At 41.3% G+C, this 288,358-nt stretch overlaps 7 protein-coding genes and 2 pseudogenes across 17 annotated transcripts; 4 read left to right on the top strand and 5 right to left on the bottom strand.

Annotated features, from left to right (window-relative positions):
- Positions 1 to 12,493: 12,493 nt before the first annotated feature.
- LOC143440548 (vomeronasal type-2 receptor 26-like) lies at positions 12,494 to 39,560 on the top strand. The gene is made up of 6 exons (XM_076927387.1): positions 12,494 to 12,702; positions 15,941 to 16,232; positions 21,996 to 22,787; positions 31,159 to 31,368; positions 33,925 to 34,048; positions 38,587 to 39,560. Exons 1-6 carry the CDS (start codon positions 12,494 to 12,496, stop codon positions 39,558 to 39,560), a joined length of 2,601 nt encoding a protein of 866 aa, XP_076783502.1.
- A 23,683-nt stretch (positions 39,561 to 63,243) lies between these two features.
- On the top strand, positions 63,244 to 82,620 carry Znf606 (zinc finger protein 606). 3 transcript variants are annotated; one of them, XM_076927492.1, is made up of 7 exons: positions 63,244 to 63,302; positions 65,022 to 65,104; positions 65,808 to 65,864; positions 66,349 to 66,440; positions 74,899 to 75,025; positions 75,291 to 75,386; positions 78,909 to 82,620. In XM_076927492.1, the coding sequence occupies exons 2-7, from the start codon at positions 65,074 to 65,076 to the stop codon at positions 80,888 to 80,890; spliced, it is 2,385 nt and encodes a 794-aa protein (XP_076783607.1). In that variant the 5' UTR covers positions 63,244 to 63,302; positions 65,022 to 65,073; the 3' UTR covers positions 80,891 to 82,620. The 3 variants fall into 3 exon arrangements, with proteins under 3 accessions (XP_076783607.1, XP_076783606.1, XP_076783608.1); XM_076927491.1 differs by having other exon boundaries at positions 63,251 to 63,654; XM_076927493.1 differs by lacking the exons at positions 63,244 to 63,302; positions 65,022 to 65,104; positions 65,808 to 65,864; positions 66,349 to 66,440; positions 74,899 to 75,025 and adding an exon at positions 75,033 to 75,192.
- Positions 82,621 to 83,668: 1,048 nt separating this feature from the next.
- LOC143440761 (uncharacterized) lies at positions 83,669 to 129,225 on the top strand. Of its 2 annotated transcripts, XM_076927545.1 has the most exons (5): positions 83,669 to 87,860; positions 88,269 to 88,349; positions 122,928 to 123,027; positions 124,710 to 124,820; positions 125,636 to 129,225. In XM_076927545.1, the coding sequence occupies exons 3-5, from the start codon at positions 122,939 to 122,941 to the stop codon at positions 125,775 to 125,777; spliced, it is 342 nt and encodes a 113-aa protein (XP_076783660.1). In that variant the 5' UTR covers positions 83,669 to 87,860; positions 88,269 to 88,349; positions 122,928 to 122,938; the 3' UTR covers positions 125,778 to 129,225. The 2 variants fall into 2 exon arrangements, with proteins under 2 accessions (XP_076783660.1, XP_076783659.1); XM_076927544.1 differs by having other exon boundaries at positions 83,669 to 88,349.
- Positions 105,120 to 122,683, bottom strand: LOC143440764 (vomeronasal type-2 receptor 26-like; annotated as a pseudogene). The gene is made up of 6 exons (XR_013108192.1): positions 122,446 to 122,683; positions 118,633 to 118,924; positions 114,494 to 115,298; positions 112,252 to 112,461; positions 110,130 to 110,253; positions 105,120 to 106,820 (listed from the first exon to the last, which is right to left on the bottom strand). The product of XR_013108192.1 is annotated as a vomeronasal type-2 receptor 26-like (transcript).
- A 158-nt stretch (positions 129,226 to 129,383) lies between the features above and the next one.
- LOC143440749 (vomeronasal type-2 receptor 26-like) lies at positions 129,384 to 131,975 on the bottom strand (annotated as a pseudogene).
- A 6,372-nt stretch (positions 131,976 to 138,347) lies between these two features.
- On the bottom strand, positions 138,348 to 154,665 carry LOC143440730 (neurotrophin receptor-interacting factor 1-like). 4 transcript variants are annotated; one of them, XM_076927490.1, is made up of 8 exons: positions 154,298 to 154,665; positions 154,083 to 154,160; positions 153,177 to 153,342; positions 152,291 to 152,386; positions 143,811 to 144,293; positions 141,766 to 141,854; positions 140,496 to 140,622; positions 138,348 to 140,175 (listed from the first exon to the last, which is right to left on the bottom strand). In XM_076927490.1, the coding sequence occupies exons 3-8, from the start codon at positions 153,208 to 153,210 to the stop codon at positions 138,647 to 138,649; spliced, it is 2,358 nt and encodes a 785-aa protein (XP_076783605.1). In that variant the 5' UTR covers positions 153,211 to 153,342; positions 154,083 to 154,160; positions 154,298 to 154,665; the 3' UTR covers positions 138,348 to 138,646. The 4 variants fall into 4 exon arrangements, with proteins under 4 accessions (XP_076783605.1, XP_076783602.1, XP_076783603.1 ...); XM_076927487.1 differs by having other exon boundaries at positions 153,177 to 153,303; XM_076927488.1 differs by having other exon boundaries at positions 153,177 to 153,303; positions 154,328 to 154,665.
- A 50-nt stretch (positions 154,666 to 154,715) lies between these two features.
- C30H19orf18 (chromosome 30 C19orf18 homolog) lies at positions 154,716 to 202,540 on the top strand. Of its 4 annotated transcripts, XM_076927532.1 has the most exons (8): positions 154,716 to 155,048; positions 173,413 to 174,245; positions 177,657 to 177,737; positions 186,432 to 186,524; positions 195,909 to 195,989; positions 197,964 to 198,063; positions 200,749 to 200,909; positions 201,907 to 202,538. In XM_076927532.1, exons 4-8 carry the CDS (start codon positions 186,464 to 186,466, stop codon positions 202,056 to 202,058), a joined length of 555 nt encoding a protein of 184 aa, XP_076783647.1. In that variant the 5' UTR covers positions 154,716 to 155,048; positions 173,413 to 174,245; positions 177,657 to 177,737; positions 186,432 to 186,463; the 3' UTR covers positions 202,059 to 202,538. The 4 variants fall into 4 exon arrangements, with proteins under 4 accessions (XP_076783647.1, XP_076783648.1, XP_076783646.1 ...); XM_076927533.1 differs by lacking the exon at positions 173,413 to 174,245; XM_076927531.1 differs by lacking the exons at positions 173,413 to 174,245; positions 177,657 to 177,737 and having other exon boundaries at positions 154,718 to 155,048; positions 201,907 to 202,537.
- Positions 202,541 to 212,159: 9,619 nt separating this feature from the next.
- LOC143440765 (vomeronasal type-2 receptor 26-like) lies at positions 212,160 to 252,835 on the bottom strand. Its single transcript, XM_076927547.1, has 7 exons — positions 252,343 to 252,835; positions 249,734 to 249,790; positions 226,772 to 227,063; positions 223,191 to 223,988; positions 221,003 to 221,242; positions 216,796 to 216,919; positions 212,160 to 214,578 (listed from the first exon to the last, which is right to left on the bottom strand). Exons 2-7 carry the CDS (start codon positions 249,760 to 249,762, stop codon positions 213,623 to 213,625), a joined length of 2,439 nt encoding a protein of 812 aa, XP_076783662.1. The 5' UTR covers positions 249,763 to 249,790; positions 252,343 to 252,835; the 3' UTR covers positions 212,160 to 213,622.
- A 7,483-nt stretch (positions 252,836 to 260,318) lies between these two features.
- Positions 260,319 to 272,861, bottom strand: LOC143440735 (zinc finger and SCAN domain-containing protein 18-like). The gene is made up of 7 exons (XM_076927500.1): positions 272,597 to 272,861; positions 266,567 to 267,730; positions 265,882 to 266,031; positions 264,303 to 264,409; positions 263,953 to 264,031; positions 263,083 to 263,172; positions 260,319 to 261,967 (listed from the first exon to the last, which is right to left on the bottom strand). Exons 2-7 carry the CDS (start codon positions 267,630 to 267,632, stop codon positions 261,432 to 261,434), a joined length of 2,028 nt encoding a protein of 675 aa, XP_076783615.1. The 5' UTR covers positions 267,633 to 267,730; positions 272,597 to 272,861; the 3' UTR covers positions 260,319 to 261,431.
- Positions 272,862 to 288,358: the final 15,497 nt, after the last annotated feature.

Raw genomic sequence — 288,358 nt, 5'->3', positions numbered from 1 at the left:
ACAGTAAATATGGTACATTTACACAATGGAGTACTACTCAGCTATTAAAAACAATGAGTTCATGAAATTCTTAGGCAAATGGATGGAACTGGAAAATATCATCATGAGTGAGGTAACCCAATCACAAAAGAACACACATGGTATTCACTCACTGATAAGTAGATATTAGCCCCAAAGCTCACAATACCTAAGATACAATGCATAGACCACATGAAACTCAAGAAGAAGAAGGAAGTGTGGGCGCTTTGGTCCTTCTTAGAAGGAGTATCAAAATACTCAACCAGAGCTTCCAGGGTCTAAACCTCCAGCCTTAGAACACAAAGGGAGGGACTCATGGCTCCTCCTGTATAGGTAGTTGAGGGTGGCCTTGTCAGGCATCAGTGGAAGTAGAGGGCCTTGGTCCCCAAAAGTTTGGGTTCCCTAGTGTTGGGGAATTTCTAGAGCAGGGAGGCAAGAATGGGAGGCTGGTAGGAGCACATACTCATAGAAATAGGATTAGGGGATATGGGATAAGGATTTTGGGGACCGTGGAAGAGGAAATAACATTCAAAGGTAAATAAATAAAATATCCAATAAAAAACAGATAATGGGTCTGGCAATTGTATTCAAGCAATTGAGACTTTTTGTCAACAATTTATTACGGAGATTTTGTATAACCCTCAAGGGCAAGGTATTATGAAAGAGGCCCATGGAACTTTAAAAAGATTGGTGAGACATTCTGTTGCTGAGACAAAGAATGATGCTGACCTGTGAGCTTGCTGAGTGTCCTGACAAGGGTGACTGAGGAGCTGTATTGGACATATGTTCCTGACCCACCTTTGCTTTACTATACCCTAGATGGGACAAGCTGCTTGCCTCTAGTTTTTAGACCTTGTAGGATAGAGAATCACAAAAAGAAATTATGTCTTTTGTATTCTTCTTAAAGGTAACCAGTTTTTAGAACTCAATCAGGTACAGGTCTAGAAATCAATCCAATATAGGAAATAACAGTCTACTTTTGGAAGACTGGATTTGGACTTTGTCAGAGACATATTTGGAAACTAGATGTAGCTCACTATGATGTTATGATAGCAAGAGATATTGTTGAGACTGGATTTGGATTTCAAACAAGGGTTAGTGAATGTTTTAAGACTTTTAATTGTCAAAGCTAAAAATTGGTCTGTCTCTTCTACAGTATTTATTGTAAATTGCATTGACTGTATAATTTCCAATTACGTTAGTGTGTTGAAACCTGGCATGTCTGTTATGGGGGTCTATCAACCAGCTTTCATCTCACTTTCCTGAGTATTAGAAAACCTTGATTCTCTGAAAAAAGGCTTGAAAGTGATGGAAGATGTGAGTTAGGCTTTAAGCAGAAGCAAGAGGGTAGCAGGCTTGATTATTGCTAGTATAACTGCTTTAATTTCATTCATTGCTAGCACCAATGCTTCTGCAATAGTATTGACACAAGGAGTTAAGACAACTATTTTTGCTAACCATCTAGCACAAAAAATGTTACTAATATATTAAGTATACAAAAGGATTTATATAGGTTTCTGGAAAAATGAATGATGCTCTATAGCCCATTCAAATTATCTGAAGGAGGTTCAGGGTTCAAGAGTTAGGAGCCATCCCAAGTATTTTGACAAATATTATTGGAGTAATGTTACTTTTGAAATTCACAATGATTGTCATTATAATTAGAAAAAAGTTTAAAGACACCTGTAGGATATTTGGCATAATCCTAACACCTCTCTGGGTGTGTTAACTTTGCATAGTGAGATTAAGAATTTAAAGAATGCTTCTCTGTTGACCTTTGATGCTGCAGATAATGCTGATAAAATTATCCATGGCCTGAGCTCAGTATTTCTATTTTGGACAAACCTCAGGAATGGCATATATAGCTTGACCAGACTAGCCCTTCTTGTCCTGGAAATACTTTTATTCCTGCCCACTGTGTTAAAGCTTATCTTTAACAACATCAACATGTTGGCAGCCAAAATACATGGCTTAAACCTGAAAATGGACCCCCAGACAGAGTTATTAAATTAACAGGCTGGCAAGCCAAGGACGGGTAAGATTCTGCACAAAGCCTTACCAACCTAAGACATAAATGCATTGCCTTTGATAATGCATATTCCATGAAAGGTAAGGAAGGCATTCTTGTCAGAATGACCTAAGACAGGCTCAGTCTTGTTAATGAATTAAAAAGGGAGGGGGGGAGTAGAGAGCCTATGGAGCTGCTTGGCAAGAAGCTGACATGGGCCAAGGACAAGGAAATGGGCTGCTTGGCAGGAATATGACATTGGCCAAGGACAAGGAAGTAGGCTTCAAGCAGGAATCTTACATTAGACTAGAACAAAGAAGTAATTTCAGGTAGGAATCTAAATCGTAGGCTACAACAAAGAAGTAATTTCAGGCAGGAATCTAAATTTTAGGCTAGAACAAGGAAGTAGGCTTCAGACATGAAAATGACCTTGGGCTAGGATAGGGTAAATAAATTTAAATTTATTTTATTTCAATAAAAATAAATTTAAAAAAGAAGCTAAAAAACAAAAACAAACATGCAGGCATCGAGTTGTACCAGCACCATTTGTTGAGGATGCTTTTTCCCCCATTGTATGGCTTTGGCTTCTTTGTCTGAATATCAAGTGTCCACAGATATGTGGGTTATTTCTGGGTCTTCTCCTCTATTCCATTGATTAAACTTGTCTGGTTTTATGCCAAGTAAAGGAAATTGAGAAGATATCAGAAGATGAAAACATCATCCGTGCTCATGAATTGGTAGGATTAATACAGTGAAAATGGCCATCCTACCAAAAGCTATCTACAGATTCAAAGCAATCCCCATCAAAATTTCAACACAATTCTTTGTGACCTTGAAAGGAAAAGACTTGATTTCATATGTAAAAAAACAAAAAAATCAGGATTGCTGAAACAATTTTGAAAAAATAAATGAACTTCCAGATTCAACTCACTATCCCTAATTTGAAGCTCTCCTACAGAGCTATGGCAATAAAAACTGCATAGTGTTAGCATAAAAGAGGTCACATTAATCAAAGAAATCAATCCACTCACCTATGAACACTTGTTTTCTTTTTAATAAAAAAGCCAGAAGTACACATTAGAAACAAAAAAAGAATTCCCAACAAATGGTGTTGGTCAAACTGGATGTCTGCATGTAGAAGATATAAATAGATCCATATTTATCACCCTACACAAAACTCAAGTCTAAGTGTATTAAACATAAATCAGATATAATTTCAACATAAAACCAGACACACTGAATTTGATAGAAGAGAAAGTAGGAAATATCCTTGAATGCATTGACAATGAAGACAACTTCCTAAACAGAACACAGATAGTGCAGGCACTAGAATCAACAATTAATAAATGGGACCTCATGAAACTGAAAAGCTTCTGTAAGGCAAAGGACGCTGTTAGGAGCCATCTAGGGAAGGCTAAGGCAAGCAGGTTACTTCCCAGGAGATGGCCCACCATCTTTTCATTGTCTTTTCTGAGAGGCAAGGTCCCAAGAGACTTATGTCATGTGAGTTACAGAGTAAAAGAATAGGTATTTAAGCACAAGTAATAACATTATAAGGCCAAGGATTATCAATCTTTGGCTTTTGTCCAACACTGTGTTGGACAAGTACCATTTCCAAAAAGGTCAGGACAGGGCCCCAGCAGGACAAAACAGTAGCCTACAGAATAGGAAAATTCTTCACCAACTTTACATCCAAGACAGGGCTAATATCCAAAATACAGAAAAAAAACTCAAAAAAAAAAAAATAAAAGTCAACAAACTAAACAATCTAGTTAAAAATGGCATACAGATCTGAACAGAAAATTCTCAATGGAGGAATCTTAGATGGCCTAGAAACACTTAAAGAAATGTTCAATATCTTAATGCAAATCAAAGTGACTTTGAGATTCTATCTTATACTTGTCAGAATGGCTAAGATCAATAATACAGTGATAGCTTATGCTGGTGAGGAGCAAGATAAATACTGCTCCATTGCTAGTGGGAGTGTAAACACATACATCCACTATGGAAATTAATATGGTGCTTCCTTGTCCAGCCTTGAAAAGAAGATGATGCCTACCCAATCTTATTGCATCTTTTCTTGCCATGTTTGGTTGAAATCCCTGAGAGTCCTGCTCTTTTCTGAAGGGAAACAGAAGAGCAGTGGTTCTGGGGAAGAGGGAGGTAGGGGAGGGGCTAGAAGGAGGAGAGGGAAGGGAAACTGCAGTTGGGACATATTTCATTGGAGAATAATAAATAAAAACGTCAAAATAAAAAAATAATGTCTTTTGAGGAAAAAAATGAATATTAAGTAACTTTAGGCTGAAATATCAGTGAAGTGGAGTCTTTGATGATATATTTTCTTTCTTCCTAATTTTAAATTTATTGATTAATAGATTGATATGTTTCTGTGTGTTCCTTCTATATTTGTATACTTGGGGAACATGCAAATGTCATACAACATATATGTAAGTCAAATAGCAAGATGCAGAAGTCAGTTCTCACAAAGAGTGGGAGTTGGGAATTTAGTGAGGGTCCCCAGGCTTAGTAGCAGGTGTCTGTACTTGCTAAAATGTAAAGTCATGTTTTTAATGTATCTTTAACTTTAAGAATGGGATTATGGTTACATCAGGAAATTATATTTATCAATTGGAATAGCAGGACTTGAAATTTGTCATTTTTACATACAATTTATCTATTGTAAACTACGAAGTGTGTGTGTGTGTGTGTGTGTGTGTGTGTGTGTGTGCTCGCGCACGTGCGTGCGTGCATGGGGGGTGTTTATACCTACCATGACTTCCATGTGGAGTCAGAAGACAATTTTTTATAGTTGGTTCTCCTCTTCTACCTTTATATGAGTTCTTGGGATCAAATGTAGGTCAGTGAGTTTGTGTAGCATGTGAATTTTCCTGTTTAACCATCTTTCCAGCATTGGGATTTTTCTTTTTTTATTGGATATTATATTTACATTTCAGATTTTATCCCCTTACACCATTTCCCCCACCCAGGAATCCCCTATCCCATCCTGCCTTCTCCTGCTTCTATGAGGATGTGCCCCAACCTACCGCAACTCCCACCTCCCCACCATCTAATTCCCCCCACTCAGTGTTCAGCCTTCATGGGACCAAGGATCTCCTCTCCCACCTATGCCCAACAAGGCCATCCTCCCCTACATATACAGATGGAGTCATGGGTTCCTCCCTATGTGCTCCCAGGCTGGTGGTTTAGACCCTGGGGAGCTCTGGCTGGTTGGTATTGTTGCTCTCCTCATGAAGCCACAAATCCTTTCAGCTCCTTCAGTCTTCTCTCTAAGTTCTCCATTGGGAAACCCTTGATCAGATCAGTGGTTAGCTGTGAGCATCTGCTTGTGAATATGTGAGACTCTGGTAGACCTCTAAGGAGACAGCTATATCAGGCTCTTTTCAGCATGCACTTTCTGACATCCACATCAACATCTACTTTGGTAACTGCACATGAGATGGATACCCAGGTGGAACAGTCTCCAGACAGCCCCTCCTTTGGTTTCTATCCCGCATTTTGTCTCCATATTTGCTCCCTTGAGTATTTTGTTACTCCTTCTAAGTAGCACCGAGGCATCCAATCCACACTTGGTCTTCCATCTTCATGATGTTCATGTGGTTTGTGAGTTGAATCTTGGCTATTTCAAGCTTTTGGGATAATATCCACTTATCAGTGAGTGCATACCATGTGTGTTCTTTTGTGATTGGGTTACCTCACTAAGTATGATATTTTCTAGTTCCATCCTTTTACCTAAGAATTTCTCCAATTCATTATTTTTAATAGCTGAGTAGTATTCCATTGTGTAAATGTACAACTTTTTTTTATCCATTCCTCTGTTGAAGGACATCTGAGTTCTTGCCAGCTTCTGGCTATTATAAATAAGGCTGCTATGAACATAGTGGAGCATATGTTCTTGTTGTATGTTGGAGCAGCTTCTGGGTATATGCCCAGGAGAGGTATAGCTGGGTCCTCAGATAGTGCTATGTCCAATTTTCTGAGGAACTGCCAGACTGATTTCCAGAGTGGTTTTACCAGCTTGCAATCCCACCAACAATGGAGGAGTGTTCCTCTTCCTCCACATCCTCGCCAGCATCTACTATCACCTGAGTTTTTTTATTTTAGCCATTGTGACTTCTGTGAGGTGGATTCTCAGGGTTCTTTTGATTTGCATTTCCCTGATGACTAAGGATGTTGAACATTTCTTAATGTGCTTCAAGTTTCCTCAGTTGAGAATTATTTGTTTAGCACTATACCCCATTTTTAATAAGATTATTTGGTTGTCTGGAGTTATTGAGTTCTTTGTATATATTGGATATTAGCCCTCTATCAGATGTAGGATTGGTAAAAAAAATCTTTTCCCAATCTGTTGGTTGCCATTTTGTCCTATTGACAGTATCCTTTGCCTTACAGAAGCTTTGCAATTTTATGAGGTACCATTTGTCAATTCTTGATCTTAGAGCATAAGCCATTGGTATTCTGTTCAGGAACTTTTCCCCTGTGGCTAGGTATTGGAGGGTCTTCCCCAACTTCTCTTCTATTAGTTTCAGTGTATCTGCTTTTATGTGAAGGTCCTTTATCCACTTGGACTTGAGCTTTGAACAAGGGGATAAGAATGGATTGCTTTGTATTCTTCTACATGCTGACCTCCAGATGAACCAGTACCACCTGTTGAAAATGCTGTCCTTTTTCCATTGGATGGTTTTAGCTCTTTTGTTAAAGATCAAGTGATCATAGGTGTGTGGGTTTATTTCTGGATCTTCAATTCTATTCCATTGATCTTCTTCCCTTCTCTGTACCAATACCATGCAGTTTTTTATCACTATTGCTCTGTAGTACAGTTTGAGGTCAAGGATGGTGATTTTCCCAGAAGTTCTTTTATTGTTTAGAATAGTTCATGCTATCCTTTTTGTTGTTGTTGTTATTCCAAAAGAATTTGCAAATTGCTCTTTCTATCTCTATGAAGAATTTATTTAGAATTCTTATGGGGATTGCATTGAATCTGTAGATTGCTTTTGGCAAGATGGCCATTTTTACTAAATTAATCCTGCCAATCCATGAGCATGGGAGATCTACCCATCTTCTGAATCTTCAATTTCTTTCTTCAGAGATTTGAAGTTCTTGTCATACAGATCCTTCACTTGCTTGGTTAGATTGAATCCAAGATATTTTATATTATTTGTGACTATTATAAAGGGTTTCATTTCCCTAATTTCTTTCTCAGCCTGTTTATCCTGTGAGTAGAGAAAGGCTACTGATTTGTTTGTGTTGATTTTTTTATCCAGCCACTTTCCTGAAGTTGTTTATCAAGTCTAGGAGTTCTCTGGTAGACGTTTTCATGTCACTCAAGTATGCTATCATATCTTCTACAAATAGTGAAATTTTGACTTCTTCCTTTCCTGTTTGTATCCTTTGACCACCTTTTGTTGCCAAATTGCTCTGGCTAAGACTTCCAGTACTATATTGAATAGGTAGGGAACGAGTGGGCAGCCTTGTCTAGTCCCTGATCTTAGTGGGATTTCTTCAAGTTTCTCTCCATTTAGTTTGATGTTGGCTTCTGGCTTGCTGTATATTGTTTTTACTATGTATAGGTATGGGCCATGAATTCCTGATCTTTCCAACACTTTTACCATGAAGGGATGTGGAATTTTGTCAAATGCTTTCTCATCATCTAGTGAGATGATAATGTGGTTTTTTTTCATTGAGTTTGTTTATATAGTGAATTACATTGATGGATTTCTGAACATTGAACCAACCCTGCATTTCTGGGGTAAAGCCTACTTGATCATGATGGATAATTGTTTTGATGTGTTCTTGGATCTGGTTTGTGAGAATTTTATTGAGAATTTTATTTATTGCATCAATATTCATAAGAAAGATTGGTCTGAAGTTCTCTTTGTTGGGTCTTTGTGAAGTTTAGGTATGAGTGTAATTATAGCTTCATAGAACAAATTGGGTAGTGTTCCTTCTGTTTCTATACTGTGGAATAGTTTGAAGAGAAATAGTATTAGGACTTCCTGGAAGGTCTGATAGAATTCTGCACTAAAACCGTCTGGTCCTGGGCTTTCTTTGGTGGGGAGACTTTTAGTGACTGCTTCTATTTCTCTAGGGATTATGGGACTGTTTCAATGGTTTATCTGCTCCTGATTTAATTCTGGTACCTGGTATCTGTCTATAAATTTGTCCATTTCATCCAGATTTTCCAATTTTGTTGAGTATAGGCCTTTGTAGTAATGATCTGATGATTTTTTTAATTTCCTCAGCTTCTGTTGCTATGTCTCCCTTTTCAGTTCTGATTTTATTAATTTGGATACTGTCTCTGTGCCCTTGGGGTAGTCTGGCTAAGAGTTGATCTATTTGTTGATTTTCTCAAAGAACTGTAAGGCCCAACAGGAAGGGAGAAACTCCCTCTGAGTCCACAGGAATTCACGGCCACCCCAATAACTGCAAGACACCAAACTTGATGCAATTAACACAAGGTATATTTGATTTCAATGCATTGAGGCTGCACTTCAAGCCTCTCCTACGCAGAGGCAAGCAATGAAGTATGACCCCCCACTTAGAGAAGAGATAGAGCTTTTAAAGGAAGAACCGCAACCCAGGGAGACGAGGGGGGAAATCATGATTCAGTATCTATAGAAAGCACCTGTCCAGTGTTCAGCTTCCATGACAGGTTCAAGGAACGTTCATGGGGAAATATCAAACCCTATCTAATTTGTCTTGTAGTCAGTACTGTTCCTAGTATCCAGGGTGCACGGGCGTGCTGACCTGAACTCCCAGCTCTGAACTCTTATCTTATTTATTTTGTCTTGTGGATAGCTAGTTTCCTAGGACCCAGAGTGCAGAACAAGCTGATCTGCACTCTTGACTCCATCTGTGGAAGGTTTAAAATTTTTTAACTCTTTCAGAACCAGCTCCTGGTTTTGTAGGTAATTTGTATAGTCCTTTCTGTTTCTACTTGGTTGATTTCAGCCATTAGTTTGACTATTTCCTGCTGTCTACTTCTTTTGGGTGTATTTGCTTCTTTTTGTTCTAAAGCTTTCAGGTGTGCTCTCAAGTTGTTAGTGTATGCTCTTTCCAGTTTCTTTTTGTAGGCACTTAGAGCTATGAGTTTTTCTCTTAGTACTGCTTTCCTGGAGTTCTACAAGTTTTGGTATGATGTATTCTCATTTTCATTAAATTCTAAAACATCTTTAATTTCTTTCTTTATTTCTTCCTTGACCAAGACATCATTAAGTAGAGCATTGTTCAGTTTCCATGTGTATATGGGTTTTCCATTGTTTTTGTCATTATGAAAGACCAGCCTTAGTCCATGGTGGTCTGATAGGGTGCAAGGGATTATTTCAGTCTTCTTATATCTGTTGAGGCCTGTTTTGTGAGCAATGATATGGTCTATTTTGGAGAAGGTGCCATGAGGTGATGAGAAAAATGTATATTCTTTTGTTTTAGGGTGAAATGTTCTATAGATATCAGTTAAATCCATTTGGTTCATAAGTTCTGTTAGTTTCACTGTGTCTCTGTTTAGTTTCTCTTTGCCTGATCTGTACATTGCTGAGAGTGGGGTGTTGAAAACCCCCACTATTATTGTGTGAAGTGCAATGTATGCTTTGAGCTTTAGTAAAGTTTCTTTTATGTATGTGGGTGCCCTTGCAGTGGGGCATAGATGTTCTGAATTGAGAGTTCATCTTGGTACATTTTTTCTTTGATGAGTATGAAGTGTCCTTCCTTATCTTTTTGATTACTTTTGGTTGAAAATCAATTTTATTTGATATTAGAATTGCTACTACAGCTTGTTTCTTGGAACCATTTGCTTGGAAGATTGTTTTCCATCCTTTTACTCTGAAGTAATGTCTGTCTTTTTCACTGAGGTGTGTTTCCTGTATGCAGCAACATGCTGGGTACTATTTATGTATCTACTCTGATACTCTATGTCTTTATATTGGAGAATTGAGTTCATTGATAATAAGAGACATTAAGGAAAATGATTGTTGCTTCCTGTTATTTTTGTTATTAGAGGTAGAATTATGTTTGTGTAACTATCTTCTTTTGGGGTTGTTGGAAGATTACTTTCTTGCTTTTTCTATGTTGTAGTTCCCCTCCTTATGTTGGAGTTTTCCATCCATTATCCTTTGAAGTGCTGGATTTGTGGGAAGATATTGTGTAAATTTGGTTTTGTTATGGAATATCTTGGTTTCTCCATCAATATTGATTGAGAGTTTTGCTGGGTATAGTAGTCTAGGCTGGTATTTGTGTTCTTTAGGGTCTGTATGATATCAGTCCAGGATCTTCTGGCTTTTATAGTCTCTTGTGAGAAGTCTGGTGTAATTCTTATAGGTCTGCCTTTATATGTTACTTGACCTTTTTCCCTTACTGCTTTTAGTATTTTTTCTTTGTTTTGTACGTTTGACGTTTTGATTATTATGTGATGGGAGGTATTTCTTTTCTGGTCTAGTCTATTTGGAGTTCTGTAGCCTTCTTGTATATTTATGGACACCTCTTTCTTTAGATTAGGGAAGTTTTTTTTCTATAATTTTGTTGAAGATATTTACTGGTCCTTTAAGTTGGGAATCTTCACCCTCATCTATACCTATTATCCTTAGGTTTGGCCTTCTCATTATGTCCTAGATTTTCTGGATGTTTTGGGGTAGGAGCTTTTTGCATTTTGCATTTTCTTTGACAGTTGTGTCAATGTTTTCCATGGTATCTTCTGCACATGAGATTGTCTCTTCTATCTCTTGTATTCTGTTGGTGATGCTTGCATCTATGACTCCTGATCTCTTTCCTAGGTTTTCTATCTCCAGGGTAGTCTCCCTTTGAGATTTCTTTATTGTTTCTACTTCCATTTTTAGATCCTGGGTGATTTTGTTTAATTCATTAACCTGTTTGTTTGTGTTTCCTTGCAATTCTTTAAGGGATTTTTGTGTTTCCTCTTGAAGGGCTTCTACCTGTTTACCTGTGTTCTCCTCAAATTCTTTGAGAGTGTTCTTTTTGTCCTTCTTAAAGTTTTCTATCATCATTAGAAGTGATTTTAATTCTGAATCCTGCTTTTTCAGTGTGATGGGGTGTTCAGGGCTTGCTATGGTGGGATAACTGGGGTCTGATGCCACGTAACTTTAGTTTCTGTTGCTTACATTCTTGCACTTGCCTTTCACCATCTGGTTAACTCTAGCGCTACCTGCACTTACAGTCTCTGACTAGAGCCTGCCTTTCCATTTATCTTGCTGTGTCAGAACTCCTCAGGGTCCAGATGTCTCTGTGATCCTGTGATCCTGAGCTCCAGCTGTTCTGAGTTCAGTGGCTCCTCTAGGATTTCTCAGGATATGGTGTCTCCACAGTAAAAGACCAGCTAAGTGTCTGCTGCTCTGGATGCAGAGTCTCCTCTTGGATGTCTTAGGATATGGTGTCTTCATGGGTTCAGACCAGCTATGTGTCCCCTGCTCTGAGTGCAGTGGCTCCTCTAGGATGTCTCAGGATATGGTGTCTGCTCTCTGAATGCAGTGGCTCCTCTAGGATGTCTGAAGGATATGGTGTATTCACGGGAGCAGACTAGCTAGGTGTCTGCCCCAGACACAAGGATCAAGAGAGGTGCAGAAGGGGAGTGGTATTTTTCAGGGGCAGGGTTTGGGTTCCTGGTGGGTCTTGAGCAACCCCTGCTCCCAGTTGTAACTCTGGAGCATAGTGTAGTGGAAGAGTGTTCTTACCTGCTGCTCTGAGTGCAGTGGCTCCTCTAAGATGTTGCATGATAAGGTGTCTTCACATGAGCAGATCAGCTAGGTGTCTGTCTCAGCCACAAGGACCAAGTGAGGGTGGGATTTGTTTTCAAAAGATAGAAAAAAGTTTCAGTAGCCAAGGAAGATTGCTTATGCCTGACAATGACAAGGATGTTTATTGTTTTCTGTTGTAATTTTGTGTAGGTCCAAATTCCCAATGATAAAACCTCCCTGGCATTTCCTCAAAGAACTTAGAAGATTTTGGAGGATTAGTGGATCACCCTAGTAGAGAAAATGGAGGGAAATGCAGATGTTATAGAGTGTGAACTATGTGCTCAACATACTTAATGTCAGCTACTGGGATATTTGCTTCTTGTACCCACTTGTGGCCTTTCTCCAAAACAGAGCCCTGAGCACTCTGGGCACAGCTGTTCCTAGACTTGCAAGTTCCCAGGAGATAATTGGGCCCATTATCACTCTTCCTATAGTCATCAGATGATGCCCAGAGCTTCTACCTTGCCTAAAGAGAGGCTAGGAAACCTCAGGAGAAGGGGTTACAACTTTTAATGGCTCTGGGATTTAGTGTCAATCCACCTGTAATACCTGATGATCAATATTTTCCCCACAGCCTACAAGCCCAGTGTGGTCTTAGCCTCAGGTGCTTTATCAAGGGAAATTTCCCAGATAAAAGTCCCTGTCACTGCTATCCATTGCCCTATATGGGGCTGTCCTGTCATTGGCTTTTGGCCCCCTAGCAGGCATGTGGCTGTGCAGTCTTCTTCATGCTCTCTTTGGCTGTTCCTCTGGCTCTGCCCATTCTGGACCAAGAGCCTGGCTGTTGCCAAGGCAGAGCCCTCAATTTAACCGTCCTGGAGATGTAATGATTGGGGGCAGCTTCTCTATCTTTCAATTCTCTAATGGTACCCTGTCTAATTTCACTGCCCCACCAGCTGAGCTGCAGGATTCAGAGTAAGTGCTGGATGCAGGGTATGGGTCTCTGAAAAATCAGAAGCAGCTTTACAAGGTTGTGTGAAGCTTTGGATAAGGGTTGATTCTCAGACCCAGCTACATGGCCACCTCATTCCTCTGTGTAAATGAAGTAGCTCTGCTGCTCCCCTTCTGCATCACCTCTCTCCATCTTTTTTTTTATCTATAACAGATTGAAATATACACTGCTCATGAACTGGCTCTAATGTATGTGTTCCACAGGTCAGGTATGGGTTCTTGATTCTTTTGTATATCATTCCTTCTTAAATTAGGGTCCAGGTAGGTATGCTTATTGAATGAATGATTGTATAATTAATAGATTTTTCAGCAACCCTAAACCCCTGTGGTTCCTCTCTACTGTATTCCTTTTGCTTGATATTTTTTCTAAGAATCTTGTGTTGCCTACAACTCTAGTTAGTCAAAGATAAACTTGAATTTCTACCTCCTGGGATTATAGAAGTGTACTACCACACTCAGTTGATGAGGATGTAACTCATGAACTGTACCATATCAACAACTCATCTTTTTCAATTTTTGTTCCAGCATTCCCAAAATATTATTGCATACAGTATTTCCCAACACAGCATTTCTGGTTATTATCAATTTTGAATGTTTATACTTAGTTAATTGTATTTCAACAATTGCTGAATATGGGGTATATGACTGTACTCCTAGGACTCAGAAAGATGAGCCAAGAGATTGTTACTTTCAGCCAAGATTAAGAAACTTTGTGTGACCCGAATCAAAAACAGTTATTAAGAGTGTTTTCTAGAGGAATTATCATCATTTTGTATTCAACCACAAATGCAGAAGATTTGTGTTTCTGCATTTCACTTTTAACAATATTTAAATGACTTTTGTTCTGTGTGTGACTATATCTCACTTGGTACTAAGACTAGTCTGGAATTCTTTGTGTAGTACAGGTGGCACCAAGTATGAGATTACAGGCATAAACGACAAAACAACCTTTCCTAGTTTTGGGGACAGTGTCTGTCTGTGTAGATGACACTGTCTAAAAGTTAGTCTAAAAGTTACTATCTGCCTGCTTTCACATGAGTGCTAGAATCACATCATGTACTACCATACTTGGTTACCATATTATTTTTTAAGCCAATGAATAATAAAGTATGTATTGAGTAAAGTGCAATACTTTAAAAATGTATACATTCTAGAATAATTAACAAAACTCACCAAAAACTCACTTTGTGCCCACTTATTTTTTAGTGATGTGAACATTTAAAGTCTAATGTAGGAGATTGAGAAGCAAGAATGAGGAGTAAAGATCTTGAGGGCTGGGGAAATGCCTGAGTTGGTGAAGTATCTACTGTGCAAACAAGACCTGAGTTTGGATTCCCAGAACCCCAGTGAAAGCTTAGCATGTTGAGCATCTATAGCCCTGGTTAGGATCAGTGAGATAAGAGGACTCGTAAAGATTGCTGGTCAGCAGACTAGCTGAATGGATGAAGTCCAGGTTCAGTGAGGTAACCTGTCACGTAAAGTAGTATGGAGAGGAGTCATGAGATGGCTGGCTCATGGGGTAAAGTGCTTAGCATGCAAGCCTGATGCATGACCTGAATGAGCTCCTCCTGGAACCCACATAAGAGTGGAGGAAGAGAACTGATTCAGAACCTTGTTTTCCTGAACTCCATGTGTTGCAGTATGTGTGGGTCTATAAAAACACATGTTCAAAGAATAATGATTTTTAAAGGATGGAGAAGCAATTGAGAAAGGTATCTTGATATCACATCAACCTTTACATCTGCACAGGGAAATACACCCATGCACACCACACATACATACACATGCACATGGTCATGGATGTACACACACGCATACACATCCAGCATGGTTGAAGGAAATACTAAAAGCTGACCTCTAGATTATACATGCATGCATACACATACACAAGTAAAAGAAGTTCAAGTCCATTCTCAGATGTGTGACGTCAGACTAAGTGATATGAAGACTCAGACTTAAAACAAAAGCAAATCAACTCTCAATATTATCATTTTTTAAAATTTAATTAAAATGTAACATCAGTTGAATGTAGTAGCACACACTTTTAATCCAAGCATTCAAAATGCAAATGCAGGTGGACCGCTAAATTTCTGGCCAGGTAGGGAGATTCTGCTGTCTCAACCAGCCCAGAAACATATCCTTCAACCCTTCCTTAAGCACCTTCCATATATACCCTCCCTTTCAAATTTTCAAATTTATGGCCTTTAATTCTTTAATTATTACATCTGCATAATTATGTAGATAAATATATATACATATATATATACATATATATATGTAAATATGACCCATTGAGTAATTTTAGTATTTTTGTATGTATATGTTTTAATATGTTTTTATTAGACTTACTCTTTGATGATTACATATGTTTATATGGTACTTTTAGTTTATTCTCATTCTCCAGCCCCTCTTGTTTTTCTTCCATACTTGTCATTACCCTTCACTCTAAAGATCCCTTTACCACATTTCCTGTCTTTTTTTGTACCACTGGTTTTAAGTGGGGCTGTCATATGTGTCATATGTGTCCATTGGAGCCTTGTGGGGCCCCATGTTAGTTACAGGACTGAAGAAAATGACAGTCTTTAACTCAAAATTCATCAGTTGCCAACAGCAATGCTTTCTTTCAGCAAGAAGGAGTAAAGTCAAGCAAAAAAAGTTTCCAATGCATAGTTGGCTGTTGACAGGCTCACATGTGTGCAGTGTGAGTCATGTCCTGGAGGCAGCATTTCACTTCTCATTCCCATATCTTCAGGCTCTTACTTTGAGCATTTATGAAATAGATGTTAGTTACTAAAAGTTATAATCAATAATACTGTCCACAAGATAGTTTTTTGTTTCCTTGGAACAAGGTCTCGCTATATAGCTCTGGCTACCTGGGTCTGGCTATGTAATCCATTGTAGTCTCCAACACACAAAGATCCACCTGCCTCTGCCTCCTGAGTGGTGGAATTAAACAAATGGACCCCATTCATGTGATAGATCTTCAAATGTCCCTCCTGTCTTCTGAAACTTTCTCTCTGGTTACTGTCTCTGCATTCCCTCTGGCTTCCCTTTGACCCTTCTGGAATGTTCTCCTGTGCACATTTCTGTACAAGTGTTGTGGAGATGTGCATTTTTACTCAGTTCACTTGAGTCATTGTGTTTATTCTTGTTTCATTATGTCCCATAACAAGGAATAAATGTGGGCTTCTCTTTCCCTCAGTGTCTCCATATGGAGCTACCGAGTGGCCCAGAGTTTCGTCTTTGCCATTGAGGAGATTAATAGGAGTGCTCACTTGTTGCCCAATTTGACACTGGGCTTCTCCATTCGAAACTCTGGGGACTCAGTGCACGGAGCCCTCTATGAGACGATGGGATTTCTCACAGGACGGGAGGAGCCCATCCCCAACTACACATGCCAGCATGTCTCTCCTCAGGCTGCCTTGGTTGGGGACACACGGTCATCTCTGTCTGTCACTATGGCAAGACTTCTGGGGCTGTACAAGTTTCCCCAGGTAAGTTTCTCAAACCCTTATTCCTTCATAAATATAGTGTAATCTCTTAATTATGGTAGTGAAATTTAGATGATGTTCACAGTAATGAGCCCCTCTATTGAAGAGCAAGATTCCCTGAAATATTCTCTATGTCCAACATGGTTCTCTCCTCCATGTATAGATACTTAAAAGAGAACTATTGTCCCCTGCATTGACAAAAAAAAACTGAAACACTCTTTTTTTCTATTTAAAAAATATTTTTAAATATTTAATTATTTTTTATTATATTTTATTTTAAATATTTAATTATTTTTATTTCATGTGTATTGAGTACTTTGCATATATATATATATATATATATATATATATATATATATATATATATATATATATCACATGAGTGCCTTGTGCCCATGGAAATAAGAAAAGGAATTGGAGTCTCTAGAACTATAGTACCATATGATTTTAAGCTGTCCTAATGGTGCTGAAAATTGAATCCAAGTCCTTTGAAAGAGCAGCAGGTAGTGTTAACTAACCACTTTGCCATCTCTCCATTGATTTATTTATTTATGTATTTATTTATATATTATTGTTATTATTGTGTGTGCTTGTGTTTGCACACGTGTGTTTGTGACTGAAGACCCCCATACTCGGGAGACCCTTCCTCAAGCCTCCGGAATCGCGACCACCCAAATATCACAAGAAACCATACCTGGATGCAATCAGCAGAGGTTTATTAGGGGAGGAGCCGGCGGTCAAAAACGACAAGCTCTTTAGCTCCAAGAGCAGGGTTTTTGGCCCCATGTGGTGGGTTAAAAGGGTCTTTTATAGCATGGGGTGGGGGGAAGAAGGCATTTTCGCGCGCTTACACATGATTGGTTGTTTTACAAATTTTGAACATAGCACTGGGAAGACCAAGGGAGGGGTAACCAAGAACAGTAGAACATTTCAGAGAATCTAGCCCAAATGATCTAGAGTCATGTGAGATCACTCTGCACACTCATTCTTCTCAAAAATGTGGTTTTCACCATGCTATTGTGTCCTATTCTGCCATTTCAGATTACTATCTTTATTTTTTCCGGCTATAGGGCTATGGCCCCACCTAGGTGATAGCATCTTTATCTGTAGTCAGGAATGCCTTCCTGCCTTGGGCGAGGCTTGGGGAATGTAATCCAGCAAGTGTCCTTTACCTGGAATGTGAAGGCCTGAAATCTTATTTTCAGTTCCGAGTTCTGTAAGGCGGAAAAATCTACACATATTTCATAAAATGGCCTTTATAATTTTCACTCTACAGTGACTATATGTGCTCCACACCAATGCCTTGGTGCCCTTTTGAATGTCAGAAGACAACCTTTTGGAGTCAGGTTTTTCTATGTTGGTTCTAGTGATTCAACTCAGGTTTCCAGATTTTGTGGCCAACACCTTACTCTGAAGAACCATCTTTCCAGCTTACTGGGAAAATTTATCAGTAAGCTGGTCTATCTATAGGAACTATAACTCGACTTTGAGTCTATGCAGTTGGGTTTATGCCACTAGCTCCCATCTGCCCTATTTATGTTCCCATCATTGTCATTCTCACAAGGGTACCCATATCTGACAATCATCTCTTCTGTTCATAGTTTTAACAGGTGACTTGAGGAAAATTTATCAATTTAAGATGAACACATCTGTGGCTTTTGCCTTGGCGTGATCCCTACATGTGATCTGAGAACACTTTAATCTTCTTACAGAGACATCACCTCAAACAAGTTGGCTACTTTATCCCATCATTATTACTTTGATACAACCTCTAAACTACTTTCTGTCTCTGTGGATCTGTCTTTTGTAGAAATTTCATCTGAACAGACTCACTATACCTGGACAGGCTTCTTTCACTGAACATAATTTCAAGGGTCATCCATGTTGTAGCATGTGCCAACATTTTACTCCTTATCAGCAATTATTAAGTGATACAGCTCTGAGTGGAATAGTGTTCTGGCAGTCAAAAGCCAAGGAATACCACAAAGTCACACTGCACAACAAATCGCACACAGGAGATTTACTGTGAGGGAAGAACCCAGGCGGGTGGCTGCCTCTGCTCAGGTGAGAAGCAGCAGAGAACTGAGCAGAAGACGGGGTTTATATAGTGTTTCTTGGGGGTAGAACCTTCCAAGTCAGAGCTTTCCAGGGTCAGGATTGATGGGTTTTCAAATCCAGAGCTGTGGGGGTGGGGGGGAAATGAGTTCAAGTCCTGGGTTTGGGCTTTTCACACTGTAGGGCAGGAGTTGAGTTAAAGTGTTCTGTGGGTGAAACCTGGTAGTTGAAGGTCCTCAGAGAAAGGCTTTGGATACTCCTGTGCCTTGAGAATTTAAAATTGTAATTTTTTTATGTAGAGACCATCTTTTGCTTATCTATTTATCCCTTTTAAGTTCATATCCCTTTCAAGGTGAAATATGCCCATGTGTTTGGAGACTTCTCCAGCCCTGGGCCCATGTTAGATGGTTATGAAACCTTCAGGAGGAGGTCCACTGGATGTGGACCTTAAGTTTCAATACATGATCCCACTTTGTATTTTTTCTGCTTTCTGTTCCACCAAGATAGGAGGAGGTAAAGATTCCCAGGTGCACATCTGCTACCATGGAAGTGTATGCTGCTGTGTGTATACTACCATGTGGATTATATTTTCTCAAACTGTGAGCCTAAAGCACCTCTTCCCCATTCAAGTCAGGTATTTTGGTCACACCAAAGAACAATCATTACTTCAGCTGTTTCGTCTTTGTGAGGCTCATGCATACTGTTTTCTGTGAGTAGCAGGTATAGGGCTTTTCTTTCTTTCTTTTCTTTTTTTAATGCTTATATACTTTTGGCCATCTTAGGAATGTATATAGAATTGCAGAGCCAAATGACAATTGTGTTGAACCATAGAATCAATTGCTAAAATGTTAAAATGTTAATTAGCTTTCCTTGCTGGGACAGCCATATCTGACAAGAGAGAGAGAGAGAGAGAGAGAGAGAGAGAGAGAGAGAGAGAGAGACTCTCTTTTAAGCAAAACCTGTCAATAAATTCATAACTTTATTCATATCTGTATGCTTGTCTGTGTACATGTGCTTGTCTGTCTGTGTTTGTGTCTGTGTCTCTCTGTTTGTCTCTCTGTGTATGCACATTGAAGCAGCATCTCTCTGTGTAACCAAACCTGACATTGAACTCTTTTTTTCCACTGCAACAACATGAGGTTTAATCATACTGGTGCACCAGGACTCTCTTGCATGTCGGCAAGAGAGCCCTGAAAAAGGGCTGGGAGTAGTTCTTATACAGAGTGCGTGAGGGCAATCACAAAAGCTAACTCAGATTTCAGATTCGCACATTACTTTCTTCTATTTGCCCAGGTTTATTACATTAAGGGTATGGCTTCCTGACCACCTCCCATCCTGGAATGTGTCTCCATGCTCTGGGCCTTCCCCACCCACAGGTGGGTCCCCTTCCCTATGGTCTGAGGAATGTTAATCAGCCTCTTCCTCTTCTGAATGTAGGTCCATCAAGTGTCCTCTGACTAAGGAATGTGCCCCTCCCGGGATGTGTCCTGGGACAGTGGGATTCTTTTAATCTTAAACTTAAACCAAGACCTGAAAGTCCTACATTCCAACCTTTTTCTTGTGGGTGATTTCAATCCTGGAATCAGAAGCTGTCATTTACCCTAAGCCCCACCCTCTAAGACTACATCTGGGACACGGTTTAGATTTAAAAGTCACTTATCTCTGACATTTGGGTAATTTCTGCCCCTGTGCCTCTAGAGTGGAGATATCTCAGGAGTCAAGGCCTGCTTGCTCTTTGACCTTGTAGAACAGCAAGTGATCTTGAGCTTGAGGGGGTTGCTCAGGTGTCTGGCTGTTCTCCAGTTGGCATTAGGCACGGGTGCTGGTTTGAGTTATGTGAAGTCAGGCAGTTACTCTATCTACTTCAACTGAGTCAGATGGTCAACAGCACTAGGAACAGCCTCTTAGTAGCCTGAAAAGTCATTTCTGGGGTGGGGGTGAGTCAAGAGCTGGAGTCAAGGGAGTAGGAGTCTCACACAAGAAGAGTATTTCGGGCTTGGAACAGGGACAGGACAAGGAACACCACCCAGCCAGCACCAATTTCTGAGGGCAATTTAGTTAAGGTCACTTTTTATGGTTCTGTTACCTCTCTCTACCTGTCCTGAGCTCTGGGGACAGTATGAACAATGGAGCTTTCAATTAGTCCCCAATATCTCTTGTAGAGTGAAAAATTATAAAGGCCATTTTATGAAATATGTGTAGATTTTTCGCCTTACAGAACGCAGAACTGAAAATAAGATTTCAGGCCTTCACATTCCAGGTGAAGGACACTTGCTGGATTACATTCCTCGAGCCTCGCCCAAGGCAGGAAGACATTCCTGATTACAGATAAAGATGCTACCACCTAGGTGGGGCTATAGCCCTATAGCCAGAAAAAGTAAAGATAGTAATCTGAAATGGCAGGATAGGGCACAATGGCATGGTAAAAACCACATTTTTGAGAAGAATGCAGGGCGATTTCCACATGACACTAATCATTTAGAGTGAGTACCTCTGAATTGTTCCACTGTTTTCATGTTTTGTTTCTTTGACAACCCCTCACCCCCCTTCCCACTCCCCTGGTTTGTGGTTTTTCCCTTTAAAACCCTCCAAGGACTGGCTGAGGTCATCAGACCTTGACTCCAGTGCGAGTACCTGGTCAGACCGCTGGCCACCAGCTCTTTCCCTAATAAACCTCTGCTGATTGCATCCAGGTATGGTTTCTTATGATCTTTGGGTGGCCGCAATGTCCTGAGGCTTGAGGAAGGGTCTCCAGAGTTTGGAGCTCTTCACTCTGACAATCTCTGATTTACCTTAAAAACAAAAGGAAGGCTGCTATCTGATCGAATTACCTCAGACACTTGAAACCTCGGGAAGATTGCTTTTGCCATTGAACTCTTTCTTAATCTCGTTCATCAGATCCTGAGTGCTGTGCACTGTCATGCTCAGAGAAGAAGCATGATATATTAAACATTTTTAAAGAACTTCTTATTTTCCAATGTGTAGGGCTACAAGATAAGCTTCAGTTAAATTCCAGGAACTGAAGAGATATCTCAGTTTAAGCCCCTGGAAACCTGGTGAAATAAGAAAAACAGTCCTCCATAATTTTTTTCTGACATCTATGAATCATCAAAGGCACACACACACACACACACACACACACACCATAATATCATAACAGACAAATTTAAAAAGAACAACTCAACAGTTGTGTGCAAACCAGAGAGTCAAATCAAGCCTAGCTGAGATTCAGGAGCAAAATATGAAGTGGAAAGGATGGATATTGAGGGGAGAACAAGAACTGTGGTTCTGGACTTCACTGCAGGAGCCACAGGGATGTCGGGGATGATGAGCCATTGAGGGGCACATAACGGATTGGTAGAGACAACACAATTCCCAAAGCATGATGTTCAAGTGTGTTCACAAATATCTTCATGTTTTAGATTTTAATACACTCTTACTTGTATGTGTATATGTCTGTGTGTCTATTCTACAGTTACCAGGGGAAGCCAGAGACAGCATGAGATTTTGTGGGGCTGGAGTTATAGGCAGTTGTTAGCCCCTTGATATAGGTGTTGAGAATCTAACTGAGGTCCTCTACAAGAAGAACAAGGGCTTGAACTGATGAGATACCTCACCTAATCCCTTCTTCTCATAATCAAACCAGATTTCAGCTTTCACCTGAGTCCAAGAACTCATCCATTCTCATATTACCTGGCCCTTCCTTGACAGGTCAGTCATGGATCATCACTACCCAGCCTGAGTGACAAGATCCAGTTTCCATCTTTTCTTCGGACCCTAACTAGTGACCTTACATCCGCCCATGCAGTCACCCAGCTGATAATGCACTTTCAGTGGTCCTGGGTGATCATTCTGGCCCAAGATGATGACTTTGGGCAACAGGCAAGCTCTCTAGCCACTCAGATGCTAACCCTAGCTAGTGTGTGCATTGAATTCCATCTCCATGTCCCTTCCCATCAGTCCTTGGCTAAAATTGAAGAGACTATCCAGAAGATGCAGAAATGTACAGCCAGAGTTGTTCTGGTTTTCCTAAGCAATTCAAATTTCCAGCTCATCCTGCATGGTTTACTGGCTGTTTCTGTCTTGGGACAGGTGTGGGTAAGCAAGGACACTTTGCACATGGCACTCGCCTTAACTATTCCAGGCATTTCCCAGGTCTTGCAAGGCACATTTAGCCTTTTGCCTCTTAGCAGCAGGGCAATTGGCTTCCCTGAGTTCCTTGCTCACCTGCGCCCCAGCCAGACCCCAGAAGACATGTTTATAAAGAAGTTCTGGGAGTTCACCTTTGAGTGTACATGGCCCAACCAGAACATCACAGTGACAGAGGGTGTTCAGCTCTGCTCAGGGAATGAGAGTCTGAAAAACAGGCCACATCCTTTCCCAGAAGTGAGCAAAATTGATGCTGCTTATGCAGCTGTCTACAGCATCGCCCATGCCCTGCATGATATGCATGAGTGCCAGGATGGGAAAGGTACAGACTCCCAGGACTTCCAGCCCTGGCAGGTAAGAGAGATATGTGTGGCATGGATGGTTCCGGGGTGGTCAGGGAACAGGAACATATACTAATCTACAGACCATATGCTTCATCAAGGATGTCTCATCTTCTCAACTGAGAAGCACCTTAGAACCTGCATTGGATAAGATACCATGCTACGTGTGTGATCTCAGGTGATCCCAGTCCCTATGGTGTTACCTGACTTAGCCAATACATGATACCTACTAAATTAAAATTTCAGATATTACATTTTTCTACTGTCCCAAATTTGAGTTTTTATAAACAGAAGATGATTTTTAATATAGTCATGATGCAAATCAGAACTTCAAACAAATAGTAAATGCCATTGGTGGGTGGGTGGGTGGTTAGTTGGTTGGTTGGTTGGTTGGTTGGTTGGTTGGTTGGTTGGTTGGTTGACTGACTGACTGATTGATTAATCAGTGTAGGAGCATATGTGTATAGGCATGCAGTAACATGTGGAGGGTATGCACAGGTGTGTGCAAACATGTGGAAAGGTCTGAGAATGATATAAAAAAATTAACCTTCAACACTCTTCTACCTTATTCCTTCATGCATGGTCTCTCACTCAAACCCAGAAGTTATTTATATGGCTAGTCCTGCTAGCCAGCCTACTTTGAGCATCTCCTGTCTCCACTCTCTGAAGCTGTAATTACAGAGGAGCTGCCACATTCGTCTGACATTTAGGGGTTCTGGGTATTTGTAATCCTGTGCTCAAGCTTCTGTAGCAAGTGCTTTAAACACCAAGCCAACTCCCACATCCTTGCCATTTTTTTTGTATTTTAAAGTATTATTTGATAATTTCATACTTTTTAATTAAATTATTTTATTTACTTACATTTCAAATTTTGCCCCCTTCCTGGTGCCCTTCTTGCCAGTCTATGTAATGGATGCTATCTGTGGAAATATGTAGAGCTCTGGTCCAGCCAGACTGGCCAAAGACCAAAGGGTTGCACTTTCAGAAGGGGAGAAGAAACCAATCTTCCAAGGCCAGTGCTGCTCTGGAGTGGCAGGACACTATGTGATGGGCTGGAATGAGCCGGGAGGGGGAGTTGGATCTGGGCAAGCTGCTGGGTTTCTTCAGCACTGCCACCCACTAATGCTCCAGATTTGGTGCAGCAGGGTGCAACCTGGAGCTAGGAAAACAGCTTCTGCTAGCCGGTGGGACATGGCAGCTAGGAGCCAAGGCCAGGACCACTGAGTGGGAAGTGACCAGCAAAAGCTTAGGAAAAGAACTCTCTTCCCCAAAAGTGTTACCACTCTTATATGACCAACACTCTCAGACAATCTTTGATGAAATAACTTGCTCTTTATTCCTTGTAGACAGTCTTATACACATATTGGGGTAGGTTGGGGTAAAAAAGAGATGTTTTCTATTGGCTTGGTCTGAGAGATTAGGGATACCTCATCTGCATGTGGAAGGGATTCCAGAACTGCCCCTACATGACTGATTGTCATGAAACTCTCCACAGGGTGCTGTGGTCATGAATTCCAGGACAGGAACCTGGTCAGAGTAGGTCAAACAGCTACCATCCTCAAGTATGAGCATACCTGGGTTTCTGAACCCTCTTGACCTTACTAAGTGTCCAGGCATGGTCCACTGCCCCAAATCCACTTCCAGGAGTTCTTTGCCCCATCCCCCTCCCCTTTGCTTTTGAGTAGAAACTCAACCCACCTCCACCCACCTCCACCCCACACCTGCCAGCATCCCCTTTTCTCTGGGGCATCAAGTTTCTACAGGATTAGGTGCATTCTCTCCCACTGAGAACAGACAAGGCAGTCCTCATACATATTTGCCAGGGACAGCCTATGTATGCTATGGGATTGGTGGTTTAGTCTTTGGGAACTCTGAGGGGTCCTGGTTAGTTGATGTTGTTGTTCTTCCTATGGGGTTGCAATCCCCTTCAGCTCCTTCAGTCTTCCTTCCAACTCTTCCACAGGGGTCTCTTACCTCAGACCAGTGCTTGGCTGTAAGTATCTGCATCTATCTCAGTCAGCCTCTGGTAGAGCTTCTCAGAGGGCAGCAGTGCTAGGCTCCTGTCTGCAAGCACAAGATGGCATCAGTAATAGTGCCAGGGTTTGGTGCCTACACATGGGATAAATCCCAAATTGTGCCAGTGACTGGACGGCCTTTTCTTCCATCTCTGCTACATTTTTGTCCCTGCATTTCTACTTTAGACAGGAACAATTCTGTGTCAAATTTTTTGAAGATGGGTGAGTGGACCCATGCCTCAACTGGGTCCCATATCTATCTACTGGGGGGTGGTCTCTTCAGGTTCCATCTCCCCACTGCTGGGCATTTTGGCTAAGGTAATCCCCACTGAGTCCTGGGAACCTCTCACATTTCAGGTCTTTTGGACTTTCTAGAGGATCCCCCTGGCCCTCACCACTCTTGCTGCTACATATTTCCATTCATTCTCCCAACCCTTTGGGCTTCTCTGCTGTCTCCCTCCATACCTCCACCTCCTTCTACCTCCCATGCTTATTTTGTTTCCCCTTCAGAGTGGGATTGAAGCATCTACACTTGGACTTACCTTCTTGTTAAGCTTCATATGGTCTGAGTTGTATCATGGGTATTCTGTACTTTTGGAATTATATCCACTTATCAGTGAATACATACCATGCATGTCCTTTTGAGTCTGGGTAACATTACATGGGATATTTTCTAGTTCCATCCATTTGTCTTTAAAGTTCATGATGTCCTTTTTTAATAGCTGAATAGTATTCCATTGTGTAACTGGAACACATTTTCTGTATCCATTCTTCAGTTGAGGGATATCTGGGTTGTTTCCAGCTTCTGGTTGTTACAAGTAAAGATGCTATGAACATACTGAAGCACATGTCCTTGTGATATGGTGGAACATTTTTTGGTAGATGCCCAGGAGTAGCACAGCGGGGTTTTCAGATAGAACTATTTCCAATTTTCTGAGGAACCACCAGATTGATTTCCAGAGTGATTGCGCCCTCACCACCAGAATTCACAATCCCACGAGCAATGGAAGAGTGTTCTCTTTCTCCACATCCTCTCCAGCATGTACTATCACTTGAGTTTTTGATCTTGGCCATTCTGATTGGTGTAAGGTGGAATCTCAGGGTCATTTTGATTTGCATTTCCATGATGACTAAGGATGTTGAACATTTCTTTAAGCACTTCTTGGCCATTTGAAATTCCTCTGTTGAGAATTCTCTGTTTAGCTCTGTACCCAACTTTTTAATAGGATTAATTGGGTTTTTTTTGGAGTCTTAACTTCTTGAGTATTGTTTGTATATTTTGAATATTAACCTTCTATCAGATATAGGGTTGATGAAATTCTATTCCCGATCTGTAGGTTGCCATTTTATCCTATTGACAGTGTCATTTGGTTTTATGAAATCCCATTTGTCAACTGTTGATCTTAGAGCTTGAGCCACTTGAGTTGTGTTCAGAAAATTTTTCCCTGTGCAAACATGTTTGAAGCTGTTTCCCGTTTTCTCTTCTATTAGATTCAGTGTGTCTGGTTTTATATTGAAGTCCTTGATCCACTTAGAATTGAGTTTTGTACAAGGTGATAAATATGGATTAATTTGAATTCTTCTCAATGCAGACCACCACTTAGGCCAGCATGATTTGTTGAAGATGCATCCTATTTTCCAGTGGATGGTTTTGTTTTGGTTTTTTTTTTTTTTTTGTCAAAGACCAAGTATTAATAGGTGTGTGGGTTTATTTCTAGATCTTCAATTATATTATATTGATCAACCCATCTGTCTTTGTACTAATACTATGCAACTTTTATCACTATTGCTCTGTAGTTCAGCCTGTGGTCAGGGATGGTGATTCCCTCAGAAGTTCTTTTATAGTTGAGAATTGTTTTCACTATCCTGTGTTTTTTGTTTTACCATATAAAGTTGAGAATTGCTCTTTCCATGTCTGTGGAGAATTGTATTGGGATTTTGATGGGAATTTCATTGATTTGCATAGATTGCTCTTGGTAAGATGGACATTTTCACTATGTTAATCCTACTGATCCATGGGTAAAGGAGATCATTTCATCTACTGAGATCTTCAATTTTGTTCTTCAGGAACTTGAAGTCCTTAACATATAGATCTTTCATTTGCTTAGTTAGAAGTATACCAAGATGTTGTATATTATTCATGGCTGTTGTGAAGGGTGTTGTTACCATAATTTCTGTCTCAGCCATTTTTTATTTGTATAAAGAAAGGTTACTGATTTGATTGAGTTAAGTTTATATCCAACCACTTGGCTGAAGTTGTTTATCAGCTATAGGAGTTCTCAGGTAGACTTTTTGGGCTAACTTATGTATACTACCATATCATCCACAAATAGTGATACCTTCACTTGTTCCCTTCCAATTTGTTTCCCTTTGATCCACTTTATTGTGGGAATGTTTAGATAGTTTTCTTGATTTAAGTTTGGTACATTGTATCTGTCTGTAAAGTCATTCATTTTCTCTAGTTCTCCAGTTTTGTCAAGTGTGGGCTTTTGTAGTAAGATCTAATGTTTTTTGAAATTCCTTAGTTTCTGTTGTTATGTCTCCCTTTTCATTTCTGATTTTGTTAATTTGGATACTTACCCTATGCCTTTTAGTTAGTTTAGTTAAGGGTTTCTCCATCTTATTCATTTTCTCAAAGAACAAGCTCTTGGTTTTGATTCTTTGTGTTGCTCTCTTTGTTTGTAATACGTTGACTTCAGCCCTGAGTTTGACTATTTCCTTCTGTCTATTCCTTTTGTGTGCGTTTGTTTCTTTTTTCTAGAGCTTTCATTTCTACTGTTAAGTGGCTAGTATAAGATCTCTCCAATTTCTTTATAAAAGCACTCAGTGCTATGAATTTTCTTCGTAACACTGCATTCATTGTTTCCTATAAGTTTGGATATGTTGTCTTCATTTTCACAGAATTCTAAAAAGTCTTTAATTGATTCCTTTATTTCTTCCCTCACTTAGTTATCATTGACAGAGAGTTGTTCAGTTTCCATGAGTATGTGGGCTTTCTGCTGTTTTTCTTGTTATTGAAGTCCATCCTTAATTCATGGTGGTGTGATAAAATGCACAGGATTATACCAATCTTCTTGTATCTGTTGAGGCTTGTTTTGTATATGATTATATGATTAATTTTGGAGAAGGTTCCATGAAGTGCTGAGAAGAAAGTATACTCTTTTGTTTTACAGTGAAATGTTCTATAAATATCTGTTTAATCTATTTGGCTCATAACTTTTGTTAGTTTCATTGTGTCTCTGTTTAGTTTCTCTTTCAATAATATGTCCATTAGTAAGAGTGAAGTATTAGTAATAATAGTCTCCCACTATTATTGTGTGAGGTTCAATGTGTGTTTTGAGATTTAGTAAAGTTTCTTTTATGAATATGGACACCCTTGCATTTGGGGCATAGATGTTCAGAATTGAGACTTCATCTTGGTGGGCTTTTCCTTTGATGAGTATGATGTATCCTTCCCTGTCTCTTTTGAAAATTTTTGATTGAAAGTCTATTCTACTGGCTATCAGAATGGTTACTCCAGCTTGTTTCTTGGGTACATTTGCTTGAAAAACTTTTTTCCAACACTTTACTCTGAAGTAGTATCTGTCATTGTCACTGAGGTGTGTTTCTCATATGCAACAAAATGATGGATCCTGTTTACTTATTCAGCATTTTAGCCTGTGTCTTTTTATTGGGGAATTGAGTAAGTCCACTTATTTTGAGAGATAATAAAGACAAATGATTGTTAATTCCTGTTAATTTTGTTCTTGGGGGTGGTATTGTGTGTGTGTTTCTCTTTTGGGGCGGGGGTTGTTGTGGGATGATTAATTTCTTTTGTTTTCTTGGGTATAGTTACCCTCCTTCTGTTGGAGTTTTCCTTCTAGTATCATCTGTACAGCTGGATTAGTAGAAAGATATTATTTAAATTTGGACTTGTCATGGAATATCTTGGTTTCTCTACCTATGGTGATTGAGAGTTTTGCTGGGTATAGTCGCCTGGGCTGGCATTTTTGTTCTCTTGGGGTCTATATGACATCTGTCCAGAATCTTCTGGCTTTTAGAGTCTCTATTGAAAAGTCTGGTATAATTCTGATAGATCTGCCTTTGTTACTTGGCCTTGTTCTCTTACAGCTTTTAATATTCATCTTTCTTTGTTCTGTGTATTTTGTGTTCTAATTATTATGTGGTAGGAGGATTTTCTTTTCTGGTCTAATCTATTTGCTGTTCAATAAGTTTTTGTGCACTTATGGCCATCTCTTTCTTAGGTTAGGGAGGTTTTCTTCTATGATTTTATAAAAGATGTTTTCCGGCCCCTTGAACTGGGAATCTTCACCTTCTTCTATTCCATTATTCTTAGATTTAGTTTTTGGGGAGCTTTTTACACTTTGTATTTTCTTTGACTGTTGTGTTGATATCTTATATGGTATCCTCTACACCTGAGATTCTCTCTTCTACCTCTTGTAGTCTATTGGTGATGCTTACATTTGTAGCTCCTGATCTCTTTCCTAGGGTTTTCATCTCCAGGGTTGCTTCTATTGGTGATTTATTTATTGTTTTTGTTTCCATGTTTAGGTCTTGAGCCATTTTTTTTCAATTCCTTCACCTGTTTGATTGTGTTTTCCTGGGTTTTTTGAGGAATTTATTTGTTTCCTGTTTCAGAGCTTCTACCTGTTTGCCTGTCTTTTCCTGTATTTCTTTGAGGGAGTTATTTATATCCTCCTTAAAGGCCTCTATCATCTTCATGAAACAATATTTTAGGTAAGAATCTTGCTTTTCAGGTGTACTAGGGTACCCAGGGCTTGGTGTGGTAGGAGAACTGGGTTTGATGATGCCAAATTATACTGGCTTCTGTTTCTCATGTTCTTGTGCTTGCCTCTTGCCATCTGTTTGTCTCTGGTGTTAACTGGCTTTGGTGTCTTTGACTGTAGTCTGCCCCCTTGAAGGCATGTAGAGCTCTGTAAATAGGTTAGACCAGGTTTCCTGGGAGTCAAAAAGTGCTGTCTCTGGTTATGATGGGCCTTCTGTGTACCTGGTTAGAGCAGTCCTCCTGTATCTCTGGTTAGGGTGAACATCCTTTGTCCCTGGTTATTTCTGACCTCCTTGGAGACAGGCAGACTATGTGGTACAATCTGCCCCAGGTGAGGTTGCAGCCCAGAGGGAAGATAGGGCTAGGGCAGATGTGATAGATCCCACATCTTCTGGGCTCTGTGGGGGTCCTATCTGATATAGGTGTTAAGATGGGAGTCTTCCTGTGTTCCTGGTTATAGCAGACCTCCTAGGAGACATGCAGGCAATGGGATATTGGAAAGAGGCAGGTATGCCAATCTGGTGGAGGTGCAGACCAGAAGGAAGATGGTGTTTGGACAGAGAAAATAGCAATTTCATACATTTATATAATGATTTTTATGCATTTTAACTCCACCCTATCTCTATCTACCTGTCTATCTTCTGCAATCTACTGAGGGTAGACATGCTAAGATTGGTGGCCTAGGGGGAGTATGTTTTAATTACCTCCATTCAGGTGACTTGAATTTCTACTGTGTGCCTGGAGAAAATACATATGATTTTTGAGCCATATGAATAGTGATAGTTGTTAGTATTTTTGGCTGAGAGTGACCGATTCGAAATTACATGACACCTAGTTTGGTGATCCAAGCCTCCAAGCACATAGGAGGTCAAGGCAAGAGAATCAGATTCAAGGTCAATCTGAACTACATAGCAAAATATTGTCACAAAATAAACAAAAGGAGGTTGGTGATTACTGTGTGGGTAATCTATGGAAAATGTAAAGTAGAAGGAATGAGAAGCAAGAAAAGGGTTGAATATAGTCTGAGTTCTCTGTCAGGAAATATCTGGGTTCCAAGCAGAAAATGAGAAATTTTTACCATGGAAAGAAGTAATAGCATTACATATGGCAGGGACAGCATGTACCAATACCCTAGAGTGGAGACAAACAAGAAGCACCACATTGTGATGTTTGGGGATTTAAATTTAAGGCTGGTGAGATGATAATGGAATTTGTACCCAAGCCTAAGTTGGATTCCTGAAAAACATGGCAGCATAAGGAGATAACACAACTGATAACTGTCCTCTGAAATGCCTTAAGTGTGTGAGCTGTATGCACCCACGTAGAGAGAGAGAAAGAAAGAGATTTAAGATATCTAGATTAGTTATTATAAATTATTACTTTATAAAAGCTAGAACATTTTTGTGAATCTCTAAAAATATCATACATTTAAGCCCACTTATACCTACTGGCTACTGGCTACTGGGGCCAGTCCTAAGATGAGGAGGCTTTGTATCATTGCAGAGGCAATGACCTGTGAAATTTTGGATAAGACCCTGGATACTGGTACTGACCAGTCTACAATATTTCCTATTCTTCCTCAGCTGCTTCATACCCTCAGAAAGGTGCACTTCAAGACTCCTGATGGAATTGAGATTATGTTTGATGCCAATGGAGATTTGGTGTCAAAATTTGACATTCTCCAAGGGCAGAGGATTCCCAAGGGCATATTCCATTTGGTCCATGTAGGCATCATAGACCCTCAAGACTCTGCAGAAAACAAAATGAAGGTCCATTTGAAGGAGAATATCCATGTAAGTTGCCTAGATAGAGATGACTCTTGTGTGTTACTGTGTTAAAGTCACAGGAAAATTCAAAGTGCATGAAATAGATGCCACTCTGGATAGGACCAGTCAATCATAACTGACTATACTCTTTACCTCATAAAAGAGCAGTCTCCGAATGATACTCACTTACCAGTAAAAATAAATATATCAGAGCTGGAGTTAGAGAGATGGCTTAGCAGTTAAAGTGTTTGTTATGCAGACATTAGGTCTCCAGAACACTTGTATATGTGGATTGGGCAGTGTAGTCCACCTGTAATTTTATTCTTGGAAGTTAAAGACAAGGATATGCCCCAAACAAGCTAGCAACTAAGACTCACCATATCAGTTATCTCAGGGTTTTACTTTGTTCCTCAGTGTCCATAGTAGAAAAGATATAGAGGGTGATTCCCAACATTATCCTTGGGCCTCCACATGCACTCATACATACATGCACATGATCAACATATAAATGGAAAAACACACATACACATAATTACACAATACAGCTTGTGTAAATAGGGGGAAAGAACATGCTAGAGTCCCAAAATAGAATCAGAATCTGTACCTGGTGATCTTTTGAGAGTATTATCATTCTCTATGTTCAGGACCTGCTCTGTGAAGAAGAAGCTAGTGACTCACTAAACCAGACACCTTCCCATGGGCCAACTGAGAAACAGACTCAGCAGACACTCTCAAGTTACTTGCTGTGTTAGATGTTCTCAACCATAATAAATACCCTAGAAGTGGTTTGAAGTGAAGAAAGGTTTTCATTGACTCATGGTGTGAGAAGTCCAAGGCCAGATGGATCCATTGCTTTGAGTATGTGTGGTTGAGGCACTATGTCTTGGCAGCAAGAATGTGTAGTGGAAGAGGGTTCCCAATTCATGGGACCCAGGAAGTGGGAGGTAGAGCTATAGATAGATTAGATAGATAAACAAGTTAGAACTTACTTGTGCGTAGCCCCTGTTACTCTCTTCCTCCAATTAGGCCCCATGTCCTATTTCTACCTACAATAGTTCATCAAATTATGAATCTACTGAGGAATTGATCCATTGATTGTCAGATGCATCTGTTAATAATGGTCCAAAATACACAAGACTTTGGGAAATAATTTGAGGTGTAAATGCTTACATTTACTAGCACATGTTAATAAATTATCTATTTTGAGATAGGCATATCTATGTGTGTAATCTTCTGCATAGAAATGCTTCGGCTTCTTGTCCTATGCCAGAAAACAAAGAATCTCTTTCCTTCTGCAACTTTGTCTAAGTTTGTCCTGGTGGCATCTCCAGTCAATGGTGACCTTAAGGATTTCTTCATTAGAATGGGGTTCTGATTCATAGGTTTGTTAAGTATGAAGGACACATGCTAAGTGTTCAGAGGATTCTTATGGAATACTTCTTAATGTTCTGGACCTGGGGGTTGTTTTACTCTCTTCTTCTATGACAGAGATTTCAGGATTCTGCACTGTTATTTTGATAATCCTTTTCTGAAGTTGGAGGTGTGCTAAAAGAAACTTAATCAGCCTTTGCAGGTCTCTACTGTGGAAGTGGGGGGGATGTGTGTGTGGCTGTGTGGCTGTGTGTGTGGCTGTGTGTCTGTGTGTCTGTGTGTATGTATATATGTGTGTGTGTGTATGTGTGTCTATATCTGTGCCAAGGTGTTAAGGAAGTTGCTACCTGCAAATTTACTTTTTCTGAAGCTCAAGAATACTTAATTATTAGAGTATATGCAAAAATAACAAACAGGGCAGTCAAACTGTAAATCTCAACAGCTTCACAAAGGAGGGAGGTGGAGAAAAGGAACTGAGACAGCCATGTCTTCTGAGTTAGGCATGGGGTCCACCAAGCAGTCACAAGGCTGCAGGGGACTTCAGAGAAAGAGAAAGAAAGCCAAGAGTAGCAAGGGAAGCATGCCCAGGTTATGGGCTATGTCCAAAAGAAAGAAAGAAAAAGAATAAAGAAGGATACATAAAAAATGATGGGTTTCTGAGTAACTGAGACAAACAGGATGACTTGATACAAAGACATGGCAGTGCTTCTGTAATGTCTGATAATATTATAGTTTCTTTTCAGAGTTTATTTTGCATGTATGCATATTTTCCTGCATATATCTTATGTCTATACCTGGTGTCTACAGAAGCCAGAAGAGAAAATTGGATCCTCTGGAACTGGGGTTACAGTGTGAGGTGCTCTGTGAGTGATGAGAATTGCACCCTGCTTCTCTGAGAAAGTAGTATGTACATCTGAAAGCTTAGCCGTCTCTGTAACGCTGCACCTTCAGTTGTTGATGTAGGTACAACAAAGAGATTGAAAGACTGTTTAGCTAAGTTTTTGAAGTCATTAGCCAAGGAAGCTATATGTAGCCCTTCTCCTATTACATACGGTGGTGCTTCTATAGTCTAACATCTCTTAGAATACAAATGTTTTCTGAAGGACATCTCATATAGTATGCTGGGAGGAGACTGTTCTGTTATGCTTCTCAGGGTGAGGCTAAGCATGATTTCCTGGAGAGTCACAATGACACTATGCTCACTGTTACTAGGTGCCCACCTCTGTGTGCAGTGAAAGCTGCCTTCCAGGGTTCAGCCAAGTGCCCCGACTAGGAGCCCCCCACTGCTGCTTCGATTGCCGTCCATGTCCCGAGGGACAGTTCGCAAACCAAAGAGGTAAGGGCATATGGACCCAGAATCTGAGGGACCCAGAGAGCACTGTGAGCCTGCTGTATTTCTCCTGTTCTACTGCTGCGCAGAGAAACGATGACCAAAGAGCATTGACTGACAGAAGAGCATTGATCTGGGGGTTTACTAGGAGTTTTAGAGGCTGAGTTCATAACCATTATGACAGGAAACATGGCAGCAGGCAGGCAGGAGTGGTACTGCAGTATTAACTGAGAACTTATGTGCTGATCCACAGGCCTCAGTGGGACAGAGATGTGGAGAGTGGACATGGTCTGGGATTTTGTACTCTCAAAGACCATAGTCAGAAACACATCTCCAACAAGGCTAGACCTTACAATTCATCATTTACAGTCTATCAACTAGGAATCAAACATTCAAAATATATGAACTATGGGGGTAATTCTCATCTACTGAGATGAAAACCACTGTGCTCATCTACTGAGATATTACATAATCTCTGCTTTATGTGGACATTTGGAAGAAACACCATTGAGTATATCACTATTTTTATTTAATTTTGTTTTTATTTATTACTATTTTATTCACTTTTCACCCCATTCACTGCCCTCCTCACAGTCACACACACACACACACACACACACACACACACACACACACACACACAATTTTTCTACCATTCCCTTCTCCTCTGAGTGGGTGGGGGCTCCACGGGTATCCCCCTACCCTGGCACATCAACTGTCTGTGAGCTATACACATCCCCTCCCACTGAGGCCAGACAAGATAGCCCAGCTACATGAACATATCTCATGGACAGGCAACAACTTTTGGGATAGCTTTCACTCCAGTTATTCAGGACCCACATGAAGACCAAGCTGCATATCTGCTATATAAGTAAAGGGAGGCCTAGGTCCAGTCCATGTATGTTCTTTGGTTGTTGGTTCAGTCTCTGAAAGCCCCAAGGGTCCATATTTAGTTTATTCTGTTGGATGTCAATCTAGACCACTATACCCAGCAAAACTCTGAAACACCATAGATGTAGAAAACAAAATACTTCAAGTCAAAGCAAAATTAAAAAAAAGAAATCTATCCACAAATTCAGCCCTACATAAAATACATGGAGGATAAGTACATTCAAGAAAACACAGGAAATAATAATTCTATACTAACAAAACCAAGGGAATCACACATATACACAGAAACACCCACAAACACATAAACATACTAACACCACCAACATCAAAATAACAGGAAATAACAATCACTTGTCATTAATATCTAGCAACATCAATGAGCACAGTTCCCCAAGAAAATGACACAGAATAATAGATGGATGTCAAAATGAGATCCATCATTCTGTTACATGTAAGAAATATACTTCAGAATTAAAAGATAGATATTACCTCAGAGTAAAGGGCTAGAAAAAATGTTTTTCAAGGAAATTGACTCAAGAAGCAGGCTGCAATAGCCATTCTAATACCTAATAAAATATACTTTCAACCAAAATTAGTCAAAAGAGACAGGTAAGGACATTTCCTACTCATCAAAACAAAAATCTACCATGGAAATCTCTCAATTCTGAATATCTATGCCCCAAGCACAATGGCACCCACATTTGTAAAAGAAATATTGCTAAAGTTTAAAATCACATATTGAACCCCACACATTAATAGTGGGAGACTTCAATAGCCCACTCTCAGCGATTGACAGGTCATCTGGATAAAAATTAATAAGAAATAACAGAACTAATAGACATTATGAATCAAATGGGCCTAACAGAAATCTATAGAATATTTCAGCTAAACACAAAAGAATATACCTTCATCTCAGCACCTCATGGATTCTTCTCCGAAGTTGACCATATAGTTGGTAACAAAGCAAACATCAACAGGTATAAGAAAATTGAAATGATGCCCTATACCCTATATCTTCTCAGACCACCATAGTTTTAAGCTGGACTTCAACAAGAGAAACACTAGATAAACCTACACAATCATGGAAATTGACCAACTCTCTACTCAATGATCTCTGGGACAGGGAAGAAATAAAGAAAGAAATTAGAGACTTTCTAGAATTCAATGAAAATAAAGGCACAAGATACCCAAATTTACGGGACACAATGAAATCAGTGCTAAGAGGAATGTTCATAGCACTAAATTCCTTCATAGGAAATCAGAAAGTTCTCATACTAGTAATTTTAAAGTATATCTGAAAGCTCTAGAAGAAAAAGAATTGAGCACACCAAAGAGGAGTAGAAGGCAGGAAATTATCAAAATCAGAGCTGAAAGCAGTGACTTAGAAACAAAGAAAACAACACAAAGAATCAATGAAACCAAAAACTGGTTCTTTGAGAAAACCAACAAGGTAGACAAGCCCTTAACCAAACTAACCAAAAGACAGAGAGTATATCCAAGTAAACAAACTCAGAAGTGAAGGGAGAGACCTAACAACAGACGCTAAGGAAATTCAGAGAAATGTTACATTTTACTTCAGAAGCCTGAACTCCACAAAATTGGAAAGTCTTAATGAAATGGATGATTTTCTAGACAGATACCACTACCAAAAGTTAAGTAAAGATCAGGTAAACTACTTAAATGTCCCCCATAGCACTGAAAGAAATAGAAGCCATCACTAAAATTCTCCCAAACAAGAAAGAAAAATATTTTTAAAAAGCCCTGGGCCAGATAGTTGTAGTATAGAGTTCTACCAGACTTTCAAAGAAGAGCCAATATTCCTCAAACTAAATTCCACAAAAAGAGAATGCTACTCTTATAAAATTCTTTTTAAGTAAATGCTACTCTTATAATTGTTCGTAAGTGCTTTATTGAGTAGGACAAGTGGATGATCCACAATTTACAGCCTAACGGATTGTCCGATAGCAAACACTGCTTACCCTTTGGCCCCATATCAAGAAACATAGCGTCACAGGGTGATAGTGCTACAGGCCTTGAGTCCCAGCATTGGGAGTCAGAGGATGGCTGATCTTTATAAGTGAGTTTGAAAGCAGCCTGGTCTACAGAGTGAGTCTGAAAATGGCCAAAGCCACATCCAGAAAAACCCTGTCCATCGAGAAAAAATGAAAAACAAAAAATAAAAAGAACTATGGTATAAGCTACTTCCACAAGTGTCTACAGACCTTATAAAAAATACTTGACTTCCATGCAGACTGGTGAATTTCATTTGCTTTTGAAAGCTCTTGTAAGTGGAACTGAATCATGCTTGTTCTGTTGTGACCTCCTTCTTTCTCTATTAGTTAGGTCTATCCCGGAGGTTGAATGGCAACAGTCTACCACATTCTGGATTGTTTGTATACAGAACTTACTCCTTTACACGCTGAAAGCTGAAAATGCAAAGCCAAGTCGTCCCCAGGATGTTTTATTTTCCTAAGTGGCATGGGGCATGGGATGTGTGTGTATGCATGTGTCCTGAGTTGCGTGGGGGAATGTGTGTGTATGTATATGTCCTCTCTTTTTAGTTTGTTGATTATCTTTGAGACAACATCTTCCAATGCAGCCCTGTCTGGCTTGGAACTCATTATTTTAAACAAGCTAACTAACCTCTAACTGATAGAAATTCACCTCTTTTGCCTCGCAAGTGCTGAGACTAAGTCATGTGCAGCCATATGCTGCTCCAACTCCCCCTTCTCATTAGAATAGCAGTCCTGTTGGAACTAGAGTCTACTCTGGTGACTTCATTTAACCTTTAGTACATCACCTGCAGTTGACTTGCTGTGAAATACAATTCCCACTTTGAGATACTGAGGAATATTATTATTTAAAGTAAATTTTGGGGGCATAATCCAGTCTAAAATATCTATTAATATAACTTTTTACTATTGAAAAAAATGAATCACTAAAAAGCTCACATAAGAGAAGGTTCTTGTGTCCAGGCACTGTAGTCTCCAGGTTAAATTAGAGATCTTGTCTTAACAACTAATAAAGAGAGGGTCTGGAAAGATGGCTCAGCAGTTAGAAGCACCCACATAGTGACAAATAATATATATATATTGGTTGAGACAACTGAAATGTTTGACTAAAAAATAATAATGTGTGGGAAATTATTGAGACTCAGTATGTGATGATAATTTCTGTTCTCCACGTACATGTGCATCCACAACAAATATGTATGAACATATAAGGATGCACACACATACACACATGCACGCATGCACACACACACACACACACACACACACGCACACACACACCAACTCACATAAGTTAGATATAGTGGGGCAATTTTCTAACCACAGCACTTAAGAGGGTAAGGAAGGAGGCTGAGGAATTCAAGGTAATCTGTGACTCAGCCAGTTCAAGGCTAGGCTGAGTTACAGAAGACTCAGTTTTAAGGCAGAAACAAAACCCTCGCATAAAACAGATATAGAATGTGAAAGTTTCTCTTTGTGCCTCTTCCTCTATTATCAATCCCAAACCTGGACACCAAGAATAATTCACAAATACATGAATTGATGAAAAAGCTGCAAGAGCAATTAGCACTCAGGATACCTTACCTTAGAGCTAGTGTAGTTCCTATTGTATTACAGATATTGTCTGTGTGTCTCCCATAGACATGAAGAGATGCTTTCCGTGCCCCAAGGAGCAGTATTCAAGCCATACAAGAGACCATTGCCTGCCCAGAACAGAGATCTTTCTGGCCTTTGAAGAACCACTGGGATTCATATTGGCTTTGATAGCACTCTTCCTGGCTGGTCTGGCTGTTCTAGTTCTTGGAGTGTTCCTAAAGCATCGGGATACACCTGTGGTCAAGGCCAACAACAGAACTCTCAGCTACTTCCTCCTGATCTCTCTTTCCCTGTGTGCCCTGTGTGCCTTGCTCTTCCTTGGGAGACCCACAGTCACCACCTGCCTCCTTCGTCAAACCACCTTTGCTGTAGTGTTCACAGTGGCTGTCTCCTCTGTTCTGGCCAAGACTCTCACAGTAGTCCTGGCCTTCAGAGTCACCAGGCCACAAAGCAGGATCCAGGTGTGTCTGAGCCCTGGTGCTTCGGCCTCGGTAGTCCTCATTGCTTCCTTCATACAGGTTGTTCTTTGTGGGGTGTGGTTGGCCACCTCCCCACCATTCCCAGACAGGGATATGGTCTCAGAGCCCCGGCACATTGTCATCCAGTGCCAGGAGGGTTCTGGTGCCACCTTCTTCTGTGTGCTGGGCTACTTGGGTTTCCTGGCGGGGGGTACCTTCTCTGTGGCTTTTCTGGCCAGGGGCCTTCCAGATGTCTTCAATGAGACCAAGTTCCTCACCTTCAGCATGCTGCTCTTCTGCAGTGTCTGGACAGCCTTCCTGCCCCTGTACCACAGTGCCCGAGGGAAGTCCACTGTGGCTGTAGAGATCTTCTCCATCCTGGCATCCACTGCTGGACTTCTGGGTGGCATCTTTATCCCCAAGTGCTACCTCATCTTGCTGAAACCGGAGAAAAACACCCTTGCCTGGCTAAGGCAAGGCCACCAGGCACAGCAAGAAAAACAGGGTGAGATGCTCCAGAGGAGGCATGTCCCCAAATCACCAAAAAGTCTCAAGATCTAGTCCTCAGGGGAGTCACCAGGACCAAGTGAATGATTTCGGCTCACTGTTTTTGTGTGGATCAGAAGGTATTTAAAAGACAGATCAAGATTAAACTGACATACTTAGGACAAAACAAAGTATTGCTAGATTTAAAGTGGGTTTATAGATGGTCACTGACTATTCTCTTCATATGTATTGCTAAAAGTCATCACAATTAAGGAACTTGGAAAAAGAAACTTGGAATATTGTTCAATGGGTAAAAATGCTTGCCAGTTAAGTATGGCAATTTGACTGTGATCCCAGGACACACATAATGGATGTAGTGAAGTGACATCACTGATTTTTTTCTCAGACCTCTGCTTGCAAACCACAGCACACCCCCTCACATGCATACACACAAAGCATCAATCCAAAGGTGATAAAATGGTAGATGAAGTGATGATGATGATATTGTTGTTGTTGTTGTTGTTGTTGTTGTTGTTGATGATGATGATGATGATGATGATGATGATGATGATCATGTCACAGTTTGCTGAGGGTGTGGAAAATTGACAGGCAGGTTGTTGATCTGTTAACTTGTTTGGTTGATTTTGGGGAGCATTTTTTGGTTGGGAGAGTTGTTTGGTTTGGGTTTTTTTTGTTTAGAGGGTTGTTTTGGCTTTTTTAAAAAGAGTACTAGTGATAGAACCTTTCACTGACAGTTCCTTCAGAGACTTACCATGTGACTGAGCAATCTCATTTTTAGATATATACCCATAAAAAATAAATAATGTCTGGAAAAACTGTTAATAAAATTCAGAAAAGCATTATTTATATAATAAATGTTGAATGAACCTAAGTGTTTATCAGTTGACAAATGTTTTGTAAGACTTACTCAATGACTATGACATTATTTGTAAATAAAAAATAAACATAAGTAGTAGAATGCTGTTTAATATACAGTTAAGTATGGAGAATTTTCTACTGAGTTAAGGAAGCCAAACAAAATAATATATTTTAATATTCCATTTAATGAAATATTCTGGAGTAAACCCATAGTGGTGCACATTAGATTACAGGACTTTTGACTTGTATGGAGGGGAGATTGACTAAATTATAATATGAAGGGGAGATTGTATGGAGGAGTGAAGACTAAACCATGCAGTATTTCTTTCTAGGGTGATGAAGTTCCAAAAGTGACTTTATGGGACTGGAGAGGTGGCTCAGTGTTTCAGAACTTACTCCTTTTCCAGAGTACCCCAGTTGGTTGCAATAACCCATGACAGGCAACTCATATCCACCTGTGGTTACAGCTCTAGGGATCCAACAGCTCTGGCCTCTGTGACCACATGTGTTCATACTGCTACTCACACTTAATTAAACATTTTAAAAATGTCTGGTAATTGTTATATAAGAAAACATGACAAGATAATTTTCATCTGCTTTGATTGACTGATTGGTTGGTTGGTTGATTGACTTTGGACAGGGTCTTTCTATAATATCTGTGTTGGCTTCAAACTTGTAGCAATCTTGCTGCTTCAGCCTCCCATGTGCAGGCATTTTAGGATTGCTCCCACATCTGGAAGATTACATAATGTAAATGGATGAATTGTACAATATGTGATTATGTCTCAATAAAGCTAGTATTTAAAAATGAATTATCAATCGGTTACAGAGGGTGATCTTTCATAATATTCTGATTTATAAGAATAAATCAAACTATTGAAAGTGACTGTTAGCCTTGTGGCTGGGGCAGACACTTAGCTGGTATGCTCCCCTGAGGACACCATATCACAAGACATCCTAGAGGGGCCACTGAACTCAGAGCTATGGGTAAGATCAGTCGCACAGTGCCCTATGCCCAAAAGATAAAACTGGGAGTAGGGTTCTCTCAGGACCCACTGGGCACCCAAACACCACTCCTGGGAAATACCACTCCCCTTTCACCCCTCGCCTAGTCCTTGAGGCTGGGGCAGACACTTAGCTGGTCTGCTCCCATGAAGACACAATATCCCGAGACATTCTAGAGGAGCAACTGAACTCAGAGCAGTGGGTAAGAACAATTGCCCACTACCCTATGCCCCAGAGGTACAATTGGGAGCAAGGGGCCCTCAGGACCCACCAGGTAGCCAAACACACCCCCTTCGGAATACCACTCTCATTCCATCCCTCGCCTGGTCCTTGTGGCAGGGGCAGAAACCTAGCTGGTCTGCTCCCATAAAGACACCATATCCTAAGACATCCTACAGGAGTCACTAAACTCAGAGAAGCAGAAACCATATCCCAAGACATCCTAGAGGAGCAACTGAACTCAGAGCAGCAGACACCATATCCCTAGATATCATAGAAAAGCCACTGAACTCAGAGCAGCAGACACCATATCCTGAGACATCCTAGAGAAAACACTACACTCAGAGCTGCCAACACATAGCTGGAATGACCCCATGAAGACACCTTATCCTGAGATATCCTAGAGGAGATACTGCATCCAGAACATCGGACAGATATCTGGCCTGCTACTGTGGAGACACCATATCCTGAGACATCCTAGAAGAGCCAGTGAACTCAGAGCAGCTGGAGCTCAGGATTACAAGATCACAGAAACATCTGGACCCTGAGGAGTTCTGACACAAGCAAGATAATTGGAAAGGCAGGCTCCAGTCAGAGACAGTGAGTGCAGATAGAGCTAGAGTTAACCAGATGGCAAAAGGCAAGTGCAAGAACATAAGCAAGAGACTGGAAAGGCAGGATTCAGAATGAAAATCACTTCTCATAATGATGATGGAGGACTTTAAGAAGGACATAAATAACACTCTCGAAGAATTTGAGGAGAACACAGGTAAACAGGTAGAAGCCCTTCAAGAGGAAACACAAAAATCCCTTAAAGAATTGCAAGAAAACACAAACAGGTGAAGGAATTAAACAAAACTATCCAGGATCTGAAAATGGAAGAAGAAACAATAAAGAAATCTCAAAAGAGACTACCCTGGAGATAAAAAACCTAGGAAAGAGATCAGGAGTCATAAACGCAAGCATGACCAACAGAATACAAGAGATAGAAGAGAGAATCTCATGTGCAGAAGATACCATGGAAAACATTGACACAACTGTCAAAGAAAATGCAAAGTGCTCCTAACCCAAAACATCCAGAAAATCCAGGACCCAATGAGAATGCCAAACCTAAGGATAATAGGTATAGATGAGGGTGCAGATTCCCAACTTAAAGGGCCAGTAAATATCTTCAACAAAATTATAGAGAAAAACTTCCCTAACCTAAAGAAAGAGATATCCATCAATATATAAGAAGCCTATAGAACTACAAATAGATTAGACCAGAAAATAAATACCTCCCATCACATAACAATCAAAACATCAAATGTACAACACAAGAAAAATGCTAAAAGCAGTAAGGGAAAAAGGTAAAATAACATATAAAGGCAAACCTATAAGAATTACACCAGACTTCTCACAAGAGACTATAAAAGCCAGAAGATCCTGGACTGATATCAAAAGACAATAAGAGAACACAAATGCCAGCCCAGACTACTATACCCAGCAAAACTCACAATCACTATTGATGGATAAACCAAGATATTCCATGACAAAACCAAATTTACACAATATCTTCCCACAAATCCAGAACTACAAAGGATAATTGATAGAAAACTCCAATACAAGGGGAAAAACTACAACCTAGTAAAAGCAAGAAAGTAATCTTCCAAAAGCCCTAAAACAAGATAGTTACACAAACATAATTCCACATCTAATAACAAAAATAACAGGAAGCAACAATCATTTTCCTTAATGTCTCTTAATATCAATGGACTCAATTCTCCAATAAAAAGACATAGACTATCAGACTGGATACATAAACAGGACCCAGCATTTGCTGCATACAGGAAACACACCTCAGTGAAAAAGACAGACACTACATCAGAGTAAAAGGATGGAAAACAATCTTTCAAGCAAATGGTCCCAAGAAACAAGCTGGAGTAGCAATTCTAATATCAAATAAAATCGATTTTAACCAAAAGTAATCAAAAAAGATAAGGACACTTCATAATCATCAAAAGAAAAATGTATCAAGATAAACTCTCAATTCTGAATATCTATGCCCCAGCTGCAAGGGCACCCACATACATAAAAGAAACTTTACTAAAGCTCAAAGCATACATTGCAATTCACACAATAAGAGTGGGGGATTTCAACACCTTACTCTCAGCAATGGAGAGATCATGGAAACAGAAACTAAACAGAGACACAATGAAACTAACAGAAGTTGTGGACCAAATGGATTTAACTGGTATCTATAGAACATTTCATCTTAAACAAAAGAATATACCTTTTTCTCAATACCTCATGGCACCTTCTCCAAAATAGACCATATCATTACTCACAAAACAGGCCTCAACAGATATAAGAAGATTGAAATAATCCCTTGCACCCTATCAGACCACCATAGACTAAGGATGGTCTTTAATAATGACAAAAACAATGGAAAGCCCACATACACATGGAAACTGAAGAATGCTCTACTCAATGATGACTTGTTCAAGGAAGAAATAAAGAAAGAAATTAAACACTTTTTAGAATGTAATGAAAATGACACATCATACCAAAACTTGTGGGACTCTATGAAAGCAGTACTAAGAGGAAAACTCATAGCTCTAAGTGCCTACAAAAAGAAACTGGAGAGAGCATACACTAACAACTTGACAGCACACCTGAAAGCTTTAAAAAAAAGAAGCAAATACACCCAAGAGGAGTAGACAGCAGGAAATAATCTAACTCAGAGCTGTAAACAACCAAGTAGAAACAGAAAGAACTATACAAACTATCAACAGAACCAAGAGCTGGTTCTTTGAGAAAATCAACAAATAGATCAACCCTTAGCCAGACTAACCAAAGGGCACAGAGACAGTATCCAAATTAATAAAATCAGAACTGAAAAGGGAGACATAACAACAGAAACTGAGGAAATTAAAAAAAAATCATCAGATTCTATTACAAAGGCTTATACTCAACAAAATTGGAAAATCTGGATGAAATGGACTATTTTCTAGACAGATACCAGGTACCAGAATTAAATCAGGAGCAGATAAACCATCTAAACACTCCCATAACCCTGAAAGAAATAGAAGCAGTCATTAAAAGTTTCCCCACCAAAAAAAGTCCAGGACCAGATGGTTTTAGCACAGAATTCTATAAGACCTACCAGAATTCTATTAGACCTTCCAGGAAGATCTAATACCAGTTCTCTTCAAACTATTCCACAGAATAGAAACAGAAGGAACAATACCCAATTTGTTTTATGAACTTACAATTATGCTCATACCAAACATCACAAAAACCCAACAAAGAAAGAGAACTTCAAAACAATCACTCTTATGAATATTGATGCAAAAATATTCAATAAAATTCTCTCAAACCAAATCCAAGAACATATCAAAACATTCATCAATCATGATCAAGTAGGCTTTATCCCAGGAATGCAGGGATGGTTCAATATTCAGAAATCCATCAATGTAATTCATTATATAAACAAACTCAAAGAAAAAAACCACATGATCATCTCACTAGATGCTGAGAAAGCATTTGACAAAATTCAACATCCCTTCATGGTAAAGTCTTGGAAAGATTAGGATTTCAAGGCCCATAGATAAACATAGTAAAAGCAATATACAGCAAGCCAGAAGCCAACATCAAACTAAATGGAGAGAAACTTGAAGCAATCCCACTAAGATCCAGGACTAGACAAGGCAACCTACTCTCACCCTACCTATTCAATATAGTACTGGAAGTCCTAGCTAGAGCGATTAGACAACAAAAGGAGGTCAAAGAAATACAAATAGGAAAGAAAGAAGTCAAAATTTCACTATTTGCAGATGATAGTATACTTAAGTGACCCTAAAACTTCCACCAGAGAACTCCTAAACCTGATAAACAACTTCAGCAAAGTGCCTGGATATAAAATCAACTCAAACAAACCAGTAGCCTTCCTCTATTCAAAGGATAAACAGGCTGAGAAAGAAATTAGGGAAATGACACCTTCATAATAGTCACAAATAATATCAAATATCTTAGAGTCAGTCTAACCAAACAAGTGAAAGATCTGTATGACAAGAACTTCAAGTCTCTGAAGAAAGAAATAGAAGAAGATCTCAGAAGATGGAAAGATCTCCCATGCTCATGGATTGGCAGGATTAATTTAGTAAAAAATGGCCATCTTGCCAAAAAGCAATCTACTTATTCAGTGCAAACCCCATCAAAATTCCAAATCAATTCTTCATAGAGATAGAAAGAGAAATTTGAAAATTCATTTGGAATAAGAAAAAACCCAGGATAGCGAGAACTATTCTCAACAATAAAAGAACTCCTGGGGGAATCACCATCCCTGACCTCAACCTCTACTACAGAGCAGTAGTGATAAAAACTGCATGGTATTAGTACACAGACAGGCAGAAAGATCAATGGAATAGAATTGAAGATCCAGAAATGAACCCACACACCTATGGACACTTGATTTTTTGACAAAGGAGCTAAAACCATCCAGTGGAAAAAGGACAGCATTTGCAACAAGTGGTGCTGGCTCAACTGGAGGTCAGCATGTAGAAGAATACAAATGAATTCATTCTTATCCCTTTGTACAAAGCTTAAGTCCAAGTGGATAAAGGACCTTCACATAAAACCAGATACATGGAAACTAATAGAAGAGAAGGTGGGGAAGACCCTCGAATACCTAGGCACAGGGGAAAAGTTCCTGAACAGAACACCAATGGCTTATGCTCTAAGATCAAGAACTGAAAAGTGGCACCTCATAAAATTGCAAAGCTTCTGTAAGGCAAAGGATACTGTCAATAGGACAAAATGGCAACCAACAGATTGGGAAAAGATTTTTTACCAATCCTACATCTGATAGAGGGCTAATATCCAATATATACAAAGAACTCAAGAAATTAGATGCCAGACAACCAAATAACCCTATTAAAAATGGGGTACAGAGCTAAACAAAGAATTCTCAACTGAGGAAACTCAAATGGCCGAGAAGCACCTTAAGAAATGCTCAACATCCTTAGTCATCAGGGAAATGCAAATCAAAAGAACCCTGATTGATACCACCTCACACCAGTCAGAATGGCTAAGATCAAAAACTCAGATTATAGTAGATGCTGGCGAGGATGTTGAGAAAGAGGAACACTCCTCCACTGTTGGTGGGATTGCAAATTGGTACAATCACTCTGGAAATCAGTCTGGTGGTTCTTCAGAAAATTGGACATAGCATTACGTGAGGACACAAAAGTTGTGGTACATTTACACAATGGAGTACTACTCAGTTATTAAAAATAATGAATTTGAGAAATTCTTAGGTAAATGGATGGAACTAGAAAATATCATCCTGAGTGAGGTAACCCAACCACAAAAGAACACACATGGTATTTACTCAATAAGTGGTTATTAGCCCAAAAGCTTGAAATAGCCAAGATTCAACTCACAGACCACATGAAACTAATGAAGAAGGAAGACCAAGTGTAGATGCCTCAGTCCTACTTAGAAGGAGTAACAAAATACTCAAGGGAGCAAATATGGAGACATAGTGTGGGACAGAAATTGAAGGAGGGGCCATCTGGAGACCATTCCACCTGGGTATCCATCCCATGTGCAGTCACCAAAGGTAGACGCTGATGTGGATGTCAGGAAGTGCATGCTGACAAGAGCCTGATACAGCAGTCTCCTTAGAGGTCTGCCAGAGTCTGACATATTCAAAGGCAGATGCTCACAGCTAACTGCTGATCTGATCAAGGGTTTCCCAATGGAGAAGTTAGAGAGAAGACTGAAGGAGCTGAAAGGGTTTGTGGCCCCATGAGGGGAGCAACAATACCAACCAACCAGAGCTCCCCAGGGTCTAAACCACCAGCCTGGGAGCACATAGGGAGTGACCCATGACTCCTTCTGTATATGAAGGGGAGGATGGCCTTGTCGGGCATAGGTGGGAGAGAAGAGCCTTGGTCCCATGAAGGCTGAACACCGAGTGGGGGGGAATTCTTGTGTGGGAATGTGGAATGGGGGGGTAGATTGGGGCACATCCTCATAGAACAGGAGTAGGGAAGGATGGATAGGAGGTTCCTGGGTGGTGGTGGGGAGAATGGGGTAAGGGAATAAAATCTGAAATGTAAATATAATATCCAATAAAAAAAGAAAGTGACTGTTAAGTAACTATAGGCTGAAATATCAGTGAACTGGTGTTTTGTGGATATATTCTATTTCTTTTTAATTTTATATTTATTGGTTAATTGATTGATTTGTTTCTGTGTGCTCTTCTATGTTTGCTTCCTTGTTTGGGAAATATGCAAATGCCATACCACGTACATGTAAGTCAAATAAAACTGAAGAACTCAGTATTCTCCTCCAATCCCTGGAACGTGAGAATTTAATGAAGGTACTCAGGCATAGCATCAGGTATGTTTACTTGCTAAGTTGCTGAGCCATTTTTTAAATCATTTTTAACTTCAAGAATGGCATACGGTTATGTTAGGCAATTATATTTATCACTTGGACTAACAGAGTTTGGTATTTATCTTTTTACATAAAAATTATTTTAATATTTGTATGAAGTGTGTGTGTGTGTGTGTGTATGTGTGTGTGTGTGTGTACCTGCTATGACTTCCATGTGTTGTAGAGGACAACTTTGAAGAGTTGGTTCTCTCCTTCTATGTTTATATGAGTTCTTGGGATCAAATGCAGGTCATCAAGTTTGTGTACCAAGTAAATTTATCTGCTGAAGGATCTTGCCAGAGTTAGGATTTGTTTTCTTTTTCTGGATTTTTTTACACCATTTTAATTAATTTATTATTTTTTATTTATTTTTATCTCACATATTACATCTGACTATGGTTTTTCCCTACTTCCTCTCCTCCTAGTGCCTGTCCCTTATCTCCTCTCCCTCCCAGATTTATTACTTCTCCAGTTCCTCTAAGAAAAAATCAGACCTTGCAGAGATATCAACCAAACATTATATATCACATTGCTGTAAAACTAAACACATCCCTTCATATTAAACCTGGATGAGGCAACCAAGTAAGAAGAAAAAGTGTCTCAAGAATAGGCAAGAGAGTCAGACAGATCCTCTGTTTCCACTGTTAGGAGTCTCACAAGGACACAAAGCTACACATCTATAAAATAAATGCAGAGGACCTGGGTCAATTTCATGTAGGCTCCCTGGTTGGTGGTTCAGTCACTGTAAGCCTCTATGAGACCAGGTTAGTTGGTTCTGTGTGTTATCTTGTGTGTCCCTGACCACTCTGGCTCCTATAATCCTTCATCCTGCTCTTCTGAGAGACTCCCTGAGCTCCACCTAATGTTTGGCTGTGTGTGGTTCTCTGCATCTGTTTCCATCCGTTGTTGGATGAAGCCTATCTGATGATGATTATGCTAGGTTTCTGTCTACAAGTATAGCACAGTATTATTAGGAATCATTTCATTGACCTTCTGTCAATTTTATTTGGTTCTATCCTAAGTCTCTGGGTATCCAGCCTCTCTGGTTCCTGGGTATATGTGCCTTGAGGCACACAGGAGTGGCCACTGAGGATCCCCAACCACCAGTGTTCCACAGAATGTTCTAACTGTCCTAACAGCCAGACCCCGCAGCCCCTAGCCTACAAAGTGAAAAGCTCAAGATCAGAACTCAAAATCCCATCAATTATGACTTGTCCCCAGCTCTGGACTTGAACACTCACAATCCACACCCTGGAAATCTCCACCATAGAAAGCTCTGAATCTGCGAATAGTTAATCTACTCTGGGCTCCCAGCAGGTTGGACTTCTAGCCACCCACCAGAGCTGTCTGGATTTGCAAACAAAAAGACACATACATGCGGTGTTATTTTTAATATGCCATACTAGCTCAATGGTTGAGAGCTTCCAAACCTCCCCACGGCTAGCACACAGTCCCCTCTAGTATTCTTGAATTAATATCTGCTAAGTCTATATTTTGTCTCTGCTACCCCAAACCCAATCAGGGGAGTGGCCCCTAGGGCCACTTTCCTGGATTCTTACATGTTGGTGGGCCTTTAAGTTTCATCTTTCTGCTTCTCCATCAAGGCAATTCTGTCTGTTCTTCTTCCCTTTCTGTCCCTTGCCCACACAATCTAAAGTCCTGCCCAGTCAGTGGCTGTATGGCAATTCTTTATTACCAACCAAAGCCAGCTGGGGTCAGGGACCTGCAACAACTGGAAGCATGGCTTTTAGAAGCTAGATTAAGACAAAGCATTAGAACCAACCCCCAACAAAGCTCCACCCCCAAGAAACAGTATCTAAACCAAGACTTCTGCCCAGTTCTCTGCTGTTTCTTTCCTGAGCAGAGGCACCCACCCTCTTGACTTTATCCCTCCCAGTAAATCCCCTGTGTGAGATTTGTTGTGCAGTGTGACTTAATGAAATTCCTTGGCTCCCGACTACAAGGATACCTTTCCCTTCAGAGCTATGACACTTTGGGTAACCCCACTCCCACCCAGCTGTTAGCAGTGTAACTTAGAACTGTAACACTGACACTGGACCTCCTAGCAGTGTCAGGGGTGAGTTCCCACCTTTGGCATGAATAATATTGACCAGTCATGGTTGGCTGGTCCCACAATTTCTGTGCTGCCTTTATCCCCAGCACGTCTTTCAGACAGGAAAAAACTGTGGGTCAAAGGTTTTGTGGTGAGATTGGTATCCTAATCCCTCCAATGGAAGCCTTGCCTGATTACAGGAGATGGCAGGTTCAGGCTCTGTATTCCCCAGGAGTAGCAGTCTTAGATAGGGCCATCCTCGTAGATTCTGGAGAGTTTACATTGCTCTGGGTTTCTATTTTGACCCCCCAAATGCCCCTAATTTCCATCTGTCCCTTTAAGTACTCTCTCCCTCCATCCTCCACCAACCTGATCTATCCTCTTTTGCCCCATCAGCTCCATCCAACCATGGTATCTATTCTATTTCCCCTTCCCAGGGACATTAATGCACACTCCACCCCTCTCTTGAGCCCTCCTTGTTACATAGCCCCTCTGGGTCTTTGGATTGTACCTTGATTATCACTTACATTACAGGGAGTATCCACCTGTTATAAGTGAGTTACATATCGTGATTCTCTTTCTGGGTCTGGGTTACTTCACACAGGGTGGCATTTGGTTTGGTTTGGTTTGGTTTGGTTTGGTTTGGTTTGGTTTGGTTTGGTTTGGTTTGGTTTGGTTTGGTTTGGTTTGGTTTTAGTTCCATCGGTCTGCCTGCGAATGTTATTTCTTTCTTTAACAACTGAATAATACCCAGTTGTGTATATGTACTACATTTTTTATCCACTTTTCAGCAGAGGGACGTCTAAGTTGTTTTCACTTTCTGGCTATTATGAATAAAGCTGCTAAGAACATGATGAGCAGCTGTCCTGTGTAGGATGGACCATCCTTGTAATATGTCCAAGAGTGGTATACTTAGGTCTTGGGGTAGATCTATTCTCAATTTTCTGAGAAACCACCAAATTGATTTTCAAAATGGCTGTACAAGTTTATACTCCCACCAGCAATGGTTCCTCTTGGACCACATCCCTACCAGCATGAACTGTTGCTTGGGTTTCTCTTTATCTTAGCCATGGGTGTAATGTCAGAGTTATTTTGATTTGCATTTCTCTGATAACTAAAGATGTATGATTGTTTTGCTCTCCTGGGATTTTTTCCATGTAATGTTGAGCACTATTCTTTGAACATCTGTAAAGAATTATGTTGCCGGGTAGTGGTGGTGCACGCCTTTAATCCCAGCACTTGGGAGGCAGAGGCAGGCAGATTTCTGAGTTCCAGGCCAGCCTGGTCTACAGAGTGAGTTCCAGGACAGCCAGAACTACACAGAGAAACCCTGTCTCGAAAAACCAAAATATATATATATATATATATGTTAGAAATTTTATGAGGATTGTATTGAATCTGTAGATTACTTTTGGTAGAATGACCATTTTTACTACGTTATTTCTATCTATCCATGAGCATGGGAGCTCTTTCCATCTTCTGAGATCTTCTCCAATTTCTTTCTTCCAAGACTTGAAGCTCTTGTCATGTAAATCTTTCATATGCTTGTTTAGAGTTGCTCCAGATTATTTTATATTACTTATGGCTATTATTAGGGGGTTGCTTCACTGATTTCTTTCTCAGCCCATTTGTCCTTTTTATATAAGAGGGCTACTTATTGTTTTGAGTTAATCTTATATCCAGCCGCTTTGCAGAAGGTGCTTGTCAGGTGGAGGAGTTCCCTGGTACAAGTTTTGGGGTCCCTTATGTATACAAATGTATCATCTTCAATAATGATACTTTGAATTCTTCCTTTCCAATTTGTATCCCCTTGATCTCCTTTTGTTATCTAATTTCTCTAACTAGAAACTTGAGTACTATATTGGAGAGATAAGGAGAGAGTGAGCAGCTTTGTCTTGTCTCTTATTTTAGTGAGATTGCTTCAAGTTTCTCTCCATTTAATTTGACACTGGCTGTTGGTTTGCTTTATATTTTTTTACTTTGTTGAGATGTGTATGTACCATGAATTCCTGATATCTTTAAGAGTTTTAACATAAAGGGGTGTTTATTTTGTCAAAGGCTTTTTCAGTATCTAATGAGATGATTATGTGATTTTTTTTACTTTGAATTTGTTTATATAATGGATTACACTGATGGATTTTTCATATGTTGAACCATCCCTGCATCCCTAGGATGAAACCTACTTGATCATGGTGAATGACAGTTTTGATGTGTTCTTGGATTCAGTTTGCAAAATTTTATTGAGTATTTTTGCATCAATATTCATAAGCATAATTGCTCTGACATTCTCATTCTTTGTTGGGTCTTTGTGTGGTTTAAGTCTCAGAATAACTGTGGCTTCATAGAAAGAATCAGGTAGTGTTCCTTCTGTGTCTATTTTGTGAAATAATTTGAGGACTATTGGTATTAGCTGTTCTTTGAAAATCTGGTAGAATTCTGCACTAAAAGTATTTGGGCCTTCGGCTTTTTGGTTATAAAGCTTTCAATCACTGCCACTATTTCCTTAGGTGTTATGGAACTGTTTAGTTTACCTGATCTTGATTTAACTGGTATGTCTAGAAATTCATCCATTTTATCTAGATTTTCCAGTTTTATCAAGTATAGGCTTTTGTAGTAGATTCTGGTGGTTTTTAGAATTTCCTCAGTTTCTGTTGTTATGTCTGCCTTTTCATTTCTGATTATGTTAATTTGGATACTGTCTCTGTGCCCTTTAGTTAAATTGGCAAAGGGTTTATCTATCTTGTTGATGTTCTCAAAGAACTAGCTCTTGGTTTTGTTGATTCTTTGTAGAGTTCTCTTTGTTTCTAATCGATTGATTTCAGCCCTGAGTTTGACTATTTCCTGCCCTCTATTCCTCTTGAGTGTGTTTGCTTCTTTTTGTTCCATTTGGTTTATAAGTTCTTTAAGTTTCACTGTGTCTCTGTTTAGTTTCTCTTTCATTGGCCCATCCATTGGTGAGAGTGAGATATTGAAGTTCCCCACTATTATTGTGTGAGATTCAATGTGTGCTTTAACTTTTAGTAAAGTTTCTTTTACAAGTGTAGGTGCCCTTGCATTTTGGGGCATAGATACTCAGAATTGAGACTTTATCTTGGTGGATTTTCACTTTTACTAGTATAATGAGTCCTTCCCATTTCTTTTTATAACTTTTGGTTGAAATTTTATTTTATTGGATATTATAATAGCGACTTCATGATGTTTCTTGGGACCGTTTAGTCAGAAAACTTTTTCCCAACACTTTACTCTGAGGTAGTGTCTATTTTTGCTACTGAGTTTTGTTTCTTGTATGCAGCAAAATGATGAATCTTGTTTCTGTATTCAGTCTGTTAGCCTGTGTTTTTTTTTTTTAATTGGGGAATTAAGTCCATTGATGTTGAGGGATATTTGACCAATCATTGCTAGTTCCTTTTATTTTTGTTGTTGGGGATGGTATTATATGTGTTTGTGATTCTCTTCTTTTTGGCTTGTTTTGAGATGATTAATATCTTGTGTTTTCTTGTGTGTAGATACCCTCTTTTTGTTGGAGTGTTCCTTCTAAGATCCTCTGTAGGGCTGGATTAGCACAAAGATATTGTTTAAATTTTGTTTTGTCATGGAATATCTTGGTTTCTCCATCTATAGTAATTGGGAGTTTTGCTGAGTATAGTAGTCTGGGCTGGCATTTGTGTTCTCTTAGGGTCTGTAAGACATATATCCAAGATCTTCTGGCTTCTAGCATCTCTCTTGAGAAATCTAGCGTAATTCTGATAGGTCTGCCTTTATATGTTACTTGGCATTTTTCCCTTACACATTTTAACATTATTCTTTTATTCTATACATTTAGTGTTTTTGTTATTATATGGCAGGGAGATTTTCTTTTCTGATCCAATCTATTTGGTGTGTTCTGTAGATTTCCTGTACATTTATGGCCATTTCTTTTTTTAGGTTGAGGAGGTTTTCTTCTATGGTTTTGTTGAAGATACTTTTGGCCTTTTGACCTGGGAATCTTCACCCTCTTCTATTCCTATTATTTCTTACATTTGATTTTTTCATTGTGTCCCAAATTTCCTGGATCTTTTGGGTTAGGTACTTTTTACACTTTGTATTTTCTTCAACTGATGTGTTGATATCATCCATGGTATCACCTATGCCTGACATTCTCTCTTCCATCTCTTGTATTCTGCTGTTGATGCTTGCATTTGTAGCTCCTGATCTCTTTCCTAGGTTTTCCATCTCTAGGGCTGCCTTCATTTGTGGTTTCTTTATTGTTTCTATTTCCATTTTTAGGTCTTGGACCATTTTGTTCAGTTCCTTCACCTGTTTGCCTGTCTTTTCCTGAATTTCTTTTAGGGAGTTATTTATATCCTCCTTAAAGGCCTCTATCATTTTCATAAGATGAGATTTTAGGTCAGAATCTTGCTTTTCAAGTATGTTAGGGTATCCAGGACTTGCTTTAGTAAGATAACTGGGTTCTGATGGTGCCTAAATTGCACTGGCTTCTGTTGCTTATGTCCTTGTGCTTGCCCTTCATCATCTGGTTATCTCTGGTATTAACTGGCCTGGGTGTCTTAGACTGGCACAGACCTCCTTAGATTCAGGTAGATCTGTGTAACTTTGGTTAGGGCAGGCCTCCTGGAAGGCAGGCAGTGCTGTCTCTGATTAGGGCAGGACTCCTGTGTCCTTGTGTCCTTGCATCCCTGGTTAATGTAGACCTCCCAGAAGACAGGGTGACTTTGGTGTCATCTGTGTTCCTGGTTATAAATGACCTTCTGGAAGGCAGGTAGTCTGTGTTCCTGGTTATGCAGACCTCCTGGGAGACAGGTAGTCTGTGGGTAAGCTCACCCATCTGCCACAGGTTCAAGTGGAGGTACAGAACAGAAAGGGGATGATGCTCAGGCAGAGAGGGATAAATCCAACTTTATGTGTGATCTGTGGGGTCACAGCTGGTATAGGTATTGGAGTGGGGGAGTCTCATCTGTGTTCTTGGTTATTGCAGACCTCCTGGGAGGCAGGTAGGCTTTGGGGTTGGGGGACAGGAGTGGCAGGCTCACAGATCTGCCATGGGTTCAGGTAGAAGTGCAGACCAGAAGGGGTGGTATTAGCTCTTTTTTGAAAGTCTAGTAGAAATTTGCAGCAACACCACCTGGCCCTGAGCTTTGCTTTTTGTTGTAAGTGGTGGTGGTGGTGGTGGTGGTGGTGGTGGTGGTGGTGGTGGTGGTGGTGGTGGTTGGTTGGTTGGGAGAATTTTAATAGTTATAAATCTACTAAAACTGGTTATCTAATCTTGATTTAACTTTGCTAAGTGGTATCTACCAAGAAAAAATGTTTATTTCATTTCCATTTTTCAGTTTTGTGGAGTACAGGTTTTTAAACTACGATCTAATGATTCATTGGATTTCTTCAGTGTCTGTTGTTATATTCTCCTTTTCTTTCTGGTTTTGTTTGGTTGGTTGGTTGGTTGGTTTTTCGAGACAGGGTTTCTCTGTGTAGCCCTGGCTGTCCTGGAACTCACTCTGTAGACCAGGCTGGCCTTGAACTCAGAAATCCGCCTGCCTCTGCCTCCCAAGTGCTGGGATTAAAGGCGTGTGCCACCACCACCCGGCTCTTTAAGGTTTTGTTAATTTGGATATTGTTTCTGTTTCTTAACTAGTTTGGCTAATGATTTATCTTGTTGATTTTCTCAAATAACCAACTCTTTCTTTCATTGATTCTTTGTATTGTTTTCTTTGTTTCTATATTACTGATCTTAGCCCTGAGTCTGATTATTTCCTACTATAGTCTCCTCTTGGGTGTGACATTTTGTTTTCTTTTGGTTTTATTCTAGAGCTCTTAGGTACGTTATTGCATTGCTAGTATTAGATATTTCTAATTTCTTTATGAAGGCACCTAGTGCTATGAACTTTCCTCTTAGTACCACATTTCTTGTGTCCCATAAGTTTGAGTATGCTGTGCACTCATTTTCACAGAATTAGAGAAAGTCTTTAATTATTTATTTCTGCCTCGACCAAGTGGTCATTCAGAAAAAGTTGTTCAATTTCCATGAGTTTGCATGCTTTCTGTTGTTGTTGAAATCCAGCTTTAATCCATGATTCTTTGGTAGGATTCTCAGGGTTCTTCTCCTTTCCTTTCTTTCTTTCTTTTGTATCTGTTGAGTCTTGCTTTATGACTGAGTAAGTGAACAATTTGGAGGAAAGTTTGTCAGGTGCTAAGAAGATATATTTGTGTTTGGGTGTGTTTAAGTGAAATGTTCTCTAGATATTTGTTAGGTCCATTTCAACCATAATGTTTGTTAGCTCCAGTATTCCTTTGTTTAGTTTCTGTCTGGATAACCTGTCCATTGGTGACAGAGAAATGTTGAAGTCTCTCACTATTAATGTGTGAGGTTAGATGTGTGATTTAAGCTTCAGTAAAGTTTTTTTTTTACAAATGTGAATGCTCTTGCATTTTGAAGCATAAATATTAAGAATCCAGAGGTTCTTGGTGGATTTTTTTTTCTTTGATGAGTATGGCATGTCCTTCCCCATTTCTTTTTTATTAATTAATTAATTAATTAATTAACATGTAGGCAACAGATACCCCTCACTCCTTTCCTCCCAGTCTTTCTTTCTTCCCTTCCCTTTCCTCAACCTCATTTTCTTCTCTTTGAAGGGGAAGACCTCCATGGATATCAACCCAGCTTGGCATATCAGGTTGTAGTGGGACTAGGTACATTTTCTTCTATTGAGGCTAGACAGGTCGTTCCATTTAAGGGAAAGGGATTCAAAGAGAGGCAACAGAGTCAGAGACAGCCCCTTGTCCTGTTGCCGGGGGCCCCACATGTAGACCAAGCTGCAGATCTGTTTCATATATGTGCAGAGCCTAGGTCTATCCCATGCATGCTCTCTGATTAGTGGTTCTCAGTGATCCCCTATGGTCCCAGGTTAGTTGATTCTGTAGTTTTGTGTGCTATTCTTGACCTCTCTGGCTCTTTCAATCCTTTTTTCCAATCTTCCACGTTTCCCAAGCTCTGCCTCATGTTTAGCTGTGGGCATCTGCATCCATTTCCATCAGCTGAGAAACTGAAGCCTCTCAGATAACAGTTATGTTAGGTTCCTGTCTGCAAGTATAACATAATATCTTTAATGATGTCAGGAGTATGTTCTCTCTCATGGTATGAGTCTCAAGATGGGATAGTCATTAGTTGGCCATTCCCCAAATTGCTGCTCCCTCTTTCTCCCTGCATATCTTCTAGGCAAAAAATTGTGGGTCTAAGGTTTTGTGGCTGTGTTGGTGTCCTCATCCCTCCATTGGAAGTCTTGCCTCATTACAGTGAGTGGACATTTAAGGTTACATATTCCTTATTGCTAGGAGTCTTAGATAAGGTCACCTTCATAGATTCCTGGGAGCTTCCTTTGTCTTAGAGTTTTAGTTCCTCCCAGAGATGCTCCCTGTATACCAATTCCTGTTCTCTCTCTCTCTCTCTCTCTCTCTCTCTCTCTCTCTCTCCACACACACACACACACACACACACACACACACACACACACACACACACTTGATATCTCCTACTCTCCTCAACCCTTCTCCCACCCAGTTCCTTTTTTCCATCTACACCTGATGTTTATTTCCCCTGCTCAGTGAGATTAAAGCATCTTCCCCCTTGAGCCCTCCTGGTGACCTGGCTTCTTTGAGTCTGTATATTGTAGCATGATTATCATGTTCTTTATGGTCAATATCCACTTGTGAGTACATACCATGTTTGTCTTTCTGATGTCATTGTTTTTAATGGCTGAGTAATAGTCGACTATGTAAACGTACCACCATTTCTTTATCCATTCTTCAGTTGAGGGATATTTGGGTGGTGTCCAGTTTCTAGGTATTATAAATGAAGCTGCTATGAACACAGTTTGTCCTGTCCAGGAGGACATTAAACAGAGGTCTGGGGAAATCACCTGAAAGAGAGCAGGGGGTAGCAGGCAAAGACACAAAGAACAGCGACCTGTCTATAGGCTGATCAGATTGCAATTTTTACTTTTTCACACACAGGTTATATACACAAAAAGGCAGGATGTGGGGAAGGGGATGACGCAGGATCGTAGGTGTTCAGGGGGAGTACAGATATCTTCCAGAACAGTGTGTCAGCTGGGTGAAGGTTCAAGGGACAGGCCACTATGACTCCACCTATGATTCACTTGTCCTAATCTAAGTTGGTACTATCTACCCAAGGTCACCTATCTACAAGGTCTATGACTAAAGCCTGACAACTATCTACCAAAGCTGTTGGTTTACAATAGCTTCTAGCCATCTGTTCTAGTGTTTTTCCACAGAGACCAAGACTTTGTGCTGGCAGGCATGCATGTTAGGCCTACCACTGTCTTCAGACCTATGACTGATTCCAGGCCTTTAGTGTATAGACAGAGATGCCCCTGACAATAGTTGAGCAAGTGCCATTGTGGTATGATGGAATATCTTTTGAGTATATGGCTAGGAGTGCTATAGTTAGGTCTTGAAGTATAACTCTTCCCAGTTTTCTGAGAAACCACCAAATTGATTTCCAAAATGGCTGTACAAGTTTTCACTCCTGCCAGCAATGGAGGGGTGTTCCCTTGCTCCAACTCACAGCAAGAGCTTTTTCTATTTTACTTGAGTTTTTTTTATTTTAGCCATTCTGATGGGTGTCAGAGTCATTTCTATTTGCATTTCCCTGCTAGCTAAGGATACTGAACATTTCTTTAAGTGTTTCCACACCATTCGAGATTCCTCTGTTGATAATTCTGTTTGGCTCTGTGCCACATTTTAGTTATTTGGTTTGCTGATGTCTAATTTCTTGAGTTCTTGATGTTTTAGATATCAGTTTTCTGTAGGATGTAGGGTTGATGAAGATCTTTTCCCATTCTATAGGCTCCTATTTTGTCCTATTGATGGTGTCCTTTCTTACAGCAGCATTTAAGTTTCATACGGTCCCATTTGGTAATTCTTATCTTAGTGCCTGAGCTGTTGATGTTCTCTTGAGAAAGTTGATTCCTGTACCTATGCATTCAAGGCAGTTTCCCTTCTATCAGATTTAGTGTATCAATTTCATGATGAGGTCTTTGGTCCACTTAGATTTGAGCTTTATGCAGGGTGATAGATGTGAATATATTCTTCTACATGACACCATCCAGTTAGACTGGCACAATTTGATGAAGATGCTTTCTTTTACCATGGTATAGTTTTGGCTTCTTTGTAAAAAATCAATTGTTTATAGACATGTGAGTATACTTCTTGGTCTTTGATTCAATTCCATTGACCAATCTGTCTGTTTTTATGCCAATATCATAAGTATTTTATTACTAATGCTCTGTGATACTGCTTGAAGTCATAAATGGTGATACCTCCAGAAGTTTTTTAATTGTACATAATTGCTTTAGCTACCTGGGTTTTTTTATTTTTTGATACATATATGAGTATTATTTCTTCAAGATATGTAAAGAATTGTATTGAAATTTTGATGGGGATTGCACTGAATTTATAGATTGTTTTTAGCAAGACAGCCATTTTTACTATGTTAATAATACCAATCCATGAGCATGGGGAGATCTTTCCATTTTCTTATATCTTCTCCAATTTCTTTCTTCAAAAACTTGAAGTTCTTTTTATTCAGATCTTTCATGTGCTTGCTTAGAGTTAGACCATTATATTTTATATTTTTGTGGCTATTGTGAAGGAGTGTTATCTGATCTCTTTCTCAGCCTGTTTATCATTTGTACAGAAGGGGTACTGGGTTTTTTCTTTTACTTTGCTTTTAGTTAATCTTGTATGCAGCCACTTTGCTAGAGATGTTTAGGTTTAGGTTGTTCCCTGATAGAATTTTGGGGGTTGCTCGTGTATACGACTATATCATATATAAACAGCAATAGCTTGACTTCGTTTCCAATAATATGTATTCTTTTTATCTCCATTTAGTTAGTTGTCTTATTGCTCTAGTTAAAAGTTCAAGTACTATATTGAATAGATATGGAGAAAGTGGACAACCTTGTCTTATTGCTTACTTTAGTGGAATTTCTTTGAGTTCCTCGCCATTTAATTTAATGTTGTCTTTTAGTTTGCTGTATACTCCAGAATTCAATGAAAATGAATGCATAACACAACCAAATTTATGGGAGACAATAAGAGCAGTGCTAACAGGAATGTTCATAGCACTAAGTGTCTTCATACAGAGCTAGAGATAGCTCATACTAGCAAACTCACATACAAACTCATACAGAGCTAGAGATAGCTCATACTAGCAAACTCACATACAAACTCATACAGAGCTAGAGATAGCTCATACTAGCAAACTCACATACAAACTCATACAGAGCTAGAGATAGCTCATACTAGCAAACTCACATACAAACTCATACAGAGCTAGAGATAGCTCATACTAGCAAACTCACATACAAACTCATACAGAGCTAGAGATAGCTCATACTAGCAAACTCACATACAAACTCATACAGAGCTAGAGATAGCTCATACTAGCAAACTCACATACAAACTCATACAGAGCTAGAGATAGCTCATACTAGCAAGCTCACATCATGCCTGAAAAGTCCCAGAGTCTTTGATTAATTTTAATTTGTAATATATTTTTCTTAGCTATTAGAATCACTAAACCAGCTTACTTCTTGGGACCAGCCCACAGCCAAAAGGAACAGAGGGGGAGAAGATGAGCTCCGGCAGCACCCCCAAGGTGTAGAGACTCTTGGTCACGGCTGGCACGAGTTGCCTGCTTGGGTTGGTGGAGAACATTTCTATCAAACTTCAGAGCTTTAATGTTTTTTCTTTATAAAGACATGGTTCCATTCATGAGGGCTTCACATATCTCCTGTTATATGGCATTTCCCAACACTGTTTTGTTGGAGACTAAATTTTAATGCATAAGTTTGGGAGGTGACAAAAATATTCAAACCATCATCTTTATCTTCATTCTTGTTTCCTGATGCCTTTAGATCAAATGACATGAGAGTGCAATGTTGAACAGAGCCATCAAGTCTTATTTTGGAACATAATTTCATATCCTGTTTTATACTGACATACTGAATTTTTCAAAGCTTGCATTAGGTGACTGAATTTCATAAAATTTATCATCTTTAAAAGACAATAAAGGTCCTCTATTATCAGTCCCTGAAAATTCAAAGTGGTAACTTTGAACTAACTTTTTGCCTTTTCTTTTTGTCCCTTGGTCTTAAGAAACTTCAGTTGCAAAAAGGCATAGTAACTTACAGTCTGAGACACCTCTTTGCTAGTATTTTCTGAACAAATATATGTATTACTAAACCCTAAGAAACTATAAATCTTTGTTTCTTTCATACAGTTACAAAGAACATTGAGATTTTCTGCATGGACTTAAAATAACAAAGTCAAGGGACTTTAGGCAGTATTGGTATAAAGAAAACAGGGTAATAGGATTGAGATTTGGGGGAGAGACACTCAGAGGTGGCTGGTATCCAAATGTGATATTGTGTTCAGATCTGAAAGAAGAAAAGAAATAACCCAGTGACTGTATGAGGAAGACAGTTTCAAGCAGAGGGAACAGCAAGTGTTAAGGCCCTGAGGCCAGATTGGCCTTTTTCTGTTAGAGGAGATTAGAGTCTAGGAGTAGGAGTGAAATGAGATGAGCCTTGTTGGGGAGGGGGAATTAAAGTGAGTTGGAAAACTGAGGCTAGTCCCATTGTTCTCTAAGTGTAAACTGTAGCTTGGATATTATTCAAATTACAAGAGGAAGCCAGTGAAGGACATGTAGGGACCTGATAGGAAAATCTAAAGATACCTTTGACTGCTACTTGAAGGAATGAGCTTTGGGGATGAAGTAGAAAGACTCTCTTCTAACCACCACTACTCCTTCAAGCATTGTTTCTCTGTCTAATCATTAAAGGTAGGGTTTGTACACTACCATCCATATATTATTATTTTGTTCAATTCTGTATTTCTGCCTAAGATCACATTCCTGTCAACCCAGGGTCTATGTCAGCACCTTGACCTTTTTACACTACTTATTAGGCCTCTAGCTTAAATCCAGCTTTTTTCCTTAGCTTCTCCACACATGTTGGGAGACTGACTCTTTTTGGCCTTCCCAGTGAGTGCCAATATTACCTATACAAATCTAACCCATAAGCCTTTGTTAAATGACCTTCCATCTCTTTTGGAACTGTCTCTAAGGTCTGCCTTGCTCATTGCTCATTCAGGTCCAGAAGTCCCTAGGCTAGGGATGCAGTTCAGTTGGTAGTGTTTGCCTTGCATGAACAAAGCCTGAGTCGGATCCCCAGTATTGCATAAAAGCCGTCATGCCTATAAACCCTGCACTCAGGAGGCGGAGACAGGAGGATTAGAATCTCAAATTCATTTCCTCTTCCTGCCGACCTCTGACACTCTCCAGTCTTACAGCTTTAAGCTATATATTTTATAATTTGATCCTTGGCCTTTCCATATGCTCTCTTCTTGACGCAGAAAACTAATCTAAACACCCTTCGTTGTTTAATGTGTTTTCTAGAGTTCCTTTGCTTTTATGCAATCCATAATTTCATGTTGCTAGTACATGCCAGAACCACTTTTAGTTGCATTTTTTGAATGTGTTCTTACCCTCCACATACTATGCAATTTCATGTGTCATAAACCTGTCCAATTTGGCAGAAGTTTTTTTTAGCTGTTTTCTGTTCTAGCCCCAAATGCTGCTCAATAAATGTTGACTCCGGGAAATACCACAACTAATTGGATAGTTCAGACTCCCATAACACTCTGCCATCTTGAAAGAGGTTTGAGGGACAATCCTAGATGTTTTCAGAAGTAGGACTTCACAAGCAAGGAGCCACTCAGAATTAGGTTCTTCATCTAAAAATAAAAAATAAAATAAAGGTATAATAACAACCAGGTTCTCAATTTTATCAAGGTTGAGGGAAGTGCTTCCTAGAGATCAATCACCTTCATCAAGCTCCAACTTCAAAAGTAGCTACCTTGAGCTGCCTTTTTGCTGAGACTCAGATTGAGGTTCCTGGCCTACCAACCTATCCTGGCTGTCATCAATTGGGAAGAGGTGACAAGTGAGAGAACCACCCGCCCTTCTGGGCCTCGGAAACAAGCGGAACTTAAGAGTTTGGGTGTTTCAAGAACCGGACTTGCGGTGGATGTACTCTGAAAATGGCCTTGGATGACTTCCGGTAGCAGCGCGAAGTGCGTCTTTTTGAAACTACAACTCCCAGTAGTCCTTGCGGTGTGCCCTGGTCGACTTGGGGGTGCGGCCGCCATTGTCCGCGGCCAGGGTAAGGCCTTATTCTGGACCAAAGGGCTACCGATGTCGTTGTCGCGGAGAGCCTGGCAGGTCGTGGGAACGGCCGCGGAGAAGCGGCACCTGCGGGTCGAGCTGGCTCAGTGCCGGGTTGCAACGGGGGCCTTCTCTTTTCTCGCCGACTCGGTGCCCCGGTTGCCCTCGACCCTCCGGCTCCGGGGTCTGGGTGTGCGATTCGTTCTGACTGGGAAAGGCCGGCCCTAGTGGGCCGAGTAGGCCAGGTCTGGGACGGTGTCTTGGTGCAGGACAGAAGTCAGACGCTCGGTGCAGGAGCCCCGAGCCAGCTCAGTCGCAGCGCGAGGTTGGGGCGAGTGGCTGCGAGCCAGGTAAGGCGGGAAGCTTGCGGAAACCAGCGCCTGGAGCGACCAGGTTGCCGGGGCCAGGAAAGGAAAGTCGGGCTCTTAACCCTTCCTTTCCAAGCAAAGATCCGTACAGGACGTCAAGCCTTACTTAAGAAGGGCTCCGGGTTCTTTTAAATTTGAAGGGACAAGTGGTGTGTGTGTGTGTGTGTGTGTGTGTGTGTGTGTGTGTGTGTGTGTGTGTGTGTACGCGCGCTGTTGGGGGTGTGCGTGCATGGTTCTTGCACCTTGCTTGCCTTGAGTTTTCGGTGTGTGTGTGTGTGTGTTTCTTACAACTTGCTTGCCTTGAATTTTGGCTTGAGTTTTCGGCGTGTGTGTTGGATTCTTACAACTTGCTTGCCTTGAGTTTGGGTGCAAATCCTGGGGTATCGGAGTCTTTGTAAGTGCGGCAGTGCTTACCTACCGAGAGGTTGCTATCTCTCGCAAAGACCCGGAATGCGTGCATTTGTGGGGTCTGACTCTAGCCGTTTTGTCTCTGACGCGACTACAGGAGGGGATCAATGGGCTTGAATCTAGAAGATCTTGAAGGTGGTGGTTGTTGTTTGGCTTTAACCTTTGCAAACGATCACACTTTATCCTAAAGTGTGAGATTTAATGGATTTGTTGAATATTCATAAAAGTGTACAGCTGTACAGTAACACACACACACACACACACACACACACACACACACGTCCATGCCCTCTGGGCCCATTCCAGAACTTTTCATTACCCGTGCCCCCAATGAACGTCCTGGCACACATTTAGAAACCTGGTTTTCTCCTTCCTCCAGCTTCAGATCGTTAATGTATGAGCACTGCATGCAGGTTTTACAGCATTTGTGTTACATCAGCCAAAGAGTTCCATCTAAGTGAAGTGACTGACTTGCAATGAGTGACATGCACATTTTCACCGTTAACCAGGATTGGCCAACCGCCCCTACCACCACCACCTTATTGTAGTCGAGTTATGTTTCATTTTGCTCCAGTCCCGTCATTTTTCTTTTTCTTGTGTATGTCTGTGTTAACTATGAGGTTGGTATTGGATATCTTCTTCAGTGGCTTGGAGAAAGGGTCTCTTACTGAATCAGAAAGCTTCTAATTCCACTCTACTGACTTGTCAGAAATTCCCAGGGATTCTCCAGTCTGCCTCCCCATTGCTAGTGTTACATGTGTTCCACTCACTGCACAATATGTGTGTGTGTGTGTGTGTGTGTGTGTGTGTGTGTGTCTGCATTTTTTTTTAAATCATCCTTCTTAGGGGTCTTCTGTTACCTTTGTGGATGGGTTCTTTTTGTTCTGACTGAGTCTTTTGTGAGACCGGACCAATTTTGTCTTATTTTGCCTTGTCTCCAGGCTAATAACTACAGTGCTCCTGGGCAGGACTCTGGCTGATTAATCTTCTGGGATGGCAGCCATCAACCCATGGCCCTCCTGCGGTGAGTCCAAATCTTGATTTTTTTTTTTTTCTGCACCTTCCCTATAGGAGACTTACTGAAGGTCAGGGCTGAGAAAGAGCTGCCAGCTTTAGGAGGTAATAGAAGGTCTAGCTGTCTTGGTACAAAATTAGAACAGATTAATAGTTAAGAGGAGATGTATTCATAAAAGACAACATAAGTTTTGTATATTTGATGGTCAGCTTCTGAAAAGGACCTCCATAAGCTACACTAGTAACTCATAGGACTCTTTAGAAGACAATCATACAAGACATACATACAGTCAAAACATTTTTTACTTCTCTTGTGTTTTTCACCTTTTGTATTTCACTTATTAACATTAATCTGTATTTTAAAAACAATGTTAATAGTGATATGTGATCATTTTATCTTTAAGTTTTCATCACCATAGACATCAAGGCAGTATCCTACTTATATAAAAATTAGGTGATATTACACCTCATCAGAAACTTATTCAGCCATTTGAAGGGTTCTGTTTTTAATTGCCGTGTTTAATCATAGTCTACAGGTGTGTTTCCTGTATAAATCCAGGTTACGTTGGATTTTTTTTTTATATGTCCTTGGATTCTGTGGAGAGCTCTATCATGCTCCTTTTTTTCTTTTTTTTTTTTTTTTTTTTTTTTTTCTTTTCTTAAATTTAGTCACTGGGTTTGTATCATAGTCATAATCTGATCCTTCTCTGCAGGTACCTTCATGGACCAGTCTTGGGGGATGGCAGCTGCTGACCCTTCTATCTCCTGGGGTAAGTCAAGAAACTGTACCCTCACCTGTGGTGGCTGCCGTGTACTGTCCTCTCCCTTCAGTGGTATGCCATAGCTGGAGTCAGCTGGTCACCCAGTGGCTCTTTAGAACAGGAGCTTGTAGTCCAGATCTCACTACAGAGATGGAATAAAGAGGGGTCAGAAAACTGTCTGTAGGGGTAATGTGACGGTGACATTGATAGGGCAGATAACACGAGAATTAATGTCTAGATACTTAGGGCTCAGACCAGAGAGGCTGTGAAAAGTGCTTCTCAGAGATGGTGCCTCATAGCATAGGTCAGTGAGGATTCACGTGTCACCTTCTCCAAGACCTATCTCCTTCATCTATGGGTTGAAGAAGGGGCTTTCTTCCTCACCAGTGATAGTAGAAGCAGAGGCAAGGCCTAGGTCTTCTCGTTACCATAGGGTATACAATGAACTTCTGGCAGGAGGTGGTGCCTCCATAACTTCTTTTTCTATTCACAGATCTGTGCCCTCAGTCTCCAGCATGTCACATAGAGGGAAGCCCTGAGGAAGGGGGAAGAAAGGCAGGTGGGCTTCCAACAGCCCAAGTCCAGGTGAGATGGAACTTCTGCCTTTTCTTGAAACATCACTGTGTTCCCAGGTTTTCCCTGGCCACCCTAGTTGATATGGTTCCTTAATTTACAGCACCAAGAACATAGGTTGAGGAGTCAGCCAGTTAGCGATTCCTGAATGCAGGTAAGGCAATCCAGTCAGTTTTCCATGATACAGAGCTTTGCTGTCACCCTGCCTGTTCACAGAGTTGAGACAAATCTCTGTCATCAGCTCTTTTGAGACAGATGAATGAAAGCCATTTTCAGCTGGCAGCCCTTACTCCTTCCCCAGCCCCCTTATTTACTCATGTGTTCAGAATCAGATTCAGACTGGATGCTGTCTAGGATACTCCATGCTTGCTCTGAGAACAAGAACAGGTGTAAGCCTTTACCTGGAGGACCTAACAGTCGACTTTCTAAGGTGGCACACTCACGTGATGACACTTCAAAGTTAGCCTGGGGCTAGACATGCTCTGACACAAGAAGACTGAAACATGGAGGGAAACCCTAAGCTCTGTTACAGCTCAGTCCAGTGATGCCTTGAGAGATGAGACAGAGTCTTCATAGAGGTTAGCAGGGGGGACAGAATTGTGGAGGGGGAGATTACCTTAAAAAATAAGCCAAGAGATAAAAGGAATGAATGCATCAGGTGGACACATCCTGGTAAGCAGGTGTCTGGCCTGTCCAAAGCTCCACAGGTATGTTAAAGATCTGAGATGTACTGTCTGACTGGTATCTGCATACAGCTGACTTTAAATAGGAGAGGCTAGGAAGAACCCAGGTGGCCCTGCACTCCTGTTGCCAAGCTACGAACCTCGGAATTGCTGGCCTTAGGAGGCACCATGATCCAGAATGTGGTTGGAAAAGTGCAGTAGAGAGGCTATGAGAGGCAGGCTGGTGGCAAAGGCTTCAGTCTGATCAGGGTCTAGAAGCCAGAGAGGAGAGTGAGATCAGAGAGATCCAAGGGGAGTCCAGCAGGGCTCTGGGAGTGTAAGAGCACCCTGGGTAGCTCCTCAGAGAGGACAGGACAGGAGTGTCGGTGTGGGAAGACTTACTGCTCTCCCTCACATCTAAGGTCTTTATCATAGCCGGCCATTAGTCTTTGTTTTTTTTTTTTTTAAGAATTAATAGCTTTATCGAGATATCTACATACTAAAAAGTTGACCCTTTAAAGTCATAAAGTTAATTGGTTTTTAATATAGTCACAAAATGGTTCTTCTAGCTTCTCGTTTTAGAACGTTTCTGTCTCCCCAAGAAGAACTCTACATCCATTAGTAGTCACTCCCTCTCTTCCTGCTGCCAGTTCCTGGCAACCACTAGTCAATTTCCAACTCTATAGAGTTGCCTTTTCTGGTATTTAATTTAAATGGAATCATAACATATGACATTTTGAATCTGGCTTCTTTCACTTGGCACGTTTTAAGGGTAATTAATTTTAAGAATGTTTTAAAAATATATTTGGTTTTGTATGTATGTGGGTGCACATGTGGAGGTGGAGCGGCGGTTAGGGTAGTCTGAGGACAGCTTGAAGATTTGGCTTTCTCCTTCCTCCATGTGGGTTCCAGAAATTGAATTCAGATTGCCAGGCTTAGTAGAAGCTAGTGACTTTACTCACTGACCCATCTTCCCAACCTACCCCCTTACTTCTTTCTTAACTTAAAAAAAAAAAAAGTTTTTTATTTATCTATATGGCTGTTTTGCCTGCATGTATGTCTGTACACTGGTAGAACAGTCACTGCTTTTAACTGCTGAGCCATCTCTAGCCACATAAAATGTACTGAGTATGTGTGTGTACACCCAGGGACCAAAGGAGATGAAAAAGTATTGGGTCCTTTGTAGATAGAGTCAAATGTGTTTGTGAGCTGCCCAACATGAGTGCTAGGATCAGAACGTTGGTGCACATGATAGAATAGCAGGTGTGTTTCAATGCTAAGCCTCCATGTGTCAGTTGATATTTTAAAATGCCCCAGAGCAGTGGTTCTCAGCGTGTGGGTCGTGACCTCTTTGGAGGTTGAATGGCCTTTCACAGAAGTTGCATATCAGATATTTACATTACAATTTATAACAATAGCCAAATACAGTTATAAAGCAGCAACAAAAATAATTTTACGGTTGAGTATCACCAGACCATGAGGAAGTGAACCACAGCTTTAAGAAGGTTGAGAACTATTGATCTAGAGTTTCTTTTCATGACTCAGGCTCAGTTATCTACACACACACACACACACACACACACACACACTCTTTCCAGTTTTGTAAATCATATTTCCAAATGGAATTTTCTTAAATTATTTATTTCTTAAATTTTTTAAAAATTAATAAAAGTTGCATTTATTGTCCTTACTTCCTGCTATGAAAAGGAAAAAGTAGTTTGAATATTTAGGTCTTTTTCTTGTAACTTAAAATAATGAAGTGATAAAGTAAGATAATGTGAAATACCAAGATAACTTTATGCCTTCCTTCACATTAAAAAAATAATAAAACCTCCTCCTACAGTTTTAAAGCTGACAGGTGAACTGCGTTGAAACTGCTGTCATCACATGGCAGTACCACTGTCCCTGAGAAGCAGAAGGGCCTGGATGGAGTGATACAGGGTGATGGTTATCTGGCTTCAGAAATTGGGTGGCCAAGGCTCTCTGCTGTCACAGTATGAACATTATTTTCACATCCTATAACAAAACCACCAGCAGTAAATGTAGGCCAGGAAGACTAGATGGGTCCCAAGTCAGTCTCAAGAGAATACAAGTTAGCTATCATCAAGTGGGGTGAAGAGACCTGACTAGTCACTGCTGTACTCTATGGTTAACCTATGTGAGAGATTCTGAAAACGACTAGTTATTGCTGAGAAAAATAAAACAGTTAAAATAACAACACTTTGTAATGTCTGGAGAGTTGTGATTTCTGAGAACATAGTCCTGGCTCTCTTCCCAGATAACTGCTTTGGAATTTTCCCTGTTGGAAACTTGGACTTGAATTTAGAATTGTTCTTATGTTGTTTTTTTAAGATCCTCATTAGCCTGGAACTTGCTATTGAACTCAGAGGAGATCAACTCTACTTCCCTCTGCCTCCACAGTGCTGGGTCAAAAACATTCGTCACCACAGCCAACTAGAACTTCTCAATTATTAAGCAGGATTGTGAGAAACACAGTGAGCCTCTTGTTCCTGTATGGCTCTCTCCAAGTTAATAACTGAAATAAAGAATTACCAAAATAAAGCATTCACCTGGTGAAAACATCAAAAGCTGCATCTCTGCTGAATCTTGGAAATGTGTCAGTAAAATTTTATCTAGTAGAACCCTAGATCCTGTTCTTTCAAGGAATAGTGAAAACAGTTTGAGTGATAATATCCCAGTTTGCTTAAAAAGTAACCAGGGAGCCCACCAAATTTGGAAATGCTTTCTATAATGATCCACCAAGGCTTTCTGCATGAAGGTTGGCACGCATGCGTGACTTGTACTCAGTATTCGTCATGTGCAGAGATTGACTTTTTTCTACAAAGAGTTTGTGTTGAAATGCTAATACGAGCCAGTTATGATAGTGCTCATAATCCCAGCACTTTGGAGGCTAAGGCAAGAGAACCGTGAATTTGAGGTCCTGTCTTTAAAAAAATAAAAAATAAGCCGGGGACTGGAGAAATGGCTCTGTGATTAAGAGCACTTGTCAGAGTACCTGAGTTTGGTTTTCAGCATCCATAATAGGTGGTTCACAACTACATGTGACTCTAGCTCCAGAGGATCTGATACCCTGCTCTGGATTTGACTGGCACCTGCACACAGTGCCATACATTCACACAGACATACATGTATAAATAAAAAAAATAAATATTTAGCCCCTAAAAATAACAGACAAACAGAAAAGACTGGCTGGTAAGATGGGCCAGCAGGTGTGTGCTTGCCGGCAGTCCTTGGTGGATGGAGAGAGCTAGCTGACTCCACAAGTGTCCCACGGCATATACCCCATATCACACAAGCATGAATATAAATTAAAAATATAAAATACCACCTCCCCCAAATATAAAGAATTAATCAAGAAAAACCTTATGAATGCCACAGGTTTCATGAAGGAGCAAACTTGAGTTCAGACAATTAGTAGCTTTACCAGGCAGACAGCTAAGATGTAGTTCATCAACCTGTGCCCTGTGGTTTAAGTTGTGTGTAAACATCGCGGGAAATGCTTTGGAATGCCTAGGTAAAGAAAGAGATATTTCTGCAAGTCTTCCCACCATATGACTGGAAGCTATAAGCCCGACTTGTGAGCATTACCTGTGCACTGCAGTCTTACCCCAGTACCTCAGGAAACGCTGAACCCTTTATTTCTTCCTGTTCTCGGTGGTGGAGATGCACTCCACAGGGACTGCTGCCTACTGCCATCCACTGTCACTTTCAGCTGCTGGGTTTTTCATTTGCAGACCAAAGGTATTTAATGGTCTTTATCCCTGAGATGACACCTTCGATTTTTGTGGCCCCAACATTGTATGTTTACCTGAAAGGCTAACTGTCTTTACAGGCCTAGCTTGATATTTCTTTTTTTAAATTCTGGATATTTTTGACAAGTTCTGTAATTATAGCAAAGTATAAAGAGTAATTAAAACCCATCTCTGAATAAACAGCTACCGTAGCTACGTGTGGCACCACATGCCTTCAATAACAGGACTAGAGAGGCAGAGACAGACAGGTATCTATGCTCTGGGCCAGCCTGGATGGTATATCAAGCTCTAGACCAGCCAGGAACGCATATGGAGACCCTGTCTCAAGAAACAAAACACAGGGGGGGGACCTTCCCTCACAAAACCCAATAGTTACTGTTTTTCCATATTTGCTTTATTTTTCAATCTTTACGTAGTCTTCAATCTGTCAAAGAAACTGAACGTGGATAGATTCCTTGTACACAGAGTCCATTTTTATATGTAGAACATTAGGCAATACGATCTCTTATACAAGTCTACAAGTAGCTTTGAAGGTTTGAGTTTTTGTTTTGTTTTGCTTTTTTAATGTGCATGGGTGTTCTACCTGCATGTTTGTCTATGCACCGAGTGCATGCAATGCCTGTGGAGTCCAGGAGAGGGCAGAGGATTACCTAAGACTGGAATTACTGCTGGTTGTGAGCTGCCTGCCATATGGGTGTTGGGGATTGAAACCAGATACTGTGCAGCAGCAATCAGTGCTTTTAACCCCTGAGCCATCTCTTCAACTACTTTGCTAAAGTTTGAGGTATGTTCTCATTGGTAGAAATAAACAGATCAGGTTTGTTCTTTCTGTACTTCAAGCACTAGCCTTCACCAGATTCCATTCCCCCCATCCTCTACCACTGTCCTCACTGCCATTTCAGCCAAACCTGTGCCAGTGTTCTGGTATTTCACATTGTATATGTTTAACTGCTTGCATATGTATGACTCTAGATGCAGAATTATACTGGGTCTTGGGATCTAGGAGGTTGTGGTGCTGGTGGTAGTGGTGGTGCTGGTAGTGATGGTGGTGGTGCTAGTGTCCCCATGCTGGTCTCCAAAGGCTGCAGTCACTACCCAGTCTCTACATTATGAGAGAAAATACCCATTTTCTTACATCTTTGCTCACACTTAACATCAAGTTTGGTGGTGGTTGTTGTGTTTTAATTGTGAGGTCAGAAAGGTGTATTACATTACTTTAGTTTGAATGTATTTGATTGCTGGTGAGGCTGAGTAATTTTTACTATCTGTTTCTTTCTCTTTATCTTGTCCTCCTTAACTCTCAGATAGTATATTCACCTAACTTTCAAACAACTGTAAGGTCTCTTCTCCGCCTCTTAGCCTGGAGAAGTTACAATTACGAAACAAAACAGGATGCTGCAGGACAGATATCAGTTCAGTGAGGAGGTAGATTCCTGGGCTCCCATCTCTACCAAGACTGTGACACACAGGGGAAAATCAGACAGTATTAGTTATCTAAGAAACCCAATATCCAGCAGAAGACTCCAGAAAGAATATAAAGATAAAGAATAGAACTACTTTAAAAAATAATACGGGGCTGGGTGGTGGTGGTGCACACCTTTAATCCCACCACTAGGGATGCATAGACAGGCAGATTTCTGAGTCTGAGGCCAGCCTGGTCTATAGAGTAAGTTCCAAGACAGCCAAGGATACACAGAGAGACCCTATCTTGAACAGTAACACAAGGTATCATAAAAGATTCAAAACCATGAGCCATAAACAAAGATACACTTGATAAAAGATCAATCATTTTAACTTATAAGGAGGTAACTCATATTTTCATATATATATGATCATTCATATATTTATATATTCAGGACCTAGGAAACATGTGGAAAAGGTGGTTGCTAGAAACCTGGGAGTTAAGGAGGATGAGATAAAGAGAAAGAAACAAGGACTAGAAGCCCCAGGGTAGTAAGCATGGCCTCAGCTTACCTGTGGAAAATTCATCATGCTTAGATTTTTGTATTTCTCTGTCAATTTGTAGAAACAGCCAGAAATTTGAAGGAAGTAGGTCTGGAAAGAACTTCATCAAGAAAAGTAGGGAGGTGACCTTGTCATCAAGGTTGGAGAGGATTTCAAGAAGAGAGTGTAGTATGTTCAACACTTTGAGGGGCTTTGTGTTGGAAAGGCAGAGGGAGAATTCCACATCTAGGCTTAACCATCTCAAAGCAGCAGGCGTCTTGGTGAGAGTTTGCTGGAAACAAGATCCCTCAGTGCATCTGCATTGTCCCTAGATGCTTCAGTATAGGCCACCAGCAGTGATGGGTTACAGGAAGACTGAATGTGTCAGGGCGTCTGCAGGGGTTGAGTTTTGGGGTTATAAGGCAGTCTTTGAAACAGAATCAGGGTTTTGTTTTAAGCAGATGATTTCTGAAGGTAAAGTAAATCCAGTTCTGATGGGCAGGGTAAAAATAAAAGTTAGTATATTGAGTACTAGGTAGCAAGGGCTAGTTCAGACCAGCTGTTTATAAGATGTGCTAAACCAACACAAAGGAGGGCTGTGGGGAAAGTTGTATTGAGATAAGAAAGAAGCCAGAAGCTGTTAAGGGAGGGGAGAGAGTCAGAGGACCCCAAGAGTACATCTGGTTCATGATACACTTATCAACCCAGCAGGTTTGTCTTAGGGTTGATTCTGTATCAGTGATTGATGTAACCAGGGAACTATATTCTAGTCAGTTATTTGGACCTTGAAAATAGGTTGTTGAGCCTAAGGTGAAAATAGATACAAGGTTTATGACCTGCCACCCATACACTCTGCCTGTAACAGTAACACCTCATCTTCCACTCTGAGGATGGCCAGACACTGAGTCTCACATTGATTTCTTAGAAAAAGTGTAAAGGATAGAATCATTGCAGAAATGAGACAGGTTAGATTTGTGTTCATTGTCTCTAGTTTTCAGGGTTCCATTTTCCCTTCCTCTTTTGATTTTATTTTTGTTTGCTTAGATACACGTTCTTACAGGGTCATGCAGGCAGACTTCAAACTCTGATCCTTCGGCGTTGTTCTGAGTCCCTGAGCTGTAGACCTGTTTCATGCCTGGTTTCTGTATTTATTTTTGGCATCATGTTATGAAGGTTTATATTGAACCTGGTAACACAACTCATACCTTCTTGCTTCAGTCCCTGATGAGTAACTGGGATTACAGGTGGATGCTACTATGCTAGCCAGTTTCAATTTTTTTTTCTAACTCAACTGTTTTTGACCACTGGTATAAGAAATTTTCTTAGCCCAGGTGGCCCTGGGCCATCCTGCTCATCCTTAGTTCCAGCCTTTTGATGGAAGTGACCAGTGGATGGAAACTTTCTCCTGTGATCAGGATGGCAGATTCCAGATCACCTTCCAGGTCCCAGGTCCACATACGGGGGCAAAAGGTTTTCTAACACAAGAACTCTGGTCCATAGGCACCCTCATTCTACTTTGGTCCAATGTGTTATTCATTATTAAGAGGGCAGGGTATTGTCAAGGTGGGTGGAATCTGTTCATAGTGGCCATTATTATCAAAACTGGTTTCTAATAAATAAACTAGAAAATACACAAAGATCCTTTATGTGTCTCTTACTGCCTCCAGGTTTCTCTTTTTGACTCATGATGTTAAATTAATGTTGTATGTGCGTATTCCTCTCTGGGTTTTTAGATGTCTTAATGAGCATGCTTTTTGCTGTGCTACTCAGTTAAACGTGACACGTAACAACTAGAATCTTATCTTAAAAAAACAAAATGTTTTTTGAGACAGGTCTCTCTTTATATAGCCAGGCTATCCTGGAAATCACTCTGTAGACCAGGCTGGCCTCAAACTTACAGAGATCCACCTATCTCTGCCTCCCAAGTGCTTTGATTAAAGTAAATCACCACACCTGGGTAGATTCTTGATGCCTTCTAGTGCATTCTTTACATCCTGTCTCCTTTCCTCAAAGGTTATCAGCCTCATTCCATCCCTAGAACATTTGGAAAGGTTTGCCACTGGCTGAGAAGGATCATATATGCTCTTTCAGGAACCAGTGACTTTCAAAGACGTGGCTGTGGCCTTTACCCAAGAAGAGTGGGGCCAGCTAGACCTTGTTCAGCGAACTCTGTACCGTGATGTGATGCTGGAGACCTATGGACACCTACTTTCTGTGGGTAAGGTGGAAACTGACAAAGTAATTTCCTCCACAGTGTCTTCAGTGATTCTGTTAAAGAAGTATATTGTATCTCTGAAGGGCTAAGATTATCTTGAACTTTGAAATTCAGGGATGAAGTTCCTAATATTTATGAAGTATGAAAGGAAAAGGATGTACATATTCTGCGTAAGTGAGGAGTCACAATGGGACTAGGCAAAGAAAGATTTTTTTTGGCAACTCTAAAGCTTTGTCACCAAAGTCACATGTCTTTCCTCCATGTGTAGGGAATCAGATTGCTAAGCCTGAAGTCATCTCCCTGTTGGAACAAGGAGAAGAACCATGGTCAGTGGAGCAAGGATATCCTAACAGCACTTGTCCAGGTGAGGTGAAGCCCCAGGCATAAATGAGGAACTTGGCCTCAAAAGCTCTCCTTTTTAAGAAATGAGCTAAAGGGAGAGGAGTTATTTTCAGTTACATTCAGAATTCCCTCAAAGGTATCTTCATCTTCATGTTTCCTTTCCATCTACTCCTGATTGAGAGCAGGGCCTCTCTCATAAAACTGCAGTTGTGTACTGTGTACCCCCAACACACACACACACAAACAGTTTTCTGTCTTCTTTGTGGTTGTTCATATTTCCTGTACTTTCTCTAAGCTAAGGTCTCAGTTATTTACCTATATAAAAATTTAATTTTTAAATTTCTAAATTGTAGCCTATGGCTTTAAACATTTATTTACAAAAAAAAATAGTTTTTAATATAGACTGTTTTCTCATAATTTAAAAAAGTCAAAGCTACATAAAATGTGTGTTGAAATCTTACACTCACTGCTCTGTCCCACATTACCACTCACTGGTGCTTCTCAGTGCACAGGTCCCCACTCACTGGTGCTTCTCAGTGCACAGGTCCCCACTTACTGGTGCTTTTCAGTGCACAGGTCACCACTTCTCTTTTACTTTGGGGTTGGTTATTTTGTTACTGCCATAGTGGTTGTACTGAGGATTACACTTAACATCCTATAATGTTCTTATTTGGATTAATGCTAATTTAATCTAGTTAGTATTCAAAAACTTAGCTTTTAGTTTGTTCTCTTTTGCACAGTTATCCATTGTATGTTATCAGCACACATTTGTAACTAATGACATTTTACCTTTGTAATTTTCAGTTGTTAGAATTCTTTAAATTTTAAATTATATTTATTTGTGTGGGGTGGGGGACAGGTGGGTACCCATGTGGAGGGCAAAGGTCACTTGTAGTAGTCAGTTTTCTGCCTCCATCATATTAACGTTTCAGACTGTCAAGGTTGGTAGCAAGTATCACTTAGCTATGTGGCTGGTAATGTCTTTTCTCAAAAATCAGATAAAGCAATATTATAAAGAAAACACTGTAATTTTGCTGGGTATGGTGGTGCACACCTTTAATTCTGAGTGCTTGGGAGGCAGAGGCAGGTGAATCTCTGTGAGTTCAAGGCTAGCCTGGTGTACAAACTGAATTGCAGGACAGACAAGGCTAAATAGAGACCCTGTCCCCAAAATTAGAAAAAAAGGGAAAAAAATATGATTTCTTTAGTGTTTTTCTATGTCAGCCTAAAGAACTTCTTTTAGCACTTCTCTTTTAAAATTATTTTTCTTTATTTTTTAGTTGTGTGTGCGCAATGATACACGTGAGTGCTGGTGTCTAAAATTATAGTTTTATGCTATCTGACTTAGATGCTGGAAACTGAACTCAGCAATATTTTCTTAACTGCTGAGCCATTTCTTTAGCCCCTGTTAGCATTTCTTGCTTACTTGCTTTTTTATGGGTATGTGTGTCTGCCTGATGTATATGCATTGACAGAGCCCACAGAGGTCAAAAGAGGGCATTGGATTCTCTGGAACTGTAGTTATAGATGGTTGTGAGCTAGGAATTGAACCAAGATCTTCTGCAAGAGGAATAACACTCTCCCTGTGAACCATCTCCCCGGCATCTGTTAGCATTTCTTGTGGGACAGGTTAGCAACAAATTCTAAGGTTTTATCTGGAAATCATTTGATAATTTTAATGGGTATAAACTTCATGGTTGGTGGAATTTTTTATTTTAGCTTCCATAGTTTGTGATGAGTAATATTATTATTACTTGTAATATTAAATTGTCTGTGTAAAGAGTTTCTTGTCTTTTGTTGTCTCCTGGATTCTCTTTTTGGGTTTCAACTGTTTAATTAATTAACTATGTATATCCATGTAACCTTCTAGGCTGTTACTCTTAAAGCCTCTATGATCATGTTGTAACGTAGTTTTTTTTTTTTTTCTCTTTTTGGTTATTGAATTGTTGGTCTCACTGGTATGCTCTACCTCAGCTTCCTGCCATAAATTCTTAGGACCTTGTATTTTCTTTATTTGTCATGTCAAAGACAAGCCTTTGTTGTGGGTATTCAGAGAACCCTAGACAGTTAGTGGTTGTTCTGGGTTGTTGACTTCTAGAATTATAAGATAATAAATCTGTGTTACTATAAGTCACTAAGTATGTGATAGCTTATTATAATAGTAGTAGGAAATTAACACAGATTCTGTTGACTGATACTCCATTCATGATGAAACATTGCTGATTACATACATGCACAATTTGGCATGCATTTTGCTGAATGACTAACATTCAGCCAACACAAAGTCCATTTAGGTTTAGTGGTAGAGCTAATATTTAAATACACATGATCAACTTCAACTCACATGACTATTTTACCATACCTTGCTGTTTTTCTAATCTATCTCTATACCATGCTCTAAAAATGATTTTCTAATAGTAACAGGAATTGATGCTTTAGGAGAATCTTTAAACTGTGATGATATTTTTATATCTCTGAGCTGATAAGTCTTATGTGTTTAAATCTTGACTGGATTCTGGAACAACAAATATTGTATAAGTAGTTTATTATAAATAATATCCTGGTTTGAAATCTTTTGGTGATACTTTATTATATACACACACATACACACACACACACACACACACTATATTATAGAAGTAAATTATAACTCTCTTTAATGATTTAAACATTACTTGCCAAAGGCCTACATTCATTAAGCCCTTCCTTTCTTCCTTTTCCTCTACTCCCTTCATCCTACACTATATTTGTTCATTTGTCTGTTCCTTCCTTCCTTCTTTCCTTCCTTTCTTCTTTCCTTTCTTCCTACTAGTATTCACTGTGTTGTTTTGTCAGAGGTATCCACTGCTACCCCGTTGTTAACACTAGAATGACTTAGAGGACTTGAAATTCACTACCATCAGGGTTATGGATTATTACATAAAAGAATATAAAGCAATATCAGTAGGGTCCAGAAGAAGCCAAACAGAAATTGTGATGATCTGTGAAGTTGTCTACTAGGAAATATGGTTGGGCTTAAGCCAGAATCCATTGTGCTTATTGAAGATTGATTATGTAGGCAGTAATACTTATACAACTGAGAGCCCACATACTCCAGATCTTTAGAAAGAAAGCACATCTTCACTAGAAATGTCATTAATTACAAGCTATCTAGAAAGATTGGTATAGTTTGCTTCAAGGCTGTGAACATAGAAAGCTATTGTAATATTTACAGCATTTCATTTTATAGTCTCAATTCTTAGTGGTTAGCTAAGGCTGAGCCATGAAGCAAGCCAGTTTAGTAATGTGCATGGTTTGAGTAGCTCAGTCATGCATAGGTAACTTTTTTCTATAAGTCCTCCTTTTTGTGGGAAAGTATTCCTCAATGGTTTTATTACTTTATTTTGTAGTTAGCTATTGTTGACTTTTCACCATTTCTCTGGCTTTTATGTCTGGACTTGAAATTGAAATATACTCTAGTCTTGTCTGTAGTATGAATAACAAATCTCAGCAGTGCACCTTGAGGTCTTTATACACTCACAATTGCCCCCTACTTCTGTTTCAGAGTGGATGAAAAATGTTGAAAGCAAAGCATTGATTCCAGCACGGAGTGTTTTTGAGGAAGAACAATCCAGCAACAGAATGATGTTAGAAAGATACATATGGGATAATCCTTGGCTCTCCAGGCTAGGAGTTTTGGGATATAGAGACCAATTAGAAATGTATCACATGAACCAGAGCACAGGTGTGAGGCAAATGGTCTTCATGCAAAAACAGGTACTTTCTCAACGAGGTTCTGAATTCTGTGAACTTGGCACAGAGTACAGCCAAAGCTTAAACTTGATTCCATCTCAGAGAGTTTCTCAATTAGAACATTTCCACAAACCTGATACACATCTTGAAAGTTGGAGATGTAATTCAGCCATAATGTATGCAGATAAGGTTACCTGTGAAAATAATGATAATGATAAAGCCTTCTGCCAATCTGTTCAGCCTGTTTACACTGGAAAAATGCAAACTGGAGATAATCTGTTCAAATGTACTGATGCTATTAAGTCTTTCAATCACAGTATACAGTTTGTTGATCATAAAGCAGTCCATACAGGAGAAAAATTCTATGGATATAAAGAATACCATCAAATCTTTAACCAGAGCCCATCACTTATTGACCACCCAAGACTTCAAATTGGAGGAAACCAGTATGAAAAATATAAAGAGTATGAAAATATCTTTTATTTCTCATCTTTTATGGAACATCAAAAAATTGGCAGTGTAGAAAAAGCATATAAATACAATGAATGGGAGAAAGTCTTTGGTTACGACTCATTACTTGCTCAACATACAAGCACATACACTGCAGAGAAACCCTATGAATTCAACAAATGTGGAACATCTTTTATCTGGAGCTCTTACCTTATCCAGCATAAGAAAACTCATCCTGGAGAGAAACCCTATGAATGTGATAAATGTGGAAAAGTTTTTAGGAATCGTTCAGCCCTTACTAAGCATGAACGGACTCACACTGGAATAAAACCCTATGAATGTAACAAGTGTGGGAAAGCATTCAGTTGGAATTCTCATCTTATTGTACATACAAGAATCCATACAGGAGAAAAACCTTATGTATGTAATGAATGTGGGAAATCTTTCAACTGGAACTCCCATCTTATTGGACATCAGAGAACTCATACTGGAGAGAAACCTTTTGAGTGTACTGAATGTGGCAAGTCTTTTAGCTGGAGTTCCCATCTTATTGCCCACATGCGGATGCATACTGGAGAAAAACCCTTTAAATGTGATGAATGTGAAAAAGCTTTTAGGGATTATTCAGCCCTTAGTAAACATGAAAGAACTCACTCTGGAGCAAAACCATATAAATGTACTGAGTGTACTAAGTCCTTCAGCTGGAGCTCCCATCTTATTGCTCACCAGAGAACTCACACGGGAGAGAAACCTTATAACTGTCACGAATGTGGCAAAGCTTTCAGAGAGCGTTCAGCCCTTAGAAAACATGAAATTATTCATTCGGAAATTAAGCCCTATGAATGTAATAAATGTGGAAAATCCTGTAGCCAGATGGCTCATCTTGTTAGGCATCAAAGAACTCATACAGGAGAAAAGCCCTATGAGTGCAATAAATGTGGAAAATCCTTCAGTCAGAGCTGTCACCTTGTTGCTCATCGGAGAATTCACACTGGTGAGAAACCCTATAAGTGTAATCAATGTGAACGATCCTTTAATTGTAGCTCTCACCTAATTGCACACCGGAGAACTCATACTGGAGAGAAACCGTACAGGTGCAACGAGTGTGGGAAAGCATTTAATGAGAGTTCTTCCCTTATTGTACACTTGAGAAACCATACGGGAGAGAAACCCTATAAATGTAATCATTGTGAAAAAGCCTTCTGTAAGAATTCTTCCCTGATTATTCACCAGAGAATGCATAGTGGAGAGAAACGCTTTATATGCAATCAATGTGGAAGAGCCTTTAGTGGTCACTCAGCCTTACTTCAACACCAGAAAAATCATAGTGAAGAGAAACTATAATTGAACTGGTTAAAGACTTTTCTTTTACTGTGTGTTTAAACAACACGTTGGGGAAGAAAGCCCTATAAGTATAACCAAGAGGGAAGTTTTTCACTAAGAATTCAGTTAAGCTGTCTTTGCTATACAACAGGAAATCTCTTTTTAGAAGAAATTTTATAACTGACATAAATGAAAAGACTAGGGAAAACCTTTCAGCAGCTATGTAGCCTCTATTCAATGGTAGGAAATTATAGGAAAAAAGTTCTAAGCTTCTTATGTGGTCCACAAGGAATCCATATTTGAGGAACATGATTGGGTAAATGAAGTATTCTAGCAAAAGCTCTGATTTGTAGATCAAAATGTAGAAGTTTGTGCATTATTAAGAGGAAAGTCTTGTGCCAAGAATAGTGTTTTAACTGGAAATATACTACCTGGAATATTAGATGGAAAGCTTTACATTAACATTTTTTTCATAATGATAGAAACAGATTTTGCTATTACAAGGGGAGGGTCTAGGTGCTCTTTAAGAGATAGAATATGGAATACTAAGTCTGAATTTATGAAAAAAACTAGTGTAGTACTAAGTGGGGTATTTACTGTTGATCAAGGTTAACCTCTTTAGAAAAGATTAGTAAGAGAGATAAGTAATAATAGAAGATAGAAAGGTTGTTGTTGCCTAGAAATATGAAACTGAATTTTGAAACAGAAACCAATACTTAATGTAGTGTCAGTGTTCATTGGTACATATCAGTCAGTTATTGGGCAGTTAGCTTATAACTCTTTTAGGCAATCACTATAAATTATAATTGTGGGCACTGGCAATATACATAACAAGAAACAACAATAAGAAGGACACAATTGTATATAAACATCTACTATAACATCTAAAAAAGTGTGTTTGGATAAAGACCTCTTAAAACTATGGAGAAATTAACCCAGTTAATTTAAGGTTTTTGTTGGTTTTTTTTTTTTTCTTTTTTTAAGTTTAGTTTTTGTTTTTGTTTTACAAATATATAAGCACTTAACATGTGCTAGGCCTCCTTTTAAATATTTTTTTTAAATACTAACTTATTCAATTCCCTTAACTCTATGAAGTAGCATTGTTACTACCCCCAGGCTTACAAATGGATAAACAGAAGCAGAGGTGTTGAATAACTTACCCAGGAGACACATAATAGGGAGTACAGTTAAGATTGTTTGGCTCCAGAGTTTGTGTTTTTAACCACTGTGTTTTCTCACTTTTGTTCAGTGTTTTTATAATAATATTTGATAATAAATTTCAAGAAAATCCTAACTAATAAAAACCTGGTTGCCTAGTTCCTATATCCTGAAGGATTTCTACTAATATGTAAATCACATATTTTTTTGGAATATGAACAGCTCTGAGAAGGACATTGAAACCACTGTTTTCTGAGTCCTGGGTTTAAGGGTTACAGACAGCCGGGCATTGCGAACTTGAGCAAGTGTAAGGACTTTCCCATGGGGGTTCAGATTTTGGGTTTCTAGTGCACTCAGCTCTTAGGTGACTATAGACCTGTAGGAGGAATAGGAGAGGAAGGGGAGAAATAAAGGAGAGGAGGAGAAAAGGAGAAACTAAGGGGAGACGGAGAATGAGAGAGGGGAGATGGAGTCTTTTCTGTAGCAGTCAAAGGTAGTTGGTATATCTAGGTTGGGTATTGGGTTACACCTCTGATTGTAAAGGTATCTTGTTACTGATCTTTACTAAATATATAAGCCTTTGGATAATCTAAGCATTAGAGTCTCATCTGTACCAAGCCTGTGTGGTTGGCGGGATAGGCTGGGCAATGCCCAGCCTTACAGAGACAGCGTGGAAGATTGGCAGAGCCATCTCCCACGCTGGTGTCTTGTGGGTGGCAGCGCTGGTGTTTCTGGCTGGCCATTTCTGGCCACGTGGTTGAGCTAGGCAGAGCCACTGCAGCAAAGACAGTTGGCTTGACCAGCGGCCGTTTTTAAATAATTACAACATAGACCTACTATTATGGAGATAGTGTTAACTGCAGAATTCTTGTCTGAGTTTTTCTTAGAGCATAAGAGGTACATGCTTCTCTGAATAGAACAGTAAATTTAGGGTAAAGGGTACTATTTCTCTTCATGCCTGGCTTTTCAGATCTACTGAAATACCATCCAAGTTTCCTAGCAATAACTTGAATAAACTATCAACTCACTTTTTGATCCTGTTCTTAATTCTAGTCACCTGGGTCAGGTGTCGGGGAACTTTCACAAAATTCTTCACCCAAGTCAGGACCACAGGGATTTTCCGGCCCTTCAAATGACACAAAGCAGCTGTAATGAGGGATGAGGGCAGTTGCCCCAATGTAAGGCACTACAAACACGATGTGCCCTGTGGGGCAGAGCTACAAATAAGTTTGCTTCTCTCCAGTGTTTTCAACATGGCATAGGTATGAGTCTGGATCACCAAGCCCAATGGCTGTGGGGAGTATCGATGGGGCACTGACTAGAGGTGCTACATGAGCATCAACCTCTATGTAAACTAATTTGAATTCCACTAGGAATTTTTTTGGATACTTTATTTATTTGCATTTTAGATGTCATCCCCTTTCTCCATCTCCTCCCACCCTGCAGAAACCCCCAATCCCATCCCCTCCTCCTTTTCGCATACAAATTTTTATTGCATATTTTATTTACATTTCAGATGTGATCCCCTGTCCCCATTCCCCACCCACCCAGGAACCCCCTATCTCATCCCCCCTCCTCCCACTTCTATGAGGATGTGCCCCCACCCACCCTCCCACCCACAAATTCCCCCACACTGGGGCATCCAGCCTTCACTGGACCAAGAACTTCCTCTCCCACCTATGCCCAACAAGGCCATCTTCCCCTACACATACAGCTGGAGCCATGGGTCCCTCTCTATGGGAAGAAAGGTTTCATTTGGCTGATGGTTTCATTTTATGGTCACTTGAGACTTAAGGTGTCCTGTGACAAAAAGCTGGGCATTTGACTTATGTTTAGAGACAGTAAAAGTGGGGTGTGCCTAAGGAGAAGAAAGTTAGGGACAGAGAACGAGATGACAGGCTTGGGAACAAAAGAGAATGAGAAACAAATGAGCAGGCTTTGGGGACTTGACCATTTGAGCACAGCTCCCCTGGAGATGATTCCTTGATAGGTTTCATTCTCCCAGCCTCACTTTTGCAGCCCTGCCCACAGCACTCGATTGTTCACCGTTTTCCTTCCGTAGTCACTCCAGGTAGACTGAAATACTTCTGCAGGAATTTTTCACAAGGAAGGTCTAGTTCTTTCTCACTCTGGGGGGACAGATAAGACTTGTCCCTCTCATCCACTCAGCCAGAGCACCTACTAGGTGCAGACATTGTGAGATATGGGACATAGCTGTCATTAGGTATCACACCCCTAAAAACTTGGTGAAGGAAATATTAGACGTAGAAAAGCTGAGTGGCGGGCTAGTGAGATAGCTTATCGGGTAAAGGGGCTTGCAATCAAGCCTGACAACCTGAGTCATTATCTGGGCTTGATGTGGTGAAGGAGAGCATTGAGTCATACAAGTTGTCCTCTGTTTTCCAAATATATGCAGACACAATTTTTTTTTAAAGTGAGTTCTCTGAAGAAAAATAAAATGAGCAGCATATATTAAAGAAACAGTGCTAGGAGAGAAAAGAACCTACATAGAGAAAGATAAGATTCTGCAGGATAATTAGGCTAGAAAGGAGAGGTTGTAGGAGGTGACAGAAGCTGGTAGCCTACCGTGCATGAAACAAAAGGCTGGCATAAATCAGGGCAGAGACTTAGAAAGAGAAGTATGTCATGTCTTTGAGATCAAGAATGATGTGAACGCAATGATACTGACTTTGCCATTGAGCCCTGAACAGGCTTGACTTGTCCTCAAAACAAAGGAGCTCTGAAACCTCAATATATAAAGATACATCCCTCATCATTCAATGATGGATGTCCCACAGCTGACTGGAAATGCCTTCAAGCAGGTGAAAGACAGGAACCCAACTCTAGAGAGCAATGACTTAAAGTTGGATCGTAGATAAACTGCAAAGAACCACATCAATAAAATCATCTTTGCAAACAGACACATTAAAGTGACAATGATGTCACTAGTGGGTGACTCCAAGAGGAAGGATGGCAGTCAGAAGGCAATATTTAAAAGTGCTGAAAGTAAATAGGCCTTATATCACAGGCCTGTAATCTCAGTCATTTGGGAGGTTGAGGCAGGATTGCAAGTTCCAGGATTGGGTATGCTATTAGTGAGTTCACAGGCAGAGGAGGTAGCCCAGGAAGTGTGTGTCAAAAAGTACACGAAGGGACACATACAGGGATGACTCACCTAACAAACATTTTTCTACTAATAATAAAGTGGAGAGTCCTTGAGGGAAATACCAATTGGCTTCTACACTCATGTGCATATGAGTACACAAACATATACGTGCATATGCACATGAACATACACACTAAAACAAAATACAAAAATACAAAATACAAAAATATCACTCAATGGCCATACACTAACTTGCATGAGGCCCTTGGGTTTAATTCCCAGTGTGAATCCTTCCAAAAGAACCTACCCCCCCCCCCAAAGTGCTGAAAGTAAATGTCATTATTTTTGTTAGTGATACATGCAATTTAAGAATGATGGTTTAAAAGAATCATTCAGTTTATCTTTGTATGTGTATTGCATGTGTGCCTCAGAAAGTCAGAAGGTGCCTTATCCTCTGGCACTTGGAATCTGGAAACATGGGTGATTGTAAGCCGCCATGTGGGAGCTAGTGACCAAACTCAGATCTTGTGGAAAAGCAGCAAAGACTACCACTGCAGTTCTAACTGATCATTCTTTACTCACTGGGAATGTCCTTGAGAGCTCCCATGTATGGTGCCCGTCTCATAATCCTCATCTACCAGAAGATTGACGCAGGAGAAGCTCAAATGGAAAAATTCTGCCCCAAAAAGGGGATATCTTTTTGGAAATGAAGATAAAATATCTACGTGTGCCAACATGGATCTGCACCAAAATAAATTGAGATGATTCTTAAGGAAGAGGAAATATTATCCAAGACAGAAACATGGAAGTGCAAGGAGACAGTGAAGAGCAAATATGTACACTTTCACTCTGAGTGATCTGACACTTGGTGGGGCTGGTCCTTCCCCCTTCTCATGTGGGCCCCAGCTCCTAGATTATTCGCCAAACCTCTCTGATCTTCCATCCAATTCCTGTTCATCTCATTGCCACGCTCAAAAACTGGAAGCCACCATCTAATATACCTTTTTTTTGGTCTTTTATTGTTGGTTCTCTTCTGTCCCCAATACCATGGGAGGTTGTGAACTCTAGGAGAGTTGGGACCTTGCTAGTCCTGTGCTCCATTTGCCCTCTATTATGCTGTGGGTGATTGGTGGCATACCATAGCATAATTAGGTGGTTTGGCTTGCTTTTGTGGTTCCAGAGATCAAACCCATGAGCTACACCCCAGTTTGCATTGAGTTTTTTTTAATTTACTCCCAAAGCCAAATTTATTACTGTGACAGAATTTTTACTGAAAGTAAAATTTAGGATTTTTTTCTTTCTTTTTTTTTTTTGAAATTTTTTATTAGATATTTTTTTTATTTGCATTTTAAATGTTATCCCCTTTCCAGGTTTCCCCTCTGAAAACTCCCTATCCCATCTTTCCTCCCCCTGCTTCTGTGAGGGTGTTCCCCCACCCATCCACCCACTCCCACTTGTCCATCCTGGCTTTCCCCTACACTGGGGCATCAAGCCTTCACAGGACCAAGGGCCTCTCCTCCCATTGATGGCCAACAAGGCCATCCTCTGCTACATATGCGGCTGGAGCCATATGTCCCTTCATGTGTATTCTTTGGTTGGTGGTTTAGTCCCTGGGAACTCTGGGAGTTCTGGTTGGTTCATATTGTTCCTCCTATGGGGTTGCAAACCCCTTCAGCTCCTTCAGTCCTTTTTCTAACTTCTCCATTAGGGACCCTGTGCTCAGTTCAATGGTTGGCTGTGAGTATCCACCTTTGTATTTGTCAGGCTCTGACAGAGCCTCTCCGGAGACAGCTATCTCAGGTTCCTGTCAGCAAGCACATTTTGGCATCCGCAATAGTGTCTAGGATTGGTAACTGTATATGGGATGGATCCCCAGGTGGGGCAGTCTCTGGATGGCATTTCCTTCAGTCTCTGCTCCACACTGTCTATGTATCTACTCCCATGGGTATTTTGTTCCCCCTTCTAAGAAGGATTGAAGCACCCATACTTTGGTCTTCCTTCTTCTTAAGCTTCATGTGGTCTGTGACTTGTATCTTGGGTATTCCAAACTTTTAGGCTAATATCCACTTAGCAGTGAATGCATACCATGTATGTTCTTTTGTGATTGGGTTACCTCCCTCAAGAGGATATTTTCTAGTTCCACCCATTTGCCTAAGAATTTCATTAAGTCATTGTTTTTAATAGCTGAGTAGTACTCCATTGTGTAAATGACACCTTTCACAATAGTCACAAATAACATAAAATACGATGGTGTGACTCTAGCCAAGCAAGTGAAAGACCTGTATGCATTGAGTTCTTGATTAGGTTTTGTGAAGTCTGAGATCATTAGGTAAACACTGATGAATTAACCCCTTCTGCTCCTGTTGCCTATGGGGAGGAGACAGTAGGGTTTTGTGTGCAGTGGAACCACAAGGAGAGGAGGTTGCAATTTTGGATGCTCAATGGTGGAAGGATTTCCATTTTGGTGTTAAAAAGTGAAAGTTCCTTAAGAGAAGAAACAAATAAGTCTGACCTTGCAGACAGATGAAATGTGAGAATGAACATGCACAGTGGTAAGGATGGAGGGCATCCACAGCTGCATGGTCTTCAATCTGTAAGGACTAAAGAACCTTGGCTTCTGAAGATACCATTTTGCCCTGGCAACCATCCTCCCTTGTGACATCATACAGAGAAAAACTTTATTCAGGTACAGCAGGCAGCAGCCATTAGGGAGCCATCTACATGCAGGTGAATCCTCTTGGGAGAAGATTGGAGACCAACCGTTTTGTGCCACAAAGAGGAAGGGGCAGTGCAGGAGGATTGGGTGCCTCTGCAGCCACTCCATCCAAATTATAGAAAGAGATAAAATAGATATCCATCACCAATTCTGTTTTCCTAAGCTATGAAAGACTGCATTGTTTACTCACTAACCCTGTGAACTAGGTACTATTCTTTTCTGACATTAACACATGAGGGATCTGAAGCTGAGGAGATTTAAGTGAACTGATGAAACTCTAAAATGTAGCTTTAGAGTACATTGGGTTGCCTATGAGTAAGGAGGTCATAGGCTTTGGTTAGGAACCTATTACTATTGTTTTGCTAAATGGACATGTCAAAATCCCTTCTTTTATCTGTATTTTTATATCTATATATTAGTGTGCTCTCAGCCTTTGTCAAAGAAGATTATCACACAGGCAAGAGTTAATGCAGAGACTGCTGAGCTGACTCAAGAGGCAGGTAAAGTGTTTGGAAATTTTGTATTCTTTGTATACTTTGTATAGTTTGTAGACCCTCAAGGCAGGAAAGTGGCCATCCCTCTACCCCTACCCTCCACCCCTCCCAAGGACCTCCAGCAGTCAGGCCCCTCCCCCAGATTTCCCTAACTGTCCTAATGGAGTTTCCATCCTCTGTAACAGTCACAAAAGTCATCTCCAACCCATCAATAGGACCCTTCCCAGATTATGCTAATCTTAGCTGAACATTCTGAACAAGATCCCACCAATTCCTGAGCTTCCAACAGAAACCCACCAATCCCTAAATTTCATAAGCTCAGGATTTGAAATCCCACCAATCCTCACTGTGGAATCTCTGCCCTAGAAATCTCCACTCCCTAAGAAATTCTATATAAAGGCTATGTCTGCTCAGTTCCCTGCTGTCATCTCCTGAGAGTAGAGGCAGCCAACCTGGGATTTGTCCCTCCACACCCTAGGCCTCCCATTAAATCTCTTTTATGAGATTTTTGTAGAGAGACTCTCTTACAAACATCACCTGTCAATAAAATAAAAGCCAACATCCAATAAGCTGAGACAGGAAATAGTAGGTGAGATAATTTCAGGAAGATTCTGGAAAATAGTGAGAGAAGGGGGGGGGACAGCTGAGAGAGATGAGGTAGGAGACAGGAGACAACCAAAGAGACAATTTTAACCAGTAGAAAGATGAACTCAATGAGACAAGAAGGAAGAAGCAGGCTGGAACTGAAGGAGAGGTAACTAACTAAATAAGTAGTAGACATAGAATAGTTTAAATAGTTAAATAAGTTAAGAGCTAATCAAGCATGCGTGACAGAAGCCTAGCCCGGCTGTCTTCTGAGAGGCTCTACCAGCAGCTGACAGAGACAGATGTAGATACCCACAGCCAAGCATTGGACAGAGGTCAGGGATCCCTATGGAAGAATTAGGGGAAGGATTGAAGGAGCTGAAGAAGATTGCAACCCCATAGGAAGACCAACAGTGTCAATTTACCTGCACTTTGGAAGCTCCTAGAGACTCAGCAACCAAAGGGCATACACAGGCTGGGCCGAGGGCCCCAGCACATATGTAGCAGAGGACTGCCTTACCTGGTGTAAGTGGTAGAGGATGTGCCTAATCCTGTACAAAATTGATGACCTAGGTTAGAAGTATACCTGGGGGCAAGCTCTCAGAGGTAAAAGGTAGAGGGGATGGAGGAAAGAACTCTGCAAGGGAGACCTGGAGGGGGACATCATTTGGGACATAAATAAATACAATAATATATTAAATTTTTTAAAAATAAAAAACATGATAAATTATGTGCATCAAATTGTTAGTTTTTAAAAAACTAGTCAAGGAATGAGGCAAAACTTATGTCCTGGGCATTTATTAATAGATATTTTATCTTAGAGTTGTTGTTCTGGTTGCAGAACTAGCAAAAGATAACTGGATTATTAAAATTACTTTTACAAATGGCATCTACCACTGGGCATAGAATTCAAGTTTAGTAAAAGCCTGAGTGAGAGGCAGTGCGGTTATATTGGCACTGAATGTCAGGCAAAAACTTAGAAATCCAAACTTGCACAGAGCAAACAAGGTGTCAAGCGGCTGAAGAGGTAGCACTCCAAATGAAAATGAAGTCAGGAGGCCAAGTGTGGCTGCTACAGACGTAGAGAAGGGAAAGGGCACCTTTAAAAAACAACCTGCTGACTAGAAAAAATGGACACTATTAAGAAGCCCTCAGCTGTGTAGAAAAAGAAACTATAGACAAGCACTTCCTAAAGCAGTCAGGTGCGAAGCTAAGAGGCCAGAGCTGAGGGGGATCCTGCTGGCTAAAGTTGACAGGGAGGGCTGTGGAAACAGAGGGAGAACTCTCAGTGACACCTGGAAGGCAAAAGGGCCTCTCTTTATAAACGAAGTGACAGAGGCAGGTGAGTGACAGCTAAAAGTCTGAGCTAAAGAGAAGAGAGACAGAAAAGGCAGGAAAAAAATCCAAAGCAACAAAACTTCTGACCAAGTAACAAATCTTTAAAGTTACCTTTTAATGTTAAAAAGGAAGGAGACTGAATGTAGGAGTAACAAAATACTCATGGGAGCAAATATGGAGACAAAGTGTGGGACAGAAACTGAAGGAGGGGCTGTCTGGAGATCATTCCACCTGGGTATCCATCCCATGTCCCAAAGGTAGATGCTGATGTGGATGTCAAGAAGTGCTTGCTGACAGGAGCCTGATATAGCTGTCTCCTTAGAGGTCTGTCAGGGTCTGACATATTCAGAGGCAGGTGCTCACAGCTAACCACTGAACTGATGAAGGGTTTCCCAATGGAGAAGTTAGAGAGAAGACTGAAGAAGCTGAAAGTGTTGGTGGCCCATGAGGAGAGCAACAATACCAACCAACCAGAGCTCCCCAGGGTCTAAACCACTAGCCTGGGAGCACATAAGGAGGGACCCATGACTCCAGCTGGATATGCATGGGAGGATGGCATGAAGGCTGAACACTGAGTGGGGGGGGAATTCGAGGGTGGGGAGGTAGGAGTGGGGGTGGGGGGGGCCACATCCTCATAGAAGCAGGAGGAGGGGGGATGGGATAGGAGGTTCCTGGGTGGTGGGGGGAATGTGGTAAGGGAACAAAATCTGAAATGTAAATATAATATCCAATAACAAAAGGTAAAAAAAGAAAAATTATAAATTAGTAAAAAGAATTTAAATTAATAAAAATTAAAGGGAATAAAATAAGATGAAAAGACTCAGTAAGAGTTTTTGATTGTTATATAATGCCTTCTTAGAGGGCTTAAAGATAGAAACGAAAGCAGAAGAGACAAATGGCTTAACTGAGATCATCACATTACCAATTATGGTTATTATTAAGCTGGTATTTATTATGCTAATCTTAATAATCATAATAGCTTTTTATACCTCCTCAAAAAAGGAGGGCTGTAGAGTTACAGGCCTTAGAAGAAAGATTATAACAAGAAGTGAAAAAAATATGAGAAATGGAGACAGGCCATAGAAGAAAACATTGAAAACATTATAAAAAATTTGTAAATACTAAGATAATAGAGATACAAAAAATAAAAGATGTAGGCTATCAGCCATGAAGAACTACAGATGGGTCAAAAGCTGTCATGGGTAGCAATTTCTATCAAAAGATCTGTCAGATGATCCTGGACCAAAAGGCTGAAGATCAGATGCTCCAATGTTTTGTAGTATAAGGGACTGTCCAGAAAGGGTGATATGTAGTGGGATACTTATTCTGCTACACTGTAATCCTAGTGGAGCTGGGTGATTAGGCAGTAGAAGAGGAGGTGGAGCTGGGAGAGAAAGAGAGGAAGGGCCACCCCTCAATTTGGTCCTTTTGGCTGGGGCAGCCACCTAGCAGGTCTGCTCCCATGAAGACACCATATCCTGGACCTTCCAAGAGCAGCAGAGCAGTGGTGGAACCACTCAGAGCAGCAGGATTTCAGGATCCCAGAGGCAGCTTGAGTTCCAGGAGCTCTTCCACCCAGGAGCTCAGGAACACAGGATCACAGAGACATCTGGACACTGAGGAGTTCTAACACGAGAAAGATAACTGGAAAGACAGGCTCCAGTCAGAGACAGTGAGTGCAGGTAGCACTTGAGTTAACCAGATGGCAAAAGGCAAGCTCAAGAACATAAACAACAAAAACCAAAGTTATCTGGCATCATCAGAACCCAGTTCTCCTACCAGAGCAAGTCCTGGGCACCCCATCACACATGAAAAGCAGATTCAAAATCACTTCTCATGAAGATGATAAAAGAGTTTAAGAAGGACATAAATAAATCCCTTAAAGAAATACAGGAAGACACAGATAAACAGGTAGAAACGCTTAAAGAGGAAACTCAAAAATCCCTTCAAGAATTGGTCTTAGTGCAGAATTCTATCAGACCTTCAGTGAAGATCTAATACCAATTCTTTTCAAACTATTCCACAAAATAGAAACAGAAGGAACACTACCCAATTCATCCTATGAAGCCACAATTACACTCATAACCTAAACACAAAGACACAACAAAGAAAGAGAATTTCAGACCAATCTCTCTAATGAATATCGATGCAAAAATACTCAATAAAATTCTTGCAAACTGAATCCAAAAACACATCAAAACAATCATCCATCATGATCAAGTAAGCTTTATCCCCGGAATGCAGGGATGGTTCAATATTCAGAAATCCATGAATGTAATCCACTATATAAACAAACTCAAAGGAAAAAAGACACATAATCATCTCACTAGATGCTAAGAAAGCATTTGACAAAACTCAACATCCCTTCATGTTAAAAGTCTTGGAAAGATCAGAAATTCAAGGCCCATACCTAAACATAGTAAAAGCAATATACAGCAAGCCAGTAGCCAACATCAAACTAAATGGAAAGAAACTTGAAGCAATCCCACTAAGATCAGGGACTAGACTTGGCTGCCCACTCTCTTCCTACCTATTCAATATAGTACTGGAAGTCCTAGCCAGAGCAATTAGACAACAAAAGGAAGTCAAAGGGATACAAATAGGAAAGGAAGAAGTCAAAATTTCACTATTTGCAGATGATATGATAGTATACTTAAGTGACCCCAAAACTTCAACCAGAGAACTCCTAAACCTGATAAAACAACTTTGGCAAAGTGGTTGAATATAAAATCAACTCAAACAAATCAGTAACCTTCCTCTATTTGAAGGATAAATGGTCTGAGAAAGAAATTAGGGAAATGGCACCCTTCACAATAGCCACAAATAATATAAAATACATTGGTGTGAATCTAACCAAGCAAGTACAAGATCTGCATGACAAGAATTTCAAGTCTCTGAAGAAAGAAATTGTTGGGAGCCAATTTTTAGCAGAAAGCAGCTAGAAAGCAGCTATCAGCTTTGCAGCCATCTCGAGCCATATACCCTGACTAGAGACTTGTTTTTCAACAGCCTACAACAGCTGAAGCACACTCTGATAAACATCTTGTTTATCCCACATATCTTGTTTTGCTGTTTAGTGACCCCAGCTGCATGGTGCACATGGTAAAATGTCTTCAGCTGTGTTCTCCTGCTTGTGCTTATAAATACCCAGGATTTTCTTGCAATATAGTCAATATAGTGAATGGGAGACGGTAAACAAGAATTGACTACACACTCTGGTTTGTCTCCATTCTATGAGTCTCTTTCCCTTCTCTCTCTCTCTCTCTCTCTCTCTCTCTCTCTCTCTCTCTCTCTCTCTATCTCTTTCTCTCTCTTTCTCTCTCTTGCTAGACTCTGACCCTCAGACCAAAGCAGCAGAGCAGTCCAGGACATTTTGGCCCCCAAGAATGGGGCAGCTTGGGCCAGGACAAGAAATCAAAGACCTCAGAAGATGGGAAGACAGTGAGGACTGCACTTGTAGAAGACCCAGGTTCTATTCCCAGCAACCTCATCAACTGCCTCAATGCCAGCTCCAGGAGAGCTAATACTGTTTTCTAGACAGTGTAGACACCATAACTCACCTCAACTCATGGGAGAAAGAACATATGAATACAGTGAATAGGCACATGCATACACATTTAAAAATAAAAATAAATTTTGAAAAAAAGAAGGTAAAATTGAATGAAGTCAGGATGGTGGGTTCTAATCCAGTATACAGATGTTCTTACAAAGAGTATGACACTCAGAGTTGCTGTGACTGTGCACAAAGCAATAGCAGTTCAACAGAGCAAGATGTTTGCAAGTTGGAAAGTGCTCTTCCCAGAACATGGCTGTGCTGATGGCTGTATCACAGAATCCCATACTCCAGGACTACCATAAATTTTATTGGGTAAGCCAAACCAGTCTAACATTTTATGCATATTACCAGTCTGAGTTAATATAGTTCCTTTTCTTTATAATAGAGTAAAAAATAGATTGTATGTATATTGTAGTTACATCTTGGCTCTCCAGAAAGACAAGAGAATTTTCTATTGAGTAGAGGTGTGAGCCAGTCATGATGTTGTGCGAATAAAAAATAAATATCCTGCACTGACAGGGTAACAGGCAGGCTAACTGCATATAGATCTTTACCTCTCCCTCAATTCCACCAAATCCAGTCCCTAGTCTCATCTCTGACCCTACAGTAGAATACCTGCTGAGTCCTCACTTTCCCCTTATCCTTTCCCTCTATCTCCAGAGGATCACATAGATCTTCACCTCTAACCTCCCTCCCCTACCTCATTGTTTTTGCCTAGCCTCAAAATCCAGCAGGCACTCCTTGGGAACACACAGTGTGTGAAGGAAATAATCTAATTGTAGCTCTTCAATTCTACAATTGGATATCTACAATTATCTCTCCATTCCTCCAACCAAAATTTCAATCTTATTACCAGCTCTGTAGCAAACCTTCTATTGTAGCCTGTCCTCACTCTCTGTCCCCATTTCCAGGAGACTAAGCAGATTCTGGAAAAAAACCCAATTTTTCTCCTCCTGAGGATCTTAATACCTACAACCCATCCTCATTCCTAAGTGTCAGCTCTCAATACCCAGAAGTACATTTTACCTGGAACCCTCAGTGACCATATGTATCAAGACCTCAGAATTTCCTACTAGGCAACACATAGCCACTACACTCCCAGAAGAAGCAGAAAGGAAACATAAACCTAGGTACAACAACCAGAAAACAAACAAACAAACAAACCACAAAAACACCCACCCAACAGGGAAAAGACCGAATACAAACACCTGAAAGTACAATCTTCCTAATACCAAATGCCTAGAAGCCAACATAAAAACACAAAGAAGGGCTGCAGAGATGACTCAGTGATTAAGAGCACTGGCTGCTCTTCCAGAGGACTGGGGATCAATTACCAGTACACAACTGTCTGTAACTTCAGTTCCAGTAATCTGGTACCATCACACCAACATACATGCAAGAAAGGTGCAAAAGCTCACAAAAAATGTGAAGGCTTCACACACAACTTTGTAAAGCTGCTTCTGGCTTTCAGAGATCCCAATCCTTCACCCAGCACTTACCTTGAAGTCTGCAGCACAGGTGGTGGAGCAGTGAAATTAGAGAGAGTACCATCAGAGAAGTGAAAGATGGAGAAGCTGCCACCCACAATTACATCTCCAGGATGGTCAAAGTGGGGGCTCTCCCTTGGCAACAGCCAGGCTCTTGGTCCAGAAAGGACATACCCAGAGAGACAGTGAAAGAGAATAGAAAGGAGAATGCCCAGCCACATGCCTGATAGAGGCCAGACAGTCAATGACAGGACAGCCCCAAATGGGGAATTAGCTAACACTGAAGGAGTCTTTTATCTGGGAGATTGCCTTTGATCAAGGGCCTGAGGCTAAGACCACACTAGGAACTCTAGACTTGCAGACTGTGTGGAAAATACTGAATATGAGGCAGTGGAGGTGGATGGACACTAAATCCCAGAATCATTAAAAGTTGTATCTTCTCTTGAGGTTTTCTAGCCTCTCATACCTCTGGGCATCATCTGCCAACTACAGGAAGAATGACAATAGACCTGACTGACTCCTGGGGAACTTGCAGGACCAAGAGCTGTGCCCAGGGTGCTCAGGGCAATGTTTTAGAGAAAAGCCACAGGTGGGTACAAGAAGCAAATATCTCAGTAGCAGATGTGAAATATGTTTATCACATATTCCATATACTGCATTACACCCACCCCTGTCATGTTTTTATACTAGGTAAACCCACCAATCCATGTTCTCAGTGGTCTTTGCAGTTCCTTAAAGCTGTTTCAGAAAAGTTTTATCGTGCAGAATTTGGACCTACACAAAATAACTTCAGAAAACAACAACTGTCCATTTCATTGTGGAGTCATGACTAATCCTCCCTGGATACTGAGCCTTTTGTTTTTTATCTTTTGAAAACAAATCCCAAGGCTAGCAAGATGGTTCATCTGGAAAATTATTGATATACAAACTTGATGATGTGCATTTGATCCCAAAACTCATATAAAGCTAGAAAAAGAGAAAAGACTCCACAAAGGTGTCCTCTGATTCCACATGTAAGACATGGAGTGCTCATGTACAACACACACACACACACATGCATCTACATACACAATAAGTAATTTTATGTGAATAAAAATGTACAAACACTGTTATTGCAAATGGTATGAATAATTTTCTAACATAACAGTAATCCCAATCATTTGTAAAGTTAAAAATAGGGTCAAAAAGATGGCCCATCATCTTAACAAGCAAAGGCACTAGTTGCTAAGCCTGAGGACACCAGATACATACACAATTCCCACTGAATGAGAGAATTTAGTTCTGCAACTTAGTCTCTAACCTCCACATATATGCTGTTGTACATGCATATCCACAAAGATAGATGCAAGCACAGAGGAGCACATATAAACACATCAATCTAGTTATCAATAAATATAAAATTTACAAAAATGAAATATATCAGTAATAACTTCAGTTCCCTGATATTTAAGACTGTATTTATTTAACATTCATCATCAACCCCTGCATGCTGAGCCCTCTGGACCAAGCCAAGCTGCTCTGAGCAACCTGTTATCCTAGAGGAACCTCCATTTCCTGCTACCTCTCCTCACACCTTCATTGGACCTGAGACTACTGAACCATACAGGTTTGCTTCCATTCACCCACTTATCTTCCCAGCTCCTGACCCTCTGGGGAAGGCCCAAGCTACCCTCAGGAGCCACCTAGCCAAGGTGGACCTCCATACTCCTGACACTTCTCTACCCACTTTCATCAGACCTCCAGCTCCTGAATCATGCAGACCTGCAAGTCCAGAACCATACAGACCTGAAGATCTGGATCATATAGCCCAAGAATACCCATCAGAGTCCTACCATTCCAGGACCATCTAAGTATACCCATCCACCAATACCCACTACAACAAGAATATCCAGGAACCAAAACCATCAAGATGGCCAAAGGCCCTTGAAAGAACACAATCTACAGCAACCAAGGTAATATAACCCCTAGGGATATCCTAAGACAACCAAAACACAAGAAAATGATCTTAAATTCAATCTTATAACAATGATACAGTTCTTTGATAAGAAAATTAATAAGTCCCTTAAAGAAATATAGGAAAGACTCCTGGCCCGGAGCACTGGTTCCTTCCAGTCTGGGCCAGAGCACTGAGCAGATCTTGGGTGGCAGCTCTGCCCCCAATGTCTAAGAACCCAGAGGAAGCAGGGATCCCAGTTGCTCTAACTGGGGCAGTATCTTAGGAAAGCAAGATTCAGATTTAAAATCACTTCTAATGATGATGATAGAGGACTTTAAGAAGGACAAAAATAATACTCTCAAAGAATTTGAGGAGAACACAGGTAAACAGCTAGAAGCACTTAAAAGGGAAACACAAACGTCCCTTAAAGAATTACAAGAGAACACAACAAAACAGGTGAAGGAATTGAACAAAACCATCCAGGACATAAAAATGGAAGGAGAAACAATCAAGAAATCACAAAGGGAGACTACCCTGGAGATAGAAAACCTAGGAAAGAAATCAGGAGTCATAGACACAAGCATCACCAACAGAATACAAGAGATAGAAGAGAGAATCTCAGGTGCAGAAGATACCATAGAAAATATCAACACAACTATCAAAGAAAATGCAAAATGCAAAAAGTTTTTAACACAAAATATCCAGGAAATCCAGGACACAAAGAGGTGACCAAACCTAAGGAAAATAGGTACAGATGAGAGTGAAGATTCCCAACTTAAAGGGCCAATAAATATCTTCAACAAAATTATAGAAGAAAACTTCCCTAATCTAAAGAAAGAGATGCCCATAAATATACAAGAAGCCTATAGAAAGCCAAATAGCCTAGACCAGAAAAGAAATACCTCCCATCACATAATAATCAAAATACCAAGTGCACAAAACAAAGAAAGAATATTAAATGCAGTAAGGGAGAAAGGCCAAGTAACATATAAAGGCAGACCTATCAGAATTACACCAGACTTCTCACCAGATACTATAAAAGCTAGAAGATACTGGACAGATGTCATACAGACACTAAGAGAACACAAATGCCAGCCCAGGCTACTATACCCAGCAAAACTCTCAATTACCATAGATGGAGAAATAAAGATATTTCATGACAAAACCAAATTTACACAATATCTTTCCACAAACCCAGCATTACAAAGGATAATAGCAGGAAACTCCAACACAAAGAGGGAAATTATACCCTAGAAAGAGCAAGAAACTAACCCTCTTCCAACAAATCCAAAAGAAGATAGCCACACAAAGATAACTTTATCTCTAATAACAAAAATAACAGGAGACAACAATCACTGTTCCTTAATATCTCTTAACATTAATGGACTCACTCCCCAATTAAAAGACATAGGCTAATGGACTGGATACATAAACGGGACCCAGCATTTTGCTGTATACAGAAAACCCATCTCAGTGCAAAGACAGACTCTACCTTAGAGTAAAAGGTTGGAAAACAATTTTTCAAGCAAATGGTCCTAAGAAACAAGCTGGAGTAGCCATTCTAAAATCTCCAGCCAGAGAACACAAAGGGGGGTACTCATGGCTCCACCTGTATAGGTAGTTGAGGGTGGCCTTGCCAGGCATCAGTGGAAGTGGAGGGCCTAGGTGCCTGAAAGTTTGGATTCCCTAGTGTTGGGGAATTGCAAGAGCATGGAGGCAGGAATGGGAGGATGGTGGGAGCCCACCCCCATAGGAACTCCCAGAATTATATGGATTAGACATGACAAAGGCAGGCCTCCAGAAGACTAGATTCCAGAATTCAAACAAACAATTATCTTGATACTAAAATTTGTTTTGAGAATTGTATATTGCAGAACACATAGCCTTGGTGTATTTACTCATCAGGCAATATGAGCACACCTGCTCAAACCTCTGATGTCCTGGAATTCCATCTGGATGCAGTGAAGACACAGCGTCAGAGGCTTATCAATTTACTCTTCCCCCCACCCCTCTTCTAATATCTCAACGCCCATAATCAGCTTGAAGAAGTTAATGAAGAGACAGCGCCCCTATTCCCTGGGCTTGGGGACTAAGGTGGTTAATATTGGGCTGTCTTTCTAGAAAAAAATAGTGGTTTTATTGGAACAGGAAGGATTAGCTAGGATTTATTGCATAGCCATAACCTATTGGTATAAATCTGTATAATTGTTACCAGGATGAAGTTATAATTTCTTAAATGGTACAAAATTTACTTTGATTTCAAATTTAAGGTTTTCATTGGTATGAGCTTCTTATTAATATAAAAGTGAGATGAATATTGTTACTATCATAGGCACTGCGCCTGTATAACACATTTAGGAATACAAGGCTTAGACCCAGTCCTTCTTTAACTTTTTTAACTGATTTGAGATGGTTATCCTATGTGTTAAGGGACTATAGCAAATTCATGGCTTTGAGTTTATTGTTAGGATGTTTTCTATATTTTCTTTAGAAATAGCTGAGAGGAGTTAACAGACAATTGTCCAGATTGCCTTACATGGATAGTTGGTTTTCAAAATATCAGAAATCCACAGAATTGATTTACAAACATTTCTGTAGTAATGTTCATTTTTATTAGAGATCTGTCTGCTCCTGACAGCTTCCTGTCTTGGATTCTAAGAAGAAATTGAGCATCTTTGGAGTTATTCCAATTGTGGTGAGTCAGCCACTGTGGGGAAAAAATCCCTCATCCAAGGCCCAACAAGCCACTAAGCAAGAATTGCCTCTTTTCATCTACAGACAAATCACTGTCCAGAAAAGGACTCACTTGCAGAATAGTCGACTGATTATATCTGCCAAGACAGAGTAATCAGCCCTTAATAATTCTACATCACTAGATCTGTCAGATGATCCTGGGCCAGAAGGCTGAAGATCAGATGCTCCAACGTTCTTTAGTATAGGGACTGTCCAGGTGTTCAGCAGTCTCTATAAATTGGCTATGTTTTAGAAGCTATGCTTTGTGCTTCCTTTAATTTCAGTTAACTCAGTCATTCTTGATTTCTGATGGGGTTGAAAACTTATAATCTCATAGCCAATCCTTGCTATCTTTTATTTAGGAGAGATGACAGAGGTTCTGCTTAGTCAACAAAATGATGGACTGGGTATTAGGTCTATCTTGCACCTTACTGACATAAATTGGTATAATTATGCTCTAACTGTATTTTGAGAGAAAGGTTTTATTTTAACAGGAAGGGTGATATGTAGGAGGAGCTAAGGTGAGAGGAGTAAGGAGAGGAGGGGGAGAAGGAGAGGAGGAGCTAGGTGATGAGAGACAAATATAATTTTGATGAGGTGAAGAGAGAGGGGGCCAGACATGGAGGCAGATATTCACATGTCTCTGCCAGTCAAAGATAGTTGATATATCTAGGTTGAGTATTTGGTTACACTTTGACTGATATTGAGCATTACCAAATTTATAAAGCCATTGGTTAACATCTAAAAAATTGTATAAAAGCAAAAAAGAGAAGGGGGTATGGGATAGGGGTTTTCTAGGGAGGGGAAATGGGGAAAGGGGATGGCATCTGAAATGTAAATAAAATATCCAAGAAAAAACAAAAAAAGAACAGTGAATATAAAGATCCTAGTATTGGGCTAAGGGTGAAATACATGCTTCTCATCTCAGCCTTTGGAATATCATGAGTGAGTCCAGGACAAGACATTTAGCAAGTCTCTGTATCAAAATATAAAATCCTAATATGGTACTTCACATGTAATTAAATAAAAGTACACAACAATACACAGTGGAATAACCTAATAGGAGGAGGAAGAAGAGGAGGAAGAGGGGGAGGAAGAAGAGGAGGAGGAAGAGGAGAAGGGATAGTATGGATAGAGGCTTCAGTCTGATAGATGTAAATAAAACATGGAGAAGAAAGAGTTATAATATTAAAGGTGAAACTACAGACACGTGTTAGGAGCAGATGACAACATGAAAGTGTATAAGACTGTGTGAAGCCATGGCAAGGCCTTACTTTGAGCAAACACTCACCCTTGGCTCTTTTATCTACTATTCTTCTTTCTGCTTACCTTCCATGATTCACTTGCCAGTTCTCAGAACTTCAAACAAGGCCTCATAGCAACCCACCTTAGTAACCCTTCCTCCTGATCTCTAGATTTAGACAACATCCTGATAGATACATGTTTTTAGAACCCCTGGTCATGGCAATGCTTTGTGAGAACAACAGGTATAACTTAGTTAGACCCCACGGCTGCAGGTAGCTTCCTCCACCTGCAAAGCCCTCTTTCCTTTCCTTCCCCTTCCCATCCATATCCTGTTTTTAGAGTATATAACCTGTGTGAACAATAAAAATTTTGCCAGCTTGATCAGAAACAAAAGAAATATAGGAAAATACAATCAGACAGAGAGAGGTCTTTAAAGAAAAAACAAATTAATTACTTAAAGACATACAGAAAAATACAATTAAACAGGTAAAGAAAATAAATAAAATTGTGCAAGAGTTGAAAGTGGAAACAGAAGCAATAAAAAAATATAAAAACTCAGGGAATCGTGGGGATGGAAACCTAGGGAAGAGAGTAGGAACAACAAGTGTAACAGAATACCTGAGAGGAAGAGTCTCAGGAACAGAAGATACAATAAAAGACATTGATACATCAGTTAAAAATGTTAAATCTCAAAATTTCCTGACACCAAACATCCAGGGAAACCAGGGATACCATGAAAACACCTAACTTTGAATAATAGGAACAGAAGATTAGAGTCCCAGCTCCAAGTCCCAGAAAATATTCTTAACAAAATCATATTAGAAAACTTTTAAAACCTAAAAAAACGAGATGCCTATAAACATGCAAGAAGCTTATAGAATCCAAATTAGCCTGGACCAGAAAGGAAAACCCTCCAACCACATGATAATAAAAACACAAAATCCACAGGAAAAAAAAAACAGAGAATATTAAAAGTGGCAGGGGGAAAGGCCAAGTAACATACAAAGGCAAACCTAGCATAATTACACATGACTCCTTAACAGAGTCTCTAAAAGCTAGAAGGGCCTGGACAGGTACCTTGCAACCTCTTGAAAAGCCACAGGTGCCAACCTAGTCTACTATACCCAGCAAAACTCTCAATCACCATAGAGGGAGAAAAATATGATATTTCAAGAAAAATCCAAATTCAGACAATATCTATACACAAATTCATCCCTATTAAAAAATACTAGCAGGAAAACCCCAAATCAACACAACATAAGAAGGATAACCACATCTGGAAAAAAATACATACTAGCAAAAAGAAAAAAAGCACACACACACACACTAAAACCATGAACATGAAAATAACAAGAAATAACAATCACAGGTCATCAATATCTCTCACCACCAATGGACTTAATTCCCCAATTAAAAGACACAGGTTAACAGAATAGATACAAAACAGGACCCATCATTCTATTGCATACAAGAAACACATCTCAGCAATGAAAATAGACATTACGTCAGAGTAAAGGGCTGGATAAAAAGCATTCCAAGCAAACATATCCAAAAAGGAAGCTGGAGCTCTCTGCTATCTAATAAAATAGTCTTTCAACCAAAATTAATCAAAAGACACAGGGAAGGACATTTCATGCAAATCAAAGGAAAAAAATCTACCATGATGATATCTCAATCCTGAACATATGCCCCAAACATGTGGGCACCCAAATGTGAAAAAAACATTGTTAAAGTTTAAATCTTACATCAAACCCTACAAATTTATAGTGGAAGACTTCAACATACACTTTCACCATAAAGTTATCCAGACAAAAAACAAACAGAGAAATAATGAAACTGACAGACATTATGAATCAAATGGACCTAACAGACATCTATAGAATATTTCACCCAAACACAAAAGAATATACCATCTTCTCAGCACATCAAGAATCCTTCTCCAAAACTGAACATACAGTCCGTCACAAAACAAACCTCAACAGATACAAGAGAACTGAAACAACACCTTGTATCTTAGCAGACCATTGTGGATTAATGCTGGACTTCAACAAAAACAGAAACAACAGAAAGCCTACACAGTCGTGGAAATTGAACAACTCTCATTCCATGATCTCTGGGACAGGGAAGAAATAAGGAAATTAAAGACTTTCTAGAATTCAATGAAAATGAAGGCACAACATACACAAATTTATGGGACACAATGAAAGCAGTGCTAAGAAGAAATTCATAGTGCTAACTGCCTCCATAAAGAAATTAGAAAGATCTCATACCAGCAATTTCAAAGTATACCTGAAAGCACTAGGGGGAAAAAGGAGGAAGCACAACAAAGAGGAGTAGAAGGCAGGAAATAATCAAAATCAGAGCTAGAATTAATCAGCTAGAATCAAATAAATTAAGAGCTGGTTCTTTGAGGAAAATCAACAAACTCTTAGCCAAACTAACCAAAAGACAGAAAGACAGTATCCCAAGAAACAAAATCAAAATGAAAAGGGAGAGAAAAAACAACAGACACTGAGAAAATTCAAAGAATCATTAGTTCTTATTTCAAAGGGCTGCACTCCACAAAATTGGAAAATTTTAATGAAACTGATGACTTTATAGACAGATACTACTTACTAAACTTAAATCAAGATTGGTAAAGTATTTAAACCGCCATATAACACCTAAAAACCTAGAAGCAGTTATTAGAAGTTTCACAACAAAAACAAGAGCAGGGCCAAATGGTTTTAGTGCAGAAGTCTGGCAGACTTTCAAAGAAAAGCTAATACTAGTATTCCTCAAACTAGTCCACAAAATACAAGAGAAAAACACTGACAAACTCATTCTCTGAGGCCAAGTCACCCTGATACATAAACCACACAAAGACTCAACAAAGAAAGAGAATTTCAAACTAATTTCTCTTTGAGCATTAATGCAAAAATACTCAACAAAATACTCATGAACTGAATCCAGGAACAAATCAAATACATCATCTATCAAGACCAAGTGGGCATCATCCCAGAAATACCAGGATGGATCAATATACAAAACTCTATCAATATAATCTACCATGTAAACAAACTGAACAAAAAGTCATATGTTATCCATTAGACACTGAGAAAACCTTTCATATAATCCAACATCCCTTCATGTTAAAGATACTAGAGAAATTAGGGATGACCTTTTCAAACAAATCAAAATATAATGAAAGTTCAAACTCTGTAAAATTTTGAGCATTGTTTTAATATTAGCTTTATTTGGACATAAATCATATAGGGTACAATTCATTTATTTACAGTATGAAATTTTCCAGATGTCAGAGCAAACCTAAAATACCAGTACTCGGGAGGCTAAGTCAGTAACATTACTACAAGTTTGAAGCCAGTCTGAATATTATGGAAAGTTGCAAATAAGTAAAAAGAAATGAAAATTTACTGGTCTTATTTATATTTATGTTGTCTTATAACTATTACTACATATATTTTATTTTTGACTAAGAGTGGTTGGCAGCATGAGCCCAGGAGTGCATGTAAACAAAGAGGCCAGAGCTGTTGGATCACTGGAGCTGGAATTGCAGGTGGATGTGAGCTACCTGATATGGGTCCTGGCAACAAAACTGGTGTCCCCTGAAGGAATAGCAACTACTCTGAACCTCTAAGCCATCTCTCAGTTCCCACAGTCACGTTTAGAACTTCATCACCCCAGAAAGAAATATTGCATCCTTTAGACTTCACTCCTCCCCACCAATCTGCCCTCCAGAAAACTCAAAAAAAAAAAACCCAGTAGTCTAATGGGTATCATTATGAGTTGGCTTCTTCAGGATACTACATTAAGTGTTATATTAAAATATATTGTTTTGACTGACTTTCTTAACTCACTATAAAATTCTGAATGTTTAACTATATAATTAAACAACATACTGATTCTTATGTTTATTTCTTATTTGCAATAAAAAAGACCTAATTATTGAGTAAACCATACCAAACATTCATCAACTGATAAACATTTAGATTCTTTCAATTCTTATCATATAAATAATGCTTCACTGAAGATTCATTTACAGTCTTTACAGACATGATTTATAGTTCTAGGACATATATTTAAGAGTGAGATTGCTTGATCAAATAATAAATCTGTGAAGGAAGTATAGTGAAAGGTTGAATTCCCAGTGCTGCTCCTCTCAAAGCAAAAAAAGACAGATTAACAATCTGCCTGTCAGTTTCTCACACACTCATTAACCCTTGACATCATCATCATCATCATCATCATCACCTCATGACACTTTTCCCACCTTTGCTTTTCACTGATACTTTGTGTATATGAATGTGACAGGTGTTCTATGGTTAGGAAACAGAGGTCAGAGAAAAAATTAGTGATGTCACTTCACTACATCCACCATGTCAGTCCTAGGTATCACACTCAAGTTGTCGTGTTTACTGGCAAGCATTTTTATCTATTGAGCCATCTTCTAAGTTCCCCTATTCAAACACCTCTTTTAACAAATAACTATGAAGAAAAAAATCAGTGAAAATCTATGTATCACTGTAAACCCAACAGTCATTAGGTTTTGTCTTAAGTATATCTCTTGAATATTGATCTGTCTTAATACTTTTTGATTCACAAAGAAACAGTGAGCCAAAATCATACATTTGGTTCTGGTGACTCCCCTGAGACCTGATACCTTCTCTGGAACATCTCACCCTGTTTTTCCTGCTGTGCATAGTACCCTTGCCTTAGCCAGGCAAGGGTGTTCTTCTCCGGTTTCAGCAAGATGAGGTAGCACTTGGGGATGAAGATGCCACCCAGAAGTCCAGCAGTGGAGGCCAGGATGGAGAAGATCTCTACAGCCACAGTGGACTTCCCTCGGGCACTGTGGTACAGGGGCAGGAAGGCTGTCCAGACACTGCAGAAGAGCAGCATGCTGAAGGTGAGGAACTTGGTCTCATTGAAGACATCTGGAAGGCCCCTGGCCAGAAACGCCACAGAGAAGGTACCCCCCGCCAGGAAACCCAAGTAGCCCAGCACACAGAAGAAGGTGGCACCAGAACCCTCCTGGCACTGGATGACAATGTGCCGGGGCTCTGAGACCATATCGCTGTCTGGGAATGGTGGGGAGGTGGCCAACCACACCCCACAAAGAACAACCTGTATGAAGGAAGCAATGAGGACTACCGAGGCCGAAGCACCAGGGCTCAGACATACCTGGATCCTGCTCCCAGGCATGGTGACTCTGAAGGCCAGGACTACTGTGAGAGTCTTGGCCAGAACAGAGGAGACAGCCACTGTGAACACCACAGCAAAGGTGGTCTGACGGAGGAGGCAGGTGGTGACTGTGGGTCTCCCAAGGAAGAGCAAGGCACACAGGGCACACAGGGAAAGAGAGATCAGGAGGAAGTAGCTGAGAGTTCTGTTGTTGGCCTTGACCACAGGTGTATCCTGGTGCTTCAGAAACACTCCAAGAACCAGGACAGCCAGACCAGCCAGCAATAGTGCCACCAAAGCCAATATGAATCCCAATGGTTCCTCAAAGGCCAGGAAGATCTCTGTCCTGGGCAGGCAATGGTCTCTGGTGTGGCTCGAGTACTGCTCCTTGGGACACAGAAGACATCTCTTCATGTCTATGGGAGACACAATGACACCATTTCTGTAACACTATAGGAACTACACTAGCTCTGAAGGAAGGTATCCCAAACATTAACTTCTCTTGCAGCCTCTCCATCAAGTAATATATTTATAAATTATTCTTGGTGATCAGGGCTGGAATGGATAATACTAGAGGTAAAGGCACAAAGAAAAATGCACACTCTATATCTATTTTTATGTGGGGGTTTTGTTTCTGTCTTGAATTAGTGTCTCCTGTAACTCAGGCTGGCTTTGAACTGGCTGATTAGCAGATTACCTTGAATTTCTCAGCCTCATTTCTCAGTCCCTTAAGTGTTATGATTGTAAAATTGCATTACTATACCTAACATATGTGAGTTTGTGTGTGTCCAAGTTTGCGTGTTCATATGTATGTGTATTGAAATCACATGCATGTGGAGATCAAATATTATCATCAGATATTATTTCTTAGTCATTTCCCAAACCTTATTTTACTAATAAAATTTATTCATATGTTGCATATGTTTTAGATATTTATACATTTTGGTATATATATATATATATATATATATATATATATATATATATATATATATATATATGGGTAGGCTTAGACATGCCATGGTGTGCACCTGAGGTAAGGACAAATTTTAGGAATTTAATTCTCTCCTTCCACCATCTGGATCTCAGAAGCTGATCTCAGGTTATCAAAGCTAATTGTGAGTACTGAACCGCATTTCACAAGTCCCAACAACTTATTTTTTAAGAATTGTTTACTTTATTTATTAGTTGGGTGTTTTGTCTGTATATTTGGAAGGACACCATGTGAATGTCTGGTAGATGCAGAGGTCAGAAGATGGCATTAAATCCCCTGAACCTGGAGTTACAGGTTTGTGAGCCACCATGTGGGTTCTCTTAACTGCTGAGCCTTTCTCTCCGAATCCTTTCCACCCTAGTTGTTAAGAAAAGATCTCTCACTGAACCTAGAGGTCACTAAGTTGACCACATTGAGTAACAACTACACATTTCAAGTATGTGAGCTTTTTAATGGTTCATTTTTTTCTCCGATACTAAAAGGTCATATTAACCAATGTTTTAGACTGAATTACGCACCCAATATTCATTTGTTAAACTCCTGTCCATCAATATCTTACAATGGAGCTGTACTTCTCATTAAGTTAACTGGAGATGATGTAATAAAGGTTAAATGACATCACCAGGGTAGATCCTAGTTCCAACAGGACTACTATTCTACTGAAAAAGAAGAGTTGGAGCAGGGTGTGGCTGCAAATGATTTAATCTCAGCCCTTGAGAGGCAGAGAAAGGTAAATATCTTTCACTTATTAGTCAGTCTGGTCAAAAAGGTAAATTCAATACCAGCCAGGCTGCATGGTAAAACCTTGTCTAAAAGCCAAACAACAAACTGAAAAGAGGACAGACAGACATGCACACATGCATGCAAGCACACACTCAGACAATTCTCAGCAAAAATCAACCCTAATGGCAACTTGTCCTTACATTTCCAGATTTCAGCATGTAAAATAGTTTGTAGAAAAACAGCCAAGAATGTGGTGGTCTGTTCCAATTCAAGCTCTGGGATGAACCCCACTAATACAGAAAAAGAAGGAAGTCACATCACAACATCCACCATGAGGCTTAAAAAGCAAGTGAAATTGATCAGTGTTAATGGAAATCAGGGTGTTTTATGAAATCAGTAGAAGCTTGTGCAAGTACCTAATGCTGTGTTTCTTTCTAGTTTGTTTGTCTCGTTGGTTGACTGGTTGGTTGACTGGTTGGTTGAATGATTGATTGATTTTGGTTTATCAAGACAGGGTTTTTCTGTTTAGCTTTGGTTGACCTAGAACTCACTCTGTAGACCAGGCTGGTTTCTAACTCATTAAAATGAGCCTGACTCTGCTTCCCAATGCTGGGATTAACGGCCTGTACCACCAACACTCAGTTGTGCCATGTTTCTTGACTATGGTGTAGGGGGTATACACTGCTTGGTAAATGTAGTTCTGAGAGCTTTTCTTGACCCATTTTGCTGCCAATTAACAATAGGACATTTCTATGCCTACTTTAGTCCATTTTAGTTCCTAAATAAGTGACAGAGAAACCTAATAGATTTATTAACAGACTTCAGGGATTATTCTGGTCAGACAGCATCTGTTCTATGTATGGCTGCCTACTCCCAGTGACTTGTCATAACCTGAAATCTGAGTCTTGCACTAGATCACTCTGTTCTATGAGTATCCTCATGGCTACTCCTCTAACAATCTGCCCATTGTGAATCCTCCTGGTCCTTCACCTATTCTTCCTTTCTTACACTCTCCTTTTGATTGGAAATCCCTAACTTGGATCACAAGTCCTGCCCTATTCCTTTCTGTGCAGCTATAAGCTGAATCAGAAGTGATGGAATCAAATTTTTAAACATCATTGAAAAGGAGATGATTGACAATGTCAGTTGCTAGACTACAACAAGATCTCTGGGTACAGCAATCAGCACCTAAAGACACAGTGCACAAAACCATCACCAACATCTCCCACAAGACACAAATGAAGAAGAAATTGGCCCGGCAAAACCAAGATGGCAGATAATGGGACATGGAGTTGGGATGTAGACCAGTCCAGCAATCTCTGGTTAGGATAGCTCAGAATCTACCCAGCTATAATGACCAAAGCTTTTAATAAATATAAAAGTCTCCATGCTGTTATTCAAAGCAATGGCTGGAATAGAAACACACTTATTTTTACAATGTTTACTAAGAGACAATTCATACAGTTATGCAATCTCAATAAAGCCTTTACCAAGGAACAATGATAAAGGAAGCATTCTCAATGGTGCTCCTACCTAAGTCCACAGGAAAGCAGAGACTGGCACACCTCAGTAGATGGGTGAGGTGGTATGGATGAGAATGGCACCCGTAGGCTCATATATTTGAATGTCTGGTTTCTACATGCTGGGCAGTTAGAGAGTGATTGGGAGCAGCTACAGCCTTGTTGAAGGAGGCGTGTCATGAGTTCAAAATCCCATACCAGGTCCACTCTCCACATTAACAAATTCATGCTGCCTGTGGATCAGAACTTAAGCTCTCAGTACTGGTATGTAACTGGTAACATGTCTGCCTGCCTTTTGCCACATATCCTAACATTATTATCACAGACTCAGCCTGTGAAACTTCAAGTCAGCCCCATTTCAATATGATTCTTTTAGAAGCTGTCTTGGTCATAGTGTCTCTTCATGGCAGTAGAACAGTTACTAAGGAATTGGAGAAATACAGGAGGTTCACGGTGCCCTGTAGCTCACTCAGATTCCAGGTTCTCACCTCTTTGGTCTGCAAATTGTCCCTCAGGGCATGGACTGCAATCAAAACAGCAGTGTGGGGCTCCCAGTCGGGGCACTTGGCTGAACCCTGGAGGGCAGCTTTCACTGCAGATAGAGGTGGGCACCTAATAACAAAGAGCATAGTGTCACCAGTGACTCTCCAGGGATACAGATGCTTGACCTCAGCCTGAGAAGCAGAACAGAACAGTTTCCTCTCAGTCAACTAGATGAGAGGCTTCCAGAAAACATTTCTGTCCCAAGTGATGCCAAACTGTAGAGGCACTATTGTACGTAATGTATATTGTACATATAGTTTCTTTAGGTAATGGCTTCAAAACTATAGGAAACAGTATGAGGGGTTGGCTTCCAATCTCTCTGTGGCTCATATGCTAACAATTAAAGGTAATGGGCTATAGAGATGACTCAGTTGTCAAGAGTACTGACTGCTCTTCCAAAGAAGCAGTGTTCAATTCCCAGCAACCACAGATATAATGCCAGTTCCGGAGGATCCAATTCACTCTTCTGAATTCTGCAGGCACCAAATGCACACATAATACCCAAATATTTTTGTATTTGTCCCTTCTGTCAAGTCAAGCTGCTTGTCTCAGTTACTCAGAAAACCATCATTTTCCCACTATTTACCTCTATTGACCTCTTTTCTTTCTTTTGGATATAGTCCTTAGCCTGAGCACACTTCCCTTGATACCCTCAACATTTTCTTTCTTATTCTGATGCTCCCTGCTGCCTTGTGGCTGCTTGCAGGCCTCCATGCCTAACTCAGAAGGCATGGCTGTCTTTCTTCCTCTTATCCATCTCCCTCCCCTGTAAAGATGTTGAGATTTAGAGTGTGACTATCCTGTGGTTTTTCTCATAAACTCTAATAAAATAGTGTGCTTGAGCTTCAGAAAGACTAAAATTGTAGATAATGACTCTGTTGAAACAGGCACACAAACTTTCAGAGTACACTCAGTAGTCCTCCCATTTTCATGGGACTTACAAGGGTTGACTCAGTTTCTCTGGGATGCTGAGGTATCTTCCACAACAGAAGGCAGCAGAAATCCCAACCAGATCAACCCCATTGAGAGGTACTTCAAAACCATCATCTGAACACTTAGCATGTGTCCTTTACGCTTGACAAATCCAAGAATGAGAACCTCATTCTCATGTGGAAACCTTAAGACCACCATAGACAGGAGATGCCACTAGATCAAAGTTAGACAAAGTTGCAGAGGAGGGGACTCTGCCCACCGGTATATGCTGAGGTCCAGCCTAGCATCATGGGGTTATCCAGGAAATGCAGCAAAGGTAGAACTAAAAATAAGGGCCAGAAGCTGATGGCTTCTTGCAATTTTACTCTCTAACTTTTTGCTATTCTGTGACCAAAAGCAGTTGGATTCTGGCAATTAACTCCTGTAGTGAGCAGCAAGGGAAAAGAAAAAGCATTGTTACTTGAGTTCTTTTCTCCTTGACCCAGGCTTCTCACTGGCCAGACAAGAGGTTTGGAGTTCCTTAATATTTTATGAGCCAAAGAGGGAAGGAAAGGGAAGGGGAAGGGAAGGAACTACATACATAGAAAGGTACATATCAAAGCTGCTGATAATTTTGTTAATAAACATCAGTATTTGAACCTCAAATGTTTTCCAAAGTCTTTTGTGTTGCACCACTGGTTACAAGTTGGTGGATTTTTGAAGAACCATTGGATATTGATGCATCTGACCTAATCAATTCCTCAATGGACTCATAATTTAATAAAATATTGTAGATGGTAGGAAGACATGGGAAATAACTGAGGAATGTGTCACTGGGGGCTATGCACTAGATGTAATGTGTCTACCTATCTAATCTATCTATACCACTACCTCCAACTTACTGGTCCCATGAATTGGGAATCCTCTTCCACCACACACCTGCTGCCAAGACATTTGCCTCAGCCACACACACCCAAAAGTCAATAAGCATCACTCAGAGGAAGGTATCTTGTAAGGTAAAGAGCATGGTCAGTTATAAATGAATGGCCTATATCCACTTCATGCATAAGTAGACATGAGAAACCCTGAACTTGGAATTTCCCTGAGACTTTAAAACACTATGACAACAGTTATCTCTGCATTCAGGACACTCACTTGGAGATCCTCCTTCAACTGGACCATCATTTTGTTCCCTGAAGAGGCTTGAGGGTCTATCATGCCCACATGGACTAAGTGAAATACACCCTCAGGGGTCTTCCGCCCTTGGAAAATATCAAATTGTGTCACCAAATCTCCACTGGCATCGAACATAATCTTGAGTCCATCAGGAGTCTTGAAGTGCACCTTTCTGAGGACATGGAGCAGCTGAGAAAGAAAGAGAACTATTGTTAACTGTCTAGGGACTGTCCAGTGTCTTGTCCAAAATCATCTGAAGTGACACAGACATTTAAACCAAAACTGTCCACAGTAATCATAAGGGGACTAAAGGACCTGTGATATTTCCAAGGACTCAAGAAAATATTCTAGCTTTACCAAAGTAATAATTCATAATACTTGATCCAGATCATTTTTAAGAAAGAAAACACAGCTCACACAGTGGGGATTTTGGAGAACTCACAGGAATCCTCTGTTCTGTTGCAATGTGAGACACAGGAATTGAACTTATGCTTGGGGCCAAGTGCCTTTACCCACTGAGCCATCTCACCAACATTAAAATTAAACCCAAAACGTCACAATGTGGTGCTGGCTCCAGCGTCTCATTTGGCTGTGCACGACTGTCTCAAACTTCCCATTAGACTCTCCAGACTCCAAACCCTAGCAAGGCTTCCACAGACTGGCCCCAGCCCAGCTAGGCCTCCCAATCACTCTGACAAGTCTGTCCCACTCCTTCAGTGCCACACATGTGGTTCATCTTATTTGTCTCCATTCTAGCATGTTGGCACATGCTGTCCCTACCATCTGCAATCCTATCACTTCTTCCCATAGTGAGATTTCTTATCCTTGGTTCAGACCTCAGGTATTTCCTGACAGACAGGACTTCTCAGGCCCCACTTGGCCCTTCTCTTGCTTATCCCTCCTTCATTTACTTTACATCTTTATCCTAGATTAAACACACAGTCATCACCACACTCATATATGGTATTTTGTGATAGTATCCTGCTGTGTTGTCCAGGTTGGCTGGGAAGTCTCAATCTCCTTTGTATTAAGATGACAGGCATGAATCGTCAAGCCTGGTCTCCTGTAATTTTTAATATGTTCATCTCAGCCAAAAAGCCAACAGCTATCACTGTTCTTCTGGTTCAAAAGTATATTCATCAAGCATACAATATAGACTCAGATAATCTCACTGAAGGTTATGAAAAACATATAACCCCTTCTTAGCACCACCCTCAGTTTACCTATCAGTGAGCAATGTGTCTTCCAAGGGTTATCTTGAAGATTTGGGATGATAGATAGATAGATAGATAGATAGATAGATAGCCAGGAGAAAATGACCAAAATGTATATAAACTGTATAAAATTATAAAATAATAGTATAAATAAAAATGAGGTAAGAACATGGGAGTTGACTTAGTCATTAAAGTTCTTGCCACACAAGCTTCAGGATAGAACTTCAAATACCCAGAACCCTCCTAAATGTCAAGTGCATGTGGCAGTCCCTCTGTAACTACAGCTTCAGAGGGTGAAGACAGGTGAACCTAGAACATGCAGATTAGCAGGACTAGCCAAATGAACACGGTCTGGGTTTGAGTGAGAGACCATGCCCCAAGGAATAAGGTAGAAGAGTGATTGAAGGGGAATTTCTCACATTATCAGACATTCTCAGAGATATGTACACACTTGTGCACACACCTTAATCATGTGCCTACATGCCTACATACATATGCCCACCACACACACATGTGAATGTACACACACACACATATATATATGTATATATATATGTTTTATATATATGTATATATGTATATATGTATATATGTATATATAATGTAATGTATGTATATATGTATATATATGTGTGTATATGTATATATGTATATGCATATATATGTATATATATGTATATATGTATATATGTGTGTGTATATATGTGTATATATACGTATATGTATACGTATATATATATAAATGTTTACCATTACATGAAAATTAAATGTACTAGGCATCTTGTATTTGTACAGAAGCAACCCTACTGGGACTGGATTTATCTAAGATCACACACACAGAATGGATTCTTTGTCCAATGCAGCTTCTATGGTAGCCCTCAGTGGAAAACATGGGACTTCCTTGCTGAAGCATATAGCCTGCAACACTTCCATAGCTTAATAAAAAAAATATTATGCCTGTTCCCCAACCATCCCTGAACCATCCACTCCACACATGTCTCTCTTACCTGCCAGGGCTGGAAGTCCTGGGAGTCTGTACCTTTCCCATCCTGGTGCTCACAAGTTAGCATATCATGCAGGGCATGGGCGATGCTGTAGACAGCTGTGTAAGCAGCATCAAACATCAATTTTGCTCACTTCTGAGAAAGGATGCTGTTTATTTTTCAAACTCTCATTCCCTGAGCAGAGCTGGACACCCTCTGTCACTGTGCTGTTCTGGCTGGGCCATGTACAATCAAAGGTGAACTCCCAGAACTTCTTTATAAACATGTCTTCTGGGGTCTGGCTGGGGCGCAGGTGAGCAAGGAACTCAGGGAAGCCAATAGCCCTGCTGCTGTGATACAGAAGGCCAAATGTGCCTTGCAACACCTGGGAAATGCCTGGAATGGTCAGAGCAAGTGCCATGTGGAGAGTGCCTTTGCTTACCCACACCTGTCCTGAGACAGGAACAGCCAGCAAACCATACAAAATGAGCTGAAAATTGGAATTGCTTAAGAAAACCAGAACAACTCTGGCTGTACATTTCTGCATTTTCTGGACAGTCTCTTCAATCTTTCCCAAAGACCTCTGGGAAGGGACATGGAGGTGAAACTCAATGCACACACCATCTAGACTCAGCTGCTGAGTGGCCAGAGAGCTGGCCTGCTGCCCAAAGTCATCATCTTGGGCCAGAATGATCACCCAGGACCACTGAAAATGAATTATCAGCTGGGTAACTGCATGGGAGGATGTGAGGTCACTAGTCAGGGTCCGAATGAAGGATGGAAACTGGATCTTGTCACTCAGGCTGGGTAGTGAAGATGAGTAACTGATCTGTCAAGGGAGAGCCAGGCAATAAGAGAGTAGACAAGATCCAGGACTCAGGAGCAAGCTAATGGTCTGGATTGAATGTCGGAAGGATGAGGCTGGAAAGATAGCTCAGCAGTTCTAGCCCTTGTTGAATTTGTAAAGGACTCCAGTTAGACTCCCAACACCCACATTAGGTGGCTCACAAATGTTTGTAACGCCAGCTCAAGGAAATCTGACACTTGCTTCGAGCTTCTTCCCACACCTGTTGCATAGATTTACACAGACTGTACACATAAACATAAATGTATATTATAATCTAAAGCATAACAATTTTCATGAAAGGAAATGAAAATAATGTGTTATGTGTAGCTTTAGCTACCCCACCTAGCTCTGGGAACGGGTATGATACCAGCCCCAACCCAGCTTCCCTTGAATCCATGGATAAAAGACATTCGGGTGCACACACACACAGACACACACACACAGTTGTTAATTTTCAACTTGCCTTCAGACACAATTGCTGGATGCTACTATCTCCTGCCTGGAAAAGTGTGCCCATAACAATATTCTTATCTCTACACCTCCCACCTGTCCTTAACTTTAGTTGCTAAGATTCATCTAGTCCCTGCTAAACATCCCTGACCCCCCACCGATAGGAGGGGCCACAGTTCCCACTCCTCCTGAGACCTCACATGACTGCTTGGTTCTTCTCTCTCCAAAGCATGGCGAATTCTCCTCCCTTGCTTCTGGCTTTTTTTTCCTCCAGGGACCTGGAAGTCCTGCCTATTCCTTCCACCCAACTATCAGCCCATGGCTTCTTTACAGACAGGTCAAGAACAAATTGGGGAGCAAGACAGCATCAGAACCAAATCTACAGTAATGCTTTGGAAAAAGAATTGATTCTACTAAGCAGCGTTGTGCTCTTCACTAGCCTGTCATCACAGACAGCCCTGTGGCTTCTCAAAAGAAGCCCAGAACCATATATTTACTTGTTCTACTATCAACATCTGTCCTTCCCACTGCCCACTCCTATATTTGTTTCCAGCATCTCAACTAGGTTTGGTCTGATGCTCTCATTTGTACACAGCTGTTAGGATGTTCTTTAGAAAATTTGTGTGTGTGTGTGTGTGTGTGTGTGTGTGTGTGTGTGTGTGTGTGTGTGTCTGTTCATTCTGTGTCTGTATGTCTGTCTGCCTGACTGGGATAAGGAATGTGTAGACATAGAAGACAAATTATGGGGAACACCTGGTGTGTTCCAGAGGCTCAAACTCAAGTCAGCAAGCTTGCTAGCAAGCACTTTTACCCAATTTTCCATCTTTCTGCACCTCATAAGAACAAATGAATTGTTGGCTCTTATCAGACCACCATTGTGAGGTTTTCCAGATTTAAAAAAAAAAAATGAGATTTTTAATCTGATTTATCAATTTGTTGAGGAAGTGGTGTTACTATGTTCTCAAAACAAAGAGTACTTGGAGATGTGACAAGTGGGTTCTGTGTCTATGGTGGTTTGGTCTGGTCTGGTGTGGTCTGGTGTGGTCCAGTCTAATCTGGTCCAGTCCAGTCTTGTCTGTTTAGGTTTTGAGAGGCACTGAATGTAGCTAGTCAGCTTCAGGGTATGAGTGAAAACCTTTTCAGCTACAAAATATGTAAAGTTTATACTGTCTTAAGACAAAGGTCCTAGCATCTGGTTGCTTCATGTGGAGAGAAAAGACTCGTTCAAACTCATGCAGGTGGTCTTGCCAGGCCAAGACCAATAAGACAATAAAACAGAAGCTATTCCATTATGTTTGGATTGCAGGGAATCAATGATCATTTCTATGTAAAAGTTTGTTGCATGAAACACACATTACTAGTTGAAAACAAGTTATATTTTAATACAAATATTGGGACAAACTTACACTAAAAACAATTCATCAATTCTCAGAAACTCAATTTTTTATTATTATCTATGAATGAGTATTTTGCCTGTATTTATTTATGATTTATACCACATGTGTGTCTGCTAACCATACAGGACAAAAGAGGGAGTCACATGTCTAGAAATAGAGTTGCAGATTCATATGAGCCACCATGTGGTTTTTGGGATTTGAAATTTTTCTAAAAGAACACCTCAGTGCTCTTCACCTCTGAGCCATATCTCCAGCCCTGAAATTCAAACTTAACTAAAATTTATCTAGCAGCCCTACATGTTGGAATATAAGAGGTTTTTTTTAAATATTCAATATATCACGTGTCTGTTCTGAACATACTAGTGCACAGGACTCAGAAGTCTGAGAGAAGAGGATCAAGAGTTCAAGGGCAACGTAGGTTACACAGAGAAATGCTGCACACATACACACACACACACACACATACACACACACACACACACCTGAAAAAAAAACAGAAATAAAGTTTGGTTGGTTTGGGGTCTGTGATCATGTACAGAGAAGAAAAATGAGGTTTCTACTAATTTAAATATGCCTAATTTGAGGGATGGGGAGATGCCAAGATGGCTGAAAGCACTTGCTGCAAAATTACGGAGATAGAAGCTCAGATCCTAGTACTTATGTAACAAGTTGGGCATCCCCCTCATGACAGTATCCTCAGCTCCAAGAGGTGTGCACACAGTAGGCTGGATGGAGCTTTCAACCTTCCAGACTAGCCAAAAATCATGGGCTATAGGTTCAGGAAAAGATCTTGACTCAAGGGATAGGTAGGGAGTGATGAAGGAAGCCTCTTCTGGCCTCTACAGATATACAAAGGTCCATACACACACACACACACACACACACACACACACACACACACACACACGATGCAAACAAACACAGACATAGTTGCTCTTCCTCTCTAATAATAATAATTAATTGATGGATTGATTAATATGATGAGGGAGAAATGGCTGAGTAGTTAATACTACTTGGTGCTCTTTGGAGAACCCTAGTTTAATTTCATAACACATTAAAACCATATGTAACCACAATTCTAGAGAGTCCAATGCTCTCTTTTGATGTTCACAGTCACCAGGCACTCATGTGGTACACTCACACACACACACACACACATACACACACATATATACATATACAGGCAAAATACTCAATACACATAAAATAACAATAAATTGATCTTTAAAAATAATTTTTAAACAATTAAAAAGAAATTTTCTCACTTTTCAATGAAGTTGATGATAATTATTTCTAAACTATCTACACATGGAGGAGAGAACCATGTTGGACACAGAAAATATTCAGGAAGCCTGACTCCTCAGTAGAGCTGCTCATTGTCATCACCATCGATATCACTATCATCACCATCGATATCACTATCATCACAATCACCACATTCACTCAAGATAAGGCTTTGAGCCACTCACCTGGGGAAACTTGTACAGCCCCAGAAGTCTGGCCATGGAGACAGACAGAGATGACCGTGTGTCCCCAACCAAGGCAGCCTGAGGAGAGCCATGCTGGCATGTATAGTTGGGGATGGGCTCCTCCCATCCTGTGAGAAATCCCATCGTCTCATAGAGGGCTCCGTGCACTGAGTCCCCAGAGTTTCGAATGGAGAAGCCCAGTGTCAAATTGGGCAACAAGTGAGCACTCCTATTAATCTCCTCAATGGCAAAGACGAAACTCTGGGCCACTCGGTAGCCCCACATGGAGACACTGAGGGAAAGAGAAGCCCACATTAATCACTCATTATGGGACATAATAGAAGAATAAACAGTGTGACTCAAGTAAACTGAGTAAAAATGTACATCTCCACAAACACTTGTGTAGAAATGTGCACAGAACATTCCAGAAGAGTCAAAGGGAAGCCAGAGGGAATGCAGAGACAGTAATCAAAGGGAGAGTTTCAGAAGACAGTGGTGACATTTGAAGATCTATTGCATGACCTGTGTTGGTGGTCCACTTGTTTAATCCCGCCACTTAGGAGGAAGAGGGAGGTGGATCTCTGTGAATCAGAGACCAGAGCATGATCTACTTAGCTAGTACAAGGACACTAGACCTACACAGAGAGACCCTGTCCTACGGAAACAAGGAAAATAAATCTATTGAATAGTATGATTGGTTATAATTATGGTAACTAACATCTATTTCAGAATTACTGGCATTAAGAGCCAGAAGATATGGGGACAAGAAATGAAATGTTGCCTTCAGGACATGACTCAGATACTGCATGCATGTGAGCCTGTCAACAGCCAAGCATTCTCTGGCAACTTCTTTGCTTGGCCTTACTTATCCTTGTTTAACTATTGGCACCTGGGCTAAAGACTGTCATTTGCTTCAGTCCTGTAACTAACATGGGACCTCACCAGGCTCCAATGGACATTCCAAACCCACAGCCACACATGAAGCCCCAGTTAAAATCAGTGGGTACAAAACAAAAAGTCAGGAATGTGGGGAAGGGACCTCTAGTTTGGAAGAGGTAATGACAGCTATGGAAGGAAAATAAGAGGGACTGGGGAAATGAAGATAAACTAAATGCACCATATAAATATATGAAATCATTAAAGAGTAAATCTAATAAGAAATTACAACCAACACCAAATTACTCAACAGGTGATATATATATATATATATATATATATATATATATATATATATATATATTCACAAGTATCTATGCAACAATAATGATTACTAAAAAATAAAAGGCCATGAATTTAAAAGTGAGAGTGCATATGGAAGGTTTTAAGGAAAGAGAAAAAGATAGATAAATATATAAGTAGATAGATAGATAGATAGATAGATAGATAGATAGATAGATAGATATGGGGGATGTAAAGACAGGGTCTCTCTATGTAGTCCTGATTGCCTGGAACACATAGAGATCTGCCTGATACTTTCTCTTGAGTGCTGGAATTAAAGATAAATTCCACCACATCCAACTGATGTTATACTTTAATTAAATTTTTTAAATTGTTATTGTTGAGAGTAGCTTTTTTTTCTTTTGAGTTTCCATATCACTCAACCTAACTTCACACTAACTACATAGCAGAGGTTGACCATAAACTTCTTTCATTTGTGCATGTGTATGTATGAATATATAAGCTAAATGTAGCCTGCAAATGTATTCTTCAACAATGCTCACTGTGTTTGTGTGTGTGTGTGCAAGTGCATGTGCATGTGCGCACACGTGCGCACGCATGTGGGTGTTGTGTATGGGTATATTTTCCTCTGAGGGTGTAAAGGCTGATAGGATGTCAGGATATCTTTCTCAATTGTTTCTTCATCCTTTAAAAACATTATTCTTTGAACATGTGTTTTTATAGACCCACACATACTGCAATACATGGAGTTCAGGAAAACAAGGTTCTGAATCAGTTCTCTTCCTCCACTCTTATATGGGTTCCAGGAGGAGATCATTCAGGTCATGCATCAGACTTGCATCCTAAGCACTTTACCCCATGAGCCATCTCATGACTCCTCTCCATACTACTTTATGTAACAGGTTACCTCACTGAACCTGGACTTCATCCATTCAGCTAGGCTGCTAGCCAGCAATTCTTAGGAATCCTCTTGTCTCTCTGTTCCTAACCAGGGTTACAGATGTTCAACATACAAGCTTTCATATGGGTTCTGGGAATCTAAACTCTGGCTTCAAGCTCACACAGCAGACTTCACCAACTCAGTCATTTCTCCAGCCCCTAAGACTCCTGTTGCAACTGTCACATTAGACTTTAAATGTTAACATCTCCAAAAATTGAGTGTGTAAATGAAGTATTTGCTGGTGAGTTTGATTAATAATTCTATACTATATACATTTTTTAAAATATTGCATTGTACCCAATTCATACATACAATTAATACTCATTAGCATAATAATTAACATGGTAGACAAGTATGATGGCACACACTTGTGATTCCAGCACTCAGGCTTAGGCTGGAAGATAGTGACTTCTACAATAGCCTCATCTACACAGACAGACAGACACGGTTTAAAAAGAAGCAGAAGAGGAAGAGAAGAAAGAGGAAGAGGAGAAAGAGGGGGAGGAGAAAGGAATATAGGAGGAAGAGGAGGTGGAGGAAGAAGAACAAGAAGAATAACAAGAACAACAAGAAGGAGGAAAAGAAGGAAAGGAAGGAAGGAAGGAAGGAAGGAAGGAAGGAAGGAAGGAAGGAAGGAGACAATGCAAGTATGTCTGTAATCCTGTTTGAAGCTAGCCTGAACTTCACAAGGAGTTCCAGACTAGTTATAGCACAAAGTGAGATAGCCTCTCTCTCTCTCTCTCTCTCTCTCTCTCTCTCTCTCTCTCTCTCTCTCTCTCTCACACACACACACACACACACACACACACACACACACACACAGAGTCATTTAAAGTGATGTTAAATGTGAAAATGCAGAAATGGAAGTCTCTTGCATTTGTGGTTAAATAAAGAATGATGGTATTATTTTTAGAAAGCATTCTTTTCAACTGCTTTTCAAACAGGTCTCATTACGTGTCTCAGTATTGCCTGAAACTGACACTCCCAGTTTACGTTCATGAGTCCTAGGAGGAAAGTCATGTACCCCATACTAAGCCATTGTTGTAATTTTTAAAGGTAAATATAAACATTCAAAATAATAATAGTAACAACAAAGGCTATGTAGACAACCACTCTGTGCAATAGTACATTGGAAAGACTTGGACAAAAAGGACACAATTGGATTTATGTCTTCATTAACTAACTGTGGTAGTACACCCTATAACATCAGGACTCAAGAGGTAAAAGCGGGATAATCAAAAATTCAACATCATCCTTGACTTCCTAGTGAACTGGAGGCAACATGAGACTCTTAGAAAAAATAGCAAACAAAAGGAATACAGTATAGAGGAACAATGGGAGACTGGTGACTTATGAGAAATCTATTAATCACACAATTAATCATTTAACAAAAATGTCTACCTGGACCTTACTTTAAGAAGCAAGGATATACAAGGATCAAGAATCCACACCTGACCTGTGAAGCTCATACATTTCAGCCAGTACATGAGCACCTAGATATCAGTCTGGTACAAATAATAAAGAAAGAGAGAGGGGGTGATGTAAAGGGAGAGCAGCAGAGCTACTGCATTCACACAGAGAAAGGACGTGGCCATGTAGCTGGGTCTGAGAATCAACCCTTATCCAAGGCTTCACACAACCTTGTAAAGCTGCTTCTGGCTTTCAGAGACAGTTACTCTACATGCAACACCTACCTTGAAGTCTGCAGCACAGGTGGTGGAGCAGTAAAATTAGACAGGGTACCATCAGAGAAGTGAAAGATGGAGAAGCTACCACCCACAATTACATCTCCAGGACGATCAAAGTGAGGGCTCTGCCTTGGCAACAGCCAGGCTCTTGGTCCAGAAAGGGAAAACCCAGACAGACAGCCAAAGAGAGCAGGAAGAAAAGCACACAGCCACATGCCTGCTAGAGGCCAGACAGCCAATGACAAGACAGCCCCATATGGGGCATTGGCTAGCACTGAAGGAGGCTTTTATATGGAAGATTGCCCTTGATCAAGGGCCTGAGGCTAAGACCACACTGGGAACTCTAGACTTGCAGTCTGTGGGGAGAATACTGGTCATGAGGTGATGGAGATGAGTGGCCACTAAATCCCAGAGCCATTAAAGTTGTATCCCCCTCTCCTGAGGGTTCCTGGCCTCTCGTTAACCAAGGTCATATCTGCCAACTTTAGGGAGGATAACAATGGGCCTACCTGTCTCCTGGGGAACTTGCAGGACCAAGAGCAGCTGTGGCCAGGGTGCTCAGGGCACCGTTTTGGAGAAAACTCACAGGTGGGTACAAGAAGCAAATATCCCAGTAGCAGATGTGAAATATGTTTAGCACATACTTCATACACTATACCCACTGTGTTGCGCCCCCCCTCCTGTTGCGGTAAATCTCTTGCCCATAGGGAGTCCATAGAATAAAGACACAAGTCAATAAATATCAAATGAATGCTGCATGCCTAGATTGGGCAGATTTACCATTAAACTACACTATTCCCCGGCTATGAGAGCTCTTAACAACTTGCAGTCTCCTAGATCAAGGTCTTCTCCAGCTTCTCTGCTTCCACCAACTGCCCCCCTCTCCAACGGCTTTCCTTGCTCTACTCCTCCTCCCCTGCCTTTGGCTCCTCCCACTCCTCTTCTACTGCCCAATCACTGGCTCTAGCCTTTATTTAACAAATTCGATTGGACAGAAGATTCACAAGATTCACTCCTCCTTAGCAGCCCCTCCCAGGAGTGGAATTACCATGACAACAAGAGGCTAGGGCTATCCACCACCACCACCACCACCACCACCACCACCACCCCCCACCCCCACCCCGCCATGTTTTTGTACTAGGTAAACCCACTAATCCATGTTTTGTGGTCTTTGCAGTTCTTTAAGGACATTTCAAAAACATTTTATCATGGAGAATTTGGACCTACACAAAATAACTGCAGAAAACAATAAATGTCCTTGTCACTGTGGAACCATGACCAATCCTCCCTGGCTACTGAGCTTTTTTCTGTTTTTGAAAACAAATCCCAAGGCTGACAAGATGATTCAGCTGGAAAACTTGTTATACAAACCAGATGACCTGTATTTGATCACAATATTCATATATAGGTAGAAAAAGAGAATCAACTCTACAAAAGTGTCCTCTGACTCCCCACATAAGCCATGCAAAGTTCACATGTGTGAAAATACACATGCCTGCACACACACACATAAATACACATTACATACTTTTATTTTTTTAAATATACTTTATTTTATTTATGAGTCCACTGTTGCTGACTTCAGACACACCAGAAGAGTGCATCAGATCTCATTACAGATGGTTGTGAGCCACCATGTGGTTGCTGGAAATTCAACTGAGGACCTCTGGAAAAGAAGTCAGTGCTCTTAACTGCTAAGCCATCTCTCCAGCCCCTACATACTTTTATGTAAAAAGAAAAATTGCAAACGCTGTTATTCCAAATGATATATATATATATATATAATTTTCTAATATAGCCATAATCCCATTCTTCAAGTTTAAAATAAAAGTCAAAAAGATGGCTCAGCATTTTAGCAAGTAAAGACACCAGCTGCTAACCCTGATGACCCTAATTAAATACACACATCCCACTGAATGGAGAGAAGAATCCACTTCTGCAACTTACCCTCCAACATCCACATATATGCTGTTAGACTTGCAGATCCAAAAATGGGTACAAAAACAAAAGGAGCAAACAAAACACACCAATCTCTCAACCATTAAATATAAAATAAAAATATAAAATATACTAATAATAACTCCAGTTCACTGATATTTAGGCATAGCTATTTAGCATTCATTATCAACAGTTTGGCATTTTCTTATATATCAGACTATTAGGAAAGGTCACACTATGTAGTTGATAAATAATTCTTTTTGCTGTTAGCATTACTGAGCTATAAATCACATAGTGTACAATTCATCCATCTGCATTATGCCGTTTTCCAGGTGTGGGAGCAAACCTAAAGTACCAGCACTTGGGAGGTTGAAGCAGGACAATGGCTACACATTTGAAGCCAGCCTGGATGTCATGGCAAATCCCAAACAAATAAATAAAAGGTGATGGAAATTTACAGGTCTTATATATATTTGGGTTGCCTTACAATCATTAGTAAATATATATATATATATATATATATATATATATATATATATATAGGATTAAGTGCAGTTGGCACCATGAGCACAGGAGTTCATTTGAACACAGAGGTCAGAGCTGTTATATCCCTGGTGAAAGGGTTAAAAAATTTTTTCAAAAATTCCTAACAGGCAAGCAGAACCAAGAGCGCAGGTCAGCTTGATCGTGAGCTCTACGTTTCAGGAACTTGGCTGACCACAAGATAGATGGTTGATTACGAACAGGCTCTTAGAGAATAGCCCATACAAAATGTTCCCCATGAATGGGCTGATACTTTCCACAGGTGCTCTCCAATAACCCTCCTTCACTCCCCCGGGGTTGTGGTTCCCCCCACCCTGAGTTGTGGTTTTGGCCTTTAAATTCTCTCTGTCTCCAAAGCTCCGGGGTCAGACCTCACTGCCCCTGCATGGGTCATGGGTCTTGACCTCAGTATACTGATTAAAATATACCTCTTGCTGATTACATCAAGTTCAGTGTCTTGTGAGTTAATGGATGGCTGCAAATACCTGAGGCTTGGGTGAGGTCCTCCCTTCATGGGGGCCTTACATTTTTGGTTCCATGACCGACCGGAAAACTGCGACCACCCTAAGCTCTAAAAACCCACTTGGAGGTATGATTTCTGTTTTTGACCAATTTTTTGTCTCTGTTTCTGTGTTTTGTTGTGTTCTGGGCCCATTCTCTTGTCTGTACTGGCTCAGTAAGCTGGTTTTGTGAAAGTACTTTTGGTTCTTTGCAGCTGTTTGCAGCCGTTTCTGTCTCGAGAGGAGACGAATGGAGTGATTGGCAGACATCCCAAAAAGGACAGGAATTCTCAGGGACTGGGTGCCGGAGAGGACACGGTGGACATCCTGGTAGGGAGGATGTGGAATCCCTTCTGACTGGCACCAGAGGGCCAGAGAGGAAGTAGAATCCCTCCCGGCTGGCAAGGGGTGCTGGGGAAGATGTGGAATCCTTCCTGGCTGGCACTTGAGATTCAGACAGGTTTTTTGTTAGTCTTTCTGTGTATATGTTTTGTCTGGGTTTTGTGTTATTTGTGACGACGAACAGACTGTGACTAAAGTTTAACCCTAGACCATTGGACTGAAGATAGAATCAGAGCACATAACTTACCAGTTGAGATCAAGAAAGGACCATGACAGACTTTTTGTGCCTCAGAGTGGCTGACTTTTGATGTTGACCAGCTGCCAGAAGAGAAAAGAAAGCCAGGCTCCCTAGCCCTGGCCCTCCATGGAACGAGGCACAGACCAAACTAGAAGATTAATCAACCTTTTCTTTTCTGATAACCCTGCCAGTCTGACTGGACTGGAAAAGTCTTTAATATTTTTCCACCAGCCTACCTGGGATGATTGCCAGCAGCTTTTACAGGTTCTATTTACCATAGAAAGGATCCTGTTAGAAGCTCCCCTTAACCAACCAGACTGAGACTTCAACATGGCTACAGGTAGGGAGTGGCTGACAGTTTACTCCACCAGGCTCTGGTGACAGGTAAGAAGTTACAGCGTATAGAGGGATTACAAGATTATACACTGCAGGATTTAGTTAAAGAGACAGAAAAAGTATATCACAAAAGAGAGACTGAAGACTAGAATACTGGCCACAGTTGTAAGAGATATAGAGAGAGAAAGGACAGGGCCTGGGCAACAGAAGACCAAGACCAAATGAGAATAGAGAGATACAAAGACATCTATTTAAAAAGATCAGTGTGCCTACTATAAAGTCTTAGACTAATTCACGGACTGTTGATCTGGCAGAAAGACAAGTGTCTCATTCTGGTTATTCCTGAATGCCCTATGCCTTTGTTGGGGAGAGACAAAGTTGAAGTTTACTCAAACAGGACCAGGGGTCTTGAGAGAACCCCCACCTCTATGATATTGGCCTTAAAACTAAAGATGAATAACGACTTCATGAGCTTCAAAAACTGCAAAAAGCCTCCCCAACATTAGTAAATGGTTAACAGAATTTCCAAAAGCGTGGACTAAAACCAGCACCTCCTCTATCGGAGTGTGGTAGTACCCAATGAGTCGTGAAGCCAGAGAAAAATTAGACCTCACATTCACAGACTGTTACAACAAAACATTCTGGTTCCTTGCCAGTCGCCATAGAAATTGACTCTGGGACAGCAGACAACTGTTGTGACATCCTGCTCCCTTGAGAACATTATCTGACAGCCCCCTGACCAATACTAATGCCCACATGAAAGGGTGATCATTGCCTCCCCGGCCATCCTGAACCCTGCCACCTTGCTGCCTGAGACTGATGATTCCTCCCCCATCCATTGCTATATTGACATTCTGGCAGAAGACCAACCTTGGCCAGGGAGTCCAAACTGGTATACTGATGGGAGCAGCTTTGTGATTGAAGGTAAGCTGATGGTGGGAGCAACAGTGATAGATAAAAAACAAGTGATTTGGACCAGCAGCCTGGCAGAAAGAACACTGATAGCAGGTATGCTTTTGCCACTGCCCATATTCACGGGACAATTTACAGACAGAGGGGCTGCTGACTTCTGCAAGAAAAGACATTAAGAACAAAGAAAAATACTGAGCCTCCTTGAGGCCATCCATTTGCCTAAAAAAGTGGCCACAATTCATTGTCCTGGACATCAGAAAACCCAGGATACTGTTGCTGAAAAAAATCAGATGACAGATTTGACTGCTAAAGAGGCTGCTCAAAGAGCTGATCCTGACTGTTGAAAGTCATCTCAATTTTATGTGGTGAACTTATTTGATGAAGCTGAAGCAGTAATTAAAAAAAAACTATGAGGCCTTTGCCCTGACTAACGCTAGGTATTCAAGATATCCCCCAAGAAGAAGGCTTCAAAGAGACAGACCTGGGGCCTACTGAGAAATGGACTTCATGAAAGTCAAACCTGCTAAATACTTGTTAGTCTTTATAGATACTTTTTCAGACTGGGTAAAAGCCTTTCCTACAAAGACTGAGACTGCCAACATGGTGACTAAGAAGACCTTAGAAGAAAACTTTCCCAGGTTTGAAACACCCAAGATAATTGGGTCTGACAATAGACCTGCCTTTGTTGCCCAGGTAAGTCAGGGACTGGCCACCTAGCTAGAGATTAATTAGAAATTACATTGTGCCTATAGACCCCAGAGTTCAGGACAGATAAAAAAGAGAAATAGAACTATTAAAGAGACCTTAATGAAATTAGCCTTGGAGACTGGCGGGAGATGACTGGACAGCCCTCCTTCCTTTTGCCTTGTTCCGGGTTATGATTTAAGCTAACACCTTATAAGATTTTATGTGTGGGGGTGGGGGTCTCCACCACTTACTGAGATATATAAAATATATGATTCTGATATTGTTCTTTCTAAATCCCTGTTTGCCCACATGAAAACACTTGAGCTGGTCCGATGTGAGGTCTGGGAACAGTTAAAAGAAGCTTATGAGACTGGAGACCTGAGTATGCCTCATCAGTTCCAGGTTGGAGATGCTGTTCTCATCTGCCACGACTGGGTTGAGAACCTTGAGCCTCACTAGAAAAGACCACCCCTGGTGCTCCTGACCACCACCACAGTGGTGAAAGTCGAAGACATCTCTAAATAGATTAGTTACCTTTGTTAAAAAAAATAAGTGCTGTTCAGATTTTGATGTTATACTAAGTTTTATGATTAAAAGTCTTACATCAGAAGAAATGGGGAAATGAAAGGGTTAAAAATTTTTCAAAAACTCCTAACAGGCAAGCAGAACCAAGAGTGCAGGTCAGCTTGGTCGTGAGCTCTGTGTTTCAGGAACTTGGCTGACCACAAGATAGATGGCTGATTACGAACAGGCTCTTAGAGAATAGCCCATACAAAATGTTCCCCATGAATGGGCTGATACTTTCCACAGGTGCTCTCCAATAACCCTTCTTCACTCCCCCTGGGTTGTGGTTCCCCCCACCCTGAGTTGTGGTTTTGGCCTTTAAATTCTGTCTCCAAAGCCCCGGGGTCAGACCCCACTGCCCCTGCGTGGGTCATGGGTCTTGACCGCAGTATACTGATTAAAATATACCTCTTGCTGATTACATCAAGTTCAGTGTCGTGTGAGTAACTGGATGACTGCAAATTCCTGCGGCTTGGGTGAGGTCCTCCTTTCGTGGGGGCCTTACACTGGAGCTGGAATTACAGGTGGATCTGAGCTACCTGACATGAGTCCTGGTAGCCAAACTGGGGTCCCCTGAAGGAGTAGCAAGTACTCTGAAACATTGAATCATCTCTCCAGTCCCACAAAGCCAACTTTTAGAACTTCAGTACCCCAGAGAGAAATACTACACCCTTACCAATCTCCCCTCAATAAAACTCAAGAAACCACTAGTCAAATGCATGTCACTATAAATTTGCTTCTTCATAATATTTCATTAATGAAATATTAAAATATATTATTTTGATTGGCTTCCTTAACTTACTATAAAATTCTGAATGCTTAACTATACATTAAATAGTATACTAATTCTTATGTTTATTTTATTTTAAAAAATGTCCTAGTCATTGAGTAAGCCATACCAAACATACATCAACTGATAAACATTTAGATTCTTTCAACTTTTAGTATATAAATAATGCTTCTCTGAAGATTCATTTCCAGTCTTTACAGAAATAATTTACATTTCTTCCTTATATATATAAGAGTGAGATTTATCAATCACATGGTAAGTCTGGAAGTCAATCACATGGTAAGAAGGAATTGGAAGTGCATGCTGAGAAGATCCTGATATAGCTGTCTCCTTAGAGGTCTGCCAGAGTCTGACATATTCAGAGGCAGATGCTCACAGCTAACAGTTGATTTGATCAAGGGGTTCCCAATGGAGGAGTTAAAGAAAAGACTGAAGGAGCTGAAAGGGGGTTTGGCCCCATGAGGAGAGCAAAAACACCAACAAACCAGAGCTCCCCAGGGTCTAAACCACCAGCCTGGGAGCACATAGGGAGGGACCCATGACTCCATCTGTATATGTAGGGAAGGATGGCCTTGTTGGGCATAGGTAGAAGATCCTTGTTCCCATGAAGGCTGAACACCAAGGGGGGATTTGAGGAGATGGGAGTGGGGGGGGGGGTATATGAGGACACATCCTCATAGAAGCAGGAGGATGGGGGATGGAATAGGGGGTTCCTGGGTGATGAAGGAATGGGGTGAGGGGATAAAATCTGAAATGTAAATATAATATCCAATAAAAAAGTAACCAGAGTGGGGGAGAAAAGAAAGGTTGAATTCCCAGTAAGGTTCCTCTCAAAACAAAAAAGATAGAACAATGATCTGCTTGTCAGCTGCCCACATGCTCAGCAACCCTTGACATTATCATCATCATAATCATCACCTCATGACACTTTTCCCACCTTTCCACTGATAGTTTGTGTATTATGGATGTGACCAATGTTCTGTGGTTATCAGGCAGAGGTGAAAGCACAAATTATTGATGTCACCACTACATCCACCATGTGCGTCCTGGTTATCAAATTCAAGTTGCCAGGCTTACTGGCAAGTATTTTTACCCATTGTGCTACCTTCTGAGCTCCCCTTTCCAAGTTCCTTAACTATGATGACTTTCAGCAATACATATAGACAGAATAGTCAGTGACCATCTATATGTCCACTCTAAACATAACAGTCATTTGTGTTTTAAGTATCTCACTTGAATCTTGATCTGCCTTTTAAATGTGTTATAATCCACAAAGAAACAATGAGTCAAAATCAAGCACTTGTTCCTGGTGACTCCCCTGAGGACTAACACTTTCTGTGGAGCATCTAACTCTGCCTGCCCTGCTGTGCCTAATGGCCTTGCCTTGGCCAGGCAGGGGTGTTCTTCTCCGGTTTCAGCAAGATGATGTAGCACTTGGGGATAAAGATGCCACCCAGAAGTCCAGCAGTGGAGGCCAGGATGGAGAAGATCTCTACAGCCACAGTGGACTTCCCTCGGGCACTGTGGTACAGGGGCAGGAAGGCTGTCCAGACACTGCAGAAGAGCAGCATGCTGAAGGTGAGGAACTTGGTCTCATTGAAGACATCTGGAAGGCCCCTGGCCAGAAACGCCACAGAGAAGGTACCCCCTGCCAGGAAACCCAAGTAGCCCAGCACACAGAAGAAGGTGGCACCAGAACCCTCCTGGCACTGGATGACAATGTGCCGAGGCTCTGAGATCATATCCCTGTCTGGGAATGGTGGGGAGGTGGCCAACCACACCCCACAAAGAACAACCTGTATGAAGGAAGCAATGAGGACTACCGAGGCTGAAGCACCAGGGCTCAGACATACCTGGATCCTGCTTTGTGGCCTGGTGACTCTGAAGGCCAGGACTACTGTGAGAGTCTTAGCCAGAACAGAGGAGACAGCCACTGTGAACACCACAGCAAAGGTGGTCTGACGGAGGAGGCAGGTGGTGACTGTGGGTCTCCCAAGGAAGAGCAAGGCACACGGGGCACACAGGGAAAGAGAGATCAGGAGGAAGTAGCTGAGAGTTCTGCTGTTGGCCTTGACCATAGGTGTATCCTGGTGCTTCAGAAACACTCCAAGAACCAGGACAGCCAGACCAGCCAGCAATAGTGCCACCAAAGCCAATATGAATCCCAATGGTTCCTCAAAGGCCAGGAAGATCTCTGTCCTGGGCAGGCAATGGTCTCTGGTGTGGCTCGAGTACTGCTCCTTGGGACACAGAAGACATATCTTCATGTCTATGGGAGACACAATGACACCATTTCTGTAACACTATAGGAACTACACTAGCTCTGAAGGAAGGTATCCCAAACATTAACTTCTCTTGCAGCCTCTCCATCAAGTAATATATTTATAAATTATTCTTGGTGACCAGGGCTGGAATGGATAATACTAGAGGTAAAGCCACAAAGAAAAATGCACACTCTATATCTATGTGGGAGGGGTTATTTCTGTCTTGAATTAGTGTCTCCTGTAACTCAGGCTGGCCTTGTAGTAACTGAGTATTAGATTACCTAGAATTCCTCAACTTCCTTCCTCACCCTCTTAAATACTGTGATTATAACACTGCCCCACTACTTTTTTATTGGATATTTTATTTGCATTTCAAATGTTATCCTCCTTTCCCAGTTTCCCTCCAAACCTTCTATCCCATCCAACCTCCCCTTGCTTCTATGAGGGTGTTCCCCCACCCACCCACCCACTCCCACCTCTCTGCCCTGGCATTCCCCCACACTGGGGCAAAGAGACTTCACAAGACCAAGGGCCTCTTCTCCAACTTATGCCTGACAAGTCCATCCTCTGCTACATATGCAGCTGAAACCATGGGTCCCTTCATGTGTACTCTTTGGTTGGTGGTTTAGTCCCTAGGAGCTCTTAGGGGTGGGGTCTGGTTGACTGATATTTCTTCCTATGGGGTTGCAAAACCCTTCAGCTCCTTCAGTCCTTTCTGCCCCACTATTATTAACTTATATGAGTTTGTATATATGTACGTTTGTATGTACATACATGTATGTGTGTTGGATGCACATCCATATGGAGATCATAGATTATCGTCACATACTGTTTCTCAATCATTTCTCAAAGCTTATGTTTCTTATCAAACTTATTTATAGATTTTGGTGTGTGTATGTATGTGTGTAGGTTTAGACATGCCATAGTGTGTACTTGAACATCAAGACAACTTTCAGAAATTTGGTCCTTTCTTTCCCCCATGTGGATCTCAGGAGCTGAACTCAGGTTGTCAAAGCTGGCAGTAAGTGCTTGAACCCATTTCACAAGGGTTGACAACTTTGTTTAACTACTTAGTTTACTTGTTGAGTGTTTTGTCTATACATATTGATGGACATCATGTGAATCCGTGGTACCTGCAGAAGTCAGAAAATGGCATCAGAACCCCTGAAACTGAAGTTACTCATGGTTGTGAGTTAGGAGCCACCATGTGGATGCTGCTAACTGCTCAGCCATCTTTCTAGACCCTGTCCACCTTGGTTGTTGAGACAGGAGCTCTACTGAACCTAGAAATCACAGAGTTGACTACACTCACCAGTCACAATCCACTTCAATTATGTGAGCTTTTTAATGCTTCATTTGTTTCTCCAATTGTATCAGTAAATGGACATTTTAACAAATATTTTAGACTTAATTATGCCCCCAAATTTTATTTGTTCAAGTCTTGTTCCTCAGCATCTCAAAATGGGATTTCTCAGTATTTCTGAGTGCATAAACTCGGAATACTGGAGATGATGTAAAGAAGGTTAAATGAGGTCACAAGGGTAGACTCTAGTTCCAACAGGACTACTATTCTAATGAGAAGGAGGAGCTGGAGCAGCTTTTCAAAGGATAACTGATGGATAACACAAGGAGGAAAATTACAATGTAGAAAAAACAAGAAAGTAATCTTTCAACAACCCCAAAAGAAGACAGTTACACAAACATAATTCCACTCCAATAACAAAAGTGACAGGAAGCAACAATCATTTTTCCTTAATATCTCTTAAAATGAATGGACTCAATTCTCCAATTAAAAGACACAGACTAGCAGACTGGATACCCAGAATTTTGCTGCATACACAAAACACACATCTGTGACAAAGACAGACACTACCTCAGAGTAAAGGGATGGAAAACAAACTTCCAAGCAAATGGTCCCAAGAAACAAGCTGCAGTAGTAATTCTGATATCAAATAAAATTGATTTTCAACCAAATGTAATAAAAAAAAAAAAAACATAAGGAAGAACACTTTATACTCATCAAAGGAAAAGTGTACCAAGATGAACTCTCAATTCTGAACATCTATGCCCCAAATGCAAAGGCACCCACATACATAAAAGAAACTTTGCTAAAGCTCAAAGCATACATCACATCTCACAAAATAATAGTGGGGGATTTTAACACCCAACTCTCAGCAATGGACAAATCATGGAAACAGAAACTAAACAGAGACACAATGAAACTAACAGAAGTGATGAACCAAATGGATTTAACTGAGATATATATATATGGAATATTTCACCCTAAAACAAAAGAATATACCTTTTTCTCAGCACCTCATGGCACCTTCTCCAAAATAGACCATATAATTGGTCACAAAACAGGCCTCAACAGATACAAAAAGATTGAAATAATCCCTTGCACCCTATCAGACCACCATGGACTAATGCTGGTCTTTAATAATGACAAAAACAATGTTCCACATACACATGGAAACTTAACAATGCTCTACTCAAGGATGACTTGGTCAAGGAAGAAATTAAAGACTTTTTAGAATTTAATGAAAAGGAGGACACATCATATCAAAATTTGTGGGACTCCATGAAAGCAGTACTAAGAGGAAAAATCATAGCTCTAAGTGGCCACAAAAAGAAAATGGAAAGAGCATACATTAATAACCTGACAGCACACCTGAAAGCATTAGAACAAAAAGAAGCTAATATACCCAAGAAGAGTAGATGGCGGGAAATAATCAAACTCAGGGCTGAAATCAACCAAGTTGAAACAGAAAGAACTATACAAAATATCAACAAAACCAGGAGGTGGTTCTTTGAGAAAATTAACAAGATAGATAAACTCTTAGCCAGACTAAACAAAGGGCACAGACACAGTACCCAAATTAATAAAATCAGAACTGAAAAGACAGATATAACAACAGAAATTGAAGAAATTAAAGAATTATCAGATCCTACTACAAAGGCCTATACTCAACAAAATTGGATAATCTGGATGAAATTTTCTAGACAGGTATCAGATACCAAAATTAAATCAGGAGCAGACAAACCATCTAAACAGTCCTATAAACACTAAAGAAACAGAAAAAGTCATTAAAAGTCTCCCCACCAAAAAAAAGTTCGGGACCAGATGGTTTTAGTGCAGAATTCTTTCAGACCTTCAAGGAAGACCTAATACCAATTCTCTTCAAGCTATTTCACCGAATAGAAACAGAAGGAACACTACCCAATTCGTTCTATAAAGCTACAATTACACTCATACCTAAACCACAGAAAGACTGAACAAAGAAAGAGAACTACAGACCAATCTCTCATGAATATTGATGCAAAAATACTCAATAAAATTCTCACAAACCTAATCCAAGAACACATCAAAAGAATTATCCATCATGATCAAGTAGGCTTTATCCCAGGAATGCAGGGATGGTTCAATATTCAGAAATCCATCAATGTAATCCACTGCATAAATAAACTCAAAGAAAAAAACCACATGATCGTTTCACTAGATGCTGAGAAATCATTTGACAAAATTCAACATCACCTCATGTTAAAAGGCTTGGAAAAATCAGGAATTCAAGATCCATACCTAAACATAGTAAAAGCAACATACAGCAAGCCAGTAGCCAACTTCTAACTAAATGGAGAGAACCTTGAAGCAATCCCACTAAGATCAGGGACTAGACAAGGCTGCCCACTCTCACACTACCTATCCAATATAGTACTGGAAGTCCTAGCTAGAGTGATTAGACAACAAAAGGAAGTCAAAGGGATACAGATAGGAAAAGAAGAAGTCAAAATTTCACTATTTGCAGATGATATGATAGTATACTTAAGTGACCCTAAAACTTCCACCAGAGAATTCCTAAACCTGATAAACAACTTCAGCAAAGTCGCTGGATATAAAATCAACTCAAACAAATCAGTAGCCTTCCTCTATTCAAAGGATAAACAGTTCTGAGAAAGAAATTAGGGAAATGACACCTTTCACAATATCCACAAATACAATAAAATATCTTGGAGTGAATCTAACCAAGCAAGTGAAGGATTTGTATGACAAGAACTTCAAGTCTCTGAAGAAAGAAATAGAAGAAGTCTCAGAAGATGGAAAGATCTCCCATGCTCCTGGATTGGCACGATTTATTTAAAAATGACCATCTTGCCAAAAGCAGTCTAGAGTCAATGCAATAATCATCAAAATTCCAAATCAATTCTTCATAGAGATAGAAAGAGCAATTTGCAAATTCATTTGGAATAAGAAAAAACCCAGGATATCGTGAACTATTCTCAAGAATAAAAGAACTCCTGGGGGAATCACCTTCCCTGACCTCAAACTGTACTACAGAGCAGTAGTGATTAAAAACTGCATGATATTGGTACAGAGACAGGCAGGAAGATCAATGGAATAGAATTGAAGACCCAGAAATGAACCCACACACCTATGGTCACTTGATCTTTGACAAAGGAGCTAAAACCATCCAGTGGATAAAGGTCAGCATTTTTTTTATTAGATATTTTATTTACACTTCAGATGGCATCCCCTTTCCCCATTCCCCCCCACCCCCCCTTAGGAAACCCCTATCCCATGCCCCCTTTTCCTTTTTGCATTTATACATTTTTTTAAAATAATGTTAATCATAGGCTTTATAAGTTTGGAATTGTTCAATCAGAGGTGTAACCCACTGACCAACCTAGATATAACAACTATCTTTGACTGGTGGAGATACTTGAACATCTGCCTCCCTGTCTCCCCCCTCTTTCTCTCTTTCTTCACCTAGCTTCTCCTCTCTTTCTTCTTCTCCTCTTCTTACTCCTTTTCTTCCTCTCAGTACTCCTCCTACCTTAGCTCCTCCTACACATCACCCTTCCTGTTAAAATGAAACTTTTCTCTCAAAATACAATTAGAGCATAATTATGCCAATTTGTACCAGTGAGGTACAGGATAGTCCTAATACCCAGTCCATCCTTTTGTTGACTAACCAGCTCCTCTGTCATCTATTCTAACTAAAACATTTAGTTCTGAACCTGGTTTTAGGATGAATGTCAGCTGATAACCATCCACTCAAATCTTTTCTCTTAAGGTCAATAGCTTTATGTTTTCAACCCCATCAGAAATCCAGAATGACTGAGTTAACTATAATTGTGGGAAGCACAAATCATAGTTTCTAAAACTTAGCCAATTTATAGAGACCTCTGACCACCTGGACACTCGCTCTACTTCAAAACGTTGGAGCATCTGTTCTTCTGCCTTCTGGCCCAGGATCATCTGACAGACCTTAGTGCTGCAGAATTATTAAGGGCTGATTACTCTGTCTAGGCAGATATAATCAGTCGACTATTCTGCAAGTGTGTCCTTTTCTGGACAGTAATTTGTCTGTAGAAGGAAAGTGGCAATTCTTGCCTAGTGGCTGTCTCACCACAACTGGAGTAACTCCAAGGATGCTCAATTTCTTCTTAGAATTCAATTCAGCTTAGAAGCTGTCCAGAGCAGACAGGTCTCTAATGAAAATGAACATTAATACTGAAATGTTTGTCATGTCAATTCTAAGGATTTCTGATGTTTTGAAAACCAGCTATCCATGTAAGGTAATCTGGACTGTAGCAGCAAGAATTCTTAACCATGGAGCCATCTCTTCAACTCTGAAGGAAGAAGTCTAGTTTTATTTTGTGTGACTGCACACCATGGCACACATGCGGATGTCAGTGGACAACTTGCAAGAATCAGTTCTCTTCCCACTGTATTTGTCCTAGGGATTAAAATCAGGTCATCAAGTTTGGTGGCAGGCCCCCTTTACCAGCTGAGCCATATTGCTAGTCCTTTGCCTTCCTTTTCTTTGTTGAACTGGATATCGATCTATCTATCTATCTATCTATCTATCTATCTATCTATCTATCTAATGGAATTTGAAAGTGAGTATCAAACACATGCCCTGACATTGCCAGTGTTTTGTTGCTTAACGGTGATGAACTTCTCCCGTAACTGGTCCTTTAGGGACGATGGTAATGTAAAGCCAGAGGATATTCTCATGTGACCCTGGATTCACTACAGACTTCTAGACCTCTGGGCCTCCAATGATTCCTTAAAATATCCTGCCCCCTGTACAATGATCTGCTAGTACTGGTCGAGATCACGACATAAAAGATAGTTAATTGCCAGGTGCCTCACACCTTTAATCCCAGAACTTAGGAGGCAGAGGCAGGTGGATCCCTGAGTTTGACGTCAGCCTGGTCTATAGAGTGAATTGTAAGACAGCCAGTCCTACCCAGAAAAACCCTGTCTCAAAAATAAAAAAACAAACAAATGATGCTTAATTAAGCAGATATTATTCAAGGTACCCTAGTGTAGTGGGTCTGATAGTATGAATTTCTCTTCTCATGTGTATATATAAACATACATACACACATGCTAATTAGAATGACTTATAGGTTATAGTTCAGCTAGTACAATGGCTGTTTATCAATGGAAGGTCTAAGAATCCAGTAGTTTTTCAGTTCGTGAGGCAGGATGTCTCAGGTGGTACATGCCAGAACCTCTAAGCTCTAATGCCAGTGAGGGGATAGACTAGCTAGTGAGAGCAAGCAGGCAAAGAGGGCAAGCTTCCTTCTTCTGTGTCCTTTATATAGGTTGCCAGTTGAAGGTGCAACTCAGATTAAAAGTGTGTTTGCCCATTTTAAATGATCTAGTTAAGAAAAAAAATTCCTCAATGGTATACTCATCTGCTAGTGTTTTAGTTAATTCCAGATGTAGTCAAATTGATAATGAAAAACAGCTATTAGAGCAGAAAAAAAGTTCCACACAAATATAATAGTTTATCTGCATACGTTTAGTTTTTGTCATTCACACACTACCCTGTATGGAAATCAGTGCAATTGTTGGTCCTTGGCTTTTTAAACTTAAAAGCATTTTCAGATCTTTTATTTCCTTTTGAGGATAAATGAAGCAATTAAGAACTCCCAGATGGTTTCACTCACTGCCTGCTGGGAGGTGTCCTGAGCTGTCCTTAAGGTGTGGGGCTCTCCTTATTCAAAGTCTATCTATCATACTAAGTGTTTACATAGTACATTTCATGGCTAAAAAATAGTGCTTTGAAAGGCACAAAGGCTACAATTTGGGCTGCTTCTTGCACTTTATCCCATGTGTTTTCTGATGCCCAACAAGGTGTGAGCTCTGTGTGAAGGCCTTCCCACAACTGGTGCACACATATGGGCGCTCCCCAGTATGAGTTCTCTCATGCCTGGTAAGGTGGGAACTCTGACGGAAAGCTTTCCCACAGTGCTGACAGTGGTAGGGCTTAGCTCCTGTATGAGTTCTCAGGTGCTGAGAGATGCCTGAGCGGTCGTTGAAGGTCCTCCCACACTCTGAACACTCAAATGGTTTCTCCCCACTATGAATTCTAATATGCTGTGTGAGGGAGGAGCTCTGAACAAATGCTTTCCCACAGGTCATACACACATAAGGCCGCTCTCCTGTGTGGATCTTCTTGTGGACAGAGAAATACCTAGGATTTCTGAACATTTTCCCACATTCACTACATTTGTAAACTTGGCTCCCTTTGCGAATTTTTATAAAGAATATCTGCTGAGCCTGTTGGTTGACGCCTTTCCCACAATTGTTTGCTCTCCTGAGCTTTCTCACTTCGGAACCTTTACAGTAAGTTTTTATAGAGGGACCATATTTTTTGGAAGCATTGATTTCCTTGCCTTTTCCTCTTTCTGAGGTCTTGAGGTGATTTTTTATATAGGGAACATGGTTTTCAGAAGTGCTAACTTCCCTGACCTTTTGCCTTTTAGAACCCTTCTGGTGAGGTCTTCCATGTTTCAAGGAATTCCTATTTCCTTGGACTTTACCTTCTTCATAGCCTTTCTGGTGAAGTTTTACAGGTAAAGCATGTGTCAAGATACTGTTATCCTTGGCTCTTCCTGCTACAGACCCCTTCTGGTGATTTTGTACAGATGAACCTTGTGACATGGAATTGTTACTTTCCCCATCTTCATGCCATTCAGGGCCTTTCTGGTCAATGTTTGTAGGTGCATCAGGTCCCACGGCATTGCTACTGTCCCTGAATCTAACCTCTTCAGAGCCAGTGTTTTTCTGGTAAAATTTTGCAGGCACAGTAAGTGTAATGGGATCTCTGCTGGCTGCAGCTTCTCCCTGCTCAGAACCCTGTTGGTGTTTTGCTATAGAGGACTCATGTGTCACAGGATTGCTGCTACTCTTGTCTTGCCACTCCACAGAGTCCTTTTGCTTACTTCTTATGCGTAAACCTCGTGTCATGGAAATGGTGGTTTTCCTGCATTTCCCCTTTCTTGTGCCCTTCCGTTTAACTTTTACATGCTTGCTGGGAAGAACTTCATTGAGTGAGCCCTGGCTTTTGTTAAGAGTAGTTCCGTCCTGAGCCTTGGAGCTTTCAGAGAACTTCTCCTGAGGTTGGCCTTTTTCCTGTAGAAGCCCCACTTGATTTGATTCTATGGTGTGCATTTCTTGGACTCCATTTTGTGAGATAGTTTCAAAGACAGTGGACTGGGTACCATTCCTTGAGAGATCTTTTGGGGTTGGGTCATGAATTGGTTTTACCACAGGAATATGAGAGTCTAGAGTTAACTCTTTGTTTCCCAGTGTAGACTCCCACCCTGAAAGAAACCAAAGGATATACATGTTGTAGTTATAAGTGCCAGTGTGACAGTATTAAAAAAATAAAGTTACATCTTCTTAAACAGTTATTCAGTCTAGGGAGTGACAAGCAGCAAAACCAGGAGCTTTCTCACTCCCCTAGACAAACCAGACATGAGGCTGCCTCTGTGCACTTAAGGCTCCTTACCAATGCAGGGTCACAGTTTTAGATAAAGATCCTGGACAGACAAGAGATTCTTGAGAGCACAGCCAGTTCTGACACTGGGTAGAGAAAAACTGAGAGATCTGGGGGAATTTCTAAATGTAGGAATAGCCTTACCCACAGAGACCAAGTTGCCCAAGGTCTCTAGCATCACATCATGATACTCGGTCCTCTGCATCGGACCTAGTAGCCGCCACTCCTCCTGACTGAAGTCCACAGCCACATCCTGGAAAGTCACCGGCTCCTGTAATGTTATAAAAGCTCCATGTTTGCCAGTGTGGGCAGAAGAAAGGTCACTGGGACATGATACCACACAGAAGGACTTTTCTGCTTTGGTGGTTTACTTAGAGACAATTACTTTTCTGACCCCAAAAGAGATCCACAAGGTATTTCTCCAAACTAAAGCCTGGGTCCCAAGTTGGTAGGCAGAGCTCCTGATTGACAAAGAGCTACAAGTACAGTAAGCATGCTACACTGATCATACTAGCACCTGTATTAAGCCTGCATTGTAAGGACAACATCCTCCAAAGGACTGTCCCCCTCTGGAGACAGCCTTGTCCTGTAATATAACACCTACAATGAAGACCAATCCTTGCTGTTAATGGACAGGTCTGACCTATGTATTATAGTCACCTATGCCATGTCAGTTTCTTATGAGTGACTAAGGATTCGGAAAGGAAGACTCTTCCTTCTCATCACCTTGCCCGGATCTGGGAGGTATTCTGCCCAGATGCAGCAGAGCCTATCTTAGAAGGAACAGTATACACAGCAATGAGTCTGGGATCAGTTTCTTCCCATTCCCAGGGAGCAGCCTTGCCTGAAGCCTAACCCACATTGCCCATTACATGAGACCCAACAATTCCATCACACACCCGAGCCAATATAAACCACTTGTAGGGAAGAGTCATATACACACTAATGTCACTAATACCATATACATAATACACACTAATGCCATATACATACCATTTTCCTGGCCGACAGGGCTAATCCTATTGTATGCCCATCACCTACTTCTGAGACTGATCTGAGCCCATGCTGTTTCATTTCTAATTCCCCAAATAAGTGTCTCCAAAGGACAAGGGCTCACTCATTCTAACTAGGGTACAATGTAGTTCTTACAAACTACCTGTGATTCTTCTGGTTCTTATGTTTCTCAGTCTTGGTTCTTGAACACCTACTGTTTGCTTTCACTATGCCCATCACGTCAGGAGGGTTACTCTTCACACTTGGGTTTTTTAGAATTCCACTTAGGCCCAAGAACTCAGAAAGTTAAAATGGCTTCTATCTTCTGTGAAGTCTTGGCAAGGCTTAGTGTAGAAGGGACATCTTAGGGGTGGTCCCTTAAAGGAAGCTGTGACCAAAGGAACAAAAGGTTTTTGCTTACCTCAGGTGGTACAGTAACCGGTAAGGTGGCCACATCCTCCCTTTTCTCCTTTAGTTGATCAGTGGCCTCACTAGAGCAGGCAAGCAGAGCTGGAGAAGATGCCATATGAAGAGTTAATGAGGCGGTGGCCCTCAGGCCGAAAGAACCACCAAGTCTGCAACCCATGGCCTATGCACACCTATGCCCCTTGATGGTCTATGTTGACCCCTTCACCACAGTAAACAATTCCTGTAACTGGATGGCCCAGTGTGTTACTCTGCATGAACCAGAGACTGGTATTTCTGCTATAGAAACCTTTTATTTTCTTCCTATTCCAGATTTCAGCATCTGTCTCAGGCTCTGATTTCTGAAACAATGGCCTTTCCTTAGTGGTAAAGTCTGTTTCTACTCTCCAAGCCCTTATGGTGCTTGTATGGTTCCCCCTTTGCTGCCTTGGAGAAGAGAAGGATCTTCCTTTGGTCACAGAATGTGTCCCCATTTTGTGCTACTGGTCATATTAAACATCCCTGGCCAGTACTAACAGCCCTTCCAAGGATTCTTCCAGGTCCAGTCTTCCTCATGTGTCTCCACATACTCTATGGGCTTTGACCATGCTGATTCTACTCCAGCTAGGATGGGGACAAATGACATCACCCAGCCTGCTCCACCATACCATCCCTTCACCTTCATGGACTCTGGGAGACACGGGAGACCATACACTTTTAAAGCAAATGAAGCTTTTGCTGGAACATTTAGGAAAGAGAAATTCTGTGTTTGGAAGCCTTAATGGCAATGACACCAGCTGAAGGCAGGCAAGTGTGATGGATGAGGGGATGAGTGGAGGCTCTTATTGAACCTCCTAGGTAGAGGTGTGCCTAGAGTTAGAGAGAGCATTCTGGAACTCTTCCAGTAAGGATTCCCTTCTTCCTAAAGCCACTTTACAGCTTTTTTGGTATTTGTAAGTACAGTTTATGTGCATGCGTGTTTGGGTGCATTCAGAGGATAGATGAGGATGTCTGGTGTCTTAATCTATCTTTCTTTACTATGTCCATTTGAGACAGAGTCTTTCACTGAACTTGTAACCAGGCTGGAGGACAGAAAACCCGATTGACTTTCCTGTCTCCATCCACTATAATAGTGTGGTTACACAAGCATGACCATACCCATGTTTTTTCAACATGTAGCTTCTGGGGGGAGTTGAACTCCAGTTAACTGTCATAAACTGCTTCACTTCCTAAATCCTGGGTATTAAAGCCAGAATGCTGTGCTACTCCTGGGTGATAGCACCAGTCCTTTTCTATTTTGAGACAGGGTCATGATAGATTGCTCACACTGACTTGAACTCATTTGTAGCTCAGGAAGGCCTTGAACTGGCCTCTTGAATATCTTAGATTATAAGCCTACATCATCAGGTCTGGTAAAATACATTAAGGTTTCAGAGACCAGAGCTCTGGCATCAGCATCACTGGCTTAAAATCAAGATGTTCTTCTTGGATATAGGGAAGAACTCATTCTTTGCCTTTTCAACTTCTACAGGCTATACAAGATTCCTGGCCAATGTTTCATTGGGATATCCACCCTGCTTCTTTTCTTGTTATAGCAGGTTTCAGCGACAGAAGCAACCTCCACAAACTCCACCTGTATCCTGACCTCTTCACCATCTTAGTACTATCATATGTGTATTCACTTGTCACATCCCATCTTTTCTGAAGGCCCGCAGGCTCAGTCAACTCTCGAGTCTCCCCTTAGTTGGACTTCATTTATAGCCCCTTCAAAGAACTGGAAGGCTGGCTATGTATTAGGGACCACAACAGGATAAAGGAAAAAAAAAAAAAAAAAAAAACATTGCATCTATAAGCTTCCATGAAGCCCATGGAAGGTTTTTGTTTGGGAAAACAGGGATGAATACCAAACACTTCAGATTTCCATTAATTCTAACTGGGAACATGGGAGATCCGGATGTTTGTGGTCTGAAATGGGAACATTCTCAGTCACCTCAGCACTCCTCATTCCCTCACAAAGCCTTCACAGAGATGTTTGTCACATCACCCTTTCAGGACACTCACCATCATCCTTAGACACCGAGGCCATATTCTCCAACAAAGACACCACTGCTTTGCAATCTTCTGGGTGATGGGATTCTACCCACACCCGCAACTTCTCAGGCAGTGCACTCAGGAACTGCTCGAGCACCAGCATCTCTAGGATCTGCTTCTTTGAACGTGTATTAGGCTGCAGCCACTGGTGACACAGCTCATGAAGCTGGGACACAGCCTTCTGGGGATCAGCTGACTCTTCATACTGGAATTGTCGGAACTTCTGTCGAGAAGCTTCAGTGTCATTCAAACGCTTGCTTGGTTGTTTAGCTGGCTTGCAGTTACCTGGGTTCAAATCTTCTCCACTTTCTGGATAGAGAGATTGAAGCAGGGCATTCCGGGGACCAGCCACATCCTTGTTCAATGTAAGGACCTCAACAACCTTGATCTTCATCAGAGGACTCTCGGCAGGAAAGGAATTCATTCCAAGGTATGGAGAAGGCCCAGAACATTCTAAAAGTCAAAACCAGAGCAAATGCTAGGTAATGTGGCACATTCCTATAATCATTGTTCTTGGGAGGCAGGGGAAAGAGGGCAAGAGGGGATCACTGTTAAGAGTCTAGCCAGATCTACATATTGAGTTATAGGCCAACTAGAGTCACAAAGACAGACTCATCCAAAAAACATACACAAAAACAGGCTGAGTATGTAGCTCGGTTGTTAGAGAATGATGTAGCATATCCCCAGAAATTCATTAAAGCCAGTCACAGTGATCCGTGCCTGTAACCCCAGCACAGAGAGACAAGAGGATCAGATGTTCAAGGTCAAGCCTGGCTACATAGTAAGGTTAAGGTTAACCTAAGATACAAGAAACCCAATTTCATTTGCATGTTTTAAGAAACACAAATACTGGGATTGGAGACATGGCCCAGCGGTTAAGAGCACTGAGTGCTCTTCCAGAGGTCCTGAGTTCAATTCCCAGCAACCACATGATGGCTCACAACCATCTGTAATGGGATCTTAAGACAGCTATAGTGCACTCATATAAATAAAGTAAAAATAAAACAAACAAACACATAAAAAGAAACACAAACACTGTTTTGTTAAGTACATAAGGAACTGGGTCATTCTTATATCAACAAGTACTATCATCAAGTTACATGCATTATAGAGTATCTATCTGTATGGATTTCCTCCCTTACCCTCCTTCTTTTGTATAGTTTTTTAAAACTTGTCTTTTATTTTGCACATCATTGGTTGGTTGTATTTTGTCTAAAAAGAAATAAAATTCATGCAGAATTTTTTTTCCTTTCCTTTTTGATTTTTCATTCTTTGCCTAGGTCCTAGCCCTAAAGGGTTGCTCAATCACTGAGGTGTATCAACTAGGACACACACTCTTTTGAGATAGGGCAGCTGACCCAGGTGGCCTTGAGCTCTACATAGCAGAAGAGGACTTTTTGAGGCTCTTCTTAGCTACTGAGCACAGGAACCCATGATCATATGTGGTTTATGTGGTGCTGGGATTCAATTCAAGGCCTTGTGGATACCGGGAAAACACTTTGCCGACTATATCTGCAGCCCCTCTTTTTGCTTTTTATTTGAGGACAAGTAATTCCCCAGACTGGCTTTGAACCTGTCTTGGCTTTCCAAGTAGCTGGCATTTTTGGCTTATAACACCAGGCCTATTTGTTTCTTGCTTTAAATTTTTTCTTTTTAAAAACTTCTTCAGAGGGATGTCTCCCCTTCATCACCCATAACGTTTGCTTCAAAGCTCTCTTCATTGGTTTTAGCAATGTATTGCAAGCCTTCCAGTGACCCCAGAATTTAAGTGTGGGTGCTAGAAAATGCTATCTATTTAAGAGAATCATGATACACATATCTGAGACAGACAGATGGACAGACAGACGGCACACAAAGATCCCAGAGAACAAACACATGAAAGAGAAAATGTATTCTTGAACACAAATCAACATACATGAAAATATGCTACTGGACTAGACTCTAGCAGAGCAGTCCTCAACCTGTGAGCCATGACCCCTTTGAGGGCTGAATGACCCTTTCACGGGGGTTCATAACAATAACAAAATTACAGTTATGAGGTAGCAACAAAAATAATTTTATGGTTGAGGGTCACCATAAAATGAGGAGCTGTATTAAAGGGTCACAGCATTAGGAAGGTTGAGATCCCCTGGTCTAGCCAAAATACATGGTCACTCTGTAGATTCTGGACTCTCAAACAAATCTGTAAATCTGAGCCCTCAGATGTCTCTGTAACACTGTCTGCCTCACGACTTCCTTTATTCTCTCAAAGTTTGGACCCATACTGAAATACCCTTTGAAGATATACTCTTGTTTCTTGGGGTTTCTTCAGGTATTCATTCACTCTGTGGTACCTTCTTACTAAGGGCCAAGCAATTCAGTCATATTGCTAACCAATTGGAGTTTATAGAATAATTTGTTTTTTTTAAGGCTCGTGACATTTCACTTTTCCTATTCACTGTAATCCTTTATAACTGTGTATTTTCTCATTTTCAGACAATGTAGGAGTTAAAGCTGATGATTTCCCTAGAGAAACTTCCAAAGGGTCCTTGCCCATATGAGTCCTCTGATACAGGATCCAATGAGGACTCCTACTGAGGCCTTCCACATTGTCATATCCACAGGGATCCTGGTCAGGGATTTCTTTAATACTCAGTGGCTTCCTAATAGCAATTACATTCTTAAGACTATCCCTAGTACAACTGTGATACCAAATAAGAGAGCTACACATGAAAGTGCTTCTATATCATGCACATTCTCATGGCTTTAGAGATCTCAGATGCTATTATTTATTTTTACTAAATTGTATTTTTATGGGGTGGGGGTGGGGCTCTAGTGCAAGTTCTCTCAAGGTAAAACTAACTTAGGTCAGAAGTTGTTCCTGCTCCAATTATACTTCTGAGATTTCTTCCCTTGGAGGAGTTCTCAGATATTGAAAATTTCACAAAAGAGTCCTGTTTATGTCTTTACAGATTAATATCCTGTTTTAGTCATCCAACAGTTAAGGTGGTCCAAGCTGAGCTGAAACTGAGCTTTCTCACACTAAACATATTTACTGCACCCTTTTTTGATATCAGACCCCCCACCCTAAATATCTCAGAGAAAAATTTGTAAAAGACAAGAGAAAATGTGTTCTTGAACAAAAACCAACAGTACTGGACTAGGCTCTATCCCAAACACATGATCACTCTAGATTCTAGACAGCCAACAAGTTGATAAGGCCCTGAGCCCTTAGAGGTCTGTAGTGAAATTCCTTCATTTTCCATATATATGTATTCTAACATTTTGTATGGGTATTTCTTTCATTCTCTATATGTTTGCGTGAGCATGTGGACATCCTCAGGCTGTATAAAGAATATCTGCCTCTCTTCCTCAAACAAAAGGGAAATGACTCCTATAAGGTTCATTTCCTGCTTCAGTTCTTACTTTGACAATTTTCAAATTTGGGGCTGGAGAGATGGCTCAGCAATTAATAGTTTTTTCCAGAGGACCTGGGTTCAATTCCCACCACACATATGATGACTCAAAACCATGTGTCACTCCAGTCCCAGGGACTTAGATGCCCTCCTTTGGCCTCAGAGGGAACTGCATGCAGAGAGTGCACAGAAAAAGACAGAGGCAAAACCACACATACACAAAGGTGCAAAAAAGCATTTTTTGGAGGTTCTCCTGTGGTTACGACCTATTCATCTACTAGTTAATCTCTTTTTCCCTTATTTATTGACAGGGTCTCACTATGCTACCTTAGTATTCTAGAATTCCTAAGAGACCAGCCTTCCTCTGCCTCTCAAGTGCTTTGATTTAGCTATGTGCCACCCATGCCTGACCAACAGTGTCTTTTATGCATTGCTTCTAATGATTAAGTCTAGTTAGCTTTCAAGTGCCCCACTTTAGGAATATACATGTGGCTATGTTTTTTGAATGGCCACAGAATGACAAGTGAATACATGAGCACAACCTAATTTATTTTCCCATGTTGCCATCACAGGATCTTATTCAACTCAAAGCTTTCTTGAGGATGAATGACATTTGTCTTAGAATTTAGACATTCCATGCTGTCATTCTAGCTGGTGAGGCTTGTAAGCTCAGTTGTAAGAAAGGATTTGAACTTTGGATTCAATCTCAATTTTGGGCATTAATAGTAATGTATGACATTCTAAAATCTCATATTTTTATTTGCTACCTGGACCTCTTGAAGTTCAAAAAAGCAATTGGCTCAGCAAACCTCCTTGGATGTGTCACTGGTCCCTTTTCATCTATGATCTATTGACAGGATAAGTAGAGACTTGGCACAGTTTAAATACAACTTTCAAGGTAAACACTACTAGGTAGTTCTTCATGATTAGTGTAAAGTTTTACCTAACATTATATCATTATGGAGAGAAAAAGAAAACCATAGTTCCACTCCTTAAAATAGTTTATGCCTTTAACACCTTTAAAACAAGTGAATTCCAAAAATTCAGGCTGTTTCCCTTGCTGGTTTTCAAAACATCAGAAATCCTTAGAATTGACATGACAAACATTTCAGTATTAATGTTTATTTTCATTAGAGACCTGTCTGCTCCAGACAGCTTCCTATATTGAATTCTAAGAAGAAATTGAGCATCCTTGGAGTTACTCCAGTTGTGGTGAGACAGCCACTAGGCAAGAATTGCCACTTTCCTTCTACAGACAAATTACTGTCCAGAAAAGGACACACTTGCAGAATAGTCGACTGATTATATCTGCCTAGACAGAGTAATCAGCCCTTAATAATTCTGCAGCACTAAGGTCTGTCAGATGATCCTGGGCCAGAAGGCAGAAGAACAGACGTTTTGAAGTAGAGCGAGTGTCCAGGTGGTCAGAGGTCTCTATAAATTGGCTAAGTTTTAGAAGCTATGATTTGTGCTTCCCACAATTATAGTTAACTCAGTCATTCTGGATTTCTGATGGGGTTGAAAACATAAAGCTATTGACCTTAAGAGAAAAGATTTGAGTGGATGGTCGTCAGCTGACATTCATCCTAAAACCAGGTTCAGAACTAAATGTTTTAGTTAGGATAGATGACAGAGGAGCTGGTTAGTCAACAAAAGGATGGACTGGGTATTAGGACTATCCTGTACCTCACTGGTACAAATTGGCATAATTATGCTCTAATTGTATTTTGAGAGAAAAGTTTCATTTAACAGGAAGGGTGATGTGTAGGAGGAGCTAAGGTAGGAGGAGTACTGAGAGGAAGAAAAGGAGTAAGAAGAGGAGGAGAAGAAGGAGAGGAGAAGCTAGGTGAAGAAAGAGAGAAAGAGGGGGGAGACAGGGAGGCAGATGTTCAAGTATCTCCACCAGTCAAAGATAGTTGTTATATCTAGGTTGGTCAGTGGGTTACACCTCTGATTGAACAATTCCAAACTTATAAAGCCTATGATTAACATTATTTTAAAAAAATGTATAAATGCAAAAAGGAAAAGAGGGCATGGGATAGGGGTTTCCTAAGGGGGGGGGAATGGGGAAAGGGGATGCCATCTGAAGTGTAAATAAAATATCTAATAAAAAAAATAAATAAAAATTAAAAATCAAAAACAAAAAAAAAAAACAATGAATTCATGAACTTATTAGGCAAATGGATGGAATTAGAAAATATCATCCTGAGTGGAATAACCCAATCACAAAAGAACACACATGGTATGCTCTCACTGATAAGTGGATATTAGCCTAAAAGCTTGGAATACTCAAGACACAATTCACAGACCACATGAAGCTCAAGAAGAAGGAAAGCAAAAGTGTGGATTCTTCAGTTCTTCTTTGAAGGGGGAACTTCATACTCACAGAAAGAAATAGGGAGACAAAGTGTATAGCAGAGACTGAAGGAAAGGGTATATAGAGACTGCCCATGAGGATCCATCCCATATAGAGACATGAAACCCAGATGCTATGGAGGATGCCAAGAAGTGCATGCTGACCAGAGCTTGGTATGTCTGTCTCCTGAGAGGCTCTACAAGAGCGTGACAATTACAGAAAAAGATGCTAGCAGCCTACCTTTGGACTGAACACTGGGTCCCCAATGGAGGAGTTAGAGAAAGAACTGAAGGAGCTGAAGGGTTTTGCAACACATAGGAAGAATAACAATATCAACCAGTTAGACTCCCCAGAGCTGCCAGGGACTAAACAACCAAATAAAGAGTACACATGGAGGGACCCATGGTTACAGCAACATATGTAGCAGAAGATGGCCTTGTTGGGTAACAGTGGGAGGAGAGACTCTTGATCCTGTGAAGGCTTGATGCCACAGTGTATGGGAATGCCAGGGCAGGGAGGCAGGCATGAGTGGGAAGGTAGGGGCACACCCTCATAGAAGCAGGTGGAGGGAGGATGTTATAGGGAGTTTCTGGACTGGGAGAAGAGAAAAAGTGGATAACATTTGAAATGTAAATAAATATCAAATAAAGAAAATAAAATGAAAAAAAGAAAAAAGAAAAAAGAAAATGGCCCTCTAGGCTAATATATTTGAATGTTTGGTTCCAGGTTGGTGGAACTGTTTAGAAAAGATTAGGTGTTGTCTGGTTGGAGGAGCTGTGTCACTGGGGTTGACCTTTGAGGTTTGAAAGTCCATGCCATTCCCAGTTGGCTTGAGCGCTCTAGCTGCTTCTGGTTTGTGAATTAGGAAGTGAGCTCTTAGCTATGCTTCAGCACCACGCCCGCCTGTCTGCCTGACACCATGCACCTCACCATGATGCTTCATGGACTTACCCAGTGAACCATGCCCGCCTGTCTGCCTGACACCATGCACCTCACCATGATGCTTCATCGACTTACCCAGTGAACCATGCCCGCCTGTCTGCCTGACACCATGCACCTCACCATGATGCTTCATGGACTTACACAGTGAACTACATGAAAACCCTCAATTAAATGTTTTTTCTTGTATCTTGGTCATGGTATATCTTCACAGCAATAGAAAAGGAATTAAGCCAGCCGGTGGTGGCGCATGCCTTTAATCCCAGCACTTGGGAGGCAGAGGCAGGTGGATTTCTGAGTTCGAGGCCAGCCTGGTCTACAGAGTGAGTTCCAGGACAGCCAGGGCTACACAGAGAAACCCTGTCTCCAAAAACCAAAAAAAAAAAAAAAAAAAAAAAAAAAAAAAAAAAAGGAATTAAAACCTCAATGTTAAGAGGATGTAGCAGCATGCAGGCTCATATGAACAACCATGCTGGGATTAACCAGAACAGGTAATAGCGACAATTAAGTCCAATCAAATTTAATGTATATTCTAATAGCTTTTCTCAACTAATCCAGGAAAACTGGAGTTTATCTGGAAGACTAAAAGACATCCAAGATTTCTTTGGCCGGGCGGTGGAGCCGCACGCCTTTAATCCCAGCACTCGGGAGGCAGAGGCAGGCGGATTTCTGAGTTCGAGGCTAGCCTGGTCTACAGAGTGAGTTCCAGGAGAGCCAGGACTACACAGAGAAACCCTGTCTCAAAAAACCAAAAAAAAAAAAAAAATATTTCTTTGTTTTTTTTTTTTTTTAAGATGGTTTCTTTTTGTAGGCCTGGCTATCCTGGAACTTGCTCTGTACACCAGCTGGCCTTAAAATTACAGAGATCCAACTGCCTCTGTTTCCCAAGTGCTGGGATTAAAGGTGTGTGCTACCACTACCTGGCTAAGATTTTTTTTTTTTAAACTACAAGGGGTATAGAAATTTATTAAAGTTCATCAATATACAATAAAATGTGTCACATTATGGCATGCACCCAGAAAGGGGAAAAAAGAAACCAACAAAGCACAAGAACACAGAAGAGGCTTCTGTACTATGACAGTAGTAATTTAGTCTACAGAAAGATGCTGTTTCCAACAAACAGAAGAAGAATGAATCTGAACTTTTGAGGGGCTCAAAGATTTTATGCCCATCATACATAAAGTGAAACCAGATAAACAGAACAACAACAAAAAAGGTTTAAAATGCTTGGCTTCAAAAAAAACTATTCAGACAATATGCCTATGTGCTTAAAAACAACAAGAAAAAAAAACTCAGAAGAGAAATAAAAACAGGAGCCAGTGTGGTAGCACATTTGTAATTCCAGAACACCTAAGACAGAGGGATGGTCAGGAATTCATATCCTTAGTTAATTGATAGGTTGGAGGCTAGCCTCAACTACCTAAGACCTTATCTCAAAACAAAACAAAAATCCAAAACAACAAAACTCCCAACACAAACACCACCACCACTATACACAAACCCCAAATACCACAACCCCAAACCTAAATAAAGACTGAAGCTGGGGATGTTAGTTCAAGTGGTAACATGTCAGTTCTGCTTATCATGTGAAAGGCCCTGGGCTTAGTCACCAGCATCAAGAAAAGCTGACTGCATATTAGAAAATAACCTATACTTATTACAGCATGCTACCTGAGTTCTCATACTGCTCAGAAGACGTCAGTCTCAGAATAACCAGAAGGTCCATCCCTTTTGGAAACCCCCACATGCCTGGCTCTTACCTGGAAGATTATCTTGAGGAGTCTGTCTCTGCATTGGCCAACAGTCCTCTGCTTCTTCTAACTGAGATATCACATGTGGCTTGGAAAAGTGACGCTCTGCTCAATTGAAAAGAGACAGGGCTTGGAGGTGGGCTTAGAGAAGATGCCAGCCTGCTGCAGCATCTATTCCCTCCTTCTCCCATGCTGTCACAAGATAACGTCGGGTCTTGGGCAATGACAACTACATATCCATTCCTTTGGTTCAATTTCTTGGGTTTCCTTGGCAGCAAAGGTACCATAAAGGAAAAAGGGAGGTTGTTTAACTGAGGGACATTCAGGGAAAGCTTTTGCTTCCCTGCTAAATTTGACAGTTGAGAAAGAACTGGTCAGGACTATCAACTTTTGTTTCTGCTTAAACATAGACATAAAGCTTGGAGCTAAAGCTATGAAATAACTAGAGAGGCCGGAAGACTTCCTAAGAACAGAAAGAAATCGAATTCTTTGATGATACCTCTGAGCTGCTGGACACTGGCATCTCATATGTTTGATGTGCCATAAAAATTACAGGCAACTGTTACTAGAGCTACAAACATCCCTTATAGGCTCTGCCCAGTATTCAGGGGCTCTGATGTATTGATTGGATGAAACTTCTGAAGTCATACTGAAAAGCTGCCTTTTCCCTCTCTACCAGGTTCTACATTCCCTTAACACTTCTCCTCGGGTCCCTCTAGCCTAAGCCCAAGCACAAACAGTTCAGAGAGAGGTACCACACATTCAGAGTTGGGGGCAGGTAGAGTCAAGCAAGACTGGCATTGAACTTCCAATCCTCCTCCACCTCCGAAGTGCTGGAAATAAAAGCATGCTCCACCCACCCTAACAGGCTTTATTAAAGTGGAGGCTGCCTTACCCACTGAAATCACGTTACTGTAGTTCTCCATCATGATCTCCCTGTACAGGCACTTCTGTTGGAGGTCTAGCTGTGCCCACTCTTCCTTGGTAAATGTCAGTGATACATCTTCAAACTTTACAGATTCCTAAAAGCCACAAGACGGAGTTCAGCCACGGGTTTTTCTCTTCCACAGTGAGAGAAAAATAGAAAGGTTGAGCAAGATGACCCAGTTACATTTGACTTGTCTCCAGTTCCTTTGTCTAAATCCTTGAGCAAATCTGTCTGACACTAATCAGGGGACAAGTGAGACCTGTGGGCTATGAAAACCTGTTCTTTTCTCACTAACCAAGGGATAGGACTGTTGGTTCCCATCTGCACCTCTTTTCCTGGTTTTGAATTGTCATTTCCTTAAAGTAGCTGCTGCAAACTAACCGTGAGCCTCTTATTTTCTTACACCTGTCAGTTTCTTCACCAGACCCCCAGCTTAAAAAAAAAAAAAAAAAAGTTGAAAAGGTCTGGTGAGATGGCTCAGTCGGTAAAGGTGCCTGCTACCAAGCCTGAGTTTGATTGATCTCCAGGACTCATATGTTGGAAGAAGGGTAACGATCCGGAAAGGTGTCCTCTATCCTCCACAAGCAGGCAGTGGCACACACGTGCACACCCATATACAAAATAAATACAATAGAAGTGGTTTTGTTTTTTTGTTTTGTTTTGTTTTTTGGTTTTTTGCTTTTAAATTGAAAAGCCTCAATCTGGCTTGCCAGTTCCCGGTTCAGAAATCGGTTTGTTTGTTTCTTCTATTCTAACCACCCTCTCGGGCAGTCTTTCAACTCCTCCCGGTACTCTAGGGTATCTGAGAACAAGATTCGCACCCCTAGCAGGCCCCTGGACGGGTTCACAAGCTGAAAAGAAGCCTTTACTCACCTGGGGCCAGGTTGTTGGAAGCGTGGAAGCCATACTGTCCTCAAAGGTCTCAGGAGAGTAGGCAGAACACTGGGGAAACTGAAGGCGGAAGAGGGGGGCACTAAGGAATGCGCTCCGTGGCTCCCCCACCTCTGCCCATATCCCACTCTTTAGCAGGACGTGACCAGTCCTCCCCAAAATTGCAAAGTGCCCAATGAGTCCTCTCCCCGACTCACATAAGCCTACAAGACAGGTTCCCGTCTAACCGATAGGGGAAAGCTGATGTTCTGTAATCCAGAATGCGGTTGGTTTTCTTAAAATGTGTTCTCCATCTAGAACGCAAAGTTTTCCTCAGGATCCGGAGCCACGACTACACACCTTCTCCCGGGTCTGTAGAAGTGGAGCCACTAACGAAGCCGCCAGTGGGCTCCAGAGGTTGCAAATAAAACAGAAGATGGGCGCTGTCCCCGACGGGCTTCCACGCGGCTTTACCAGTGCCCGGGAAACACACAATGGCGCTCTCCCGTCGGTCTGGTTCTGTACTGCAGCAGCTCACTGGTCGGGACTACAACTCCCAGACGCCCCCGCGGACGTCGAGCGGCAACAATTAGGCGGCGTCCGTCCTGTTGGCGGGTGAAGCCAAAGTCCGCAGGAGTGCGCTATTGGCTGCTAAAGAACTAGGACGAAGCCTTTGAAGGAGGATACTAAGACGCTGAGCACCAGCACCTCTACGGACAGAGACCGAGGCTAAGGAGAGTCGAACCCACTGACCGGAGCAAATGAACTTGGACAAGACGGAAGCTGAGGCTGGCAAGGGGTGGGCCGGAAGTGCTGGTGTTAGATCTGCTGCGGGTTGCAGGCTGTGTAGCCGAGTAAGGAAGGTGGGATGAGGGGACGGACGGAACGTACAGCGACCCTAGCGTAGAGGGGAGGGATCCGGATGCGGCTGGCTGTAGGTCGGAGGCAAGAGAAGACAAAGTCATTTAAGTGAGTTTCCTGAGGGGAAGGAGAACAAATGCAATCGTGCTGAGGTTTTACCGGTGCCCTTAAAGGGAGAGGAAGAAAGGACTAAACTGTAGAAACAGAAAGTCATTAGGCATTGGAATTAAAATTTACTCAAGTTTCTATGAGAGGACAGGACTTTGCCTCCAGATTTGTAGAGTGGGCAGGGTTGTAGGTCTTACAACGTTTAGGTGGGAAGTGTGGAGACCTGGTGGACCTGAAGTATACGGTAGGATACGCTAAATGTCTTCTCCAGTTTTCCCCAGCAGAGGAAGCGGTGTAGTGAGAATTCTGGAAATTTGGTTTCATATATATATATATATATATATATATATATATATATATATATATATATATATATATATATATATGAATGAAGGTGCTTTTGTTTTGATTCCAGGCGTAGGGATGTGGGGCTGCTTCGGACTGCCTGCAGCAACTGACTATGATTTGTCTTGTGCTCTAGCAGAATCGTGGTTCTGTCTGCGGCAGATAGTTTTTGTGATTGTGTTATATTTGGAATTCTGGGGACTTTTCAGAGAGTATATAAATGTTAGGGTAGATAGGTTGGGAGTTGGGGTGGGCCAGTTGTTGGTTATATAGGTAGGAGGGTGTTTGTGGTTTGTTAGTAGCTGAGGTCAAAGGAGAAGCAAAAGAAAAAGAAGTCAGATTCAGGAATTTCCCTAATTCCTCTCTCCACTCTGTTTTTGTTTCTTTTCTGTCTACTGTTAGGGGGTAAAAAGGAGGAAAGGACAGTGGTGGGAAGGAAAAGAGGACCCACAAAGTCGCAAAGACCAGCTACAAAGGGACATGGAGGACCAGAGATGTGTAAGGGGAACTAAAATTACCCTCAGTCCCAGGGACGCTAACTGTAAATATTCCTACATGTGGAGCGCTCTTGGGGCCGGTGCTAGGAATTTGGCAGGAATTTGACATTAGATTAGGACGCAGAGGTAGGCTCAAGCAAGAATTTGACTTTAGACTAGGACAAGAAAGTAGGCTCAGGTAGGAGTTTGACTTTGGGCCAGGACAAGAAAATAGGGTCAAGACCTTGATCATCTTGTAAGTCCCTGAATGCCACGGGACTTTGTTTATTGTCTTGTTTGTTCCTTGACCTAAAACTGACTAGTACTAGGTACTAGGTACTAGGTAGTAGTACTAGTACTTTGCATGTCCTTAGAATGGCATAAAAACAGGCTGGAGAAAAATAAGCCAGCTTCAACCTCAGCACTGGCTGCAGTCATGTTATAATGTTGTCTAATTGTCTTTTTCTTTTCAATCCTTGCTCCCTCCCTTGAGACCCTGTTGACTGACTGAGCTGGCTTGGTCACACACAGGGACTGATTTGTATGCTACACTTCGAGAGGATGTGGGTTCTGGTAATCCCAATTGTTAGATAACCTGTGTTTAGGTTTGTTCCTAATGGCAGATTGGAGCAGGGAAAACCTGAAGTCTGCCCGACCATAATTTGGTATGTTTGTGATTCTCTAGACAGCTCAGAACTACAAAGAATTCTGTTGTGTTCCTTATACTGTCTAGTGTTCTATTCTTAGGGTCTGGTCTCTTTATACTCTGTTCTGATTGGTGTAGTCTTTTCTTACTTGGAGTTCAGACATTCTGATATTCTCATAATGCCTAGAGCCTACTGACCCATCCTTCTCAACCCACCATTTGTGTATTCCTGTGAGGTTTCTAAATAGAGTCTCGGCAACACATGGTCATGCTTCTTATGGCTAAAATAGACTACATATTGTTCTCAATTTTTACTGCAATTAATTTTTATATTTAGCATTGACTCAGATTATTAAGCTACTTTTAGACTGATAGGATTTCCTTGTAATTTTTTCACTCACTCACTCACTCACTCACTCATTCCATTTCATCCTGGATCACATATATCCCAGACTATCCTTGAACTTTGTAGCTGAGGTTATCCTTGAATTTCTAATCTTCTTGCTTCCACCTCCCTAGTGCAAGGAATACAGATGAGGACCACAATGCCCATCTTTCTGTGGTGCTGGTGTTGGAGCTCAGAGCTTTGTGGCATATCAGGCAAACACTGATGATTGAGGTAAATCGGTAGCCGTCCTTGGAGTTTCTTAGCTTTCAAAAGGACCATCCTGTGAATAAGTAATTGATCCCTTTATTAATATTTTAAATTTTAAATTAAATAACCCTGGCTGTTTGTCAGACTATGATTGTGTGATGCAGTCGTGCAAACAAGCCACTGACTGATGGTTTTGTTTTAGATGTCAGCGTGCGTTTGTTTATGGGGCTCATCCAGTGGTTCAGTAGAGAGCTTTATTATCTTAAGGGAGCAAGTTCTCTTTCCAGCTAAAAGTTGGTTCTTATTTTTAAAAGTTAAAGTTGGGTTGTGGTGATGTACACCTTTAGTCCTAGGACTTTGGGAGGCAGAGGCAGGTGGATCTCTGTAAGTTTGAGACCAGCCTAGCCTACGGGGTGAGTTCCAGGACATCCAGGGCTGCACAGAGAAACTCTGTCTTGAAAAACAAACAAACCAAAAAAGTTAATTAATTTTTTGTTTGATTGTGTGCGTGTTTGTTTGTGCGTGGGTTCGTTCAGTGTACATGTGAAGTCAGAGGAAAACTTTCAGGAATTGGTTCTGTCCTTTTTTCATGTAGGTTACAGGAATAGAACCTAGGTGGTCAGATTTAGTAGGAGATGGTTTTACTCAAAGAGCCATCTCAGTGGCCTGAAAATTGATTTTTTAGAAAGTTTACATTTATTTATTGTACGTGTTTGTATTTCTGTACCACAACATATCTATAGAGGTTAGGAAATAACTTGAGTTTGGTTCTGTCCTTTATCTGTGGGTTCTGGAGATTGTGTCCACGTTTCTAGAGTGGGCAGGGTTACTGGTCTACAAGGTTAAGGTGTGCTCTTAGTGGTGGTGGTGGACTGGATTGTATCCAGTAGGGCAAACCTAAAGACGGCCTTTCATGGATCAAACTTTGCGTTCTAGTTTCTGGATTTTTTTTCCTGTTTACTTACATATTACACACCTGTCAATAGTTATACATATCCAAAACAAAAGGAAACACTAGCAATTTTGATTTAAAAATTTTAGATGTTCTTGTTTTATAAATAGATTAAATAGATATATGTGCTAAAACTATTGGGGAAAAGGTAAAAGAAATAAAATCTAATATGATTTCTTGGTTTTCTCTTTCTTTCTTTCTTTCTTTCTTTCTTGTCTCAGTATGTAGCCTTGGCTGGCCTGGAACTTACTCTATGTGTCAGGCTGGCTTTGAACTCACAGTGATCTATTCACCTCTGCCTCCGAATGCTGGAATAAAAGTTTTGTGCCACCATGTCCAGCCCAGTGGAAAACTTTTCAAAGTCAGTAAAATCCAAGTAAAGCAGGCATAATAAGAACAAAAGATTCATAAATTAATTTTCACATATGTATGCACAAACTGCAATAACAAACAATATTGGGGCAAAGGGTCCTTTAATAGTAGAATCATAAAAATAAAATGTTAATTTGTTAGGACATGCAGAGAACCTCTTGATCTATTGAGAATAACTTTTAAGATGCATGAGTAAACTTACATAGTTGAAAATGCTTGTGTTCCAGAGCTAGAAGCCAGTGTGTGTCATTTATTCTCTTCCTCATTAAAGTCACTAAAATTTCAAGTATTAATACAATAGGGCTTTGGAGAGGCTGGGCATCTTGAGCTTTGTTTTGTCCTTCTAAAAATGTGAGGGAAAGAATCTATTCTTCTCTAGATGATATGGATTAGATCCAAACTAAGGAGAAATGTCCACAAAAATTACTTGTTGAAAAGTGTTCTTTTGTGGATATGTGAACTATCTTGACAGCCCCAGCAAGGACTCTTTTGATGACTCTATTAGTCAGGGTTCTCTAGAGAAACAACTGAATGGACACATGAATCTACCTATGTATCTATGTATCTATGTATCTATGTATCTATCTGTCTATCTATCTATCTATCTATCTATCTATCTATCTATCCATCCATCCTATCTATAATCCATCCACCCATTGATAGAGGGGATTTATTAAAATGGCTTACAGGCTATGGTTCAACTACGCCAACAGTGGCTACCAATGGAAGGTCCAAAAACTTCAGTACTTGTTGAGTCTAGAAGGCTAGATGTCCAAGGCTTTGATCCCTGGAACCTGTGACTCTTATTTTCATGAAGGACCAGAGACTTTGCATGTATATTAAATGTGTTTTTCTTGGGAAGATTATCCTAGATTACCCATGCAGCCATGTGCCTTTATAAGAGGCAAGCAGAGAAATTTGAAAACACACATATACATACACAAAAGAAGGTCTTGTTACTACAGAGGCAAAGGTTGTAGTTATATATTCATAAACCAAGGAATGAGAGCAACCACCAGGAGCTGGTAGAGGCATGGAATTAGTTCTCTCCTGAAGCCTCTATGTGGAGCTTAACCCTGCCAACTCCTTAATTTCAGACAGTGATACTGATTTTATACTTATGGCTTCCAGAATATAAGAGAAAAAATCTTTATTAATCTTTATTAATCTCTTGTTTTAAGATACTAAGTTTGTAGTAATAAAGTTAAAGTAGTCATACGAATGCAAAAGAAGTCCATTGTGCCTATGCTGGCAGCTATGATGTAATTGGGAGCTAATACAAGAACAGCTAATATGGGGCTAGAGAGATGTACCGGTGGCTAAGAACACTTGCTGCTCTTCCACTGGACCCAGGTTCAGTTCCCAGCACATACACTGTGGCTCACACTTGTTTGTAACTCTAGTTCCAGGGTGATCGGACAACCTCGTTTGGTCTTCTTGGGGAGTCAAGTGTGAAAGTGGGCAAAACAGCCATACACATTAACAAAAAAAGATAACCGATATGAAGACAGCCTAAGGGAAAGATGGAAATTAGTGTTTGGAGTGATTGCTGGACTGCTAGATCATACTGATGTTATAGCTGTATTTTTTATCTAACTCTCCAAGCATATGAGTGACAAATTCTCTGATGGTGTTAGTCTGAGGTGAGCTAACTATTAATAGTTTCAGAATCTCACTTATAAAACAAGATCCATGTTTGCATTTGCTTTTTGTTTGGGTTTGTTTAAAATTGAAGCATGAATCTCTGTGTCTCATCAATTGGCATTTAGTTTTAAGTATTTTATTATTTTAAAATCATGTGTATGTATGAGTGTGACTGCACAGATGAGTGCGGGTGCCTGCAGAGTCCAGAGGAGCATACCTTCTGGAAGTGGAGACACAGGTAATTGTAATGTTTCCTGATATGGGTGCTGGGAAGTGTACTTGAGTCCTTTACAAAAACAGTATGCACTGCTAACTACTGAGCCATCTCTCCAGCTCTTAAAGATTTATTTTTATGTGTATTTGTTTGTGTGCACGTGTGTGTGTGTGTGTGTGTGTGTGTGTGTGTGTGTGTAGGTGCCCTTCGAGTCCAGAAGCAGATGTTAGATCCCCTGGAACAGGAATTTGTGAACAGCACAAAGTAGGTGGTGGGATCTTCACTCCAGCTCTCTGATAGGGCAGTAAATGCTCTTAATTGTTCAGCCAACTGTTCCACCCTGGCACCTAGTTTTAAAATGGTAGTTCACTCTTGTAATGCCAGCATGTGGATCCTGAGGTAGTAGGGTGGCAAATTCAATGTCAGCCTGAGCTTCTATGGTGTTTTAAGCTAGCCTGTAATACACAGTAAACCCTGATCTCAAAAAAAAAAAAAAAAAAAAAAACCAACCAACTCAAAGCAAACCAAAACTGTTTTTAAATGAATATATGTGAATATATGTGGGCTTGAAGATTGCTCAGTGGTTAAGAGCTGGTCTTCCAGAGGACTTGGGTTCCATTTCCAGCACCCACATGGTGGCTCACAACTGTCTGTAATTCCAGTCTCAGGTTATCTGACATCCTGTTCTGGCTTCTGAGGACACCAGGCATGCATGTGGTACACAGGCATACGTGCAGGCAAAACACAAATTTTTTTGGATATATGATACATATACATGCATACATATGATATGTCGATATATCAACAAATACAGAGTTCTCATCTTTGCAACTCAGTGATACTGTTTTTTTTTTGGGGGGGGGGGCGGTGGGAACAATATTTCATGTAGCCTAAGTTGACTTCAAATTACTGTGTAGCTCAGATGACCATGCCTTCATCCTTATCCCCTTTGTTCTGAGATTAGAAAACTCTACCATAATACCCAGCTTCAATGGATTTTCTAAAAAGCTATTTTTACTTATGTGTATGTGTCTGTGCCGGTGTGTGTTTGTGTGCAGTATGAGCAAATGGATATCCATGGAAGCCAGAAGAAGTTATCAGGTCCCCTGCAACTGGAGTTACAGGGAGTCAGGAACCACCAAGCATGGGTGTTGAAAATTAACACAGATCATCTTGAAGAGTAGCAGGTGCTATTATGTGCTAAGTCATCCTTCCAAACTCCTCAGTGGATTTAGTATATAGAAATACGTATGTGTCCGTCCATCACATAGATCCCAACTGTGCAACTTTCAAAAACCCTGTACAGTAGAAAGGTAACCACTATGTTGATTATTCCCCATTAACTACATCTTCATTTTCTTGCATCTGGCTTTTTTACTCAACAATGTTTTAAGTTTAGGCTAGTTACCGTATCAGTAGTTCACTAACTTCTGAGTACCTGTACCATATTTTGTCCCTTAGTATTGAAGGGCTGCTAACGTCCTTACAGTTTCCTCTTAGGACTAGCATGTCTATAGAGAGCACCTCTGTTACGTGTCTTTTGGGACATGGCTCACATATCATTGTGAGTTATTACTGTTATATCCTCTTGGGGAAGTTCTTCTTGAAAGAGATAGTTTTTGAAACTTTGCCAGTTTGAAAATGTTACTCTCATGTATGAATGCTGTATTTGATGAGGATAATATTCTAAAACTGCTGTCCTTTTGTTACTGGAAGGAATCTTTTCTTGTCCTCAAGTACTTAGGATTTCTGAACAGAAACCAATGTGGTGTCTACTCTCCATTTTTCTGTAAGGGTGTTTGGTTGAGCTTATCATTATTTTTGGCATCTGAACACACAGAACTAAAGACATTTAATTTAATTATTTAATGTCTTTAATTCTGCCTAGATATTGGTTTGCTATTAGAACTAAGAAATTACACTCTGAAGTAAATACTGTAATGCTACTTACAACAGACACATTGATAAGTTATTATACACGGTCTGATTTGTTTGTAATGAAAACAGAATATGCAGCGGAAATTGATGCTATATGCTTCAGCTTTCTTTGAATATGTTAAAATCACATACACACTGATCCTGAAGAGTATGCTAAGAGATGTGTGATCTCTGTGAATCTTCAAGGTTGATTGTGTTTTGATTATCTATGATGAAGAAAGATATGTTGTTGTTGCAATTGATAATGCAAATTGATTATCCATTGCAATGATTTTTATCAGACATTGATCATTAGACAATCATCAAACCCTGAGTCCCATTAGTTGAGGTTTTTTTTTTTTTTTTTTTTTTTTTGGCAAAACCAAGGAGCTTGTAGTAAAGAACTGCTTGTCTGTGACTGAAGGAAGCCGAGTTGACAGTCTTCATACATTTAGGTAATTTAGTTGTTTATGGCCCCCAAATCACTTCAACTTCCCCCACCTTTATAGTTTATCTCTAATGATAAATAAAATAGAATTTCAACTCTACTTTCATATTTATTATGTGTGACGAGATTTCTCTAACATATTTGAATTTCCTGGTTTAAAAGAAAAAGCTGTGTCTTTAAAGTACTCAGGAGGCAGAGGTAGCAAGGTGAGCAGTTCAGCTCTAGCCCCTGTTACATACTGAGTTTGAAGCCAGCTTGGGATACATGAGACCTTGTCTTAAAAAAAAAAAAAAAAAGTAAAGCTGTTGTTGAAAGATTACTTTCCCCAAAGAAAGTTCTCCAGTATGAATTCTCTTACACTGAATACCCAGAGTGCAGCAAGTGTATCTAGAGGCTTTTGTACATTGGGTACACAGTACAGTTCTCTCAGTATGAGTTCTCTGATGTTGTCTCTGAAGGCTGAGTGTGGCAGAAAGCCTTTTCCCTCACTGCCCGCTGCCAGCATCTATTTTATGATAGGAAGAGAAGGTCAGCATATCAAGGATCCCACTTCTGTCATTTTTCTCCTATATGATTTTTAAAATGCACTGAGAGAAACCTTTCCTGAGAAAGACTCTTATACTCTTGGCACACTTAGAAAGAATATCTCTTGAGAGTCTTGAGGTCTAAAGGGATGCTCCTTATATAAAGACCATTTTACATTTATATGAACTCCATCCAGTAGAGTATGACTTCTGCTGCCAAAGCAGACACTCTGAAGAGATGCAGGGTTGGCCTGGAGTTGAGAAGGGTTCAAAGCGTGCCCTAAATACTGGATTTTCTCATCCTGAGAGTGACAGGAGTTTGGCTGTTCCCCCACACCCTCCCTCTGGTACTAACAGACCCCAGCAACTAGGCTTCCTAGTCCCAGATTGCCCTGGTGCTTGAGCAACCGATAAGTTCATTTGTCTCCAGGGTTACAAGGGCTGGTTGCCATTTATCTGAGTGCTGGACCTGAGACATTCAGAGCTTGACTTTTTCTGCATATGACCTTATAAGGTTCTTTCCCCTGGCTCCTGCTGTACTGAAGTATGCAAATGAAGCACCCTCAATGTTCTTGCCCCAGCCAATAACATACCACCACATGGACCCATCTGGCCATTAGGGTAAAAATATTCCCTTCACCCTTCTAACAAGTGAGGTATCCTCCAATAGTCTCCAGGGTATTCTTTCCTGTTGTACTCAGTGCTGCTCAGGATATCTGTCCCTGTTCCCCCACCCCCCGCCATTGGGCTAGTGCAATAGTCCGATCATGGGATCATACCAGGACAAAGTGTGACTTATACATGAGATGTCTATATTGTCTGCCACAGGCCCATTCTGTTGAGTCAAATACAGTAAGAAGACTTGCATAGCCATTATTCATATTTTAGCCATAATTCTTATATTTAAAGGTAAAGGGTTACCAGATAGTTCAGCAGGTAAGAGCACTTCGTGCTTTTCTAGGAGACCCAACTTAGGGTCATCATATTATCATATTTCATTTCTTACATTTAAATGGGTTCCTCCTCCAGGAATTATTCTGCATATAATGAGGCCATGATTTCATTTGGTTTTGTTGTTGTTGTTGTTGTTGTTGTTGTTGTTGTTGTTGTTGTTGTTTTGAGACAGGGTTTCTCTGTATAGCCTTGGCTGTCCTGGAACTTACTCTGTAGACCAGGCTGCCCTTGAACTCAGAAATCTGCCTGCCTCTGCCTCCCAAGTGCTGGGATTACAGGCATGCGTCACCACTGCCCAGCTTCATGATTTCTAAAAAGAATAAAAAAGACATTTGAGATGGAGCATACCAGCACTAGGAGGGAGAGGCAGAGAGATCAGAAGTTCAAAGTCATCCTCTATAACTTATTTTTTAAAATTCAATATATTAGTGATGAGTATTCCAGTATTCCCTACTCCCCTGCAGTATATGCAATACACAGTTATTCTGTATAAAATAAAATCCAGGATGCCACATTTTTCCTGTTGCAACATTCTGAAACTTGGATAGTATATGGCATCTGGGTTGTTTTCTCCCCACTACCCACTCCAGATAGTGTTCTAATAGAATCTTGAATGCTTATACTTCCAGTGGATTAACTTTTAATGTTTTATTTGTTCTTATTTATTTTTATTTCTTATATAACAATTTCTCAGTAGTTACATATGAATTTACTGGAAATAGTGTCAAACAGAAAGAATCAACTAAAAATCAAAAAGAAAAAAATTCAAATAGTGGCCATATTTTGAAGATATCATTTTTTTCTGCTTCAAATTCTATTTTTTATTTATTTTTATATTTTATTTACATTTCAGATGCCATCCCCTTTCCCCATTTCCCCTCCCTAGAACACCCCTGTCCCATGCCCCTTTTTCCTTTCTGCTTTTATACATTTTTTTAAAATGTTAATCAAAAGCTTTATAAGTTTGGTAATGCTCAATCAGAAGTGTAACCCAATACCCAACCTAGATATATAAACTATCTTTGACTGGTGTAGACACATGAACATCTGCCTCCATGCCTCCCCCCTTTCTCTCTCTCATCACCTAGACTCACCTTTCCTGTTAAAATAAATTTTTTTTCTCTCAAAATGCAATTAGAGCATAATTATTCCTAATTGTACCAGTGAGGTACAAGACAGTCCTAATACCCAGTCCATCATTTTGTTGACTAACCAGAACCTCTGTCATCTCTCCTAACTAAAACACTTAGTTCTGAACCTGACTTTTTTCTTGGCTTTAGAATGAATGTCAGCTGAAAACCATCCACTCAAATATTTTCTCTCAAAGTAAATAGCCAGGATTGGCTATGAGACTATAAGCTTTCAACCCCATTAGAAATCAAGAATGACTGAGTTAACTGAAATTATGGGAAGCACAAAGCATAGCTTCTAAACCTTAGCCAATTTATAGAGACCACTGAACACCTGGACAGTCCCTATACTACAAAATGTTGGAGCATCTGATCTTCAGCCTTCTGGCCCAGGATCATCTGACAGACCTTAGTGATGCAGAATTATTAAGGGCTGATTACTCTGTCTTGGCAGATATAATCAGTCGACTATTCTGCAAGTGTGTCCTTTTCTAGACAGTGATTTGTCTGTAGATGGAAAGAGGCAATTTTTGCCTAGTGGCTGACTCACCACAATTGGAATAACTCCAAAGATGCTCAATTTCTTTTTAGAATCCAAGACAGGAAGCTGTCAGGAGCAGACAGGTCTCTAATCAAAATGAACATTAATACAGAAATGTTTGTAACATCAATTCTGTGGATTTCTGATGTTTTGAAAACTAACTATTTATGTAAGGCAATCTGGACTGTTGTCTGTTAACTCCTCTCAGCTATTTCTAAAGAAAATATAGAAAACACCCTAACAATAAACTCAAAGCCATGAATTTGCTATAGGCCCTTAAGTCACAGGCTAACCATCTCAAATAAGTTAAAAAAGTTAAAGAAGGACTGGGTCTAAGCCTTGTATTCCTAAATGTGTTATACAGGTTCAATGCCTATGATAGTAACAATATTTATCTCACTTTTATATTAATAAGAAGTTCTTACCAATGAAAACCTTAAATTTGAAATCAAAGTAAATTTTGTACCATTTAAGAAATTATAACTTCATCTTGGTAACAATTATACAGAGTTCTACCACTAGGTTATGGCTATGAAATAAATCCTAGCTAATCCTCCCTGTTCCAACAAAACCACTATTTTTCCTAGAAAGACAGCCCAATATTAACCACCTTAGTCCCCAAGCCCAGGGAATAGGGGCACTGACTCTTCATTAACTTCTTCAAGCTGATTATGGGCATTGAGATACTAGAAGAGGGGCGGGAGAAAGAGTAAATTGATAAGCCTCTGATGCTGTGTCTTCACTGCATCCAGATGTAATTCCAGGACATCAGAGGTTTGAGCAGGTCTGCTTAGCTTGCTTGATGAGTAGATACACCAAGGCTGTGTATTTTGTAATATACAATTCTCAGAACAAATTTTAGTATCAAGATAATTTTTTAGAGAGCTGACATTTTATTAAAGATATTGGTTCTAACAAGTTTTCTTTCTTTTCCTTTTTTATTGGATATTATATTTACATTTCAAATTTTATCCCCTTACCCCATTCCCCCCACCACTCAGGAACCCCTTATCCCATCCCCCCTCCTCCTGCTTCTATGAGGGTGTGCCCCTGTTTTGGATAGCCCCAGCCTCCTGTTTTGATGGTAGTTTCACTAAAGGGAGCTGCTGCAGAGGAGAAGTGAATCTTGTGAACCTTCTGTCCAATTGAATTTGTAAAATAAAGGCTAGAGCCAGTGATTGGGTAGTAGAAGGGGAGGTGGAGCAAAAGGCTTAGGGGAGGAGTCGGAAGAGGAGGAGTTAGAAGAGGAAGTTGACAGGAGAGAGAGGCTACAGGGGGAATGGAGGAGCCAGAGGTGGAAGGACAACAAAGGAGAAGAATGTGGCCTAGAAAAACTGCAAGTTGCAAGGGATCTCATAACTGGGGAATAGAGTAGTGCAATGGTCGATCTGCCCAATCTAGGCCTGCAGTTTATAATCATAAATACTGAGTTGTGTTTTTCTTGACTGGACTTGGTTGGGTTGGGGATTTACCACAACATGCCCCCACCTATCCACCACTCCCACCTCCCCACTCTCAGATTCCCCACCCCACTCAGTTTTCAGCCTTCATGGGACCAAAGATCTCTCCCACCTATGCCCAACAAGGCCATCCTCTCCTACATATATAGCTGGAGTCATGGGTCCCTCCCTATGTGCTCCTAGGCTGGTGGTTTAGACCCTGGGGAGCTCTGGCTGGTTGGTATTGTTGCTCTCCTCATGGGGCCACCAACCCTTTCTGCTCCTTCAGTCTTCTCTCTCACTTCTCCATTGGGAACTCTTGATCAGATCAATGGTTAGCTGTGAGTATCTGCCTCTGGGTATGTCAGACTGTGGGGGACCTCTAAGGAGACAGCCATATCAGGCTCCTGTCAACATGCACTTTCTGTCATCTATATCAGTGTCTATTTTTGGTGACTGCCCATGGAATGAATACCCAGATGGAATGGTCTCCCTACAACGCCCCCTTCAGATTCTGTCCCACACTTTGTCTCCATATTTGCTCCCTTGGTTATTTTGTTACTCCTTCTAAGTAAGACCTAGGCATCCACAGTTGGTCTTCATTCTTTATAAGCTTCATGTGGTCTGTGAGTTGAGTCTTTGCTCTTCCAACCTTTTGGGCTAACATCCGCTTAGCAGTGAGTAAATACTATGTGTGTTTTTTTGTGATTGGGTTAATTCATTCAGGATGATAATTTCTAGTTCCATCCATTTACCTAAGAATTTCTCGAATTCATTATTTTTAATAGCTGAGTAATATTCCATTGTGTAAATGTACCACATTTTTTTGTATCCATTCCTCTGTTGAAGGGCATCTGGGTTCTTTCCAGCTTCTGGCTATTATAAATAAGGCTGCTATGAACATAGTGGAGCATATGTCCTTGTTATATGTTGGGGCATTTTCTGGGTATATGCCCAGGAGTGGTATAGCTAGGTCCTCAGGTAGTGCTATGTCCAATTTTCTGAGGAAACGCCAGACTGATTTCCAGAGTGGTTGTACCAGCTTGCAACCCCACCAACAATGGAGTAGTGTTCCTCTTTCTCCACATCCTCGCCAGCATCTACTGTCACCTGAGTATTTGATCTTAGCCATTCTGACTGGTGTGAGGTGGTATCTCAGGGTTGTTTTGATTTGCATTTCCCTGATGACTAAGGATGTTGAGCATTTCTTAAGGTGCTTCTCAGCCATTTGAGTTTCCTCAGTTGAGAATTCATTGTTTAGCTTTGTACCCTATTTTTAAATGGGATTATTTTGTTGTCTGGAGTATAATTTCTTGAGTTCTTTGTATATCTTGAATATTAGCCCTCTATCAGATGTAGGATTGCTAATGATCTTTTCCCAATCTGTTGGTTGCCATTTTGTCTTGTTGACAGTATCCTTTGCCTTACAGAAGCTTTTTTGATGAGGTCTCATTTGTCAGTTCTTGATCTTAGAGCATAAGCCATTGGTGTTCTGTTCAGGAACTTTTTCCCTGTGCCTAGGTATTCGAGGGTCTTCCCCACCTTCTCTTCTATTAGTTTCAGTGTATCTGGTTTTATGTGAAGGTCCTTTATCCACTTGGACTTGAGCTTTGTACAAGGAGATAAGAATGGATTGATTTGCATTCTTCTACATGCTGACCTCCAGTTGAGCCAGCACCATTTGTTGAAAATGCTGGATGACAGGAAGGGACAGCTGACAGCAGCCTGATAAGGCTGTCTCCGTAGAAGTCCCCAGAGTCTGACATACCCAGAGACAGATACCCACAGCTATCCATTAATCTGATCAAAGGTTCCCAATGGAGGAGTTAGAGAGTAAATTGAAGGAATCTTAAGGGCTGGTGGCCCCGTGTATGTTTCCCTTCTTTAAGTTTTGTGTTTTCTTGAGTGTAATTAACCTCCTTTGGTTGGATTTTTCTATCACCTTCTGTAGGGTTGGTTTTATAGATATTGTTTAAATACTGTTCTATCTTGGGACATATGTTTTCCATCTATGGTGACTGAAAGTTTTGCTGGATATAGTAGTCTGGGCTGGCATCTGTGGTACTTAGAGTCTGCAGTACATCTGTCCAGGTCCTTCTGGCTTTTACTGTCTCCATTGAGAAGTCAGGTGTAATTCTAATAGATTTGTCTTTATCTGTTACTTGTTCTTTTTTTCCCTCACAGATTTAATGTTCTTTGTTGTTGTTGTTTGTTGTTGTTGTTGTTTGTTGTTGTTGTTGTTGTTGTTGTTGTTGTTCTGTATGGTTTAGTGTTTTGATTATTGTGTGCCAAGGGGACTTTCTTTACTGGTCCAGTCTGTTTGGTGTTCTGTATGCTTCTTGTACTTTGATAGGCATCTTCTTCTTTAGATTAGGGAAACTTTCTTCTATGATTTTGTTGAAAACATTTTCTGTGCCTTTGCTCTGTGCTTCTTCTCCTTCTTTTATTCCTAATATTCTTGGGTTTTGTCTTTTCATAGTGTCCCAGGTTTCCTGGGTGTTTTCTGACAGAGGGGTTTTAGATTTAACATTTTCTTTGACTGGTGTCTCTATTTTTTCCTACCATATCTTCAGTGCCTGAGATTCTCTCTTCATTAGTCTGCTGGTGAAGCTTGCCTCTGTAGTTCCTCTCCAAGTTCCTATATTTTTCATTTTCTGAGTTCCTCAGTTTGGGTTTTCTTTATTGATTCTATTTCTATTTTCAGGTTCTGGAGAGTTTTATTCATTTTCTTACAGTTTGTTTGCGTTTTCATAGATTTCATATTTATTCATTTCCTCTTTAAAGACCTCTACCATCTTCATACAGGAAAGTTTAAGGTCTTTTTCTTGTGCTTCAGCTATGTTAAAATATTCAGGGCCTGCTGTTGTGAGACAGCTGGGGCTCTCTAGTAAAAATATATTGACCTGGTTGTTGTTGATTATGTTTTTACACTGGCTTCTAGGCATCAGGGATTGAGATGATTATAGGTTCAGGTGCTGATTTTGATTTGTCTATGTTGGGTGAATATTTTTTCCCTTGGTTTCTGGTTTCTCTCTAGATTTTGAAGAGAGTGATGTCTGTGTGTTGCCTGGAAGAAAATACTCTTTAGATCAGATATCTGCGTTTACTGAGTGTCCTAACTACAATGTATTTCTGGGTTTTTGGGGCTGACACGTGGGAATAGGGATAGGCTAGGAGACTGAAGGGGGGTTCACAGGAGTGCTGAGACCACAGTTTTTAACCAGGGTCTTCTTATTTCATCTCCTTGGAATAGAGAGATGGTAAAGAAAAGACATCCCAAAAGGTCTACTATAGTGCTGGGGTTGAGAGAGGAACAGAAGGAGAGGGAAATATCTACAGACAGCCTACCTGCTTCCCTGGCAGGAGTGGTCTGTGTGTTTGCAGGGGGTAACAACCTGTTTGGGGAGTTGGGATAAAGCCATCCTGACAAACACATTATCATAAGCTCAGCTCACAAGTTTAAAAACTCCAAACAGATTTTTGTTTTCAGTGACCATCACAAAGTCTGGACAGGTCTGAAGCCCTGTGAAAAAGTACCACTGTGTGAGAACCAAGTGCCTTAACATTTGAATAAACTTACAAATGCTGAGAATTTTCTATTTTTATCAATATACTAAATATATCAGTAATGACTTTTTGTTTTGTTTTTCAAGACAGCGTATCTCTGTGTAGCCCTGGCTGTCCTGGAACTCACTCTGTACACCAGGCTGGCCTTGAACCCACAGAAATCCACCTACCTCAGCCTCCAAAGTGCTGGGATTAAAGGCATGTACCACCACTGCCCAGCCCAGTAGTGACTTTTCAAAAAATTATTTTTTATTTTATGTGTATGTGTGTCTTACCTGTATGTATGTCTGTGAACCACGTGTGTGCAGTACCCATGGAGGTCAGAGAGAGTTTTGAATCCCCTGGAACTGAGGTTAAAACAGTTGTGTCAAAAGAAAAATTTAGGACTGTTTTGAGTCATGATATAGGTTCTGGGAATTGAACCCAGGTCCTCTGGAACAGTATCCTGGCTCTTAACCATTGAGCCATTCCCTCTCCCCACCCCACCCTCAGTGATAACTCTTAAGCCTCCTTTCCTTTTCATGGCAGAATTTTTCCAATGGAGATTAGTAATGACCATGAGGAATATGGAAACCTCAATAATCATAAGATGATCTTATAAGAACATGAAATGAGGCCTTTGAGAGAATTTGTGGAGAAGCCCATTCTGAGAGCTCACACCTTGTACATATGGAAGGAAGTGACCCTGGAGTGGTTTTATCTGGCTGTGAGCAAGAGCTCTGATGTCTTTGCCACGGCTATTCAAACTGGAAAACACACACACACACAGTTGTATAGTCAATCATCATTCTAAGTGTGTTGTACACCAAAAAAAAAAAAAAAGAAATTAGGTTGGGGGGAGCCCTGTGAGCATACTTTGATGCTAGATATCTTTTGGCCAGAGCTATGATCTTACTGTATGTACATCAGAGGAGTCATACTGAAGAGAAGGTCTATTAATGTGATCAGTGTGGGAAATCCTTTACTCAGATCTCTAACCTCACTAGGCATCGCCCTACTCACATAGGAGAAAAGTGGGATAATTGTTATGGCTCTGGGTAACACTTTAATGGAATTTTATCCTTATTGTACATCAGAGAGTTCATACTTCAAAGAAACCTTATAAGGATGCTCACTGTAGAAAGTCCTTTGGGTCTGGAGAGATGGCTCAGTGATTAAGAGCACTATCTGCTTTTCCAGAGGACCTGGACCCAGCATCCACATGGCAGCTGACAGCCATAGGAAACTCCAGACCCCGGAGATCAGATGTCCTTGTCTGGTTTCTGAGTGCACTAGGTACACGTATGGTGCACAGGCATACATATAAGCAAAACAACCATACTCATAAAAAATAAAAGTTAAGAAAAGCAGTCAAAGTTCTGACTTCACTGCATATAAAATGACACACAAATGGAAGCAGTATGAGAGTAACCAATATAGAAAGCCCTTCATCTGAAGCATTCAACTCTGTAGACATTTGTAAAAGCATACAAGGAAGAAGTCAGTCTTGACAATACACTCACTGGCTAGGCAGTGGTGGTGCATGCCTTTAATCCCAGCACTGGAGAAGTAGAAGCAGTTGGGTATCTGTGAAATCAAGGCCAGCCTGGTCTACAGAGAAACAGAACAGCCAGGGCTACACAGAGAAACAAAAACAAACAAACAAACAAATGAAAAAAAAACACTCACTGTATTAAAGTCTTCATGGGGAGCTCTCAGCTTATAGAGTGTGAGAGAACTCATACTAGGGAGAAACTATTGGAATGTGCTTAGTGTTGTGGGGGAGCTATGTTTTTTGTTGAGGGGAATATTTAAAATGGCTGCACCCAATCTGGCTTGTCTTTAAGCATCTGCCATGTTCCGGACTAGACAAAGGCCTGAGACAAAAACCTGCTCAGCTCAGACAGAGGCTCAGGTCGGCCAGAAGCAAGCCGAGTCATCAACATCCTCATATAATTTTTGTCTCACACCTTACACCTTCTTCTCTGCCTGTATTTTCTGATGCTGTGATAAAACACCATGACCAAGGGCAACTTAAAGAAGAGGTCATTTATTTTGCCTTGTAGTTTCAGAGGAATAAGGGTCTGTGACAGTAGAACAGAGGCATATGGGAAGGGACAGACAGCAAGGCCACTGGAGCAGGAAGCTGAGACCTCACATCTTTACCAGCTGGAGAGCATAAAGCAGTGAGAGGCAGCTAGAAGTGGTGCAAGTATGTAAATTTTCAAAACTTGCCCCCTCTAAGAGATACAGAGGTCCTTGTACTCACAGATAAGTTCTAGTGCAGTGGTTCTCAGCCTTCCTGATGCCACAACCCTTTAATACATTTTCTCCTGTTGTGGTGACCCCTAAACACAAGGTTATTTTGTTGCTACTCCAAAACTGTAATTTTGTCACTGTTATGAATCATCATGTAAATATCTGATCAGCAGGATATCTCATATCCACCCCTAAAAGGGTCCCAATCCACAGGTTGAGAGTCACTGCACTAGAGGGACCAGGAAAGTTAAATGCACAGGGTTGTTCCTTCAAAAGATGGGATGAATAACCCTGGTCTGATCTGACTCTTTCCATGGGTGAGTTTAGAATTTAACATATCCTTTATGCTATGTCTCCTTCAGGACAACAGAAGCAGCATTATCCTTATGAAGTAAAGAAAATGAGAGCTGGAAAGATGGCTCAGCAGTTAAGGACACTGACTGCTCTTCCAGAGGAGCCAGGTTCAAATCCCAGCACCCACAGGGCAACTTACAACTCTCTGTAACTCCAAGATCTTACATCCTCATACAAATATACATGCAGGCAAAACACCAATACACATGAAATGAAAATTAATCAACTAGTTAATTAAGGTGGAAAAATTGAAGTTAGCATTGTTGAATGTAACATGGTATATGGGGATTTAGGTGGCTGTATATACCCCCATTTTTATTTTTAAATTTTGTAATTTAGGTATTTGATGATGTCATTCCAAAATAACTTTACCCTGCAAATTGTAAAGGATTCTAGTAATACGATTACTATTCCGTAATTTGCAAGATTTCTTCAAGCGTTTGCTAGAATAAGCAGGACTACTATCAGTTTTCAGTTGTAAGAAGAGTCCTAGAAAGAAAACGGAGTATAATAAATGACTAATGACATACAAGATTGTTTTATCCTTGTGAGCAGAAGTAACAATCATGTTAGAAAAAGTATCAACACTGTAGCTGTCTTCAGACACACAAGAAGAGGACGTTGGATCCCATTACAGATGGTTGTGAGCCACCATGTGGTTGCTCAGGACCTCTGGAAGAGCAGTCAGTGCTCTTAAGGCCTGAGCCATCCATCTCTTGTGCAGTCACCAAACGTAGAGGCGGATGTGGATGACGGGAAGTGCATGCTGACAGGAGCCTGATATAGCTGTCTCCTTAGAGGTCTGCCAGAGCCTGAAATATACAGAGGCGGAGGCTCACAGGTAACCATTGAGCTGATCATGGGGTTCCCAATGGAGGAGTTAGAGAGAAGACTGAAGGAGTTGAAAGGGCTTGTGGCCCCAAGGGGAGAGCAACAATACCAATGAACCAGAGTTCCCATGGTCTAAATCACTGGCCTGGGAGCAAATAGGGAAGGACCCATGGCCCCAGTTGTATACATAGGGGAGGATAACATTGTCAGGCATAGATGGGTGAGGAAGTCCTTGGTCCAGTGAAGGCTGGATGCTCCAGTGTGGGGAAAATCGTGGGTGGGGAGGTGGGAGTGGGAGGGTGGCATATCCTCATAGAAACAGAAGGAGCAGGGATGGGATAGGAGGTTCCTTGGTGGGGGTGATATGAGGAAAGGGAATTACGTCTGAAATGTAATAAAATATCCAATAAAATTTTTTTTAAAAAAAGAAAAAGTATTAACGGTCACATGAACATATTTGAAATGTCCAAATTCTGTTAGATTTTAACCCTTGAGAAACAATTCCACCAGTAGAGGGCAGTGGTGTGACAGAAGAACACGAAGGTGAAGAAGTTCATGAGAATTTTGAGCCGCCTGGAAAGTATTGGTGGTGAGGATGAGGCAAGTGCATCAGCTAGAGCATTCCTGGATGTTCAGGGAACTGCCAGATAAGAATGAACATTCTGAGTTACAAAAAACTTCAGGTCATTTTCTTACAGACACTTGAAGCAAGAGAAATCATGAAATAACATTAGCAGTAGGGTTGGGTTTAAGTCTTGCAGTTTCTAAAACAATGGTCTAAGTACGATATCCAGAACCAGTTAAAATATTCAGTGGCTGAGAAACATCTAATAAAACTTGATTAGTTAGCTGGGCAGTGGTGATGCACGCCTGTAATTCTAGCACTCGAGAGCCAGAGGCAGAGGGATCTCTGAGTTCCAGGCCAGCCTGGTCTACAGAGTGAGACCCAGGACAGCCAGGCTTACACAGAGAAACCCTGTCTCAAAAAAAAAAAAAACAAAACAAAACAAAAACAAAACAAAAAAAACCTGGCTGATTACAGTGAGTTGGGGCTCTTGAGCTGTACAACCATGGGTCTGCACAATCATTTTTGTGGAGGATATGAAATTTGTATATAAAACATAAGCTTCTTGTCCTTTTGAAGAGCCATCAGTAAAAGCATAGAAAACAGTCTCTATAGAATTTTTAGACACAATTTTAGGCAATACCCATGGGGTATTTTAAGGTGTCTTCAAAATACCTTAAAAGGAGGGTTGGGGGCGGGATGATTATCTATAGATCCCAAGTAACATGCTAATGCTGCCTGCCAATTATTACCATCATGGAGCAAATAACCAACCTGCATTTTATTTACCGGCACAAACATTTCTGTAGGCTCTTCACCAGTAAGTTGTTTAAGACATGCCTTTCCTTGCGGGGCAGTGATGGCGCACACCTTTGATCCCAGCACTTGGGAGGCAGAGGCAGGTGGATTTCTGAGTTAGAGGACAGCCTGGTCTACAGAGTGAGTTCCAGGACAGCCAGGGCTACACAGAGAAACCCTGTCTCGCAAACAAACAAACAAAAAAGACATGCCCTTCCCATCATTATCAAATCTATAATTTCTTGTAAATAAGAGGTTATGGATCAGTGTGGCAAATTATGACATTATAAATTTCTATAACACCATTACCCTGTGGATATAGAATTTCTGTAAGTGATGATGGGGAAAGATGAGCAACTGATGAGGAAGTAGGGGACTAATTCTATGACCTACTGCTTTAGCAGAAGCATTATTTAATATACCAATAACTTTCTCTGTTTCAAGTGTTGTTTTTTATGGAGTTTAACCAAGTATCTTACTTAGGGTTTTACTACTGTGAACAGACACCACAACCAAGGCAACTCTTACAAGAACAACACTTAATTGGGGCTGGCTTACAGGTTCAGAGGTTCAGTCTACTATCATCAAGGCAAGAGCATGGCAGTGCCCAGGCAGGCGTGATACAGGAGGAACTGAGAGTTCAGCATCTTGTTCCCAAGGCAAACGGGAGAAGACTGGCTTCATGGCAGCTAGAATGAGGGTCTTAAAGCCCATGCCCATAGTGACACACCTACTCCAACAAGGCCAAACCTAACAGTGCCACTCCCTGGGCCAAGCATATTCAAATCACCACATCAAGAGTCTCCAGAACACAATTTAAAGAGCAGAATCAAATCCTTAGTAGTAATATGCAAATGAGAATTACCAAATTTAACTTAGCCCGAAGTTTTTTTTTCCTAAGTAGCTGGGGGTACATTGTTTGCAAAATTTTAAGATGGTAGTAAATTTGTTGTTGAATTGTTTAAATATATCCTAAATAATTATTAGGTAATGTTTGTTTGTTTGTTTTGTTTTGTTTTGTTTTTCAAGACAGGGTTTCTAGCTGGGCAGTGGTGGCAAGCACCTTTAATCCCAGCACTTGGGAGGCAGAGGCAAGTGGATTTCTGAGTTCGAGGCCAGCCTGGTCTACAGAGTGAGTTCTAGGACAGCCAGGGCTACACAGAGAAACCCTGTCTTGAAAAACCAAACCAAAAGAAAACAAAACAAAAGACAGGGTTTCTGTCATGGAACTCATTCTGTAGACTAGGCTGGTCTTGAACTCACAGAGATCTGCCTACCTCTAGGTCCCAAGTGTTGGGATTAAAGGTGTATGCCACCACAGCCCAACAAGGTGATTGTTTTTGTATTTTACCTGGAGCTGTGTTTAAATTTTGCTCTTTTAGTTTGCTTACCATGAAAACCCGGCATTGATTTAAGTATTCACTACATGACTGAAAGAGGAGAGGATCATCCCATAATGAATGAGCAATATTTTAGGAAATTAAATAAGCACCAGCTTAAATGCTTTATGAAGATAACATTGACATATAGTGGGGCTAGTTTTCATCCCTTGTTGTAAAACTTTCCACTGTTATTGTGTCAATGGCTGCTGATTGTTTAAAGTAGGGACTAACAATGCAAAATCTTCAGGATGCAAAGGAAAAGAGTAAACACAGTCTTTTAAGTCAAGTATAGTAATGCCCTAGGGGACTCAGAGGGCCACCATTGTTTTTATAGTAGCATTTATGACCCTCAGATCATTTAATAGTTAAATTTTATTCTTTGCTCTTTTATGAATTACAAAAACTAGTGGAGCTCCAAGGATTCTATATGTCCTAGTTGCAATTGGTCCTATACTAGAGGTTCTATCTGTTTTAATTTTTCATCATGAAGGAGCCATTGTTCAATTCATAGTATGTCATCAGAGATCCACTGTAGTTATAAAGACTGTACGGATGACCCTTGATCCGTGACCCCAGTTGGGGGGGGTTATATTTTCTTATAATAGCAGATGATTCATTGGTAGCAGTAGTAAGCACGGCTTGCATTTGTTGTACTAATGTATCTCTTCCCCACAAGTTATACAAAAGTCCTGAAAAATACTGCACAGTGCCAGAAGAATCTTTAAGGAATCCTATTGGCCTCCAACATCTTGTAATGGTGAGTCACTAGACATTGACTAGTGTGGGGGGCATTCCCCTTGATGACTGTGGTAGTTTGAATACGCTTAACCCATGGGAAGTGGCACTATTAGGAGAGGTAGCCTTGTTGGAGGAAATGTGTCACAGTGTAGGTGGGTTTGAGGGCTCTTAGTTCCCAAGTTCCACCCAGTGCAGAAGAGACAGTCTCTCCTGGTTGCAATTGGATCAAGATGCAGAACTCTCAGCTACTGTCTGCCTAGACATTATCAGGCCTCCTGTCATGATGATAACGGACTGAACCTCTGAATCTGTAAAGCCAGTCCCAATTAAATGTGGTCCTTTCTAAGAGTTGCCTTGATCAGTTGTCTCTTCAGAGCAATGCAACCCAAACTAGGACAATGATACTAAGGGAATGATCTGCCTTAGTATCTAGAATGACTCTAAAGCAGTGCTTCTCAACCTTCCTAATGCTGCAACCCTTTCATTTTAATTTATTTTAATTTTATTTCCTCATGTTGTGGTGACCCCCCAACCATAAAATCATTTCATTGCTACTTAATAACTGTAATTTGACTACTGTTGTGAATTATAATGTATATATCTGATATGCAGAATATCTGACCCCAAAGGGGTTGTGACCCATGGGTTGAGAACCACTGTTCAAAAACTAAAAGAATAGTTTTTAGCTTAACATAGGATGTCCATCTTTTTATATCAATCTTATATATAAAGCTAAGGAATTTAACCCCACTGCATTTGATCCTGCTGGTCCTCCTGAATGACTAGATATTGATTTTGAATCTTGTTAGGTTATCTGGGTCAATTTCTACCTCAATTCTAGGGCTGGGTGTTGTTCCTGTGGGAGCTTAAAGAAGTACTATCCTTGTCAAATTTGGATCAACATTCTCTAGCCCAGGGTTTTCCTTTTTTTTACATCATATGCAAAGGTAAGGGGTAGGATTACTAGAATATTTTCTGCATTCATTTTTCCAATGTCTTTTTTTTTTTTTTTTTTTTTTTTTGGTTTTTCGAGACAGGGTTTCTCTGTATAGCCCTGGCTGTCCTGGAACTCACTCTGTAGACCAGGCTAGCCTCGAACTCAGAAATCCACCTGCCTCTGCCTCAATGTCTTTTATTTCCAAATTCAAAATAAGATCCTTTATGAAAATTTTTTTGAATAGCTTCTACAGTGGCTCTGCAATGTGAGAGAAGCTGCCAATAGCTTGAGTGGCTGTTAGCCCATTTTTAACAACCACGTGCTTTACTGGTGCTCTTGCAGCTCTACTCTAGTGGTTCCATCAAGCCCAAGCTGCCTGATCATCACCACCAAAGCTTTCACCAAATTGTGCTGTGCTTTGATATGCCTAAAATAAACCATTTGAAGTCAGACTTCCAGCGTTTGAACCAACACTAGCTACTTAGCGCTATTGTACTGAGCTACCCTTCTGCCTCCTGTGGATCATTACTTTGCTGGCTCTGGTGGTCGCAAGGACCTTCCACAGGTCCTAGTGTCGTACCTCCTCCAGCAAGGTTGCACCCTAAAGAGCATCACCTGAAACTATGGGGAAATTTCTCATTCAAACCACCGCACTGCTTGATACTGATACAGGTAAGCATAGGAGATAGTTTAGTGACCTGAGACTCCCCCTCTCCTGTTTGGTTTGGGATTGTGTACACACAGTCCTCTTGTAATAGCACACTCGGCAGCCTTGTTCCTTCAGTTTCACATACTATACACACAGATCTCCAAACAATGCCCCTCGTAACCTCAGAACCTCTATCTACATCCGGATACCCATGCTTCCATCTCTGAACAGTAGTTTCCCTGTCCTTGGTAATGTACAAATTAGACAGTTTCTGTTGAAGGATACTCTCAACACACACACAGACACACACACACACACACACACACACACACACACACACACACACACACACACATATATATATATATATATATATATATATATATATATATATGAAGCACTTCCTATTTACCGCTTTATGCTTATACATAATCAGGAACACTTATGTTTAAAATCAGATGCATTATAAAAAGAACACGCATAGTAAAGAAAATGAAGATATGACTTACTCTATCAATCAAAGTAGAGAACCACTCAGACTACACCTCTAGTAACCAGCACCCCCTTTCTCTTGAGCCCTATAAAAGGAAGCCCTGAACAACAGTCTGGACACAGAATCTTCACTCCCATGACCTACTGTGACCCTTTAATAATATACCTACATAGTCTTTGATGTCACTTTTCTTCAGATAACATTATCTTACTTTTTTCTGTGAGCTCTTAATTTCAATTATTTGAAAGAGAGGCCAAGAACCTGGAAATGCCCAGCCCAGACCCAGAGAGAGCATCAGTTGTGTCACTACTGTCATTGTCAGACCCACTGATGCAGAGACTGGTGGGGAAGAGGCCAGCAGAGAACAAAGGAAGCTCCTGGGCTGAGAGGCTGAGAATGAAAGGACCTGCTGTCTGCTGGGACTGTAGCTCTGTAACAGAGCACTTGCTGCTTCTGCATAAAGTCCTAGCTTCAAGGGGGGTGCGGGGAGTGGAGGAAGGGCAGAGCCTGCTTTTCTACACCTGGTGGTCTCTGTCTCTTTAAGGATATAGCTTATTTTTGGTCTTTTCCCACTACATCATCAGCCTGGTGAGAACTAGCAATTGTGGATTGTCTCTTTCTTTTCTTTCTTTCTTTCTTTATTTCTTTTCTTTCTTTCTTTCTTTCTTATTTATTTATTTATTTTCTCATGGCAATGTTTGTAACCCTGGCTGTACTGGGCTCAAATCAAGACTCTTCCTACCTATTCCTCCCCAGTGTTAGGCGTGTACCACCACCACCTGCCTAGTACCCATTTTCTTTCTTGCCTTTTATTTTTTCTGTTTGGTTTGGTTGGTTGGTTGGTTGGTTGGTTGGTTGGTTGGTTGTTTAGTTGGGGTTTTTTGTTTGTTTGGTTGCTTGGTTTGATTTTTTGTGTTTTTGTTTTGTTTTGCTTTTTTGTTTGGTTGGTTGCTTGGTTTGATTTTTTGTGTTTTTGTTTTGTTTTGCTTTTTTGTTTGTTTGGTTGGTTGGGTAGTTTTGAGATAGGGTCTTTCTATGAAGCTCTACTTGCCTGGAATGCACTATATACACTAGGCTGGCCTCCAACACAGAGCTCCACCTGCCTCTTAAAGTCATGCACCACCATGCCTATATTTTCTTATATATATATATACATTCTTTTCGAGTTATGCCTAGTTCTTCGTTTGTTTTTTTAAAAAAGTGTGTGGAGGGTTGGGAGGAATATGTTTTCTGTCTTTTCTCCTCCATCTCCCAACCCCCCCCCCCCAATTCCTCAAAGTGTAACCTTGAACATGTGAATCGTGGAGCATGACCCTGAACTCCTATTGCTTCCATCTTTTAAGTGCTAGGATTATGTACGGGTGTACCTTTAAATGCTTGTTCTGGGAAACCTTCCAATCATTAGTCCTTCAAAGTCTATTACATAAAGAAAGTTCTTAAATGTCCGCATAATTTTGTCTCGGTTAAGTTTAAATGGAACCAGAGTACGCAGCGTAAGAGGAAAGCCCTGGCTCTCTCTTGCGCATTAAATTCCAGCAACAAGTTAGATTGGCCAACTCTAACACCAAGACCTTGCTGCTGCACGGTCCCGTCACTGTGCAGACACATATATGCCCTAAACTCAGTCATCAGGTAGGGAGGATGATTTTACAGGGAACACAGATCCCAAATGATGGCTGCACCCACAGGTAATGGAATGTATTCATGAACTCACAGCATTTATGGTTACCTGTACAAAATCTGTACAGGATTGGGCCTGTTGGCATTTCAGGGAATCGTGATTGTGGAGGGATTCATGAGCCTCTGCTTCTTCCAAAAGAGTTATTGGCGGTTAGTCGTTGTTGGCCTTCCTGCTTGGAATGAAAGGTGTCCTAGGACTCAGAAGCCCAGGAACCACACGGTTCTGAGGGTAGAAGGTATCTCAGTGGAAGAGCATCCTGAAACATGGGAGCCCAGGAACCACATGGGTTCTGAGAGGAAGCATTCTCAGCAGAGGCCTTGCAGCTCCCAGGGGAGGGTCTCCCCAGCTGATCTCAGGAGCTCAGAGGTCTCGGCCCTGCTTCACATCTTCACTTCTTTCCTTCTCTTACTGCTTCTTGGCTTCTGATGAAAGACTTGCACCAGGCAGCGAATCTCACCAAAGAGATTTATTGGGAGGATCCAAGGTGGGGGGTGGGGGGAGAAATGCAGGGGTGGCTGCCTCTGCTCCTGGGAGATGACAGCAGGGAACTGAGCAGAAAGTGCCTTTATATAGGATGTCTTAAGGGGGCAGGGGGAACAGAGATTTCCAGGGTGAGGATTGGTGAGATTTCAAGTCCTGAACTTGGGGAGCTCAGGGATTGGTGGGTTTTTCCTGGTCAGGCGTTCACCTAAAATTGTCTGGAGAGGGTCCTGTTGAGGGTCTGGAGATGACCTTTGTGAAATTACAAAGGCTGGAAATTTTGTTATAACAGGGAGGTCTGAGGGATGTCTGGCTGCTGGAGCTCTTAGGCCAGGGCCTGGCCATTTTCCTGCCTTGTTACAAAGTTTATAAATTATACAAAGTTTACAAAGGGAGTCCACATCAGGGGAGGCTTTCCCAGCCTCCTGAGTGGCATGAATATTATCCAACAGTAGTTGCTGTGTGGCATTGTGTTGGTTGGTTTTTGTCAACTCCACACAAACCTAGATATATCTGAGAAGATGCAGTCTTAATGGAGAAAATGCCTACATAACATTGGCCTATAAGCAAAGTGTATGGCATTTCTTTTGATTAATGATTCATGTAGGAGGGCCCGACTATTTATGGTGCTAGCAGTGGACAGGGCATCCTGGATAGTATAAAAAAGCAGGCTGAGCAAGTCAAGGTCAGCAAAGCTCGTAAGTAACATCCCTCTATGACTTCTAGTCCAGTTTCTGCCTCTAACTTCCTGCCTTGAGGTCCTGGCCTGATTTCCTTGTAAGTCCTTACTGATGAAGACACTGCACCCTTAGAACACAGGACTTAAATGATTGATTCAAGCCGTTTCTAATCTGAAAGCCTTTTTTCCTGAGGTCTAGCTTTCATAGTTCCAAAAAGTATTATGCAGGCTGTCAGGGAAGAAAACAGTCAGTAGTCGTAACAATGATCAGTAAGGCGAGATATACACAAAGGTGCCCTAGAGGCATTTGCAGGTTGGTAGTAACCACCAGATGTCTATTGGACTGAAGGACCCACTCAACACGAAGGAAAGCATGTACTAGGATCTGAGCCAACTTCCTGGGGCTAGTGAGGTCATGTATCTACTGTTGCCTTTTTGCTAGGTCAGTATAATTCCTTACTACATTATAAATATTAACCTTATACCCACAGATAATTGTATCTCTCACTTCTCATCAAAGAAGATTTTCTTTTTAGCAAATAAAGAGCCAATTACAGAAAGCCGCAGCTGCACATACAGCAAAGATCAACAAAGAGTCTTCTAGCCCCAATGGCTACGTCTAGTTCATTTAGTTCCCAAATAAAAGACACAAAACCTTTATATTTATTTTAAGCCTCAAAGGCAGTAGAGCTGGGCAGATATCAACCTTGTATGCTATTTTGTCTACTTCTCTGTCAATAATCGTGAGATAGCACTTTCCATGTTCTACCTGGGCTGCTCCTATTCCAACACGCCAACCCTCAAAACCATGACCTCACATGACCACACGATGGTGCCTTCTTACTTAGTCCTCCTCTCTCTTCTTCATGGTCTTTACCTCAGAAGCCATGCCTGGGAACTGAAGCCCTGCCCAGCTTCTGCCCATCTGCAGGCTGTAAGCATCTATATTAACCAATAGTTTTCAATTAAGGAGCAAGATTTGCACAGCAAAAGCTGTATATGTGGAAATTCACTTGTCTGGGGGCAACTGGACCTTGGGATACAGAATTTAGCATTGCAATGCTTAGTAACAGATGAAACCTCAACACTACATCACAGCCTCTGTATCTATGGCTCAGGAAACATCACAGAAGAAAGAACAGAGAACTTGTAAGAAGCAGAATATTAGGAAGTTTACTGTGAGACCATCTCTCCTAGATGTAAAACAAGGCTTTAAAAACAAGACCTGAACAATGGCAATATCAATAGACATGCCAACCTGGAAGACAGAAAATGTCACCAGATCCTATCCCTAGGAAAAAAAAAAACTATAGGCAACTCATGACTTCTGAGAAGAGACTTAGTGAGAGATAACTCCTTTAATTGTTCACCTGATGCATCTAGCATAGCTCCAGGGACAGACCTGAGTGGGATCAGTGAGGGAATGAAGAAAAACAGTCAGATACAGGTATACACAGAAAAGCTGGCATTGGGTGGTCTGGCTCTTGGCTGGAGAAATCTCAGCTACCTGTGAGCTAAGTGAACACAAGTGCATAAGTAGGGTTAAACTGAGAGGTGGAGTAATTGCATGCAACTGAATGGGAGACAGGGCTACTATACACAGATAAGGAGGCAGGGTTTATATTATATGAATGGATCAAGGAGATGGTTTTATCTGATCTTGGTAGGGATAGTCTCTGTAAAGAACCAGTCTTCCGCTCATGAATATCTGGCTGAAGAAAGCATAGGTGACCATTTTCTACACACACAGTCAATATCCACACTTGGATCAGAGGATGGCTTTGCCATGTTGCTGAGACTCTCCCCCCTGGGGAATGAGGGGGTCCTGCCTATTCCTCAGTAGGTCCTTAAAATGGCCATGCCTATGTCAACATCATATATTCACTCAGGGATTTGCTAACATAGGGCTTTCTCTTGTCCTGAAAGGTCCGGGACTCCCCAGAAGGGAGGTCCACTTAAGTCACAGGATAGCACACACTCAAAGGACACACGAGAGACCGTCTTGCTGTAAAGCACATGAGGTGGTTTATTAAATCAGAGCTCTGGGCCAGCCCATATCCCCATATCTCACATAGGGGATGGAGGGATTGACCTCGTGGCTCAGGGGCATAGCGCTTATATATGGGCGGGGTGGGGAAAAAGTGAACTTTCGCGAGGGTGCACAGGATTGGTTGTTTTACTTTTTTTTTTTAACTCTAGCAGGCCGTACCATGGGGGCAGGGTGTAGTTCCTCCCTTGGCCAGTCAGTTTCTGGGATGTTCTTAACAGGCCTTTGTCTTGTAACTCCCCCTCCTCTGTAACTAATTAGATGGGCCCAAACCTGCTGGCAGGCACTTTTAACTATTTAGGTTAGGGAAAGGGCCCTGTTATTATTATTAGTTTCGGCCTATTGTTTGAGGCTTGATTCACATTCACCTGGAATGTGTCCTGGGGTGGTGAAAATCTTACATTCAGTTCCTTGTTCTGGAATCTGCACTTTTCTGCCCAAGGTCTAAGGCGAAATATCTACACACATTTCATAAAATGGCCTTTATGATTTTTCACTCTACAGTCCCTACAGTTATCTGTAAAGTGTTTTCTGAATGCACAAAGAATAGGTGTTCCAAAGATAGCCAAAGCTGTACCTCCTGCAGTAACCATACTTGGTAATGTGTAAGAATCACCCGGGTTTTGAAGGCATAAAGAGGTCATGAAGAGCAGCTGAGGCGTGGCACTGTGAGAGGCCCTGGAAGGCCATCAAGGTGCAGGCTCAGTTGCAGCTGATGGCCCAAGACTGAAGGAATCATACAAAGGCGTTGAGGCTTGGTACCATGAAGAGAGCCTATAAGAGGCTATTGGTGAAGCCTAGTTGCAGCTGAAGTCCTCAATGTATCAGAGATGCCAGTACCACAGGATGATCACCAAGAACGACAGCGACAGTGGAGTGGATCAACCTGAGCTTAGAGTGCTAGAGAGGGCAGAGCTAAAAGAAGTGACATCAGCCCTTTGTAGGAAGGAGAAGATTATGTGTGGATCCCAAACATTGAAACAAGAAGCTGTAACACTGAAGTTGCCTTGGAGACTCCAAGGTATTTGAGATACCAGAGTCATGGGCTATCTACTGAGGAAAGCTACTAACAGGGAGTGGAACCAGCCCAGGAGAAAAAAGTTTGTTGCAGTCAACAAAGATGAAAAAGGCATTAGAGATCTGAAGACCAAGTTGACATCAGACATTGAGATGCAGAGTTTTGACTTTGTCTAGCTGGTTTCCTGTCTTGCTACATTCTGTCACTTTCTCTTCACATACCACACTGAATCAAAATTCCTGCCTGCCTTCTCCCTAATCTGCATTTTTCCCTGAAGGCTTAAACCTGCTCTCATCCCTGTCTGCCTCACAGTTAGGACACCTGGCTTATTTCAGTCACCTTGGCTACCCAAGTTCTGTGAAGGAATTCCAGGGCAGTTAGAATAAGCTGACCTCACACTGGGGGCTCTAACTCAGACCTCAAACATTCCGCTGCTCCAGCCACTGGGCAGTTAGATAAGTCCTTCTTTCTTGTGTATGAAAAAGAACTGATAATGGTAGAATGATGCACAAGGTTTGGAGTTCTTCTATGTTTTTATTTTGGTTTTTATTGGAATGCCTATTTCATGTCTGCTTGCCTTATGCAGATGACCTTTATACTGTTGAGAAAACAACAGACTCAGGTAATTTCAGCAATGGCCTTTCTTATTTCAGGGGAGATAAAGTCTTTTTTTTTCAGGGAAACAGAAAAAGTTAATCACATTTCACTGCTACAAGTTTTCTTTTCAAGGGAGCAGACAGTTAGAAACATCTAAAACTTCTATGGGACAACCCAAAGGCTTTCTTTCAAAACTTCGACCAGCAGAAGTAATAATCCCAGCAGGTAAGTCTTTGCATAACTTATTGAAATGAGAATCAGAGCCAGATGTGTGGTGGTGGTGTGTGAACCTGTGGTGTAGTGTGTTTATGTCGTGTATTGTGTGTGTGTGTGTGTGTGTGGTGTATGTATATGTGGTACATATGTGTTTGTGTGGTGTGTGTGTGTGTGTGTGTGTGTGTGGTGATGTGTGGTGGGGTGTGTATGTAAGAATATGCCATGAGTATTTGTTAGTAGTGAAGTCCATAGAAAAGTTAGACAGGGATTTGATAGGAAATTAAATACTCTGTGCCTCAGTGTACTATGTGCCTCTCATTAAAGACTACTGGTTTTTTCCACTTCCTTTCTCTTTAATTAATGTGCGTAGCCACCTTGGGCCTAGCCTGATTCTATGAATGACTTCAGTTATAATTCGCTGTACATGTCTCAGAGGTTGGTCAAGCTCATGATCAAGACACAGATCCTCTGCAAATATGCTGTGTTATTTATAATTATCTGTATGTTCTGAGCTTGCTGCTTAAGATCAGGGTTGACTGTGCAGCTTGGACGGTCTCCAACTCACAACCCTCACGTGTCAGAGTGCTAGAACTATAGACCTGTGCCATTTGTCTCCTATGCTGTGTTTTTTTTTTTTTTTAATTTAAGAAGACATGGCATTAGGAACTTAGCTCACTGGTAGAACAGAGGTCTAAAGTCCTATGTTCCATCCTTAGATCAGGACTGGGTTGACAAAAACACTACCTTTATAAATTTAAGTTTGTATTTGTTTTTTGAAAAATTCATATGTGTACACAATGTATCCTGCTCATACTCACCCCGCTCTCTGTGGCTATCCCTCAGCACGGTACCCTTGTTATAACTCCCTCCAAGCTTTCTGTCTTCCTTTTATGCTTTTAATTATTTTTTAACCCTCTAAGTCTAGTCAGTGCTCACTGGTGTGGAGTCACCCTCGAATGCATTGGGAACCTACCAGAGGATGCAATTGTAAAGAACACCTTTACACCTCCTAAGAAACATCAACCTCCAATAAAATCCTCAGTCAGTGTGGGACCTTGACAGCCCTTCTTCATGTTAGATGAATGTTGGATTGATTGTATGCAGATAATCACAACTGCTCTGAGTTTATGTGTGCGATAACCATGTCATGTCCAGAGAATAAGATTTCATAACATGCCTCCCAACTTCAGCCTTTCTTCTGCTCTTCTTCCATGGTGTTCCTTAAGCCTTAAGGTGATTGTGTAGGCAAGGGGTTAATAACAGGTATACCATCTATACCCAAGCACCCATAGGCATTTATTCTTACCACTTTGAACAGTGATGCATTAACCACTGTGTAATGAAGGCATAAATATTTTGCAACCTTCTTTTAATAATGGTTCAACCTCTCCTCTAGACCACCACCAATCAGAGGTAGTGGAAGAGAAAATTTATTAGGATATGAAGGAAATGGACCTGTTCAGCAATAGTTCTTCAGGGGTGGAGTGGGGGACAAACTCAATCTTCTTTGGCAGAAGTTCAGTTCTATAGCAAACACCAAACACGATTCACCAGTTGCAGACCCGTCCTCTAGGCAGGCAGACACCCATCATGAACCAGCAGCTACAGTCCAGTCCTTTCAGCAAGCAGACACCAGGCATGAACCAGCAACTGTAGTTCGAGCCTGAAGAAACCATCAGGATTGCCAACCCACCTAAGGCAAGGCCATGAAGGTGGCAAGCTGCTTCAGAAAACTCACAGGCAATTCTTGGGCAAGTTTCTCTCAATGGCAGTGTTATCAGAAGTGGAGTTCAACAGTACTATGTAAGGCAAACTAATACATGGCTGTTGTTAATGAAGAATAATGAGGTGGTGCAAATCAAAGCTCAGTGCTCATCTCCCACTGTCTGTAGGGTCATATTTATACTCCTTCCCCTGGAACTTTTCATGTGTTTGCTATACCCAAACATCCTTTTCACCTGTGTCTGCTTCAAGAAAACAGTCTTTCATGTGTTGCGTTAGCAAGATATCCTTTCACCTGTGTGCCCCAGCAAATCATCATACACATAACTAACTTTCCAGATAAGTTTCCACGTCAGTGTACTATGATAAGAAGCTTCTTTGCCCCAAGTTTAGAGCCTCACAAATATATTAATATAAATGTAGGTGCAGGACTGGAGGGATGGCTCAGTGATTAAGGGTGCTGGCTGCTTTTCAGAGGACACAGATTTGATTACCAGAACCCCCATGATGAGTCCTTTTCTGGACTCACGGGGCACCAGGCTTGCATGTGGCATACCTACATCTTGCTACTGTTATACTCCTGTTGCTTAGAATAACAGAACTGTAGCATGTGTGGCCCAGTGCTAGGAAAGATCATTAGTAAGATCTTTTCTTTCACATCAGTGTACAAAGCACCTTCCAGTACTTAGAAAGCTAGCCAGGGAGGATTTCTTGTTCAGTTCAAAGTTTATTAGAAATCATTCGGCCAGATTTTGTGGTTCACACTTTAAGACCCAGCACTCAGAAGGCACAGGCACGTTGATCTCTTTTCAGTTCCAGGCTTTCTAGAAATACTTAGTGGCACAAACAAAAATAAATAAACCATACAACAAAGATAAAGATAAGAACTTGTTTCTGTTACCACAGTGGAATGGAGCCTGATGATCTTTCAAGTCATGTTCATCCATCTCCTCATAAGAGGTGATAAGAAATTTCACTTCTATACAATGGAAAGGCTCAGTCAACCATATAGTCATAGCTCATTTATGTCTGAGGAAAAGCCATTATTGGTGGGTTCACTGGTCCTGGCCCTCTGTCTTTGTGATAGAGTTCTATAGCTTTCAATTCTGTCTGTCCATGCCCTTATCCTGAAAGGGAAATTCTCAGCTCCTGAGTCTGCAAAAGTAAGGTGTTACGTTTTTGAAATCCCAGTCATAAAATAAAGCACCGAATATAAAGAGAAGATGATGATTTACCAAACTAACTTAAATGTCTGCTAGATACTGGGATGGATTTACTTTACCATCTTAGCTACCTGGATACTCTGTGGACTTCTTTGTCTATTACCAAATTATGTCCCCATTTTCCCAACTCTATCTTAAATCGGTGTCTTCTCTTGGGTCCCCTCCAATGACCTTCTAGCTAGACCAACTGTGAAGCCATCAAAATTCCATTCAAATAAAGGTGAGTCAAAGGAACTAGTAGTACATAATGCTAATACAATGTGAGGCTCTAGAGGGCGCCAGTGAGTGTGATAACTAGTCTAGACACCATCTCAGCAAAATGTAGATGAAGCCACTCCCTTTGAACAGTTGGATTTGAGATGGTGCCCCCTGGTACTCACTAGAGATTAGCAGAGAGGCTGTAAACCCCAGAGTATAGGCTGAGTTAGAGTTCCACCTCCCTTTGGGCGATACAGAATATGAAAGCACTCCTCACAGTCTTGGTACTGACTTTCTGGGAGCTGCTTCTCTCTTGGCTTTTCTGCTTAGAGCTTTCCCAAGACTGCCTGCTGCAGAGTCCTCTATAAACAAAAGCCAGCTTTCTACACTGCTGTTCTCCCCACCTTAGAAGTTCCTAAGTGCTAAAGGTTTATTAAATGCCTGTCAAGACTAGATTCCTCACTCAGCATTCTTGTTTTATATAGTTAAATATATATATATATATATATATTATTATTATTATTATTTGAGAATGTCCTACATGAGTACCGTATTTACATCATTTTTATCTCGTTCCTCACTGATTCCTGCAAAATTTCACTACCACTAAGAAAATTTAATTCTTCTTTAATTATTAATGTTAATAAACACACATCCATGTGTGTGAACACACATACACACACACACACACCTCTAAATGTATCCATTTAGTGCTGCTCATATGCACATCTGTCTAAGGTTGACCACTTTGGATTGGATAGCCAGTGAGGGGGCTGGTTCCTGGAGAAATCAGATTTTGCTTATCTCCACAGCCATTGGTTGCCTGCAGCTTATCATCTATGGGTTGGTATTCCTGAAACGTCTCCATTCTAGGTTGCTAGGTTAACTGGCGTTGTCGTTATGCAAGTATTGTTTAGGTGACCATATTGTTAAGACTTCTTGGCCCGGGCGGTGGTGGCGCGCGCCTGTAATCCCAGCACTTGGGAGGCAGAGGCAGGCGGATTTCTGAGTTTGAGGCCAGCCTGGTCTACAGAGTGAGTTCCAGGACAGCCAAAGCTAACAGAGAAACCCTGTCTCGAAACACCAAAAAAAAAAAAAAAAAGACTTCTTGGGTGTATCGTGTTTGTCATGTCTAGAAGACACTATATCCCAGCAGCATCCTGGTTTTTTGGCTCTAATTATTCTTATGCTCCATCTTCTGAGCTATTACCTGTGTAACATCTTGTGTGTACTTGTGTTATAGATGTGTCATTTCTCATAGGTTTCCCCATAGTCACTTAGCCTTTCCAATTTTGACCAATCATTGATCTCGGTAATAGTCTTCATCTGCTGCAAAAATAAGCTTTCATAGATGAGGGGTGAGAGCTATGATTGGACTCCGCCATCTTGTTTTTTAATGTGCCTGGGATTTGGTTGAATGAGGTATTTGGGGGATGCTGACATGGAAATAAGACAATGAAGAAAACATAAGGGCATAAAAGATGGTTTATTCTGGAGCCAAATATGACTATCCATATCCTAAGAACACAGACTCAGGTTCCTCAAATCCCATGTTCCAATGTAGTAACAGTCTTGTGAACTTTTTATAGTCATAGGTAAAAGATAATCAAGACACTTTTCAAATGCATTGGTGGAAATATTAGAAAGACGATTTACAGTGAAGTGGATAAATCTCACCTACAGGCCTCAGTTGTTATCTGATGGCATACTTTGCCCTTTTGTTCATGGAAACTAAGGTTCTGCCCGTCTGTACATTTCAAAGATCTACCTAATGATCAGAAAGGTCACACCAGAGAAGGGTAATAAATGGGTATTGAAGGGGTAAATATTTTCCAAGATAATTTGACTCTGGAACTTGTAGCACTCAAACTTCTCTACATGATGAAAGCTGATAATTTGACACTAGACTTGAAGCATTCAAACTTCTCCACATGATGAACGTTATCAATCAGCCTTTGTCATGTCAGCTTCTTTTCAGAAATTCTCTTCCTGATTGATGAAGGAAGACATTTCTATATCCACAAATGCCAAGTGGGAGAGGGTACTTAATGGAGTATGGCAGGTGGATCAGGAAGAGGAAGTGAGAGCATGTGGACAAAAGCTTTTGGTTTTACGTTCACAAGCAAAGCTAAGACATGACATGAAGCCTGACATCAAGTAGTTTGAATAATCTCAGTTGACTCAAGGACTGTTACAAGTTTATCCAGTGCTGCCCCTGGAGTGATAAGGACACCTGAACAGGCATCTGCAGTCTAAGGACTGGGTTGGGTTGCTTTGTTTGCACATAAAGATGAGCTCTCCCATCTTTAGAACTTAACTGGTCCTGGTCTGGTGGTGTATGCAGGATCACAAAGGCCCTCAAATGTCAAAGTATCAAAGTACATAAAATAATACAGTGAATGCATCCATCAGTCCCAAACGTACCCCTAATTGTAAAGCATAGCCATGATTGTGTTGCCCAATTATACCACTACCAGAGCATGAAGCTTGGGTTAGGGTCAGGATGTGAGAAGGCTTGTGTTCTCATCTCTTGGCACAAACCTGTTTTTCAGTTAGTGATGTCGGTTTGCTGAGGCATGGGCTTCGGCTCTCAGCTGTAGGTTCTATAGCTAGAGGAAGGAAGTGGTTCTCCACCAGAACTGCTTGGAGTCCGGAACATTCTCTCGGCTGTTGTTTACCCGGGAAGATGTGTTACTCACTCATAATAAGAGAAACGTGTTGAAGCATCATAGTAATCCATTTTTTCAGCTATGAGGTTGAAAGTGGGCAGGATGTTTAAGAACTGTGCTCCTAATGGTTGTCCCTAGGGGCTCGTACATGCTGAACCACATATTCTACCAATGAGCTATGTCCTCAACCTTATTGTTACAATTTTAAGACAGTGCCAGTGTGTTGGGGAACAGGTGAAAGACTCCTCTCTCTCTCTTTCACTCTCTCTCTCTCTCTCTCTCTCTCTCTCTCTCTCTCTCTCTCTCTCTCTCTCTCTCGGACTGTGGAGTTCCCCCTAGGGTTTTAGGGACTCTGACTCAGTTCACATCAATATTTAGACTTTGGTTCTGTGAACCTATCCCTGAACATTTCAGGGATAGCAGGTTATAAAAAACTAAAGACCTTATTAAAAGTATTTTAATATAGGCTTAGGAGAAAGAGAAGAGCTCAGAAGAAAGTAAAACATTCCCAAGTGTGTTACAGATACCTCAGTGATTCATATAACAGTCAGATGTACAGTGTGGGTAGCATTGAAAATTACGATATTATCATTGGGGTATTTCTGAGGGAGACCTCACAGTATTACAAATGAGAAGGCTACAGGGTTACAGGAAGGTAGAAAATCTTTACTATAAACCAAGTTTTCCAGACCTTCAGAAGGAATAAGAGCCCTTATGGAGGTCATATAAATTCAGGCTGTAAGCCCAGGTCATTATATTTCATATATATTTCATATATATATATATATATATATATATATATATATATATATATATGTAAGAATGTTGATGTTGTATTGGTGGCCTTTACAACAAGGGCTAATTGTACTGGATTTCTTACTTCTCTGCTGGCAATAGGCTTATTCAGAAGCCAGGGTGAGGGCTTCCTTTCCCTTTCATGTCCCATAATTTCTTTGTCTTCCTATTATGGCTCAATAGGGTCCCACTGACTAAATTGCACAAGCTGAGTTTGAACTTACAACCCTTTTGCCTCCATCTTCTCAAATGTACTATACTACCAGGGCTGACAGTATTGTAAGCTGGTAATGACTGTAACTTCTACAGAGGGTGATTCTTAGAAATATAAAAACAGGCTCATGAGAAGGATGAGATGCTTCCTGCCAAGCCTGACACCCCAAGTTTCATCCCCTGGACCCACATGGTGGAAGAAAAGAATGGGCTTCATCAAACTGACCTCTGACTTCCACATGTATTCTACAGAACACAAAAAGACCACACACATGCACACAAGGAAATAATTATTAAAAATGAACATATGTTTTTAAGGTATAGAAACAATGTCAATAGATTTTTTGAGGAGGGAGAAGTGAGGAGACACATTCAAGAGGGAGGTGCTGAGACAAACTGCCCTTCAGGGTAAGAGATTCATTAGGTGAGTATCTTAGGTATTACTCTTCTATTTCTGGGAGGAGACACCATGACCAAGGCAACTTATAAAAGCATTTGATTGGGAGTTTGCTTACAGTTTCAGAGTTATCATCACAGCATGGAGTGTGGCTGTAGATATGGAGACAAGGTCCTGGAACAGTAGCTGAGAGGTCATATCTAATCTGCAAATCGCAGTCAGAAAGGGAGACTGTGCCTGGTGTGGGCTTTTGGAACCACAAAGTCTACTCTTTTGAGAAAGTGACATACTTTCTCCAACAAGGCCACACCTTCAAAATGTGTCCTAAACACTCCACCAGTCAGGAAAACAAGCATTCAAATATATGAGCCTATGGGGCACCATTCTCATTCAAATCACCAGAGTGAGTTATTAATGCCACATGGAGTGTGGTGCAGTTCTTAAAACATAGCCTCTCATCCTTTCCAGATAAAGCATGATTCTCCCTCTTAGGGGTTTCCAAGGCATTAGGCTGCCTCAAATTCTTTGTACAGCATAGGGAAAAAAGAGAAATTGAAAGCTCACAGCTAATGTTCCCAGCCAGTTATAACAATCAGAGAGTGGCCTCAGTAGGATTTTACTGACGTCCTTTTTCTAACAAATGTTTTGACTTTCTTTTTAAGTCAAGACTGTTGAAGTACAAATGGTGTTTACTTTTTTAGATTTATTTATTATTTATTTATATAAGTACACTGCAGCTGTCTTCAGACCCACCAGAATTGGGCATCGGATCCCATTTCAGATGGCTCTGAGCCACCATGTGGTTGCTGGGAATTGAACTCAGGACCTCTGGCAGAGCAATCGGTGCTCTTAACCACTGAGCCATCTCTCCAGCCCCTGGTAGAATAAATTTATCTTAGGTTTATTTTGGGAGTTTTTGGATTGTTTTGTTTTGTTTTGTTTTGTTTTGTTTGAGACAAGGTTTCACCATATAGCTTTGGCTGGTCGGAGAACTCACTCTGTAGACCAGGCTGGTCTTAAACTCAGAGTTCCTCCTACCTCTGCTTCCTTAGTGTTGGAATTAAAGGTGTGTGCCAGCACACCTAGTTGGGATTTATTTTAATGGTGATGCTGAAGGCAGGATGAAAGCCTGTTACCTATACCTCAATAGTGTCTTTCTATTTACTTTGGGTCTCATTCCTACACATGCTAATCTCTAAGGAGCATCTGTCAGTCAAACCTGCCTTAGCCACCTTCTGGGACTGGAGCTGAGAAAATGCTGGGAGGCCCACCTTAACTTGAACTACTTAATTACATATTCTCTGGCTCCAAATTTGTTTCTATTTAAACCTAATGCTCACATCACTACCTTGAAGGTGAACTTGGGGTAACTGGACCCCTAATTTAAGGTGAACTTGGGGTAACTGGACCCCTAATTTGTTCCTCTTCCTAATGCATTTGTTTGAATCTCTCTGCTTTGAATCACAGCTTGTCTCTTTAACATGCATTTTTAATGGCATGTTAGGTTCTGAAGAATAACTTGTTTGGACTGCAGGACTTGTAGGGCTTCTGTCCTAGACCCCAGTTACAAAGCTTCATCTGTTTCTCATCCCCTACTTGTAGCAAACTTTGCCTAAGAATCTTCTAAACTCACCATCTAAAGCTCTTTTCTCTTGTTTCTTCAAGCCCGCTTTAGTCACTCACTACCTTTCTACTAGACTGCTAATGCCTCCTTTACTGGGGTCTCTTAGGCCTTATGCTTAGGCTAGTAGCCAGTTTTCAGTTCTTGTTGTAACTAAACTATCAGTAGTCCGTGATCTTTCCTCCCCTGCAGTGTTTCACTGTGAACAGTTGAAGGCATATGGAAAGTTTGACAGGACCACACAGTGGACCCCATACAGCTTACATGCTGAACATATGTAGCTAGCACTCTCTTTACACTCCTATTGCTATTATTAGCTTGCTTGACTGTCTCTCCTGAGGTCTAATTATCAGAGCAATCAGAACTATTGCTCAGTTCTACCAGGAAAATTCCCTCTCCTTTCTGCACCAGGAAATGGAAAAGACCATGTGTGTTACAAAAGGCAGTCTCCTCAAGTGGTCAGGACCAAGCAGTGACTGTCCAATATACATATTTACCAATTGCTTTTGTTGAATCTGTGCAAAAATAATTCTTTTTTTTAAATTTCATCAACAGAGGATGCGCTTAATCCTTCAGAGACCATTCACATGTTCGAAGCACATTCTACAACCCCCAGACCCAACTCTAGGAATGAAGGTATCTTGGATTGCACCATGAATTGCCCTGTAGTTTCCTTTTATTACAGCATCTTACAACTTGAGATCATTATGGTAGGTGACAGGTGACAGGAGTTACTATCGAGGGTTAGTATATCTATGGGCAAGGAATCAGTTTATCTACAATTTACAGGTTGCTGTGGGGCAGCAAAGCTACAGATGTTGTTACAATGACCAGTGCATTGATAGCGTAAGAATGAGCGGTTGGGTAAGAGATGACCAAATGCAGGATGTCTGGGGTTTGCAAAAGTAAAATTGAAAAAAATTATTAAAACTCAGCATTAGTAATGAATTAAAATGTGTTTATGTCTCTGTGTCTATGGTGCCTGTGATTGGGTGGACATCGGAGGACATCTTTCATGACTCCTTCACTCTGTAGGTCCTGGGAATTAAACTCAGGTTGTTGGGTTTGTGGCAACTGCCTTTACCTGATATGCCATTGCTCTAGCCTCAAAATTGATCATGTTTATGTGAGCTGTGCAAACTCATGTTAATATTTTCTTTTGAGACAGGATCTCACTATGTAGCCTAAGCTGGCTCTGAACTCACAGAGATCCCTGTCTGTGCCTACTTAGTGCTGAAATTAAAAGTGTGTGCTAGAATGCCTGGCAGTACTTTTTCCTCTTCAAAATTGATGTTTATTCAAAGAAGAAAGAGGCAGAGGAGGAATCGGAGAGAGGAAGAAGAGGAAGAAGGAAGCACACAGACAGAGAGAGAGAGAGAGAGAGAGAGAGAGAGAGACAGAGAGAGAGAGACAGAGAGAGAGAGAGAGAGAGAGAGAGAGAGAGAGAGAGAGAGAGAGAGAGAGAGAGAGAGAAAGGAGGAGGAGGAGGAGAGGAGGGAGATTACATATTCAACTGCAAATGTGATGTAGAGATTTAGCCTTAGAATTTGTTAAAAAATAATTTTTATTTTAAAATGCATACAATATATTTTGATCAAATCTTTCCCTCCCCCCTCCCCAACTTCTCCTATATCCTCCCAACTTCCATCCTTCAGTTCTTTCTAACAATTCTCAATCCCCCCAAAACTGAAAGTCTAAGGTAACAACAACAAAAACAACCCAGTTAAGACCAAAAAAATACCCAAACAAAACAAAAAGCACATCAAAACCCCATGGAGTCTGTCTTGTGTTAGTCAGTTTCTCCTGGGTATGGGGTCTGCTTTGGAGTGTGGTTGTTATGCAAAGTGACATTCTATTGGAGAAAACTGACTTTCCTTCTCCCAGCAGGTATCAATTGCAAATAACTTTGTGAAAAGGGGGTGAGATTTTTATGCTCACTTACTTCCTCTTCTCATTTCCTACATTTTGCCCAGTTTGAACTTGGGCAGGTCTTGTGCAACCTTTCACAGTTTCTCTTGAGTTCACACGTATATCAACTCTATTGTTTCCATGGAGTCACTCATCACCTCTGGTTCTTATAGTCTTTCTGCCTCTTCTTCTGCTTATTCATCAGTATCACCCAGATACAACAACTACAATACTACCACTAACAGCAACCTACCTGCAAGATATATTGGTGCAATAATGTCACAAATGATATGGGAGTAACCAACTAATTTTTTAATTAAATTTTAAGTCCCACACCATGGCATGGAGCCTATAGCTGACACTGCTAACATGACCAAGGACCTGAGACTCAAAAGGTCACGGTCCCTAGCGGGAAAACCTACTACTATTATTCTGCTAAAAGAACAACAATAAAATAGCATACTGCTATATCCATAGATCAGAGCATCACTCAACCCTCATTAGAGAAGCTTCTTGTAATAGATGAGAACTAACATAGAGACCCACAACTGGGCAGTTACAGAGAGGGTGAGACTTTGGAGCACTCATCCCTAAATAGGATGTCACTAACCTTTTCAAAATTAGGGATGTCATTTATAAGAGTATTGACAATTTAGTGTTTGGTTCATTTTTTATAACAAACTTCTTTCTATTTTTTCACAGTAATTCCACATAGGCCTGGTCTTATTCATGTAATTTCAGTTTCAAGTATAGCTTTTGTCATTGCCCTGTTATGTGGGCTCCTGATCTCCTATGTGATACAGTAAGTATACTACAAATAACCTCACCCATTCTTAATAAGGCAGCAGGTACACAAGGAAATTATTTTGTATCAAAAGAGGATGATAATAATGGTGATGATGATGGTGACTTTTTGTAATTACTAAATAGTATGGTCATTATACATTTTCAGACTAGGATTTGCCAAAATATGAATTGTAGGCCATGTCAGAGAAGGAGCAAGAGGAGAGGGAGGAGAACAAAAAAGGAAAAGAGAAGGAGAAGGAGGAAGAGAAGGAGGAAGAGAAGGAGGAGGAAGAGCAGGAAGAGAAGGAAACCAGACTAGATTAAAATTTGATGGAATGGAAATGCCAGAACCTTCCCAGTGTCGGGGTTATAAGTTTGTACCAACACATCTGGCTTTTATGTGGATCCTTGGGACTTAACTCAGGTCCTCAGGCTTGTGTGACAATTACATTGCCCTCTGAGTTTTAGAATTTAGATATTGGGGTGAAGCTCTTATTTTTTAATTAATTATTTTATTTGTTTACATTCTAAATGTTACTCCTCAAGTCCCCCCTCTCAAAATACATCTAAAATATTTTTATTTGCTCTTTGAGAATTTCATACAACATGCTTCGATCACATTGGGTGTAGCTTTCAAAAGGTGACATGGTCATTCTGAAATTATTAAACCAGAGTGGCGTCATATTTGGACGACATTCTATGACTCTAATTCAGTCTGATTCTACCGAATCTTATAAAATAGCCAAAGATAGTAAAAACTTCTTTTAAAGTTGATGGCAACCTGAGTGTGCAAAGTGAAGGCATTTATAAGACTTAAATAATGGGAAGGACTCTTTTTTGAGACAAGGTCTCACAGTTTTAGCCCACGGTAGCCTAGAACTTACCATTATTCTGTTTGCGCCTTGAGCTGGGAGTATATTTATACACCTAGATGCTGAGTATGGAGTGTTGGATGTTTGGCTTATTATGGACTCTGTGAATTCGTATCAATCCTTGAAAATATTGAATTAAAATAGTTATCTTCATTCTTGTGTATTTTTGAATCCTCTTAAAAGTTGTTTCTTGGATCAGTGCCTCACTCTTCCTGAAGCCACATCTTTACTACATTCAATGGAAAATAATTTTGCAATCTCATAGCATGTATCTAGGACAGAGGTTCTCAACTTATGAGTCAAAACCCTCTTAGGGTTTAATGACCCTTTCACAAGGGCTGTATATCAGATATCCTGGAGATCAGATATTTCCATTATGATTCATAAAATAGCAATACTATAGTTATGAAGTAGGAATGAAAATAATTTTATGATTGGAGGTCACCTCAACTTGAGGAACCATATTAAAAGATTTTGGCATTAGGAAGGTTGAGAACCACTGGTCTAGAACGTTCATTCTCCCTGCTTTTCCTCTATCACTGCTCTTTAGAATGCAATTACACTAGTCATTCAAGTATTCCTTATTACCCAAGTCGCATAGGACTAAGTACATAAGAACGACAGGAAAAAGTAGAACACTGGTATCCATTTCCACGTCACACAGAACGATCTAGTTCACCCATCCACTTTTAGCACTGGACTGACAAAGGGAAGGCACAACTTCAAGTGCAAACCTTAAGGGATTGTTTAAAAATTCACTAGTCAGGATGAACAATATCTTAATTTAGTGTTAAAAAATATCAATACCCAAATATCCACGGATTACAAAATACTAGCATCTTTCTGTGTGTGAGTGGGCATGTTGCTGTGTGTGGCCAGAGGCCAAAGTCTATTTCTGCTATCACTCCTCAGGTGCCATCCACCTGAGGAGTAATATGAGATAGGATTTCTCTCTCTCTCTCTCTCTCTCTCTCTCTCTCTCTCTCTCTCTCTCTCTCTCTCTCTCTCTCTCTCTCTCTCTTGGATTTAAAACTCACCAGTTAGGTTATATGGGAGGCACTGAGCTGCAGGAATCTGCCTGTCTCTGTCTCCCCAGTGTTGGGTTACACATGTGCACCATCACACCTGACTTTTTATGTGCATCCTGGAAACTGAACTCAAGTCCTCAGGCTTACGTGATAAGCTTTCTGCTGACCAGCCTGTCTCCTCAGCCCCAGTTCAGTACAGAATTCATGCTGGTCAAAGCCAGAGTATTAGAAGCTCCGTAAAAGGAACAATCTGTAGCATCCTACATTTACTTAAAATCTTGGCATTTTGTTCATTGTAGCTTTCTTGACATTGCTTTTTATTTTGTATTATATTCCATCGATAGTGGGTTTTGATTTTTGTCTATATATGTCATCCACACCCAGTACTGCTTTAGTTATGAGGTTTGAAATTACAAAAGTATTTGTTGACATGAATCAGCTGTGCCAAATCAGAAATTTCAAGTTTCGCATAAATGCATATTTCTTTCTCTGTTCTCCACCTACCAGTATGTATAAGCAATTTCTCTTCAGTCAAAATATTTCATGATTTGGCTGGAGTGATGAATTTGGGGTTAAAAGCATCCCATGCTCTTGCAGAGAACTGGAGTTCATTTCCCAACATCCAGGTCAGGTAGCTCCAGATCCAGAGAATCTGAGCTATTCCTCCCTGTTTTCTTAGTAGGCACCTTTCCCAGCCTCACCCATATAAATATAAATTCAACTGAACAGGCTGTAGTGTGAAGACAGGATGGTTGACTGTAAGAAAAAACTGCCTTTACATTCATCTCTCTCTTTCTCCAGTCGCCTGGTAAAAGCTGAGGAAAAACAGCAGCTTGCAATGTTGTATGAAAACATCGAGATTCCACTTATAGATGAGAAAGAGGCTTCTAAAGATGATAGTTATAGTGCATCTTCTCAGCTGCATCCAGAGGATGAGGAGCTGGGAAAATTCATTGGTTCAGGTGCTTTTTCCTATCACATCTAAAGCTGTCAATCGTGATTTGATCTTTTCCAAAGAAAATTTAAGTGGGATCAAATAAAATCTGAGTTAAGAAAAAAGGATGTTCATATAGAAATGAACCATTATTACCAAGTCTTGATGCTTGATTCCCAATGTGGGCAATTCCAAGAATCTAAGACAGAGCTCAGGAAACAAATTTTGTTTTGAATGAAACTTTACCTTGAACATAACTGTTATTGGTACATTATTGGTACATTATTATATCTACAGACAGACACTCCCATTTGCTTCATGCTGGTGTAGCAATGAGTTCCAGGTCTATACAATAGAGGTCATTTCTCCCAAACAGAAGGACACTACATGAGACACAAGTATATGAGAGATGCCTATGTTTATCTGTGAAGAGAGGATGCCATAAATTCTTCAGAAGCTTGATTTTGAAAAAAAAAAAACATTCAGATTCTTTGGTCATATGTTCGAAAAGAACATGTAGTGTTCAGTGTCTGGTCCAAACACAATGACATCCTCTGTTTGGCTCCTTTTAAACAACCCTAGATGTGCCCAACCTGAAAGAGTCACAGGCTAAGAGCAGAAGTAATGGTTGATGCCTCCTGAGGTTGAGCCTTTATAACCTGTTAAAAAATATTTTCCAATGCCTTTTTAATTACACTTAATTACAATTGGGTAATTAAAAGGGTTGAACACAAAATATAATCATTTTAAAATTCAAATTTTAGCTGAGGGTGATGGCTCACACCTCAAATCACAGCACTTGGGTAGTGGTAACAGGTAGATGCAGAATTCAGGGATAGCCTGGAATGTATAACAAGATCTTGTTCCAAAATTATTAAACAAACAAATATATATATATATATATATCACCATCCTTATAAGTAACATTTAGTATTCTCTGAAAATACCTTTATTTTTCTGAGTTTCTTTGTTTGCATTTATAACTTTTTTACTCCAATCTCAATAACACAATTTCTATATTTTAGTTATTAAAACAAAAAGAATGGAAAACATTAAGAAGAAAATGAAGAAGGAGCAAAATGTATTGAAGGGAACTACATCAGAGAATTCTAGTTATACCGAAAATGTGGAGAATCACAAAAAAACACAGGAAGATGGAAACTCAGGAAATCTGTGAAAACAAAAGGAAGATGTACCATGTGCTAGACAATGTGGAGACTAAACTGCAGACAACAAAAACATAAACAGGACTTCTAGAGAACCTTGCCCAAGGACATTCTACAGAAAGAAACATGAGAAGCATATAGCAGAAAATAAATCCATACGATACCTGAACGCTTGCTTTTTAGCTGTGATAATCCATGAATAACTATAACTTGAGTGGAATGTAGGAAACAGCCCAAGTTCATAAACACTGAAAGACAGATTCTTAGGATTTTGTTCTCTGGCTCCAGACCAGAAAGACTGCTTAGTCCTTTTTTTTGGGGGGGGAGGGGGGTTGTCTTCCTGACTGTGATAGCAAAATATTTTCATTAAACAAAACTTTCTAAGTGATGTTTTTGTCAGATCTGGTCATTTAATCTCCATTTTTATACATGCAGACACTGAGGATATCATCATAAATATAGGACTAGATTAAGAGGTGGCCATTTCTCTTGGTTCTCAGCTCTGATGAGGGAACGTGAGCTGCAGGGGAGGAGCTACATAGGCAGTTCACATATGCAATGAGCTATGAGTAGCCAATAGCTGTGGGAAGGTTAGAAATGCAGACAAGCTGTTCAGTCTTTTGACCTTTCAACCCAATGACATCATGGACAAAGTTCACATTGGAGAATCAAGTAACAAAATGTCACCACCCCCCCCCAAATCTTAGTGTTTAAGTGCATTGACAGTTTTGTGTTGGTTCCCATTCATTGCCATCCTCGGTACAACTGCTTTGGAAAGCAGACTGGTCATTCCTAGAAACAGAAACATAAAATTACTACATGACCCAGCATATCTACTCCTAGATATACATGTCTGAACAAAAACTTGCACATGTTTATAACAGAGTAATATGGCCAGGCATGAGGGACAATGCCTGTAGTCCCAGCACTTGGGAGGTAGTTACAACAAGACTGCAAGTGTGAGATCAGCTTGGACTATACAATAAACTGTTGTCTCATTAGCTGATAGATGAACAATCTGTGACTTATCTGTACAGTGGAATATATCTCAGCAATTTAATGGATGAAGTACTGATGTATATTCCACATATGTGTGGCCATAATGAAACCCTTCTACTGCAGGTACCTGTGAGTACATGTGAGTACATGTGAGACACCTACCTGGGATTTGTTTACATGAAACACCCATAAAAGGCAAAACCTGTAGAAACAAAGTGGATTAGGGGCTGTAGGGAGCTGCAGATGATGCATGGAGAGGTTGTCTGGGTGTAAGTTTCAGCCAGTCAATGTGGAAAACTGAAGAATTTCAGAAGAACAACCATTGTTTCTCACATGTCCCCAGGTCAGCAGACAGTCTCTTTACTGTGATAATTGTTTCCTTTACTATATACAAGCATAGTCATTGAAGGGCCGCTATTTGGGTGTCAAGTTGTCTTGGGCCCTGACTATGTCAGTAGTGGACAATATCCAGCTGACAGCTGTTTCAATAGGACAAGCTGTATTCTCTATTCTTCCTATGTTGTATTTCGAGACTGTGCTTTTTAAACTCATGAACCCCATCCATTCCATCTTTATAGGCAAAATTTGTTGGGTAACCCCATCCTGGATCAGAACCCTGATTCTGTAAATGGACCCAGTTCTTGGGTTTATCAGTCACACATTCATCACATTGATGAAGTCTTACACCCATGCACACTTCTTTGTGGCTAATGAGGCTAGGATTTTACCTACAGGATTTGATGCAGTCTCCTTATACATATGGCTTTTCTGAAGTGTGAACTCTTGAACGACCTGAGGCCACAATTTATACTGACAAATTTCTTACATATGTTATACTTGTAAACTCCTTCCCTGATGAGGATGATAACTTGTTGGCAGCTGAAAACTTTCATACTGCCCCCAGTTGTGATGGCTGTTTCATAGTGGAAAAGCCCAGCACACTCTCAGATGTGTGGTTGGAATGTTCCCGTGTTCCAACTTGCTGCTGGAAAGCTTCTGTGCTGAGGGGGAAGTCCTTCCCAGCCTCTCTGCTAGAAGATGGCTTCTCAGACACCTGGAATCTGCAGCTTAGCTATTCAGCAATGAGAGTTTCTCACTTGCTTCTGGGGTGCTTTTCCCAGATGTTCTGCATTTGGTGCTGATGCAGATATGTAGCAAACTGTAATTGTTTGTCAGATGTTACATCAAGGTGTAGTTTCAACCCAACTTGGTTCTCAGACAAGAACAACATTTCTCTTAAGACTGGGCTACATGTCACACAAGAATAGGCCTCCCAGGAAGAATAGCCCTTGAAAGGTCCAAACAGTGACATTTTGTGCAGAAATATCCCACCAAACAAAACAAACAAATAAACAAACAAACATCAACTGGGCTCCTTCACATCTGTTCCATGCTAACAACCTGAAAGGTAATGTCACTTAAGTGCTTGATGAATTTAGTGGGAGGGGATAGCCCATAAGAAAATAACTCTTTCATAGTGGAGAAGCCCAGCACACTCTCAGATGTGTGGTCAGAATTCTCCCATGTGCTGGTAACCTGTTACTGGAAATGTTCTGTGCTGAGGAAGAAGTCCTTCCCAGCCTCTTTCCCAGAAATTTGTCAGTATAAGCTGTGGCGTCAGGTCATTCAAGAATTCACACTTCAGAAAACCCATATGAATAAAGTGACTGCATCAAATCATCTAGGTAAAATCCTAGCCTCATTACCCACAAAGAAGTGTGCATGGGTGTAAGACTTCATCAATGTGATAAATGTAGAAAACTGTTCAGTAGGGAGAGAATAAAAAAATTATTTTTAGAGAGAGTATTCACACTGATGAGAGGTCTTATGTGTGTAGTGAATATGAGAAATCCTTTATCTAAAATTGTCACATTTTTTACTAGTTTTCCATATATTACACTCTGATCACAATTTCCCCTTCCCCCCTTTTTGCATGTGCCCCCCCACCTCCCTTCTCCTCTAGATCCACTCCTCCTCTGTTTCCCTTCAGAAAAAAAAGCAGGCATCCCAAGGATATCACCCAGACATGGCATAACAAGTTACAATAAGGTTAGGAACATACTCTCAAATTAAGGCTGGGCAAGGCAACCCAGTAGGAGGAAAAGAGTCCAAGAGCAGACAAAAGAGACAGAGACACTCCTGCTTTCTCTGTTAGGAGGCCCATGAGAACAATAAGCTACACAACCATAACACACACAGAGGATCTAGCTCAGACCCATGTTGGCGCCCTGACTGTTGCTTCAGTCTCTGTGAGCCCCTATGAGCCCTGATTGGTTGATTCTGTGGGCCATGTTCTTGTGATGTCCTTGACCCCTCTGGCTCATACAATCCCTCCTCCCCTTCTTCCACAGGATTCCCCTGAGCTCCACCTAATATTTGGCTGTGGGACTCTGCATCTGCTCCTTTCATAAAATTGTCACTTCTTAAGTCACAACACAGTTCATACTAGAGAATGTGGAAAATTCTTCACATTCCTATTCTTCTAACACCAGAGAATTCATAGTGGTACAAGATCATGTGAGTGTGATAAATGTGGAAAAATATTTAACAAAAACTCCAATCTCATAAATAGAAGAGTTCACACTGAAGAAAGATCTTACCAATGCTCCAAACATGGACCCTCTAGCAATTCACAAGGCCTTTCTCCCATACTACCTCTCCATTGACTAGACCCAGTAGTCACTAGAGAGGTAGTATGGGAGAAAGGCCTTGTGAATGCAGCAAATGTAAGAGGCCTTTAACTACCACTCTAGTTTTATTAAACATGAAGGAGTTCACACCAGAGAAAGGCCTTTCCTGTGAAGTGAGAGTGGGTACCTTGCACTACAATCACTTAAGACACCAGAGTGTACAAAGAGGTCTAAACGATGTTCAGTGGCAAAGATGGGGTTGTTGTGACTGAAATATGCCCCTTCAAAAATGCCCATTGCTGTCAGAGGTGTAGCTAGAGTGCTTTCCTGGTATGCATGAAGCTCTAGGTTTGATAGCCAGCACTTGGAAAAAAAAGATATATCTCTAATCCTGCACATGGATTTGTTTATGTATAGGGCCTTTAATGAGATGTGTAACATGTTTCAGCTTTGACAGTGAGGACTGCACTTGTAGAAGACCCAGGTTCTATTCCCAGCAACCTCATCAACTGCCTTAATGCCAGCTCCAGGGGAGCTAATACTGTTTTCTAGACAGTGTAGACACCATAACTCACCTCAACTCATGGGAGAAAGAACATATGAATACAGTGAATAGGCACATGCATACACATTTAAAAATAAAAATAAATTTTGAAAAAAAGAAGGTAAGATTGAATGAAGTCAGGATGGTGGGTTCTAATCCAGTATACAGATGTTCTTACAAAGAGTATGACACTCTTTGTCCTCACTTTCTGTGAGTTTCTGTGACTATGCACAAAGCAATAGCAGTTCAACAGAGCAAGATGTTTGCAAATTGGAAAGTGCTCTTCCCAGAACATGGCTGTGCTGATGGCTGTATCACAGAATCCCATACTCCAGGACTACCATAAATTTTATTGGGTAAGCCAAACCAGTCTAACATTTTATGTATATTACCAGTCTGAGCTAATATAGTTCCTTTTCTTTATAATAGAGTAAAAATGAATTGTATGTATATTGTAGTTACATCTTGGCTCTCCAGAAAGACAAGAGAATTTTCTATTGAGTAGAGGTATGAGCCAGTCATGATGTTGTGCGAATAAAAAATAAATATCCTGCTCTGACGGGGTAACAGGTAGGCTAACTGCATATAGATCTTTACCTCTCCCTCAATTAAACCAAATCCAGTCCCTAGTCTCATCTCTGACCCTACAGTAGAATACCTGCTGAGTCCTCACTTTCCCCTTATTTTTCTCCCTATCTCCAGAGGATCACACAGATTTTCACCTCCTAACCTCCCTCCCCTAACTCATTGTTTTTGCCTAGCCTTGAAATCCAGCAGGCACTGCTTGGGAACACACAGTGTGTGAAGGAAATAATCTAATTGTAGCTCTTCAATTCTACAATTGGATATCTACAATTATCTCTCCATTCCTCCAACCAAAACATTAATCTTATTCCCAGCTCTTTAGCAAACCTTCTATTGTAGCCTGTCCTCACTCTCTGTCCCCATTCCCAGGAGACTAAGCAGATTCTGGAAGAAAACCCAATTTTTCTCCTCCTGAGGATCTTAATACCTACAACCCATCCTCATTCCTAAGTGTCAGCTCTCAATACCCAGAAGTACATTTTACCTGGAACCCTCAGTGACCATACTATCAAGACCTCAGAATTTCCTACTAGGCAGCACATAGCCACCACACTCCCAGAAGCAGCAGAAAGGAAACAGAAACCTAGGTACAACAACCAGAAAACAAACAAACAAACCACAAAATATCCACCCAACAAAGAAAAGACCAAATACAAACACCTGGAAGTACAATCTTCCTAATACCAAATGTCTAGGAGCCAGAATAAAAACACAAACAAGGGCTGCAGAGATGACTCAGTGATTAAGAGCTCTGGCTGCTCTTCCAGAGGACTGGGGTTCAATTACCAGTACACAGGTATCACAACTGTCTGTAACTTCAGTTCCAGTAATCTGGTACCATCACACCAACATACATGCAAGAAAGGTGCAAAAGCTCACAAAAAACAAACTACTTTTTAAAACACACAAAATATCCAAAAAATATGTCCCCATTAGACCCCAGCAACCCAATCACAACAGGCTAAATATTATAATATAGCTGAAGCACAGGAAAAGACCTTATATTATATAATTAATATATAATATATAATGAATAATATTTATATATGAATAATATTGTTAATATTATAACATAATATTAATATTATATATGAATATTATATATTATATATATTTTATATAATAAAGAGATGCTAGAAGAAAAATTCCAAAGTGAAGAGGTTAACTATGTCCAAAAAAATACAGAGAATAAATAATCCCAGAGCAGCAAATCAAAAGAAGAGAAACACACACACACCACCACCACCACCACCACAACAACAACAGCAACAATAAATAAAAGAAATCAACAAACATTTCTCTTTGATATGTCTCAATGTCAATGGTCTCAGTGCTCCAATACAATGACACAGAGGAACAGAATGAGTGAAAACAACAGGATCCAGGCTCTACTACAAGAAATACACCTTAGCATTAAGGATAGATGCTACCTCAAAGTAAAAGTATGGAAAAGATATTCCAAGCAAACGGCCCTAAGAAGCAACCTGATATAGCCAATTTAATAACTGACAAAATAGACTTCAAACCAAACTTAATCAGGATATTGAAGGACACTCCTTATATATTTATCAAAGGAAAATTCCACAAATAGAACATAGTAATCCTTAACATGTATGCCACAACCACAAGGGACTCAGGTTCATAAACACTACTACAGCTTAAATCACATATTGACCCTCACACACTGACAGTGGGAGACTTCAATAATCCTACCTGTACCAATAAACAGGCCATTCCAACAAAAAGTAAACAGAGAAATGCTCAAGACAACTGATGTTATAAGCTAAATAAACTTAACAGATATTTACAGAATATTTCACACAGAGACAAAAGAATGTAGCTTCTTCATCTTCTTCATCTCATGGAATGCGCTACAAAACTAGCCACAAAATCAGATGCAAAGCAAGTCTCAAGAGACACAAGAAAATTGAAATAACACCATGCATCTATCTGAATACCACAGACTAAAGCTGTGTGTGAACAACAGAAACAACAGAAAGCCTACAGACTCGTGGAACTGAACAACTCTCTACTGAATGAAAAATGGGGCAACAAAGAAATTGAAGGCTTTCTATAATTCAATGAAAATAAATACACAAATAAACCTAAACAAATGGGACAAAATGAGAGCGGTTGTAAAAGGCAAATCCATAATAGCACTGAGTGCTTACATTTAAAGAAAAATGGAGAGATATCACACTAGTGACTTAACAGCACACCTGAAAGCTCTAGAACAAAAAGAAGAAATAACACTCAAAAGGAGTAGGGCCGAGACACAATCAAACTCAGGGCAGAAATCATTAACATTGAAACAAACAAACAATAAAAAGGACCAATACCACAAAGAGTTGGTTCTTTGAGAAAACCAGTAAGATTGACAATCTTTATCTAAATTAAATTTCCTGGTGGCCCTCCAGCACCAGGAACACCAAGTAAGGCCCCACCACAAGTCCTATACCTTCCAACTTCTCTTAAAGCACACCCAAATGCCATAAACTGCACCCCATCCCCTGAACTCTATTTCATGGCCCACAACTCCCCCTGCTTTCCGGCAGTTCAGGCAGGCACCAGAGATCCCAGGCCACCATGGTACTAAAGACCTCTGACGCAACATTAGCACACAAAACCTCAGAGGCCATACAGGCCACAAAAACTCCAGCAGGGATACCCTACTGGACCTGAAGGCTGGTCACCAGAATCCCAGGACACTCAGGCAGGAAGACCAGGAGGAAACAGAAACCAAGGGGGGAAACATCCAAAAATACCTATCCAACAAAGATTAACTCAGAAATCAGCAACTAAACCTATAATAATCCCAAATCCACATGACTAGAGGCCAACAAAAGAACACAGTCTACAACAACCAGAGCAATATGGCACCATCAGAGCTCAGCTATCCTACATCACCAAGCCCTGGATATTCTACCGCAGCTGAAACACAAGAAAACAGCCTTAAATCCAGTCTTATGAAGATGATAGAAGCCATTAAAGAGGAAATGAATATACTCCTTAAAGAAATACGAGAAATACAGTTAAACTGGTGAAAGAATGAAATAAAACCAATACCAGAAAATGGAAATAGAAGCAAGAAAGAAAACGAAGTGAGGGAAACCTGGAGAAGGAAAACCTAGGAAAGAGAACAGGAGCTACAGTCATCACCACAGAACACAAGAAATGAAGACATAATCACAGGCATTGAAGATACAATAGAAGAAACTGGTGCATCAGCCAATGAAAATGTTCAATCTAAAAACTTCCTGACACAAAACATCCAGGATATCTGGAACAATATGAAAAGACCAAACCTAAGAACAACTGGAATCAAAGAAGGGAGAATTCCCAGTTCAAAGGTCCAGAAAATATCTTGAACAAAATCATTTTATAAATCCCCTAACTTAGAGAGATGCCTATAAATTTACAAAAAGCTTACATAAAGCCAAATAGACTTAACCAGAAAAGAAAATCCTCCTGCCACAAAATAATCAAAACACTAAATGTACAGAACAAAGAAAGAATATTAAAAGCTGCAAGAAAAAAAAGCCCAAGTAACACATAAAGGCAAACCCCAAGAACCAATCCTTGACACTATGATTGATAGTCTGTTATGCTGCAGACAGGATCTTAGCATAACTATCCTCTGAGAGGCTCCACCCAGCACATGACCAAAACAGATGCAGAGACCCACAGCCAAACATTACACAAACCTCAGGAAGTTTTGTGGAAGAGTTGGAGAAGGACTGAGGAACACAGAGGGATAGGGATTCCATATGACAAGCAAAGGAGTTGGACACTTGGGAACTCCAAGAGACTAAACAAACCAAAGAGCATACAAGGGCAAGACACAGGTGTCCCCCAAAACCAAGACATCAAGCAGATGTGCAGCTTGATCTTAATGTTGGTCACACAACTGGGGTGGTGGCATACCTTAACTCTGCGGCATGTCTGTGGATCCGCTTCCCCTAACTGGGCTGTCCTGTTTGCACTTAGTGGGAGAGGATGTATCTACTCCTGCAGTGACTTGAGGTACCGGCGTAGGTTGGTTCCCCTGAGTGACCTCACCATTCTCAGAGGTGAAGAGGAGGAGAGAGGGTACTGTGAGGAGGGGTGATGAAAAAAGATGTGAGGGGGGGCAGAACATAAAGTAAAAAAATAAATTAACTACTGCAAAAAAAAAAAAAAACAGAAGTTTAGAAGCACAAAAGAAAGCACAGCAAAAGCAGAAAAACGATCTGCCTGTCAGTTTCCCACATGCTCAGCAACCCTTGACATCATCATCATCACCTCATGACACATTTAGCACTTTAGCATTGATATTTTGTGAGTATGTGTGGGGAGCTGACAGAAGGCAGCTATCATCCTTGCAGCCATCTTGAGCCATATACCCTGACAAGAGACTTGTTTTCACCAGCTTACAACAGCTGAGCACACTCTGATAACATCTTGTTTTATATATCCAGGATTTTCGCTTGGGCGTGTGTGACTTAAAGGAATGACTTGTATTTTTGGTTGTGAGCCTAGCCTTTAGCGGCTTAGCCATCTCTCCAGCCCATGGTCTGTCTTTCTAGGGAAAAGTAGTGGTTTTGTTGGAACAGGGAGGATTAGCTAGGACTTATTGCATAGCCATAACCTATTGGTAGAAATCTGTATAATTATTATCAAGATTAGGTTATAATTTCTTAAATAGTACAAAATTTACTTTGATTTCAAATTTAAGTTTTTCATTGGTACGAGCTTCTTATTGATATAAAAGTGAGATGAATATTGATACTCTCATGGGCATTGTGCCTGTATAACACATTTAGGAATACGAGGTTTAGACCCAGTCCTTCTTTAACTTTTTTAACTGATTTGGGACGGTTAACCTATGAGTTAAGGGACTATAGCAAATTCATGGCTTTGAGTTTATTGTTAGGAGGTTTCCCATATTTTATTTAGAAATAGCTGAGAGGAGTGAACAGACAACAGTCCAGGCTACCTTACATGGATAGTTGGTTTTCAAAACATCAGAAGTCCATAGAATTGATGCTACAAATATTTATATATTAACGTCCATTCTGATTAGAGACCTGTCTGCTCCTGACAGCTTCCTGTTGTGGATTCTAAGAAGAAATTGAGCATCCTTGGAGTTACTCCAGTTGTGTGGTGACAGCCACTAGGCAAGAATTGCCTCTTTCCATCTACAGACAAATTACTGTCCAGAAAAGGACACACATGCAGAATAGTCGACTGATTATATCTGCCTAGACAGAGTAATCAGCCCTTAATAATCCTGCATCACTAAGGTCTGTCAGATGACTCTGGGCCAGAAGGCTGAAGATTTGATGCTCCAACGTTCGGTAGCATAGGGGCTTTCCAGGTGTTCAGCGTTCTCTATAAATTGGCTAAGTTTTAGAAGCTACGTTTAGTGCTTCCCATAACTTCAGTTAACTCAGTCATTCTGGATTTCTGACGGGGTTGAAGACCTATAGTCTCATAGCCAATCCTGGCTATTTACTTTGAGAGAAAAGATCTGAGTAGATGGTTTCCAACTGACATTCATTCTAAAGCCAAAAATAAGCCAGGATCAAAAGTAAGGGTTTTAGTTAGAAGAGATGACAGAGGTTCTGGTTAGTCAACAAAATGATGGACTGGGTATTAGGACTATCTTGTACCTCACTGGTACAATTAGGAATAAGTATGTTCTAGTTGTATTTTGAAAGAAAAGTTTTACTTTAACAGGTAGAGTGATATGTAGGAGGAGCTAAGTGGGAAGGAGTACTGAGAGGAAGATATGGAGTAAGGAGAGAAGATGAAGAAGAGGAGAAGCTAGGTGATGAGAGAGAGAAAGAGAGAGGGGGCATGGAGGCAGATGTTCACATGTCTCCACCAGTCAAAGATAGTTTTTATATCTAGGTTGGGTATTGGGTTATGCTTCTGATTGAGCATTACCAAACTTATAAATCCTTTGATTAACATTTTTTAAAAGTTGTATAAAAGCAAAAAGGAAAGGGGGCCATGGGACAGAAGTTTTCTAGGGAGGGGAAATGGGGAAAGGGGATGGCATCTTAAATGTAAATAAAATATAAAATAAAAAAGATAAATGCACGTTACTTGTGCAAAAAAAAGGCATGACTTAAAGGCGTGACTTTAGAAGTCAGACTTATAAAAGGTGAGAGGCAGACAGAAGAGGGTACTGAAAAACTTGGAACTTGGAGGCACTAGGGACTAGGAACTCGATTCTTGAGACTTGGACTGAGAACAGGGGACTTGGAAAGAGAGAAGAAGAAAGACTTGAGAATAAATGGGACTGAATCACACTTTATCTGGTCTCCATTCTTTGAGTCCACGTTCACTCATTCTCTTGCTGAACCCTGCCTGCGGACCGGAGCAGCAGTGAAGGCTCTGATAATTTAGCCCCCAAAGCTTGGGGAAGTGTGGGTCCCAACATTTGGCAGAGTGGTCCCCGAAAGGTATGCACGTGAGGGGTATGCTTTGATTACCAAGCAGAGGTCAGAGAATAAATAAGGAATGTCACTTCCCTCCTTCTACCATGTGGGTTCGGGTATCACATTCAAGATGTCATGCATACTGGCGAGCATGTTTACCCATTGAGACATCTTCCAAGCTCTCCTTAACAAACTTTAATGGTGAGAACTTTTAGCAATACACTTGGAGAGAATAGCCAGTAACCATCTGTATGTCCACTCTGAACATCTATATGTCCACTCTAATTTGTGTTTTCTCCTAAGTATCTCACTTGAATCTTGATCAGCCTTTTAAAATACCTTTTGATCCACAAAGAAACTGTGAATCAAAATCATACACTTGGTTCTGGTGACTACCCTGAGGATGGACAACTTCTCTGGAACACCTCACACTGCCTATTGTGTTGTGCCTGGTGGCCTTGCCTTAGGCAGGCAGGGTTGTTCTTCTCCGGTTTCAGCAAGATGATGTAGCACTTGGGGATGAAGATGCCACCCAGAAGTCCAGCAGTGGAGGCCAGGATGGAGAAGATCTCTACAGCCACAGTGGACTTCCCTCGGGCACTGTGGTACAGGGGCAGGAAGGCCGTCCAGACACTGCAGAAGAGCAGCATGCTGAAGGTGAGGAACTTGGTCTCATTGAAGACATCTGGAAGGCCCCTGGCCAGAAACGCCACAGAGAAGGTACCCCCCGCCAGGAAACCCAAGTAGCCCAGCACACAGAAGAAGGTGGCACCAGAACCCTCCTGGCACTGGATGACAATGTGCCGGGGCTCTGAGACCATATCCCTGTCTGGGAATGGTGGGGAGGTGGCCAACCACACCCCACAAAGAACAACCTGTATGAAGGAAGCAATGAGGACCACCAAGGCCGAAGCACCAGGGCTCAGGCATACCTGGATCCTGCTCCCAGGCCTGGTAACTCTGAAGGCCAGGACTACTGTGAGAGTCTTGGCCAGAACAGAGGAGACAGCCACTGTGAACACCACAGCAAAGGTGGTCTGACGGAGGAGGCAGGTGGTGACTGTGGGTCTCCCAAGGAAGAGCAAGGCACACAGGGCACACAGGGAAAGAGAGATCAGGAGGAAGTAGCTGAGAGTTCTGTTGTTGGCCTTGACCACAGGTGTATCCTGGTGCTTCAGAAACACTCCAAGAACCAGGACAGCCAGACCAGCCAGCAACAGTGCCACCAAAGCCAATATGAATCCCAATGGTTCCTCAAAGGCCAGGAAGATCTCTGTCCTGGGCAGGCAATGGTCTCTGGTGTGGCTCGAGTACTGCTCCTTGGGACACAGAAGACATCTCTTCATGTCTATGGGAGACACAATGACACCATTTCTGTAACACTATAGGAACTACACTAGCTCTGAAGGAAGGTATCCCAAACATTAACTTCTCATGTAGCCTCTCCATCAAGTAATATATTTATAAATTATTCTTGGTGACCAGGGCTGGAATGGATAATACTAGAGGTAAAGCCACAAAGAAAAATGCACACTCTATATCTATGTGGGAGGGGTTATTTCTGTCTTGAATTAGTGTCTCCTGTAACTCAGGCTGGCCTTGTAGTAGCTGAGTATTAGATTACCTAGAACTCCTCAACTTCCTTCCTCACCCTCTTGAGTGCTGTGATTATAACACTGCAGAACTATACCTAATTTATGAGTCTATGTGTGGCCATGTTTGTGTATACATGTATGTATGTTGGGTGCACATGCATGTGGAGATCAGAAATTATCATCAGATATTGTTTCTCAATCATTTCCCACACCTTATCTTTCTAATACAATTTATTCATATTTATATATAGTTTATATATTTATACATTTTGGTATGTATATGATGTGTGTGGACTCAAACATGCCTTGGTGTGCACTTAGAGGTCAGGACTTTGGTCCTCTCCTTCCACCATGTGGGTCTCAGGATCTGATCTCAGGTTGTGAAGGCTGACAGTGAGTGTTCAACCCCATTTTCCTAGTCTCAACAACTTATTCTTTTTAAGGATTATTTACTTTATTTTACTTGTTGAGTGTTTTGTCCATACATATACATGACTATGATGTGAATGTGTGGTATATACGACAGTCAGAAGATGGCATCGGATCCCCTGAAACTGGAGTTACACATGGTTGTGAGTTAGGAGGCACCATGTGGGTGCTGCTAACTGCTGACCCATCTTTCTAGACCCTGTCCACCTTGGTTGTTGAGACAGGATCTCTACTGAGCCTAGAAATCACTGAGTTGACTACACTGACCAGCCAGAATTTACTTCAATTATGTGACCTTTTTAGTGATTGGAATTTCTGCAATAGTAAAAGGTTGTATTAACAAGTGTTTTAGACAGATTTGTGCCCAGAATATTGATTTGTTAAAGTCCTGTCCATCAGTATCTCAAAATGGAACTGTATTTCACAGTAAGTAAGCTAAACATGACATAATAAGCAGACATTCATCTATTCTAATTCTCTATGGCTTCCTACTTCCCAGCCCATTGTGAATCCTCCTGGTTCTTCTCTTCTTCCTCTCACACTCTGCAATTGCTTGGCAATGCCTGATGGATATCTGAAGTTCCAGCCTATTCTCTTCTGCCCAGCTATAGGCTGAATCAGAGGTAATGGAATAGGATTTTTACACATCATTGAGAAAGAGATGATTGACAATGTCAGTGTCTAGACTTCAACCAGATCACTGGTTACAGCAGTCAGCACCTGAGGACACAGTGCACAGAACAATCCCCAACATTTTCCATCAAGACACACATGAAAAAGAAATTGCCATGTCAAGACCTAGATGGCAGGTGATGGAACATGGGGCTGGGAAGTGGGCAAGGCCAGCATTCTCAGGTTAGAATAGCTCAGAATCTGCCCAGTTATAGTGACTGAAGCCTTTAATGCATGTGTCTCTGAATCATTATTCGAAGCAAGGGCTGGAATAGAAACACATTTATTCTTACAGTGTTTACTAAGGGAAAATTCATACAGTTATACAATCTCAATAAAGCGCTTATCAAGGCACAATTATAAAGGAAGCATTCTCAATGGTGTTCCTACCTAAGTCCACAGGAAAGCAGAAACTGGTACACCTCAGTAGATGGGTGAGGTGGTATGGATGAAAATGGTACCCATAGGCTCATATATTTGAGCATCTGGTTCCTACATGCTGGGCAGTTAGAGATTGGGAGCAGCTATAGCCTTGTTGGAGGAGGTGTGTCATGAGATATGGCCTTTGAGAGTTCAAAATTCTATACCAGGTCCACTCTCCACATTAATAACTGCATGCTGCCTGTGGATCAGAACTTAAGCTCTCAGATACTGGTGTAACACCATGCCTGATTGCCTCCTGCCACATGGCCTGACATTATAGCCATGGACTCAGCCTGTGAAAAATCTGTTTCAAAAGTTTCTTTTAGAAATTGCCTAGGTCATGATGTTTCTTTAAAACTTTAGAACAGTTACTAAGATATTGGAAAAATGCAGGATGCTCACAATGCCCTTTGGGTCCCTCAAACTCCAGATCCATATGTTCTCACCTCTTTGGTCTGCAAATTGTCCCTCGGGGCATGGACTGCAATCAAAACAGCAGTGTGGGGCTCCCAGTCGGGGCACTTGGCTGAACCCTGGAGGGCAGCTTTCACTGCAGATAGAGGTGGGCACCTAATAACAAGGAGCATAGTGTCACCAGTGACTCTCTAGGGATACAGATGCTTGACCTCAGCCTGAGAAGCAGAACAGAACAGTTTCCTCTCATTCAACTAGATGAGAGGCCTTTCAAAAAACATTTCTGTCCCAAGTGATGCCAAACTGTAGAGGTACTGTTGTACGTAATGTATATTGTACATATAGTTTCTTTAGGTAATGGCTTCAAAACTATAGGAAACAGTATGAGGGGTTGGCTTCTGATCTCTCTGAAGCTCATGTTAACAATTAAAGGTAAAGGGCTATAGAGATTACTTAGCTGTCAAGAGTACTTGCTGCTCACTCACAGAAGCAGGATTCAATTCCCAGCACCCACAGAGCACCTCACAGTATAACTCTAGTTCCAGAGGATCCAACTCACTCTTCTGGATTCTGTAGGCAACAGATGCACACATAATACAGAAATATGCATACAGGCAAAATACCCATGCATGCATAATAAACAAGGAAAACAATTATAATATGGTCAGACATACAGAAGCACTGCCATGCCATTCTGTAAAGTCAGGCTGCTTGTCTCAGTTACTCAGAAAACCATCATTTTTAATGTTTCCTTATTTATTCTTTTTTTCTTTCTTCTGGAAACAGCCCATAGCTTGGCCATGCTTCCCTTCTTGCTCTTGGCTTTCTCTCTTTCTCTGATGCTCCCTGCAGCTTTGTGGGTGCTTGCTGGGCTCCATGCCTAACTCAGAAGACATGGCTGTCTTTCTTCCTCTTCCCCATCTCCCTCTCTGTGAAGATGTTAAGATTTAAAGTTTGACTGTCCTGTGTTTTTCATGTAAAGTCTAATAATAAAGTGGCCTCATACTTCTAAAAGATAAAAATTGTAGATACTGACTCTATGAACACACACACACACACACACTTTCAGAGTACACTCAGTGCTCCTCCTATTTTCATGGGACTTGCAAGAGCTGACTTGGTTTCTCTTAACACAGCTCTACCTCCATGCAAGGATCATCAAGACAGAAGGGTGGGATGCTGAGGTATCTGTCACAACAGAAGGCAGCAGAAATCCCAACCAGATCAACCCCTTTGAAAAGTATTTTAAATGAATCCTCTGAACACTTAGCGTGTGTTCTTTATGTTTGACAGATCCAAGAATGGGAACCTCATTCTCATGTGGAAACTTTAAGCCCACCATTGACAGGAGATGTCACCAAGACAAAGTATACAAAGTTATAGAAGACAGGACTCTTTGTCGACTGGCAGAGAACAGGGATCTGAGGCATTTCTAGGCATCAGACTACACACAGAGACATGCTTATCTCTAACCAGCTGATCATTTTGTTAATAAATGTTAGTGTCTGAACCTCAGATGTTTCCTAAAGTCTTCTGTGTTGGACCATTGGTACCAGATGGTGTGTTTTTGAAGAATGATGGATCTTGATGCATCTGACCTAATCAATGGATGGATCAGTTCCTCAGTGGACTCCTAATTTCATGAATTATTTTGTAGACCAGGCCTTGTATGTATTTTGGGGTCCAGCTGTGGTTTCACATCCTCCAGTTCCTAAACACCACCACACATCAGGCTGGAAGGATGAGGCAGAGTCTGGAGTGGGTGGGTATAACATTAACTTTTAAATTTTATATTTAATGATGGTTTTTAAATATTTTACCCTTTTAGTCCATTACCCACCAGGGGGAGTGGAAAAGAAAGGATATGGAGGAAGTTGAACTATTTAGAAATGGGGGGGTTGTAATTTTCATCTGTGTTGTTTGGAAATCATCAGTTTACTTATAAAGGTCAGTAGTCACAGCTCGATCCATTCATAAACATTTTATGGATATATCAGTAGTCTAGTTTAGTAGAGTCAAGATAGAAAACACAAATCAGCAGTAGTAACACTATCTAGCAGAGTTATCCAGGCCTCAGCCTCAGCATGAGTCAGTAGTAGGGACCCAGAGGAATTCCAGGAGAAGTTCTCAGCTCCGTCTCTCTCAATGCAGTGAAGATCAGTGAAGACTCAAGACCAACAAGCGTTATATATTTATATAGCCAGCTTTATATGTCAGCCTCCAGCACTGTCCATCGATTTTTATATGCCCTCTGAATATCACATGTCTTCCATTGGTCTTGTCTTAGCACATATTTTGTCTTAGCATGTGCATTTGTGTCAATTGACATCATTCTGTCAATCAGCTCAAGTCTAAAGAAGCAGGAAGAAACTGCAACACACCACCAGAAGTTTTTTGGTGCATTTTTCCCTATGAAGTCTCAACATATGGAGCTCAACTATATAGTGTAATGTGAAACAATACATGTGTGTCATTAGCCGAGAATCCTTTATCATGTGTCCTTTCATGTGTTTGTTTTATCAAAACATTTTTACTCTTCTATTTTAGCTAAACATTCCTTTCTAAGTCTGTCTTAGTCTTTAACTTGTATCCACTCAGGAAACATTCTTTTATATATTTTTCCCAACAAAACACATATTAACACAACTGACTTTCAAAAAACCCTTAAGTTTCTACTTCAGGTAGGTCTGCAGGATCCTGTTTCAGCTATATGGGGGGTGGAGGGGTTGAATCTCTGAGGATCTTAGTATTACAGCTCGTATAGACAAAGGCCTTCTTCGACTGTCTTCAATGAAACAGCTCTCTTAGACAATCTTAGTTCATGCACATATTTTTATTGTGGGGACTTTATTCAGGATGAACCAGATTATATATAGAGAGAGACTTTGGAGAGTAGGGATGAGCTGCAGGATAAATGAAAACTATTGCCTAGAGTTTAAAGTTCTATGGATAGCACATTTGTATTGAGAGGCATTCCAGGAATCCCAAGGACTTGCTACATGGTTTTTTATCAGGGAGAGAAGGAAGTTTGTACGTCTGCCAAGGACTACTTAACCTTCCCCAGGTAGAGGATGTTGAAAGTCAGGCTCTCCAGACAACATCAGAGAAGGAGAAGCCCTGCTAGTAAAGGAAGTCCTCCATTTTGTGCCAAGCTCAGAGGAGCTATCCAGTCATGGTAGACTGCAACATTAATTAGAAGGGCTTCTCACAGAAGGAGGAAATAGGACATGGAACCTAATTGGAGGAAGTGTGACTCAGGGGCGATGCATTGGTAAGGTTTAATGTGTTAATCTATTTAATTTCTCTATAGTGCCACCTCACACTAACTGGGCCTCGTGAATTGGAAACCTCTTCTACCACACATGCCTGCTGCCAAGACATATTGCCTCAACCACACACACCAAAAGCAATGGGTCCATCTGGACTTGGACCTCTCACACCATGAGTCAATAAAAGCCTTTTCTTGCTTTACACTGTTTCTCGGGTATTTGTCATAGATGGGTAAATTTATCACAGCAAGTAACCCAAGAGTGTCTGCTGAATCTACTTCCTAGGTGGCCTGTGGAAAGGTATTGGCTTAGTGAGTCAATATCTTCTTCACAGAGCAGGCCCTGAACACAGACGATGATAAAACCCTCAAAAAAAGGAAGAAAAGAAAAAAGCAGATACAGATACTGATTCTATTTTGGGAGTCTAGTATGTTTTTTCTTTCATTTTCACATGTGTATGGTGGAAATATGTGTATGTGCTTTGGCAGCTACATGGGATTATGTGAATATATGTACATAGGGCAGTGGAGGCCCTAGGTTAATGTTCTCCATTAACCTAGATATTGTTAATCACTCTCCATTGATTTTTCCACTATGCACATTGAGGCTCAAAGTAAAACCCATAGATAACTGTTATGGGGAGTTCTACTAGTTAGCTTGTTTGGGGCATCTCCTTGTCTCCACTTTCAAACAATGAAATTACAGGCAGGCCACATCACCCAGTTAGCATGTACAAGATTACTGGAGATCCAAGGTCTGGACTTTGTACTTGCATACCAAGCCACTGAGACATCTCTCCAATCTCACCTCTGATTTATATATTTTTCTGGATCAATCAGTATCATTCAGAGGAAAAAGGATAATCTGTTCAAATGTACTGGCCTAATCCAGAACAACATCGACTTCATGTACAAGTAGACATGAGGAACCTTGGACTTGGAATTTCCCTGAGACTTTGAAACACTAGGACAAGAGTTATCTCTGCATTCAGGACACTCACTTGGAGATCCTCCTTCAACTGGACCATCATTCTGTTCCCCAAAGATACTTGAGGGTCTATCATGCCTACATGGACCAAATGGAATACACCTGTGGGGGTCTTCTGCCCTTGGAAAATATCAAATTGTGTCACCAAATCTCCATTGGCATCAAACATGATCTTATTTCCATCAGGAGTCTTGAAGTGCACCTTTCTGAGGGCATGAAGCAGCTGGGGAATGAAGGGACATATTGAACATTGGACGGGGTCTGTCCAAGGACGACGGCAAATAGCCTCAGCAGTAACACAGACACTTCAACCAAAAAGTGTTCCCATTAGGCATATGACAGCTCAAGGACAAGTGATATTTTCAGGGACTCGCAAGAAATGTTCTAATTTTACTAAATTAATAATAATAATTATAGTCCATTTCTTATTTAAACATATTGCACTGTGTGTATGTGTGTGTAAGACAGAGGGAGAGAGAGAGAGAGAGAGAATCTCATACACAACACACATTGGAAATTTTAAAGATTAACTCTTAGAAATGTCGTCTTCTTCTTAACTGTGGGACACAGGAATTGAACTTATGCTTGAGGCCAAGTGCCTTTACCCACTGAGCCATCTCACCAACCTTAAAATTGAACCCAAAATGTCACAATGTGGTGCTGGCTCCAGGGTCTCCTTTGGCATGATTGTCTCAAACTTCCCATCAGACTCTCCAGACTCCAAACCCTAGCAAGGCTGCCACAGACTGGCCCCAGCCCAGCTAGGCCTCCCAATCACTCTGACAAGTCTGTCCCACTCCTTCAGTGCCACACATGTGGTTCATCTTATTTGTCTCCGTTCTAGCGTGTTGGCACATGCTGTCCCTACCATCTGTAATCCTATCACTTCTTCCCATAGTGAGATTTCTTATCTTTGGTTCAGACCTCAGGTATTTCCTGACAGACAGGATTCTCAGGCCCCACTTGGCCCTTCTCTTGCTTATCCCTCCTTCATTTACTTTACATCTTCATCCTAGATTACACACAGTTATCACCACACTCATATATGGTATTTTGTGATAGTATCCTGCTGTGTAGTCCAGGTTGGCCGGGAAGTCTCAATCTCCTTTGTATTAAGATGACAGGCATGAATCATCAAGCCTGGTCTCCTGTAATTTTTAATCTGTTCATCTCAGCCAAAAAGCCAACAGCTATCACTGTTCTTCTGGTTCAAAAGTATATTCATCAAGCATACAATATAGACTCAGATAATCTCACTGAAGGTTATGAAAAACATATAACCCCTTCTTAGCACCAGCCTCAGTTTACCTATCAGTGAGCAATGTGTCTTCCAAGGGTTATCTTGAAGATTTGGGATGATAGATAGATAGATAGATAGATAGATAGATAGATAGTAGAAAATGACATATGTGTGTGTGTGTGTGTGTGTGTGTGTGTGTGTGTGTGTAGTGTATAAATAGAAAATGAGGTAAGAACATGGGAGTTGACTTAGTCATTAAAGTTCTTGCCACACAAGCTTCAGGATAGAACTTCAAATACCCAGAACCCTCCTAAATGTCAAGTGCATGTGGCAGTCCCTCTGTAACTACAGCTTCAGAGGGTGAAGACAGGTGATGCCTAGAACATGCAGATTAGCAGGACTAGCCAAATGAACACGGTCTGGGTTCATTTGAACCCAGTGAGAGACCATGCCCCAAAGAATAAGGAAGAAGAGTAATTGAAGGGCAATTTCTCACATCATCCTCAGACCTTCCCACATGTATGTACACACCTATGCATACCCTCCACATGGGCCTGCTTGCCTACACACATATATGCATATATATATATATATATATATATATATATATATAATTTGATATCTCTTTAAATTCTGACTTTCAGCATGCCTGTACTAAAAATATCTAAGCTCAAATTTGGGACAGTAAAAACTTTACTATTATATAAAAATTAAATTGTTCTAGGCATCTTGTACTAGTACAGGACTGGATTCATTCACATAGACAGCATGGACTCCTCCAATGCAGCTTCCATGATGTCTCTCATTTGTAAAGATGGGACTTCCTTGCTGAAGCACACCAAGTCTGCAACACTTCCATAGCTTAGTAAAAAGCATTATGTCCATTCCCCAACCATCCCTGAACCATCCACGCCACACATGTCTCTCTTACCTGCCAGGGCTGGAAGTCCTGGGAGTCTGTTCCTTTCCCATCCTGGTGCTCACAAGTTAGCATATCATGCAGGGCATGGGCGATGCTGTAGACAGCTGTGTAAGCAGCATCAATATTGCTCACTTCTGAGAAAGGATGCTGTTTATTTTTCAAACTCTCATTCCCTGAGCAGAACTGGACACCCTCTGTCACTGTGCTGTTCTGGCTGGGCCATGTACAATCAAAGGTGAACTCCCAGAACTTCTTTATAAACATGTCTTCTGGGGTCTGGCTGGGGCGCAGGTGAGCAAGGAACTCAGGGAAGCCAATTGCCCTGCTGCTGTGATACAGAAGGCCAAATGTGCCTTGCAACACCTGGGAAATGCCTGGAATGGTCAGAGCAAGTGCCATGTGCAGAGTGTCCTTGCTGACCCACACCTGGCCTGAGACAGGGACAGCCAGCAAACCATACAAGATGAGCTGAAAATTGGAATTGCTTAAGAAAACCAGAACAACTCTGGCTGTACATTTCTGCATTTTCTGGACAGTCTCTTCAATCTTTCCCAAAGACCTCTGGGAAGGGACATGGAGGTGAAACTCAATGCACACACCATCTAGACTCAGCTGCTGAGTGGCCAGAGAGCTGGCCTGCTGCCCAAAGTCATCATCTTGGGCCAGAATGATCACCCAGGACCACTGAAAATGAATTATCAGCTGGGTAACTGCATGGGAGGATGTGAGGTCACTAGTCAGGGTCCGAATGAAGGATGGAAACTGGATCTTGTCACTCAGGCTGGGTAGTGAAGATGCGTAACTGACCTGTCAAGGGAGAGCCAGGCAATAAGAGAGTAGATGAGATTCAGGACTCAGGTTTGAATGTGAGAAGGATGGGGCTAGAGAGGAGGCTCAGCAGCACAAGCCCTTGCTCATCTTGTAGAGAACCCAAGTCCTATTTCAGGTTCCCACATCTGGTGGCTCACAACTGCCTGTAACTCCAACTCCAGGAAATCTGACTCCTGTTTCTGCCTTCCTCCTCTGCCTGTTGTATAGATATGCAAACACATACACATAGATTACTGTTAAAATCTAAATCATAAAGATTTTCCTGAAAGGACTTGAGCATCATGCTCTGGCAATCATGCTGATTCTAAGCAGCTGTGGGCCCTTCATTAACGCATCATCGAAGAGAGCTCTGTGGCTTCTGGATGGAAGCCCAGAATCATATCTTTACTGGTTTACATCTCCCCCTCTGTCCTTCCCACTGCCCACTCCTATATTTGTTTCCTGCTGCTCAGCTAGGCTCGGTGTGACTCTACTGTTTACACACAGCTGTTAGGATGTTCCTTTTGAAAATTCATGTGGAGGTGGGCTTGGAGGTGGGTTGGAAAGGTATGTGTCCATCTGTCTGTCTGTCTATCCATCTGCCTGTCTGGAATAATGCATGTGGAGAGAAGACAAACTGTGGGGGCTGGTTTTCTTCTTCCACCTTGTGGGTTCCAGAGGCTCGAACTCAGATCATCAGGCTTTGCAGCAAGCACTTTACCCAATGAGCCATCTTGCTGTCCCTGGCAAAAAAAAAAAAAAATGAATTATGAGCTCTTATCAGGCCACCATTGTGTGCCTTTCCAGATTTGAGAGGAAATGGGAGTCTGATTTCTCAATTTATTGAGAAAGAGATTGCACCATGATCTCAAAAGAGATAGTTCTTGGAAGTGTAACATGTGGGATTATGTGTTGTGGTTTGGTTTGGTTTGGTTTGGTTTGGTTTGGTTTGGTTTGGTTTGGTTTGGTTTGGTTTGGTTTGGTTTAATTTGGTTTTGAAAGGCAAAGAATAGAGCTGGTCAGCCTCAGGGTATGAGTGAAAATTCTACCACTACAAGATGTGTGAACATTATATTGTCTTAACACAAAGCATCTGGTTGGACCTAGCATCTGGTTGGACCTACCATCTGGTTGGACCTACCATCTGGTTGCCTCACGTGTAGGAATTAAGCTCAACAGAATGGAACCAGGTGGGCTTGCCAGGCTGTGCAACAAAACAGAAGATAATCATTTATGTTTGGATTACAGACAAGCAATGATCATTGTTATGTACAAGTATGTCCCATGAAACACACATTACTAACTGGAAACAAATATATTTTAATAGAAATAGTGGGACAAACTTAGAGCAAAAACAATTCATTGTTTCTCAGAAGCTCAAATTTTTATGATTATCAATATATTGCTGTTTTGCCTGTATGTATGATTGTGCACCACATGTGTGTATGCTGCCCTTGGAGACAGAAGAGGGAGTCACATTGCTAGAAATGAAGTTACGATTGGTTGTGAGCCACTTGCAGCCAGTGCTCTTCACCTCTGAGCCATCTCTCCTAACCCTGAAATTAAATTTAACTGAACCTTATCATGCAGCCATACAAGTTGAAAAATAAGACATTCTTTTAAAATGCTCAATTTATCAAGTTTCTGTGTCTGGTATCTCACAGCACTCAAGAATCTGAGGAAAGACCATCAAGAGTTAATGAGAAGCCTGAGCTATACAGAGAGATGTGTACACACACACACACACAGAGAGAGAGAGAGAGAGAGAGAGAGAGAGAGAGAGAGAGAGAGAGAGAGAGAGAGAGAGAAACACAGCAGAAAAACAGAAACTGTTTTAGCTTTGGGTATGTTATTATGTATAGAGGAGAAAATAAAAATAAAGTTTCTAGTCATTTAAATATCCATAGATTCAAGAGGATGCAAATTCCATGATGGCTACAATTACTTATTGCAAAATCATGAGAATAGGAGCTCAGAACCCAGTACTCATGTAACATGTTGGGCATCCCTTTCATGAGGAAACCTCAGCTCTGAGAGAGGCACACACAAGAGGCTGTATAAAACTTCACCTTTCAGCTTAGCCAAGAAAACTTGGACTGTAGCTTCAGGAAGAGATCTTGACTAAAGAAATAGGTGGAAAGTGAAGATGAAAGCCACCAGATACCTCTTCAGGCCTCCACAGATATGCAAAAGATCATGCACATACATGATCATGCATGTACACATACAAATAGAAACACGCACACACTACCTCACACTTTCTGTCTCTAATATTAATGATGATAAAAATAATTAATTAAATCATTAATTAATGTTTTGATTGATTCCATGTTGGAGAGATGGGTATATGATTAACACTATTTACTGCTCTTTTAAAGGACATGAGATAAATTCCCAGCAACCTCATGACGACTAAAAACTATACATAACTAAAGTTCAAGGGAATCTAAGGCCCTCTTATGATTTCTATGGGAGCCAGGTGATCATGTGGTACACATATATACACATAAAGGAAAAACACTAAATACACATGAAATAAAAAGAAGTAAATCTTTAAACATATTTTTAAATAGAAAAAAATGTTCTCAGTTGTCTCATTGATGCAGGGGGATGATAGCTCTCTCTCTCAACTATCTACTCATAGAAGAGAAAACCATGTGGGCATGGAGAATATTCTGGAAGCCTGACTCCTCAGTAGAGCTGCTCACTGTCATCACCATCGATATCACTATCATCACACTCACCACATTCACTCAAGAATAAGGCTTTGAGCCACTCACCTGGGGAAACTTGTACAGCCCCAGAAGTCTGGCCATGGAGACAGACAGAGATGACCGTGTGTCCCCAACCAAGGCAGCCTGAGGAGAGCCATGCTGGCATGTGTAGTTGGGGATGGGCTCCTCCCGTCCTGTGAGAAATCCCATTGTCTCATAGAGGGCTCCGTGCACTGAGTCCCCAGAGTTTCGAATGGAGAAGCCCAGTGTCAAATTGGGCAACAAGTGAGCACTCCTATTAATCTCCTCAATGGCAAAGACGAAACTCTGGGCCACTCGGTAGCTCCACATGGAGACACTGAGGGAAAGAGAAGCCCACATTAATCACTCATTATGGGACATAATGGAACAAGAATAAACACAATGACTCAAGTGATCTGAGTGAAAATGTACATCTCCACAAACACTTGTGTAGAAATGTGCACATGAGCACATTTCAGAAGAGTCAAAGGGAAGCCAGAAGGAATGCAGAAACAATAATCAAAGGGGAGAGTTTCAGAAGACAGTGGTGACATTTGAAGATCTATCACATGAGCTTGATTGGTGGCCCACTTGTTTAATCCCACCACTCAGGAAACAGAGGTAGGTAGAGGTAGGTTAAAAAACTAATAAAAAATTAAAACATACATACAACCAACACCAAAATTATTCAACAAGTCCCATGTATACATTTATTTACATATTTATTCACACGTATTTATGCAACAATAATAATAACTAAAAAATAAAAGGCCATGAATTTTGAAAATGAGGGTGCATACGGGAGGTGTTTAAGGAAGGAAAGAAGGATGTATATATGAGAGGATGTTTGAGATAGGATCCCTCTCTAAAACCTTGACTGATCTGGAACTAGGATATCCACCAACCTCAGCCTCTGGAGTGCTGGGATTAAAGACAAGTGCCACCATATCCAACTGATGTTGTTCCTTTTTATTTAAAGTTTCTTTAATGTATCTTGGTTATGTATTGAATAAAGAGTAGATTTGTTTTGTTTTGAGTCTGAGTCTCCATATCATTCAGTATGAATTCAAATTCAGTATATGGCCAAGAATGACCTTGAATTTCTTTTATGTGTATGTGTAGATGCATGCATGTATAAGCTAGAGGTCAACGTCTAGTATTTTCTTCAACCATGCTAAGAGTCTCTGTGTGTGTGTGTGTGTGTGTGTGTGTGTGTGTGTGTGTGTGTGTGTGTTTACACAAGTGCAGATGTACATATTCCCCTGTGTGGTGTAACAGTTGATGCAATATCAGAATATCTTTTTCAATTGCATCTCCACCTTTTAAAATCATCATCCTGTGTACATGTGTTTTTATTGACCCATACATGCTTCAACACATGGAGTTCAGGAAACAAGATCCTGAATCAGTTCTCTTCCTCCATCCTTATGTGGGTTCCAGGAGATCATTCAGGTCATGCATCAGGCTTGAATGCCAGGTACTTTTCCCCATGAGCCACCTCACTTCCCCTCTCCACTTTACTTTTTGTAATTAGTTACCTCACTGAACCTGGACTTCATCCATTCAGCTAGACTGCTGTCCAGCTTCTCCAATCTTTAGGAACCTGCCTGTCTCACTTTTCCTACCCACAGTTACAGATGCACAACATGATAGCCTTTCATGTGGCTACTACAAATTTAAACTCAGGTCTTGATGTTTACCTAACCGATACTTCGGCCACTCAGCCATTTCTGCAGCCCTTAAGACCTTACTCCTCATTCTCCAGTTTCTACCTCCCACATTAGACGTTAAATGTTTGCATCAGAAAAACATAAGTGTGCAAATGATGGATTTGTTGGTGAGTTTGATTAAGTAGAGAGTGGGGTCAGAAATTCAGGGTCATCTTTGAATAGCCAGTGATTTGGAAGCAACATGAGACTCTGAATTAAAATAACATGCAAAAGAAGTACAGTAGAGGGGAACCATGAGGGCTAGTGACTGATGAAGATCTATTCAATACACATTTATTCATTTAACAAACACAACTGCCTAGAAACTAATTAAAGAAGCAAAGATATGAAAGGATCACAAATCCACACCTGACCTATGGAGCTCATACATTTCAGCCAGTACATGAGCACCTAAGATATCAGTCTGAACTAAATAAGAAAGAAAGATGGAAAGAGGAGATGTAAAAGGAGAGCAACACAGCTACTGCATTTCACAGAGAAAGGACGTGGCCATGTAGCTGGGATTCTGAGAATCATTCTTATCCAAGGCTTCACACAACCTTGTAAAGCTGCTTCTGGCTTTCAGAGATCTCTATCGTTCATCCAGCACTTACCTTGAAGTCTGCAGCACAAGTGGTGGAGCAGTGAAATTAGAGAGAGTACCATCAGAGAAGTGAAAGATGGAGAAGCTGCCACCCACAATTACATCTCCAGGATGGTCAAAGTGGGGGCTCTGCCTTGGCAACAGCCAGGCTCTTGGTTCAGAAAGGACAGACCCAGAGAGACAGTCAAAGAGAATAGAAAGGAGAGTGCCCAGCCACATGCCTGATAGAGGCCAGACAGTCAATGACAGGACAGCCCCAAATGGGGAATTAGCTAACACTGAAGGAGTCTTTTATCTGGGAGGTTGCCTTTGATCAAGGGCCTGAGGCTAAGACCACACTGGGAACTCTAGACTTGCAGGCTGTGTGGAAACTATTGATCATGAGGTGGTGGAGGTGGATGGACACTAAATCCCAAAGCCATTAAAAGTTGTATCTCCTTCTCTTGAGGTTTTCTAGCGTCTCTTTAACCTAGGTCATAGCTCTGGGCATCATCTGCCAACAACAGGAAGAATGACAATGGACCTGACTGACTCTTGGGGAACATGCAGGACCAAGAGCAGCTGTGCCCAGGGTGCTCAGGGCAATGTTTTAGAGAAAAGCCACAGGTGGGTACAAGAAGGAAATATCACAGTAGCAGATGTAAAATATGCTTATCACATATTTCATATACTGCATTACCCCTACCCCTGTCATGTTTTTGTACTAGGTAAACCCACCAATCCATGTTCTCAGTGGTCTTTGCAGTTCCTTAAAGCTGTTTCAGAAAAGTTTTATCGTGCAGAATTTGGACCTACACAAAATAACTTCAGAAAACAACAACTGTCCATTTCATTGTGGAGTCATGACTAATCCTCCCTGGATACTGAGCCTTTTGTTTTTTATCTTTTGAAAACAAATCCCAAGGCTAGCAAGATGGTTCATCTGGAAAATTATTGATATACAAACTTGATGATGTGCATTTGATCCCAAAACTCATATATAGCTAGGAAAAGAGAAAAGACTCCGCAAAGGTGTCCTCTGATTCCACATGTAAGACATGGAGTGCTCATGTACAACACACACACACACACACACACACACACACACACATGCATCTACATACACAATAAGTAATTTTATGTGAATAAAAATGTACAAACATTGTTACTTCAAACGGTATGAATAATTTTCTAGCATAACAGTAATCCCAATCATTTGTAAAGTTAAAAATAGGGTCAAAAAGATGGCCCATCATCTTAACAAGCAAAGGCACCAGTTGCTAAGCCCAAGGATACCAGATAAATCCACAATTTCCCACTGAATGAAAGAGAGAATTCAGTTCTGCAAATTACCCTCTAACCTCCACATATATGCTGTTATACTTGCATATCCACAAAAATAGATGCAAACACAAAGGAGCACATAAAAACACATCAATCTATTTATCAATAAATGTAAAATTTAAGAAAATAAAATATATCAGTAATAACTCCAGTTCCCTGATATTTAAGACTATATTTATTTAACATTCATCATCAACCTCTGATGCTGAGCCCTCTGGACCAAGCCAAGCTGCTCTGAGCAACCTGTTATCCTAGAGGAACCTCCATTTTCCTGCCACCTCTCTGCCACCTTCATTGGACCTGAGACTACTGAACCATATATGTTCACTTCCATTCACCCACTTATCTTCCCAGCACCTGACCATATGGGGAAGGCCCAAGCTACCCTTAGGAGCCACCTAACCCAGTTGGACCTCCATACTCCTGACACTTCTCCACCCACTTTCATCAGACCTCCAGCTCCTGAATCATGCAGACCTGCAAGTTCAGAACCATACAGACCTAAAGATCTGGATCATATAGCCCAAGAATACCCATCAGAGTCCTGCCATTCCAGGACCATCTAAGTACACCCACACACCAATACCCACTACAACAAGAATATCCAGGGACCAAAACCATCCAGATGGCCAAAGGCCCTCGAAAGAACACAATCTACAGCAACCAAGGCAATATAACCCCAGGTATATCCTAAGACAACCAAAACACAAGAAAATGACCTGAAATTCAATCTTATAATGATGATACACTCCTTGGAAGAGGAAATTAATAACTCCCTTAAAGAAATATAGGAAAATACAATCAGACAGAGAGAGGTCTTTAAAGAAAAAACAAATTAATTACTTAAAGACATACAGGAAAATACAATTAAACAAGTAAAGGAAATAAAGTCGTGTAAAGTTGAAAGTGGAAACAGAAGCAATAAAAAATATAAAAACTCAGGGAATCGTGGGGATGGAAACCTAGGGAAGAGAGTAGGAACAACAAGTGTAACAGAATACCTGAGAGGAAGAGTCTCAGGAACAGAAGATACAATAAAAGACATTGATACATCAGTTAAAAATGTTAAATCTCAAAATTTCCTGACACCAAACATCCAGGGAAACCAGGGATACCATGAAAACACCTAACTTTGAATAATAGGAACAGAAGATTAGAGTCCCAGCTCCAAGTCCCAGAAAATATTCTTAACAAAATCATATTAGAAAACTTTTAGAACCTAAAAAACGAGATGCCTATAAACATGCAAGAAGCTTATAGAATCCAAATTAGACTGGACCAGAAAGGAAAATCCTCCAGCTATATGATAATAAAAACACAAAATCCACAGGAAAAAACAAAGAATATTAAAAGTGGCAGGGGAAAGGCCAGGTAACATACAAAGACAGACCTATCATAATTACACTTATGACTCCTTAACAGAGACTCGAAAAGCTAGAAGGGCCTGGACAGGTACCTTGCAATCTCTTAAAAAGCCACAGGTGCCAACCTAGTCTACTATACCCAGCAAAACTCTCAATCACCATAGAGGGAGAAAACATGGTATTTCAAGAAAAATCCAAACTCAAACAATATCTATACACAAATTCATCCCTATAAAAAATACTACCAGGAAAACCCCAACACAACACAACCCAAGAAGAATAACCACATCTGGAAAAAATTACATACTAGCAATAAGAAGAAAAGCACACACACACACACACACACACACACACACACACACCATGAACATCAAAATAACAGGAAATAACAATCACAGGTCATCAATATCTCTCAAAATCAATGGACTTAATTCCCCAATTAAAAGACACAGGTTAACAGAATAGATACAAAACAGGACCCATCATTCTGTTGCATACAAGAAACACATCTCAGCAATGAAAATAGACATTACGTCAGAGTAAAGGGCTGGATAAAAAGCATTCCAAGCAAACATATCCAAAAAGGAAGCTGGAGCTCTCTGCTATCTAATAAAATAGTCTTTCAACCAAAATTAATCAAAAGACACAGGGAAGGACATTTCATGCAAATCAAAGGAAAAAAATCTACCATGATGATATCTCAATCCTGAACATATGCCCCAAACATGTGGGCACCCAAATGTGAAAAAAACATTGTTAAAGTTTAAATCTTACATCAAACCCTACAAATTTATATTGGAAGACTTCAACATACACTTTCACCAACCTAAAGGTTATCCAGACAAAAAACAAACAGAGAAATAATGAAACTGACAGACATTATGAATCAAATGGACCTAACAGACATCTATAGAATATTTCACCCAAACACAAAAGAATATACCATCTTCTCAGCACATCAAGAATCCTTCTCCAAAACTGAACATACAGTCCGTCACAAAACAAGCCTCAACAGATACAAGAGAACTGAAACAACACCTTGTATCTTAGCAGACCATTGTGGATTAATGCTGGACTTCAACAAAAACAGAAACAACAGAAAGCCTACACATTCATGGAAATTGAACAACTCTCATTCCATGATCTCTGGGACAGGGAAGAAATAAGGAAATTAAAGACTTTCTAGAATTCAATGAAAATGAAGGCACAACATACACAAATTTATGGGACACAATGAAAGCAGTGCTAAGAAGAAATTCATAGTGCTAACTGCCTCCATAAAGAAATTAGAAAGATCTCATACCAGCAATTTCAAAGTATACCTGAAAGCACTAGGGGAAAAAAGGAGGAAGCACAACAAAGAGGAGTAGAAGGCAGGAAATAATCAAAATCAGAGCTAGAATTAATCAGCTAGAATCAAATAAATTAAGAGCTGGTTCTTTGAGGAAAATCAACAAACTCTTAGCCAAACTAACCAAAAGACAGAAAGACAGTATCCCAAGAAACAAAATCAAAATGAAAAGGGAGACAAAAAAACAACAGACACTAAAAAAATTCAAAGAATCATTAGTTCTTATTTCAAAGGGCTGCACTCCACAAAATTGGAAAATTTTAATGAAACTGATGACTTTATAGACAGATACTACTTACTAAACTTAAATCAAGATTGGTAAAGTATTTAAACAGCCATATAACACCTAAAAACCTAGAAGCAGTTATTAGAAGTTTCACAACAAAAACAAGAGCAGGGCCAAATGGTTTTAGTGCAGAAGTCTGGCAGACTTTCAAAGAAAAGCTAATACTAGTATTCCTCAAACTAGTCCACAAAATACAAGAGAAAAACACTGACAAACTCATTCAGTCACCCTGATACATAAACCACACAAAGACTCAACAAAGAAAGAGAATTTCAAACTAATTTCTCTTTGAGCATTAATGCAAAAATACTCAACAAAATACTCATGAACCGAATCCAGGAACAAATCAAAGACATCATCTATCAAGACCAAGTGGGCATCAGCCCAGAAATGCCAGGATGGATCAATATACAAAACTCTATCAATATAATCTACCATGTAAACAAACTGAACAAAAAGTCATATGTTATCCATTAGACACTGAGAAAACCTTTGATATAATCCAACATCCCTTCATGTTAAAGATACTAGAGAAATTAGGGATGACCTTTTCAAACAAATCAAAATATAATGAAAGTTCAAACTCTGTAAAATTTTGAGCATTGTTTTAATATTAGCTTTATTTGGACATAAATCATATAGGGTACAATTCATTTATTTACATTATAAAATTTTCCAGATGTGGAAGCAAACCTAAAATACCAGTACTCGGGAGGCTAAGTCAGTAACATTACTACAAGTTTGAAGCCAGTCTGAATATTATGGAAAGTTGCAAATAAGTAAAAAGAAATGAAAATTTGCTGGTCTTATTTATATTTATGTTGTCTTATAACTATTACTACATATATTTTATTTTTGACTAAGTATGGTTGGCAGCATGAGCCCAGGAGTGCATGTAAACACAGAGGCCAGAGCTGTTGGATCACTGGAGCTGGAATTGCAGGTGGATGTGAGCTACCTGATATGGGTCCTGGCAACAAAACTGGGGTCCCCTGAAGGAATAGCAGCTACTCTGAACCTCTAAGCCATCTCTCAGTTCCCACAGTCACGTTTAGAACTTCATCACCCCAGAAAGAAATATTGCATCCTTTAGACTTCACTCCTCCTCTCCAATCTCCCCTCCAGAAAACTAAAAACAACACTAGTCTAATGGGTGTCATTATGGGTTGGCTTCTTCAGGATAATAGATTGAGTGTTATATTAAAATATATTGTTTTGATTGACTTCCTTAACTCACTATAAAATTCTGAATGCTTAACTATATAATTAAACAATATACGAATTGTTATGTTTATTTCTTATTTGCAATAAAAAAGACCTAATTATTGAGCGAACCATACCAAACATTCATCAACTGATAAACATTTAGATTCCTTCAATATTTAGTATATAAATAATGCTTCACTGAAGATTCATTTACAGTCTTTACAGACATGATTTATAGTTCTAGGACATATATTTAAGAGTGAGATTGCTTGATCAAATAGTAAATCTGTGAAGGAAGTATAGTGAAAGGTTGAATTCCCAGTGCTGCTCCTCTCAAAGCAAAAAAAGACAGACTAACAATCTGCCTGTCAGTTTCTCACACACTCATTAACCCTTGACATCATCATCGTCACCTCATGACACTTTTCCCACCTTTGCTTTCCTGATACTTTGTGTATATGAATGTGACAGGTGTTCTATGGTTAGGAAACAGAGGTCAGAGAAAAAATTAGTGATGTCACTTCACTACATCCACCATGTCGGTCCTAGGTATCACACTCAAGTTGTCATGTTTACTGGCAAGCATTTTTATCTATTGAGCCATCTTCTAAGTTCCCCTATTCAAACACCTCTTTTAACAAATAACTATGAAGAAAAAAATCAGTGAAAATCTATGTATCACTGTAAACCTAACAGCCATTAGGGTTTTATCTTAAGTATGTCTCTTGAATATTGATCTGTCTTAATACTTTTTGATTCACAAAGAAACAGTGAGCCAAAATCATACATTTGGTTCTGGTGACTCCCCTGAGAACTGATACCTTCTCTGGAACATCTCACCCTGTTTTTCCTGCTGTGCATAGTACCCTTGCCTTAGCCAGGCAGGGGTGTTTTTCTCCGGTTTCAGCAAGATGATGTAGCACTTGTGGATAAAGATGCCACCCAGAAGTCCAGCAGTGGAGGCCAGGATGGAGAAGATCTCTACAGCCACAGTGGACTTCCCTCGGGCACTGTGGTACAGGGGCAGGAAGGCTGTCCAGACACTGCAGAAGAGCAGCATGCTGAAGGTGAGGAACTTGGTCTCATTGAAGACATCTGGAAGGCTCCTGGTCAGAAACGCCACAGAGAAGGTACCCCCCGCCAGGAAACCCAAGTAGCCCAGCACACAGAAGAAGGTGGCACCAGAACCCTCCTGGCACTGGATGACAATGTGCCGGGGCTCTGAGACCATATCCCTGTCTGGGAATGGTGGAGAGGTGGCCAACCACACCCCACAAAGAACAACCTGTATGAAGGAAGCAATGAGGACCACCAAGGCCGAAGCACCAGGGCTCAGGCATACCTGGATCCTGCTCCCAGGCCTGGTAACTCTGAAGGCCAGGACTACTGTGAGAGTCTTGGCCAGAACAGAGGAGACAGCCACTGTGAACACCACAGCAAAGGTGGTCTGACGGAGGAGGCAGGTGGTGACTGTGGGTCTCCCAAGGAAGAGCAAGGCACACAGGGCACACAGGGAAAGAGAGATCAGGAGGAAGTAGCTGAGAGTTCTGTTGTTGGCCTTGACCACAGGTGTATCCTGGTGCTTCAGAAACACTCCAAGAACCAGGACAGCCAGACCAGCCAGCAATAGTGCCACCAAAGCCAATATGAATCCCAATGGTTCCTCAAAGGCCAGGAAGATCTCTGTCCTGGGCAGCCAATGGTCTCTGGTGTGGCTCGAGTACTGCTCCTTGGGACACAGAAGACATATCTTCATGTCTATGGGAGACACAATGGCACCATTTCTGTAACACTATAGGAACTACACTAGCTCTGAAGGAAGGTATCCCAAACATTAACTTCTCTTGCAGCCTCTCCATCAAGTAATATATTTATAAATTATTCTTGGTGATCAGGGCTGGAATGGATAATACTAGAGGTAAAGGCACAAAGAAAAATGCACACTCCATATCTATGTGGGAGGGGTTGTTTGTGTCTTGAATTAGTGTCTCCTGTAACTCAGGCTGGCCTTGTAGTAACTGAGTATTAGATTACCTAGAATTCCTCAACTTCCTTCCTCACCCTCTTAAATACTGTGATTATAACACTGCCCCACTACTTTTTTATTGGATATTTTCTTTATTTGCATTTCAAATGTTATCCTCCTTTCCCAGTTTCCCCACAAACCTTCTATCCAATCCCACCTCCCCTTGCTTCTATGAGGGTGTTTCCCCACCCATCCACCCACTCCCACCTCTCCGCCCTGGCATTTCCCCACATTGGGGCATAGAGCCTTCACAGGACCAAGTGCCTCTTCTTCAACTTATGCCTGACAAGTCCATCCTCTGCTACACATGCAGCTGAAGCCGTGGGTCACTCCATGTGTACTCTTTGGTTGGTGGTTTCATCCCTAGGAGCTCTGGGCTGTGGGGTCTGGTTGACTGATATTTCTTCCTATGGGGTTGCAAAACCCTTCAGCTCCTTCAGTCCTTTCTGCCTCACTATTCTTAATTTATATGAGTTTGTGTATGTGTATGTTTGTATGTACATACATATATGTGTGTTGGATGCACATCCATATGGAGATCATAGATTATCATCACATACTGTTTCTCAATCATTTCTCAAAGCTTATGTTTCTTATCAAACTTATTTATAGATTTTGGTGTGTGTATGTATCTGTGTAGGTTTAGACATGCCATAGTGTGTACTTGAACATCAAGACAACTTTCAGAAATTTGGTCCTTTCTTTCCCCCATGTGGGTCTCAGGAGCTGAACTCAGGTTGTCAAAGCTGGCAGTAAGTGCTTGAACCCATTGCACAAGGGTTGACAACTTTGTTTAACTACTTAGTTTACTTGTTGAGTGTTTTGTCTATACATATTGATGGACATCATGTGAATCCGTGGTACCTGCAGAAGTCAGAAAATGGCATCAGAACCCCTGAAACTGAAGTTACACATGGTTGTGAGTTAGGAGCCACCATGTGGATGCTGCTAACTGCTCAGGCATCTTTCTAGACCCTGTCCACCTTGGTTGTTGAGACAGGAGTTCTACTGAACCTAGAAATCACAGAGTTGACTACACTCACCAGTCACAATCCACTTCAATTATGTGAGCTTTTTAATGCTTCATTTGTTTCTCCAATTGTATCAGTAAATGGACATATTAACAAATGTTTTAGACTTAATTATGCTCCCAAAATTTATTTGTTCAAGTCTTGTCCCTCAGCATCTCAAAATGGGATTTCTCAGTATTTCTGAGTGCATAAACTCGGAATACTGGAGATGATGTAAAGAAGGTTAAATGAGGTCGCAAGGGTAGACTCTAGTTCCAACAGGACTACTATTCTAATGAGAAGGAGGGGTTGGATCAGGGTGTGGCTGCACATGACTTGTTCTCAGCACTTAAGAAGCAGAGGAAGGAAATTTTCAGTTCATGATCAGCCTGGTCAAAAAGGTGAGAAACACGCCAGCCAAGGCTGCATAGTAACACCTTGTCTCAAAGCTAAGCAACAAACCAAGAAGAGGGAGGACAGACAGACAGACAGATAGGCAGGCAGACAGACAGACAGACAGACACACACACACACACACACACACACACACACACGAAGCAAACCCTGATGGCAACTTGGGTTTGCATTTCCAGATTTCAGCATGTAAAGGAATAAGTTCTGTAGAAAAACATTCCAGAATGTTTTCAACCTCTGGGATGAACCTAACTAATACAGTGAAAGAAGAAAGTTGCAGAAGAACATCCACTATGCAATCCCTCTTATAAGAGGTTTATATAGTGGATTATGCTGATGGATTTCAGAATATTGAACTATACCTGCATTCCTGGGATAAAGCCTACTTGATCATGATGGATGATTGTTTTGATGTGTTCTTGGATTCAGTTTGTGGAAAATTTTGAAGAGAATTGGTATTAGGTCTTCTTGCAAGGTCTGATAGAATTCTGAACTAAATCCATCTGGTCCTGGGCTTTTTTGGTGGGAGACTTTTACTGACTGCTGCTATATCTTCAGGGGTTATGGGATTGTTTAGGTGGTTTATCTGATCTTGATTTAAATTTGGTACCTGGTATTTGTCTAGAAAATTGCCCCTTTCACCCAGATTTTCCAGTTTTGTTGAGTATAGGCTTTTGTGGTAGGATCTGATGATTTTTTTTTTAATTTCCTCAGTTTCTGTTGTTATGTCTCCCTTTTCAGTTCTGATTTTATTAATTTGGATACTGTCTCTGTGCCCTCTGGTTAGTCTGGCTAAGGGTTTATCTATCTTGTTGATTTTCTCAAAGAACTGCAAGTGAAATTCATCAGTCCACTTGGAAGTCAGGGTATTTTTATGAGACAAGTAGAAGCTTATAGAAATAGCTTATGCCATTTATTTATGTTTCTTGTTTTGTTTGTTTGTTTGTTTTTTCCATTTTTCTCTGTTTAGCCCTAGCTGTTCTGGGACTCACTCTGAGAACCAGGCTGCTTTCAAACTCTTATAAAGATTGACTAGCCTCTCACTCCCAATGCTAGGATTCAAGGCCTGTACCACTAACCCCCTGTGATGCCATGGAGATGGCATTGCTCCCCACAGGAACCTAGAAAGCATCAACCTCACCATTTACCACCCACTGTCTTCTTCCTCCCTACAGAAAATTTCCAAAGTTCAATTTTCTTTGGGGCAGAAAAAGCTCTGCAGCCTTCTCTGCCTGTGCTGAGCAACTCCACACACTCAGGAAGGGTGTGAAACATCTCCAGGGTCTCCACTCCAGATGTGAGGTCAGCATGGCTTCTGCCATCAGCATCCAGCACTTCTCTCCAGCCACTCATGGGTAATGCCTTCCTTAACCCACATGCTGGCAAAACCATGCTGTCAGTGATGACTGAGCATTGCCAGATCTCTACCTCAGCACCCTCCTATCCAGGTGCTCTCAAGTGGGATTTCACTGGAAGCATGGATGGCAGGAAAGATGCACTCCAGGAATTCAATGTAATGATCAATGACCAGGACACTACACTTTCCTCCCTGGCTGTGACAAACCAATGTGAGAAAATTTTAGATCCCAGTGCCATAGTTCTTTGTATCCAACACTGCCTGTCAGCTTTGTCCAGGTCACACCACCACAGGTGCCAAATCAAGGATACAGCCTGGCACTTTCCTACCAGAATAGCCATGTCTATTACTATGAGCACAACAGCCTGGGCCCTCTGATAGCTGAAGAATTTGGGCAAGGCCAACCTGGTCTACATATTGAGTTCTAAGCTAGATGAGTCTTCAGGGTAAGCCTCTGTCTCAAAAAAAAAGTTACATAGCTTACAGACACCTTGGAAATGCTTTAGTGAGAATCTACCCATAACTGTTTATAAATATGACCTTCTATACAATTCTGAGAATTACATGGTCTCAGCTTCAAATGAATAGCAAAAGCCCTACAAGGAAGAAGGAAAACTTTGAAGGTGAAACCTTCAAAGAGACTGGAATTTACTCAAATGTATAGACCTTACACAAAAACAAATTGATTTAAATCAGAATCTCCATATAAATGCTTACCTCAACATAAGGAGTGCGCAGCGCACGCCTGTGTGTGTGTGTGTGTGTGTGTGTGTGTGTGTGTGTGTGTGTACAGATATTAGGGGTTATCTCAACTAAATCAGGCTGGCCTCCATCTCACTATATACCTGAGGAGGGCAGTGTACATTGGATCCTCCTGTCTCCACCTCCAGACTGCTGCAATACAGGCGCACTAAAGATCAGACTCAGGGTTTATACGAAGTAGGCTAGTGCTCTAGCAAACTGAGCCACATGCAGCCCTGGCAATGACCATTGTGGTTTGAATCTGAGATGTTGCCAGAAGGTTAACATGTTGGGAACTTGGTTCCCAACAGATGGGCTTCTGTTGACTTACTTAAAGGGTTAATCCTTTAATGAATTCATAGGGGTGGCATTCTTATAAACCCCGTGGAAAGTTCCTGGGAGATTTGTGAAGGGATCAGATCTCTCAAGCTCTGTCCTGGTGAAATGTATTGAGTCTCCCACCTCTTATATATGACAGCTTCATGACATCTGAGACAAAGGACTGTAATTGTAAGCCTTCAAGGCACATTAGTTGCTTGGACCCTCACCTGAGGACCTGCATCAGCAACACAGAACACTCTTACTGCCCTAACAGTTGTACCAAGGCCCTGACCTTCAGTGTAAAAAGCCCAAACCTAGGACTTGAAATCCCACCAATTGTGAGCTCACTCCCAGCTCTGGACTTGAAAACCTAGCAATCCCCACCCTGGAAAGCTCCACCCTGAAAGACTCCATCTCCAAGTAACACTATATAAAACCTGACTTCGACTCGGTTCTCTGCTGCTTCTTATCTGAGCAGAGGCAGTCACCCTCCTCGGTTCTTCCCTCCCAGTAGATCTCCTGTGTGTAGTTTGTTCTGCTGTGTGACTTTGTGGCATTCCTTGGCTTTTGACTGCCAAGACATTATTCCCCTCAGAGCTATACCACTTAACAATAATTGCTGATAAGGAGTAAAATGTTGGCACATACTACAACATGGATAAACATTAAAAGTAGGTTCAATGAAAGAAGCCAGTCCAGGCATCTACATATAGTGTAAGTCCATTCATATGAAATGACCACAAAAGGCAGATCCACAGAGACAGAAAGTGGATTAGAGGCTGCCTCAGGGTAGGAATGGTGGGATGGGGAAATCAACTGCCTTAAAAAAGATATCTCTTTGCAGAAAGATGAAAATATTCTCAAGTCACCTTAGAAGTCATTATAAGATAGAGACCACTGAATTTTTGAGGTTAAATGGATAAAATTATCCTCAAGTCACCTATTATAACTATGAACTGGTCCTTCTGGTCTACACCCAAGAAATGAGAGGACCTTGGGCTTTACCTACACCTAATCCCACAAAACCCAGAGGAGGCAGGGCTCCCAGGAGCTCTAACCCCAGCAGCAACACCCACCCCAAACATTTCTGACATAACCAAGATAATACAAAAGACAAGCTCCAGTCAGAGACAGTGAGCTCAGGTAGCACTAAAGATAACCAGATGGAGAAAGGCAAGTGCAAGAACATACGCATCAGCAATTCAGGGTACTTGGCATCATCAGAACCTAATTCTCCCACAAAAGAAAGTCCTGAATACCCCCATCACATCAGGAAAGCAAGATTCAGATTTAAAATCACTTCTAATGATGATGACAGAGGACTTTAAGAAGGACATAAATAATGTTCTCAAAGAAATTGAGAACACAGGTAAACAGGTAGAAGCCCTTAAAGAGGAAACACATAAATCCCTTAAAGAATTAAAAGAAAACACAACCAAACAGATGAAGAAACTGAACAAACACATCCAGGATCTGAACATGGAAATAGAAACAATAAAGAAATCACAAAGGGAGACTACCCTGAAGATGGAAAGCCTAGGAAAGAGATCAGGAGTCACAGACACAAGCATCACCAACAGAATACAAGAGATAGAAGAAAGAATCTCAGGTGCAGAAGATACCATAGAAAATATTGACACAACTGTTGAAGAAAATGCAAAATGCAAAAAGTTCCTAACCCAAAACATCCAGGAAATCCAGGACACAATGAAAAGACCAAACCTAAGGATAATATGTATAGAAGAGAGTGAAGATTCACAACTTAAAGGGTCAACAAAATTATAGATGAAAACTTCCCTAACCTAAAGAACAAGATGCCCATAAACATACAAGAAGCCTAGAAAACTCCAAATAGACTAGACCATAAAAGAAACTCCTTCCATCACATAATAATCACAACACAAAATGCACAAAACAAAGAAAGAATTTTAAAAGCAGTAGGGGGAAAAGGTCAAGTAACATATAAAGGCAGACCTATAAGAATTACACAAGACTTCTCACCACGGATTTCTGAGTTCCAGAACAGCCTGGTCTACAGAGTGAGTTCCAGGACAGCCAGGGCTACACAGAGAAACCCTGTCTCAAAAAAAACAAAAAAAAAAAAAAAAAAAAGACTTCTCACCAGATACTAAAAAAGCCAGAAGATTCTGGACAGATGTCATACAGACCCTAAGAGAACACAAATGGCAGCTTAGGCTACTATGCCCAGCAAAACACTCAATTACCATAGATGGAGAAACCAAGATATTCCATGATAAAACCAAATTTACACAATATCCTTTCACAAACCCAGCACTACAAAGGAACATAGAGGGAAAACTCCAATACAAGAAGGGAAATTATACCCTAGTGCAAGCAAGAAAGTAATCTTCTTAAAACCAATACAAAAGAAGATAACCCACACACAATGCCACCGCTAATAACAAAAACACAGGAAGCAACATTCATTTTTCCTTAATATCTCTTAACATCAATGGACTCAATGCCCCCAATAAAAAGACATAGACTAATGGACTGGACAAATAAACAGGACCAAACATGTTGCTGCATAAAGGAAACGCACCTCAGTGACAAGGACAGAAACTACCTTAGAGTAAAAGGCTGGCAACACTTTTTTAAACTAGTGGTCCTAAGAAACAAGCTGGAGTAGCCATTCTAATATTGAATACAATTGACTTTCAACTTAAAGCTATCAAAAAGGATAAGGAAAGACAGTTCATACTTATCGAAGGAAAAATCAACCAAGATGAACTTTCAATTCTGAACATCTATGTGCCAAACACAAGAGCACCCACTTTCATAAAAGAAACCTTACTAAATCTCAAAGTACACACTGCACTTGACACAATAATAGTGGGAGACTTCAACACTCCACTCTCAGCAATGGACAGATTATGGAAACAGAAATTAAACAGAGACACAGTGAAACTAACAGAAGTTATGAACCAAATGGATTTAACAGATATCTACAGAACAATTCATCCTAAAACAAAAGAATATACCTTTTTCTCAGCACCTCATGACACTTTCTCCAAAATAGACCATATAATTGGTCACAAAACAGGTCTCAACAGATACAAGAAAACTGAAATAATCCAATGCATCCTATCAGATCACCATGGAATAAAGCTGGTCTTCAATAACTACAAAAACAATAAAAAGCTTACATTCATGTGGAAACTGAACAACACTCTACTCAATGATAACTTGGTCAGGAAAGAAATAAATAAAGAAATTAAAAAAATTTTTAGAATTTAATGAAAATGAAGACACATATACCAAAACTTAGGGACTCCATGAAAGCAGTGCTAAGAGGAAAACTCATAGCTCTAAGTGCCTACAAAAAAGGGAGAGAGCATACACTAGCAGCTTGACAACACACCTGAAAGCTCTAGAACAAAAAGAAGTAAACACACTAAAGAGGAGTAGACGGCAAGAAATAATCAAACTCAAAGCTGAAATCAACCAAGTAGAAACAAAAGAATCTATATAGAGATCAATAAATCCAGAAGCTGGTTCTTTGAGAAAATCAAAAAGATAGATAAACCCTTAGCCAGACTAATCACGGGACAGAGACACACTATCCAAATTAATAAAATCAGAACTGAAAAGAATGATATAACAACAGAAACCAAGGAAATTTTAAAAATTATCAGATCCTATTACAAACGTCTATACTCAGCAAAATTGGAAAATCTGTATGAAATGGACAATTTTCTAGACAACTACCAGTTACCAAAGTTAAATCAGGTCCAGATAAACCATCTAAACAGTCCATAACCTTGAAAGAAATAGAAGCAGTCATTAAAATCTCCCCACCAAAAAAAGCCCAGGACCAGACAGTTTTACTGCAGAGTTCTATCAGACCTTCAGTGAAGAACTAATACAAATTCTCTATAAACTGTTACACAAAATACAAACAGAAAAAACACTGCCCAATTCATTCTATGAAGCCACAATTATGCTCATACCTAAACCACACAAAGATCCAACAAAGAAAGAGAACTTCAGACCAGTCTCCCTTATGAATATCGATGTGAAAATACTCAATAAAATTTTCGCAAACCGAATCCAAGAAGACATCAAAACAATTATCCATCATGATCAAGAAGGCTTTATCCCAGGAATGCAGGGATGGTTTAATATTCAGAAATCCATCAATGTAATCCACTATATAAACAAACTCAAAGGAAAAAAACACATGATCATCCCACTAGATGCTGAGAAACCATTTGACAAAATTCAACAACCCTTCATGGTAAAACTCTTAAAAAGATCAGGAATCCAAAACTAATACCTAAACACAGTAAAATAACAAAAAACCCAGGATAGCAAGAACTATTCTCAACAATAAAAGAACTTCTGGGGGAATCACCATCCCTGACCTCAAACTGTACTACAGAGCAATAGTGATTAAAAACTGCATGGTATTGGTACAGAGACAGGCAGGAAGATCAATGGAATAGAATTGAAGATCCAGAAATGAACCCACACACCGATGGTCACTTGATTTTGACAAAGGAGCTAAAACCATACAGTGGAAAAAGGACAGCATTTTCAGCAAATGGTGCTGGTTCAACTGGAGGTCAGCATGTAGAAGAATGCAAATCAATCCATTCTTATCCCCTTGTACAAACCTCAAGTCCAAGTGGATAAAGAACCTTCACATAAAACTGAAACTAATAGAAGGGAAGATGGGGAAGACCCTCGAATGCCTAGGCACAGGGAAAAGTTCCCGAACAGAACACCAATGGCTTATGCTCTAAGATCAAGAAATAACAAATGGGACCTCATAAATTGCAAAGCTTCTGTAAGGCAAAGGACATTGTAAATAAGACAAAATGGCAACCAACAGATTGGGAAAAGATCTTTACCAATCCTACATCTGATAGAAGGCTAATATCCAATATATATATATAAAGAACTCAAGAAATTACACTCCAGACAACGAAATAACCCTATTAAAAATGAGTTACAGAGCTAAACAAAGAATTCTCAACTGAGGAAACTCGAATGGCCGAGAAGTATCTTAAGAAATGTTCAACATCGTTAGTCATCAGAGAAATGCAAATCAAAACAACCCTGAGATACTGTTGCGGCCCAAGCTGCTCCACACTTGGGGGCCAAAAATGTCGGGGACTGCTCTATCAATGTTGGGATCCGCTCTGGTCTGCAGGTCGGGGTTCAGCAAGAGAGAGAGTGAGGACGGACTCGAAGAATGGTGACCAGACAGAGTGTGATTCAAACCCGTTTATTCTTCAGTCTCTCTTCTTCTCTCAAAGTCCCTAGTCTTGAGTTTCTAGTCCCTATTTCCTAGTCCCTAGTTCCAAGTTCTTCTTCCAAGTTCCTAGACTCAAGTACAAGTGTCTAATCCCTAGTTGCCTGTCTCGAGTCTCAAGTGCCTACTCCCTGGGCCTAATACTTAATAATAATTTCTTCTGTCTGCATCTGGCCTTTTATATGTCTCACTTCTAAGCCATGCCTTTAAGTCATGCCTTTAAGTCATGCCCTTAGGTCTTGTCTCTAAATCTGATCTCTAAGTCACACCCTTAAGTCACACACCTTTAAGTCTCACACACCCAAGGAAAGATCCTGGGTGTCTAAACCAAGATGTTATCGGAGTGTGCTCAGCTGTTGTAGGCTATTGTAATCAAGTCTTTTGTCAGGGTATATGGCTCAAGATGGCTGCAAGGATGATAGCCGCCTTCGGTCGGCTCCCCACAAGATACCAACTCACACCAGTCAGAATGCCTAAGATCAAAATCTCAGATGATAGTAGATGCTGGACGTGGAGAAAGATGAACACTCCTCCATTGTTGGTGGGATTCTGGAAATCAGTGTGGTAGTTACTCAGAAAAATTGGACATAGCATTACCTGAGGACCCAGCTATACCACTCCTGGGCATATACCCAGAAGATGCTCCAACATATAACAAGGACATATGCTCCACTATGTTCATAGCAACCTTATTTATAATAGCCAGAAGCTGGAAAGAACCCAGATGCCCTTCAACAGAGGAATGGATACAAAAAAAATATGGTACATTTACACAATGAAGTACTACTCAGCTATTAAAAATAATGAATTCGAGAAATTCTTAAGTAAATGGATGGAACTAGAAAATATCATCCTGAGTGAGGTAACCCAATCACAAAAGAAAACACTCAGTATTTACTCACCGATAAGCGGATATTGGCCCAAAATCTTGGAATAGCTAAGATTCAACTCACAGACCACATGAAGCTCATGAAGAAGGAAGACCAAGTGTGGATGCCTCGGTCCTACTTAGAAGGAGTAACAAAAATACTCAAGGGAGCAAATATGGAGACAAAGTGTGGGACAGAAACTAAAGGAGGGGCCATCTGGAGACCATTCCACCTGGGTACCCATCCCATGTAGAGTCAGCAAAGGTAGACACTGATGTGGATGGCAGGAAGTGCATGCTGACAAGAGCCTGATATAGCTGTCTCCTTAGAGGTCTGCCAGAGTCTGATACATTCAGAGGCAGATGCTCACAGCTAACCACTGATCTGATCAAGGGTTTCCCAATGGAGATGTTAGAGAGAAGACTGAAGGAGCAGAAAGTGTTTGTGGCCCCACGAGGAGAGCAACAATATCAACCAACCAGAGCTCCCCAGGGTCTAAACCACCAGCCTGGGAGGACACTGGGAGGGAACCATGACTCCATCTGTACATGTAGAGGAGGATGGCCTTGTCGGGCATAGGTGGGAGAGGAGATCCTTGGTCCCATGAACACCAAGTGTGGGGGGGGGGGGGGGAATTCGAGGGTGGGGAGGTGGGAGTTGGGGGTACATAGGGGAACATCCTCATAGAAGCAAAAGGAGGGGGAATGGATAAGAGGTTCCTGGGTGGTGGGGGGAATGGCGGTAAGGGGATAAAATCTGAAATGTAAATATAATATCCAATAAAAATAAATAAAAAAAGAGAAACTCCAAAGCAAGAAAGCTGAGAACCCCACCAGCTACCCAGAAAGGGGAGATAAAGAAGTAGAAGAAAGAAAGCCATGTTAAATGAAACATCAGGCATCCGGGTCAGCCACAATGGCAAGCAATCTCCCACATGGTGGGAAAGGGGAGCTTTAGAAAGAAACTAAAGCCCAAAATGTTAGGGAACCCATGCTTACAAGAGAGAAGAAGAAGAAAATGGAAAGCTATGCTTTTCTGAATCCTGAAGCCTTAGGACTCACAGGCATCTACCTGCCTCTGTCTCCCAAGTGCTGAGATTAACATGGGGCCCATCTTTTCTTTCTATGTCCCCCAAATCCTCTTGTGGAAAGGGAATATTTGTTCTGTGTTGTCTCTAAATCTGTACTTGGTAGGTATGAAACTTGTTCTTTGATTTCTAGGGGGCTCACAGCTAAAAGTCTGCCTCAAGTCTCAGAGGATACTCTAGACAAGAGTTTTTGAGAAATACTGGAATTATTGAGACATTAGAACTCTTGGAAATAAATTAAATATGCCTTGCTTGCAGATAAGCAAGACCATTTGGAGGCCAAGCAGAGAATGTTATAATATTGTTATCTCATGTGTTGAAGACTTGGTCTTTATTTTGTGGTATTATAAAGATGTGATGAAACCACAAGGGCACTAACTTCATCATTAAAGCCACAGTGACACCACAGTTCAGTGGGCTATTGGGAGCTAGGGTTTGAAACGTGTTACCTTGTCCATGAAACCTTCCCCTCTCCTTCTCTTCCTGCTTCCTGTACACCATGAGATGAATACCTTTCCACTAGGTAGATGATGAGTGATACCCCTTCCTCAATCTGAAAGCATCCACAGACACTGCCAAACGTCCTGTGGGGAGGAAGGAAAGGATTCATCAAAAACTAGAACTAGTGGAGTGGCGATCCTGGGCTACTGGTCTCTCCTGCAATTCAGAAGATCCAATGCCCCTGAAGTGGGACCCCATCAGACACGTGTGAGCTAGAAATTGAATGTCAGCTGTCCCTTAGGAGATCTGTAGGTTTTAGAAGACTTCCAGCATTGAACAACCACCACTACAATCTAGTTCCAGAATATTCTCAACTCTTCAAATAAAATCCTACTCCCTGTACCTCTGTTCTTGTCAGTTACCACAGATCTACTTTCAGATGTCTTCTTTCTGAAGTTGGAATTTTTGTATTAGATTTCATATGGGATAATGTTTTGTTTACAAAAAGTTTGGAGCTGGGGGTAGGAGGGTTGAGATGGCACATCTTTAATCCTAACACTTGGGAGGCAGAGACAGACAGAGATCTCTTTGAGTTTGATGGCAGCCTAATCCAGCCTAATCTTCAAAGAGTTCCACAGCCAGGACTACATAGTGAGATTGGGAGATAGATAGATAGATAGATAGATAGATAGATAGATAGATAGATAGATAATTTGAAATATGAAACTTCCCAATGAATCTAGATTTGAGATGTCCTACAGTATGTGGGGTGCTCATCCTGACTCTAAGAAGTCAATTTTCGCACCAGAGACATTTCCCAAGTAATTATAAATGCATAAAGATTTATAAATATATATATATGATCCTAAAGGCCAAATCAATTTTACTACCAAGAAAATGAACCAGAAGATCCACGGCATTGCCCATGACCTGGTTTACAATAAGGAGAGTAACAAACCCTCTGCATTCTCATTTTGTTTTCCCTTCTGAGGCCACTTCACACAGTAAGTACAAACATTAAACACCCCAGAGACCAGCAGACAGAGAGGGTGACACAGAACTCTGCCCTTCCTGCCCTCCAGGGACTATTTCCAGGCCCATCTGAGGCACTTACTTCCAGCAAGCCTTCTGTTCTGTTTGTTGGTCTGTGCCCTCTGAACTGTGGGCTCTGATGAACCAAAGCCATGTCTGTACACTCATGTTTTCCCAGCCCTAGTGCCTGAAGCAGAGGCAGTCATTAACCACTGAGCCGATGGATATATAGTGACAATCCCAACCCCAGGAAAAAAGTCCTCATTGCCTTCCTCGACTCACACCCCTTGTTATGTGACACTATTCCTGAGAAGGTATGAACATAGAAATACACACACACACACAAAGAGAGAGGAGGGCACAGAATAGAAAGTCAAAGAACATCGTGGGGACTTGAGAAGGTCTCTGTCATTCCAGATCCTGGTTGGAGCCTCTTGACAGCAGAGAAGCAAGGATTACAGAACAATTAGCAACTGCTCAAGTACCCGTCATTTTATAAACCTGTCATTTTCTCAGAATTTCACCAGAAATTCCACTTATAGAGAAAAGATAAACTTCTTGTACAACCCTAGTAGCTTCTGGTTTTACCTTCTCAGATTATAAGACCATGTACACATCTCTGGAGCCGTCTCCCTTCTCTCTCATCTGAAAACACAAAGAATGGAGATGGCAGCTTTCTAAACAGCCTTTTTTGCATTTCCTTTTCTTTTTTTAAATTTTATTGGAAATTTTATTTATTTACAATACAAATGTCATCCCCTTTCCCCATTTCCCCTCCCTAAAACCTCCATTCCATTTCCCCTCCTCTTTTATGCTTTTATATCATTTTAATTACATGCACGTATTAAGGTCAGTTCTAGGCTAAGGGTCTAATAGTCAAGGAACAAGCAAGACAATAAACACAAATTTAAGCAAGGCATTGAACCCAATTATGTGAACACTCCCATGATCACTGTTTCTAAAGGCTTATCAGGATGACCAAAGTAACTGAGCCTACTTCCCTGTCCTAGCCAAGCTCATGCCTGAAGCTACTTCCTTGTTCTAGCCTCAAATTTAGATTCCTGTCTGAAATCACTTCTTTTCTTAACAGCCTTTTGATGTGTAACTTGAGAACCACCAAATGGCACACCTGGCTAATGAAAAGACAGTCCCTTGCTCTCCCTTGGATGTGTTCTTTCTCTACTGTCCCTTGGGAAGCTCATATCCCTACTGGAATGTGTCTTCCCTCCCCCTGCTTCTTTTTCTCTGAACTCTTGTACTTTAGCATTAAAACATTTTTCAAGGCTGGAACCATGTCTCAGTAATAAAGAACACTTGTTGATCTTGCAGGGGACCCAGGTTCAGGTCACAGAAACCACGTGACCTAGCAACATCTGTAATTCCAATTCCAGTGATCTGACACCATCTTCTAGACTCTGAGGGCAGCAGGCACATACATGGTATACATGCAGATGTTCAGTCAAAATACTCACCACCTTTTATTAAAATGGATCTTTCCTATAAATCTTCAACTCTTTTTCATTAATCCTCTACTCCTGAAATTATTTTCTTATACTGGTTTTCCTGAGTGGAGATCCCTAAAAATTCAAGTAAACTGCTCCGGCTACTGAGAGTGGCAGTGTGGAACTGTCTCTTTGTCCCATCCCTGCTGACAAAAGATACAGATGCCCAGAATAAAATCCCCACCCTTGCTTTGTTTCTGGGAAACATTGCTTTGTAAATCGCTCCTTTTGTAAAGAACAGAAACTAAATAGTTTCCTCAACTATTAATTAACCAATCCACCCAATCGTATGATTAATTCAACCAATGGAGTAGATTGTAAACCTGGCTAGGAGATTGTCCTTAGGAAGCTGAGTTCACCTTCAGATAATATGCATTTTCTTTCCAGAATTCCCACCCCCTAGTGCAGTCCCTTGGAGCTGAGCCACCATGAGATTTCAACTTAAGTCTGCCCACCTTCAAAGAGTAAAACTTTTTCTTTCTTTTAGATGCTGGCCATAGGCTAAGTGTTATTTTTAACTCCCTAACTGGGGCTGGAGGGAGGACTCAGCAGTTAAGAGCACACAGTCATGTGCTCATAAAAGTATAGACAAGTCACTCATACACATGAAATGAAAATAAGTAATCTTTATCAAAAACCAAAATGCCCTGTGTAACACTTTGGGATTCCTGGCTCTCTTGTTAAAGCTCCTCTCCCTTGAGTGTGGATGGCTTCTGCCAGGGAGCTGCCCTCCATACCTTATCACAAGGAGCATGGCTTTTACCTGCTACATTCTCCTCCTCCCTTCCAGGCAGATAATTTGTAGCTTGCCTCCCTGGAGTTTTCATTTTAAATTCTATAACTTATCTTCAAGCTTTTGTCTGAGTCTGCTCTTTGTCTCCAGGCTTCCGTTTGTGATTGTTCTTAAATTATTTTATTAATCAAACTAAAAACCTCAAGAGGGGACTCTGATTTCCCAGGTAAGTATCATATGATGGTACTGTTGGGACTCCCCAAATTTCTGGTAATACTCACTTTGGGGGTTTCCGGGAGAGGTGAGACAATATCTACATAGTTCTGGCTGTCCTGTAACTCTCTATATAGACCAGGCTGGCCTCTTGAACTCACAGAGTTCCACTTGCCTCTGTCTCCCCAGTGCTGCAATTAAAGGTTTGACAGAGAAAATGAAGCCTTCTCTGCACCCCTACACACTATCTCTTTTGCTGTGCTTACCTGCTACAGGTAATATATCTTTGTCCACTCTTATTCTTGGCTGTATTTGTTTTGGCAAAAGCCAAAAGGCTTTGCACTCATCAAGATGTGAACCCATTGTGTTTGGTGACAATGAAAGCCACACATTTTCCACTGCTGCTGCACTATGAGACCAGTGCCTCGTGTTGGGAGTAAATTCTCAGAAAATGACAATTAGTGAACGGAGGTATATCCTCTTTGAATATTGTGCTCCTGTTCAAAAGCACAATTTTAACAATTACATAACGAATATTTGCAAATGTTGATTTTTATACCGATGTAATAAACAGTCTGGTAACTGCCCATGGCTGGATCTTCCAGAAATGTTTTTGGTGTTTTCGGTTAAAACTTGTGCGTTCTACTCACGACTTTGTCTCACAACAGTTAACAGCTGGGTTTCCAACAAAAAAAGAGTATCAGTATTCCAATCTACCTCTCTAGAACGTCCTGGCATTATCTACCCACCTCCTGTCTTCATTAAACACGTCGTCGGGACTTTTCATGTCTGGAAGACTGTTAGCAGTACCCTTCCCACTACTCTCAACTTGCTCAGGTCCTAAATTAGCACTTCTGTCAGTCACTAGTGCTACAGCACAGATGAGTTAGAAATGGCCTTTAAACACCAGCACGGAAAACCTGAACTGCAAAAGCGGAAGCGGAAGCGCGGCCCTCTGGGAATTGTAGTTTTGGGAAGCGCAATCAGCCAAGAGGCCGGCTTCTCTGACACCCAAGAGAGTTTGAGGAGGCTCGGAGAGCAGAGAGACATAAGCCCGCGCGCAGCCTTCTGGGAGTTAAAACATGAAGCCCCTCTGCACACGCACAGCCCCTGGTGTTCTCAACCTTCATCCTACAGTTCGTGACGAGTGAGAAACTGGGTTTCGTCTTCGTCAGGTTCTAGAAACTACGCTCAGACGCTGAGTTTCAGTACCACAACTCGAGGGCCCCAGCTGACCGGTCAACCAAGGGAAGAGACCGGAAGTACGCGCAAGGCCTCTGGGAAGTGTAGTCAGCGCGCAGGCGCACTCCTAGTCACAACCCGCTGCCTTTGTTTTGCCACTAAGCAGGGAGTGAGCCGGGGCCCTGCGGGTGGGAAAGGGGCGGGGTCTGAAGCCTCCGAGAAAGCAAATAGTGTAAATGGTAAAGAAGCCGGGTTTTCCGTTCTGCTTCTTTTGTCTTGTGGAGTCGCTTCAGGGACCAAGGGGGCGGGGCCGACCTCTAGGCATCTGAGGGTCTTTGAGGACTAGCGAGGTCCTGGCTTTTACCCAAGACTTCGAATCCCCGAGCTTGGGGTGAAGATTTCGGTGATTGAAAGCAGCTTGTTCTACACATCCCTGTCTCAGCAAACCCAGGATTGAGGACAGACTGCAGACCTAGAGCCGAGCCGCACCGCAAAGGAAGGGGCTTCTGTCCCAGCAGCCAAGGGCCCAGGAAGCAGGCTTCCATGGTGAAACTGAGTACCTCTCTGGGTGTCTGTCACCATTCTCAGGTGTATTATTGTTAATACTGCAAATGTAGAGTTGGGGAAATGCTGAGTAGGAAAGGTACAAACATGAAGAACTGAGTTAATTCCCAGCCCCATGAAAAGCCAGCTGCATAGTGTGCTCACGTGTGTCCGTAATCCTAGTTTTCATAGAACAAGACAAGAAAATCCCTCATGTCCAAAAAAAAAAAAAAAACAAGCTTCTACAGTAGAAGGTTTCCACATGATCTTTTTGTCCACATGATTTTTTTTCCACATACACCTCTTTGTATCATTATTCCCCTTTAAGTGTTTATACCACTTTGTTCTGTCATCACACACACACACACACACAATGGTGAGCCTTTACAAGTTTCCTAGCTTCTATGGGTATTTCTAATGAAGCAAAAATTCAAAGCTAACATCCACAGATAACAGAAAACTTGAAGTTTATCTATTTAGATCCAGGTTGCCTCAGAATGTTTCCAGCTCCATCCATTTATCTGAGAATGTAATAATATTTCTTAATAGCTGATAACTTAATATCTTATAGTATTCCATTGGGTGACAATACAATGTTTTCATTATCCATTCGTTGGTTTATGGATATCTAGGCTGTTTCAATTTCCAGGCTATTGTGCATATAGCAGCAGTAAACATAGATGTGCAGGTATCTCTATAGAAGGATAGAGTCCTTTGGATATGTACCCAAGAGTGATAGAGCTGGTTATATCATAGGTCTATCTCTAGCTTTTTGAGAAACCTCCACACTAATTTACATAGTAACTGTACTATTTCTACACAGCCCTCGGCGGTAAGTAAGTAACCCCCTTTCCCTATATCTATGGGAGCATTTGTTGCTGGGATTTATTGCTTTTTTCCACTGTATGTGTAAGAGTGTTTTACACATTTATGTATATGCAATAGGCTCATGCCCGGTGCCCACAAGTGTCAGGGCATAGGACCTGTTAAAACTGGAGTTACAGATGGCTGTGAGCTGCCACATAGGTGCCTGGAACTGAACCCAGGTTCTCTACGAAAGTAGTAAGTGCTCTTACCACTGAGCAACAACTCCAGCACCTAGATTATGGTTTCTTTCTTTCTTTTCTGTCTTTCTTTCTCCCTCCCTCCTTTTCTTTTCTTTTCTTTTCTTTTCTTTTCTTTCTTTCTTTCTCTTTCTTTCTTTCTTTCTTTTCTTTCTTTCTTTCTTTCTTTTGGATTATGTTTTCTTAAACTATCTTTTTTCCCCTGGCAAGGATTTTGTTTCATCACAGGTTTTAAGCCAAAAAAATTTCAAACTAAAAATTCTTAAAATCTGAAACACTTCTGGTTCCAAACATCTCACATAAGAATATGTGTGAATAATTTTGGCCCCACAGGTCCCTACAGGGGTCCAGCCTGACAGTTTTTGCAGATGCTCCCTTTCTGACTTTCCCAGACACAACCTGTAAGAGTACTTTCAAGAGAGCACTTTCTGGTGGACCCTACCTTGCCCATAATTTTTTTGCCACTTGATTGTTAATTCCTCATCATTGTATTCTATTGCTCAGTGATTAACAATAAGTACTGCCCCCTGTAGAGGATCTGTGTTGGATTCTCAGTATGCATATCAGGTGCACATAATTCCCTGTAACTCTAGTTCCAGGGAAATCTGACACCTCTGCCCTCTTGCAGGCAAAGATATACACACACATACACACACACACACACACACACACACACACACACGAGAAAGAGAGACAGAGACAGAGACAGAGCAATTCCCACACATATACAGAATTAAAAATAAAAATCTTTTAAAATGTTTTGTCATTTAAATTGTTGAAAATGATCTTATAGCCAGACATTGTTCCCTATTTACATATTCCACAAGCCCCCCTAGATTCCATAGAAAAATTCGACTGTTACCTCCTTAACTGGGGAGAACCCTTCTACTCTATTTAATGTTCCTATAAACAGCTGCCCCAGTAGAAATGAGTGACTGGCTCAGCTAATGACATAAGGAATTCCTTATCTGAAATCTATGTGGTTTCAGTAACAAGTGACCTTTCAAGAGTTGGTATATTTCAAGAGCCAGGAGAAGCTGGGGCAACTGAAACCTTCCAGTGGATCCTATAACACAGAGTGATGCTGCAGATGTTTGGGCTATTGCTTTCTGTTAGAAGACTGCCTCCCTATCCACTCACATTGGGGACTCTAACCGAACACAAGAGAATCCACGCTGGTGAGAAACCTTATAAACGTTCTTAGTGTGGAAGGACCTTCAACCAGATCACCCCCATTGATCCAGTGCCAGAGAACTCACACAGGTAAGAAGCCATATGAGTGTAGCAAACGTGGGAAATCCTTCTCTTCAGATCCTCCTTCAACCGGTATGAGTGGATTCACACAGGTACAAAGCCTGTGAGTGTAATAAATGTGGGAGGGCCTTTCAGCAAAGTATCCACCTCACTCAGAACCTATGACTCCACACTGGAAAGCCTCCCCCATTATACCATTGATTCAGAATCACAGGACCCACATAAGAAAAAAGCCCTACGGATGCAGCCAGTGTAGGAAGGCCTTAGGTCAGAGCACACTCCTGACTGAGCACCAGAGGAGTCATACTGGAGAGAAGCCCTATGGATGCAAAGAGTATGGGAAAGCATTCAGTCACAACTCCTCTCCCAGCCAGCATGAGCAGATACACACAAGAGAGAAGCCGTCTGAGTGCAGTGACTATGGCAATGGCAAGGCCCTCAGCCACAGCTCATCCCTAACAAAATAGCAGCACATCCATACTGAGGGAAAGTTCTATGAATACAATGAATGTGGCAGAGCTTCCAGCCAACTTGCTCCCCTCATTCAGCATCAGAAGATGCACACAGGAGAGAAGCCCGATGGATATGGTAAGTGTGCTAGAACACTCCGCCAAAGTTTCCTTCTCGTAGAGCACCAGAGAATTCACACCAAGGAAAAGACTTACTGGTATAATAAGTGTGGGAAATCCTTCACTCATCACTCAGCCAGCATGAAAGGACACAATTCAGGGGATGGGGAGAGCCCTATCTGTATTAGGATTGTTGCAAGGCCTTCGGGCAGGGCACCCATCTTACTCAGCACCAGAGGATCCACACAGAAGAGCAGCTGGATGAGTGCAGACACTGTGGGCAAAGCCTTCACACACAGTCCTTCTCTTACCAGAGAACTCATACTGGTCGACCTATTCCACATGGGGAAGCCTTATGCGAGCCCATGCAGTACTAGAGTCACCATTATCATTCTCATGAGAGCCAAATATGCATAAGCCTTTGGGTACCACACTCTCCTCAAAGGTCTCAGAAATGGCAGGGACCATCAAGCTCAAAGTTGTTCCTGGATCCAAACAGTAAGTAAATGTGGACACCATGAACACTGAAGTCCCTCGACTCGAATGCTCACTAATGTATTCTAGTATCTATAAAGAAGAAAGTGAGCAAGCACCGGTCTGTTGATAGCTTTGTCTTCATTTCCATTCAAGGATTCACCATAGTCCGACTCAGAGCTGTTCAAAGTGGTAAAAAAATGTAAAAGAACTAAATGAAGTCAGAATTTGTTGTTACTACACATGACATTCTTGAAGTGGTGCTAAAGAATAGTTAAATTTGGCTGGGATGGTCCTAGAAAATACAATAGCAAAGTGTTTCCAAAACAAATGGAATCTTCAGAAAATTTCTATGAATACTTACGCTGTCTCAGTACACAGCTGATTTTTTTAAGTAACAGTCAGTGCCACAGACTTCAGTTCCATAGTCCAAAATAAACTAGGCATCTCTTAGTCTTTTTTTAAGTTGAGGTTTTGGGGCAGGGGGTGTGGGGAGGGCCAATCCTGGGCCTTGAGCTTTCTAGACAAGCTGTCTACCACTAAACTAAACCCCAATCCCCTTTAGGCTATCTTAATAATTCTATAATAAATTAACGTGCAATAAGATTTAAAGGCTTTGTAAGACTATTTCAGATCTAGAACTACTTACTTACTTTGGAGCCTCACAGATTCTTAGGTGACTTCACTCTGTTCTTATAATTTTACTGCAGAACACATGGGTGTTAGAAATGAAGGTGTTGGTGTTTTACCAAGAAAAGATTTATTTAGTTGTTATGCAATTGTCCTTCACATTGGAACCCTGTATTCTCTAAAATTTCTTTTTCGGAAAATGAACAAACTAATCCTTTCCTGAAGTAATTTTTCATTGATTTGTTTTTAATTTCAATGCCCAGTAACCTTTTGGTTTTATTACTTTGGCACTTGCTTTTGAGACAAGATCTCAGATAGATAGCCCAGGCTAACCTTTAACTTGACTGTACAGCCTAGGCTGACCTTAAATTCTTGATGTTCCTACTTTTGTCTTCTAATTGCTGGGAGTACATCACAACATGTGGTAAACTTTTGCTTTTACATACAACTTGAAAGCTCTTGTTTTAATATTTAACTTCAACGCTTTTGTTTTTCTATTTAACCTGAAAGCCCACAATATTTTATTGAACCCCCAAATCCCAAAAATGGCTTTCTAAAGCCACAAACTATAATTGGTGACTTGTCAGTTTGTTTAAAAGAATATTGGCTGAGTTTGGTGCTCAGCTATCAGTAGTATTTGTACCAGATGATTTTATTTTAATCACAGTGCTGAGATATAAATTTCTAACAATTCTGAAGTTTTTCTTGGAGTAGGACATGTTTAGTCTTCCAACACTGTTCTTTGGTATGCTTGTGGGATATCTTTCTGAAATGGTATAGTTTTAAAAGTAGGATGTGGTGGCTCATATGTGGTGGCTCATACCAGTACTCTTAGCATTAGGGAAGTTGAGATGAGAACATTGCCAAGTTCAAAGCCAGCTTGGGCTAGATAGTGAAACCCCATCTCAAAAAATGAGAAGGCTGGAGATGTTCCTCAGTGGTGTGTACTGGTGCTTCCCTAGCTTGTACAAGGCCCAACTTGATCCCCAAGACAGGAAGAAAAAAAGAGCCACATGTGTGATACATGCAAATGGAGATGTAATGAGCCCATTATTTTACATGCTAACCTACATTGTTTTAGATGCAACTACACACACAATCTCAAAGGCTGACATTTGATAAACACCTATAATCCCAGCACTGTGAAAGCAGACAGGAGGATCACAAACTCAGGGTCAGCACAGGCTACATAGGAAGAGTCTCACCCTCAAAAATATAAAATTATTTAAATATTAAAACTAGCCTAGTTTGTGGCCTATAATCCCAGCACTTAGACGGCTGAGACGGCAGAATCAGGAATTCAAGGTCATCCACCGTTATTTTGCAGGTTGGCGGCAAGGCTGAGCTTTTAACACTCAAAAAACTACACAAAAAATAACTAAGCAAAAACTCAACCCCACATAGCAACAAAAACCTTCTCAGGAAGCAGGTACAATTAATTTAATACTTACCCTTCTATGCTGTGTGTTACAATTCTAACACACACAGGTCTTAACTGTTCAGTGTGTATAGGGTATCTTTGAAATCTAACGTGCTGATCACCTGCAGCTGATCAGTTCATTGGAGCTACATTTCAGAAGCTAACTGGACACATGTAGCCACCATACCAGACACAGAAATTCCATAGCTGGTCCTTTGTTCAGCTCTCCTAACTTTCTTTGTTTCATGACTGAGCCCTTCCCTACTTCCTTGGGTGGCTACAAATAGATACATAGGAAAGATCATTAAGATAAGTGACTTAATGGGCTCTTGGACATAAATCTAGTTGAAAGATACATACTACTTGAGAAATCCTAGTAACAAAGACAAGTTACAAAAGGACCATATGTTTGTAGAATGCTGGAGACAACTGATCAACATGGAGGGAAAGTCACTTTGTAACCTTCATAGTAAGAACTTGATTTAGACAATTGTCAATGAATGATAAATACACAGCTAGAATTTTTTAAGACTTATTTATATTCATTGTATGTGTATAAATACTGTAGCTGTCTTAAGACATACCAGAAAAGGGCGCCAGATCTCATTACAGATGGTTTTGAGCTACCATGTGGTTACTGGGAATTGAACTCAGGACCTCTAGAAGAGCAGTCAGTGCTCTTAACCACTGAGTCATCTCTCCAGCAAGGCTAGAATTTTGATTAGGAGTAGAATACTTACCTTATCACAAAATATCTCCCCACATATTGCCTGAACACTCAATACAGCTGAGCAAATCAGGTGTCACAACAGGGAGCACATGAGCATTGCACACCCTCAAGACATAGGAGCAAGTGGGCACACATGCAAAGCCTGGGTACACTGGGTAAAATGTTAGCCACAGCAGGTCTGAGTACTGAGTGCACCAATATCCTTTATACTGTTTTGTGCCTCCCCTGGAAGCCAGCTCTCCCACTAGTTCATTCACCCGAAAGAACCTGGAGGTAGAGTACCAGGATGCAGCACAGGAAAATCTATGGCAATGGAAGAAACAGGGTGACACGTCACTACGCGTAATAAGTTAGGAAAATACATTTAGACTTGTTTTTACCAGAAAACTTAAATCAGCAGAGAGAAACACTTAAATATTCAGTGCCAGGATCCTTACAGGTAATGAGGTCATCTGATCAATTTTCTAAGACAGTGGTTCTCAACCTTGCTAATGCTGTGACCCTTTAATACACTTCATGCTGTGGTGACCCCCAATCGTACAACTGTTGTTGCTACTTCATAACTGTAATTTTGCTACTGTTATGAATCATAATGTAGATATCTGATATGCAGGATATCTGATATGTGGCCCCCCACAAGTTGAGAATCACTGTTCTGAGGCTTTATGAATGGAAGTGAGTTGGGTCTTCTCCTAGGTAAACAGAAAGAGGCTTCTCCACATGTTCCAAGAATCCCATAGGAAGAAAGCTACAGCAGGGATAGTGTCTGGATCCCAGACTCACTCAGTGTAGGGAGGAAAATGTCCCATCACCAACACTGAAGGAAGCAGCTGCACAATCACAAAACAATGAGCCCTAATATGAATGAAGAAATACTTTATTATGGTAAGCCTCTGATTTGGGGGGGACACAAACTGCCTGCTCAAACACTGACAGAAACAAAAACACCCTTTCGGTACCTGCTGGGCAATTACATTTACAGTCAGGCAATAGAAACAATGTTGTAATCTGAAGTTAAAAGCAAAACCACAAGATCCCCTATGTAGGCCACATTGGTTCTCTCTGCTCAGATACAGATTGTTCTCTAACCCATGTTTGTACCCCTTAACAAATACATTTAATGTGGTAGCCAGCTCTCAGATACTCAGCTGAGAAGTTTCACAAAACAATACTTGCCTTTACTACACGATGCATTCTGACTTTTATTCCACTTCATTGTTTTGTAATACCAGTGGCCATCCACTGACTGGACCTCACAATTCACTAATGGGCTGAAACCCAGTCTGAAATCGCATATTTTGTGATATTTGTAAGCCACTCCACATATGAAGTCATGACTTGAACTAAGAAACAGCTTTTGCTCTTAAGGATTGAGAAGTAAACCCGGCATCACATACTTACAAAAAAGGCCAGAATAGATGGCAAGAATTATGTGTGAACGAACAGGTAGCTCAAGGAGAAGCAACTGAGGCAAGGAGGGCTCAAGAAAGTGCCAATGGATCACATACTTTAAGGCAACTCAACACTTTGTACAATGTCAAATGACCAGAGTATGTGTGGTATTAAAATACTACAGAAATGGCGTCTTCCCTCACATCTGATGGTTTACAAGATACAACATCAGACCAAAGTGCATTTCTAAGATGAGGGCCCTGCCCCTTTCCAGTTGTTTTCAGCGTGTTAGCATTCAAAAAACAAACACAGATGTGCCTATAGAAATACCAAAAGAATCCACTACCACACATAAGCCTTAAGGTCACTCATGCTACAACTGCCATGTCATGGGACAGTCATAGCAGAATGGCTTCGCCTCAGGTTGTATAAGGAAAACCACCCACACAGTTGAAGCTGCCAATCCTCCCACCAGTAAGTTTTGCTTCTGACAGAAGGGCTCTGGGTGTGGCTCTGTTTTGGTTTTTGGTATGTGACTCTTGTGGTGCTTGACCACAACCAAGCTGACATGGAAGGGTTCCTAGCAACCCTGGCTCATGTAGCACGTCTCACTGCCATGACTCTTGTGATGCTCCATGAGGTTCGAGATCCATGCAAAGGCCTCCCCACATTCACTGCATATGTAGGGCTTCCCTTGAGATGCAGCTGCAGAGCATCCCCCAGCAGAAGTTCCTGGGTCCTGCCCAGAATCATGACCATCCACATGAAGCACCTTCCCTGCATCAAATGGCAGCTGGTAGCTGCTGGTGCTGGAAATGTGACACTCAGGGTCCTCTTCATACTCATCATCTGGATGGGGCCTCTTTGTCCCAGTGCCTTGACGTGGCCTATCCTTGTCCTGGGCTGACTGCTGGATGACTGATTGCCTCTGGGGACTCGTAGGGCTTGAATCCTCATCCTCAGAATCCAGAACCTTCTGAGGTTGCTGTTCCTCCTCCAGGGCAGTATCTATTGAAGAGCTAGCAGGAACACCCCCTGAAAGATTCTCCATCAGTGTCTCCTCCAAGGAGACCTCCTCACACACATTTCCTTTGTTTTCCTGGTGCCTGGTGCTGTCTGAAACAGAGTTGAAATGTGAGCAGTCCTAGTTCCCAGACTCTGAGACATAAACTGACTTAAGCAGAAATCAAGAAAAATATAATAAATTGTGAGGCCCACAGGGCTGAGCACAGGGGAAGGGGCATCAGCTAAGAGTTCTGGATATGCACAGCCTAGCCCTCTTTACAACTCAGACATCACAGAGTAGCTGAGTGCAGTACCATGAGCCTCACAAGACCCATTATCTGGTCTTCCCTCTCCCAATCTATATGCCCTTCTTTCTTTGATTCTCACAATGTCTGCTGAGTTGAATGTTAATCATCACTCCCAGAGTGTTTTATAGGTTAAGGTGACCATGTATATTCTGGTCAGAAATTCAAATGGTAAGAAGGAGCCTCCTTCCTGCTGTGGTAGATTAAGATCTGAAGCCATCTTTCTGACTGAAGTGACTTGGCAATGGAAGATGCAAAGAACTGTGAGATGGTTCAGGGGACATGTCTGTCACTGGTAAGAACCAAATGAGTCTTGGCAAGCTATCCAGTTCTACCCATGATGCTCTATGAGCCACTATAGTCTCTGACTTAGCCCTGGAACAGAAGCATGCACACACAACGTTCAGAGGTGTGATATGTGCTTTTACCCTAGCATTCTCCCCATGAAACCCAGAGGCATCTGTGAGAAAGCCAAAGCCAGGCCTTTAGAGAGACAATCAGAAAAACTGAGGTCCACAGCCTCACCTCAGCTCCACTGAGAACCGGTGTCATTGGGCAGCATGTGGGGAGACAACTGGGACATCTGTGCCCTAGATAGGCCTCTGAATAAATATGGCTCTGTGTGTGTGTCCCTCAGAACCACCACAAAGGAGTAGAAAGGCTACAGAGTTGAGCTTAGTCAATCTGTCGATCATTTTAAGTGTGTAGTCTTTTGGGTGACATGCTTTACAGGAGTTCATTATGATGCAAGAAATAATGAAGTGGCATTTTTCCCTAACACGGCGGATAGAAAATGATTAAAATCAAAGCTAGAGTCTTTGCCGAGGCTAATAAAAGTGTAAGGAGCCCCACCCAACTTGAAAGAGAAGTGTACCCTTTATGCACCCACCAGGCCCATAACACTGGGGAATTCAACCTTACCTGGGAGGCTGCCCCCTGGCAGTTCTTCCACCACACAAGGTTCCTCCGCCTCCAGCACAGAAGATGGACCAGCCTGGGAAAGCTGACACTCTGAGGTTTAGAGAGGGAAAAAAAGGTAAAGAAGGAACAGACAAAAAAGGCTAAGAGGCTTCATGTCTCATTGGGTCTCTGGGACACAGACTGCAACTACCTTCTTCTCTGTATCAGGACAATTCCTGTCCCGACCACCACCATAAAACCTGCCCTCTAGTCAGAACCCCCTGGAAAGCTGAGGTTTCTAAAGAAGGCAGCAGAGGCAAAGAGGAAGATCTTATGTGAGGCTGGAGGCCACCCATGGAGCAGCTAGAGAATGGGGAGTCCAGAGTGCAGCAAAGTTGAAGGCTGAGCCCTAAATGGGCTCAGTAGCAGGGCAATCCCCAATACCAATGAAAGTAAAATTCAGAACTAGAACCAAAATAAATAGATAAATAAATAATAACTTCAGGAGCCCAGATAGGAGCAACGACTCCAGGGTAAGAACGTCAGTGAAAGACCATCCCCATTCCCGAGGCCCAGCTCTGCACAAGCAAGGTGAGAGTGCTAGAGGCTTGACGTCAGGAGGCCTTTCCAAATCTATATTTTGCAGTTCTTATAGGCCAGGGCTGCAAACAGAAAGCCCCAGATGGAACTTAAAAGTGTAGACCAGGATAGGTGGAGAACTTGGCAAACAAATTCTAATTCAAAGACACTTAAAACATATTCAGCTTCAAACACTTAAATCACCCTTGGTGTCCCAACTATAGCTCCTGGGACAGGGTCAGAATCCTCCATGACAACAGTTCTGGAAGAGGATGCAGGGTGGAACGTGAGCCAGTGGGAGGTGGGTCTCACCCCACAGGAGCAGCTTGCTGTAATGCGTCAGGTTATCCTCTGTGGGATCCAGGTGGTCCCATTCCGACTGTAGAGGCTCCTGTGGAAATGATAATGAATTCTAGAACAGCAGCTCTGACTCACCCTAAACTGCACTAAGACAATGTCCTTCTTAGGTTTTACCCTTGAGTTTCCTCAAGGGCAGCTTTCTCAGCCTCAGCCACAGACTAGACACATTGGGCCCAAAATCCTTTGCTGTGCCAGAATGTTAATACTGAGAAAAGGAATAAAATCAAAAGGGAAAAGCCATGTGAGCTGCTGGACAAGGTCAGCCTCCCAGGGCCGAGTGGACGAGTGGCCAAATCACCCACCTTCAGCTCAGCTGCGGTAGAGGTGGCCTCTTCACACTTTTCTCCCTCTGTGTGCGCTCGATCCAAATGCACAGATTCCAGAGTAGGCCAGGATGGAAGAAGGGGAGCTGAGGAAACAAGTTCTCAGTGGCTCTGTAATCTAAAATAAGTGTACCCCACACCCTCCCACACAGGTCCCGGGACACACGCAGAAAGAACTCCTCGTGCACACACAGGTTCCAAAGCTCAATGAACACTTACTTCATTTGTCTGCAATTGACAGAGCAGGGTGGACACAAAAAATAAAAAAAACATAAAGACATTCAAGCTCATCAGTGACCTAGAAATGCCAATTCAGATCACGGAGGAAGGACTCCTTTTTTGTGCCAACTAGGTTGGTAGAACTGTTAAACAACAGAGCATGTTGGCTTGGAGTCTATCACAGAGGTTTTAAAGAATCACAGGAATCTTAGAGTGTGTGTGCCCTCTGGCCAGTGGCTGTTAGGAAACCATGCCACACAAGCTAGAGTGCCACAGTAAGGCTGGGATACTGTAGCCTATTTTTAAAAGAAAAATAAAAAGACTGAGTATGCCGGGCAGTGGTGGCGCACACCTTTAATCCCAGCACTTGGGAGGCAGAGGCAGGTAGATTTCTGATTTCGAGGCCAGCCTGGTCTACAGAGTGAGTTCCAGGACAGCCAGGACTACACACAGAGAAACCCTGTCTCGAAAAACCAAAAAAAAAAAAAAAAAAAAAAAAAAAAGACTGAGTATACAGAATGCTGAGCAGCTGAGAAGCCAAAACTTTGATCACAGCTGCCATCTTTGAATAACAAATGAGAGTGGCACAAGTACACCATGGTCCCACAGACCTTCTGTGCACATGTGATGTACAGAAAGACATGAAAGGATGTGCTCTATGTAATGCTTGACTATGTGTGGTCCAGGGAGTGGTACTATTAGGAGGTGTGGCCTTGTTGGAGAAAGGGTGTCATGGTGGGCGTGGGCTTTAAGACCCTCATCCCAACTCCCTAAAAGCCAGTCTTCTGCTAGCAGCCTTCAGATAGAGATGTAGAACTCTCACCACCTCCTGCACCATGCCTGCCTGGACACTTCCATGCTCCCGCCTTGATGATAATGAACTGAACCTGTAACCCAGCCTCAACTAGGTACTGTCCTTATAAGAGTTGCCTTGGTCATGGTGTCTGTTCACGGCAGTAAAACCCTAACTAAGACACTCTAGGATAGGGTAAGGAGAAAAAAAAATTGGCAGTAGAGAGTGAGGTTTGGACTCAGAGCCTCATGCTGCTAATGGGAAGCATCCCATACTGGCATTGAATTATATCCACAATGAAATGATTTCTTGGTTGATAACCATGTAGGGCTAACAAATTTTGTAAGGCAAATTGAGAAAAAAATGAGTATCTAACATACACAAGAATCTACAGAAATAAGTCCCAACTGCAGTTCAGACAACCACAGCTTGCTATCTGACTTGCCCCTGGCTTTTATGCTGCCCCCGCCAACCATATCCTCCCTTTCCCAACCACAGACCCCATGCACCTCCTCAGTGAAGGCCAGCCAAGGCACTGCTACTTACAAGCATCACGGCGTACCAGGATGTCCCTAGGTTTTAAGTTTCTGTCGGGACTTAGCAACCCACATGGTAGCAGCAGAGGCTCAGGACATCTCTCATAGTCTCCCTCGCTGAATGAGGATGACGACCCACCCGGAGAACAGAACATCATTCCTGTGTCCAATCAAGGCAATAGTGATTCCAATAGGTTGAGACACAGCAAATCCACAATGGGCCGGATGTGGACCTAAGGTATGACCTGAGGCCCTAGGCTCCCAGAAACCATCACCACCCATCACTCAGGCCCAACCCTTAGACACAGAGAAAACCTCCAGCTACCAATCCACCCAGAATAGCTACGTAGTTTTTAAGAGCCTGGTACCTGCCTTTGATTGCCTTCCATTTCTCCTCCTTCCTAACGTCTGGAAAGCAAATGTAAGGGCAGGAACCCAAAGCAGCATCCTAGTCCACGAGGCAAGCCTCATGGAGATGCCACTGGGCACAGAGGTGGGGGCTTGGATCCCTGGTGACTGAGGAGCTCCCTTACCAGCTCAGGGATGGTTGTTTCTGTGCCCCTTAACACATGGGGTGACTACACTCTCAGCAAAGCCATGGCTGGGGTCTGAACTCTATGTTGCAGATCCAGTCCTTCCAGGACCCCCTGCCCGTGTCCTCTAAGGCATGCTTTCTTCTGGGGTAGCAGCCTCACCTGGCTCCTCCAGGATGTCAGAGATACCCTCCACCAGGGAGGCAGCTTTCTTGCAATTCTCAGGATACTGGGCTACCACCCAGGGACGAACCCTGTCTGGCAGGATGCCCAGGAACTGCTCCAGAACAAGCATCTCCAGGATCTGCTCTTTGGAGCAGGCCTCAGGCCTCAGCCACTGGCGGCATAGCTCATGAAGCCTAGCCAAAGTCTGGTGAGGCCCAGCCGCCTCCTGGTAGACAAACTCCCGGAAGCGCAGGCGGGAAAACTCAAGGTCGGCAGCAGATCTCTCAGTGACGGCTTCTGTTTCCCTCTGCTGTTCCTGCTGGCTGGAGTGGTCCTGCTGGCTTGGCTCTTCCTGTGGGATGAGTTCCGCCTGTGCCTGTTCGTTGGAGTGATCCTTCCGGGTAGGCTCTTCCTGCTGGCTGGGTTCCTCCTGTTCACTGAACCCTACCTGCTGAATTGGCTCCTCCTGCTGAATGAATTCTTCCTTTTGAATGGACTTATCTTGTTGAATTGGCTCCTCCTGCTGGATGAGTTCTTCCTGTTGGATGGGTTTATCCTGCTCAACAGGCTCTGTCTGCTGTACGGGTTCAGCCTGCTGCACGGGTTCATCCCGCTGCACGGGCTCATCCCGCTGCACGGGCTCATCCCGCTGCACGGGCTCATCCCGCTGCACGGGCTCATCCCGCTGCACGGGCTCATCCCGCTGCACGGGTTCATCCCTCTGCACGGGTTTATCCTGCTGCATGGGTTCTTCCCACTGGCTGGGCTCATTCTCCTGCATGGGTTCTCCCTGCTGCATGGGTACATCCTTCTGGCCAGGCTCCTCCCTCTGGCTGGGTTCTTGCAGTTGAATAGACTCTTTCTCTTGACTGGGCTCCTCCCTCTGACTAGGTTCCAGCAGCTGGGTGGGTTCTTCTTCCTGGATGAGTTCATGCTGCCTCCTGCATTCCTGCTGCTGGCTGGGTTCTTCCTGCTGGGCTATATCTTCTGATCTCACAGTAGATGGTTCTGCTTGGGGTGGGGAGCTTCTAGGGGAGGCTAACACCCTCTCCAAAGGCAGCATCTTCTCAGGCTGCCACAGAAATATAACTGTCTAGCCAAGAACTCAGCAAAGATGGCAAAGATAGCAGGGTAACCAGGAGAGGTGAGCAGTACCAGGACCTGAGGAAAAGCAAAGGACATTGACAGAACAGATGCCCACACAGTGAGACCCTAGCCATGGCACATTCAGGGAAAAGAGAATGAAAGGGGGTGTCCGAGTACAACCATGAACCCACAACACCCAGAACGTACGCAGAAGTATTTCTAAACAATCTTCTTGCTGTCAGAATTCCACCTTTTTACCAGTATAGATAAAAATTAAAATAAAAATAGGCAATAGCAATTTTATATAAGATAATATTAATAGGGTTTCCTTTTAAGTCGTGGCAAAGATAACAGGGTAACCACGAAAATAATAAATACGAAAATCATCAGGTCAGTTTCCAGTATAAACCTAGATGAATATACCATACAACATCAGTAAATTCATTTCTACTATGTATTATTGTATATATGATGTAGGTCATATCACACCAAATCAGATTTATCCCCAAAATATAACATCACTTTAACATCTAAGTCTGTATTATTTAGTTCCCCAAAACAAGAAGGAGCTTAGTGCACCATTGTTCTTCCCATTAAATCTACTAGATCTCGCCGGGCAGTGGTGACGTACACCTTTAATCCCAGCACTTGGGAGGCAGAAGTAGGTGGATTTCTGAGTTCGAGGCCAGCCTGGTCTACAGAGTGAGTTCCAGGACAGCCAGAACTACACAGAGAAACCCTGTCTCGGAAAAAGAAAAAAAAAAAAAAAACCTACTAGATCTCAGAGCTGGAGACATGGCTCAGTAGTTAAGGACACTTGTTGCTCTGGCAGAATACCCAGATTCAATTTCCAGCACCTACATGGTGGCTTACAACCCTCTATAACTATAGTTCCAGGGCATCTTATGATCTCTTTGACCTCTAAGGACATCAGGCATGTATGTATCACATACATGAAGGGAAAATACTACCACACATAAAACCAAAAAAAAAAAAAAAAAAAAAAAAAACCACCCAAACCCAGTATAACATTGTCCTCTGAAGAACCAACCATTCACTGGAACTGTTTTGGTTTTTTCCTTCTAAAAATGATTGAGGAATTCAAAATAAAATCTGTCCATGACGACAGCTAACACCATCAAAAATATCACCCACTGTCTCTCTACCAAACCCCAACTTCCCCTGCAGGGACCTTTCTCATTTTTTACAGGGCTGGACTCTGAAGTGGCCCCTCAAGGTCCACAGTCCCAGCATGTTCTGTCACGCACACTTCTCTCACACTACTTTATATCTGCATACTGCTTGTCTCCCACACTGAAACCGTAGCCCTAAGAGAGCAGGGCTAGTTACAGACAGGTCACTATAGGCTCGCAGCTCTGCCTTCTGTATTTGTTCACTATACCTTTTATGAAAGGTACTTCTTTATTAAAGAGTATGCAATGTATGTCTAATGGACTATATGGAATCTCACAGCCACCTATCTGGAGTCATTTAGGACCTATTTGAAGAATAAATGAAAGAACAGAATAATCCAGCTACAGGGACAGCCTCACTCCTACCACCCACAATGGCAGTGCCCATTCCTTTTTGCCCCAGCATCTACACTGAGGATCCTTAGATCACCCACTAGTGCGTAGCATTTTCTTATGATTTCTTTATCTCTGGGGGTAGGCAAAGTGCCTGTTTTCCTCATAGCTGTCAGGTAAGAGCCCTACCTGGCTCCATCTTGTCACCATCTGTCCCTATCTTCCTCATCCTGACAGTATTGTTTTAAACCTGTGTTTCAACCACTTCACGTTCTAATGATTATTCTTATCAAATTCAACTATTTAAAAAATAAATTCCCAGTTTCCAAAAATCTGCTTTACTTTGGGTTTCCTTCACTATCTCAAGTTTAAAAATACATTCTCTCATTTACACTCCTAGAACAAAGGTAGCAATATAAGGCCTCAGATAACAGTTTAAGGCTGTCTTGATGGTGACTGCTCACCTTTGTCCTACAGCGAGGCAGCCAGAGCCCTGACATGTTTCTATACTACCTCTTTTCAGCCAGCCTCCAAGTTAATCTGCCAGCCTCCATTCTAGGGTCTTTATCCACATTCTACCACAGATTCTCCTAGAGCATCTTTTGATAGGGAATGTAATGTCGCCTCAATGAGACAACATAGTCACCGGGCTCCAGATACAGAACTCTATGTAACAAATGAACAGTTATGTGGGCACATGACTGCTTTCTTTATACATCAGGCACGTTCATCCTACACAGTACTTGTGTCCACAAAGTAACAAGTTTATCAAACCAGGCCGTCTTGGGGGCTCGTGCCACCTTGGGAGTCTCACAAGCCTCTAAGGGTAGAGAAAGAACAAACCCAAGGAGTAGTTGGGAAGAACATTCACAGTCTGGGTGAGTGCTGGGCTCAGGACAGAGCTGCTCGATCCTTCTTGCCCCAGATTCCTCATGAACTTCTCCCTACCAAGAACCCATAACTTGTCCTCTCCACATCCACTTCACCACTGGGGTCATCACATAACCAACACCTCTGCTTCTTTTCTGGTAGCACAGCAAGCCCTCAGTCAACTGTTTGGGACCCATCTCCTCCTCTACCTGCCCTGCTCTGAATACAGAAGAGGTATGGGGTCCAACAACACAAACGACTAAGTAGAAGCACAGATAAGCCAATATCCTAATCGTTGGAGGAGCCTGTCAGTCCCTAGAAATAGGAAGGAACCGTATGTCCCAGTTTCCTTTGCCTGAAAAGAAAACTCCTATAGCAACAGAGGCAACAGCCTGACCTGGACAGCCAGAGCCCCCTTTATAATGAACCTCTGGGAGTCAGGACAAGGGGAATAAGACCACCTTGAGAATCTCAAAAGACCTGTAATCCTAAGCATGCATTACTTGCTCTACCTGGCCCTAGACCTGGTTACACTGCTATAGGAACTTGCTAGGCAGAAGCCCTAGTGAGACCAAATAGCCTTAAGTGAAGCCACACTCCCATTACAAATAACACAAGATACTGTGGCACACCATGATGCAGAATGACTCCACCCCTTCATGGCTTCCCAAAAGTTCTCTTGGATGGGTTTTCCTGGAGTCCAGTCCACAGACGTCAGGAGACAAAGAAGTGTGGGTCAAGCAGGTGTTGTGGGTTGTATTCTCGGCCTCAAATGCTGACGCTAAGAAAAGTGGGCGGGTGGACAGCTGAGCTAGAGGAACTCCAAGAATCCTCATTACAACTCTTGCCTCAGCAGAAAACAAATCCACCTTCTCAGGCCCTGTAAACCTTTTCTAACCACTAGGATCTGATGATAATGAACACTAACCTCACTGGGACATCGGAAATTAACCAGTCTCCCCTGTACTCACACAGATTAACATATATGACAAAGAAAATACAAATGTACCTTTAAAAGAATGCGAAAGCACACACAAGGGATAATTATTAAACTAGGTGCTTTCTGTGGTCTCTGCCAAGAATATACTCTATTTTCTCATATGAGGTGACACAGAGTCAAGCAGATGTTCTAAACAAATTGACCTGGGTTGCCAAAACAAAAAACAAAAAAAAACACCTCAAAAATCACAGACCCAAACATCAAGAGAAACAAAGGCTCACTGGATTATCGGGCCCTGTTCTGGCTCCAGAGCAAGAGACAGAACCTCCACAGGACATTGCCAGAATGTAGAAGGAAGATCTTGTAACATCTGTGGCCTCTGGAAAGCTGGCTGAGATACAAACCATCACGTGGGAGGGGAGGATTGAGCATTGAAGCAGTGGAGGAGTAAAAAAGAAAAGGCAGGGAACCAGGACAACACTAACAGGTAGACTATGGACACAGGATAGGAAGGATTTCTATGAGCTGGAATTGTTCTGTATAAGAGCCATCCCGCAGGGTCCACAACACCTTTACCTGCCGCTTCATAGAGCAGCACTAGGAAAACTGTTCTCTTCTCCTCTCCAAGCCCTCCAGCTCAGGACAGCACCTAAAATACACCATTTTCACCCCTCTTCTGTAAAAGGGGTCCCTACGCAGAGGCCCAAAAATGTATACCCCCATACAGAGTGGACCCCTGCACCCTTATTGCCCCTCAGTCCAGTGGAATCTCTCCTAGAACCCTCCACCATTTTCCTATTCTCCCACCCCCATTGACCTACTCTCAACCCTGTCTCTCCAGGACACAAAGACCGGGTCCCCAAACCCTCCTTGGCCTTTATACACTCATCTTTCCCATCTCTAGATTTCCCATCCCTACCAAAACTGCACCCACCTTCACCTAATGCCTTCCTCTCTTCCTCTGGTGCAGTCTCCCGCATTGAAAGGTCCGGTGGACTCTGCCACAATCTGCATCTAAGAAGTAGTAGCACTGGGCCTTCACCCAGTCAGAATCGCTTAACCTCGCCCCCTGCCTGCTGCACACCTTGAAACCACACCCCAAGATCCCAGCACATCCACGTGTCCTCCAGATCCCCTTTCCGACACAATACTAGCATGCTGCATTACCGAGCCGCAATGTCACACGTGGTACTCCCCCACGCCACACATTAGAGCCACACCCCCGATCCCGACCCATCCCACGCCACACTCACACGATGCCCGCCCCACACGCTGCACCTTGCGTCTCTACATTCGCCTACAACGCTCTGGGGCCACACCCCCACCCAAAAGTCTTAAGGCCTCCCTCACGGCTGGACACGTGAGAGCCATCAGTCCTGCCCTCCCGGCCCAAATTCAAGCTCAACCCAAGGCCACATCCCCACGCAAGAGCCTTTAGCTCCCCTCCAGGGCATAGCACCTGGGGGCACACTCCCACGGTGGGTCGCCCAGGGTCTCAGCTCCTGGTCCAGCCCACACAAGACAGGTCCATCCCTCCGCCGGATCCTGTACACCAGCCGAACACCTACGGCCCCGGGTAGGAGGCTGCCTGGCGGCCCGACCCACCTGCTGCGCAGCGTTGCCCCACGGGAACCAGCAGCCTCGAACACAGGGCGGCGATGTCGGCCGGCTGCGGTACGCGAGTGGCCTGCAGCGCCGTAAACTACGACCCCCAGCGTGCCGGGGTTGGGGGGGCCCCCCGTTAGCCAGACCTGGGCGGAGCGAAGCCGCGGTGACCGCACCGCCAGTCAATCAGAGAAGGCTGGATCCGCTTCGCCTCCACGTGCGCCCGCGTCACTTCCGATGCCATGGCAACGGAGTAAACAAGCGGACACCCCACCCCCCAAAAAGAGCCTAGGACCACCAGAACCTGAGAGGCAGGCGGAGACAAAGACCCGATTATACAAGCTTAAGAAACAAAAACTCGCAGGCACCTTGAAACCCAAACACAGTGAAGATCTAGTCTAGAAGTCCAGGGATGAGACAGAGAAACTGAGGAGATGGAGACTGACGCAAAAATGGGGATCCAGCACAAATGGAGACTCAAGACCCTCTGTGGCCAGACAGGGCCAGGATTTCTCTAAACACCCTGAGGCAAGGCTTCAGAGATGCAGAGACAGGGACGAAGGCACTGAACAGACTAGACTGGCTGAAACAGTTAAAGTTTCAGAGAGTAAACTGAATTCAACCACCTTACCAAATCTGGTAGATTTGATTGAGCAACAAGACAAGAAGAAGAGGAAGCTACGTTCCAAAGCAGAGTTTCTGAAAGTCAGTTTGGTCGTCTGGCATGGTTTTTAAAATGTGTAGCTGAACTGCTTACCACCAAAAACGTTTTTATTCCTTATTTACACAAACAAAAGACACTTTATTCTGTTCTAATAATTTTAACTGATAGCACAATCAGAATGGTTTCACTGCGCCTTTTTAACCATCACACCCACCGCCACCTCTGACCCCTGATGTGTGGCCTCCGTGCAGATTTGTCCCTATAGGGTTCATATAAATATAACCCTATAGTACGATGCCGTTTGAGATATTCTTTCACTGTATGTAATTCCTTTGGAATCCATTAGTATGTGTGCGTTTTTCCTTATTACTGCTTAAAATTCAATAATACACAATTTAAACATTCACCAATTGGGCTATATAGGCTTGCTTGCAATTTTTGATATTTAATAAACGCTATGAAAATTCACGTTCAAGTTTTTGTGTGAACATTACTCGCGACACAGCTGCTATGTCATAAAGCATATACTTAACGTTAAAAATTAAACCAATGAAAAACTGCCATACCGTTTTCTAGAGCTGTGCCATATTACACTACCACCGCCAGCGTATGTATGAATCCATTTTTCCGCAATCTCGCCAGCATTTGTCAGCTACCAGTCTTTTGGCTGTTCTGAGTATACTGATCATATCGTACTTGAGTTCCCATTTCCCTAATGGCCAGTAATGTGGGGCATATCTTCATGGTTATTTGCCATCTATGTATCCTCTTAAGTATCTGCTGATTTGTTTCACCCATTTTCAATTTTTTGTTGTTGTTTTTTGTTTGAGCTATGATTTCTCTGTGTAACACTGGCTGTCCTAGAACTCATCTGCAGACCAGGCTAGCCTCAACTCACAGAGATCTGCCTGCCTCTGCTTCTTCATGCTGAGATTAAAGGCATGTGACTCCACCACCCAGCCCATTTTCTAGTTTTTAAATGAACGTTGAGTTTCAAGACATCTTTGTTTTTACCTATAAGCTGCCAGATACAATTGAAAATCCTTTCTCCCAGTCTATTGCTTTTTGTGTCCCTACCATGACCTTTAACCAAAGGATTTTTAAATTAGATGTGCAATTCATGAAATATAGCCTTGTTCCTAGTTGTCAAGCCTAACAACTCATGCTGAATCCTAAGTCCTGAATGTTTTCTCCTGTATTTTTCCTGAATGTTTTATAGCTTTTACTTGTTACATTTAAGCCTATCATGAATTTTTGAGTTATTTTCGTATATTGTTTAGTTTATGTTAAAGTTCATCCCCATCCCTCAATCACAGATTAAAATATTAAAACTCCAGAACGGTCTAAGATTTGAATGTATAAAATAAAACTTAAAAGAGAAATTTTAAATCTTGGTATGGGCTTTGCTTAGTTTTCATTTGAGAGATATCATAATCCAAACATGGGCAAATGCCATTTTAAGGGATCTTTTTGAGAAAAGATACTTAAAGAGTTAGCTGAGCCTAACTCACCAAGAATCTGGTCTAGGGCTCCCACTTTGTGTTCCCTGAACAAAGAAAGGCAAAGAAAGAAGAGGTTCCAGGTTCCAGGTCCCAGGTCCCAGGTCCCAGGTCCCAGGTCCCAGGTCCCAGGTCCCAGGTCCCAGGTTCTAGGTTCCAGCTCCACACTGAGTGAGGGTATTGATGTGTTTATAAAAAGATAAAGATAGGGGATATGGTCTGTGGATGTGTAGTCAGGCATGGGGGAAGAGGTGTCTCAGTGGGCCCACATGGAAGCATTCCTTCCCCTGAGGGGACGCTATAGTATAGAACAGAGTTTATTCAGGGCATGAGGAAGAGAGATAAGAGGGTAGTAGCGGGGGAAGGGAGAGAGAGAAGAGAGAAAACAGAGAAGCAGAGGTCGGCCATGAGCACGTGGAAAGGGGGAGGGGAAGGGAATGAGAAAATACAAGAGGACAAAGCAGGAGCAAGAGTGCAGGAGAGGAACAGGAGATCAAAGATGGGAAGAGGGGGCGAGCAGCCCCTTTTATAGCGAGTTAGGAGACTGTGGAGAGGAGCCTACCTGGCTGTTGCCAGGTGACTGTGGGGGCGGAGTTTAGACAGAATACAGACAGATAAGGCTCTTCTTTTCCATGTTGGCAGAACCTGTCCAGAGCACTGTGTCAGCCCTGCTTAGATGGTGTCTGTCCTCTTTTACAGACCCGAATAAAAAATATTCAAAAAATTAAAATCAAAATTAAAAAAACTAATCAATGGATACATTAGAAGCAAATGTTTACTTTGGGCAGCGTGCCGGGTATGTGTATTCTAGCTCCTTATGAAACAGGCAGTAAGAAGAATCCCAAGGTTGAGTCCGGTCTCGCAATACCACAAGGCTTTGCCTTAAAATAAATTGCATCTGAATTTTAAAAACTTAAATTTCTTAGCAAAGACAAAAATAGATAAACCAAAAGAAAAATACAAATTCATGCAAAAAATAAATAAATAAATAAATAAATTCTTTCCTAATAGACGAGGCAGAAATAAGGCAGAATGCCACATTCTATATGTCAGATTGAGAAACTTTAATAGTATTCACAATGGACAAGTTAAAGGTTCAGTCCCCAGACAGTGGTGCTATGGAGAGGAGGCTGCTTAGGACTTGTTCCTGTTCACCTGCTTAAGAATTTGACAAAATAGTCTTGCTTTCAATGCACAGATTGACTTAATTGTGTGTTTGTATGTGCACGGGTACAGTTGCTTACTGGTTGTTTAGTGCCAGTGGTTTAAGCCCAGTGCTGGTTTGAAGAGCTTTGTTTCCCAGCTCTGTGGTACAAGGTAGCATAACAACAGAGTTCTCTGACTGATGTTTATTCAAGTACATCCATGGCAAGTTAGGCACAGGGCCACAGGAACCCCAGGGAAACCCACCAGGAAAGCCAGCTAACAAGCTGGATTGGGTGCAAGAGGTATAGAAGGTTCCACTGTTTCTACCACCCACCACTGTGCCCTCCCCAGACCCACAGGTCCTCGGAGTCTGCTGACTCAGTGGCTAAGCCAAGCTGCAACCCTAAAAAAAGGAAAGCAGGCACCAGTGTCTTGGATGACTTGGACCTGAGTCACTGTGTGTATTTTCAGCGGTCTTGCTCCAGGGGCATTCAGTGGGGGTGGTACTGTGATCCCATGCAATTCAGGTTGGGCCAAAGCTGGCAGTATTTTCTGTGAGTTCTACAGGAAAGAAAAAGTAGTCCCTACTTTTTTGTTTTGCTTTGTTTTGGCTCGGTTTTGGGTTGTTTGTTCATTGGTTGGTTTGAGTTTCTGTGTTTGTGTTTGTTTTGGGTTTTTTGTTTGTTTCTTGACTTAAATATTTTCAAAAGCAGCAAGCTCAGGTATTACCTTGTAAAGATAACTGCCTGTCTCAGAAATACACGTTTAAGGTGTTAGGCGAGAGCACTGAGCCACCACACAGCTCTCAGATCAGCTAAGTCTGTTCTCTTTGTGCTGCACCTCTTTGTTTTAATGTTTTCCTCTATTTTAGATAAACTGTTTATTTTCATTCTGTGTGCATTGATGTTTTGCCTGTACGGATGTCTGTGTGAAGGAGTTGGGTGTTGGCATTAGAGACAGTTGTGAGCTCTGGAAGAGCAGCCAGCACTCAGCCATCCCTCCAGCTCCTCTGCACGTGTTTTTACAGCAACTCTGCCTACTGTCCCAGCTTTCCCTCTGGTACAGCCCTTCTGTCTGTGGCACTGCAGTGCTGACACACTCTGTCACCCTCCATCCTAGTGCACTCTTTCTTCCTCTGTTCTGGTGAGAGTCAACCTGTTTCCAATACTAAACTTCAGTGTCCCCGCCCCCCACCCGGGCTCACGGCTCAGTCACCCTTCTCACTCAGAAGTTGGGTTTTGGATTTCAATTTGAAGACTTGGAGAAGTTAGAAACGCTGCCTGCCTCTAATCCTCCTTCTTGGTCATCCTTTCTCTACAGCTTCCTGCTGATCCAGAAACTTCACTCACACAAATTAATCCAGGTGTGTTCATCACTATAGATTGGATATAAAATGTTGACAAAGGCTCATGTGTTGAAAGTTCGGTCCACAGACAGTGGTGCTACCAGAGGAGGCTGGATCAAGAGTATGAAGATCACCAATGGGTAATTCACTCCCTGAGTTATTAGGAGGTACAGTATAGTATGAATTAGTGGGTCACTGGGGGTGTCTATGTACCGTGACTGCAACCTCTCTGCCTCCTGTCATGAAGTGAGGATCTTCCTCTGCTACAAGTTCCCAAGCTGTAATATTTCACTTCATCTTAGGCCCAAGGGAATGGAGCCAGCAGATCTTAAGCTGAAACCTGTAAAACTGCCAGACAACATAAACTTTTCTGATTTAAGTTGATTCCCTCACGGATTTCGTAGGAGCAATGGAAAGTTGTGGCATCCAAGTATATATTCAGGTTCACCTGCATGTGTATAAAATATCCATACACTGCAGCGTTTACAGGACAAGATAATATTACCATATGTAATATCACCCTATATTCCTGCTCAGAAGCCCATGTATAAGAATTACTATGAAACCATTAAAATGAATCAGATACAAGGGGCAGAGAGCCCACTGGGGCAGAATACAGAATGTTATAACCTATGCATCCAAAACCAGAACTGCTCTGCAGTAAATGTCTCTGGAAGGACTCACAACAAAGTATCAAACCCTGCCTTTCTCATTTGTCCTTAATAAATCTAAGTTGGCTATTGTCACTTCTTGTCCAGGTTTCCTTATTCTACTTGGAGATGAGGCAACTGTCACCCAAGCCACTGGCTCAAGGTGGCCTGGGTGACCACTGGCTCCCCTGAACTCACCAAGAGACAAGAAAGATTCTGTCCCTCTCTAAGGATTCACATCATTTGGAGGTCTCACCAGGGACATGACCAGAGGAGGACAGGATGGAGATATTTGTCCTCCAGAGGAATCAGAGACTCATATAGGGTGAACAGAGGCTTTCCCTTGTGAATAGAAAATGCACATGTAGTGGTCAGAGCCAACTTCATGAGTTCACCCCATTATCTGCACTCTCCTGAAGCTTAAAGGTTGATAACAGCTCTGCATCTGAGGAGACTGTCAGCCAGAGAACCTCAAATGCCTCAGTCATTAATTTCCACACCCAGCATCCCAGGTGACCTCCATCATCTTTGTGACTGACAAAACACATCACCTCTCACTGGCCCACTTCCAAAAAAAAAAAAAAATATCTCGGAGGCATGGTCACGTGAGTTTTGAACATTTGCTTCACCCTGGGGAACCTGATACTGAATCAAACAGGGGTTCTTGGACCCGTAGACATGGGCTCACAGACTTCACCATAGGTCCCATACAACCTCTGTAGCAATACTTACCTCAAGAAAGAATAAGCAACCGCATCCTCTGCCTGGGGATTTTGCCTGTGGATGTTGTAGGCCACAAACTGTATCTGATACAACCTCCTGGAGCCTTCTCACACTGCGTTTCTTCCTTATTTCATAATCTATAGAAAGTGGGATAGCAACTTCCTAGCTAACTTTTCTCACATCACAGCAACAGGTGTAAGATTAACAAGATTAAAGGCCTCTGGCTCCTCAGCTCGGTGGGCTCCTCCCTTCCCAAGGCCTGCTGTTATGCCATCGCTCCACTGCCCACCACACTATCAAGCCAACAGCCCACTTTCTCTCTTCTGGATGTGGGAAAATTAAACCTGATGGCTTTACAAATGAAAAGATGAATGAAAAGAGCTCCTGAGTTCTATCATGGGCCTCTACATCCCCTTCCCAACCACTAGCCTTTTCTGTTGTCCACAGGCAGCAGTAAGTAGATTAACTGTTTCTGTTAGGGATTCCTCTCTGGAAGAAGGAATTAAGATGGGAGATAAACTTCCCTCAGAAACTAAGGGCCTTCAAGGCATCCTAGGTGATGTGTTTATACAAAGATAAAGAGAGGAGGGGATATGTTCTATGGAGGTGTGGTGAGGTAGGGGGGAAGGAGGTGCCTCTGCAGGCCCATGCTAAGGCATCCCTTATCCCCGAGGGACCAGCCACATGACGATATAGTATAGAATAGAGTTTATTCATGGTATGGGGAAGGGAGTTAAGAGAGTAGTAGAGGGAGAGAAAGGCAGAGAGAGAGAGAGAGAGAGAGAGAGAGAGAGAGAGAGAGAGAGGAGGGGAGGGGAGGGGAGGGGAGGGGAGGGGAGGGGAGGGGAGGGGAGGGGAGGGGAGGGGAGGGGAGGAGAGGAGAGGAGAGGAGAGGAGAGGAGAGGAGAGGAGAGGAGAGGAGAGGAGAGGAGAGGAGAGGAGAGGAGAGGAGAGGAGAGGAGAGGAGAGGAGAGGAGTAGAGGCTGGCCATGAGCATGTAGAGAGAGGGGGGGAAGTGAAAAGCAAGGTAGCAAGAGAGCAAGGAGGAGGCAAGCAGCCCCTTTTATAGTGGGTCAGGCCTGCCTGACTGTTGCCAAGTAACTATGGGGCGGAGCATACCTGGCTGTCTCCAGGTAACTGTGGGGTGGAGCTTAGACAGAATGCTAACACTAGAAGAATAGGGTAACTATGGAATAGGGTAGAGGTCCTTGTTGAGTAATTTTAGTAATGAAGAGCCTGCACAATCTCAGGCTTTGAGTATTATGGATACCATAATCGCCATGATGGGTAAGAACAGGGCATCATGCTCCTTGCTATCCCAACTTGCGCTATCGCCCTGAAGGATATACACCCAATGGTCAATCAACCACTTGCTTTGTTCATCCACACAAATCCCAGTTATCATCATCCACCAGCTGATGAACCAACCGGAGTTTCTAACACTTTTCTGCTCTCATCTTACACCTCTACCCATCTAGGAAGCTCCAGCCTGTGAGCATCAGCCTTTTCCCAGTTCTGATCATGTACACTAGACTGTAGGAAGCAAAGCTGTCTGTGAACTCCCAGTAATAAGTCTCAGAATCAGCAGGTAAATGGGAGAGCCGCCTGCTTCCCTTTGCTTTCAGTCACGTCACGGGAGAGTAGCTTTAATATCATCCCTAATAAAAACCAACACCGTCAATATTAAGAATATCAACCACTAGTGACAGTAAGCTTGGGAATCGCAGTACACGGTATGTGAGAACAACAGACTCAGGCTGGGCACTGCATGACCCTGGAACAGCACGTACTTCACCATGGTCCTGTTAAGGCAGGACTTAGCGACACTTTGTGAGGAACTGAAGCTCAGAGGGTAATCCATTTCTGCTCACTACTACATGAGGAGTCCCATGAGTAAAATCAAATCTAACTGAAGTCAAAAGACGTGCCTTCATTCATCTTACCAAAACTTACATAGACACAGTCCAATGTTTGCACACAATTTTAACAATTTCTTTGAGTTGGGATTGCAGTTCTTACATGGGCCCTCTAAAATAAGGATTTCCCATTTACATGAGCGTCTATTTATTTTTTTTTTCATACATAAAAAAGTTTTAAATGCCCACATGGATGTAAGAGTGTATGTGTGTGCATGCACAACACTGATTACAATAGAAAGCCCATTAGGACACAAATATTTTCTTCTGTCAAAGCAGCTTGTTGAACTAGGTGTGGTGGCGTGTGATCTCAGCCCTCGTGGGCTGAGACAGGAAGATCAAGAATTCAAGGCCTGCCTTCAAAAAGTAAATAGTTGTCTTAACTGGCTGTTAAGAGCCTATGCACTCCTCTAGGCATCGTCCTTCTAATAAGTGAACATCTTCGATTCCAGCACAATCGACATTTGCATCGACATGCCACTCCTAAGAAGATGACAAGTTGTCGCTGTCTGAGTGGGATGGACGCTACCACACGGGGGCAAACAGACATACCATCGTCTGTTCCAACCGATTGGCCAGTGTCATTGCCATTTCGGCAACAGCCTTCTTATTCAATTCCTCCTCCTGAGACTACCATTTTATCAGGTGACTGATAGGGAGACACGTGCTGTATGTGTTATTAGGAGAAAAGACTTCTAGCTGAAACCGTGATGTTACTGGAAGGTTAAAATGTGAAGGGACATACCAAAAAATATGTAAAATGTAGTTCAGGCCTCAGGGGACTAACTTCCAGATACTTCCAGATATAGGTGCCCTATAACTTACACTGGCATTATGCTCCAAGAGACCTAATGCACCAGTTGAAAGTATAAATTAAAAACTACATTTAAGGTGGGAATGGTGGTTCATTCTCAAAATCTCAGCACTGGGGGCTGGAGAGATGGCTCAGCGGTTAAGGGCACTGACTGCTCTTCCAGAGGTCCTGAGTTCAATTCCCAGCAACCACATGGTGGCTCACAGCCATCTGTAATGGGGATTCAATGTCCTTTTCTGGTGTATCTGAAGACAGCTACAGTGTACTCATATACATAAAATAAATAAATAAGTCTTTTTTAAAAAAAAAAAATCTCAGCACTGGAGACAGTCTGAGAAACATGACTACTGTGAATTTGAGGCCAGCAGGGTGCCAGGTTAGCTAAGACAACAGACTCTGTTTCAGTAAATCCAAATAAAGGCTGAAGAGCTGGCTCAGCATAGGTAAAGGAACCTGCTGCCAAGACAGACAACCAGAACCCAAATGGTAGAAGGAAAGAACCAGTTCTCACACGTTGCCATCTGCGAACACAAACCAAATAAATGTAACAAGAAAATGAGTAACATAGGTAAATAAGGGGCTGAAGATGTGCAGTAAGAGCAGAGCATGTGCCTAGCATCCCACAAGCACGTACGCAAACAATGCATTTAAACCATATGCTAAAACCATGGTAGCTTAGCCCAGCCTATCTGACACATGCCCAGAACATTTATGATAGCCTCCGGAAGGGCAAACCATCACACACAAAGCTGGCAATAATAAGTGTTCAACCACTTATTGTTATACATGTAAGTACATACAGAAATATGTAAAGCACAGACTGTCTGAAATGCTTTCACACCATAGTACAACCGAAGCATTTTATTTCAAACCATGGTGTGATGGTTTGTATATGCTTGGCCCAGGGAGTGGCACTATTAGCGAGTATGGCCCTGTTGGAGTAGGTGTGTCATTGTGGGCGTGGGCTTAAGACCCTCACCCTAGCTGCCTGGAAGTCAGTCTTACACTAGCAGCCTTCAGATGGAGATGTAGAACTCTCAGCTCTGCCTGCACCACGCCTGCCTGGATGCTTCCCTGTTCCCACCTTGATGATGATAGAATGAACCTCTGTAAGCCAACGTCAATTAAACGTTGTCTCTATAAATAGAATTGCCTTGGTCATGGTGTCTGTTTACAGCAGTACAACCCTAAGTAAGACACATGGTAAACCAGGGAATATTCACTTTTTTTTTCATTTTTTTATTAGATATTTTATTTACACTTCAGATGCCATCCCCTATCCCCATTCCCCTCCACCCCCCTTAGAAAGCCCCTATCCCATGCCCCCTTTTCCTTTTTGCATTTATACATTTTTAAAAAATAATGTTAATCAAAGGCTTTATAAGTTTGGAATTGTTCAATCAGAGGTGTAACCCACTGACCAACCTAGATATAACAACTATCTTTGACTGGTGGAGATACACGAATATCTGCCTCCCTGTCTCCCCCCTCTTTCTCTCTTTCATCACCTAGCTTCTCCTCTCCTTCTTCTTCTCCTCTTCTTACTCCTTTTCTTCCTCTCAGTACTCCTCCTACCTGAATATTCACTTTTTAAAACTAGAAATCTACTAAAAACCTGAGTGTTGACTTGTACTTGGACAAATGTAATAGAAAAGAGTTCTGTACAACCCATTCCCTAATGTGTTACAGTTGTGATGTTTACTGTAGTGGCCACTCTGGGATAATAACATGGATCTGAAACACCACAAGTACCTCAGAGTAAATACTACTGCCTAAAGAGCATACAGGTAAAATAAAATGTTACTGATAATGTCGCTCATTTCTTGTTTTGTGCATGCGTGTCTATGGGCACTATGCTACGTGTGTGGGTACCAATAGGTCCCAGGAATCAAACTCAAGTCATCAGGCCTGGGGCCAGGCACCTTACCTGCTGAGCCAAACCATCGCCCTCCATTTTCTTCTTTCCTTCCTTCCTTCCTTCCTTTCTGTCCTTCCTTCCTTCCTTCTTTCTCTAATGTAAATATTAGAGAACTTGAAGTTACATATGTAGCTAATGCTTTATTTTCATCAAATAAAGCAATTATGGAAGAACACCTCTCTGGAGACTTTCCACACCGTATAGGGTAATCTTCTGTTTCTAGTGTGAGAGATTTTTAATATTTATTTTTACTTACTTCACATGCATGTGGCACAGTATGCATGTGATTGTGTGTATGTGTGTGTGTCTGTTTGTGTGTGCATGTGTGCACTTGAGTGTGGACATGTCAGAGGAGAGTTGGACCCCTTGGAGATGGAGTCAAAAGTGATTGTGAGTGTGGGTGCTGGGGACCAAACTCAGGTCCCCTGGAAGAGCAGCAAGCACTCTTAACCACTGAGTAGCATCAATCCAGACCCACAGTTTTCTTAAAACACAAAGCAATGCATCTTAACAGGGTTCCCCACATTATCGTAGTATAGGTTAATTCCAAGTGCATCCTTTGAACAGAAGCATCCCAGCAGATATTACTAACCCTTACATTGACTGTGTTACCTGAGTCCGCTGATGGGGAAAAAAGAAGCAGAGTTCCAGTTCAAATGCTCTCATGCTCAGTCAGCTCCTACGTTTCCATTCAGTGGTGCTGAGGATTGAACTGAGGGCTTCACAGATGCTAGGAAAGCCCTCCCCACCACTGAGCTGCACGCACACCCATAAAATGGCTTATAAATAAACATTTACATATAAAAAAGAAATGTAGTAAGAAATAAAGTCTTCACCTTCTCTCAATCCTGTCTACAGCATTCAAAGTTTTCCTGGTCTTAGATTTAGTGAAGAGTAAACTCAGACGGTTTTAATTTAGCATGTTTCTAAGGTTCATTTTCAATATGTTGGAGAGTACCAGAATAATTCTTTGGTTTTTTTAAATTTACTTTTTATTGGATATTTTACTTACATTTCAGATGTAATCCCCTTTCACCCCCACCCAGGAACCCCTATCCCATCCCCCCTCCTCCTGCTTCTATGAGGATGTGGCACCCCTCCCACTCCCACCTCCCCACCCACGATTTCCCCCACACTGGAGCGTCCAGCCTTCACTGGACCAAGGACTTCCTCACCCACCTATGCCTGACACTATCATCCTCCCATACATATACAGCTGGAGTCATGGGTCCCTCCCTATGTGCTCCCAGGCTGGTGGTTTAGACCCTGGGAGCTCTGGTTGGTTGGTATTGTTGCTCTCCCCATGAGGCCACAAACCCTTTCAGCTCCTTCAGTCTTCTCTCTCACTCCTCCATTGGGAACCCCTTGATCAGCTCAATGGTTAGGTGTGAGCATCCATCTCTGAATATTTCAGGCTCTGGCAGACCTCTAAGGAAACAGCTACATCAGGCTCACCAAAATAATTCTGATTTATTAGAGATACAATGTCTCATAGGTTCTGTTCCAAGGACTATAGGGTGAATTGCTACACTTTCAAACAACTATACCTGAGTATAAATTCTAACATTAACTAAAGAGATTCTGATAGTCACTGCCACCCATGTTCACTGTGTCCCCCAGAAACTGTTCCAGTCTGACATCTCTGTGTCTAATCCAAGAAAATAGTGCACTGGAAATGTATCCTGTTGGACACACTACCAAAAGACCTCATGCACATGTGACTCCTGCTGCCTGGTCAGGGAAAGGCTGTTCCTGAAAGCTTTGCCACAGAGGTTACAACCCCACAAGGCTTGTCAGCAGAAGTAGTATGAATCTCTGGTGCCTGGCAGAGACACTCTTTGTACATGTGGGGCTTCTTTCTGTTAAGGATTTTGGTTGCTTTTATCTTTTTTTTTTTCTTAACATGCAGTGAGATGACCACTGCAGTTGAAGAATTTTTCCAACTCTACAGACTTCCCAGTCTCTCTCCAGTGTGAAGTCTATGCTTAATTAGGTATGAGCCACCAATGAAAGCCTTTCCACACTCCATGAATACATACAGCTTTTGTCCTGTGTGAATTTCCAGGTGCATAATAAAGAGACTCCAGAAGGATACTGTTCACACACATTACATCTGCACAGCTGTTCTCCAGTACGAGTCCTATGGTGAAACACAAAGAAAGAACGGAGGCTGACTGACTTCCCAGAATGGACACATTCATAGGAAGCATCTCCCATATGAGTCCTTTCATGCTTCATGAAAGCACAGAAAGCAGGCTGATGAGATGGCTCGGTGGTTAAGAGCACAACTGCTCTTCAGGAGGTCATGAATTCAAATCCCAGCAACCACATGGTGGCTTGCAACTATCCGTAATATGAGATCTGATGCCCACATAATAGATGTCTGAAGACAGCTACAGTGTACTTTGGGCTGGAGTGAGCAGGTGTGGAGCCAGTGGGGCCAGAGCAAGAAGGAAAGGGGATGGGGAAAAAGAAAGAAAGAAAGAGAGAGAGAGAGAGAGAGAGAGAGAGAGAGAGAGAGAGAGAGAGAGATGGAGGGAGGGGTGTGGGGGTAAAGGAAATAATATTTGAATTCTTCTAGGTGGGGGTAAGGGGGAAGAAAACGGGGGAAAATCTGGAGTTAAAAATGGTGTCATATAAATCCTTAAACATGCCAGGCAAATATCTATTAATTTGACTCTGCCCACTCTGTGCACATTTCCTATGTAGGCTCACACCTCTGAGAAATGTGTACCCAAAATCACAGCAACACTATTCCCAACATGTGCAAATGTGCACCGACTGGATGAATTGTGAATAAATTCTTGATTTACATACAGCAACAAAAATAAGTAACTGGTTGGGTGTGGTGGTGTACACCTTCAATCCTAACTGTGAGAAGGTTGAGACAAGAGGATTAGGTATTAAAGGCCAGCCTGGTCTACACAGCAAGATTCTGTATTTTAACAAGTTAAAATGACTGACTGTTAGCAAACCCTTCAAGCACAATTTGTGAAAGAGGGAGACCCAAAAAAAACCAGTAGGTTTACTTCATAAAAATTCTGAAACATGTTCTTGCCTCTATTTTCACTATGTACATTATATAGGAAATGTTTGGGGGAAATGTATGTGAGTGCATTCACATACATGTGCATGCACACACGTGCACACACACACACACACACACACCAACAAAATAAACACCTAGCTAGGCATCCATAGATTATTTTTTTTTTTTTTAGATACAGTCCTGTAGGATAGGGAAACATGAAAGATAGGAAAAATAGGGCCATTTGTATGTAGGGAATAAAAATAGCTTTAGGGATTTTTAATCTTAGAAAATAACAAATAATATCCATGAAAGAAGTCTGACCTCATAGAAGTAGAACAGATAAGACTTTTAAAGAAAATAAAAATTTAAAAATAAAAAATAAATTTAAAAAAAAAAAAGACTTTTAAGGAGCCCGAGTACCGAGTTAACAGAATCCTTGGTCTACTGCACATCTGGAACATAGAGGCCATTATTCTACTTACACCTGTAGCCACATGATCACCTCCCATGCATCCTGCTCCTAACAAACAACAGCTAATAACATCTCACAGTTGTTTCTGGGAAAGCTCTATCAGCTGAGAAACAAAGCTCCCCAATGGCATTATATTGCTGGAGCTTTTAGGGGTCCCACGTGGGGTTTAATAATAAAAACATGGAGACATCTGTATAGTATAAACCTGTTGGCCTTTTTGTTGGGGGAAGTCCCTCAGCTACCCATCTCCACAGCTACAGATCTCTACCTCCTGGCTGTATCTGCTTTGCCTCCCTGATCTGCTAAGACTCTCCCCCTGCACCAGCCTCCAGGTCTTTACTCATCTAAAGCCTCTCCTTTCTGATACAAAAAAAAAAAAAAAAAAAAAAAAAAAGGCTTACTAGGATAGTGGGAAAGACTCCACAGCTTACTAACTCTGAACCAGTCAGCAGCAGGACCACCCCTGTCTATTGCTGCCTTTTGGCCAGATTGAGGGCAGCTGGGTTTTTTTTTTTTTAACAGAATAATCTCAAAGAATCATTTTTGGGGGCAGGTGAGGATCTGACAAACATTTACATAGAATTTAAGTCTTGTGGATTATAGTAATGGCAGTACCATATATCCTGTCAGCATCTGGCACCACCAAGCAAAGCAATTAACAATTGAGAAGACAAGGGCACACTTTGGTAACCAGTTGATACAATATGTATTGGGGTAGGTTACCCCAACATCATCATGATCATAGCTGGGCTCTGGCTCCACCTGTACTGAAGGGAACCCTGAAATGCACTAAAGAGCTCCCATGGCCAACCACAGCTGCTACAGGACTTCAAGCAAATACAGAGGCTCATGGTTCCTGGGGGCCATCTGTTGTCTGTCTCAGTTCTCTCAGTTCCACACATGCAGCACAACAATATCCTTGGCCCCAGACTCTCAAGGCCACCTCCTCTGGGAAGCACACACCTCTACACCTGCCCACAAATGCGTGACATCTTTTCAAATCACATCTATGTCTCCTTGGAGTCAAGCACATTTTGACTTTGCACTTGTTGATGAAGCATCTATCTTCCCCTGAGACCAATGGTGCTCAAGTAATATGTTCAGACTATCCAGCTCTTAAGGTCTGAAAGTGATTCTTGTGTTGAAGGTTTGCTCCCCCAGCTGGTGGCGCTAGCTTCAGAGTTGGTAGAAACTTTGGGAGTTGGGATGGAGGGTTGGGAATGGATCACTGAGATGTACTTATGAAGGTTGCCTAGTCCCTAGCCCTTTTATCTCTTCCTTCCTCCTTTTCCTTTCCTTCATCCCCTCTTCTCTCCCTCCATTTCCTTCTTCCCCCTTTCTCTTCTTGGATGCCAAAATATGAACACTTACACCATGATGTTCTGCCCCAGTGCAGACTCAGAACCAATGACACCAGCCAGTGAGGAACTATAACCCCAGCTGGAGCCTTAAGAAATCCATCAGAGCCGGGCAGTGGTGGCGCACGCCTTTAATCCCAGCACTTGGGAGGCAGAGACAGGCGGATTTCTCAGTTCGAGGCCAGCCTGGTCTACAGAGTGAGTTCCAGGACAGCCAGGGCTACAC

The sequence above is a fragment of the Arvicanthis niloticus genome, chromosome 30, assembly GCF_011762505.2.
Source record: "Arvicanthis niloticus isolate mArvNil1 chromosome 30, mArvNil1.pat.X, whole genome shotgun sequence".
Classification (NCBI taxonomy): Eukaryota; Metazoa; Chordata; class Mammalia; order Rodentia; family Muridae; genus Arvicanthis; species Arvicanthis niloticus.
This window is presented reverse-complemented; position numbering and strand designations above follow the sequence as displayed.

Excerpts from the sequence above, each read along its gene's own strand:
- Znf606 (XM_076927492.1), top strand. The coding sequence starts at position 65,074 with ATGGCAGCCATCAACCCATGGCCCTCCTGCG. Across the intron at positions 66,441-74,898 it reads TTCCAACAGCCCAAGTCCAG|GAACCAGTGACTTTCAAAGA; the intron begins GTGAGATGGAAC and ends ATGCTCTTTCAG. Across the intron at positions 75,026-75,290 it reads TGGACACCTACTTTCTGTGG|GGAATCAGATTGCTAAGCCT; the intron begins GTAAGGTGGAAA and ends CTCCATGTGTAG.
- LOC143440761 (XM_076927545.1), top strand. The coding sequence starts at position 122,939 with ATGGGCCTACCTGTCTCCTGGGGAACTTGCAGGACCAAGAGCAGCTGT. Across the intron at positions 123,028-124,709 it reads GTTTTGGAGAAAACTCACAG|GTGTGGGAGCAAACCTAAAG; the intron begins GTGGGTACAAGA and ends GCCGTTTTCCAG. Across the intron at positions 124,821-125,635 it reads CCCAAACAAATAAATAAAAG|CTGTTTGCAGCCGTTTCTGT; the intron begins GTGATGGAAATT and ends GGTTCTTTGCAG.
- LOC143440765 (XM_076927547.1), bottom strand. The coding sequence starts at position 249,762 with ATGTGTACATGGTCTTATAATCTGAGAAG. Across the intron at positions 223,989-226,771 it reads GGCTGTACAAGTTTCCCCAG|GTCAGTTACGCATCTTCACT; the intron begins GTGAGTGGCTCA and ends CTCCCTTGACAG. Across the intron at positions 214,579-216,795 it reads ACAATTTGCAGACCAAAGAG|ACATGAAGAGATGTCTTCTG; the intron begins GTGAGAACATAT and ends TGTCTCCCATAG.
- LOC143440735 (XM_076927500.1), bottom strand. The coding sequence starts at position 267,632 with ATGCTGCCTTTGGAGAGGGTGTTAGCCTCCCCTAGAAGCTCCCCACCC. Across the intron at positions 263,173-263,952 it reads CAGCAAGCTGCTCCTGTGGG|AGTGTCAGCTTTCCCAGGCT; the intron begins GTGAGACCCACC and ends TCTAAACCTCAG. Across the intron at positions 261,968-263,082 it reads GCCAGGGGGCAGCCTCCCAG|ACAGCACCAGGCACCAGGAA; the intron begins GTAAGGTTGAAT and ends ACTCTGTTTCAG.
- LOC143440730 (XM_076927487.1), bottom strand. The coding sequence starts at position 154,115 with ATGGCTTCCACGCTTCCAACAACCTGGCCCCAG. Across the intron at positions 153,304-154,082 it reads TTCCAACAACCTGGCCCCAG|GAATCTGTAAAGTTTGAAGA; the intron begins GTGAGTAAAGGC and ends TGTGGCTTTTAG. Across the intron at positions 140,176-140,495 it reads GGGCAACTTGGTCTCTGTGG|GGTGGGAGTCTACACTGGGA; the intron begins GTAAGGCTATTC and ends GGTTTCTTTCAG.
- C30H19orf18 (XM_076927530.1), top strand. The coding sequence starts at position 186,204 with ATGATGCACAAGGTTTGGAGTTCTTCTATGTTTTTATTTTGGTTTTTA. Across the intron at positions 198,064-200,748 it reads CTGATCTCCTATGTGATACA|TCGCCTGGTAAAAGCTGAGG; the intron begins GTAAGTATACTA and ends CTCTTTCTCCAG. Across the intron at positions 200,910-201,906 it reads GGGAAAATTCATTGGTTCAG|TTATTAAAACAAAAAGAATG; the intron begins GTGCTTTTTCCT and ends TCTATATTTTAG.
- LOC143440548 (XM_076927387.1), top strand. The coding sequence starts at position 12,494 with ATGTGGCTGTGCAGTCTTCTTCATGCTCTCTTTGGCTGTTCCTCTGGC. Across the intron at positions 12,703-15,940 it reads GCTGAGCTGCAGGATTCAGA|TGTCTCCATATGGAGCTACC; the intron begins GTAAGTGCTGGA and ends TCTTTCCCTCAG. Across the intron at positions 16,233-21,995 it reads GGCTGTACAAGTTTCCCCAG|GTCAGTCATGGATCATCACT; the intron begins GTAAGTTTCTCA and ends CTTCCTTGACAG.